The sequence below is a fragment of the Salmo trutta genome, chromosome 28 (assembly GCF_901001165.1).
Source record: "Salmo trutta chromosome 28, fSalTru1.1, whole genome shotgun sequence".
NCBI lineage: Eukaryota > Metazoa > Chordata > Actinopteri > Salmoniformes > Salmonidae > Salmo > Salmo trutta.
Genome location: NC_042984.1, coordinates 9,544,176 through 9,832,533, shown reverse-complemented (window position 1 = coordinate 9,832,533; position 288,358 = coordinate 9,544,176). Strand labels below are relative to the sequence as shown.

Genomic DNA, 288,358 nt, shown 5'->3' with positions numbered 1-288,358 from the left:
AAGGTTTTTCACATGTGAAAATGCAATTCCATTTCTACATTTGCAGTTCTTACATGTGAACCTGCAAATTTGACTTTCACATGTGAACTTGCAAAAGGATGTTAACATGTGAACTCTAAATGTGATCAGTGGTGTGCATTCATGGATGCCAAGGGAAGCCAGGGTTCCCCAAATATTTTACCAATAATAATAATTAAATTGTTTATTTCGTCTCTCTCTGTGTTTTCATAATTACCCGTCAATTCGCAAGTGGCTGAATCTCACCGGAGAAATAAATCAGAGCCGTCTCAGTACGTGTTGTCCATGTATTGGAACATGTTTGGACCAAAAGAGCATGTTGCATTTGACTGATTGATGCCAGCAAGCATTGGCCTCCCATGATAAATCAAATTATAAAATATTTAGCCAATCAGTGTTGAGCTTAGATCAACTGTGGCTTGTCCTGTTGCAACAAAATGCCTCAAGGAAGGCCAGTTTGGATTTTGGCTTCACACCAATCAATCCCATCCTAAACAAAACGTAATTATTGTCAGAAAACATGTCTGTAGTGTACTTGTGTTGATATCGTGCAGTAGCTAGCTTGCTAAATCTGACTTTTCCTAAGACATAGATGGAGATTTGGACTTGTGGTTTTGATTTAGTTCTCTGTACAGGCAAGGATTATGATGATGATTCTGTTCTAACCATAAATGTATATATTGTGCCTCTGGCCTGATGACTGAAGTTCAATATGTAGCCTAGTACTGTATGACAGAGCCATGGACTGTTTTGCCAAAATGAAAGAGAGGAGGATGGCATTGGCGTTCAACTAGTCTACAAGTAGCGCGAGTCAACATTTCTTATTTTACCTGCAATATTTGCTTCGTGGACTTCACCGGACAGATGTTGCTCTCAGTTTTCTTTTTTGAAACAAACACGTGTAGTTCAATTTACTCTGCCACTGTGTGACTGTTGTCTTTTTGTTGTCATGGCCTTATTGTACAGCCGTGGCCAAAGGTTTTGAGAATGACACTAATATTAATTTCCACAAAGTTTGCTGCTTCAGTGTCTTTAGATATTTTTGTCATATGTTAATATGGAATACTGAAGTTTAATTACAAGCATTTCATAAGTGTCAAAGGCTTTTATGACAATTACATGAAGTTGATGCAAAGAGTCAATATTTGCAGTGTTGACCCTTCTTTTTCAAGACATTTACATTTACGTCATTTAGCAGACGCTGTTATCCAGAGGGACTTACAAATTGGTGCATTCACCTTATGATATCCAGTGGAACAACCACTTTACAATAATACATCTATATCTTTTTTTGGGGGGGGGGGTTAGAAGGATTACTTTATCCTATCCCAGGTATTCCTTAAAGAGGTGGGGTTTCAGGTGTCTACGGAAGGTGGTGATTGACTCCGCTGTCCTGGCGTCGTGAGGGAGCTTGTTCCACCATTGGGGTGCCAGAGCACCGAACAGTTTTGACTGGGCTGAGCGGGAACTGTGCTTCTGCAGAGGTAGGGAGGCGAGCAGGCCAGAGGTGGATGAACGCAGTGCCCTTCTTTGGGTGTAGGGACTGATCAGAGCCTGAAGGTACGGAGGTGCCGTTCCCCTCACAGCTCCGTAGGCAAGCACCATGGTCTTGTAGCAGATGCGAGCTTCAACTCGAAGCCAGTGGAGTGTGCGGAGGAGCGGGGTGACGTGAGAGAACTTGGGAAGGTTGAACACCAGACAGGCTGTGGCGTTCTGGATGAGTTGTAAGGGTTTAATGGCCCAGGCAGGGAGCCCCGCCAGCAGCGAGTTGCAGTAATCCAGACGGGAGATGACAAGTGCCTGGATTAGGACCTGCGCCACTTCCTGTGTAAGGCAGGGTCGTACTCGGTGAATGTTGTAGAGCATGAACTTACAGGATCGGGTCACCGCCTTGATGTTAGCGGAGAACGACAGGGTGTTGTCCAGGGTCACGCCAAGGCTCTTAGCACTCTGGGAGGAGGACACAATGGAGTTGTCAACCGTGATGGCGAGATCATGGAACGGGCAGTCCTTCCCCGGGAGGAAGAGCAGCTCCGTCTTGCCGAGGTTCAGCTTGAGGTGGTGATCCGTCATCCACACTGATATGTCTGCCAGACATGCAGAGATGCGATTCGCCACCTGGTTATCAGAAGAGGGAAATGAGAAGATGAATTGTGTGTCATCTGCGTAGCAATGATAGGAGAGACCATGTGAGGATATGACAGAGCCAAGTGACTTGGTGTATAGCGAGAATAGGAGAGGGCCTAGAACTGAGCCCTGAGGGATACCAGTGGTGAGAGCACGTGGTGCGGAGACGGATTCTCACCACGCCACCTGGTAGGAGCGACCTGTCAGGTAGGACGCAATCCAAGAGTGAGCCGCACCGGAGATGCCCAACTCGGAGAGGGTGGAGAGGAGGATCTGATGGTTCACAGTATCAAAGGCAGCAGATAGGTCTAGAAGGTCTAGAAGGATGAGAGCAGAGGAGAGAGAGTTAGCTTTAGCAGTGCGGAGAGCGTCCGTGACACAGAGAAGAGCAGTCTCAGTTGAATGACCAGTCTTGAAACCTGACTGATTTGGATCGAGAAGGTCATTCTGAGAGAGATAGCAAGAGAGCTGGCCAAGGACGGCAAGCTCAAGAGTTGGAGAGAAAAGAAAGAAGGGATACTGGTCTGTAGTTGTTGACATTGGAGGGATCGAGTGTAGGTTTTTTGAGAAGGGGTGCAACTCTCGCTCTCTTGAAGACGGAAGGGACGTAGCCAGCGGTCAAGGATGAGTTGATGAGCGAGGTGAGGTAGGGGAGAAGGTCTCCGGAAATGGTCTGGAGAAGAGAGGAGGGGATAGGTTCAAGCGGGCAGGTTGTTGGGCGGCCGGCCGTCAGAAGTCGCAAGATTTCATCTGGAGAGAGAGGGGAGAAAGAGGTCAAAGCATAGGGTAGGGCAATGTGAGCAGGACCAGCGGTGTCGTTTGACTTAACAAACGGGGATCGGATGTCGTCAACCTTCTTTTCAAAATGGTTGACGAAGTCATCCGCAGAGAGGGAGGAGGGGGGGAGGGGGAGGAGGATTCAGGAGGGAGGAGAAGGTGGCAAAGAGCTTCCTAGGGTTAGAGGCAGATGCTTGGAATTTAGAGTGGTAGAAAGTGGCTTTAGCAGCAGAAAAAGAGGAAGAAAATGTAGAGAGGAGGGAGTGAAAAGATGCCAGGTCCGCAGGGAGGCTAGTTTTCCTCCATTTCCACTCGGCTGCCTGGAGCCCTGTTCTGTGAGCTCGCAATGAGTCGTCAAGCCACGGAGCAGGAGGGGAGGACCGAGCCGGCCGGGAGGATAGGAGACATAGAGAGTCAAAGGATGCAGAAAGGGAGGAGAGGAGGGTTGAGGAAGCAGAATCAGGAGATTGGTTGGAGAAGGATTGAGCAGAGGGAAGAAATGATAGGATGGAAGAGGAGAGAGTAGCAGGAGAGAAAGAGAGCGAAGGTTGCGACGGCGCAATACCACCTCTGCAATCCGCCCTGGCATGCTGTCAATTAACTTCTGGGCCACATCCTGACTGATGGTAGCCCATTCTTGCATAATCAATGCTTGGAGTTTGTGGGTTTTTGTTTGTCCACCCACCTCTTGAGGATTGACCACAAGTTCTCAATGGGATTAAGGTCTGGAGAGTTTCCTGGCCATGGACCCAAAATATCGATGTTTTGCTCCCCGAGCCACTTAGTTATTACTTTTGCCTTATGGCAAGGTGCTCCATCATGCTGGAAAAGGCATTGTTCATCACCAAACTGTTCCTGGATGGTTGGAAGAAGTTGCTCTCGGAGGATGTGTTGGTACCATTCTTTGTTCATGGCTGTGTTCTTAGGCAAAATTGTGAGTGAGCCCACTCCCTTGGCTGAGAAGCAACCCCACACATGAATGGTCTCCAGGATGCTCACCTTGTCTTCTCCGGACAAGCTTTTTTCCGAATGCCCCAAACAATCGGAAAGGGGATTCATCAGAGAAAATGACTTTACCCCAGTCCTCAGCAGTCCAATCCCTGTACCTTTTGCAGAATATCAGTCTGTCCCTGATGTTTTTCCTGGAGAGAAGTGGCTTCTTTGCGGCCCTTATTGACACCAGGCCATCCTCAAAGTCTTCGCCTCACTGTGCATGCAGATGCACTCACACTTGCCTGCTGCCATTCCTGAGCAAGCTCTGTACAGGTGGTGCCCCGATCCCGCACCCGAGTCAACTTTAGGAGATGGTCCTGGCGCTTGCTGGACTTTGGGTGCCCTGAAGCCTTCTTCACAACAATTGAACCGCTCTCCTTGAAGTTCTTGATGATCCGATAAATGGGTGATTTAGGTGAAATCTTACTGGCAGCAATATCCTTGCCTGTGAAGACCTTTTTGTGGAAAGCAATGATGACAGCATGTGTTTCCTTGCAGGTAACCATGGTTGACAGAGGAAGGACAAGGATTCCAAGCACCACCCTCCTTTTGAAGCTTCTAGTCTGTTATTCGAACTCAATCAGCATGACAGAGTGATCTCCAGCCTTGTCCTCGTCAACACACACACCTGTGTTAACGAGAGAATCACTGACATGATGTCAGCTGGTCCTTTTGTGGCAGGGCTGAAATGCAGTGGAAATGTTTTTGGGGATTCAGTTCATTTGCATGGCAAAGAGGGACTTTGCAATTAATTGCTATTCATCTGATCACTCTTCATCTGATCACTCTTCATAACATTCTGGAGTATATGCAAATTGCCATCATATAAACTGGGGCAGCAGACTTTGTGAAAATTAATATTTGTGTCATTCTCAAAACTTTTATCCACGACTGTTCATCATGGTGGTGTATGAACTAACAGGTTATAGAGCAAACAACACAATTATCACAACATAGGTTGTAATATGGCTTTTTGTTTACTGGCTTGGCTGGTCTTCCTGAGTGATTTTATCCACGCACCACTACTGAATGGAACATATGTCCAAAAACAATTCACATGCTAAATTTAAACTCAACATGTGAAAACAGCGATTTGTGTTTTTTTGTAAGGGATGATCAGCTGGAAACAAATACATAGAGAATTGGGTGAAGACGGCCAGAGGGACCTTTCATTGTGATGGAGTAAAGTCAATGACTGGCCTCTGTTTTTAAGAGGTCTGTTCCTGATGAAGAAAACATGGTTGGTATTTACACGTTGTGTATGTGTCTCTCCAAATGCCTCCAAAAATACAGAACCTCTACATGACTACACAGACAAAGAGCTGAGAAACGCTCAGTCTGAAAGAAATTTGCACTGAACAACTCAGTTCCTAATCTGCAATTACCATTTTTTCCATCTGATTAACTCATAAAATAAATGCACTCTGCACAAATGGCACCTTATTGTTGATTGCTGAAAGCACTAGGAAATGCCAAATTACCCTATCAAGAAGTTGATTACAAGATGATTTGATGTTGAGCACGAGGGGAACTTCGGGAATCGATGCTTCCGTCTCTTAGTGACGCTATAAGCTCGGATGATTAGCATATTAAAATCTCAACGTTGTTTCATTTACAGTTAATCTACAGTGCTGTGCTCCATTTCCAATCCACAAACAGATAGTCCTCCTCAAGACCGAGCTCCTTTTACCATTCACATGACCCATCACATACAGCCAGCCAGAGAGGTACCATTGCTCTAGATCGAGAGTCACCTATGGGTCAGACTCATTCCAGAGTTGTCCCTTCATTAGGCCTGTAATGGTATGATGGATAATGGGAGAGAGTGGGTTTGACTTACGATAAGCTGTTCTCCAGCCGCCCGCCAGTGGATCCAATGATCTCCCCCAGAGTGCAGAAGGTCTGACCCAGGAAGTCCTGGTGGAGAGAGCCTGGGGTCAGTCTTATGACCCGTCTGATCATGGTTGGGGTCAAATCCATTTCAATTCATGAAGTAAACCAAATTCCAATTCCAAATTTTCCTAATTGAAAAGCATTGAAGAGAATTGGAATTCGAGGTAGAATTTCAGTGTTCCTCCTGAGTGGAAATGGAATTGACCCCAACCCTGTTTCTAACAGCAAGGCAGTTCACAGTACGTGCAGTGCTTTTAGATGGTGGTGAGTAAGATGTAATACAGCTAGGACATCGCACATGTCAGGTTGAAAACTAAGTTATTCAAAGTGGCTGAAGGCATTGGGAGCCATTGTGACAATGACTATTCATTTTATAATCTGGACATACGGTACGTTATCAAAAACGCTAAAAGAACAAGTTCACTTTTTTTTTAACCAAATCTATTTTTTTATGCAAATGCCATCTTATAGAAGTGTCCAGAAACTTTTTTCTCGATTTCACTTAGTTGTGCGAGACGTACCAGAAATAGACTTCCTCAGGCACATTCTGCAGTATCGGGGCAATGATAAAATATTAGCAAATGCTCCAAAAACATTCAAATACGTCCTTTTATACTCTCAGTATAGTGAGCTCTCCAGGAACAGAGTTGGAGCGAAAACCTACAGGACGGTAGCTCTCCAGGAACAGGGCTGGAGTGAAAACCTACAGAACGGTAGCTCTCCAGGAACAGGGTTGGAGCAAAAACCTACAGGACGGTAGCTCTCCAGGAACAGGGTAGGAGAGACCTGCACTACATTATTCTGTTTAAAAAAACAACTCGCCTACTGTAGCTCTGGCTTGAAGTCTCCTCTCAAAGTGCTTTACCTGAGATTTTGATATAGTGGGAATGGCTGAATGAGACTATGGTTGACATGACTGCTTGGTTTTGAGCCAATGTTTGTCCTTGATTGAACAGAAAAAACATCCCACCGACATCACATTGGACAAGCGAAAACAGGAGTGCAAAAAACACATCTCACATCATGAATGGGTGTCGTGAAATACAAATCAGTAGACGTTACATGACATGCCATAATGACTGACATTACAACAGTAAATGTCTTCACTAGGGGCATCGATACTAACCTTCTGCGCTCCCGTATTTTGTTGAGCACAAAGGGAATAGAACACAGTCAGAGGTCAAATCTAGAATACAATATTGCATTGATCCAAAGACAACAAGCTTCCTTCTGATAACTATCCTTCCTCTGTACTGTCATATTGGGATAAAATTGCATAATTAACAACATAACATTAACAACATGATGCGTTATATAATGATGGGAGACACTTACAAATTTGGAAATATTTGAACTTCTGGAGTCCACATTGTATCTGCAAGAAACCAAACATAGTTAGGTATAAATCCCTCCAAATGACAAACTATATCAAGTGAGAATAGCCAGTGAGATAGGGAAGAATGCCTATTCCCTATCAATTCAGGTATTAGATAAGTTTCCTCCTTGCGAGCTAAATGAGCAAATCTAATTATCTCTAAATTAACCTTGAATTTAACAGGGATGTTTCTGCAGGAGGGAGGAGGGAAACAGGGTAGAAGGGTTGAGAATATACTCCCTGTTTGTTAACATTAGAACATCCACTGACTGTTGGACTATACCGCTGACAGACTATCTCTGAATCCTATTCACTATGGATATGAAGTCAATCCTCTACCTCGGGCCTCAGGGCTGTGATGCTTGCTTAACTTTTCCCTTGGTCAAACTCAATAGCTCATTGGTTCATAACATTTATTTTGTCCCATCATTTGGGAGTTCTGTCTGTCTGTAGGGTGCCTGTTATGCTGGAGTAGACTGATTGATTATTTGCCGTTTGTTAAAAATTAATATTGACCTTGCTAACACCTGAACCACACTGATTGTTTCTAAGAGCTTTGTCACAGTGCAAAACCATTGCAATTGATTCTTGATTGATTTTCCAGAGCTTAAATAATAGCACCTGAAACAGTCAGAGCAAGGGCTCTACACAGTAATAGCTTGATAACAACCCGTTTAAAGGGCATAATTCAATCTTTAACAGTAGTTATGTAAAACGTTATTTTCTCCCCACATCCCTATGATCCAAACGTCTAACATGTAGCCACAAATTGTTATTAAAATAAAATACTTTTCGCAGTTCAACATTAGAATTTTGCAGTTGTATATTACCTGACTTTGAAGAGCAGATAGAACAGTCCATAATGAATAACAGACTCCTCAACAAAACCTACTGTATATCACTGACTACATTAAAAAGGTATAATGATCTTTCTCTAGTATTGATCTGGAATAAGGGGTGGGGTGGCTGACCAGAATAACCAAGTGGACGTAGTGACAGCACTTAATCACGGTGATAAATGAAAAGGCTTGTTCTTCAGAAAGTATTCACACCCCTTGACTTTTTCCACATGTTGTTGTTACAGCCTGAATTTAAAATGGATTAAACATAGATTTTGTGTCACTGGCCGACACACAATACCCCCGAATGTCAAAGTGGAATTATGTTTTTCTACATTTTTACAAATGAATTACAAATGAAAAGCTGAAATGTCTTTAGTCAATAAGTATTTGTTATGTTATGGCGAGCCTAAATAAGTTCAGGAGTAAAAAGTAACATAATAAGTTGCATGTGTTTAACATGATTTTTGAATGACTACCTCATCTCTGTACCCCACACATACAATTATCTGTCAGATCCCTCAGTCGAGCAGTGCATTTCAAACACAGATTCAACCAGAAAGACCAGGGAGGTTTTCCAATGCCTCGCAAAGAAGGGCACCCATTGGTAGATGGGTAAAAATGTCAAAAGCAGATATTGAATATCCCTTTGAACATGTTGAAGTTATTAATTACACTTTGGATGGTGTATCAATACACCCAGTTTCTAAAAAGATACAGGAGTCCTTTCTAACCAGTTGCCGGAGGGATTTCACCATGAGGCCAATAGTGACTTTCAAAAAGTTGGTGGTGGCCCCCTCACTCATCCGAGGGAGAAGGCCTGCTCTGTGACCCGAAAGACTAACAAGGGAGCAAAGTAAATTCTTGAAAGAGCTACTTATAAATTGGTCCTATGTATAAAACTAAATGTTTATTTAGACGTTCAGCCTAGCAGTAGGTATTTCCCAGTTGGCATGGAGACAGATTGGTTACTTACACGTCAAAGCGGAGGCTCTGCTTCTCTTCGAAGAAGAAGTCCAGGAAAAACTTCCGCACAAAGTTTGGATTCAGTGTGTTGTCAATAACCTCTGTTCTGCCAAACTAAAACAGTAGCCAGGAAAAGGAAATACAGGTTATAGAGTGATACTTCATCTTCATCTATGGAAACATCAACTCCATAATTGATACCAGTATGACCCATATGATAATGACACAATGACACTCTAAATCTAAGTTTATGAAAGTTTAACATCACTAGCAATATTATCCACATACATCAACCGTAACATTGGGATCAACGCAAAAACAATGATCAGCAAAGCCTGAGTACTCTAAATGAAATACACAGCAGAGCCACAGCCATTGCCAAAACAGCCTGAGTACTCTAAATGAAACACACAGCACAGAGCCACAGCCATTGCCAAAACAGCCTGAGTACTCTAAATGAAACACACAGCACAGAGCCACAGCCATTGCCAAAACAGCCTGAGTACTCTAAATGAAATACACAGCACAGAGCCACAGCCATTGCCAAAACAGCCTGTGATCTCATCTACATCCTCAGTGAGTTAGAATCACCACTGGGTTTAAACCAATGGAGTGTTGTGTTCCAATGCCTGGCTCCTCAGACAGAACAGAACCAAGGGAGTGTTGTGTTCTAATGGCTGGCTCCTCAGACAGAACAGAACCAAGGGAGTGTTGTGTTCTAATGGCTGTCTCCTCAGACAGAACAGAACCAAGGGAGTGTTGTGTTCTAATGGCTGGCTCCTCAGACAGAACAGAACCAAGGGAGTGTTGTGTTCTAATGGCTGTCTCCTCAGACAGAACAGAACCAAGGGAGTGTTGTGTTCTAATGGCTGGCTCCTCAGACAGAACAGAACCAAGGGAGTGTTGTGTTCTAATGGCTGGCTCCTCAGACAGAACAGAACCAAGGGAGTGTTGTGTTGTAATGGCTGGCTCCTCAGACAGAACAGAACCAAGGGAGTGTTGTGTTCTAATCAGAACAGAACCAAGGGATTGTTGTGTTGTAACGGCTGGCTCCCCAGACAGAACAGAACCAAGGGAGTGTTGTGTTCTAATGGCTGTCTCCTCAGACAGAACAGAACCAAGGGAGTGTTGTGTTCTAATGGCTGTCTCCTCAGACAGAACAGAACCAAGGGAGTGTTGTGTTCTAACGGCTGGCTCCCCAGACAGAACAGAACCAAGGGAGTGTTGTGTTCTAATCAGAACCAAACCAAGGGATTGTTGTGTTCTAACGGCTGGCTCCTCAGACAGAACAGAACCAAGGGAGTGTTGTGTTCTAACGGCTGGCTCCTCAGACAGAACCGAACCAAGGGAGTGTTGTGTTCTAACGGCTGGCTCCCCAGACAGAACAGAACCAACGGAGTGAGTGTCTGAGTGATTCTGTCTCAGCCGGCCGGCCCCAGGGCTGGAGCTCCATTTGTATCTACCAGACACTAAGCCCCATTGGGCAAAGGGCCTGGCTGGTATGGTCCAACAGCACAGAGTAATGAGCTATTGATCCCTGCACTGCTTCAATACCCGGCTCATGACCTTAGCGCCCAGCGCACATAATCCCAGCTATCAACTCTGTCCCTCCCAATCCATTATCCGGCCTGAGAGGGGAGTTTATTGGAACCCTACCTACCTGGCATCCATCGACTAAGGAACCATCCGTCGTCACATGAGACACTTCCACCTGTTCTATTTTGGGGCATCGTTGTCTGAGATACGATTGGTTAATGGGTAGTGGAGCATTGTGGGGAATGTTTGTGTATAAAACGGAAAATGATTGAAATTGCTGTGAAGCGACTGAAACTAAGAGGGCACAGCGCTATAGTGTGTCAATGCTACAGTTAGCTGGAAACAAATAGATTTACTCTTAACATTTTACTTTTAGTTTACACCAACACTTAAGTGCGTATCGTATATCAACCCTTGTCTCAGTGTATGTGGTGGTGATCAGAAATAAAGAGATGGGGAGTGAGGGAATATGATTTGGCTTGTGAGTCTTGACTCAATGAATGGTACAAATACGTATGTCTGTAGTTGGTGATTGAAAGTTAACTCTGCTGATTATATAAAATATATACAGCACCAGTCAAAAGTTGGGACACACTTATTCATTCAAGGGTTTCTTACTTTTTTCTACATTGTAGAATAATAGTGAAGACATCAAAACTATGAAATAACACATATGGAATCATGTAGGATCCAAAAAAAGAAAAAAGTGTTAAACAAATGAAATTATATTTTAGATTCTTCAAAGTAGCAGCTTTGCACACTCATGGCATTCTCTCAAACAGCTTTACTTGGAATGCTTTTCCAACAGTCTTGAAGGAGTTCCCAGATACACTGAGCACTTGTTAGCTGCTTTTCCTTCACTCTGCGGTCCAACTCATCCCAAACCATCTCAATTGGGTTGAGATCAGGTGATTGTGGTGTCCAGGTCATCTGATGCAGCACTCCATCACTCTTCTTCTTGGTCAAATAGCCCTTACACAGCCTGGAGGTGGGTTTTGTCATTTGTCCTGTTGAAAAACAAATGACAGTTCCACTAAGCACAAACCAGATGGGATGGCATATAGCTGCAGAATGCTGTGGTAGCCATGCTGGTTAAGTGAGCCTTGAATTCTAACTAAATAAATCACTGACAGTGTCACCTGAAAAGCACTCGCACACCATCACACTTCCTCCTCCATGCTTCACTGTGGGAACCACACATGCGGAGATCATCCGTTCAGCTACTCTGCGTCTCACAAAGACACGGAACCAAACTTTGAAGAATCTCAATTTAAAATATATTTTGATTTGTTTAACACTTTGTTACTACACCTTGACGGCTCGGGTATTCGAACCAGCGGTTACTGGCCCAACACTAACCGCTAGGCTACCTACCGCCCTATAATTGTGCCCCCTCTTTGATTAGCCCTGTCGCAATGAAAAAGCTAGTGGAAGACGTCTTGCTGTAAGGGGATAGAATCAGACAAAGCCCTTAATGACATTCTTTAGTCAAGCAGTGTCGACTTATTAAATATATAAACAAACAAAAACCGTCAGCACCGTGGCAGAGATTAAATTGGTTCTGCATTTTAGGATAAAGGTTCTCCCAAGAGAAATGCAAGAAGAGGAAATTCAAGAGAGGTAGAGGGAGCGATAGAGAACGAGAGAGAGATAAAGATAAAGATAAAGATAAAGGGAGAGGGAGAAAGAGAAAAAGACTGAAAGATAGAGATACAGATTGAGAGAGAGAAAGAGGCAAAGGAGAGCAATATAGATTGAGAGAGAAAGAGAGAGCACATTTTGAGAATGAGCTAGCTTGCTGCTGCTGCTGATATTCCCAGCTAGACATTCCTCGGCATTGTGCAGTGCTCATGGCTTAGGCGGTGGCGGCTGGCATAGCAGCAGTTTTGCTATGTAGAGGGACTATCGGCTAAGCCGACAGAGAAGAACCGATAGCCAACAGAGAAGGGCCGACAGAGAAGGGCCGATAGCCGACAGAGAAGGGTCGATAGCCGACAGAGAATGGCCGACAGAGAATGGCTGATAGCCGACAGAGAAGGGCCGATAGCCGACAGAGAAGGGCCGATAGCCGACAGACTAGAAAAGGACAATATCGGCTAGGCCGAGAGAGAGAGCGAAAGAGAGAGACAGAGAGATCCCCATCAACTATGGTGTAGGTGTGAATATTTAATGAATCGCGCTAGACCTCTGGGGAAACTTTGGCTCATCTTGTTCACTATCTTACTACCTGAATCTATCTTATCCTGTCTTGTTCCCTCTCAATTGAGTTGAATTGTAAAAATAACAGCACATATTGTTGGGTACATTTCCTGCTTTCACATCCTGCTATCATTAACTTGAATGGGGATGACCATTCTATTTCTATGCCAGCACATGCACTCAGCAGTGGAGGAGAAGAGAAAATGTGCGTCTTAAAAAAAAAAAGGGCTGTATATATATATATTTTTTTTTGGTGCAATTTGAACAGTTATTAAAGTGACCGCGTTCATTTGGCTGGCCAGCAATGGTCATCCAAAATTCCATGACCGTTACAGCCCCCTAATTTCAGTGACGGTGGATAAGCTCCAAAAAGAAGATGGAACAACATGAGTCTCAGTCTGGAAGGTTCTTACGTCTCCCCTAATCGTATGAAGAAGTACCTTTAACAGAACAGCGAGTCAAGACACAAATGAAAAAAGGCTGAAAATAGAACTTCATTTTCAACTCACCTCCCTCCACTCTTTGGTGCCGATACCCTGCACATACAGCACAACCACTGCAGAGAGACAAAGAGAGGAGACAGAAGGCCATAGAACTGGAGAACATGGGGCCAGTTGCATTTGTAGAGCGTTTTTCATTTACAGACATAAAATCACAAAACTCTAAAAAAAAATATTTTACCTTTATTTAACTAGGCAAGTCAGTTAAGAACAAATTCTTATTTTCAATGACAGCCTAGAAATAGTGGGTTAACTGCCTTGTTCAGGGGCAGAACGACAGATTTTTACCTTGTCAGCTCAGGGACTCGATCTTGCAACCTTCCGGTTACTAGTCCAACACTCTAACCACTAGGCTACCTGCCGCCCCATTGTGAAACAACCACTAAAATAAAAACGCTTTAAAAAAGGTCAAAACATTGAAACTAATAGAGAAAACTAATTTGGTAGCATAGTATATGACAGTCATTCAATTCTCCCTGAAAACATACTTCTCTAATAAGCATTTAAGAAAAAACACACTTGATTCAGTTCAGGTTGGTCAACCGTTGCCACAGCCATTTAAACACAGCGGTTGAATGTTGGGCATTAGAGGTAATGCACTTCACTCTGGCTTCGTGCAGGCAATTAAAAATATGTTCTCTTCTAAAGACCAATTAGGAACGTTGAGAAACCAGCATCAGGACAAGTGTCTGGGCACCTTGGCAACGTAACTGCATTGGCAATTGCTGCTCATGGTAGATCTAAAATAGTAACACAAGAATGGAGCTATATACAGGGAGTACCAGTACCAGATCAATGTGGACCTATATACAGGGAATACCAGTACCAGATCACTGTGGAGCTATATACAGGGAGTACCAGTACCAGATCAATGTGGAGCTATATACAGGGAGTACCAGTACCAGATCAATGTGGAGCTATATACAGGGAGTACCAGTACCAGATCAATGTGGAGCTATATACAGGGAGTACCAGTACCAGATCAATGTGGAGCTATATACAGGGAGTACCAGTACAAGATCAATGTGGAGCTATATACAGGGAGTACCAGATCAATGTGGAGCTATATACAGGGAGTACCAGTACCAGATCAATGTGGAGCTATATACAGGAAGTACCAGGAGCAGATCAATGTGGAGCTATATACAGGAAGTACCAGTAGCAGATCAATGTGGAGCTATATACAGGGAGTACCAGATCAATGTGGAGCTATATACAGGGAATACCAGTACCAGATCAATGTGGAGCTATGTACAGGGAGTGCCAGATCAATGTGCAGAGGTACAAGGCATTTGAGGTAGACATGCACATGAAGGCAGGGTTAAGTGACTAGGCATCAGGATAGATAATAATAAGGTATTTGAGGTAGATATGTACATGAAGGCAGGGTTAAGTGACTAGGCATCAGGATAGATAATAATAAGGTATTTGAGGTAGATATGTACATGAAGGCAGGGTAAAGTGACTAGGCATCAGGATAGATAATAATAAGGTCTGTGAGTGGATACAGTTGAAGTCGGAAGTTTACATACACTTAGGTTGGAGTCATTAAAACTCCTTTTTCAACCACTCCACACATTTCTTGTTAACAAACTATAGTTTTGGCAAGCCGGTTAGGACATCTACTTTGTGCATGACATAAGTCATTTTTCCAACAATTGTTTACAGACAGATTATTTCACTTATAATTCATTGTATCACAATTCCAGTGGGTCAGAAGTTTACATACACTAAATTGAATGTGCCTTGAAACACCTTGGAAAATTCCAGAAAATGATGTCATGGCTTTAGATGCTTCTGATCGGCTAATTGACATAATTTGAGTCATTTGGAGGTGCACCTGTGGATGTATTTCAAGGCCTACCTTCAAACTCAGTGCCTCTTTGTTTGACATCATGGGAAAATCAAAAGAAATCAGCCAACACATCAGAAAGAAATTGTAGACCTCCACAAATCTGGTTCATCCTTGGGAGCAATTTCCAAATGCCTGAAGGTACCACGTTCATCTGTACAAACAATATTATGCAAGTATAAACACCATGGGACCACGCAGCCGTCATACCGCTCAGGAAGGAGACACGTTCTGTCTCCTAGAGATGAACGTACTTTGGTGTGAAAAGTGCAAATCAATCCCAGAACAACAGCAAAGGACCTTGTGAAGATGCTGGAGGAAACAGGTACAAAAGTATCTATATCCACAGTAAAACAAGTCCTATAATCGACTTCCCTCAGCAAAGAAGAAGCCACTGCTCCAAAACCGCCATAAAAAAGCCAGACTGCGGTTTGCAACTGCACATGGGGACAAAGATGGTACTTTTTGGAGAAATGTCCTCTGGTCTGATGAAACAAAAATAGAACTGTTTGGCCATAATGACCATTGTTGTGTTTGGAGGAAAAAGGGGGAGGCTTGCAAGCCGAAGAACACCATCCCAACCGTGGGGCACGGGGGTGGCAGCATCATGTTGTGGGGGTGCTTTGCTGCAGGAGGGACTGGTGCACTTCACAAAATAGATGGCATCATGAGGAAGGACAATTATGTGGATATATTGAAGCAACATCTCAAGACATCCGTCAGGAAGTTAAAGCTTGGTTGCAAATGGGTCTTCCAAATGGACAATGACCCCAAGCATACTTCCAAAGTTGTGGCAAAATGGCTTAAGGACAACAATGTCAAGGTTTTGGAGTGGCCATCACAAAGGCCTGACCTCAATCCTATAGAAAATTTGTGGGCAGAACTGAAAAAGCATGTGTGAGCAAGGAGACCTACAAACCTGACTCAGTTACACCAGCTCTGTCAGGAGGAATGGGCCAAAATTCACCCAACTTATTGTGGGAAGCTTGTGGAAGGTTACCCGAAATGTTTGACCCAAGTTAAACAATTTCAAGGCAATGCTACCAAATACTAATTGAGTGCATGTAAACTTCTGACCCACCGGGAATGTGATGAAAGAAATTTAAGATGAAATAAATCATTCGCTCTACTATTATTCTGACATTTCACATTCTTAAAATAAAGTGGTGATCCTAACTGACCTAAGACAGGGAATTTTTACTAGGATTACATTTCAGGAATTGTGAAAAACTGAGTTTAAATGTACTTGGCTAAGGTGCATGTAAACTTCATCTGTATGTACAAAAAGGAGGGTTAAAGAACTAGACATCAGGACAGATAATAATACGAGTACAATAAAAGAACAGAGTAGCAGCAGCATTTGATGAGTGTAAAGTGTGTGTGTGCGCACATGTGTGTGTCGTGTATGTATGTAGTACATGAGAATGTTTGTGGGTTTTGTATGGGACTGTCAATGTACATATGTATGTATGTATGTATATACTGTCTATAAAGTCTAGTGAGTGTGCGTAGGGTCAGTGCAGGATATAGTTGGTACAGATGGTTTGGGTCCCATAATTGACGATATAACGGCCTGGCTATTTAGCAGTCTTATGGCTTGGGGGTAGAAGCTGTCTCAGATCCTGTTGGTCTGAGAGCCTATGCATTGGCACAGTTTGTCAGACCGTGGCAGAGTGAACAGTCTATGGCTTGGGTGGCTGGAGTCTTTAGCGATTTTTTGAGCCTTCCTTTAACAACGCCTGATAGAGGTCCTGGATGGCAGGTAGCTCTGCCCCAGTGATGTAATGTGCCGTCCGCACCACCCTCTATAGCGCTTTGTGGCCGAGGGCGGTGCATTTGCCATACCAAGGGGTGATCCAGCCAGTCAAGATGCAAAGAAGTATCTGTCTACTCAAGTTTCCTCTGTGTTTGTAAGCATGTCAGAGGACAGTAAGTGAGAATGAGACAGACTTAGTCAAGGCAGAGCTATGACAGCTCACACTATTGCCCTGTAGTCTAATTCTAAAAGATAACAGGGTCTGCTGGAGCCATAGTTAGCTCCTAGCAGTGTAGCCCATTAAAATATGTAACTCTGGTCTGTCAACAAAGTAAACAGCTATCGGGGGTGCCTTGCAGAAACATCCTTTGAACAACAGTTTGGAGCGAATCATTCAAAGGAGATAAGAAGTGCCTCCTTGACCTGTGGTATACCGTAGGATTCCTCCAGAATGAGACAGAAACTAATACTCCTTTAGATTCATCTACATTTGAGGAGAGATGAGAGAAGCCCACAGCCTAACTAGGCTTGGACGATATATTGTTTATACTATATACTGTGTTATTTCAACATGTGGTTTGCTAACTTGCCAGCTAAGTGGCTAGATGTTAAGATGAAGCCTCTTGGTTACAGCAGAGACATTCAAACCCCCTCCTGGATCAAGATCCCTGTTGACTAAATTGTTTTGTACTTCCACAAAATAGAAATAGTGCCCCCTTGTGTGCACATTCAGTAATACCGTAGACGCCGGTAGGTACAGAAACGGTATGAACATCTGGATATCGCCCAACCCTTAACCTAACTCCCAGCAGCAGATTGATTGTTTGCTTTATGGAAGGTGACTGGGAGAGGACAGCCCATCTGGTGGGATACAGCAGAGCCAAATCCAAAGGAGCTGCATGCCAATTTCTCCTTTGGCTTCAGGATCAGGTAACCAGGTGAACAGAACTTCAATTCAATCAGCCTTACTATCGAATCCATTATGCTGAGTGTTGAGGTAGCCAATAAAAAATAAAAAATAAATAAAAATAAAAATCACAATTTTTTGTACAACAGAGCTTATTGTCATGCATAAAATAGGTTGGCGAAGTAATACAAAAATACATGCAGACATGCAGACTTCCCATTAGATCTGAAAAGACACCCATCACAAGTCTGGCTTGATTAGGCTGACAGTGCATTACATCATCCTGTCTAAAATGCAGAGATACCAGACAATATTCTTCACACTGTTAATTAATCAGAGTGTAAATCAAGTTGAAGTAAGCAGAGGGTACTTTTGTGGTCTATGATGAATGACCTTACATAGTCACATGGATGTTTATTACACTGTTGATTGCCATAGGCTGGGTTTTGGATTTGCATTGCAAAAATAATCACACTGGATCAGGCCTTAAACCTCCTTGCTTGTGGGCATTGCATAAAAGCTGCTTGCTATGAGGAAAACAGGAAAATGGAGTGAGGAACCAAAGAGAGGAGGAATATGTTTTGCTTGGCAGACAGAGGGAGAAATTATTCACCCACAAACACATCAAGCCGGTCACGGATTGAGGGCGACGCTGCAGGTTTCAGGACTCGACTGTCAGAAATCCCCCCTAAATCTCTCACAGCAATTTAGGTGAGGGAGGATAGGGTTTAGATCCCGGCTAATCTATTGGGGGGGGGGGGGGGGGCTGACCCTGAATGAACCATAAGTCTGGAACCCCCTAAACCCTAGCAGGGATCTGGTTTAACAAGGTCACAGAAACACCACCAGTCTGCACACATAGGGAAAATGGCAGCTAGGAGTGATACTTATGAGTCCTTATAGTTGACACGTCGCAACCTTGAAACAGAGGAGACACACTAGGGCTGACCCCATTTAGTCAACTGGTCCATTGTTTGTTCGATAGGCTGTTGGTCGACTGAGATATCTTTAGTCAAGCAGTAGCATAAAATAAAAATAACGTGTACAAGACCTGTCTGATGTGGCTTCTGTCTGAGTGGACTGATCCATTGTGGAGGCCTGTCTGAGTGGACTGATCCATTGCGGAGGCCTGTCTGAGTGGACTGATCCATTGCGGAGGCCTGTCTGAGTGGACTGATCCATTGCGGAGGCCTGTCTGAGTGGACTGATCCATTGCGGAGGCCTGTCTGAGTGGACTGATCCATTGCAGAGGCCTGTCTGAGTGGACTGATCCATTGCGGAGGCCTGTCTGAGTGGACTGATCCATTGCGGAGGCCTGTCTGAGTGGACTGATCCATTGCGGAGGCCTGTCTGAGTGGACTGATCCATTGCGGAGGCCTGTCTGAGTGGACTGATCCATTGCGGAGGCTGTGGGTATGGCACAGCCCATCAGTCTAAGACATGTGCTACTGAAATTGCATATGGTTAAATTACGTAAACAATAAACACTAATAAAAATAATATAACTTTATAACAAATGCGCAACTGAGAAGATACATACACGTCAATATCCCAGGTTAAGGCATTGTGTTGGAAATGGACTGGGAGTATAGACGGATATCTTGGTCTACAGTCAATGGACAGTCAGTTCTTTAAAACCTCAGTTGGATAACATTTGTTGTAAAGGACCAGTAAAATAACCAGTAGCCAAACTTGTTTAAATCATAAACCCCATTGCTGATGGCAGTAATGTTATGTGTCACCTGAAGGTAGTTCTGAGTGTAGTATGCATATATACGGCTGCTAATGAGAGGGTGGCTTAGGTGGTTAGAAAGGGAACATTTTAGCTGTGTCATGATTCTAAAAGAGTGGAGAAATTCTTACTTAAGAGGCATGGAAAACAATGATTAATGATAGTCAGTGTGGGTGAAATTGCAGCTTTTATATTAATCTGCTGGGGAGACCTATACAACTCCTATTCAAATATGACCTTTTTGAAAAGCTCATTGAGTGGCTTAATAAACGAACGTACAACATTATGATCTTAATTACACCCACGGCAGGGACTGGCGTTTCCAAGCCACAATCAGGGAGTATAACTTAATGGATGGAATAATAGGTTTGTGGTAGGTATTGGACCTGCTTAAATTACTTTTGGGGGAATGATCTCAGCAGGGAAGCAGTCCTTGGGTAGCTTCCTTTCTAAAATGGACTGAGAAGGTTATGCACATTAGAGGAAATACGTTTTTTTTCACACTGCCTAGATTTGTCTATTATCCAGAGCGACTTACAGTACAAATTACAGTTACGTGCGTTGCTCAAGGGCACATTGACGGATTATTCCCGTGTGGCTCAGTTGGTAGAGCATGGTGTTTGCAACGCCAGGGTTGTGGGTTTGATTCCCACGGGGGACCAGTACGGGGGAAAAACATTTATGAAATGTATGCATTCACTACTGTAAGTCGCTCTGGATAAGAGCGTCTGCTAAATGACTAAAGTGTTATTTAACTAACCGGTTCGGGGATTCGAACCAACAACCTTCCGGTTATTGGCCTTCCGGTTATTGGCCCAATGCTCTTAACCGCTTACTACTTCATATTCAGGAGTCTGGTGGTTCTGTATCGGTGTGGGAGTTCAACTACTTGAGTCATTCAGATCAGCTATGGAAGCAATTCTCATTCTGACCAATTTACTATTATGCAAAATGAGACTGACATCACATTTAACTATTTTGGAGAGAGATTAAAGCAATATAACTTTTACATTCAGCAGACACTCTTATCAAGAGCGACTTACAGTAATGAGTGCATTATTTTGTACTAGTTCCCCATTGGAATCGAACCCACAACTCTAGAGTTGCAAGCAACATGCTCTACCTACTGAGCCACACAGGACCTCCAAACTGCAAGGAAGTGCAGTATACAGAACAGTGAAGTGCTCTAAAACAAAGGACATGTCTCATACATCACATTATGTATATCGCATGCCAATCAAAGAGATTATGCTCGGAACTCCAATTTTCCTTTTCAGGATCCAACTCTAAGAAGCAAATCACAATACGGAATAGATTTCAGTGAGAGGAATTTGTGAGAGCAGTTGTCATCTCCTCAAGGGTAGTCCATGCTTGGGTTAAAGGTCACACATGCCTAGAATATATTTAGGATAGCCTGAATCATACGGATATAAGGAGTGACTATGAGTCAATGGGAAACGTCCTCTCCACCAACCCTAGTTAAGTTAATCAACCTCCATACAAATTCACGAGCATCTTGGTGGAATTCATACAACATTTTGACAGCACTGTCCATGACAGACTAAAGTCCATGACAAAAAAAAGGTCCATGACAGACAAAAAGCCATGGCCAATAACGTACTGTGCTCTGAATAACTGAAACAGTTTTTGGTTTCTAAAATAGACTCATGACCAATAGGGCTGTCCCCGACAACAAAAAACAAAAAACATTTTAAAAAAAGTTGGTCAACCGAAAGTCGTCTTTTCTTTCGACCAATCGATTGGTCAACATTTTTAAATGTGTATTTTTTCCCCTATAAGGTGTGTTTTTTTAAAACACACCCTATGGTGTTATAATAAAATCAACTATATGTATTGAGTTTGTCTGATGCTTAAAGCACACTGTTTGATGAAATAAGACGCAAATGACTCAAGAGGAAGCCAGAGATCAAGATAACCAGAAGAGAAAAACCTTAACCTGACCCGACCGTCCTCTCGCTCCTGCTGGCTTTAGCAGATTCTACCATTACTCTCCTGAAGTTGCCGGTAATAGGCGAGGATTTGGCAACCTTTCTCGTGTGGAATGCCAATTTACAGTGCTTTCGGAAAGTATTCAGACCCCTTGACTTTTTCCACATTTTGCTACGTTACAGCATTCTAAAATTGATTTTTTTTAAATCCTCATCTACACACATTACCGCTAATGACAAAACAAAAACAAGTTTATTAAATGTATAAAAAAATGTTTTTAAATGCGATTACAACCTAAACTCTTCTTGGGTATGACGCTACAAGCTTGGCACACTAGTATTTGGGAAGTTTCCCCCATTCTTCTCTGCAGATCCTCTTAAGCTCTGTCAGGTTGGATGGGGCGCATTGCTGCACAGCTTTCATCAGGTCTATCCAGAGATGTTCAATTGGGTTCAAGTCTGGGATTTGGCTGGGCCAATCAATGACATTCAGAGATTTGTCCCAAAGCCACTCCTGTGTTGTCATGGCTGTGTGCTTAAGGTTGTTGTTCTGTTGGAAGGTGAACCGTCGCCCAAGTCCGAGGTCCTGGGCGCTCTGGAGCAGGTTTTCATCAAGGATCTCTGTACTTTGCTCCATTCATCTTACCCTCGACCCTGACTAGTCACCCAGTCCCTACCGATGAAAAACATCTGCACAGGCCTCCCGAGTGGCCCAGCAGTCTAAAGCACTGCATCGCAATGCTAGAGGATACACTACAGACCCAGGTTCGATCCCAGGCTGTGTCACAGCTGGCCGCGACCGGGAGACCCATGAGGCGGCGCACAACTGGCCCAGCATCGTCCGGGTTAGGGCAGGGTTTGGCAGGGCCGGGATGTCCTTGTACTGTCGCACTCTAGCGACTCCTTGTGGTGGCTGGGCACACGCTGACTTCGGTCGCCAATTATACGGTGTTTCTTCCGACACATTGCTGTGGCTGGCTTCCGGGTTAAGTGAGCAGTGTGTCAAGAAGCAGTGCGGCTTGGCAGGGTCGTGTTTTGGAGGATGCATGGATCTCGACCTCTGCCTCTCCTATGTCCGTACGGGAGTTGCAGCGTTAGGACAAGACTGTAACTACCAATTGGATATCATGAAATTGGGGAAAAAAAGGGGTAGAAATTACCAACAAAAATAAAATAAAAATATTTGTCACCTGTAATAAAACTATGGTAGATGGCATCAAGAGAGTAGTGGCTGCTGCATTCTGGTAAATGGTGTCAACATAGTTCAGAACTGTCAGGTACCCTTCCCCAGATCTGTGCCTCAACATAATCCTGTCTCGGAGCTCTACGGACAATTCCTTCAACCTCATGGCTTTTGCTCTGACATGCACTGTCAACTGTGGGACTTATATAGACAGGTGTGTGCCTTTCCAAATCATGTCCAGTCAATTGAATTTACCACAAGTGACTCCAATCAAGTTGTAGAAACATTTCAAGGATGATCAATGGAAACAAGATGCACCTGAGCTCAATTTCGAGTCTCATAGCAAAGGGTCTGAATACTTAAGTAAATAAGATCTTTATGTTTTTTAATTTTTAATACATTTGCAAAAATTTCCCAAAACTTGGTTTTGCTTTGTCATTATGGGGTATTGTGTGTAGATTGATGAGGATTTTAGAATAAGGCTGCAACGTAACAAAAGGTCAAGAGGTCTGAATACTTTCCGAATGCACTGTAGATATGCTACTGCTCGACAAAAAGAAAACTTGATCGATCAACAGCCGATCGATCAACAGCCTATCGACTAAACAATCGACCAGTCGAATAATTGGGGTCAGCCCTAATGAACATAACATTTTAATAGCATAAAACACACACACACACACACACACACACACACACACACACCACACACACACACACACACACACACACACACACACACACACACACACACACACACACACATACACACACACACACACCATAAAGCATTTAGACACACGTGGGTAATTGCACAGGTACATAGACAAAGCACAAGGTAATTCAATCATGGACACACACGCAGGCAACACTCGATTTAACTTCTCATAGCAAAGAGAGCCCCGGCAAAGAATTGGTACAAGAACAAAGTTATTATGTCTGAGCCATCTATTACTATGAGTTCAGAGCATATTCTTCTATTTACACAAAACATGCACACAAACACACATGCACACAAACACAAAGCAAGTGTAATCTATGTGATTGGTTAGTTGATAACACAAACTAGAAGAGGAAAAACATCCAAATCACATTTCACATTCTCAGCTACTTGGAGATTAGGCAGTGCACCTGCACCAGCGGCCTAAATCAATTAAGGACTACTAAACTCATAATCAAATACCCCAATCTCTGAGTACCTTGGCGGGGCTGTTCCTGTTGCTAATGTGCACCTTCATCAGAGCCCCATGGTGTCTCTTTCTGTGGGATTGCTGTGGTGACATCCAGTCCCCTGAGCCCTGTCCTGTCAGCTCAAAGCTGTCACCCTGTTCTGACCCCAACCTGACAGACTGTTGACCAACATATAGTAGCGTTGACCAAGCAACACTAGAGCAGGACTCATTTCTGCATTGTATCAAGCATTTGAAGAATGGAACAAAATATAGGCCAAGTAGAGGGTTATTTCATTCCTGAGTACCAAAGTGACCTGTACAGTTTATAAGTCGAGTCCCATCGCAAAGAGCAATCCGACACTCAAAACAAAGTGAAATGAGAGGCCATGAACAGGAGTAAAACAAATGTCTAAACATGAACTAGATCACAGCCATGTAATTATAGAGTTGGGCCAACGTGTAGAATTTTTAATATTGTTCTAATTTTAGACATTTAGTTACATAGCATTGTTTAAATATCCCTCATGTAATGTTAGCGGAGCTAACATGGCTGCCATAGAATGTTGTAGTGTCATGCACTAGCGGTTCTGAGGGGGGCCAGTGCCCCTGTGACAACAATTTTGGACCCCCTTGTGGCCCACCTAAATGTGGAGTATGAAATATTTTTTACATAACTAATGCCTGCAATGCAGTGAAGAAAACGATATGACAACAATAACGTCTAATGTAACTGGCCCCTCTAACAGTACAACTGGCTCCAGCTTGGCCCCCCCAGTTGAAATGGTCTAGAATCGCCACTGGTGTCATGTAAATCCATCATAATGCAGAAACACCAATGTCCTAACCATAACAATTGTAATTCAATAGGATCGCTATGGTCCCAACTCTCTAAATACATGGCTCTTGATCAGATCAAAAACTCTTCAGTCAAACAGATAACACTGCCACTGTGGTTGTGTTTCTGAGACCAAATCTTTGAGTCAAGCAGAAACTAGTGAAAAACTGAGATGTATGGAACAGATAAGGTAACCTATCTGACTTTGAAGACCAACAGATAGGAGTAAATGCAGAGTAAAACAGATGTTAAAACTGACTATGAACCTGTGATGTGTAATCTGTATAATTTTTCCAATGTCATCATATTTCAAATCTCAAATTTGTCCTTCTCAGAAATGACAAATTTGTGTGTAACCATTCGAATAGCAAAAGACGCAAATGTTCTCCGCTCCTCAGTCTTCAATCAGCTGTTTCTTTAAAATGGTTACGATGGAAGTTTTATTTTCATGACAGTCTTCATCCATAACTGTTGGTTACACAGTAACTGTACAAGCCCTATTTCTGTGTATCTGGATAAAACAAACGGCTTTATAAAAGAATGTGCTTAATGGAATGTTCATAAAAACCAGTCCCTGAATTAAAAAAAATAAATGACAGAACTCTGAACAAAACCAATCAATTTACTTGAGTATATTCTGGAAAGATGGGACATATGCATGCATGGAATTCCCCACATTTTTATCAACATTCACTCAAAAAGATGAAGGAGAAGGACATACCAGGATCAGACTTGGAGAACGTGTCCACATGCAGAAGATCCCTATGGAAATAACATACAGGGGAAAGAAATAACTATTTTAAAATCAGACTTTTTTTTCTCATAAAATGTATTCAATGTCACTGCAGCACCCACTTGAACATTTTTCTATGAAGCCTTTGTTCGCTTGTTAGTACATCATTTCTCATGGAAAAGACCTTGACATTAAACACTTGTTATTTTCTCTCATCAAAACTAAATGTATTACATACAGGTAACTGCCAAAATAATGGAAAAACCAACATAAAGCGTCTTAATAGGACATTGGGCCACCACGAGCTGCCAGAACAGCTTCAATGCACCTTGGCATCATAGATTCTCCAAGTGTCTGGAACTCTATTGGAGGGATGCGACACCATTCTCCCACGAGAAATTCCATCATTTGGTGTTTTGTAACATTATCAGTCACAGTAACCAACTCTTTCCTCCGCCGATGAGGACAGTCTCCTGTGACCATTTCTATATTGTCAGTATTTGAGTGACTGCCATTGGATTCATGGTTCATATTATATCAAAGGGGAAACAACTATTCCCCATGAAAGAAATGACAAAGACACTGGGTCTCTGTTGAGCTCTGGACCAGTGAGCTGAGGTACATTTGCCCCACAGCTGGTATGTTTTCCAAAGGTCTTCCTTTTAGGTTGGCAGTTTGCCAGGTGCAAAAAACACATAAAGGAAATGGGTTGTAGAGAGGCAGACAAATTAAATCAATGCTGTGCCTGATTGTGTATTCTCCTAGCAATGTTCTATTAGATATGATAAGAGGAGACGTTGCAGATGTGTCTCACAGAGAACGATCCTCTTGTTTCCAAGCATGGAAGAAATCCAAAATTAAGGTTTAGTAATCCCCTAGGAGGCACCAGCAGCCGATCCATTCATTATTCAGGGTCAGGGAGGATTATTGTTTGGTGCCAGCGGTGGCTGGGGTTGTGACCATGGATTTCTGACCATCAGAGACCATTTTTTTTAGTACAGACAACACAAAGACCACTCAGCCAATAGTGTATAATCGCACAGCATATGAGGAAATGTTCTTAATTCGCTCTCCAACAGAGAAACTGACAGCCACCACAATCCCAGATCCACATTCTCAATTTTGATCAACAAATGTGAGACTTGAAATACAACCGCAGTATGACGTTCTCTGTGTATATCAGATATGAGGAATGTAACCTGGCCAGTAGGATGAGTTGCTACAGGTTAGTGACAGGGGCCTCAGGGACCATTGAACAGCCTGAAGGGACAATACAGTATAGATACCTGTGAATAGTCTACATCTCTTTTTCATGTAGAATATAGACTTGAAGTGTTAGAGGCCCCTTGTAAACTCCAGTTAGTTTGTCATATGTCAGATATGTTGTGAAACCTTCATACGTGCTGTTGGTTTTGTACAGTAGTACCGTAGGTTACGCAACATCAACATTTCTGTCTCAGTGTGATTCGCCATGTCCGAAAACAAACACGTACTGCTGTGGAAAACACTGGAATGGCTGAGACCTAGAGAGCTGAACATTTTTCACATTTTGTCTCCCAAAAACAGTCAGTCCATTTGTTTCCTGAGCGATAACATACTGTACTGTCCTGTATAGATCATATTGGACCTGCAATTGTATGAATTTATTTCTAAATCGATTGCCATGTTAAATAACCCACCAATTTCAGATTATATACAGTGCCAGGACATTTATGGAGGACATAATGGCAGAAATGGTCATGAAGAGTAGCCAAGCTCTACTGTAGTTATGGTTTTAGGCTATACCTGCTCGAGGTGATTCATCAACGGCCACACCACAACATTTTACAGTCTTGGTGCCTGGCACCTCTATCACTGTTGACTACACAGGGTTGATGTACAGTCGGTCACATCTTGGCACACCTTCGAAGGTGTATCAGGAAAGAGGTTAATAAGTATGCACGAGGTGAAACAATAGTTTTATCATATTTCTACTGTATGCTTGAGATTCTAAAAATGTTAGAATGTTGACTAAATTAAGAGAAATATCTAACTTGGTATGCAAACTTAAGTAACTTGTTAACACAGAAAATGTGCTCTAAATAATGACAATCAAATAATGATAATCAAATATTAGCACACATCTCATCTACATGTTGTGAAATAATTTCAATACAAGACCTTTCACTTTATAGAAGTCGTCTTCCTGTAGTTTTACATTTCATCATACATTCATGACCTTACCTGCATGACACGGTAACTTCTATTTTAGTAGCAGGAACGATGTTGTTCAGCGGATCGAACTCCCCGATTGATGCCATCATCGCGACTCTGAAGTTGATCTCTTTAAATTTGCACGTGTCAAGCTATTCTGGTGAAATATCTCAAGAATATTATCGACCATTAAAAACTTAAAACAGACCACAAGTTAGCGGTAGAGACATATCTGTCTTGATTGAGTTTTGGAAAGAAGCGCGTCGTAGATTAAAATACATTGCATTGGAGAGAAAAGAAATGTATCCTTTATGCCACCGTGTAGTTAGAGGAGAACTGAAGCGCGTGCCTCTTGGTACCGATGGATTCCCTTCAATTTATATTCTTCCAGTGCTTTCGACAGGTGGTGTTAGAATCACGGTATGCACTTTTGCTGAAGGTATTTCTTTGGCAAATATTGTATTATTTGTTTCTTTCGCTGATAACATTTCAACCTTGAATGCGTTTGTTTATTTGATATATTTATTGTTTCACACATTTTAATATTATTGCATTGATTGACACGAACAGACAGTCGTCATTGTATCCTGTATAATTAAGCAACAAAGGCATAGTCAAATGTTGGTTATTTTTGTCCTGGATACAGAACTAAAATAAGTCTAATTATGAAACACATTTGTTCATCTGAGAACTTATTATTTAGTAGCTTGAATTATTTATAATTTCCCTCCACCAAAACAGGGCCACCTAGTCTGTGTTTATACAGGCAGCCCGGTTCTGATCTTTTTCCCACTAATTGGTCTTTTGACCATTCACATCAGATCTTTTCACATCAGATCCTTTACAGAGCTGATCTGGTTGTCAAAAGACCAACTAGTGAGAGAAAAACTATCAGAATTGGGCTGCCTGTGTAAATGTGGCCCCAGTAATGCAGACTGTGCGTTTCCCCACTGGGCACACACTGGTTGAATCAATGTTGTTTCCACATCATTTCAATGAAATTAGGTTGAACCAATGTGAAATAGACGTTGAATAGATGTCGGTGCCCAGTGGGTTGTTTGTATAGGGTTAGGGTTAGTGTTCACTCACGGCCATATCTCCATGTTACAGTGCGTGTTTACCTAAGACAGACAGAAGACACACGAAAGACAGAGGCAACTACCTGTGCTAATTAGCTATCTAGCATGCTCCAAACACCTGTTAAAACAGCCTATAGTAAATGTTTATTTTGCATTTGTGAAATGATTTTGATGTGATATGAAAGTATGTTTCTAGAACCATATCACAATTGAGAATCGATTCACGTTTAGATGGAGTATTTGGCTGTTTTGACTCCCAGAGCCAGTCTACTTCTGAAAATAACATCCCGCTGTGCACACACTGGTTCAATCAATGTTGTTTCCACGTCATTTCAACAAATTTTAGTTGAACCAACGTGGAATAGACGTTGAATTGACGTCTGTGCCCAGTGGGATATAAAGTCATTGGACCTTGAGGATTAACGGAAGGCTTGCCTACACTCCTTAAGAGTGCATTCTTGGGCTAAGGCAACCTAGTCTCAGAGGTAGTTAGAGTTATGGATCACAGTGGAATTTACTATAATCATGTTTGCCTTTTTTTCTGCTCACACTAAATCCTTGATAAGCAAATACATAAACATGTCTCAGTAAGACGGGTTTAATTGAATCCAGCCACTTTTTTGACAGTGGGTTGTTTTTATAATCGGGTAAGATTGCCTCAGGGACAACAAACGTTAGAATGGAAACCCACCCTACTTGACTTGGGTTGCATTATGCTAAGTAAACTGACACTGGGAGGGGATGGAACTTGAACTGAGAGACGATGACTGGCAGAGAGACGGCCCAGTTGTGTGTGTTCTGTTCTTACCACATCCTTTGCCCCAAGGGAACCCAAAGGGAAGGTTTGAGGATGAAGGTAAAGGGAAGATTTGAGGATGAAGTTAAAGGGAAGATTTGAGGGTGAAGTTAAAGGGAAGATTTGAGGGTGAAGTTAAAGGGAAGATTTGAGGGTGAAGTTAAAGGGAAGATTTGAGGGTGAAAATAAAGGGTAAGTCTGAGGATGAAGGTAAAGGGAAGATTTGAGGGTGAAAATAAAGGGTAAGTCTGAGGATGAAGGTAAAGGGAAGATTTGAGGGTGAAAATAAAGGGTAAGTCTGAGGATGAAGGTAAAGGGAAGATTTGAGGGTGAAGTTAAAGGGTAAGTCTGAGGATGAAGGTAAAGGGAAGGTTTGAAGATGAAAGTAAAAGGAAGTATTTTTTACCTTTATTTAACTAGGCAAGTTAGTTAAGAACAAATTATTATTTTCAATGACAGCCTAGGAACAGTGGGTTAACTGCCTTGTTCAGTGGTAGAACAACAGATTTTTACCTTGTTAGCTCAGGGATTTGATCTTGCAACCTTTTGGTTATTAGTCCAATGCTCTAACCACTAGGATACCTGCCGCCCCAGCTGAAATGGGTTTTGAGGATGAAGGTAAAGGGAAGGTTTGAGGATGAAAATAAATGGTAAGTCTCAGGATTATTTTTTTAACTAGGCAAGTCAGTTAAGAAGAAATTCTTATTTACAATGACTGCCTACCGGGGAACAGTGGGTTAACTGCCTTGTTCAGGGGCAGAACGACAGATTGTTATCAGTGTCAGCTCGGGGATTCAATCCAGCAACTCTTTTGGTTACTGGCCCAGCGCTCTAAACACTAGGCTACCTGCCACCTCAAAGAAAAAGATAAAGGGAAGGTTTGAGGATGAAGGTAAAGGTTTCCAGATCGCTGGCTGCAGGAGGGGGAAAAACAAATCACATCCATCATTAGAGAGGATGCGTTTCCCTGTATGAGTTATTTCTTTTGAAAGTAGCAGAGTGTTCAAACAAGGAACACGAAAACAATTTAGTTCTCACTTAATCAATTACAGAGAGATGTAGTGCGCAGTGTTGTTGAGATGATTCACTGCTACAAGCAATCAGACAGACATAATCAATTAGACCTTACTAAAATAGGAGACTGAAGATAAACCTCGGACCACCCGGACCCATTTAATGACATACACAAACAAGAGGACATATTGTTGTATTGAATAGAATAATAATACACTCCCTCATCCTTAGTCCACTTCAGCTCTAATTGACAGTGAATGTGATGGTATCTTTGCTCCGGTCGCTGACGTGAACAAATGAAGACGGATAGATGTTATTTATACCTGCTGGCTGTGTGCATATTTCTGGAGGCACACTCAATTTGGCAGCTGATCATGCAAAAATTGAAATTCTTCACGCCAAAAAAATTAACTGAAGGAGAGAGAGAGAGAGAGAGTAGGGTAGTAAAAGAGGGAGAGGACATAGTTACCTGCCCATTTTCCACTTTTCCATTTTTTTGGGAGCCTCTATATCTTGCAGGGTGACAGAATGATAAACTCTGCTTTGGCCTCACTGGCTACATCTATCTGCTGGGACATTTAATTGTCCTCCGGGTGGATTCCTGTTTAGTTTTCCTCTCACAGACCAGGGGCTAGCAAGGGAAGAGAAAACCCAGGCGTTGAAAGTTATTGTCAGTACACCTGCAAACAAAGGGCTGGTGGGGTTCTTATACCCTTGAGATGCCAGTGCACCAGCTAGTTCTTAGTCCTGACAGAGGAGGTAAACAATGTTCCACAGTGGCCTAATTCCCTATCAACCCTGCAGGGAGAAAGACTATCCCTGGTCCTTATTGTCCTCATCATCCTGTGCACTCTTGCAATGAAACCGCATCCATAACAGAAGTCTTGCTGGAGTCAAATGATATCATACTGGCTACATGGGCAGTTGTCAGCACAGAGAATAGCCTGGAGCGCTCATCAGTTAAAGTCACTATTCATCATGTTATATCATATATCTGTTCCCAAACACCAACCCACAGATGTTTTAGGGCTTCAACCCAGCTAAATGTCTAGTACCGATTAGACCAGTTTGGATGTTCAAAATAGGGCACTCCACTACAATCTCCACAGGGTAGATACTGAAGTACACACACACACACACACACCCACACACACTCCCACCCACCCACACACACCCACACACACACACCCACACACACACACACACCCACACACACTCCCACCCACACACACCCCCCCCCCCCCACACACACACACACACACACACACACGCACACACACACACGCACACACACACACACACACACACAAGGTAAGGTGCAATCAGGCATGAAGTGTATAATGAGCAGGACTGAGATAGAGAGTGGAGCTTGTGAGTCAGAATTAATGAAGCAATGTACAAATGCACTGGGTTCTGTTGGCTGCACTGGGTTCTATTGGCTGCACTGGGTTCTGTTGGCTGCACTGGGTTCTGTTGGCTGCACTGGGTTCTGTTGGCTGCACTGGGTTCTATTGGCTGCACTATGTTCTGTTCGCTGCACTGGGTTCTGTTGGCTGCACTATGTTCTGTTGGCTGCACTGAGTTCTGTTGGCTGCACTGAGTTCTGTTGGCTGCACTATGTTCTGTTGGCTGCACTGAGTTCTGTTGGCTGCACTGAGTTCTGTTGGCTGCACTATGTTCTGTTGGCTGCACTGAGTTCTGTTGGCTGCACTGGGTTCTGTTGGCTGCACTATGTTCTGTTGGCTGCACTATGTTCTGTTGGCTGCACTATGTTCTGTTGGCTGCACTGAGTTCTGTTGGCTGCACTGGGTTCTGTTGGCTGCACTATGTTCTGTTGGCTGCACTGAGTTCTGTTGGCTGCACTGGGTTCTGTTGGCTGCACTGGGTTCTGTTGGCTGCACTGAGTTCTATTGGCTGCACTATGTTCTATTGGCTGCACTATGTTCTGTTGGCTGCACTGGGTTCTGTTGGCTGCACTGAGTTCTATTGGCTGCACTATGTTCTATTGGCTGCACTGGGTTCTGTTGGCTGCACTATGTTCTGTTGGCTGCACTATGTTCTGTTGGCTGCACTGAGTTCTGTTGGCTGCACTGGGTTCTGTTGGCTGCACTGGGTTCTGTTGGCTGCACTGAGTTCTATTGGCTGCACTATGTTCTATTGGCTGCACTATGTTCTGTTGGCTGCACTGGGTTCTGTTGGCTGCACTGAGTTCTATTGGCTGCACTATGTTCTATTGGCTGCACTGGGTTCTATTGGCTGCACTATGTTCTATTGGCTGCACTGGGTTCTATTGGCTGCACTATGTTCTATTGGCTGCACTATGTTCTATTGGCTGCACTGGGTTCTGTTGGCTGCACTGGGTTCTGTTGGCTGCACTATGTTCTGTTGGCTGCACTGGGTTCTATTGGCTGCACTGGGTTCTATTGGCTGCACTATGTTCTATTGGCTGCACTGGGTTCTATTGGCTGCACTATGTTCTATTGGCTGCACTGGGTTCTGTTGGCTGCACTGGGTTCTGTTGGCTGCACTATGTTCTGTTGGCTGCACTGGGTTCTATTGGCTGCACTGGGTTCTATTGGCTGCACTATGTTCTGTTGGCTGCACTGGGTTCTATTGGCTGCACTGGGTTCTATTGGCTGCACTGGGTTCTATTGGCTGCACTGAGTTCTATTGGCTGCACTGGGTTCTGTTGGCTGCACTGAGTTCTATTGGCTGCACTGAGTTCTGTTGGCTGCACTGAGTTCTATTGGCTGCACTGGGTTCTGTTGGCTGTACTAGGTTCTATTGGCTGCACTGGGTTCTGTTGGCTGTACTAGGTTCTATTGGCTGCACTGGGTTCTGTTGGCTGCACTGGGTTCTATTGGCTGCACTGGGTTCTATTGGCTGCACTAGGTTCTATTGGCTGCACTGGGTTCTGTTGGCTGCACTGGGTTCTATTGGCTGCACTGGGTTCTATTGGCTGCACTGGGTTCTATTGGCTGCACTGAGTTCTATTGGCTGCACTGGGTTCTATTGGCTGCACTGGGTTCTATTGGCTGCACTGGGTTCTATTGGCTGCACTGAGTTCTATTGGCTGCACTGGGTTCTGTTGGCTGCACTGAGTTCTATTGGCTGCACTGAGTTCTGTTGGCTGCACTGAGTTCTATTGGCTGCACTGGGTTCTGTTGGCTGTACTAGGTTCTATTGGCTGCACTGGGTTCTGTTGGCTGCACTGGGTTCTGTTGGCTGCACTGGGTTCTTTTGGCTGCACTGGGTTCTGTTGGCTGCACTGGGTTCTATTGGCTGCACTGGGTTCTGTTGGCTGCACTGGGTTCTATTGGCTGCACTGGGTTCTGTTGGCTGCACTGGGTTCTGTTGGCTGCACTGGGTTCTATTGGCTGCACTGGGTTCTATTGGCTGCACTGGGTTCTGTTGGCTGCACTGGGTTCTATTGGCTGCACTGGGTTCTATTGGCTGCACTGGGTTCTGTTGGCTGCACTGGGTTCTGTTGGCTGCACTGGGTTCTATTGGCTGCACTGGGTTCTATTGGCTGCACTGGGTTCTGTTGGCTGCACTGGGTTCTATTGGCTGCACTGGGTTCTATTGGCTGCACTGGGTTCTGTTGGCTGCACTGAGTTCTATTGGCTGCACTGGGTTCTGTTGGCTGCACTGGGTTCTATTGGCTGCACTGGGTTCTATTGGCTGCACTGGGTTCTGTTGGCTGCACTGGGTTCTATTGGCTGCACTGGGTTCTGTTGGCTGCACTGGGTTCTGTTGGTGGGCGGGGGCCTTTCTGGCTTACTCTAGTTATTCCTAAGAGAGTGCCACCCCACTAGGCAAAAACTGGTTGCATCATCATAGTTTCCACATCATTTCAACAACAAATATTACGCTTTTCACCCAACTGTTAACCTAAATTCAATGACGCAGTGACATTTGTTGGTTGAATTCACGTTAGTTGACATCTCAACCAAATGTAAACCTAAATTAGACGTCGAAATTACATCTGTTCCCAAAGGGACAGGCACTCCCACACAGAACCTAGATTCCATAATCCTCTAACAACCGTGTCACCCCCACCCCCCCACCCCCATCACTGACAACATTGTGTGCGTTTAGCAAAGCAAAACTAGCACCGATTCCTAAATCAAGTGTCAATCCCACACACACCCACATTTTCAAGTATTCTATGGTGAAATAAGTTAGCAATTTATTGCATTACAGAATGATTTGATGCCATTCACAGCATGATACTGGAGTGTGAAACCTTTGATGGTATATCTATCTACAGTGCATTCAGAAAGTATTCAGACCTCTTACCTTTTTCCACATTTTGTTACGTTACAGCCTTATTCTAAAATGGATTACATTTTTAAAAATCATCATCAATCTACACACAATACCACATAATGACAAAGTGAAAGAGGTTTTTAGACATGTTTACAAATGTTTTAAAAATAAAAACAGAAATACCTTATTTGCATAAGTATTCAGACCATTTGCTATGAAACTCAAAATTGAGCTCAGGTGCATCCTGTTTCCATTCATCATCCTTGAGATGTTTCTGCAACTTGATTGAAGTCCACCTGTGGTAAATTCAATTGATTGGACATGATTTGGAAAGGCAGACACCTGTCTATATAAGGTCCCACAGTGGACAGTGCACGTCAGAGCAAAAACCAAGCCATGAGGTTGAAGGAATTGTCCGTGGAACTCCGAGACAGGATTGTGTCGGGGCACAGATCTGGGGAAGGGTACCAAAAAATGTCTGCAGCACTGAAGGTTCCAAAGAACACGATGGCCTCCATCATTCTTAAATGGAAGAAGTTTGGAACCACCAAGACTCTTCCTACAGCTGGCCGCCCGGCCAAACGGAGCAATTGGGGGAGAAGGGCCTTGGTCAGGGAGGTGACCAAGAACCCGATGATCACTCTGACAGAGCTCCAGAGTTCCTCTGTGGAGATGGGAGAACCTTCCAGAAGGACAACCATCTCTGCAGCACTCCACTAATCAAGCCTTTATGGTAGAGTGGCCAGACGGAAGCCACAACTCAGTAAAAGGCACGTGACAGCCCGTTGGAATTTGCCAAAAGGCACCTAAAGGACTCTCAGACCATGAGAAACAAGATTCTCTGGTCTGATGAAACCAAGATTGAACTCTTTGGCCCGAATGCCAAGCGTCACGTCTGGAGGAAACCTGGCACCATCCCTACGGTGAAGCATGGTGGTGCCAGCATCATCCTGTACGGATGCTTTTCAGCGGCAGGGACTGGGAGACTAGTCAGAATCGAAGGAAAGATGAACGGAGCAAAGTACAGAAATATTTTGATGAAAACCTGCTCCAGAGTGTTCAGGACCTCAGACTGGGGTCCTCCAACAGGACAACGACCCTAATCACACAGCCAAGACAACGCAGGAGTGGCTTTGGGACAAGTCTCTGAATTTCCTTGAGTTGGTCCAGCCAGAGCCCAGACATGAACCTGATCAAACATCACTGGGGAGGCCTGAAAATAACTGTGCAGCGATGCTCCACATCCAACCTGACAGAGTTTGAGAGGATCTGCAGCGAAGAATGGGAGAAATTCTCCAAATACACGTGTGCCAAGCTTGTAGCATCATACCCAAGAAGACTCAAGGCTGTAATCGCTGCCAAAGGTGCTTCAACAAAGTACTGAGTTAAGGTTTTTATACATTTTTCAAGATTTTTCTAAAAAACAATTTTTGCTTTGTCATTATGGGGTATTGAGTGCAGATTTATGATTTAAGAAAAATGTAATCAAATTTAGAATAAGGCTGTAATGTAACAAAATGTGGAAAAAGTCAAGGTGTCTGAAAACTTTCCGAATGCACCGTATAATCAAATACTTTTTTTACATTGGTGTTCCATTCCATGCAAGCACTGCACATCTCTGGGGAGGAGTTCAGACAGCCCAGGGGTCTAGAAGATCTCAGATCTACTGTGGGTTGCTTATGAAGGCACCAGTTCTAGGGCACATAAGAGCTGGAGGGGACTGCATGGGAATGAGCCGACAAGACAAATCAAATAAAATCCAATTTTATTGCTCACATACACATGTTTAGCAGATGTTATTGCGAGTGTAGCGAAATGCTTGTGCTTCTAGTTCCGACAGTGCAGCAATATCTAACAAGTAATATCTAACAATTACACAACAACAATACACACAAATCTAAGTAAAGGAATAGAATAAGAATATATACATATAAATATGTGGATGACCAATGTCAGAGTGGCATAGGCTAAGATGCAATAGATAGTATAGAATACAGTATATGCATTTGAGATGAGTAATGCAAGATATGTAAACATTGTTAAAGTGGCATTATTAAAGTGACTAGTGCTCCATTTATTAAAGTGGCCAGTGATTTTAAGTCTGTATGAAGGCAGCAGCCTCTCTGTGCTAGTGATGGCTGTTTAACAGTCTGATGGCCTTGAGATAGAAGCTGTTTTTCAGTCTCTCAGTCCCAGCTTTGATGCACCTGTACTGACCTCAGCTTCTGGATGGTAGCGGGGTGAACAGGCAGTGTCTCGGGTGGTTGTTGTCCTTGAAGATCTTTTTGGCCTTCCTGTGACATTGGGTATTGTAGGTATCCTGCCCTAGTTTGCCCCCGGTGATGCGCACCCCCCCTCCTCCCACTTGGAGAGCCCTGCGGTTGAGGGCGGTGCAGTTGCCGTACCTGGCAGTGATACAGGATGCTCTCAATTGTGCATCTGTAAAAGTGTGTGAGGGTTTTAGGTGAAAGCCAACTTACTTCAGCCTCGTGAGGTTGAAGAGGTGCTGTTGCGCCTTCTTCCCCACACTGTCTGTGTGGGTGGACCATTTCAGTTTGTCCGTGATGTGTACGCCGAGGAACTTGAAACTTTCCACCTCCTCCACTGCTGTCCCGTCGATGTGGATAAGGGGGAGGGGTGCTCCCTTTGCTGTTTCCTGAAGTCCACAATCGTCTTCTTTGATTTGTTGACGTTGAGTGAGAGGTTAAATTCCTGACACCACACTCCGAGATGAAGTGATGGGGTAATAAACCACTTCTCCTCCCTTAAGGTGCCTAATCAAAAGCTCTCCACCCGTATCACCTATAGCACTCCCATGACTGCCTCCCCTCTACCCAGCACATTCCAAAGCCATCTGGCTCCTACAGATAACCATTCATTCTGATGTAAAAAAACAGTCTCTATCACTACTCATACTATAGTATTACTCCTGATGTATCATGTCACTAGTATAACAATGTTCCAAGTTTAACCCAGAATCTAACAGAGAGTACTATGGTGTTGACTGCTGAGCTGTAGTCAATGAACAGCATTCTTACATAGGTAATTCTCTTGTCCAGATGGGATAGGGAAGTGTGATGGTGATTGCATCGTCTGTGGACCTATTGGGGCGGTAAGCAAATTTAAGTGGGTCTAGGGTGACAGGTAAGGTGGAGGTGATATGATCCTTGACTAGTCTCTCAAAGCACTTGGCGATAGTCATTTAGTTCAGTTACCTTTGCATTCTTGGGTACAGGAACAATGGTGGCCATATTGAAGCATGTGGGGACAACAGACTGGGATAAGGAGAGATTGAATATATCCATAAACACACCAGCCAGCTGGTCTGAACATGCTCTGAAGACGCAGCTAGGGATGCCGTCTGGGCCGGCAGCCTTGCGAGGGTTAACACGTTTAAATGTCTTACTCACGTCGGCCAAGGAGAAGGAGAGCCCACAGTCCTTGGTAGCGGGCCACGTCGGTGGCACTGTATTATCCTCAAAGCGGTTAAAGAAGGTGTTTAGTTTGTCTTGGAGCAAGACGTCGGTGTCTGTGAAGTGGCTGGTTTTCCTTTTGTAGTTTTCCTTTTGTAAATCCTGCCACATGCATCTCGTGTCTGAGCCGTTGAATTGTGATTCCACTTTGTCTCTATACTCACATTTTGCTTGTTTGTATTCGGCCGTATTCCCAGTCACCTTTCCATGGTTAAATGCGGTGGTTCATGCTTTCAGTTTTACGCGAATGCCACCATCTATCCACGGTTTCTGGTTAGGGTAGGTTTTAATAGTCACAGTGGGTGCAACATCTCTTATACACTTCCTTATAATCTCACTCACCGAATCAGCTTTTCCGTTGATATTATTCTCTGAGGCTACCCAGAACATATACAAATACGTGTGATCAAAACAATCTTGAAGTGTGGATTCTGATTGGTCAGACCAGCGTTGAATAGTCCTTAGAATGGGTGCTACCTGTTTGAGTTTCTGCCTATAGGAAGGGAGGAGCAAAATGGAGTCGTGGTTAGATTTGCGAAAGGAGGGCGGGGGAGGTAATAGTAGTCCAGTGTTTTTCCAGCGCGAGTACTACATACAATATGATGATAGAATTTAGGTAGCCTTATTCTCAAATTAGCTTTGTTAAAGTCTCCAGCTACAATAAATGCAACCTCAGGATATATGGTTTCCAGTTTGCATAAAATCTCGTGAAGTTCTTTGAGGGCCGTTGTGGTATCGCTTTGAGGGGGGATATACACGGCTGTGACAATAAGGGAAGAGAATTCTCTTAGAATATAATACGGTCGGCATTTGATTGTGAGGAGTTCTAGGTCAGGTGAACAAAAGGACTTGAGTTCCTGTATGTTGTTACAATTACAACATGAGTCATTAATCATGAAACATACACCCCCGCCCTTCTTCTTCCCAGAGAGATGTGTATTTCTGTCGGTGCGACGCACCAAGAATCCAGGTGGCTCTACCGACTCCGACAGCATATCCAGAGAGAGCCATGTTTCTGTGAATCAGAGTATGTTACAATCCCTGATGTCTCTCTGGAAAGCAACCCTTGCCCTAATTTCGTCAACCTTGTTATCTAGGGACTGGACATTAGCGAGTAATATACTCAGAAGCGGTGGGTGGTGTGCGCGCCTCCAAAGCCTGACCAGAAGACCGCTCCGTCTACCTCTTCACCGGCGGCGTTGTTTTGGGTCGGCCTCTGGGATCAGTTCAAATGCCCTGGGTGGTGCGGACAAAGGATCCGCTTCGGGAAAGTTGTATTCCTGGATGTAGTGCTTGTCACGTCCTGACCAGTATAGAGTATATTTGGTTATTGTAGTTTGGTCAGGACGTGGCAGAGGGAAGTTGATGTATGTTTATGGGGTTTGTCACTGGTCTATGTCTGTGTTTCTATGTCTAGTTAATTGTGGTTGGACTCTCAATTGAAGGCAGGTGTGTTGAGTTGCCTTTGATTGGGAGTCCTATATAGTGGGGTGTGTTTGTCTTTGTGTTTCGTGGGTAGTTGTTTTTTGCACTGCTAGTTATAGCCTGTGAAACTGTCTCCTGTCGTGTTGTCTGCATTTGTTGTTTTTTCGTGATCAACGTGTTTAATAAACATGATGTTGAGCATCACAACCTGCTGCATATTGGTCCACGTTCTCCGACAGTGATTTCGCGATATCGTCAGAAGACGAGGATCGTGACAGTGCTGCTAAATTTACGTCGCTCTGATATCCAATAGTTCTTCCCGGCTGTATGTATTAACACTTAAGATTTTCTAGGCTAACAATGTAAGAAATAATACATGAAAAAACTAAATACGATTCTGATAGTGTGCTTACATCTTCAGATTCTGTATCACCAGCATCAACATCCTCACAGACAACACCTGGGCTCATATCCACAAAGCCTCTCAGAGTAGGATTGATGATCTAGGATCTGTCCATATAATCTTATTCATTATGTTTTAAAAGACTAAACTGATTCTAGATCAGAACTACTACTCTGTTATGCTTTGTGGATACGTGCCCTGGACTGGCAAAGTCAAACACAGGGATATCAAAGAATTACCATGGCTCCTTTAGGGCAAACTTAAAAATTCACTGTGATTTTGAGGAAAGTTGACAGTATATGATGCAGGCGTGTAACTTGCAGGGGAAGAGACAGGGCAATTTTACCCCCTCAATAATATACCATGATAAATTTGAGGGATTAGAAATTATTTTCCAACCATAGCTACTAGCTTCATCTGACTTTAAACTACACAGGTCTATTAAATTCCTCATTTTATGATTTGATCCACTCGCCGCCAATTATGCTTTTGGTTTGGCCCGGTCCTCAGAGGCCGTGGTTTGTGAAGGGAAAAAACGTTGTGCAAGGCTTGTAAGGAGAACGAAGCAATAGCTTCTGTCTTTCTCTCTCTCCTCTCTCTTCATAATAAACCTGTCATTCTGTGCGCTAACTTGTAACAAATAAAGAAGTAGTCACATTTAATTATTATATAGAAATTATATAGAAAATTATATAGAAAATAATGTTTTTCAAAGTGAGGATATGCGCATCTCGGTAACACTTTACTTGACACCCCGTGTCATAATATGTTATGACACAGTCATAACCACGTCATAATATGTCATAACATCTGACATTCTTGTCATAACCTGTCATAATATGGTCATAACACTGTCATGACCCTTATGTTTACACCTGTTGTGACATGTATTGTGTTATTTTATAGCTGGTTATGACACCAACATAACAGTGTCAAAACCCACAAGAAGTTTCCTTCGGTTTGAAAGTTTGTTTCTTAAATCTTTTGTTGTTGTTGTAATGAATTATTTACACTTTTTTTCATCATATTTTAAATAACTTACAGAAAATAGACTTTATGACACTGTCAAGAAGCATTATGACCATCATAAGCATTACGTACAGTACCCTTATGTCAGTCATCAGGCAAAAAGAGGGTGTCTTGTCCTGCTCCTGAAGTCTGCTCCTCATTCATCCTAGTGGTCAGAAACAGAACATTGGGGTAGGTGCATGTCTGACATCAATGTGTGCGCAATTACAATGATATTTTAATATGGTCAATAAACAGAAAATGTTTTATAACATAATCATACTGTTGACACGGAGGCTACGGTGTAATTGAATGTTTTGCCTTGTGTGGTAGGTTTTGGGGGTTTTGACACCCTTATGTAGGTGTGCAAGCCTGTTACTCTCCCCAGTCAGAGGCAGCATGTGTGTCTCACAGACTCTGACCAGCAGCATGCCTGTCTCACAGACTCTGACCAGCAGCATGCCTGTCTCACAGACTCTGACCAGCAGCATGCCTGTCTCACAGACTCTGACCAGCAGCATGCCTGTCTCACAGACTCTGACCAGCAGCATGCCTGTCTCACAGACTCTGACCAGCAGCATGCCTGTCTCACAGACTCTGACCAGCAGCATGCCTGTCTCACAGACTATGACCAGCAGCATGCCTGTCTCACAGACTCTGACCAGCAGCATGCCTGTCTCACAGACTCTGACCAGCAGCATGCCTGTCTCACAGACTCTGACCAGCAGCATGCCTGTCTCACAGACTCTGACCAGCAGCATGCCTGTCTCACAGACTATGACCAGCAGCATGCCTGTCTCACAGACTCTGACCAGCAGCATGCCTGTCTCACAGACTGACCAGCAGCATGCCTGTCTCACAGACTCTGACCAGCAGCATGCCTGTCTCACAGACTCTGACCAGCAGCATGCCTGTCTCACAGACTGACCAGCAGCATGCCTGTCTCACAGACTCTGACCAGCAACATGCCTGTCTCACAGACTATGACCAGCAGCATGCCTGTCTCACAGACTCTGACCAGCAGCATGCCTGTCTCACAGACTATGACCAGCAGCATGCCTGTCTCACAGACTCTGACCAGCAGCATGCCTGTCTCACAGACTGACCAGCAGCATGCCTGTCTCACAGACTCTGACCAGCAGCATGCCTGTCTCACAGACTATGACCAGCAGCATGCCTGTCTCACAGACTGACCAGCAGCATGCCTGTCTCACAAACTGACCAGCAGCATGCCTGTCTCACAGACTCTGACCAGCAGCATGCCTGTCTCACAGACTCTGAACAGCAGCAGCAACCTCTTATCCTTATTTACGTTTACAACAAAAAAATGTTGAGGGGGGTACTCCTCATGTTTATGCAACCTAATAATCATCCCCTAAGACTACTTCCAGAATCACCTTTATATTTTATTTTAATTTAGAAAATCGACTAAATAAATTGGCCCAGCCCAGTCTTCATATATAGGCAGGTATGTGACGTTTCACAACAGTAAGATGCTTTATTTTTCCTTCATAATTTATTTTGTCTTGATTTCAATATAGAAGGGAAACCAAATGTATTCTTATACCATATAGGAGTATTTTTGTGGGGAGGTTAGGGGACATGATGTTCCCCCATGATAAAAGGTTTGGGAAGCACTGGTCTAGCTAATGATTAGCAAAAATACAGATGGACAACCCCACGCTTCAGCCTATTTGTTTATAGCCACTGTTCTGCAAGAATCAGTTAGGCTACAGGTAATAATGTATATTGCTAAATAACACACCAGCCTGACAATACAGAACTAATGTTGTTAGGCTCATTTTTGGAGGGAAGAATTATATTTTAATGGTGTCCCTGTCATTGTATTATTTTTGGAGAAGAAAAGTCACCAAAACTGATCTCAGTACAAAAAAAAGTAATGCAACGTTCAATTAAAAGGAAACAGTTCTGAAGGACCAGTTTAAAAACGGGGAGGGGTTGTGGATTCAAAATGCACCACTGCCCTTCAAACAACCCTGTCACTCGTTGCTTCATACCACACCCCCCCAAACAGAGCAAATGTAGGCTACCTCAAAGTCTGTTCAAGAATGTTGAAAAATGTTTTGGGGAAAAGTGTCGCTCAGTACAAGCAGTTATGCAATGTAGCAAACGTTCAATCGAACTGAACACACCCCAGAACTGACTTTCTCATAGTCGTTCTACAAAAACAATTGGCAAGCGTGGTTACTTTCTGAACTGATACAGTTAGACCAACAGTTTAAAGAAATATGGAAATAATTGGTATTTCAGTTGTTGTTGGGATATATTGACCAAATACATCAGGAAAGTTTTGGATGTATTATCCCTTAGAAATTGACCAAAAACAAACATTTTACAGCTGTTCTATCTCCCAGGGGGGCATGTCCCTGGACCACCCCTAGAAGGGTGTTGACCCAGACCCCCAATATGAAACACAATGTTAGGCCCTTTGTATGAAACATTATTAGGATGGAAACAAACACTACCTGAAGCAGTATTTTCATGGCTGGTTTCCTGGTTTCAGAGCTAAAGGTCAGAAGTGATATGAGGAAAGAGGTTACTGCTCCATCAAACAGTAGAGCAATTCAAACAGATACTTTTTTACTGCAAAAATGTTTAATTGGACTTGTTACACTATATAAGGTTAGAGTTAGGGTTAGTGTTAGGGTTAATAGATACAGTTGAAGTCGGTAGTTTACATACACCTTAGCCAAATACATTTAAACTCAGTTTTTCACAACTCCTGACACTTCATCCTAGTAAAAATTCCCTGTCTAAGGTCAGTTAGGATCACCACTTTATTTTAAGAATGTGAAATGTCAGAATAATAGTAGAGAGAATTATTTTTTTCAGCTTTTATTTATTTAATCACATTCCCAGTGGGTCAGAAGTTTACATACACTCAATTAGTATTTGGTAGCATTGCCTTTAAATTGTTTAACTTGAGTCAAACGTTTCGGATAGCCTTCCACAAGCTTCCCACAATAAGATGGGTGAATTTTGGCCCATTCCTCCTGACAGAGCTGGTGTAACTAAGTCAGGTATGTAGGCCTCCACGCTTTTTCAGTTCTGCCCACAGATTTTCTATAGGATTGAGGTCAGGGCTTTGTGATGGCCACTCCAATACCTTGACATTGTTGTCCTTATTAAGCCATTTTACCACAACTTTGGAAGTATGCTTTAGGTCATTGTCCATTAGGTCATTGTCCCCATGTGCAGTTGCAAACTGTAGTCTGTCTTTTTTATGGCGGTTTTGGAGCAGTGGCTTCTTCCTTGCTGAGCGGCCTTTCAGGCTATGTCGATATAGGACTAGTTTTACTGTTGATATAGATACTTCTGTACCTGTTTCCACCAGCATCTTCACAAGGTCTTTTGCTGTTGTTCTGGGATTGATATGCACTTTTCGCACCAAAGTATGTTCATCTCTAGGAGACAGAACGTGTCTCCTTCCTGAGCGGTATGACGGCTGCGTGGTCCCATGGTGTTTATACTTGCGTACTATTGTTTGTACAGATGAACGTGGTACCTTCAGACATTTGGAAATTGCTCCCAAGGATAAACCAGACTTGTGGAGGTCTACACATTTTTTTCGGAGGTCTTGGTTAATTTCTTTAGATTTTCCCATGATGTCAAGCAAAGAGGCACTGAGTTTGAAGGTAGGCCTTGAAATACATCCACAGGTACACCTCCAATTGACTCAAATGACGTCAAATATCAGAAGCTTCTGAAGCCATGACATCATTTTCTGGAATTTTCCAAGCTGTTTAAAGGCACAGTCAACTTAGTGTATGTAAACTTCTGACCCATTGGAATTGTGATACAGTGAATGATAAGTGAAATAATCTGTCTGTAAATAATTGTTTGAAAAATTACTTGTGTCATGCACAAAGTAGATGTCCTAACTGACTTGCCAAAACTATAGTTTGTTAACAAGACATTTGTGGAGTGGTTGAAAAACGAGTTTTAATGACTCCAACCTAAGTGTATATAAACTTCCGACTTCAACTGTAGTTGAAATGTTACTGATAGTCTGTAGATAGTTTGTAGAGCAACTACAGATGGAATATCCAAATAGAGTGTTACCCACTTTTTTTCCATCAAGGAGTTGAGTCTAAAAGACACCTAAAAAATGGTTGTCTCTGGTCACAGTCTTCACACAACCGAGTTCCAGTGGTGTAAAGTAGCCTGATTTAGTAAAAATACTTTTAAGGTCCAATGCAACCGTTTTTACCTCAATATCAAATCATTTCTGGTTAACAATTAAGTACCTTCCTGTGATTGTTTTCAATAAAAAAAAATCTAAAATTAACAAAAATAGCTTCTTAGCAAAGATTCATTTTTCAACCAAGAATTTTCCTAGGACTGTCTAGGACTCGTCTCAGTGGGGAGGGAAGAACTGAAAACTAGCTGCTATTGGCTGAGAGGTTTGGTACTCTTTTTATTATTGGTCTATTAACTAATGTACTGCCTGTTGATGTCACCAGGCAGGCCAAAACTCCATTCCACCAAAATAGGCAGAAATTTAGCTGGTCTTTTCAAACAGCTCCTCCACTAAAAGGGCATTATCATTGTTTCACAATATTTCACAATATTAATCCAACCTCATAGTGTGTAAATAAATATAAATACTACACTGGGCCTTTCAAGTACTACTTAACCCCCTAAAGTCGATTGATGCACTTGTGCGACGATCTATGTTACATAACAAAAAAATCCCTATCAAAATCAGTCAGTTTAAGCTAGAGATATCTGTCTATATGCATTGGATGCGTATCAATCCAGCACATCCGCCAGGGTCTCACCCCCCATCTGCGGTGAAAGGTGGCAGAGCTGGAGCAGTGTTTGTCAGACCATAAGACATCTCGAAATTCTGTCTTCTCACAAAAACGGTTTGATGGTTACGACCCCCACAAGTGTCGGGCCTCGTCTGAAGGTAACCTGTACAGGTTTTTTTTTTTATGGAAGTATGAAGGTAGTTTTGTGCCTACCGAAAAAAAAGTGGTTAAATATGTGTAATTTTTTTTTATATATATCTCCTAGATTTAGGACAGACACTTCAAAACTTATGATACATTTTTTTACTTTCCATTTTGCCATTTATGAATTTGTTATTCAATGCGTTTCTATGGGCTTAGTATTGAAGGCCAAAGTCAATATTTTATCAAATAACGTCTAAGACTCTAAGGAATTAAGTCGTTTTTTGGGGTGTCTGTACTTTTCTTTACTATTTTACTTTTACTTTTACTCCACTATATTCCTAAAGAAAATATGTACTTTTTACTCCATACATTTTCCCTGACACCCAAAGGTACTTGTTACATTTTAGCAGGACAGGAAAATGGCCCATTACACACACTTATCAAAAGAACATGTGGTCTTCCCTACTGATCTGGTGGACCCACTTAAAGTGGTACTCCAGTCTCCTTTACACCTCATTTAACACCTGATTTACTTAACAAAATGGACATCTCAATAGGTGGTCCAGGTATGTTATGACATAGCACAAGTGGGGAGGGATCTTTACTCTTTTGTTCTCTGTTGCTCCTCAAGCAAGAGGGGAGAACGATGACATCACAAATTCTCATCAAACCAACTCCTTGAAGTGTGCAGTTGTGTCTAAAAAAATAATATGTACTTTACTCTGTTTGTACTTGGGATGTCGCTTTCCAACATTAAACGTTAAAACAACGCTGGAGGATGTCTTTAACACAAAGGTATTGTTTGTAATTGATGTCTTAGTGTTGAAGTGTGCCCATGGCTATCCCGTCAATAAATAAAAAACAAGGAAATCATGCTTTCTGGTGTACTTACTGATTTATAGCATTTACTTTTGATACTTAAGTATATTTTCACATTTAATATTAATTTTGATACTTAAGTATATTAAAAACCAGATACTTTGATACTTTTACGCAGTAGTATTTCACTTGGTGACTGACTTTTACTTGAGTCTACTAAGGTATCTTTATCTTTACTCAAGTATGACAATTTGGCACTTATTCTTCCACTGCCGAGTTGCTGATTTGGTTCTTTGTGCTGTGATTAGACAAATTGTTTCCAGACATGGCCTGAAATAGATGTAATGAAATACTGCCCCCTGGTGTTACTAAACAGAAGTGCCCCTTTTTTCTATATCTAGCAGACACAATATTCTTGCAGTTCCTTCTTCATCCAGCAGGAGGAAGCATATGATAAGACTGGTGTGAATTCACACAGAGGGAACCGTTGTTTCAGTTGTAGCTAATTGTAGAACGAAATATGTTGAGAATTAGTCCCTAGAGTAGCCACAGACCAGACAAACATAAAGCCACTCAAAAGGGTCAAGCATAACTGTGCACATACATATTAACACTAACATATACATATTAACACTAACACATATATATTAACACTAACACATACATATTAACACATTTTAGCACTAACATATACATATTAACACTAACACATACATATTAACACATATTAACACTAACACATACATATTAACACATATTAGCACTAACATATACATATTAACACATATTAACACTAACACATACATATTAACACATATTAACACTAACACATACATATTAACACTAACACATACATATTAACACTAAAACATACATATTAACACTAACATATACATATTAACACATATTAACACTAACACATACATATTAACACTAACATATACATATTAACACATATTAGCACTAACATATACATATTAACACATATTAACACAAACACAAACATATTAACAGATATTAACACTAACACATACATATTAACACTAACATATACATATTAACACTAACATATACATACTAACACTAACATATACATAATAACACATTTTAACACTAACATATACATATTAATAACACATACATATTAACACTAACACATACATATTAACACTAACACATACATAGTAACACTAACATATACATATTAACACATATTAACACATATTAACACTAACACATACATATTAACACTAACATATACATATTAACACTAACATATACATATTAACACTAACACATACATATTAACACTAACATATACATATTAACAGTAACACATACATATTAACACTAACATATACATATTAACACATATTAACACTAATACATACATATTAACACTAACATATACATATTAACACTAACACATACATATTAACATACATATTAACACTAACACATACATATTAACATACATATTAACACTAACACATACATATTAACACATATTAACACTAACACATACATATTTACACATATTAACACTAACACATACATATTTACATTTACATTTACATTTTAGTTATTTAGCAGACACTCTTATCCAGAGCGACTTACAGTGAATGCATACATTTCATACATTTTTTCTCCGTATTAACACATATTAACAATAATACATACATATTAACACTAACACATACACATATTAACACTAACACATACATATTAACACTAACACATAAATATTAACACTAACATACACATATTAACACATATTAACACTAACATATAGAAATTAACACATATTAACACTAACACATGAATATTACCACTAACACATACATATTAAAACATATTAACACTAACATATACATATTAACACTAACATATACATATTAACACATATTAGCACTAACATATACATATTAACACATATTAACACATAGTAACACTAACACATACATATTAACACTAACATATTAACACTAACATATACATATTAACACATATTAACACTAAGACATACATATTAACACTAACATATTAACACGAACATATACATATTAACACATATTAACACTAACACATACATATTAACACATATTAACACTACACATACATATTAACACTAACATATATATATTAACACTAACACATACATATTAACATTAACACATACACATATTAACACTAATATATTAACACTAACATATACATATTAACACATATTAACACTAATACATACATACTAACACATATTAACACTAACACATACATATTAACACTAACACATACACATATTAACACATATTAACACTAACACATACATACTAACACATATTAACACTAACACATACATATTAACACTAACATATATATAAACACTAACATATACATATTATTTAACACTAACACTAGACAGAAACCTGAGCACAACACACAGATGTACACTCTGTGGCATAGAAACACAAGTGGGTGTTGCAGTTGCATCTCTCGGTGCATGCTGAGCACAGAAATAGTAACAACCTATGTGAAGGCTGAATGTATCCCACCACTGTATGTGTCTGTGAAGGCTGAATGCATCCCACCACTGTATGTGTCTGTGAAGGCTGAATGCATCCCACCACTGTATGTGTCTGTGAAAGCTGAAGGAATCCCACCACTGTATGTGTCTGTGAAGGCTGAAGGCATCCCACCACTGTATGTGTCTGTGAAGGCTGAAGGCATCCCACCACTGTATGTGTCTGTGAAGGCTGAAGGCATCCCACCACTGAATGTGTCTGTGAAGGCTGAAGGCTGAAAGCTGAAGGCATCCCACCACTGTATGTATCTGTGAAGGCTGAAGGTATCCCTCTACTGTATGTGTCTGTGAAGGCTGAAGGCATCCCACCACTGAATGTGTCTGTGAAGGCTGGAGGCTGAAGGCATCCCATCACTGTATGTGTCTGTAAAGGCTAGAGGCTGAAGGCATCTCACCACTGTATGTATCTGTGAAGGCTGAAGGCATCCCACCACTGTATGTATCTGTGAAGGCTGAAGGCATCCCACCACTGTATGTCTGTGAAGGCAGAAGGCATCCCACTACTGTATGTGTCTGTGAAGGCTGCAATGCATCCCACCACTGAATGTGTCTGTGAAGGCTGGAGGCTGAAGGAATCCCACCACTGTATGTGTCTGTGAAGGCTGAGGGCATCCCACCACTGTATGTGTCTGTGAAGGCTGAAAGCATCCCACCTCTGTATGTGTCTGTGAAGGCTGAAGGCATCCCACCACTGAATGTGTCTGTGAAGGCTGAAGGCTGAAAGCTGAAGGCATCCCACCACTGTATGTATCTGTGAAGGCTGAAGGTATCCCTCTACTGTATGTGTCTGTGAAGACTAAAGGCATCCCACCACTGAATGTGTCTGTGAAGGCTGGAGGCTGAAGGCATCCCATCACTGTATGTGTCTGTAAAGGCTAGAGGCTGAAGGCATCTCACCACTGTATGTATCTGTGAAGGCTGAAGGCATCCCACCACTGTTTGTATCTGTGAAGGCTGAAGGCATCCCACCACTGTATGTATCTGTGAAGGCTGAAGGCATCCCACCACTGTATGTCTGTGAAGGCAGAAGGCATCCCACTACTGTATGTGTCTGTGAAGGCTGCAATGCATCCCACCACTGAATGTGTCTGTGAAGGCTGGAGGCTGAAGGAATCCCACCACTGTATGTGTCTGTGAAGGCTGAGGGCATCCCACCACTGTATGTGTCTGTGAAGGCTGAAAGCATCCCACCTCTGTATGTGTCTGTGAAGGCTGAAGGCATCCCACCACTGAATGTGTCTGTGAAGGCTGAAGGCTGAAAGCTGAAGGCATCCCACCACTGTATGTATCTGTGAAGGCTGAAGGTATCCCTCTACTGTATGTGTCTGGATAAGAGCGTCTGCTAAATGACTTAAATGTAATGTAAATGTGTCTGTGAAGACTAAAGGCATCCCACCACTGAATGTGTCTGTGAAGGCTGGAGGCTGAAGGCATCCCACCACTGTATGTATCTGTGAAGGTGAAGGCATCCCACCACTGTTTGTATCTGTGAAGGCTGAAGGCATCCCACCACTGTATGTATCTGTGAAGGCTGAAGGCATCCCACCACTGTATGTCTGTGAAGGCAGAAGGCATCCCACCACTGTATGTGTCTGTGAAGGCTGAAGGCATCCCACCACTGTATGTATCCTGCTCTTATGTCAACTGCTGCAATGCATGCCTCTCTCAAACTGGCTGTGCTGCATCATGCTGGAAACTCCCCTGCTGTTCCCCAGTGTGTGTGTGTGTGTGTGTGTGTGTGTGTGTGTGTGTGTGTGTGTGTGTGTGTGTGTGTGTGTGTGTGTGTGTGTGTGTGTGTGTGTGTGTGTGTGTGTGTGTGTGTGTGTGTATGTCAGACAACATGGTGGGGGTGCAGTGGAACTCCATTGGCTATGTCCTGTTTGTTTGTTAAACCATGTGGATAAAACGTGTGTGCAGCCTCAGGTGGAGGCCTCTGACCGATTTTAGACGTTCTAGGCTTTTCCTAATGCACAGATCATTCTGGTCCTCCTGTGATTCTCTTATCAACATATAGGAAGCATGCCTCCATTCGTAAAACAATGTGTAGGCCTACTGAGGCATGACCTCTTGTTCTAGATATTCATGGGAATGGCAGGGACAGATTAATTTTCCGGGGCACCGATGATGTGGATCTCGATTAAGGCAGCCCCCCACCCCCACCTCTCTGATTCAGTGGTTGGGTTAAATGACACATTTCAGTTGAATGCATTCAGTTGTACAACTGACTAGGTTATCCCCCTTTCCCTAACAATACTTAACAAGATTCAAACAACATATTAAATCCAACCACTTCCCATTCTACTTGCTGATGAACACCTGACAATGGATCGTCATGATTACCATCACTAGAAAAATACATATTCTGTCTTCTGTAGTCCGGCCTATGTCTAATCAAAAATGGTCAACCTAAAACTGAAATAAAATACAATTACGTTTATTTCTGCATACTAACAACGTTACAATTATATTAAAATAATAAGTAGGAGTGGGGAATGTTTTTCATGCAAATCCATATATTGTGCGGTACAGTGCACGCGCCGTCATCAACAGTGCTCAGCATCTTCTGAGAGGGAGAGAGGAGGAAGAGAGGAGGAAGAGGGGGAGAGACGGGGAGAGGGCGCAACACAAACAGGGGAAATCACTATAATGGAGTGGCGGCGGAAGAGGTCGGTTTCGCGAGCTCGGACTCTTCATATTTGACATTTTCATTTTCTGTAAATTGGATCTACATTCTGTCTTCACAGGCTGTGCGCCGATATCTCCAGTAGCCTAGCTCACCTAGCTCACCTCGCTCATCTAGCTCACCTCGCTCATCTAGCTCACCTCGCTCAAGAAGCCCTCCACGGATGCAGCAAATGCTACACGCAAACGGGGGATCCACCACTGGCACTAGGCAACAGCTTATCAATTCTGGTGGGCTTGAATTAGAATACTAAAGGACATATTTTGAAGGTAGCATTGGTTGAGTAGATTACAAAACCATTGACCGTTTTACTGTGAAATATTGTATTTTGGACTCCACTTGTTTTTTCCAAAAAGGAAATGTTAGGCATTATAAATGATTAATTAACAGTGTATGTATTCATGTCTCTTTTCAACAATGTGTAGACATGTAGGTTCACAGGTTGAATGTACAACGTTTTGGTAAATTAAAATAAAGGCTAGTTAATAATACTAACAACAACAATAATAATAATAATAATAAATCAACGTCTTTGAAATGGATTTCTTCTGAATAGCTATATTGCTACCAAATTACAAGCACACCTTTGGCAACTCGTGGAAACAACCAGAGACGAGCAAAAACTGAGTGAGTCACTGAAATAAACTAAAGAAACGTATAGTGGAAAACATGTTGCCTTCACAAGAAGCCGCCAAGATTTACATGCGGAACTCCCGTGCCATCGGAGTACTCTGGGCGATATTCACCATATGCTTTGCCATCATCAACGTGGTTGTCTTCATTCAGCCGTACTGGATCGGGGACAGCGTGAGCACGCCGCAGGTGGGTTACTTCGGTTTGTTTCACCAGTGCGTTGGGAGTGGACCGCCCAACCGAGAGCTCGACTGCACGGGCAGCTTTACTGAGTTCAGCTCCATCCCCTCCGGTGCCTTCAAAGCGGCCTCGTTCTTTGTACTGTTGTCCATGATTCTGATTCTGGGCTGCATCGCCTGTATGGCGCTCTTCTTCTTCTGCAACACCGCCAGCGTCTACAAGACCTGTGCCTGGATGCAGCTTCTATGTGGTATGTATAAAACCAATGGAAATTCAGTTACACAACTTGCTCCAGTACATTTAATCACAGACATTCATGCAGGCACTGATTTAATTTAAGGAATTTATGAAATTCTCGTTGCGTTCTAAAGAGGATTATCGGTATCTGCAGATAAGATGTAGGCTATGTTTGATTCATTCATCAATTCAATCAGTTAGATAGTGTTGTAGTGCCAAATCTCCAGGTGACCTATTGGATTGTGGGGGATTTGGGTTGATGAGATTACACCACATGGAGAGATGGTTCGGTTAATGTGTTTTTAAATTATATTTGGGGATATGACTATCACTGGTATGTCCACAGATGACTGAAAACATTTGGATCTGTAACACTGGTTACATGTTACATGTAAACAACCTTGTGAAAACATGCTGCTTGTACTGTTACTATTGCTAAGGATGTTGGGTTGTATCTAGAGGCAGATTAGATTCACCTCACCACAACAACAAAAAATATTACTTCACATTTCTACACAGATTCCAGGCTCAGCTGGCTTACAGGCAGTGGAAGTTGTGTCTCATCATGTAGAATCCGTCTGTGGTACCATTGTCTCTCAGTCATGAGTCATGGAGCTGTGGGAGGAAGACAGATATCCTATAGGCTGCCACAATCACCCACATTGAGCTCATGAGATTGCAGATGAAGCATTCATTTGCTCAACAAATCGATCTCAAAAACAGGCAACACACAACAAAAGACCTCCTTGTGTTGGGGTGGATGTATTCCTTCAACCAGAACTTAACCCCACAGAGAGCTGCCCTTCTGATAAATAGAAGGAATAAAACAAAATGAGAGTTCTCATTTTCCGGGATATGAAAATTGGGCGTGTCTATATGAAACTAAATTCACTCACTCCCACTCAGATCTATATGTCAGGGAGCTTCCAGGGCAGGTATAACTTGATCAATGTGATATACACCAACGTGTGGGAGTAAGATTACTACAACAGTCAGCAAACTGAGAGAAGAAAAATATCAGCAGTTTATTCACTTTCTATTGTTGTTTTCTTTATCTGCCCACTCTCCCTTCTGATCTGCAGAGTCAGTTTTGCAGGTTGGAAGAACGATCAATCAGCAAGATGGAGAAACAGAGTTTTCATGACACACTCTTTCCTCTCAGGATGCCGGAACACTCACTGTATGCACTCTTATGAAATGAGACAAAAAACATGCATGAAGATATCAATGCTGGTATTCACAAAGCAAGTGCACACACCTGGGTCTATTTATCTGACCATCTCTGTGTTTGCGATTGAGTCCCTTTCCCATTCCCAGTTGCTGATGGATCAACTCCATTTCGGTACAGGGTATATCCTTGTGATGAGGCTGCCTTGTGTACAGGTGAGAGACCTGATGGTGTTGGCTATGAGAGGCCTGATACTGTTGGCTATGGGAGGCCTGATACTGTTGGCTAAGGGAGACCTGATGATGTTGGCTATGGAGGCCTGATACTGTTGGCTATGGGAGGCCTGATACTGTTGGCTAAGGGAGACCTGATGATGTTGGCTATGGAGGCCTGATACTGTTGGCTATGGGAGGCCTGATGGTGTTGGCTATGAGAGGCCTGATACTGTTGGCTAAGGGAGACCTGATGGTGTTGGCTATGGAGGCCTGATACTGTTGGCTATGGGAGGCATGATGGTGTTGGCTAAGGGAGACCTGATGGTGTTGGCTATGAAAGGCCTGATACTGTTGGCTATGGGAGGCCTGATGGTGTTGGCTATGAAAGGCCTGATACTGTTGGCTATGAGAGGCCTGACAGTGTTGGCTATGAGAGGCCTGATGGTGTTGGCTTTGGGAGGCCTGATGGTGTTGGCTTTGGGAGGCCTGATAGTCTTGGCTATGAGAGCCCTCATAGTGTTGGCTATGAGAGGCCTGATAGTGTTGGCTATGAGAGGTCTGGTATTGTTGGCAATGAGAGGCCTGATAGTGTTGGCATTGGGAGGCCTGATAGTGTTGGCTATGAAAGGTCTGATAATGTTGGCTATGGGCCTAATGCTCTCTCACTACTGAGGAGATGCTAGTTTCATAAGCTGCTGTATCCTGGGCCGTGGCAGAGAGCCGTGGCAGTGTGTGGTGCCAACAGCTGGCTGGAGCTGGGCAGAGGACTAAGAGGACCACCTGCTCCTCCCAGTGCCCAGGGGGAGTACCATCATACCCCATGGTTCTCCTCCCAGTGCCCATGGGGACTACCATCATACCCCATGGTTCTCCTCCCAGTGCCCATTGGGACTACCATCATACCCCATGGTTCTCCTCCCAGTGCCCATGGGGACTACCATCATACCCCATGGTTCTCCTCCCAGTGCCCGTGGGGACTACCATCATACCCCATGGTTCTCCTCCCAGTGCCCATGGGGACTACCATAATACCCCATGGTTCTCCTCCCAGTGCCCATGGGGACTACCATCATACCCCATGGTTCTCCTCCCAGTGCCCATTGGGACTACCATCATACCCCATGGTTCTCCTCCCAGTGCCCATGGGGACAAACATCATACCCCATGGTTCTCCTCCCAGTGCCCATGGGGACTACCATAATACCCCATGGTTCTCCTCCCAGTGCCCATGGGGACTACCATCATACCCCATGGTTCTCCTCCCAGTGCCCATTGGGACTACCATCATACCCCATGGTTCTCCTCCCAGTGCCCATGGGGACTACCATCATACCCCATGGTTCTCCTCTTTAGTCAGGAGAGGTCAATGTTATATGTTGTACTGTTTATACAAAACCATAAACTGTACTGTTCTCCCATTCTCCCTTTGCAGCTACATCATGGACAGAGAAGTTAGATGACAAGACAGAACATAATGACGCAGCTTTTTTTTCTCTCTTTCTCAGTGAGTTGATATGACATGATCTCTGCACTGTCTGTCCTGCTCCACTCTCTCGCTGCGCTTCTAGAACAGCAGAGCCGGCGACCGCTCCCTTAAGTCTTTTCACTGGTGCCCTGCAACTGTGTTAGACGGCAGCAGGAGAAATCACACATTCCATTCCAAACACATCGAGAGAGGGATGGAGAGCATACTGACAGATATAGAAACAGACAAAGTCATAGGGCCATGAAAGTGTAGTAAAAAATTCTGTAGTAGAAATAACATTTCTACTACAGTACATAATTACAAAAGGATAGCCTGATTTCTATGGGCTGGTGGTTTCCAACTCTATTCCCCATCTCCCACATGTCCTCCATCAACTCATCTCTCCACTGATTTCCTGACCCTGTCTCTAAAAAATGTAACTCTGCTCGGTGTACTACTAGCTATTCATGTAGCAGCATACCATATGCCCGTTTAGTTACCTCAGGATTTTACTACTGTTTCTGGCACTGAACAAGGTCCTGAAACTGACATCTAAGGCCATGATACTGTCACGTCCTGACCCTAGTAAGATGTCATTTTCTATAGTAGAGTAGGGCAGGGCGTGACAGGGGGGTGTTTTTGGTTGTTCTATGATTTCTATTTCTATGTTATAGTTCTAGTTGTTCTATTTCTATGTTGGGATTGTTTGGGGTTGATCTCTAATTGGAGGCAGCTGATCCTCATTGCCTCTGATTAGAGATCATATTTAAGTAGGGGTTTTTCTCTTCCTGTTTTGTGGGTGATTATATTTTGTGAGAGTGTTTGTTCCTCCTGCGTCACGGTTTGTTGTTTTGTCGGTAAGTTTATCTTTGAAATTGCATTAAGTTTCACTAACTAATAAATATGTGGAACGAAAACGACGCTGCATTTTGGTCTGCTCCTTCGAACAGCCGTGACAGAATCACCCACCACCAAAGGACCAAGCAGTGTGGGATGGAGCAGCAGAAAAATGGACTTGGGAAGAAATCCTGGATGGGGAAAGGACCCTGGAGGCAGGCTGGGGAGTATCGCCGACCGAAGGCGGAACTTGAGGCAGCGAAGGCAGAGCGGCGATACTATGAGGCGCTATATCCACCCAGAGGCAAGTGCGAGAGGCAGCCCCAAAAATGTTTTTTGGGGGGCACACGGGGAGTTGGGCAGAGTCAGGGTGGAGTCCTGAGCCAACTTCCTGTGCTTACTGTGGGGAGCAAGTGACGGGGCAGGCACCGTGTTGTGCGGTGATGCGCACTGTGTCGTCAGGGCGCATTCACAGGCCGGTGCGATCTGTACCCGCACCCTGCAGTTGTCGAGCTGAGGTGAGCATCCAGCCAGGGCGGGTTGTGTAAGCCATATGCTCCAGACCTCCAGTGCGCATCCGTGGCCCAGTACGTCCTGTGCATGCTCCTCGCACTCTCCCTCCAGTGCGCCTCCATAGTCCAGTACGTCCTGTGCCTGCTCCTCGCACTCTCCTTTCAGTGCGCATCCTTAACCCGGTACAGCCAGTGCCTGCTGTGAGCACTCGGCCCTTAGTGCGTCTCCCCAGTCTGGTGAGACCGATTCCTGCTCCTCGCACTATTCCTCCAGTGCGCATCCATAACCCGGTACAGCCAGTGCCTGCAGTGAGCACTCGGCCCTTAGTGCGTCTCCCCAGTCTGGTGAGACCGATTCCTGCTCCTCGCACTATTCCTCCAGTGCGCATCCATAACCCGGTACAGCCAGTGCCTGCTGTGAGCACTCGGCCCTTAGTGCGTCTCCCCAGTCTGGTGAGACCGATTCCTGCTCCTCGCACTCTCCCTCCAGTGCGGCTCCATAGCCCAGTACGTCCTGTGCCTGCTCCCCGCACTCGCCCTGAGGTGCGTGTTACTAGTCTGGCGCCTCCTATGCTAGCTCCACGCATCAGGCCTCCAGTGCACCTGCCCAGTCCGGGCTGTCCTGTTCCTGCTCCCCGCACTTGACCGGAGGTGCGTGTTACCAGTCTGGCGCCACCTATGCCAGTCCCACGCATCGGACCTCCAGTGCGCATCCCTAGCCCGGAGCCTCCAGCGACGCTCCTCAGCCCGGAGCCTCCAGCGACGCTCTTCAGCCCGGAGCCTCCAGCGACGCTCTTCAGCCCGGAGCCTCCAGCGACGCTCTTCAGCCCGGAGCCTCCAGCGACGCTCCTCAGCCTGGAGCCTCCAGCGACGCTCCTCAGCCCGGAGCCTCCAGCGGCGGTCTGCAAGCCAGGAGCCCTCAGCGGCGGTCTGCAAGCCAGGAGCCCTCAGCGGCGGTCTGCAAGCCAGGAGCCCTCAGCGGCGGTCTGCAAGCCAGGAGCCCTCAGCGGCGGTCTGCAAGCCAGAGCCTTCAGCGGCGGTCTGCAACCCAGAGCCTTCAGCGGCGGCCTTTAGCCCAGAGTCTTCAGCGGCGGTTGGTGGTCCGGCGACGATCCATGGTCTGGTTCCTCTGGACATACAGAAGCGGGGGGATCAGCGGGCGGTGGGGGTACTCCGCCCGGAACCAGAGCCGCCGCCATAGATATTAGTCACCCACCCTACCCTCCCTTCGTGTTTTTGTGGTTATTTTGTTGGGTTTTTGTTTGCATTCGGAGTCTGCACCTTTGGGGGGGGGGGGTACTGTCACGTCCTGACCCTAGTAAGATGTCATTTTCTATAGTATAGTAGAGTAGGGCAGGGCGTGACAGGGGGTGTTTTTGGTTCTATGTTTTCTATTTCTATGTTTTTTCTAGTTCTATTTTTATGTTGGGATTGTTTGGGGTTGATCTCTAATTGGAGGCAGCTGATCCTCATTGCCTCTGATTAGAGATCATATTTAAGTTGGGGTTTTTCTCTTCCTGTTTTGTGGGTGATTATATTTTGTGAGTGTTTGTTCCTCCTGCGTCACGGTTTGTTTTGTCAGTAAGTTTGTCTTTGTTATTGCATTAAGTTTCACTAAATAATAAATTTGTGGAACGAAACCAACGCTGCATTTTGGTCCGCTCATTCAAACAGCCATGACGGATACACTGGCAATTCATCGAGGTAATATTGATGAGCAATGTTGCTGGCAATGGAGTGGGGTGAGCCACTGTAGCAATGAGCACATGGACATGAATAATAGATTTCATATGAAGAAGCACATATCACTTTCCCTGTTTATTTACTAATCTACTATAGCTTGTTGTTGCCAGTTGACTGACACATCTGTACTGGAATTTATCAGAAAACAAGCAACAAAGAGGTGTTGCCGCTGCCCTGGGCATCCACTCAACAGGGGTCGACACCGTGTGCTAGCTAACTAGCAAGCTAGCACACGGAGTCGCTAACTAGCGTTCATATAGGAACCAATGGGGTGCACGAGGGGTCGTTCATGCAGGAACTAATGGGATTCTCGAGGAGGGGTTGTTCGTGAAGAACCAATGGGATAGTTTAGGGGGGGTGTTCCTGAAGATGCAGGAATGTCCACATGCAGGAACACCACGAATTGTGGGCTGCAGTTGCACGCTATTGACCATTGCTGGCAACATTGTTCAGCAATATTACCTCTCAAAGTTGCCAATATATCATGGCCTTCAGAGAGAGAAGAGAAAAGGAAGCAGCAGTTTCTACAGGAGGTGTATATTGTAGTATTTTATTGATCACACAAGGCCTGACAATAGACAGGGGATTATCAAACTTGAAGGTGAAAGTAGCAGAGCTGTGAAAATAGTTTCATGTTTGGGTTGACCTCTAATCAGATAGAAAACAAGTCCAAGTTGACACAATGGAGAATGGAACAGAATAAAACTAAATGTGGATCAGCTTTCACATACCCTGGATGAGAGGAGAAGCTCTGAACCAATAGAGCTTGTTGTACAATGGGATTCCCTTCACCCGTGAACCCTTTCTTCACGGACAAGAGCTGTAGGCTCCCAAGGGGTGTGTGTTTGAGAATGACACTGTGTCACTGCGTTAGCAACATAGCGCACGTGTATCTCCCATTCCCCCTGTTCCTCTCTCTCTTTCTTTCTTTCTCTCTCTCTCTCTCTCTCTCTCTCTTTCTCTCTTTCTCTCCCCATCTATCTCTCTTTTTCTTTCCCTCTCTCTTGCTGACTTTCAATTTCAATTTAAGGGCTCTATTGGCATGGGAAATAAATGTTTACATTGGCAAAGCAAGTGAAGTAGATAATAAGCAAAGTGAAATAAAGAATAAAACAATTAAAAGTAAACATTACACTCACAGAAGTTCCAAAAGAATAAAGACATTTCAAATGTCATATTATGTGCAAATAGTTAAAGTGCAAAAGCGAAAATAAATACTGGTTGCTCTTTTCTTGTGGCAACAGGTCACCGGTCTTGCTGCTTTGAAGGTATTTCACCCAATAGGTATAGGAGTTTCTCAGAATTTGATTTGTTTTCTAATTCTTTGTGGGTCTGTGTAATCTGAAGAAATATGTGTTTCTAATATGGTCATACATTTGGCAGGAGGTTAGGAAGTGCAACTCAGTTTCCACTGCATTTTGTGGGCAGTGTGCACATAGCCTGTCTTCTCTTGAGAGCCAAGTATTCCTACGGCGTTCTGTTTGTGTTTGTGAACAGAGCCCCAGCACCAGATTGCTTAGGGGACTCTTCTCCGGGTTTATCTCTCTTTAGCTGATGGTATTGTTATGGAAGGTTTGCTCTGTATAAGTGCATGTAGGTGAAAGTGTTTTCCATAAGGTTGCAAAGGGAGGTATTGTAAGAGTTAGTTTACATAGAAATAAAGAGGAGAGTTTATGCCGGGGGATTACATTTAAATTTGAGTCATTCAGCAGACGCTCTTATCCAGAGCAACTTACAATGCATTTAGAAATGATTCATAACCCTCTACACACAATACCCCATAATGACAAAGTGAAAACATGTTTTTAGAAATGTTTGCACATTTCTTGAAAATGAAATTCAGAAATATCTCATATCTCACACCTGTTAGAATCACCTTTGGCAGTGATTACAGTTGTGAATCGTTCTGGGTAAGTCTCTAAGAGCTTTGCACACCTGGATTGTTCAATACTTGCACATCATTCTTAAACAAATTATACAAGCCTTTTTAAAGTCTTGCCATTGATTTTCAAGCTGATTTAAGTCAAAACTGTAACTCAGTTACTTAACATTCAAATCACTCAACATTTCCCAGGGAGGCTGGGGAGACCAGGGAGGCTGGGGAGGCTCGTGAGGCCAGGGAGGCTCGTGAGGCCAGGGAGCCAGGCTCCCTGGCGAGGCTAGGGAGTGATCTAGCACACACTGCTAAGTGTTACTCACTAGTGAACCAAACCTCAGGAGAAGCTTTACAGGGCTGACCGAGGAGGAGAAAGAAAATTCCAATAGAACAGAGCCCCAAAAACACACCATACCCCCAAAACACACTAAGCTCTAGAAACACACCAAGTCCTAGTAACACACCAAGCCCTAGTAACACACCAAGCCCTAGAAACACACCAAGCCCTAGAAACACACCAAGCCCTAGAAACACACCAAGCCCTAGAAACACACCAAGCCCCAAAAACACACCAAGCTCTAGAAACACACCAAGCCCTAGTGACACACCAAGCCCCAAAAACACACCAAGCCCTAGAAACACACCAAGCTCTAGAAACACACCAAGCTCTAGAAACACACCAAGCTCTAGAAACACACCAAGCCCTAGTAACACACCAGGTCCTGGTAACACACCAAGCCCCAAAAACACACCAAGACCCCAAAACACACCAAGCCCTTTTAACACACCAAGCCCTAGTAACACACCAGGTCCTAGTAACACACCAAGCCCCAAAAACACACCAAGACCACAAAACACACCAAGCCCAGGAAACACACCAAGGCATAGAAACACACCATCCTAGTAACGCACCAAGCTCTAGAAACACACCAAGCTCTAGTAACGCCCCAAGCCTCAAAAACACCCAAAGCCCCAAAAACACACCAAGCCCCCAAAACACACCAAGCCCTAGAAACACACCAGGCCCTAGAAACACACCAAGCCCTAGAAACACACCAAGCCCTAGAAACACACCAAGCCCCAAAAACACACCAAGCTCTAGTAACACACCAAGCCCTAGAAACACACCAAGCCCTAGAAACACACCAAGTCCTAGTAACACACCAAGTCCTAGTAACACACCAAGCCCTAGTAACACACCAAGCCCTAGTAACACATCAAGCCCTAGAAACACACCAAGCCACAAAAACACACCAAGCCCCAAAAACACACCAAGCCACAAAAACACACCATGTCCTAGAAACACATGAAGTCCTAGTAACACACCAAGCCTTAGAAACACACCAAGGCCTAGAAACACACCGTCCTAGTAACACACCAAGCCCTAGAAACACACCAAGCCCTAGAAACACACCAAGCCCTAGAAACACACCAAGTCCTAGTAACACACCAAGTCCTAGTAACAAATCAAGCCCTAGTAACACACCAAGCCCTAGTAACACACCGACCCCAAAAACACACCAAGTCCTAGAAACACATGAAGTCCTAGTAACACACCAGTTCCCAAAAACACACCAAGAGCCCAAAACACACCAAGCTCTAGAAACACACCAAGCCCTAGTAACACACCAAGCCCTAGAAACACACCAAGCCCTAGAAACACACCAAGCCCTAGAAACACACCAAGCCCTAGAAACACACCAAGCCCCAAAAACACACCAAGCTCTAGAAACACACCAAGCCCTAGTGACACACCAAGCCCCAAAAACACACCAAGCCCTAGAAACACACCAAGCTCTAGAAACACACCAAGCTCTAGAAACACACCAAGCTCTAGAAACACACCAAGCCCTAGTAACACACCAGGTCCTGGTAACACACCAAGCCCCAAAAACACACCAAGACCCCAAAACACACCAAGCCCTTTTAACACACCAAGCCCTAGTAACACACCAGGTCCTAGTAACACACCAAGCCCCAAAAACACACCAAGACCACAAAACACACCAAGCCCAGGAAACACACCAAGGCATAGAAACACACCATCCTAGTAACGCACCAAGCTCTAGAAACAGACCAAGCTCTAGTAACGCCCCAAGCCTCAAAAACACCCAAAGCCCCAAAAACACACCAAGCCCCCAAAACACACCAAGCCCTAGAAACACACCAGGCCCTAGAAACACACCAAGCCCTAGAAACACACCAAGCCCTAGAAACACACCAAGCCCCAAAAACACACCAAGCTCTAGTAACACACCAAGCCCTAGAAACACACCAAGCCCTAGAAACACACCAAGTCCTAGTAACACACCAAGTCCTAGTAACACACCAAGCCCTAGTAACACACCAAGCCCTAGTAACACATCAAGCCCTAGAAACACACCAAGCCACAAAAACACACCAAGCCCCAAAAACACACCAAGCCACAAAAACACACCATGTCCTAGAAACACATGAAGTCCTAGTAACACACCAAGCCTTAGAAACACACCAAGGCCTAGAAACACACCGTCCTAGTAACACACCAAGCCCTAGAAACACACCAAGCCCTAGAAACACACCAAGCCCTAGAAACACACCAAGTCCTAGTAACACACCAAGTCCTAGTAACACATCAAGCCCTAGTAACACACCAAGCCCTAGTAACACACCGACCCCAAAAACACACCAAGTCCTAGAAACACATGAAGTCCTAGTAACACACCAGTTCCCAAAAACACACCAAGAGCCCAAAACACACCAAGCTCTAGAAACACACCAAGCCCTGGAAAAACAGCAAGCCTTAGAAACTCAACAAGGCCTAGAAACACATCGTCCTAGTAACACACCAAGTCCTAGAAACACACCAAGCTCTAGTAACACCCCAAGCCTCAAAAACACCAAAAGCCCCAAAAACACACCAAGCTCTAGAAACACACCAAGCCCTAGTGACACACCAAGCCCCAAAAACACACCAAGCCCTAGAAACACACCAAGCTCTAGAAACACACCAAGCTCTAGAAACACACCAAGCTCTAGAAACACACCAAGCTCCAGAAACACACCAAGCCCTAGTAACACACCAGGTCCTAGTAACACACCAAGCCCCAAAAACACACCAAGACCCCAAAACATACCAAGCCCTTTTAACACACCAAGCCCTAGTAACACACCAGGTCCTAGTAACACACCAAGCCCCAAAAACACCCCAAGCCCAAAAACACACCAAGCACAGGAAACACACCAAGGCATAGAAGCACACCATCCTAGTAACGCACCAAGCCCTAGAAACACACCAAGCTCTAGTAACACCCCAAGCCTCAAAAACACCCAAAGCCCCAAAAACACACCAAGCCCCCAAAACACACCAAGACCTAGAAACACACCAGGCCCTAGAAACACACCAGGCCCTAGAAACACACCGAGCCCCAAAAACACACCAAGTCCTATTAACACACGAAGTCCAGGTAACACACCAAGCCCTAGAAACACACCAAGCCCCAAAAACACACCAAGTCCTAGTAACACACCAAGTCCTAGTAACACACCAAGCCCTAGTAACACACCAAGCCCTAGTAACACACCAAGCCCGAGAAACCACCAAGCCCTAGTAACACACCAAGCCCTAGAAACACACCAAGCCCTTGTAACACACCAAGCCCTAGTAACACACCAAGCCCCAAAAACACACCAAGCCTTAGAAACACACCAAGCCCTAGTAACACACCAAGCCTTAGAAACACACCAAGCTCTAGTAACACCCCAAGCCTAAAAAAAACCCAAGCACCAAAAACACACCAAGCCCCCAAAACACTACAAGCCATAGAAACATACCAAGCCCTAGAAACACACCAAGCCCCAAAAACACACCAAGTCCAAAAAAACACACCAAGTCCAGGTAACACACCAAGCCCTGGAAACACACCAGGCCACAAAAACACACCAAGCTCTACTAACACACCAAGCCCTAGTAACACACCAAGCCCCCAAAACACACCAAGCCCTAGTAACACACCAAGCCCTAGAAACACACCAAGTCCTAGTAACACACCAAGCCCTAGTAACACACCAAGCCCTAGAAACACACCAAGTCCTAGTAACACACCAAGCCCTAGTAACACACCAAGCCCTAGAAACACACCAATCCCTAGTAACACACCAAGCCTAAAAAAACGAAGCCCCAAAAACACACCAAGCCCCCAAAACACTACAAGCCATAGAAACATACCAAGCCCTAGAAACACACCAAGCCCTAGAAACACACCAAGTCCTAGTAACACACCAAGCCCTAGTAACACACCAAGCCCTAGTAACATACCAAGCCCTAGAAACACACCAAGTCCTAGTAACACACCAAGCCCTAGTAACACACCAAGCCCTAGAAACACACCAAGTCCTAGTAACACACCAAGCCCTAGTAACACACCAAGCCCTAGTAACACACCAAGCCCTAGAAACACACCAAGTCCTAGTAACACACCAAGTCCTAGTAACACACCAAGTCCTAGTAACACACCAAGCCCTAGAAACACACCAGGCCACAAAAACACACCAAGCTCTACTAACATACCAAGCCCTAGTAACACACCAAGCCCCCAAAACACACCAAGCCCTAGTAACACACCAAGCCCTAGAAACACACCAAGTCCTAGTAACACACCAAGCCCTAGTAACACACCAAGCCCTAGTAACACACCAAGCCCTAGTAACACACCAAGCCCTAGAAACACACCAATCCCTAGTAACACACCAAGTCCTAGTAACACACCAAGCCCTAGAAACACACCAAGTCCTAGTAACACAGCAAGCCCTAGAAACACACCAAGTCCTAGTAACACACCAAGCCCTAGAAACACAACAAGCCATAGAAACACACCAAGTCCTAGTAACACACCAAGCCCTAGTAACACACCAAGCCCCAAAAACACACCAAGCCTTAGAAACACACCAAGCCCTAGTAACACACCAAGCCTTAGAAACACACCAAGCTCTAGTAACACCCCAAGCCTAAAAAAAACCCAAGCACCAAAAACACACCAAGCCCCCAAAACACTACAAGCCATAGAAACATACCAAGCCCTAGAAACACACCAAGCCCCAAAAACACACCAAGTCCAAAAAACACACCAAGTCCTAGTAACACACCAAGCCCCCAAAACACACCAAGCCCTAGTAACACACCAAGCCCTAGAAACACACCAAGTCCTAGTAACACACCAAGCCCTAGTAACACACCAAGCCCTAGTAACACACCAAGCCCTAGTAACACACCAAGCCCTAGAACCACACCAATCCCTAGTAACACACCAAGTCCTAGTAACACACCAAGCCCTAGAAACACACCAAGTCCTAGTAACACAGCAAGCCCTAGAAACACACCAAGTCCTAGTAACACACCAAGCCCTAGAAACACAACAAGCCATAGAAACACACCAAGTCCTAGTAACACACCAAGCCCTAGTAACACACCAAGCCCCAAAAACACACCAAGCCTTAGAAACACACCAAGCCCTAGTAACACACCAAGCCTTAGAAACACACCAAGCTCTAGTAACACCCCAAGCCTAAAAAAAACCCAAGCACCAAAAACACACCAAGCCCCCAAAACACTACAAGCCATAGAAACATACCAAGCCCTAGAAACACACCAAGCCCCAAAAACACACCAAGTCCAAAAAACACACCAAGTCCAGGTAACACACCAAGCCCTGGAAACACACCAGGCCACAAAAACACACCAAGCTCTACTAACACACCAAGCCCTAGTAACACACCAAGCCCCCAAAACACACCAAGCCCTAGTAACACACCAAGCCCTAGAAACACACCAAGTCCTAGTAACACACCAAGCCCTAGTAACACACCAAGCCCTAGAAACACACCAAGTCCTAGTAACACACCAAGCCCTAGTAACACACCAAGCCCTAGAAACACACCAATCCCTAGTAACACACCAAGCCTAAAAAAAACGAAGCCCCAAAAACACACCAAGCCCCCAAAACACTACAAGCCATAGAAACATACCAAGCCCTAGAAACACACCAAGCCCTAGAAACACACCAAGTCCTAGTAACACACCAAGCCCTAGTAACACACCAAGCCCTAGTAACACACCAAGCCCTAGAAACACACCAAGTCCTAGTAACACACCAAGCCCTAGTAACACACCAAGCCCTAGAAACACACCAAGTCCTAGTAACACACCAAGCCCTAGTAACACACCAAGCCCTAGTAACACACCAAGCCCTAGAAACACACCAAGTCCTAGTAACACACCAAGTCCTAGTAACACACCAAGTCCTAGTAACACACCAAGCCCTAGAAACACACCAGGCCACAAAAACACACCAAGCTCTACTAACACACCAAGCCCTAGTAACACACCAAGCCCCCAAAACACACCAAGCCCTAGTAACACACCAAGCCCTAGAAACACACCAAGTCCTAGTAACACACCAAGCCCTAGTAACACACCAAGCCCTAGTAACACACCAAGCCCTAGTAACACACCAAGCCCTAGAAACACACCAAGCCCTAGTAACACACCAAGTCCTAGTAACACACCAAGCCCTAGAAACACACCAAGTCCTAGTAACACAGCAAGCCCTAGAAACACACCAAGTCCTAGTAACACACCAAGCCCTAGAAACACAACAAGCCATAGAAACACACCAAGTCCTAGTAACACACCAAGTCCTAGTAACACACCAAGCCCTAGTAACACACCAAGCCTTAGAAACACACCAAGCTCTAGTAACACCCCAAGCCTAAAAAAAACCCAAGCCCCAAAAACACACCAAGCCCCCAAAACACTACAAGCCATAGAAACATACCAAGCCCTAGAAAAACACCAAGCCCCAAAAACACACCAAGTCCCAAAAACACACCAAGTCCAGGTAACACACCAAGCCCTGGAAACACACCAGGCCACAAAAACACACCAAGCTCTACTAACACACCAAGCCCTAGTAACACACCAAGCCCCCAAAACACACCAAGCCCTAGTAACACACCAAGCCCTAGAAACACACCAAGTCCTAGTAACACACCAAGCCCTAGTAACACACCAAGCCCTAGAAACACACCAAGCCCTAGAAACACACCAAGTCCTAGTAACACACCAAGCCCTAGAAACACACCAATCCCTAGTAACACACCAAGCCTAAAAAAAACGAAGCCCCAAAAACACACCAAGCCCCCAAAACACTACAAGCCATAGAAACATACCAAGCCCTAGAAACACACCAAGCCCCAAAAACACACCAAGTCCCAAAAACACACCAAGCCCTAGTAACACACCAAGCCCTAGAAACACACCAAGTCCTAGTAACACACCAAGCCCTAGTAACACACCAAGCCCTAGTAACACACCAAGCCCTAGAAACACACCAAGTCCTAGTAACACACCAAGTCCTAGTAACACACCAAGCCCTAGAAACACACCAAGCCCTAGTAACACACCAAGCCCTAGAAACACACCAAGCCCTTGTAACACACCAAGCCCTAGTAACACACCAAGCCCTAGAAACACACCAAGCCCTTGTAACACACCAAGCCCTAGTAACACACCAAGCCCCAAAAACACACCAAGCCTTAGAAACACACCAAGCCCTAGTAACACACCAAGCCTTAGAAACACACCAAGCTCTAGTAACACCCCAAGCCTAAAAAAAACCCAAGCACCAAAAACACACCAAGCCCCCAAAACACTACAAGCCATAGAAACATACCAAGCCCTAGAAACACACCAAGCCCCAAAAACACACCAAGTCCAAAAAACACACCAAGTCCAGGTAACACACCAAGCCCTGGAAACACACCAGGCCACAAAAACACACCAAGCTCTACTAACACACCAAGCCCTAGTAACACACCAAGCCCCCAAAACACACCAAGCCCTAGTAACACACCAAGCCCTAGAAACACACCAAGTCCTAGTAACACACCAAGCCCTAGTAACACACCAAGCCCTAGAAACACACCAAGTCCTAGTAACACACCAAGCCCTAGTAACACACCAAGCCCTAGAAACACACCAATCCCTAGTAACACACCAAGCCTAAAAAAAACGAAGCCCCAAAAACACACCAAGCCCCCAAAACACTACAAGCCATAGAAACATACCAAGCCCTAGAAACACACCAAGCCCTAGAAACACACCAAGTCCTAGTAACACACCAAGCCCTAGTAACACACCAAGCCCTAGTAACACACCAAGCCCTAGAAACACACCAAGTCCTAGTAACACACCAAGCCCTAGTAACACACCAAGCCCTAGAAACACACCAAGTCCTAGTAACACACCAAGCCCTAGTAACACACCAAGCCCTAGTAACACACCAAGCCCTAGAAACACACCAAGTCCTAGTAACACACCAAGTCCTAGTAACACACCAAGTCCTAGTAACACACCAAGCCCTAGAAACACACCAGGCCACAAAAACACACCAAGCTCTACTAACATACCAAGCCCTAGTAACACACCAAGCCCCCAAAACACACCAAGCCCTAGTAACACACCAAGCCCTAGAAACACACCAAGTCCTAGTAACACACCAAGCCCTAGTAACACACCAAGCCCTAGTAACACACCAAGCCCTAGAAACACACCAATCCCTAGTAACACACCAAGTCCTAGTAACACACCAAGCCCTAGAAACACACCAAGTCCTAGTAACACAGCAAGCCCTAGAAACACACCAAGTCCTAGTAACACACCAAGCCCTAGAAACACAACAAGCCATAGAAACACACCAAGTCCTAGTAACACACCAAGCCCTAGTAACACACCAAGCCCCAAAAACACACCAAGCCTTAGAAACACACCAAGCCCTAGTAACACACCAAGCCTTAGAAACACACCAAGCTCTAGTAACACCCCAAGCCTAAAAAAAACCCAAGCACCAAAAACACACCAAGCCCCCAAAACACTACAAGCCATAGAAACATACCAAGCCCTAGAAACACACCAAGCCCCAAAAACACACCAAGTCCAAAAAACACACCAAGTCCAGGTAACACACCAAGCCCTGGAAACACACCAGGCCACAAAAACACACCAAGCTCTACTAACACACCAAGCCCTAGTAACACACCAAGCCCCCAAAACACACCAAGCCCTAGTAACACACCAAGCCCTAGAAACACACCAAGTCCTAGTAACACACCAAGCCCTAGTAACACACCAAGCCCTAGAAACACACCAAGTCCTAGTAACACACCAAGCCCTAGTAACACACCAAGCCCTAGAAACACACCAATCCCTAGTAACACACCAAGCCTAAAAAAAACGAAGCCCCAAAAACACACCAAGCCCCCAAAACACTACAAGCCATAGAAACATACCAAGCCCTAGAAACACACCAAGCCCTAGAAACACACCAAGTCCTAGTAACACACCAAGCCCTAGTAACACACCAAGCCCTAGTAACACACCAAGCCCTAGAAACACACCAAGTCCTAGTAACACACCAAGCCCTAGTAACACACCAAGCCCTAGAAACACACCAAGTCCTAGTAACACACCAAGCCCTAGTAACACACCAAGCCCTAGTAACACACCAAGCCCTAGAAACACACCAAGTCCTAGTAACACACCAAGTCCTAGTAACACACCAAGTCCTAGTAACACACCAAGCCCTAGAAACACACCAGGCCACAAAAACACACCAAGCTCTACTAACACACCAAGCCCTAGTAACACACCAAGCCCCCAAAACACACCAAGCCCTAGTAACACACCAAGCCCTAGAAACACACCAAGTCCTAGTAACACACCAAGCCCTAGTAACACACCAAGCCCTAGTAACACACCAAGCCCTAGTAACACACCAAGCCCTAGAAACACACCAATCCCTAGTAACACACCAAGTCCTAGTAACACACCAAGCCCTAGAAACACACCAAGTCCTAGTAACACAGCAAGCCCTAGAAACACACCAAGTCCTAGTAACACACCAAGCCCTAGAAACACAACAAGCCATAGAAACACACCAAGTCCTAGTAACACACCAAGTCCTAGTAACACACCAAGCCCTAGTAACACACCAAGCCTTAGAAACACACCAAGCTCTAGTAACACCCCAAGCCTAAAAAAAACCCAAGCCCCAAAAACACACCAAGCCCCCAAAACACTACAAGCCATAGAAACATACCAAGCCCTAGAAAAACACCAAGCCCCAAAAACACACCAAGTCCCAAAAACACACCAAGTCCAGGTAACACACCAAGCCCTGGAAACACACCAGGCCACAAAAACACACCAAGCTCTACTAACACACCAAGCCCTAGTAACACACCAAGCCCCCAAAACACACCAAGCCCTAGTAACACACCAAGCCCTAGAAACACACCAAGTCCTAGTAACACACCAAGCCCTAGTAACACACCAAGCCCTAGAAACACACCAAGCCCTAGAAACACACCAAGTCCTAGTAACACACCAAGCCCTAGAAACACACCAATCCCTAGTAACACACCAAGCCTAAAAAAAACGAAGCCCCAAAAACACACCAAGCCCCCAAAACACTACAAGCCATAGAAACATACCAAGCCCTAGAAACACACCAAGCCCCAAAAACACACCAAGTCCCAAAAACACACCAAGCCCTAGTAACACACCAAGCCCTAGAAACACACCAAGTCCTAGTAACACACCAAGCCCTAGTAACACACCAAGCCCTAGTAACACACCAAGCCCTAGAAACACACCAAGTCCTAGTAACACACCAAGTCCTAGTAACACACCAAGCCCTAGAAACACACCAAGCCCTAGTAACACACCAAGCCCTAGAAACACACCAAGTCCTAGTAACACACCAAGCCCTAATAACACACCAAGCCCTAATAACACACCAAGCCCTAATAACACACCAAGCCCTAATAACACACCAAGCCCTAGAAACACACCAAGTCCTAGTAACACACCAAGCCCGAGAAACACACCATGTCCTAGTAACTTAACAGCATCAGAGAAAAAGGGTATCGTTTCACCTCAATGGCATCCTCTCTACAGGCAACAAATCACTGTTATCCAAACATGTTGGGAAAGAAGAGCCCTTGAGGATGCACACCGGGAGAGGGGAGGGGGTGTAAATTAGAATATCTATTATAGTCAAAATTTAGTACAGGCTTGTCTACTTTTAGCAAAGTTATTATTGGAGAGTTTCAGGCATGTGTCTTTTCATTTCTCTGTCTTTCTGTGCATTTGTATAATGTCATCTTTATCAACCAGAATGTTCCATTGATGGATGAGCTGTTTGGTAATTTTATTTAACCAGGCAAGTCAGTTAAGAACAAGTTCTTATTCACAATGACAGCCTACCCCAGTCAAACCCAGACAACGCTGGGCCAATTGTGCGCCACCCTATGGGACTCCCAATCACAGCCAGATGTGATGCAGCCTGGATTTGAACCAGGTACTGCAGTGATGCCTCTTGCACTGAGATGTAGTGTCTTAGACCACTGCGACACTCTGGAGCTAATGATGGGAGGCTGTGTATTTGGTAATGACGGGAGGCCGTGTGTTTGGTAATGATGGGAGGCCGTGTGTTTGGTAATGATGGGAGGCCTTGTGTTTGGTAATGACGGAAGGCCCAGTGTTTGGTAATGATGGGAGGCCCAGTGTTTGGCTCTGCTCACCAGTATTGTGCATATGGGAGGCCCAGTGTTTGGTAATGATGGGAGGCCCAGTGTTTGGTAATGATGGGAGGCCTAGTGTTTGGTAATGATGGGAGGCCCAGTGTTTGGTAATGATGGGAGGCCTAGTGTTTGGTAATGATGGGAGGCCTAGTGTTTGGTAATGAAGGGAGGCCCAGTGTTTGGCTCTGCTCACCAGTATTGTACATATGGGAGGCCCAGTGTTTGGTAATGATGGGAGGCCCAGTGTTTGGTAATGATGGGAGGCCTAGTGTTTGGTAATGATGGGAGGCCTAGTGTTTGGTAATGAAGGGAGGCCCAGTGTTTGGCTCTGCTCACCAGTATTGTACATATGGGAGGCCCTGTGTTTGGTAATGATGGGAGGCCCAGTGTTTGGCTCTGCTCAGCAGTATTGTGCATATGGGAGGCTGTCTTACAGGCTCACTACTATGACATCAGCAGAGATTGGAGTGAGCTCAGCAGTGGAAGCAGCAGCAGCAGCAAGGCAGGGGTGGGCGATTCAGGGACTGAGGGAGAGGAGAATGAGAGAGAGTCCCCACGACTCAGAGAGACACAGAGGCCCAGAGCTGAAAGATAAGAAGCAGTAGGAACATCAGCAGAAAATATCCTGTTCCAACTCCCTGAGAGCCAGGAACAGGGATCTTACTTACTCTCTCACCCAAGGAATAGTGACTCATGACTTCATAATGTCAAGGCTTATGTCTTCTTTTCTGACAACTCATCCTGAATTTATCCTGAATCCGCTGCTCTATTGATAGGTGCGTACATTCAGTCTAAATCTGTTTTCTTAGAAGTTGTTTGCGTGACATCAAAATTACGGCCGTTGTACAACACAAATTAATCAGCGATTGGATTGTCTCCAACAAATCTAACCAATCAGAGTTTTGAAGCTGATAACGTCATCGGTTTATGGGACCAATCAGAATGGTCAGAATGTGTTCCCATTCTAGAAGTCGTCAGGGAAGGAGGCAAATCCAGAATCATGGTGGAGAAGAAATGTTAGTGGGCTTGGCATTTGGCTGAAGCGATGTAGATGGTTATGTCTCCACTGTCTCCACCATGTCTCCACTATGCCTCCACTATGTCTCCAGCATGTCTCCACCATGTCTCCACCATGTCTCCACTATGTTTCTACCATGTCCCCACTATGTCTCCACCTCCACCATGTCTCCACCATGTCTCCACCATGTCTCCACTATGTTTCTACCATGTCCCCACTATGTCTCCACCTCCACCATGTCTCCACCATGTCTCCACCATGTCTCCACTATGTCTCCACAGTCCCCACTATGTCTCCACCATGTCCCCACCATATCTCCACCATGGCTCCACCATGTCTCCACCATGTCTCCACTATGTCTCCACAGTCCCCACTATGTCTCCACCATGTCTCCACCATATCTCCACCATGTCTCCACCATGTCTCCACTATGTCTCCACTATGTCTCCACCATGTCTCCACTATGTCTCCACCATGTCTCCACTATGTCTCCACCATGTCTCCACTATGTCTCCACCATGTCCCCACCATATCTCCACTATGTCTCCACCATGTCTCCACCATGTCTCCACTATGTCTCCACTATGTCTCCACTATGTCTCCACTATGTCTCCACTATGTCTCCACTATTTCTCCACTATGTCTCCACCATGTCTCCACTATGTCTCCACTATGTCTCCACCATGTCTCCACTATGTCTCCACCATGTCTCCACTATGTCTCCACCATGTCTCCACTATGTCTCCACAGTCCCCACTATGTCTCCACCATGTCCCCACCATATCTCCACTATGTCTCCACTATGTCTCCACCATGTCTCCACCATGTCTCCACTATGTCTCCACCATGTCTCCACTATGTCTCCACTATGTCTCCACTATGTCTCCACCATGTCTCCACTATGTCTCCACCATGTCTCCACTATGTCTCCACCATGTCTCCACTATGTCTCCACCATGTCCCCACCATATCTCCACTATGTCTCCACCATGTCTCCACCATGTCTCCACTATGTCTCCACTATGTCTCCACTATGTCTCCACTATGTCTCCACTATGTCTCCACTATTTCTCCACTATGTCTCCACCATGTCTCCACTATGTCTCCACTATGTCTCCACCATGTCTCCACTATGTCTCCACCATGTCTCCACTATGTCTCCACCATGTCTCCACTATGTCTCCACAGTCCCCACTATGTCTCCACCATGTCCCCACCATATCTCCACTATGTCTCCACTATGTCTCCACCATGTCTCCACCATGTCTCCACTATGTCTCCACCATGTCTCCACTATGTCTCCAGTATGTCTCCACTATGTCTCCATCATGTCTCCACTATGTCTCCACCATGTCTCCAGTATGTCTCCACTATGTCTCCATCATGTCTCCACCATGTCTCCACCATGTCTATACCATGTCTCCACTATGTCTCCACCATGTCTGTTATAAAACATGATTGGAATTACAGTTACATTTTGTTATCCAACACCCATTGCTTATACTGTATTTGTACTTGCTGTGACTGACCTTTTGATTTCAATATAAAATAAAGTTGAACTTACCTTCATTTGAATCATGCATCTTTGTTTTCAATAGACTACAGCTTCCAACGTACTCTCTCTCTTCTGTCTCCCCCAGCTGTATGCCTGGTGTTGGGCTGTATAATCTTTCCGAATGGCTGGGATGCGGAGGTGGTGCGGGACCTGTGTGGGGAGGAGACGGGGAAGTATACGCTGGGTAACTGCTCTGTCCGCTGGGCTTACATCCTGGCTATTATGGGCATCCTGGACGCCCTGATCCTGTCCTTCCTGGCCTTCGTTTTGGGGAACAGACAGAATGACATGTTCCTGGAGGAACTCAAGGCTGACAACAATAAAGGTAAGGGATGGTTTAGACCAAGTCTATATCTAAAATGGCACTCTTTTCTCGATACATTGGGTTCTGGTCAAAAGTAGTGCACTCAGGAATAGGGTGTCATTTCAGACACACACAAGCAATCACCAAAACCCATCAATAATTAATCAACACTAGATGCCCGTTGATTTCCAAAGTCAGATGTGTTTTCCTCTATATAGACAAGAGATAGATTGCACAACCGGCCCTCGTAGTTGACATATTTTCGTAATGATAAAATAGGATCTGGTATTGTAATTCAGTTAGTGTAGCCTATTGCACTCACCATGGAACTGCATGAAAGAGGGTAGGAATGTCCACCAAAGTCTGTTCTCACTGTTTGCACAGGATTGCATCAGACTGGTCTGTTCATATTGACTGATCAGAACAGGGAGATGTTCATTCAGGGGACTTTTGAAGAGACTGACGTCAGAACATTGTTAGAAGTCTTCTAACTCAATCTTACAGAAATGTAATAGACCCCTCATGATATTGTCAACTGTCAGATCAGAGGATTACATCGTTTGGTTGGAAAATAGGATTTCTTTGTGCCATACTCTCTATAGTGGTTTCCATGGTTACGCACCAGATTCCAGTGGGATATAGCCTACTCTGCCGTGACTCTCTCACCGCTCATCTGATTAACCTTGTACTAACTCACTGATAGAGATTATACCATGTGTAATATTTTCAGTTCTGCACAATTAATTACATCCTGCGTACAATAATATTTGACTTTGTTCTTGCAGATTTCGCTGTGTCCAGGGTAAGTGACTTTGTAAGTGAACAGTTAACAGTGTCATGACTTTGTGCAGCGTGGTCTGTGGTTGTTGTTGAGGCATCCTTGGCAGTGTTTGTCTTTATGGATAAGTGTGTTAGCCCCGTTACTCCCATCTTGTACAATATATGTTTCTCAGAATAAGCCCCGAGCACTGTCTTGTTGTTTATTGTAAAAGGCTTATATATAATGTGTATTATTTCAATATCCTTACATAATGTACTGCTGGGATACTTTTTTCTTGCCTTTAGATTGAAGTCCGGGACAGAAGACACGACCCAAGGTATGTTGCAGTCCAGAGGTTCCACTGAGGAGCTCCTTGCCTTGGATGATCGCACTCTGAGAGCCTCCTTGCTTTGGATGACCCCCCTCTGAGCGGATCTTTGCCTTGGGTGGCCCCCCTCTTAGAGGATCCCTGCCTTGGGTGACCCCCCTCTTAGAGGATCGCTGCCTTGGATGACCCCCCTCTGAGGGGATCCTTGCCTTGGATGACCCCCCTCTGAGGGGATCCTTGCCTTGGATGACCCCCCTCTGAGGGGATCCTTGCCTTGGATGACCCCCCTCTCCTCTACTCCCTCTCATCCAGTCATCAGGCTAATATCCAACCTGGCTCCATGCGCAGAGCACATGTACAGCGTATGATGTTGTAACGTGCATTAACACTACTTAAAAAGAAAGAGACAATATTTGTAAATAAAATGTGTCCAAATGGAACTATACTTTGCAGCTTTACAGAAATAGACCTCTCTGGGAATTTAGATACTGTACATACAAGGCAATGTATATATTTGGAACGGTACAATGAGCAGCAAACAATATAACCCTTCAATGGAAATGTTGTTCAGTGTATTTCTACCCTTTGCATAACGATTTGAGTACAAAAAGTAGAATAAAGCAGAACAAAACAAGTATTTTGTAAACATTTAATAGACCCCATAAAACTGAAGCGTTTGGAGTCTTTTTAAAGGTATTTACTGTCAAGCAATTCAAAGTTGAGAATATTTTCTGAACTGATTAATCTGAAACAGGGTAGGCTAAAGAAATCATTAATCTGAAACAGGATAGACCGAAGAAACAGGGTAGACTAAAGAAACAGGGTAGACTAAATAAATGATTCACCTGAAACAGGGTAGACTAAATACATGATTCACCTGAAACAGGGTAGACTGAATAAATGATTCACCTGAAACAGGGTAGACTAAAGAAACAGGGTAGACTAAAGACATTATTCACCTGAAACAGGGTAGACAAAAGAAACAGGGTAGACTAATAAATGATTCACCTGAAACAGGGTAGACTAAATAAATGATTCACCTCAAACAGGGTAGACTAAAGAAACAGGGTAGACTAAAGAAATTATTCACCTGAAACAGGGTAGACTAAATAAATGATTCACCTGAAACAGGGTAGACTGAATAAATGATTCACCTGAAACAGGGTAGACTGAATAAATGGTTCATCTGAAACAGGGTTAGCTAAAGAAATGATCTGGTACACTAGATACAGTAGATGTCAGGAAAACATATTTGAGATATTAGTCCTCTCAGAAGGAAGCCCTGTATGCTGCATTCCCCTCAGGTCCCTCAGCACCGAGACACTGGGGCCACAGGTCTCCATGTCTCCACCACACTGTCCTAACAGTCTTTCTACTGCACATTGCAGTGACCAACACGCACTGGGCCTGTGTGGATTTAACCTGTTAACCCCACAATGGGGAAAGAATACTGGGAAAAATCATCATCTATGTAGAGGCAGAATTTCTACCAACTTTAAAAAATATATAGCAAATGGCATCTAGTGAAGAACTACACGTGTACTTCTTGTCCATAATCCTTGCAACACTGTACAGAGATGTAAATTGAGAAGCTAAATGCCTATGTTATTAGGTGGCAGCCAATTTTCAGGAAGCTGTACTGTAGGGGAGAGTGGGGTATGTCATGCCACCCCTTGTTTCTAGGAAACCATACACAAAATAAATCATGTTACTAAATATGTAGGAAGTTTGTGAAGGAAGAAACCACATGGAAAAAGTGTTAGGTCCAAAAAAACAGATTTTCACAAAGTCAAATAAATGTATTGTCTTACAGGTTTCATGATGCTTGTATCTAAACCAAAGTCATTTTAAGACTGTTTTATACATCAGTTGGGGTCTATAGAAGCTACAATATGTGATCCTAAATTTAGCATGAAAGTGCATCCTTGTAGCAATGTGAGCTAATATAGTAAAAAGGGTTGCTTTGGGGTAAATTGTGCCATTTTACCAGGGGCAAGTTGAGCCAATACAAATGATGATTACATTTTGTAAGTTTTATGCATAATATGCATAGTATTTTGAAGACACTTCATATTCATGTGATTTTCAAATGATGAAAAATGCCTTCATCAGCTGGGTTCGACCACCTATAGGCCACAATGGAAGTGTTTTCTTCTCAGGCGTAATGCAAGGCATATGAGGTTACACCAGGGTCTGAGCCTATGTTAAATGTGCTTTAAAAAGTACCAAGTGTTGTACCAAGAAATATGTCCCTATGCTTACCCTGTTCCTATGCTCTATTTACGCCATACCCGGGGTAAGTTGTGCCCGGGTATTTAGGATAAGCTATGTTTTCAAAATTATTATGGTTACGGGAATTCTGATTATGTCACAACATCCGGAAATATATGCATATATCTTTATTAGAAAGAAAACTATATTTAATTTGACGTAGTGATGCTAAATGTAAAAAAAAATCTCAACATACCCCGCTCTCCCCTACTGTAAGACACTGTACACTAAATCAAACACTACTCTTACTCCAGATAGAGCCTTGGGTCTGATCGGACAAAGCATTGCTTTTGTAAATATCTGTTTTTCTCCTTTGTGTTGTTATTTTGAGAGCTTGACAACTTGTTATACCTTAACTTAATGAGTACACTACTGTACCTACAGATGGGTTACACAACCATAGATGGTTTACATAACCATAGATGGGTTACATAATCAACAACTCTTTTTTTTCATCTGGCTCCAAAGTAAGGTTGAGCTCTGAGTGCTGTCTTTGCCCCATCACTCAACTCAGTGGGAGGCCTCTTTGAATTACAGTCAATTAACAGAGTCAAGGAGAACTGTGGGCTTCAACACAAGCACACATAAAGTAACACTGGAATATACAGTCACAGGCCAGTTTATTAGGTACAACCATCTAGTACCGGGTTGGACCCCCCCTTTGGTTCCAGAATGGCCTGAATTCTTTGGGGCATTCTACATGGTGTCAGAAGCATTCCACAGGGATGTTTGTCCATGCTGACGCGATGGCATAATGCGGATTGGACGGCAATACGTTAATTCCATCTCATCCCAAGGATATTCTGTTCTATTGGGTGGAGGTCTGGGGACTGACCAGGCCACTCAAACTGAACTCGCTGTCATGTTCCAGGCCATGTTTTTCCACTCCTCAATTGTCCAGTGTTAGTGATCATGTGCCAAATGGAGCCGCTTCTTCTTGTTTTCAGCTGATAGGAGTGGAACCCGGTGTGGTCGTCTGCAATAGCCTATCCGTGACAAGAATCGACGAGTTGGGCATTTTGAGATGCCGCTCTGCACACCACTGTTGTACTGCACCGTTATTTGTCTGTTTGTGGCCAGCCTGTTAGCTTGCACAATTCTTGCCATTCTCCTTCGACCTCTCATCAACGAGCTGTTTTCGCCAACAGGACTGCCGCTGACTAGATGTTCTTTTTTTTCTTGCTACTATTCTCTGTAAACCCTAGACACTGTCATGCATGAAAAGTCCAGGAGTGCGGTCATTTCTTATATACTGGATCCGGTGCGCCTGGCACCGATGATCATACCACATTCAAAGTTGCTTAGGTCACTAGTTTTGCCCATTCTAACGTTCAATTGAACAGTACCTGAATGCCTCTATGCCTGTCTGCTTTATATAACAAGCCACGGCAACGTGACTCACTGTCTGTAGGAGCGAAACCATTTTCGTGAAAAGGGTGGTGTATCTAATAAACTGGCCAGTGAGTGTATATTACAGATATATCATTTCAACCCCAAAATTATTATGAGATTTTAGATATCAGTTTGTACTTTTTAAAAAATATATTTACCAACAAAAAGGTTGACAAAATATGTTGCCATCATCTGAAAAATGTATTAATGACAATCTGTGGATTTGTTGTATATTGAACTATAATACTGAATACCAGTGGTTCCTAAACTTTTTATAGTCCCGTACCCCTTCAAACATCCAACCTCCGTCTGCGTAACCCCTCTAGCACCAGGGTCAGCGCACTCTCAAATGTTTTATAGTCCCGTACCCCTTCAAACATTCAACCTCCAGCTGGGTACTCCTCGAGCACCAGGGTCAGCACACTCTCAAATGTTTTATAGTCCCGTACCCCTTCAAACATTCAACCTCCAGCTGCGTACCCCCTCTAGCACCAGGGTCAGCGCACTCTCAAATGTTTTATAGTCCCGTACCCCTTCAAACATTCAACCTCCAGCTGCGTATCCCCTCTAGCACCAGGGTCAGCACACTCTCAAATGTTTTATAGTCCCGTACCCCTTCAAACATTCAACCTCCAGCTGCGTACCCCCTCTAGCACCAGGGTCAGCACACTCTCAAATGTTTTATAGTCCCGTACCCCTTCAAACATTCAACTTCCAGCTGCGTACCCCCTCTAGCACCAGGGTCAGCACACTCTCAAATGTTTTATAGTCCCGTACCCCTTCAAACATTCAACCTCCAGCTGGGTACTCCCTCTAGCACCAGGGTCAGCACACTCTCAAATGTTTTATAGTCCCGTACCCCTTCAAACATTCAACCTCCAGCTGGGTACTCCCTCTAGCACCAGGGTCAGCACACTCTCAAATGTTTTATAGTCCCGTACCCCTTCAAACATTCAACCTCCAGCTGCGTACCCCCTCTAGCACCAGGGTCAGCACACTCTCAAATGTTTTATAGTCCCATACCCCTTCAAACATTCAACCTCCAGCTGCGTACCCCCTCTAGCACCAGGGTCAGCGCACTCTCAAATGTTGTTTTTTGCCATCATTGTAAGCCTGCCACACACACACACACTATACGATACATTTATTAAACATAAGAATGAGTGTGAGTTTTTGTCACAACCCAGCTCGTGGGAAGTGACAACGAGCTCTTATAGGACCAGGGCACAAATAATAATATAATAATAATCAATAATTTTGCTCTTTATTTAACCATTTTACATATAAAATCTTATTTGTTCATCGAAAATTGTGAATAACTCCCCACAAGTTAATGAGAAGGGTGTGCTTGAAAGGATGCACATAACTCTGCAATGTTTGGTTGTATTGGAGAGAGTCTCAGTCTTAAATAATTTTCCACACACAGTCTGTGCCTGTATTTAGTTTTCATGCTAGTGAGGGCTGAGAATCCACTCTCACATAGGTACGTGGTTGCAAAGGGCATCAGTGTCTTAACAGCGTGATTTAGTAAGGCAAGAAACTCTGAGCACAGCCCAATCCAGAAATCTGGCAGTGGCTTCTGACTAAATTAAATTTACACAGAACGGCTTGTTGCAATTTTGATGAGGCTCTCTTGTTCAGATATCGGTAAGTGGACTGGAGGCAGGGCATGAAAAGGATAACGAATCCAGTTGTTTGTGTCATTTGTTTCAGGAAAGTACCTGCGTAATTGCGCACCCAACTCACTCAGGTGCTTCGCTATATCACATTTGACGTTGCCCGTAAGCTTGAGTTCTCTCTCACCCAGATAGGCCAGTCGTGTGAGAAACTCATCATCACGCAAGAGGTCAGACAAGTGAAAATTATGGTCAGTAAAGAAAACTTTAAGGTCGTCTCTCAATTCAAAAAAACGTGTCAATACTTTGCCCCTTGGTAACCAGCACACTTCTGTATGTTGTAAAACCGTTACATGGTCGCTGCCCATATCATTGCATAATGCAGAAAACAAAGTTAACCATTTTCACTGTAGTGTCTAAAACGTCTTTCAAGCTGTCAGGCGTTCCCTTGGCAGCAAGAGCTTCTCGGTGGATGCTGCAGTGGACCCAAGTGCTTGCACGCGCGTTACCACTCCACTATGTCTCCCTGTCATGGCTTTTGCGCCATCAGTGCAGATACCAACATGAGCAGCAGCTACGTCCCGCGAGAGAGTAACGGTTAATGTGATTGGAACTTCATTATTTGACTAGGCTACCTGTATTTGATATTGTGTTGTTATTTTGTTGAACACTTGATGGTTTAATGTTATTTTTGGCAGTGAAACAAGGCTACTCAGATGAGAAAAAAACCACCCAGATGCATAGCCCTGTTGGAAAATAAATGTGAATCACATTTCTATTTGGCGTTCCCCCAACAGCATTGCGTACCCCAGTTTGGGAATACTTGACTGTATACAATATTGTTGAGATTTTCTGCTGACATTTTAGTTGTCTGTGTTATGGAATGAAGCAGTTCTGTATTGTGAGATTTTCACTGAAAGTGTAATGATGATCATTCAAAGGCTAAATGAATTGGTAAGAGTTCTGGTTCATGAACTACAACAAAACAACAACAAAACAACAACAATAACAGTATCAACTAATCAAGTAACATTTACCATTGTTTAATGTGTGTCCAAAGACATAAAGCTTGTAAAAAAAAAATACCACGTTTATTGAGGATTCTCTGAAATGTTCAAGTCAAATGTGTGAATATTCAGGTAACTGCCATAATAAAGAAAAGGCCAACATAAAGTGTATTTATAGGAGTTGGGCCACCACGAGCCACCAGAACAGTCCTAGATTTTACGTGTTCTAAGTGTCTGGAACTCTACTGGAAAGATTCCACACCATTCTTTCATGAGAAATTCCATCGTCTAATGTTTGTTGATGGTGGTGGAAAATGCTGTCTCAGGCGCCTCTCTAGAATCTCCCATAAGTGACTGAGACACACACACGCACGTGCGCACACACGGAGATGTACACACACGCACACAGACACACGCACACGCACACACACACTTCTACACAAAAACACCCTTTAAACCCCCTATGCTCCTTTGAGACTCCTCTTAAAAAGTCAGAGAGCTTTTCTTCTAGCCATGGTAGCCCAAATACTGGGCAACTGGGCATTTTTATACAAGACCCTAAGTATGATGGGATGTACACTGAATAAAAATATAAATGCAACATACAACAATTTCAAAGATTTACTGAGTTACAGTTTATAAGGAAAACAGTAAATTGAAATAAATGCATTAGGCCCTAATCTATAGATTTCACATACCTGAGACAGATATGCATCTGTTGGTCACAGATACCTTAAAAAAAAATCTAGGGGTGTGGATCAGAAAACCAGTCAGTATCTGGTGTGACCACCATTTGCCTCATGCAGCATGATAAATCTCCTTCTTATAGAGTTGATCAAGCTGTTGTTTCTGGCCTGTGGAATGTTGTCCCACTCCTCTTGAATGGCTATGCGAAGTTGCTGGAGGAACTAGGACATTTTCAGCTTCCAGGAATTATGTACAGATCCTTGCGACATGGGGCCGTGCATTATCATGCTGAAACATGAGGTGATGGCTGTGTGATCAAGACCTTTAAACAGGTCAATATTCACAAGGCCACGGGGCCAGACAGATTACCAGGATGTGTACTCAGAGGATGCACAGAACAACTGGCAAGTGTCTTCCCTGACATTTTCAACCTCTCCCTGACTGAGTCTGTAATATCTACATGTTTCAAGCAGACCACAATAGTCCCTGTGCCCAAGGAAGCAAAGGCAACCTGCCTAAATGACTACTGCCCCGTAAGCACTCACATCGGTAGCCATGAAGTGTTTTGAAAGGCTGGTCATGACTCACATCAGCACCATCATCCTGGAAACCCTAGACCCACTCCAATTCGTATACCGCCCCAACAGATCCACAGATGACACAATCTCAATCGCACTCCACACTGCTCTTTCCCACCTGGACAAAAGGAAAACCTATGTGAGAATGCTATTCATTGACTACAGCTCAGCATTCAACACCATAGTGCCCACAAAGCTCATCACTAAGCTAAGGATCCTGGGACTAAACACCTCCTGCCTGCAACTGGACTTCCTGACGGGCCGCCCTCAGGTGGTAAGGGTATGCAACAACACAACACTGGGGCCCCTCAGGGGTGAGTGCTTAGTCCCCTCCTGTACTCCCTGTTCACCCATGACTGCATGGCCAAGCACGACTCAAACACCATCATTAAGTTTGTTGATGACAAAAGAGTGTTAGGCCTGATCACCGACAATGATGAGACAGCCTATAGGGAGGAGGTCAGAGACCTGGCAGTGTGGTGCCAGGACAACAACCTCTCAATGTGAGCAAGACAAAGGAACTGATTGTGAACTACAGGAAAAGGAGGGCCGAACAATCCCCCATTAACATTGGTGGGGCTCTAGTGGAGCGGATCAAGAGCTTCAAGTTCCTTGGTGTCTACATCACCAACAAACTATCATGGTCCAAAGACACTAAGACAGTCGTGACGAGGGCACGACAACACCTTTTCCCCCTCAGGAGACTGAAAAGATTTGGCATGTGTTCTATAGCTGCACCATCGAGAGCATCCTGACCGGTTGCCAAGTCTAGGTCCAAAAGGCTCCTTAACAGCTTCTACCCCCAATCCATAAGACTGCTGAACAATTAATCAAATGGCCATTCGGACTATTTACAACATTGACATCAGCAAACCGCTCACCCACACAACGCCATCTGCCCGGTACAGTTGAAATCGGGATTAATCTGTGAAGACCACACTTCTCCAGTGTACCGGTGGCCATCGAAGGTGAGCATTTGCCCACTGAAGACGGTTACGACGCGGAACTGCAGTCAGGTCAAGACCTTGGTGAAATTGATGAACACACAGATGAGCTTCCCTTAGACAGTTTCTGACAGTTTGTGCAGAAATTCTTTGGTTGTGCAAACCCACAGTTTCATCAGCTGTCGGGGTGGCTGGTCTCAGACCATCCCGCAGGTGATGAAGATGGATGTGGAGGTCCTGGGCTGCCGTGGTTACAGGTGGTCTGCGGTTGTGAGGCTGGTTGGACGTACTGCCAAATTCTCTAAAATGACATTGGAGGCGGCTTATGGTAGAGCAGTGAACATTCAATTCTCTGGCAACAGCTCTGGTGGACATTCCTGTAGTCAGCATGCCAATTGTATGCTCCCTCAAAACTTTAGACATATGTGGCATGAAAAAACTGCAGATTTTAGAGGGGCCTTTTATTGTCCCCAGCACAAGATGCACCTGCTTATTTTACTAGACAAGTCAGTTAAGAACAAATTCTTATTTTCAATGACGGCCTAGGAACAGTGGGGTTAACTGCCTTGTTCAGGGGCAGAACGACAGATTTTTACCTTGTCAGCTCGGGGATTCGATCTTGCAACCTTGTCCAACGCTAAAACATACTTTTTATCCCTCATTTACTCAAGTATTTCCTTTATTTTTGGCAGTTACCTGTAGATCAAATTCACCATCTGACTGTTATAAAGTTTTGGAGTATGTAGTGGAGCTGGTAATCCTTATCCTGATGACATGCTTTGGACAGGGACAATGTTGGACAGGGACAGTGTTAGACAGGAACAGTGTATAGAGCAGCCTGTGCCACTCCAACAGGAAGTGAGTCACCAAGGAGGAAGTCAAGGCCATGGAGAAGTGCGGCAATAGGAAGAAATGCTCACTCTGTCACATCAGTTTGCGCTTCAATATGTGGTCGTTTCTTTCACCTCCTCCCATCAATATTGGCAATTATACACAAGAAGAACTATGTTTTAAGGGAATGCAGGTTTAGACCAGATTGACAGTCCATTAGAATGATAAACAGGTAGATTATCATAACCAAAGCGTAAATTACAAAAAGATGGAAGCGGAGGAATTGTAGCCACATTTAAAACTCGTTTTTCAACCACTCCACAAATGTCTTGTTAACAAACTATAGTTTTGGCAAGTCGGTTAGGACATCTACTTTGTGCATGACACAAGTAATTTTTCCAACAATTGTTTACAGACAGATTATTTCACTTATAATTCACTGTATCACAATTCCAGTGGGTCAGAAGTTTACATACACTAAGTTGACTGTGCCTCTAAACAGCTTGGAAAATTCCAGAAAATGATGTCATGGCTTTAGAAGCTTCTGATAGGCTAATTGACATCATTTGAGTCAATTGGAGGTGTACCGGTGAATGTATTTCAAGGCCTACCTTCAAACTCTGTGCATCTTTGCTTGACATTATGGGAAAATCAAAAGAAATCCGTCAAGACCTCAAAAAAAAATTGTAGACCTCCACAAGTCTGGTTCATCCTTGTGAGCAATTTCCAAACGCCTGAAGGTACCACGTTCATCTGTACAAACAATAGAAGGGACTGGTGCACATCACAAAATATATGGCATCATGAGGCAGTAAAATGATGTGGATATATTGAAGCAACATCACAAGACATCAATCAGGAAGTTAAAGCTTGGTGGCAAATGGGTCTTCCAAATGGACAATGACCCCAAGCATACTTCCAAAGTTGTGGCAAAATGGCTTAAGCACAACAAAGTCAAGGTATTGGAGTGGCCATCACAAAGCCCTGTGTGAAGAACTGAAAAAGCGTGTGCCAGCAAGGAGGCCTACAAACCTGACTCAGTTACACCAGCTCTGTCAGGAGGAATGGGCCAAAATTAACCCAACTTATTGTGGGAAGCTTGTGGAAGGCTACCCGAAACGTTTGACCCAAGTTAAACAATTTAAAGGCAATGCTACCAAATATGAATTGAGAGTATGTAAACTTCTGACCCACTGGGAATGTGATGAAAGAAATACAATCTGAAATAAATCAATCTCTCAAATATTATTCTGACATTTTACATTCTTAAAATAAAGTGGTGATCCTGACTGACCTAAGACAGGGAATTTTCAGTAGGATTAAATGTCAGGAATTGTGAAAAACTGAGTTTAAATGAATTTGGCTGAGGTGTATGTGTCACGACTTCCGCCAAAGTTGGTGCCTCTCCTTGTTCGGCGGTCGTCGTCGCCGGCTTTCTAGTTGCCACCGATCCACGTTTCTTTTTCCATTTGTTATGTCTTGATTGTTCACACCTGGTTCCCATTACGTTATTATTATTTCCCTATTTAACCCTCTGGTTCTCTTGATGTTTTGTGCGTGATTGTTTCCTGGTTTTTGTGTTAGTCTTTTGTGTTAGGGTTTGTGATCCCTGCGTGGATTTATTGGCTGATTATTTTTCCAAGTAAAGTACGTTATTTTACTCAGATCTGTGTCCTGCGCCTGACTCCGTCCTCACCTCTTCACAACTGACACTTGACAGTATGTACATTTCCGACTTCAATTGTACATCCATGGGCAAAAACAACACTATCTTTACCTCACATTCCAGCATGATCTGATGACAAAAAACACCAGCCTGATGTTGATGTGACCACAACAGTTGTCATAGCGGCTGTGGGGTGGGTTGGTCTGGGTTAAGGGGTGTCTGGTGGCGAGAGGTGGGTGGGTCTGGGGTAAGGGGTGGGTTTGTCTGGGATGAGGGGTGGGTTTGTCTACCATGAGGGGTGGGTTGGTTTGGGGTGAGGGGTGCGTTTGTCTGGGATGAGGGGTGGGTTGGTCAGGGGTGAGGCATGCCAGAGGACCCTGGTCCTGGAGTACCGAAGAGATAGGCAACCCTGGTCCTGGAGTACCGCAGAGGTAGGCAACCCTGGTCCTGGAGTACCGAAGAGATAGGCAACCCTGGTCCTGGAGTACCGCAGAGATAGGCAACCCTGGTCCTGGAGTGCCGCAGAGGTAGGCAACCCTGGTCCTGGAGTGCCATAGAGATAGGCAACCCTGGTCCTGGAGTGCCATAGAGATAGGCAACCCTGGTCCTGGAGTACTGCAGAGATAGGCAACCCTGGTCCTGGAGTGCCATAGAGGTAGGCAACCCTGGTCCTGGAGTACCGCAGAGGTAGGCAACCCTGGTCCTGGAGTACCGCAGAGGTAGGCAACCCTGGTCCTGGAGTGCCATAGAGGTAGGCAACCCTGGTCCTGGAGTGCCGTAGAGGTAGGCAACCCTGGTCCTGGAGTGCCGCAGAGATAGGCAACCCTGGTCCTGGAGTGCCATAGAGATAGGCAACCCTGGTCAAGGAGTGCCATAGAGGTAGGCAACCCTGGTCCTGGAGTGCCGCAGAGGTAGGCAACCCTGGTCCTGGAGTACCACAGAGATAGACAACCCTGGTCCTGGAGTGCCATAGAGGTAGGCAACCCTGGTCCTGGAGTACCGCAGAGGTAGGCAACCCTGGTCCTGGAGTGCCGTAGAGGTAGGCAACCCTGGTCCTGGAGTGCCGTAGAGATAGGCAACCCTGGTCCTGGAGTGCCATAGAGATAGGCAACCCTGGTCCTGGAGTGCCACAGAGGTAGGCAACCCTGGTCCTGGAGTGCCGCAGGCACTTCATGTTTTTGATTTAAAACCTCTTGAGGATACAATCCCGCTAACGGGATTGGTTGGACAACAACCAGTGAGATAGCACGGCGCGATATTCAAAACAAAATAATCTCAAAATTAAAGTATTATACGGCATTTTAAAGATACTCTACTCGTTAATCCAATCACATTGTCTTATTTCAAAAAGGCTTTACGGTGAAAGAAAAACATTCGATTATTTTAGCATAGCACCTCAGCAAAAAAAAAGAAAAATGCAATTTTCCAAGCACGATAGCCATCATAAAACCAGATATACAGCTAAAATTAAGCACTAACCTTTGACAATCTTCATCAGATGACACTCCTTAGACAATGCATGCAGTTTTTTGTTCGATCAAGTTAATATTTATATCCAAAACCCCCATTTTTACATTGGCGCGTGACGTTCAGAAAATGTTTTCTCCCCATAACTGTCGGTGAATAGGCACATTTAATTTACGGAAGAACTCATAAACGTTGAAAAATGTTATAACAATTATTTAAAGAATTAGAGATCATCTACTCCTTTATGCAACCACTTTGATAGATTTCAAAATAACGTTACGGAAAAAGCACATTGTTCAATATTCTGAGTACAGAACTTAGCCTTCAATGCTAAGCTATACAGTTAGCCTACAACCACGGCGTCGACAAATCTCTAACAATATGTTCGAAATATTTACTTACCTTTGCTGATCTTCGGCGGAATGCACTCGGATAGACACCCACTTCCACAAGAAATGTTCATTTATTCTGCAAGGTCCATCATTTATGTTCAAATATGTCCGTTTTGTTGATCCATCCAGAACACTTTACAATGCCATGTGGCGTGGATGCAAATCCATAGACGAAATGTTCAAAGTTCCATTACCGTTTGTAGAAACACGTCAAACGATGTTTACAATCAATCCTTTAGAGTATTTTTTTACGTAAAATTGCGATAATTTTACAACCGGGCAATAGCTATTCATCCCAGAAGAAAAATATAAAAACGATGACGTCACGTGACTGAGCCAAAATGATCTGCCCGGTAACAGATGACGGTTGAAACCTGTTCATAAAGATTGTTGACAGCCAATGGAAGAGTTAGGAGGTGTAACGTAAATCCTATGTCACTGTAGTTTTCCAAGGGATTCTAAACAAAAACTACATTTCTAAATTCTCCCACTTCCTGATTAAATTTTTCTCAGGTTTTTTTGCCTGCCATATGAGTTCTGTTATACTCACAGACACCATTCAAACAGTTTTAGAAACTTCAGAGTGTTTGCTATTCAAATCTACTAATAATATGCATATTCTAGTTTCTGGGCAGGAGTAGTAACCAGATTAAATCGGGTACGTTTTTTATCCGGCCGTGAAAATACTGCCCCCTAGCCCCTAGAGGTTAAATCGACCTGGAAGACAAGGTGTGCTGAACTGAACTGATCAATTAGCTCAGTTGGCCAAGTGTGGTGCTTAGCTGGAACAAAATCCTGCAGTACCTGTGGCACTCCAGGAACAGTACAATTACAGTACAATTACTGTAATAAGTTCAACTCAGCTCTATGACTTCCTGACAGTTAAACTGTTTCACACAGCTGAGGTAACAAATGGAGTTCAATTCAAACTCACTCACCCATTTCTTAAATGTGACTAAACACCCTCAGAATCCATGACCATTGTTTAGTTTCCCTCAACAACATAACCCAGTCTCTCCTCAACAAAGTCCTGACTTCATTCACAGACAGCTTGTCTGTGTAATTAAACATAATGACTCGAGACATTCTCATTGAGAAAGACCTATGCAGGCTGCCTCTGTCACCAAGTCAAAATTATTTACCTACAGTGTGGGTGTAATGTGTGTGCGGTGTGTGTGTATTTGTGTGGTTTGTGTGTGCTGGGTGTGTACATGAAAGAGGGAAAGAGAGAGAAAAAGACAGAGAGAAAGACACAATAAGAAAGACAGAAAGACAGGCAGACAGAAAGACAGAGAAAGAGAAAGAAAGGCAGACAGAAAGACAGACAGAAAGACAGAGAGAAAGAGAACGTTTGACAGAAAGAATGAAAGACAGACAGAAAGACAGAGACAAAGAGAAAGAAAGACAGAGAGAAAGACAGAGCTAAAGAGAAAGACAGACAGAAAGACAGAGAGAAAGAAAGACAGACAGAAAGAGAAAGACAGAAAGAAAGACAGAGAGAAAAACAGACAGAAAGAAAGACAGAGAGAAAGAGAAAGACAGAGAGAAAGACAGACAGAAAGAAAGAAAGACAGACAGAGAAAAAGAAAGACAGAAAGAAAGAATGAAAGACAGACAGAGAGAAAGAGAAAGACAGAAATACAGAGAGAAAGACAGAGAGAAAGACAGATAAAGAGAAAGACAGAAAGTCAGAGTGGACGAGAAAGACAGAGAGAAAGAGAAAGACAGAAAGAAAGACAGAGAGAAAAACAGACAGAAAGAAAGACAGAGAGAAAGAGAAAGACAGACAGAAAGACAGAGAGAAAGAAAGACAGACAGAAAGAGAAAGACAGAAAGAAAGACAGAGAGAAAAACAGACAGAAAGAAAGAAAGACAGACAGAAAGACAGAGAGAAAGAAAGACAGAAAGAAAGAAAGACAGACAGAAAGACAGAGAGAAAGAAAGACAGAAAGAAAGAATGAAAGACAGACAGAGAGAAAGAGAAAGACAGAAATACAGAGAGAAAGACAAATAAAGAGAAAGACAGAAAGAAAGACAGAAAGACAGAGTGGACGAGAAAGACAGAGTGGACGAGAAAGACAGAGAGAAAGACAGAGAGAAAGAGAAAGACAGAGAGAAAGAAAGAAAGACAGACAGAAAGACAGAGCGAAAGAGAAAGACAGAGAAAGACAGAGAGGGGAAAGACAGAAAGACATAGATAATTCCCATAATGGAAATAGTCTCTGTGTTGAACCATAGTATGCCATGAGGAGGACAGCCAAAGGAAACCCAAATGAGTGACATTTAAATGCCTAATAAAGTACATACAGTACATGACAGTACATCTTCTCTTTTTCATGAGTAAAACTGTGCCAAATCATTAAAATGTAGTCATAATTGTCCATTTGAAGGGATCAGTCATTTTGAACAATTGTTTATCACACCAGCATGTTATTGTTGCATAAAGACCTCATGTCTCTTGTGTATGGTCTGTAATAAGCCCATGTCGTGGCCTAATAAGTGTCAGCGGCAGGATGGTCTACCAGCACAACCCAGAGCTAGAGTGTCGGCACCTTTTTGCCTCTGTCTGCACAATGTAGCCATTTCCTGCTGTCGAATGACCAAAGTGGCCTCATGGTTGGAATGTTATTAATATTTGTCATAATTTCATAATTAATAAAAACACATTTAAAATATTTTGAAAATCTGGGGTTTCTATGTCAAACAGTTTTGTTATATTCAGTGTTCTGTGATGTATAAAAAGTGTAATATTGGAATGCAAACTCTAAATGTAATACATTACATCTCTATATCTGACATGGTACAAGTGTCTTCTTTTTTTAAAGCCATAACCATGTGTGTGAGGTGTATACTTTTGTTTCAAAGTAGGTTTGTTTAAGACTACCAAGGAACACTCGGAGTGACCCTGTGACCCTGATTTAACTCACTGCAGTAAAAGGATATAGACAGCAAGAACTGTCATTATCACTTTAGAGATGGACAATCTACTGTACAGCTTCGCATTGATATTTTCCTAATTAAATAAGTGTCATATATTTATTTTCTTCCTGAACCTATTTAAATGCTGTACTTGCATTCAGTTCCCGTATATTGTGTTCAATATAGAGTAAGTTTATTCAGATAGTGATCTTATCTGTTCTGATGTTCACACCCAAAGGCTTTGTTCCATTGTTAATGCTCACTCAAGAATGAGATTGCTCATGAATGGTTGTTGCAAATACATAAAGGGAACATAAAGGGAATTTAAATATTTCATATGTATATGCTTGTTCCCTCTGACATAGCCCTGAGGTTCATCTTCCATACCTAATACTATCTTCTAACATAACCTCTAGATCAGGGGTGGCCAAACTTTGTGGCTCGAGGGCCACATCGGGATTTTGAAATTCAACAGAGGGACGCATTTTTTGGGGCTCCAATTGTTTGTTAAAATACATTTTTGGGGTCATCCTGAGTGGTGCAGCGGTCTAAGGCACTGCATTGCATTGCTTGAGGCGTCACTACAGACCCAGGTTCGATCTCAGGCTGTATCACAGCTGGCCGTGACTGGGAGACCCATGAGGCAGAGCACAATTGGCCCAGCATCGTCCGGGTTAGGAAAGGGTTTGGCAGGCAGAGATTTCCTTGTCCCATCGCGCACTAGTGACTCCTGTGGCGGGCCGGGTGCATGCACGCTGACACGGTTGCCAGGTGTACGGTGCTTCTCCAACACATTGGTGTGGCTGGCTTCCGAGTTAAGCGGGCATTGTGTCAAAAAACAGTGGGGCTTGGCTGGGATGTGTTTTGGAGGACGCATGGCTCTCAACCTTCGCCTCTCCTTAGTTCATATGGGAGTTGCAGCGATGGGACAAGACTGTAACTACCAATTGGATACCACAAATTTGGGGAGAACTTTGCCACCACTGCTCAAGAATGACGTGCAAACCTATTCTGTCTTCCCTTTGAAGAACCCTTTTTGGTTCCAGGTAGAACCCCCATTTTGGGCTCCATGTAAAACTCTTTCCACAAGGGATCTACCTGAAATCGGAAAGGGTTCTCCTATGGGGACAGCCGAAGAACCCTTTTGGCACCCTTTTTTCTAAGAGTGCATAACATTTGAAATAAAGAAGATCGTCATATATTTATTTATTTGATATTTCTATTGCATTTATTTTCCTCCAGCTAAATATACAGCATCTTCAATGGATTAGGTGAGGGGAAAGTGAAGGATGGGGGCACGGGTATGTAAGTATTTATACTGGTTAACATATATCTCTCGTGAAAATGATGAGTGTAGGATGGCTCATAGTGATGGCCGGAATGGGACAACTGGAATGACACCAAACACCTGGTTTCCCATGTTTGGATGTGATTGACACTGTTTCACCCACCCCAGCCCGTCCCTGATTGAAGTGACAAGTGACACTACTGATACATAAACAATCATCTGCATTTACATCTACATAGCTACCTATTTTCATATCGTTAGAAAAGCTTTCAGAAAGTGACAATGTGTCTACCTTTCCTTAACTAGCACTTAATATTTGTCATTCAATAAATTAATGACAGCACTAAAAAGTAAAAGATATTAAACATTTGCATAATTTCTGATTGGTAAAACAAAATTGAAATGCCTGAGTGTCTTTGGTCAGAAGGACCTGTGGAAAAAAACGGAGCTATAGGTCATACAGTTGTCCTGTAAAAAAGTACCAAGTATTGACAGTACAACTAGCAGTATAGAGGGCATTAGATTAGAGTTTACACTTTTTATACATTTAGATGACAATTTTAGGCCATATTTTGGGGACTTTCAGATTACAAATGTGACTGTTCTTAGGACTGTATTCTTGAATTACAAACCAAGAATATTATCCCGGGAGTGGTGGGTAAGGATATGACTTCTATGGACCTCAGTGGGGATAAGGGTATTTGCAGTCTAAGAATAGGATCCTAACGTCCAAGTTTGGTCTCTCAATCATAACGTAAACTTCCTGCGGACATTGACATTTTACTGAGGACCCCACCTAGGGTATCTCTAAAAGGTTGAGTGTATGTCTCTAGATCAACATTGATGGTTTTAAACAAATGCCCCTCAGACATCATAAAGGTGTCAGCATCTAGGACTGCAAAACCCCTCTGAATGGTTTACAAAAGCTGCTTCAGTTCATTTTGGTCCAATCAACTTTAAACCTCAGATCCCTGTAGCCAGGTATATATTCATATCATTCATGTCCATGGGCAGTGACAAAATAGTTTTCCAGCATATTCCTGCAGTATGTTTGTCTAAAGTTGAGAGTTTAGTGTGTAATATACATTGGACCCAGACTCTCATCTCAGACCCTGCTCACAGCACACAACTGGTGAGGTGAAGGAGTGAGGGTGAACCCCAGGGATGGTGTGAGGTCCAGATCATCCTCTTTTACCCCGGGAGGAGGAGAGAAACGAAAGCGCTGCAGGAGGGAGGTGAAGAAAAGGAAGAGCTCCATCCTGGCCAGACTCTCTCCTAGACACACTCTACGACCTGAAGAGGAAGATGAGGAAGACAGCATGAGGACAATAGAAAAGGAAGAGCTCCATCCTGGCCAGACTCTCTCCTAGACACACCCTACGGGGTGAAAGAAGAAGATGAGGAAGACAACATGAAGACAATAGATGTGTATCTACAGGTTCCTATAATTGACAAATATCAATATTCCCACTGGGCACAGACGTCAATTCAATGTCTATTCCACATTGCTTCAACGTCATTTCCATCCCCTCCCCAAAGCAATGAGGATATCAGATTTAGTTAATTGAACACCATAGAAGGACATCAGATTTAGTTAATTCAGCACCATGAAAGGATATCAAATTTAGTTAATTGAGCACCATAGAAGGATATCAGAATTAGTTGATTGACCACTATAGAAGGATACCAGAATGAGTTAATTGACCACCATAGAAGGATATCAGAATTAGTTAATTGACCAACATAGAAGGATATCAAAATGTGTTAATTGACCACCATAGAATGATATCAGATGTAGTTAATTGACCAACATAGAAGGATATCAGATATAGTTAATTGCTGAATGATAGTGTTAATAAGGAAACACACAGTGGGACTCACCTGCAGAGAAGGGCATGAAGGCATCCTTCCTGACGAATCGACCTTCCTCATCCAGAAAGTGGGCAGGGTTAAAGGTGTGAGGGCTCTTCCATTCGCTCTCATCTCGCAGGACAGACGTCAGCAGAGGTAACACATCAGTCCCCTTTTTGATGAAGTATCCCTGGAAGGTGATGTCTTGGCTGGTGGTGTGAGGGATGGACATGGGTGCAATGTTGGCCAGTCTTTGGGTCTCATGGATCACTGCATCAGTGTATGGCAGGTTCTTCCTGTCCTCTACCAAGGCCTGACGAAATCCAATGACTGTGCTTATCTCTTCTTGGACCCGGTCTGGAAAAAAAGGAAGAGGGGGATAAAGTTACTATAAAATCTGAATGATCTTCAGCCTGTATCTGTTAATTAACTTGGATCCAATTCAAAGACCTGTGGTTCAGGTGGGAAATTTGCCAATGTTTACAGCGAGTAAAACCGTAATTGTCTTACATAATTGCATTCATACACTGTCTGTACAAAGGTCCTTCAAATCAGAATCACTTTTATTGAACAGATACTCAGAATTTTAATATGATGCTGCTAGTGACAGACAACATTTATAGACAGAATACAGATAGAGGAGTTTGCACACATTATATAAGTGAGCTATACGAGATTGAGTTGTGGATATACAGTGCATTCGGAAAGTATTCAGACCCCTTAACTTTTTCCACATTTTGTTACATTACAGCCTTATTCTAAAATTGATTAAAAAAAAACATTTCCTCAATTTCCTCAATCTACACACAATACCCCATAATGACAATGTGAAAACAGGTTTATAGATTTTTTTGTAAATGTATTAAAAATAAAAAACAGAAATACCTTATTTACATAAGTAATCAGACCCTTTACTATGAGACTCACAATTGAGCTCAGGTGCATCCTGTTTTCATCATTGAGATGTTTTTACAACTTGATTGGAGTCCACCTGTGGTAAATTCAATTAATTGGACATGATTTGTAAAGGCACACACCTGTGTATATAAGGTTCCACAGTTGACAGAGCATGTCAGAGCAAATAGAGCAAATATCAGAGCAAATATCAAGCCATGAGGTTGAAGGAATTGTCCATAGAGACATGATTGTGTTGAGGCACAGATCTGGGGAAGGGTACCAAAAAATGTCTGCAGCATTGAAGGTCCCCAAGAACACAGTGGCCTCCATCATTCTTAAATGGAAGAAGATAGGATCCACCAAGACTCTTCCTAGAGCAGGCCGCCTGGCCAAACTGAGCAATCGGGGGAGCAGGGCCTTGTTCAGTGAGGTGACCAAGAACTGATGGTCACTCTGACAGAGCTCCGGAGTACCTCTGTGGAGATGGCAGAACATTCCAGAAGGACAACCATCTCTGCAACACTCCACCAATTCGGCCTTTATGGTAGAGTGGCCAGACGGAAGCCACTCCTCAGTAAAAGGCACATGACAGCCTGCTTGGAGTTTGCCAAAAAGCACCTAAAGGACTCTCAGACCATGAGAAACAAGATTCTCTGGTCTGATGAAACCAATAACTCTTTGGCCTGAATGCGAAGTGTCACGTCTGGAGGAAAACAGGCACCTCTCATCACCTGGCCAATACCATCCCTACAGTGAAGCATGGTGGTGGCAGCACCATGCTGTGGGGATGTTTTTGAGCGGCAGGGAAATTAGTCAGGATCGAGGAAAAGATGAATGGAGCAAAGTACAGAGAGATCCTTGATGAAAACCTGCTCTAGAGTGTTCAGGACCTCAGACTGGGGGCGAAGGTTCACCTTCCAACAGGACAATGGCCCTAAGCACACAGCCAAGACAATGCAGATGTGGCTTCGCAACAAGTCTCTGAAAGTCCTTGATTAGCCCAGCCAGAGCCCGCACTTGAGCCTGATAGAACATCTCTGGAGAGACCTGAAAATAGCTGTGCAACGACGCTCCCCATCCAACCTGACAGAGCTTGAGAGGATCTGCAGAGAAGAATGGGAGAAACTCCCCAAATACAGGTGTGCCAAGCTTGTAGCGTCATACCCAAGAAGACTCAAGGATGTAGCCGCTGCCAAAGGTGCTTCAACAAAGTACAGAGCACAGTCTGAGATATTTCAGTTTTTTGCAAAAATTTCTAAAAACCTGTTTTTTCTTTGTGATTATGGGATATTGTGTGTAGATTGATGAGAAATAAAAACAATTTAAACAATTTTATAATAAGGCTGTAACGTAACAAAATGTGGAAAAAGTGAAGGGGTCTGAATACTTTCCAAATGCACTGTATGAGGTGTGTTTGTCAGGTGAGTGTGTGAGTATCAACCCTTACCCTGAATATCGGGGTACTTAGCCATGAGCAGCAGACCCCAGCGCAGGGTTGTCCCGGTGGTGTCGGTACCAGCAGTAAACAGGTTGGCCACAGTCTGTATGAGATTCTCAGTGTGGTAATGAGAGTTCATGTTGCCTGATTCCTTTTAATACATAAACAAACATGTTTCAGTAAACCAGAGCAGTTATTTCTAACTCATCTCCCCCTGGACCCCCTAGTTATTCACTCCAAGAAATGACATGCTTTTAACTGTAATAACTCTTTATACCTCCAGGTTCTGCTTTTGGACAAGGAACGAGTCCACAAAGCCTCTACACATCTGCGGGTTGAGAGTCTCCTTCAGCCCCTTCACCAGCTCCTTCATCTCCTCCTTGTTGTCGGCAATATTTTTAATGATAAGTCTCTTGTTCTTCACCAATGGGCCCAACCATGGGAACATGTTGTACAACTTTAAATAAAAAGCAAAGCAAAAATGAGCTTCTATTTTGTCTGTATATATTATACTTGGACTAATTTAATCTAGTGTGACCAGTCTGTCATTGTTCTCAAAGTAAACATGATAAGCACGGTATCGTACCTGTATTGAAATAGATCCTCCGAGTTGCATGGACTCATTGGCTTGATCCACCGAGCGGCGGAACCGTGGATCAGAGTATTCAAACCTGCTGCCATACACAATGCTGCAGATGATGTTGGAGACAGCGTAATTCATTGCCTGGGTTGTGTCAAATGCTTTACCTGTGACAAAGAGCAAAAAACAGAACTGAAATGAGAAAAGATTAAGACCTATTTTGATTGTGTTATTGATATAAGAACTTTACCCTTGTGTTCTTCAAACACTTCAATCAAGTAGCGAACTTCCTCAATGATCTTCTCCTCGCTCGCTTTCTTGCCCATGCCAAAGTCCCTAAGGTTTGTCAGGGCAAAGCGTCTCATCTCTTTCCAGGAATCTCCATTGGCAAATACAATACCTATTAAAAAGTACAGTAGAACAATATTGTTCTGATGTAGTAGTTGAGTGACATTCTTAAAGGAATACAAATCAATTTTAAGAAGAGCAGATTAATGGAAGTAGGAGGCTTCAAACAAAATCTGTTTTTTTCTTCATATTTTTAAGAAGTCAGGAGAAAATAAAATATTTGTAAGATATTTGTTGTTAGAGTTGGTTGAACACAGAAGAGCACCATGTACAGTACCAGTCAAAAGTTTGGACACACCTCCTCATTCAACGGTTTTTCTTTATTTGTACTATGTTCTACATTGTAGAATAATAGTGAAGACATCAAAAGTGTGAAATAACACATATGGAATCATGTAGGATCCAAAAAAGCGTTAAAACCTCTTACATCTACACGTTCCGCTAGCGGAACGTCTGCTCCAATATCCAATGATGGGCGGGGCGCGAAATTCAAACTCCTCTAAATCCGAAAACTTACACTTTTCAAACATATGACTATGTTACAGCTATTTAAAGACAAGACTCTCCTTTATCTAACCAAACTGTCCGATTTCAAAAAGGCTTTACAGCGAAAGCAAAACATTAGATTATGTCAGCAGAGTACCCAGCCAGGAATAATCACACAGCCATTTTTCAAGCTAGCATATCATGTCACATAAACCCAAACCATATCTAAATGCAGCACTAACCTTTGATGATCTTCATCAGATGACACACCTAGGACATTGTGTTATACAATACATGCATGTCTGTTCAATCAAGTTCATATTTATATCAAAAACCAGCTTTTTACATTAGCATGTGACGTTCAGAACTAGCATTCCCACCGAACACTTCCGGTGATTTTACTAAATTACTCACGATAAACGTTCACAAAAAGCATAACAATTATTTTAAGAATTATAGATACAGAACTCCTCTATGCACTCGATATGTCCGATTTTAAAATAGCTTTTCGGATGAAGCACATTTTGCAATAATGTAAGTACATAGCCCGGCGTTACAGGGCTAGCTATTTAGACACCCACCCAGTGTAGCCTTCACCAAAATCACATTTCCTATAAGAAAAATGTTCTTACCTTGCTTGTTCTTCATCAGAATACACTGCCAGGACTTCTACTTCAATAACAAATGTAGGTTTGGTCCCAAATAATCCATCGTTATATCCAAACAGCGACGTTTTGTTCGTGCGTTCTAGACACTATCCCAACGCTAAATCTCGGCCACGAGCATGACGCAAAATATGACAAAAAATTTCGAAATATTCCATTACCGTACTTCGAAGCATGTCAACCGCTGTTTAAAACCAATATTTATGCAATTTATCTCGTAGAGAAGCGATAATATTCCGACCGGGAATCTGCCTGTCTGTAAACTGAGGAAAAAACCGAAAGCCGGGGGCGGGGCGTGTCACGCGCCTAAGGCTTAGTCCATTGACTGACCACTCAGCATTTGCTCTCGTGTGCTTCAGCCAGGGCTTTGAATGACATCATTCCTGTTTTTCCCGGGCTGTGAGACTCCATTGTTGACGTGAGAAGTGTCACGTAAGAGCAGAGATCCTTTGTAAACGATAGAGAGAATCAAGAAGGGCAAGAAATGTTCAGACAGGGTACTTCCTGAACAGAAGCATCTCAGGTTTTTGCCTGCCATAGGAGTTCTGTTATACTCACAGACACCATTCAAACAGTTTCAGAAACTTTGGAGTGTTTTCTCTCCAAAGCTAATAATTATATGCATATTCCAGTTTCTGGGCAGGACTAATAATCAGATTAAATCGGGTACGTTTTTTATCCAGCCGTGAAATTACTGCCCCCTAGATGTAAGAGGTTAAACAAATCAAAATACATTTTATATTTGAGATTCTTCAAAGTAGCCACCCTTTGCCTTGCTGACAGCTTTGCACACTCTTGGCATTCTCTCAACGAGCTTCATGAGGTAGTCCCCCAGAATGCAATTCAATTAGTTGTGTTGTGACATGGTATGGGTGGTATACAGAAGACAGCCCTATTTGGTAAAAGACCAAGTCCATATTATGGCAGGAACAGCTCAAATAATCAAGGAGAAACGACAGTCCATCATTACTTTAAGACATGGTAGGTCAAATAGAAAAAAAGTAACAGACACATCTCAACATCAACTGTTCAGAGGAGACTGCCTGAATCAGCCCTTCATGGTCGAATTGCTGCAAAGAAACCACTACTAAAGGAAACCAACAATAAGAAGAAACTTGCTTTGGCCAAGAAACACGAGCAATGGACCAGTAGAAATCGTTTCTTTGGTCTGATGAGTCCAAATTTTAGATGTTTGGTTCCAACCTCCGTGTCTTTGTGAGACACAGAGTAGGTGAATGGATGATTTTCCGCATGTGAGGTTCCAACCGTGAAGCATGGAGGAGGAGGTGTGATGGTGTGGGGGTGCTTTGCTGGTGACACTGTCAGTGATTTATTTAGAATTCAAGGCACACTTAACCAGCATGGCTACCACAGCATTCTGCAGCGATACGCCATCCCAGCTGGTTTAAGCTTAGTGGGACTATCATTTGTTTTTCAACAGGACAATGACAAAACACACTTCCAGGCTGTGTAAGGGCTATTTGACCAAGAAGGAGAGTGATGGAGTGCCACATCAGATGGCCTCCATAATCACCCGACCTCAACTCAATTGAGATGGTTTGGGATGAGTTGGACCGAAGAGTGAAGGAAAAGCAGCCAACAAGTGCTCAGCATATGTGGGAACTCCTTCAAGACTGTTGGAAAAGCATTCCAGGTGAAGCTGGTTGAAAGAATGCAAAGAGAATGCAAAGCTGTCATCAAGGAAAAGGGTGGCTACTTTGAAGAATCTCTTATATAAAATATATTTTGATTTTTTTTAACACTTGTTTGGTTGCTACATGATTCCATATGTGTTATTTCATAGTTTTGATGTCTTCACTATTATTCTACAATGTAGAACATAGTAAAAAAATGAAGAAAAAACGTTGAATGACTGGTACTGTATATTGTTGTTGGTATTTACAGTATGGCACCAAGCATGCCTGCTTAACTGTCCATTGTCAATGTTTGCAGCGTAGTAGGACTGAGAATCAGTTAAGTTATCTGACATTACCGTGTCCTTTGTTTATTTCACTAAACAAATGATTGACGCCCCTGTCCCCAAACACCTCTGCATGGTTGACCAGTGCTTGCTTGACTGTCTTGTATCCTGCGAGAACAACCACTTTTGTTGGTCCAATGTGAACTGTGAACACCGAGCCATATTTCTTGGACAGCTGTAGAACATAAAATAAGCCAAAAGACCAGGTTTAGACAGATAAAATCCTTTCCATTCAAATAAAAATGCCTCGTAAAATGTGAGCCTATGAACTTCTGAGGTCAGTGTTTGACAAACAAGTTTAATGTGTTCCCTTCCAGAAATGAATGACTGATCATGTAAATACCTAGCTAGCACATGTTCTGAGAACCATAGAGCTTGGTGAGAGCGTGGTTATCATATGGTTCTTTTTAAAACAACCTTCCACATATTTCTGGCAATGGTGCTGTATAGTTGCTTGGCTTTGGAACACTCTAAGCCCATTTAAGACATTAGTTACATGTTGGTAGTGTTCTAGGAACATTCTCAAACTGGTTTAACATTGGGAATGTTCTCAAATAGTTCAGAGAACATTAAGGAATAACGTTCTCTGTGAGAATTTCAGTACTTCAGCATAACATTTCCCATAGATATCCTCATGGTTCTATTTAAAGTCATGTTCTCAAAATGTTCTGAGAACGTTTAAAAAAAACTTTCCATAAAAACCACAAGAAAACTTTAATAACATTCAGAGAAAGTTCTAAGAATATTATTTAAAAACATGCATTTCATTCTCAGCATCAACAAAACTCTCTCTTTCCTCTGTCTTGCTAAGTGTGTTTGGGTGTGATGGCTGCACCCACTAATTGGCCACACCTGATCTTAATGAGTGCTTGTTTCCTTTGAAATGGGGTTTGTTTGAATACGCTATAATTAACAGATTTGTATGATTTCAAAAAACATGGCATGCTAGCTCCATCCTGGTGATGCTGTGGACTAATTCCATTGATAGAGAACAGAGGGTTAAAGGTTTGAATCTCACTGATGCTGTCACAATAAAAAATAAATGTGTTTCATTATTAATGCCTTATGAAAAAATTCCATGTGTCCTGTCTGTGCTCAAAAAGTTCAAAAAAGCAAACACAAAATAAGCAAGCAGTGTTATTAAAAGTCTTATTGAAACATTCAGCTAAATTTATACAGAAGTTATTAAAAAACCTAAAAATAACCAACATTTTCTGCAAAATGTTCACTTTTCTTCTCAGAATGTTTAACCCTGTGTTGTCTTAAGGGTAAAAAATGCCCACCACTATGTTTAACAGAGAGAACTCCCTGAATTATATTTTTTCAACTTGAAATGTGATTTCTTTTTCTAAAGTGACCCCAACATTAGAAAAATTTAAACACTGCCTTTTTTAATATTTCCATGAAAGCTGTATACCACCAGGGTACAAAGATTGTAATTATTGAACCGGCAGTTATAAAATAATTTACACAGCACAAAAACCACAAAGACACACACAATGAGAAATGTAGATTATGTGTGCTACTGATTAAACTCAGCCAGCAGCTCCTGAAGAGGAAGATCACCATGGTTGGCACAGTTAGAAAGAACAAGCCTAAGCTCCACCCTGCACTCCTCGCAACAAGGGGTAGAGAGGCCTTCTCATCAACGTTTGCCTTCACCCCCACCACCACTCTAGTTTCTTACCTCCCAAAGAGGAACAAGAATGTGGTCGTCCTGGGCACAATGCACAAAACGGCTGAGATCAGTGATCGTGAAGACAGGAAGTCAGCCATCATCCTGGACTACAACCACAACAAAGGAGGCGTGGACAACCTGGACAAGGCGATTGGAACTTACAGCTGCAGGAGGATGACTGCCCGCTGGCCCCTGGTAATCTTTCATAACATCATTGATGTGTCCTCATACAATGCTTTGTGATATGGAACAAGATCAACCCTACCTGGATGCCTGATAAGCAGAACAAGAGGCGGGTGTTCCTGGAGCAGTTAGAGTTGATTGATTTATGTTCCTCATGTTTTTGTTTTGTATCTATTGTATTATTTTATTATTTTTTATTGTTATTGTTTATACACCTTGTGGGTGGGGGAAATGGTTAAACAAATGGGAGAAGACTAGTATTTTGTAGTTGAATTCCTCATTGTACAGAATATAAGAATATATCACTATGTTTCCAAAAAAGTTCAAGACTGTTATTGTTTCCATTCAATAAAATGTATTCAAAACTACTTTCTGCACATTTCTGCTACTTTCTTAGACTATATTAGTGCTATCTCTTGCAAAACAAAATATGTTTACACCTATGCAGTACCTTTAGCAATAATAATAAAGCTCTACTTTAGTAAAGAAAACAATGATGACAGGTGTGATGTAATAAAAACGGATGGTGTCCACTGATCAGTCTTTCTGCATTGTGAAGAACCCAGATATTCACAAAGTTTATGACGAATGACAGCTGGTTTCTTCATGCAAAATAGATTTGGGGTTTAAAATTCAATTGAGCTGCTTTATTTCAGTGGTTTAGTGAAGACGGGTCCATTTTTACCCTTAGGACAAAGGGAGTGTACAGAATGTTAAGACTACACAATGGTTAACAAAAACATTATTTTTACCGGTCAGGAAACGTATGGCTTCATTCCCACAAATAATGTGAAACAAAAAACATACTTTCCCACAACTTCCAATAAACCAAATGTGCTAGCTGGGTACTGTGAGTCAATATCTTGAAAGAAGGTACTTGAAATTGAATAGTTCAAGCAAGCAAGCTTTGACTTATTAATATCTCACCTCATAGAGAGTCTGGTATGGCCTATTGAGATCCAGCTGGAGCATGTTACCAAACAGGGGCAGCGGCCTGGGTCCTGGAGGCTCCTTCCCATGTTCCTCAGAGCTGGAACTAGAGGAGAGGAGGTAGAGGACGAGCAGAAACAGCACAGCCCCCAGCAGTGTCACCGTGCTGGGAGCCTGGAGGAGAAGACCTTCCATAAGAGACATCCTCGATTGGAGCTCTTACACCTTACCCTGGGCTAAAAAGAGAAACCGCTTGTGCTCATATACAAAAGTCACTCAACAAAGCTGCCTGCCTATGGAGCTCTTCTTATGTAGAGGACGGACCGCCTTGGGGGAGGAGCTAGGCATCTTGAGAAACAGAAGAATAGCAGTGCCAAGCCTGCACAACACATTCCCTGCAGATCATTGACTCAATTATAGCATGGTCTGATCATAATTTAATTAAGGTCACTATGCCTGTCCTCATCCTGAGAGATGTTCCTCTTTATTACACCCTCGTTAAAACACTGAACAGAACTGCAGACAAGGAGATAAAGAATGAGGAACAACCTGTTGGGGAGTTAGCTCTGTGTGTTTGCTTCGTCTGTAACAAGGTGCCTCCTACACCACCCTATGTGAATGCCAATAAGTATAGAGAGCTCTGAGTCAAACTACACAAAGTAGAGACAGACAACAGTTTTCAAACAAATGTTTTATTAAGGCGGGGCTGAGTGTGGTTTTCCATAAATAATTCAGTTTCACCACTTCAGTTAAATCATTTCCCATTCAATGAATTAATAGTGATCTGTTGATAAAATTTAAAACAAAGACCCAACACAGGAACAGAGAGATAATCTGAATGATCTTTAGCCTGGTATCGGTTCAATGACCTGTGCTTCAGATTGGCCTCTTGCCAATATTTACAGTTGGCAACACCTGTAACTGTGTTTTGTGTCACTGTACAAAAGGTCTGACAGTTTTATGCAGTGTAAAGTTCACTACATAAAGGCTGCGTGTTTCTATTGGTCCATACTGGCCAATACCCTCTAAAGTTTTAATTCCTGCAAAAAGCAATGAACTGCACATTTTACATTTAATGTTTTAGGAGTTAGTGGTTTGTTCTCTTGTGTTGTAATGCAAAATAAATCACTGTAAAAATGTATAGTTCATTGCTATATGCAGGAATTCATACTTATATGAGCACATTATCACAATTGATAGTTGTGTTACATCCGGCGCCGACAGAGATGGCCGCCTCGCTTTGCATTCTTAGAAAACTATGCAGTATTTCATTTTTTTATGTATTATTTCTTACACTGTTACCCCAGGAAATCTTGGGTCTTATTACATACAGCCGGGAGGAACTATTGGATATAAGAGCAACGTCAACTTACCAACATTATGACCAGGAATACGACTTTCCCAGAGAGATGTTTGTCCTGGATCCACCACACAGGACAATGGATCGGATCCCAGGCGGCGACCCAAAACAATGGCGCCGCAGAAGGGGCAGACGGAGCGGTCTTCTGGTCAGGCTCCGTAGACGGGCACATCGCCCACCGCTCCCAAGTATACTACTTGCCAATGTCCAGTCTCTTGACAACAAGGTAGACAAAATCCGAGCAAGGTTTGCCTTCCAGAGAAACATCAGAGATTGCAACATTCTCTGCTTCACGGAAACATGGCTCACTCGGGATATGTTATCAGAGTCGGTACAGCCACCTGGTTTCTTCACGCATGGCGCCGACAGAAACAAACATCTCTCTGGTAAGAAGAAGGGCGGGGGTGTATGCTTTATGATTAACGAGTCGTGGTGTGATCATAACAACATACAGGAATTCAAGTCCTTTTGTTCACCTGACCTAAAATTCCTTACAATGAAATTCTGACCGCATTATCTACCAAGAGAATTCTCTTCGATTATAATCACAGTCGTGTATATCCCTCCCAAGCAGACACTTCAACGGCCCTGAAATAACTTAATTGGACTCTATGTAAACAGGAAACCACACATCCCGAGGCTGCATTTATTGTAGCTGGGGATATTAACAAGGCTAATCTGAAAACAAGGCTACCTAAATTTTAGCAGCATATCGAATGCGAGACCCGGGCTGGCAAAATCCTGGATCATTGTTACTCTAACTTCCGCGACGCATACAAAGCCCTCCCTCGCCCTCCTTTCGGCAAATCTGACCACGACTTAATTTTGTTGCTCCCAGCCTATAGACAGAAACTAAAACAGGAAACGCCCGTGCTCAGGTCTGTTCAACGCTGGTCCGACCAATCTGATTCCGCGCTTCAAGATTGCTTCGATCACGTGGACTGGGATATGTTCCGGATAGCGTCGAACAACAACATTGATGTATACGCTGATTCGGTGAGCGAGTTTATTAGCAAATGCATCGGTGATGTTGTACCCACGGCGAATATTAAAACCTTCCCCAACCAGAAACTGTGGATTGATGGCAGCATTTGCGCAAAACTGAAAGCGCGAACCACTGCTTTTAATCAGCGCAAGGCGACCGGAAACATGACCAGCTGGCTGGTGTGTTTATGGACATATTCAATCAATCTCTATCCCAGTCTGCTGTTCCCACATGCTTCAAGAGGGCCACCATTGTTCCTGTTCCAAAGAAACCTAAGGTAACTGAGCTAAACGACTATCGCCCCGTAGCACTCACTTCTGTCATCATGAAGTGCTTTGAGAGACTAGCCAAGGATCATATCACCTCCACCCTACCTGACACCCTAGACCCACTCCAATTTGCTTACCGCCCCAATAAGTCCACAGACGACGCAATCGCAATCACACTGCACAATGCCCTAACCCATCTGGACAAGAGGAATACCTATGTAAGAATGCTGTTCATCGACTACAGCTCAGCATTTAACACCATAGTACCTTCCAAACTCGACCACGCCCTGTGCAACTGGGTCCTGGACTTTCTGACGGGACGCCCCCAGGTGGTGAGGGTAGGAAACAACATCTCCACCCCACTGATCCTCAACACTGGGGTCCCACAAGGTTGCGTTCTCAGCCCTCTCCTGTACTCCCTGTTCACTCATGACTGTGTGGCCATGCACGCCTCCAACTCAATCTTCAAGTTTGCAGACGACACTACAGTGGTAGGCTTGATTACCAACAACGACAAGACGGCCTACAGGGAGGAGGTGAGGGCCCTCGGAGTGTGGTGTCAGGAAAATAACCTCACACTCAACATCAGCAGAGGGAGCACCCCCCTATCCACATCGACGGGACAGTAGTGGAGAAGGTGGAAGGTTTTAAGTTCCTCAGCGTACACATCACGGACAAACTGAAATGGTCCACCCACACAGACAGCGTGGTGAAGAAGGCGCAACAGCGCCTCTTCAACCTCAGGAGGCTGAAGAAATTTGGCTTGTCACCAAAAACACTCACAACCTTTTACATGGCACAATGGAGAGCATCCTGTCGGGCTGTATCACTGTCTGGTACGGCAACTGCTCCGCCCACAACCGTAAGGCTCTCCAGAGGGTAATGCGGTCTGCACAACGCATCACTGGGGCAAACTACCTGCCCTCTAGGACACCTACACCACCCGATGTCACAGGAAGGCCAAAAAGATCATCAAGGGCAACAACCACCCGAGCCACTGCCTGTTCACCCCGCTATCATCCAGAAGGCGAGGTCAGTACAGGTGCATCAAAGCTGGGACCGAGAGACTGAAAAACAGCTTCTATCTCAAGGCCATCAGACTGTTAAACAGCCATCACTAACATTGAGTGGCTGCTGCCAACATACTGACTCATCTCTAGCCACTTTAATAATAAAAAATAGGATGTAATAAAAGAATCACTAGTCACTTTAAACAATGCCACTTTATATAATGTTTACATACCCTATATTACTCATCTCATATGTATATACTGTACTCTATACCATCTTCTGCATCTTGCCTATGCCGTTCGGCCATCGCTCATTCATATATTTTTATGTGCATATTCTTATTCATTCCTTTACACTTGTGTGTATAAGGTAGTTGTTGTGAAATTGTTAGATTACTTGATAGATATTACTGCATGGTTGGAACTAGAAGCACAAGCATTTCGCTACACTCGCATTAACATCTGCTAACCATGTGTATGTGACCAATACAATTTGATTTGATTTGGTATGCACAACACAAATGTCATAGGCTTCAATTAGAGACACAAATCTCAATCGCACTCCACACTGCCCTTTCCCACCTGGACAAAAGCAACACCTACGGTATGTGAGAATGCTGTTCATTGACTTAAGCTCAGCGTTCAACACCATGGTGCCCACAAAGCTCATCATTAAGCTAAGGACCCTGGGACTAAACACCTCCCAGCTGCCACACTGATCCTCAACATGGGGGCCTCTCAGGGGTGCGTGCTTAGTCCCCACCTGGACTCCCTGTTCACCCATGACTGCGTGGCCAAGCACGACTCCAACACCGTCATTAAGTTTACTGACGACACAACGGTGGTAGGCATGATCACGATGAGGCAGCCTATAGGGAGGAGGTCAGAGATTTGGAAGTGTAGTGTCAGGACAACAACCTCTCCCTCAACGTAAGCAAGACAAAGGAGATGATTGTGGACTATAGGAAAAGTAAGGCCGAACACACCCCATTCACATCGAAGGGGCTGTAGTGGAGCGGGTCGAGAGTTTCAAGTTCTTTGGTGTTTACATCACCAACAAACTATCATGGTCCAAACACACCAAGAAAGTTGTGAAGAAGGCACGACAACGCCTTTTCCCCCTCAGGAGACTGAAAAGATTTGGCATGGGTCCTCAGATCCTCAAAAAGTTCTACAGCTGCACCATCGAGAGTATCCTGACCGGTTGCATCACTGCCTGGTATAGCAACTGCTCAGCATCCGACCGTAGTACATCACTTGGGCCAAGCTTCCTGCCATCCAGGACCTATATATTAGGTGGTGTGAGAGGAAGGCCCAAAAAATTGTCAAAGACTTCAGTCACCTAAGTCAGAGACTGTTCTCTCTAATACCACATGGCAAGTCTAGGTCCTAAAAGGCTCCTCAACAGCTTCTACCACCAAGCAATAAGACTGCTGAAGGATTAATCAAATGGTCCCCTGGACTATTTGCTTTGACACCCCCCCCCCCCCACACACACCTTTGTTTTTACACCGCTGCTGCTACTCACTGGTTATTATCTATGCATAGTCACTTACTTCAGGCAAGTCATTTTTGTTTTAACCGGAAGGCTTGCCAACTAGTCAACTATCTAGTAAACACTTCGGACATGAGGTTGGTGTCTCTTTTTGAACAAAATTAAATGGATATATCTTGCATTCGAACAAAATAGTAAGGTGGCAAATAACTGGGGACCGTATGCCTACAATACGGGACGCATTTCTTTTGCTAAACCGCTTATCAAACAGCTGATACTAGTATATTTCCCCTGAAATGTCAAGCATGCTAATTGGTAACCTGTTAGCTAACATTTTTACGACACCAATACTCACAAAACATTGACAGTTTGATCACAAGTTGACACTGTTGAATATGCCTATAGTACGGGGTGCTACGCTAGTAACATTGGCACTTCCTGTCTTTTTTCCAGACCGGTTCCCAGAGGAGATGAGCAGGGTCATAGGAAGTTAGGGGGTGTCCGATGTTGGGGGAAAATGAGCAATAACCCAGCGTTGAAACATTAATCTGAATGATCTTTACCCTGGTATCTGTTCAGTGACCTGTGTTTCAGGTTGGCCTCTTGCCAATGTTTACTGCTAACAACACCTTAAGTGTCTCTGTGTTTTGTGTCACTATGTAACAGGTCTTGGGAGGGTTTTTATCAGTGCCGGTCAGTGTCATTTAAGAGGAGGGAGGCTGACTTTTTTAAATTAAAGTTTACAATGTAGGTGCACACAGGTTGAGAGACAATTTTGAGGTGACAGACAGTGACACATGGACAGACAGTGACACATTCAATACTGCCTTGCACACTCTGATCTAGGGTGTAATCATTGGTCCAAAAGTTGGAAACCAGAGTTTCTATTGGACAAATTCAGGTATATTTATCACAGTTTCATTCTGTTTGCTTCCGTGATGCGTGTCGCTGGAGACCTCGGGCTGATGCGCGACGCTGGGGACCTCGGGCTGATGCGCTTCGCTTGGGAGCTCCGGACTGGAGGGCGACTCTGGGAGCTCCGGACTGGAGGGCGACTCTGGGAGCTCCGGACTGGAGGGCGACTCTGGGAGCTCCGGACTGGAGGGCGACTCTGGGAGCTCCGGACTGGAGGGCGACTCTGGGAGCTCCGGACTGGAGGGCGACTCTGGGAGCTCCGGACTGGAGGGCGACTCTGGGAGCTCCGGACTGGAGGGCAACTCTGGCTGCGCCGGTTCTGGACTGTTGGCCGTCTCTGCTGGCTCCGGACTGTGGGCCGTCTCTGCTGGCTCCGGACTGTGGGCAGTCTCTGCAAGATGTGCTGTGCAGGCATACTCCTACCCGGCTGGATGCCCACTCTAGCACGGCACTTGTGAGGGGCTGGGATCACTCGCACCGGACTGTGCGTGCGCCATGGGCGAGATCGTGCGCACTTTCGTATACACTGGTGCTCTCATGATCCCTTGCTCCCCATAATAAGCGCGGGGAGTTGGCTTAGGTCTATTCCCTGACCTAGCAACTCTCCCCGTGTGCCCCCCCCCCAAAATGTTTTTATTGGGGCTGTCTCTTGCACTCGCCAATCGGCGCGTATAACGCCTCATAATGGCGCCTTTCCGCCTTGGCTGCCTCCAGCTCCTCCTTAGGGCGCTGGTACTCCCCAGCCTGGTGCCACGATCCTGCCCCATCCAGGATCTCCTCCCATGTCCATGACTCCTTATAGTCCACCTGCTGCTCCTTCCTCCGCTGCTTGGTCCGTTTGTGGTGGGTAGTTCTGTCATGGACGTCGTAAAGATGGGACCAAGACACAGCGGGAAAGTGAATGCTCATCTTCTTTTATTAATGAAGAAGAAAACGAAACAAAAAACTTAATACAAAAAACAACAACGAGGAACAGTCCAGTAAGGAACACAACTACACAAGGAACAACTACCCACAAATCCCATAGAAAAAACACCCATCTTAAATAGGACCTTCAATTAGAAGCAACAAGGAGCAGCTGCTTCCAATTGAAGGTCAACCCAATTAACTAAACATAGAACTAGACATACTAGATAAACATAGATATATACTAACATAGAACATAGCCCAACAAACCCCGAAACACTCTAAACAAACACCCCCTGCCACGCCCTGACCAAACTACAATAACAAACAACCCCTTTTACTGGTCAGGACGTGACAAGAGTGCTGTTGAGGCTAATGTAACCTTCATTGCAAAAAATTGTGTTTTAATCAATTATTTGGTGACCCGTGAATATATTTAGTATAGTTTTATCTAAAAAGGATAACTTTTTAAATATTTCAACATTTTTATTTTTAGGAAATTCACTGAGGAATATGGTCCTCCCCTTCCTCCTCCGAGAAACCTCCACTGGTTTTTATGCAGTGTAAAGTTCCCTACATAAAGGCATACGTGTTTCTATTGATCCTTCCCCTAAATTGGACACTGTTACACTGACGAGGTCAATGTGTGGGGGTTTGTAGAGGTAATTTGCACATGTAGATAAAGCCCCTATCACTATTACACTTTTATGATGATGTTTTAATATTTTTGTCATGTCCTGACCATAGTAAGTTGTTATTTTCTATGGTAGAGTAGGTCAGGGCGTGACAGGGGGTGTTTGTCTGTTTTTGTATTTCTATATTCAGTTTCTAGTTTTGTATTTCTATGTTGGTGTTGTTTGGGTTACCTCAAATTGGAGGTCATATTTATGTTGATGTTTGTCCCACCTGTGTTTGTGGGTGATTATATTTTGAGTAGTGTGTTTTCTCTCTGCGTCACGGTTTGTTGTTTTTTTGTTAGTTCAAGTATTTCATGTATTGCATTACGTTTCACGAATAAATAAAGATGTAGAACTACAAACACTCTGCATTTTGGTCCGATCCTTCAGACAGCTGTGACAGAATCACCCACCAAAAAAGGACCAAGCAGCGTGCCCAGGAGGAGCAGGGATCCTGGGCCTGGGAAAGGAGAGAATGGAGGACGTCCTGGACATGGGAGGAGGTAATGGCAGGGGACAAGACCCTGCCATGGAAGCAGGTGGAGATAGCAAGGGAGGAACGGCGACATTACGAGGAGCTAGCCCAACGAAGGAAGCACGAGAGGCATCCCCCAAAAATGTTTTTTGGGGGGGCACACGGGAAGTTTGGCAGAGTCAGGATGGAGACCTGAGCCAACTCCCCGTGCTTACCGTGGGGAGTGAGTGACGGGGAAAGCACCGTGTTATGCGATGATGCGCACTGTGTCATCAGGGCGCACTCACAGGCCGGTGCGATCTGTGCCCGCGCCCTGCATTAGTCGAGCTAGGTTGAGCATCCAGCCAGAACGGGTTGTGCCAGCTCTATGCTCAAAATCTCCAGTGCGCCTCCACGGCCCAGTAAATCCCGTTCCTGCTCCCTGCACTCGCCCTGAGGTGCGTGTTACTAGTCTGGTGCCTCCTATGCCAGCCCCACGCATCAGGCCTCCAGTGCGCCTGCCCAGTCCAGAGTGTCCTGTTCCTGCTCCCCGCACTCGCCCTGAGGTGTGTGTTACTAGTCTGGTGCCTCCTATGCCAGCCCCACGCATCAGGCCTCCAGTGCGCCTGCCCAGACCGGGGTGTCCTGTTCCTGCTCCCCGCACTCGCCCTGAGGTGCGTGTTACTAGTCTGTCACCTCCTAAGCCAGCCCCACGCATCAGGCCTCCAGTGCGCATCCCAAGTCCGGAGCCTCCAGCGATGCTCCTCAGTCCGGAGCCTCCAGCGACACTCCTCAGTCCAGAGCCTCCAGCGACGCTCACAAGTTCGGAGCCTCAAACGACGCTCCTCAGCCCGGAGCCTCCAGCTACGCTCCTCAGCCCGGAGCCTCCAGTGACGCTCCTCAGCCCGGAGCCTCCAGTGACGCTCCTCAGTCCAGAACCTCCAGCGACGCTCATCAGTACGGAGCCTCCAGCGACGCTCCCCAGTCCGGAGCCTCCAGCGACGCTCCCCAGTCCGGAGCCTCCAGCGACGCTCTGCATCCCAGAGCCTTCAGCGGCGGTCTGCATCCCAGAGCCTTCAGCGGCGGTCTGCAGCCCAGAGCCTTCAGCGGCGGTCTGCAGCCCAGAGCCTTCAGTGGCGGCCTGCAGCCCAGAGCCTCCAGCAGCGGCCTACAGCCCAGAACCTCTAGCAATGATCTACAGTCCGGTTCTTTCGACGACGATCCACGGTCAGGTGGTAAAGAAGCAGAGGGATCAGTGGGTGGAGTGGGGGTTACGCCCCGAACCCGAGCCGCATCCATGGGGGGAGGCGCTAGATAAGAAGGTTCTGGGTACTGCATATGAGCCGCCATAGACATTAGTCGCCCACCCTACCCTCCCTTTGTGTTTTGTTGTTGGGGGGGTTTGTTGTGTGGGGGGGTTTGTTGTTGTTTTTTTTTTTGTTTTTTTAGGTGTGGTCGGAGTCCGCACCTTTGGAGGGGGGGGTACTGTCACGCCCTGACCATAGTACGTTGTTATTTTCTATGGTAGAGTAGGTCAGGGCGTGACAGGGGGTGTTTGTCTGTTTTTTTATTTCTATGTTCAGTTTCAAGTTTTGTATTTTTATGTTGGTGTTGTTTGGGTTGATCTCCAATTGGAGGCAGCTGATCCTCGTTACCTCTAATTGGAGGTCATATTTATGTTGATGTTTGTCCCACCTGTGTTTGTGGGTGATTATATTTTGAGTAGTGTGTTTTCTCTCTGCGTCACGGTTTGTTGTTTTTTGTTAGTTCATGTATTTAGTGTATTGCATTACGTTTCACGAATAAATAAAGATGTAGAACTACAAACACGCTGCATTTTGGTCCGATCCTTCAGACAGCTGTGACAATTTTCACATTTAATTTATTAGAAGTCAGTGGTTTGTTCCCTTCAATTGGACTCCTCTTACTTTCTTGTGTTTTGACGCAAAAAAATATTGTCAACATGTACAGTTCATTGCTTTTTGCAGGAATGAATAGTTTACCACAACTACTTGAAATTATAGGACATTGTGACAATTCATTCAAAATAAAGATTTTAAACACATTTACCTTACCTAGCACTGCGTAGCCTGGTATTTGTTGAATATGCACTAATAATATATATATATATTATTAGTGTATATATATATATATATATATATATATATATATATATATATATATATATATACAGTACCAATCAAAGTTTGGACACACCTGCTCATTGAAGTTTTTTTCTTTATTTTTACAATTTTCTATAGTGAAGATTGAAGGGAACAATTGAAGGGAACAAACCACTGACTGCTAATAAATTAAATATAAAATGTGAAAATATTAAAACATCATCAAAAAGTCTACATGTGCAAATTATCTCTATAAACCTCTAACCCCACACATTGACTCGGTACCAACACCCCTGTATATAGCCTCGTTAATGTGGTTTAATTGTGTTGCTTTTTAATTTATTTCATTTTATTTTTCACTTTAGTTTATTTAGTAAACATTTTCTTAACTCTATTTCTTGAACTACATTGTTGGTTAAGGGCTTGTAAGTAAGCATTCCACACCTGTTGTGTTAGGCCATTTGACAAATACAATTTTGTTTTGATTTGATCGACCAGTACTGACGTCAGTGTAACAGTGTCCAATTTAGGGGAAGGATCAATAGAAACACGTAGCCTTTATGTAGGTGTCACGTCCTGACCATAGTAAGATGTTATTTTCTATGGTAGAGTAGGTCAGGGCGTGACAGGGGGTGTTTTGTGTTTTTCTATGTTTTGTATTTCTATGTTTAAGTTCTCGTTTTCTATTTCTATGTTGTTGTTTTTTGGGATGATCTCCAATTAGAGGCAGCTGGTCCTCGTTGTCTCTAATTGGAGATCATACTTAAGTAGGGTTTTTTTCCACCAGGGTTTGTGGGTAGTTGTCTTCTGTTTAGTTTTCTGTACCTGACAGAACTGTGCGCTTTCGTTTTCTCTTTGTTATTTTTTTCTTTAGTGTTCTGAGTTAAAATAAATATTCATCATGAGCAATCAACACGCTGCTCTTTGGTCCCCTCTCTACAACAGCCGTGACAGTAGGGAACTTTACACTGCATAAAAACCAGTGGAGGCTCCTCGGAGGAGGAAGGGGAGGACCATACTACGGGAATTTCCTAAAAATAAAAATGTTGAAATATTAAAAAAGTTATCCTTTTTAGATAAAACTATACTAAATATATTCACGAGTCACCAAATAATTGATTAATTAAAATACTATTTTTTGCAATGAAGGTCTACATTAGCCTCAACAGCACTCTGTAGGGTAGCGCTGTGGTGTAGCCGGAGGACAGCTAGCTTCCATCCTCCTCTGGGTACATTGACTTCCACAGTAATTATGAAAACTTCTGGAGGACGTCTTCCAACCTGTCAGAGCTCTTGCAACATGAACTGACGTGTTGTCCAGCCACTCAAAGGATCAGAGAAAGAATATAGTACTGAAAGCATAAGCTACAGCTAGCTAGCACTGCAGTGCATAAATTGTGGTGAGTAGTTGACTCAAAGAAAGCAAAAGACAATAGTTCAACAGTTTAGAACAAATTCATTTCTTCCAAAACGAAGAAACAAGAGAGAGATAGTGAGATTGTCTTTTTTTAACTTTCAGTTTCACTTAGCTACTTACTGTAGCTAGCAAATGCAGCTAGCTAGTTTAGCCTACTCAAACACGCTGCTCAAACAGAAGGATGCTATGTTAGCTAGCTGGCTATGACTATCCAACACAACACTGGAACTCTTCAAAGTCAAGGTAAGCTTTTGGTTTTACTAATTTATTGCCACCGGGGCCCACTGGTGTAAGTGCTAAACTGCTCACTGACTGTACACTGTAACGTTACTGCATGATTGTAGCAAGTTTACTAACACGTTAGTTCTATTAGCTATTTTGACTATGAAGTTACTTTTGCTAAAATGGTGACAATGATGTAGGCTGTGTGTAGTAGTTATGATATGGTTTGGCGTGGAATTCTTTCTTGACCTGGTCACATACAGCTGCTGTGTTATGCATTGAAGTCCACAAGCGAAGGGAACATTTCAGACGAGGGGAGCACGTAGATGCGATAAAGAATACAACGTGACCGCTATGAAAGTGAACTATGTTTAGCGTGATCAGGGATGTATTCATTCCCCCACTTCTGTTAAAAAACGTTTCTTAAACGGAAGCAAACAGAATGAAACTGGGATAAATATATCTGAATTTGTCCAATAGAAACACTGGTTTACAACTTTTGGACCAATGATTACACCCTAGATCAGAGTGTGCAAGGCGGTATTAAATGTGTCACTGTCTGTCCATGTGTCACTGTCTGTCACCTCAAAATTGTCTCTCAACCTCTGTGCACCTACGTTGTAAACTTTAATTAAAAAAAGTCAGCCTCCCTCCTCTTAAATGACACTGACCGGCACTGATAAAAACCCTCCCGAGACCTGTTACATAGTGACACAAAACACAGAGACACTTAAGGTGTTGTTAGCAGTAAACATTGGCAAGAGGCCAACCTGAAACACAGGTCACTGAACAGATACCAGGGTAAAGAGAACAGATACCAGGGTAAAGATCATTCAGATTAATGTTTCAACACTGGGTTATTGCTTATTTTCCCCCAACATCGGACACCCCCTAAATTTGGACACTCTCTAGCAATTTGAGGACTAAATCACCTCGAGCTCAACATTTAAATGAACTGGAAAATAATAGTACGTTTTGCCACTAAAGACACCCTTCTAGCTAGCTGACCACCGATTTTCATTGTAATTTATGTAAGCTAGTTCGGTTTTGAGAGTTTTCAAAAGAAGGTAAAAGTCCTGGTTGTCCATATTTTGGTCTGATTAGTCACCAATAGGGTACAGGCATCCTGAATCAGCTTAAAGATATAAACACAGAGAACAGAGAACAGTACCCCCTTTATATAGTCTCATTCTTGTTATTTTATTGTATGTCTTTTTTTTTATTACTTTAGTTTATTTAGTAAATATTTTCTTAAATCAATTTTCTTTAAACAGCATTGTTGGTTAAGGGCTTGTAAGAAATCATTTCACGTTAAGGTCTACACCTCTTGCATTCTATGCAAGTGACAAATAAAATTTTATTTGAATTTAAATCAAACGGCATACATATTTACCACCTAATATTTACAACTTGACTGAGGTAATATGTGCCATTTAGCAGACGCTTTTATCCAAAGGGACTTACAGCTCATTCACATATGTTATTCAAAATACACTGAATCAATCTGCAATAACAATAACATTTTATGTTGGTCTAAAGCCATGTGTAATATACATTGGACACAGACTCTCATCTCAGACAGCACACAACTGGTGAGGTGAAGGAGTGAGGGTGAACCCCAGGGATGGTGTGAGGTCCAGATCATCCTCTGTTACCCCGGGAGGAGGAGAGAAACAAAAGCGCTGCAGGAGGGAGGTGAAGAAAAGGAAGAGCTCCATCCTGGCCAGACTCTCTCTTAGACACACTCTACGACCTGCGAGGGTGACCCCAGTGAGATTATTAAAATATATAATAATAATAATAATATGAAAGCTGCCCTAAATTTCCCTACTCCATGCAAAAAAAAGATGTTAAAATCAGTGCACCTGCATAAAAGGCATAGAGGAATCACAGACATCCCCTGCAGTGAGCTGTTACTTGTGTATTCAGAATAACAGTAATCACCTCTGACAGCTTTTTGTCAGGTCCAAGGTTTTTCTCTGGGATTCTAGTGCATGCAACTCAAATAACTCAACATCTGAAGTGAACCGTTAAGGTAAACAATTCTCTGTTCTCTGTGTTTATATCTTTAAGCTCATTCAGGATGTCTGAACCGGTCTGTAGAAAGACAGAAAGTGCCAATGTTACTATAACCCAGAGGTTAAACATTAATCTGAATGATCTTTAGCCTGGTATTAGTTCAACGACCTGTACTAAAAGGTTGGCCTCTTGCCAATGTTTATGGATAATAACACCTTAATTGTCTCTGTGTTTTGTGTCACTATATTAAAGGTCTTGGACGGTTTTCATGCAGTGTAGACCTTTCCTGCAGTCAAATGACCTAGTGGCCTCATGGGTGGAATGCTTTTAATATTTTTCATGATTTCATAATTAATAAACATAATTATTTTTAAAGCCGCAGAAAATCCGGTGTTTTTATGTCAAATGATTTTGTTATATTTCAGCCTTCTATAATGTATATAAAGTGTAATTTTGGGATAACCAGCCATAAAATAACACAGCATATGTCACAACAGGTGTAAATATATGGGTCATGACAGTGTTATGACCATATAATGACAGGTTATGACCATGTCTTAATAATTTATCTTCTTATGGCTTGGGGGCAGTATTTTGACGTCTGGATGAGAAGCGTGCCCAAAGTAAACTCCCTGTTACTCAGGCCCAGAAGCTAGGATATGCATTTCCAAAACTGTTAAAATAATGTCTGTGAGTATAACAGAACTGATATGGCAGGCGAAAACCTGAGGAAAATCCATCCAGGAAGTGGGATTTTGTTGATGTGGGTATTTCAATTGAATGCCTATAGAGTATGTAATGGGTTAGGACCCAGATTGCAGTTCCTTTGGCTTCCACTAGATGTCAACAGTCTTTAGACATTGTTTCAGGCTTGTTTTCTGCAAAATTAAGAAGAATGAGATCTTTCTGTCTGTGGACTGAGGAAGTATGCAGAGCTGGTTTGCTCGAGTGACCGAGTGCGCGCCCTTCGTTGTTTTTCCTTTCTATTGAAGACGCTATTGTCCAGTTGAAATATTATCGAATATTTAGACAATTGACAACCTGAGGATTAATTATTAACATCGTTTGACATGTTTCCACAAACTTTACCGGTACTATTAGGATGTATTCGTCTGCATGTTTTTACCGCCTTTGAGCCAGTGGATTACTGAACAAAACCTGCCAACAAAACTGAGTTTTTGGGATGTAAAGAGGGACTTTATCAAACAAAACAAACATTTATTTTGTAGCTGGGACTCTTGTGACTGCAACCATATGAAGATCTTCAAAGGTAAGTGATTAATTTTATCGCTATTTCTGACTTTTGTAATTCCTTTACTTGGTTGTAAAATGTTTGTATGCTTTTGTAAGCGGGGCGCTGTCCTCAGATAATCGCATGGTATGCTTTAAAGCCTTTTTGAAATCTGACAAAGAGGCTGGATTAACAAGAAGTTAATCTTTAAGCCGATGTATAACACTTGTATTTTTTTAGGAATGTTTATTATGACTATTTCTGTATTTTGAATTTGGCGCTCTGCAATTTCACCGGATGTTGTCGAGGTGTGTCGCTAGCGGAACGCCTGCGCCAGAAAGGTTAACGTGTTATGACACTGGGTGTCAAGTAAAGTAAAGTAAAGGTCCCTTCGTGAATTTACAATGTATGGTTGTACTTGTCCATAAGCATCAGACCCCATCGAAGGGTTGTCCTTGTGGTGTCAGTACCAGCAGCAAACAGGTTGGTCACAGAAGATATCCGGTTGTTTTCTTGATAGTGAGTGTCCATATTTCCTAATTCCTGAAAGACACAGACTCATGGGTAACATATAAGTACCTAAAGGGATAATCCACCCCCAGAAATATAAACCATGAAACTGCTGTCAATTTGGTGAAAGCCTATGTTCTATCAGTGGGTAAAAAATTTATTTGTAGCTATGATTTAACTTCTAAGTGGTCCGTCAGTGAAATCAGGAAATCGTGTAGGGACATATCATAGCTACATATTTCCATGCTTGAAGGAAGTCAGAGGTAGTTTTGCAAGCCAATGCTAACTAGCGTTAGCTCAATGACTGGACGTCTATGGGTATTTGCTTACGAATATCTGCATGTGAATGATGCCTAGTGGAGGCAGAGAAAATAGGAATCTGTTCTATTTTGGCGAACTCCACTCCGGAGTTTTGCTTCCTGTCTAGAAAGTGCTAAAGAGCAGATTCTTATTTTCTTGGCCTCCGTTATGCAGCTTTCACATTTATGAGCACTGCCTACCGCTTCGCCTGGATAGATAGATATTAGTCCAGCTACCACAGTTTTGGCCTGTATGAGTGAGTTAAGGCCTAACCTTGGCACAGCATACAGCTGTTAAGCCTCGATAGATACCCATAGACTTCCAGTCATTGCGCTAACGCTAGTTAGCATTGGCTCACGACACTACCTCGAACTTCCTTCATACGTGACACAGGGACATAAAAATGGTATCCACGAGTTCATCAGTAGACTGTTGTGATGCTGGAGATAACCTCTCTAGGGTATGTGGGACGAAATCGTCCCACCTACTCAACAGCCAGTGGAATCCCGTGCCGCGATATTCAAATACCTTAGAAATGCTATTACTTCAATTTCTCAAACATATGACTATTTTACACCATTTTAAAGACAAGACTCTCGTTAATCTAACCACACTGTCCGATTTCAAAAAGGCTTTACAACGAAAGCAAAACATTAGATTATGTCAGCAGAGTACCCAGCCAGAAATAATCAGACACCCATTTTTCAAGCTAGCATATAATGTCACATAAACCCAAACCACAGCTAAATGCAGCACTAACCTTTGGTGATCTTCATCAGATGACACTTCTAGGACATTATGTTATACAATACATGCATGTTTTGTTCAATCAAGTTCATATTTATATCAAAAACCAGCTTTTTACATTAGCATGTGACCTTCAGAACTAGCATACCCACCGCAAACTTCCGGTGAATTTACTAAATTACTCACAATAAACGTTCACAAAAAACATAACAATTATTTTAAGAATTATAGATACAGAACTCCTTTATGCAATCGCTATGTCCGATTTTAAAATAGCTTTTCGGCAAAAGCACATTTTGCAATATTCTGAGTAGGTAGCTCGCCATCACGGGCTAGCTATTTTGACACCCACCAAGTTTGGCCCTCACCAAATTCAGGGCACTTCCTGTAAGGAATCTTCTCAGGTTTTTGCCTGCCATATGAGTTCTATTATACTCACAGACACCATTCAAACAGTTTTAGAAACTTTAGGGTGTTTTCTATCAAAATCAAACAATTATATGCATATTCTAGTTTCTGGGAAGTAGTAATAACCAGATTAAATCGGGTCCGTTTTTTATCCGGCCGTGCAAATACTGCCCCCTACCCTAGAGAGGATAACGACTATGAGAGTTGAAAAATGGTGAAACTCATACCTTGTCATACGTTTGCTTTCTGCTTTTGAACAAGGAACAAAGCCTCTATACATGTGAAGGTTGAGAGTCTCCATCATTCCGCTATCCAACTCCTTTATATCCTTCTGGTTGGGAGTCTCCATCATTCCAGTAACCAACTCCTTTACATCCTTCTGGTTGGGAGTCTCCATCATTCCAGTAACCAACTCCTTTACATCCTTCTGGTTGGGAGTCTCCATCATTCCAGTAACCAACTCCTTTACATCCTTCTGGTTTGGAGTCTCCATCATTCCACTAACCAACTCCTTAACTTGTTATGGATAGGGGGCAGTATTTTCACGGCCGGATAAAAAACATACCCGATTTCATCTGATTATTACTCCTGCCCAGAAACTAGAATATGCATATAATTATTAGCTTTGGATAGAAAACACTCCAAAGTTTCTAAAACTGTTTGAATGGTGTCTGTGAGTATAACAGAACTCATTTGGCAGGCCAAAACCTGAGAAGATTCCAAACAGGAAGCGCCCTCTCTGACTATTCCGGGTTTCCCGGTCGGAATATTATCGCTTTTTTACGAGAAAAATCGCATAAAAATTGATTTTAAACAGCGTTTGACATGCTTCGAAGTATGGTAATGGAATATTTTGAATTTCTTTGTCACGAAACGCGCCGGGCGCGTCACCCTTCTTTACCCTTCGGATAGTGTCTTGAACGCACGAACAAAACGCCGCTATTTGGATATAACTATGGATTATTTGGAACCAAACCAACATTTGTTATTGAAGTAGAAGTCCTGGGAGTGCATTCTGACGAAGAACAGCAAAGGTAATCCAATTTTTCTTATAGTAAATCTGAGTTTGGTGAGTACCAAACTTGGTGGGTGTCAAAATAGCTAGCCATGATGGCCGGCTATCTACTCAGAATATTGCAAAATGTGCTTTCACCGAAAAGCTATTTTAAAATCGGACACCGTGATTGCATAAAGGAGTTCTGTATCTATAATTCTTAAAATAATTGTTATGTTTTTTGTGAACGTTTATCGTGAGTAATTTAGTAAATTCACCGGAAGTGTTCGGTGGGAATGCTAGTCACATGCTAGTCACATGCTAATGTAAAAAGCAGTTTTTTGATATAAATATGAACTTGATTGAACAAAACATGCATGTATTGTATAACATAATGTCCTAGGAGTGTCGTCTGATGAAGATCATCAAAGGTTAGTGCTGCATTTAGCTGTGGTTTTGTTTTTTGTGACATTATATGCTAGCTTGAAAAATGGGTGTCTGATTATTTCTGGCTGGGTACTCTGCTGACATAATCTAATGTTTTGCTTTCGCTGTAAAGCCTTTTTGAAATCGGACAGTGTGGTTAGATAAAGGAGAGTCTCGTCTTTAAAATGGTGTAAAATAGTCATATGTTTGAAAAATGGAAGTTTTTGGATTTTTGAGGAATTTGTATTTCGCGCCACGCCTATCATTGGATATTGGAGCAGGTGTTCTGCTAGCGGACCGTCTAGATGTAAGAGTTAACATCCTTCTGGTTGGGAGTCTCCATCATTCCACTAACCAAATCCTTTACATTATTCTGGTTGGGAGTCTCCATCATTCCACTAACCAAGTGCTTTACAGCCTTCTGGTTGGGAGTCTCCATCATTGCACTAACCAACTCCTTTACATCCTTCTGGTTGGGAGTCTCCATCATTCCACTAACCAACTCCTTTACATCCTTCTGGTTTGGAGTCTCCATCATTCCACTAACCAACTCCTTTACATCCTTCTGGTTGGGAGTCTCCATCATTCCACTAACCAACTCCTTTACATCCTTCTGGTTGGGAGTCTCCATCATTCCACTAACCAACTCCTTTACATTATTCTGGTTGGGAGTCTCCATCATTCCACTAACCAACACCTTTACATCCTTCTGGTTTGGAGTCTCCATCATTCCACTAACCAACACCTTTACATCCTTCTGGTTTAGAGTCTGCATCATTCCACAACCCAACTCCTTTACATCCTTCTGGTTTGGAGTCTCCATCATTCCACTAATCAAGTCCTTTACATCCTTCTGGTTTGGAGTCTCCATCATTCCACAAGCCAACTCCTTTACATACTCCTGGTTGGGAGTCTCCATCATTTCACTAACCAACTCTTTTACATTCTTCTGGTTGGGAGTCTCCATCATTCCACTAACCAACTCCTTTACATTCTTCTGGTTGGGAGTCTCCATCATTTCACTAACCAACTCCTTTACATCCTCCTGGTTGGGAGTCTCCATCATTTCACTAACCAACTCCTTTACATCCTTCTGGTTGGGAGTCTCCATCATTTCACTAACCTACTCCTTTATATTCTTCTGGTTGCTATCAACATTTTTCAGCATTAAGCTTTTGACTGTTTATCCACGTGCCCAACCATGGAAACATGTTGTACAGTTTATCTCACCATACAAATAAGTAAGTGTGAATAATAAAATGTTTTAAGTACAGTATTCTATAACAACTTTAGAGTGAATGTGAAGACAGTACCTGAATAGATGCAGAACCTGTAAAGCGTAGGCTCTCATTGGCGCAGTCCACCATGCCTTGGAACTGGGCGTCAGAGAATTCAAATTTGCTGCCGTACACAATGGCAGAGATTATGTTGGAGGCAGCGTAATTCACGGGCTGTTGTGTCAAATATCTTACCTGTTACAAAGGCAGACAACAGAGTAACATTTTGGTAGAGCTTTACATAAAATCTAATCCTTCTACTACTGTTTATACTGTTTGCTCTTACATGAAATAGTAAGAGCCGGAGATGTCCATTCCTGACCTATAGGGTGGTGTAGGAGGCACCCTGTTACAGACGAAGCAAACACACAGAGCTAACTCCCCAACAGGTTGTTCCTCATTCTTTATCTCCTTGTCTGCAGTTCTGTTCAGTGTTTTAACGAGGGTGTAATAAAGAGGAACATCTCTCAGGATGAGGACAGGTATAGTAGCCTTAGATAGACTATGATCAGTCCATGCTATAATTCAATGATCCGCAGGCTTGTAAGTATTACTCTTGTGTTTCTTAAATACTTCAACCAAGTAGCGAATCTCTTCTATGATTTTCTCTAATGCCCCTTTCTTGCACATTCCTAAGCGTCTCATCTCTCTCCATGAGTCTCCATTGGCAAACAGAATCACTGTGGAAAAAAGGGAGTTGGAATTATCTCAAGGAAACAATGTGCGATAAAGCATAAGTGAAATATTAGTAAACTATCCAAAAATATGTCCCCAGATTCCTCTGCATGGTTGACCAGTGCTTGCTTGACCATCTTGTATGCTGCCCGATGACCTCTTTCTTGCGTCCAAATTTAACCGTAAGAGCTGAACAGATATAAGGAACAGATAAAGGGCTATTTGAGGCTATTTGAGGATAAAAGGCTATTAGTGTGTTACTGGGTTAATCCTCAATAATTGTTTTATGTATATATTGAATCGATTATGTCACCACCTGGTCAACTTTGTTCAAACTGAACTTCCGTGCCCCAGGTAGCAACATAATCATACACTGAAGGCACAAAACACTAAGAACACCTTCCTAATATTGAATCTGCACCTCCCCCTTTTGCCCTCAGAACAGCCTCAATTCGTCGAGGCATACAAGGTGAGGATGTTTTTCAGCGGCAGGGACTGGGAGACTAGTCAGGATTGAGGGAAAGATGAATGTAGCAAAGTACAGAGAGATCCTTGATAAAAAACCTGCTCCAGAGTGCTCAGGACCTCAGACTGGGGTGAAGGTTCACCTTCCAACAGGACAACAACCCTAAGCACACAGCCAATACAACGCAGGAGTCTCTGAATGTCCTTGAGCGGCCCAGCCAGAGTCCGGACTTGCAGACATGCAGGTGTTACCCCAAAAGAGACAACAGAAACAATAGATTTTTATCAATACTTGATTTATTGGATGTTGTAAAAAAAGAGCTTAAAACATATTACTATTGGCACAGTGCACTGTATAGCACAGCTGTGGAAAGGCTGAGCACAAGCTTTACATTTAAGCAAATCATACAAAACTTGAATAATATTTTACGTCGTGCGTTCATTATGCTTTACAGAATTGGAGGCTGGTGGGAGGAGCTATAGGAGGATGGGCTCATTGTAATGGCTGGAATGTGTCACGACGTCTGCCGAAGTCGGTCCCTCTCCTTGTTCGGGCGGTGTTCGGCGCTCGACGTCACCGACCTTCTAGCCATCATTGATCCATTTTTCATTTTCCATTGGTTTTGTCTTGTCTTCCTACACACCTGGTTCCAATCCCATCAATTACATGTTGTGTATTTAACCCTCTGTTTCTCCTCATGTCCTTGTCGGAGATTGTTTTGTTTGTATGTGATGTGCATTTTAGTATTGGTGTGCAACGGGTTTTGTACCCACTTGTTATTTTGTACATTTTGGTTGTTTTGCAGTTTCAGTATTTATTAAACAACTCCGTTTATACCGAGTTCGTTCTCCTGCGCCTGACTTCCCTGCCACCAACACGCACCCCTTACAGGAATGGAATTAATGGAGCAGAGTCAAACGTGGTTTCCATATGTATGATCGGTTTGAAACTGTTCCATTTATTCCATTCCAGCCATTACAATGAGCCCGTCCTCCTATAGCTCCTTCCACCAGTCTCCACTGCTTTACAGATAATCAAATGCTCCATACATTTCTAAGAAGATAAATGTAGCCTTACTTAAAAAATGTATACAAAATATTACATATCACAGAGAACATTGGCATGGGGCCTCTACGTGTATATCCTCCCCTAGTCTTAGCGACTGAGCACCATTTGGTTTGTTTCTGCAGGTCCACTAACATACACATGTATCTACTAACTTCGTATCAAGTTGGCTCTGGGGGGGTCCCCATTGGCGGGGCTATCAGGTCTCCAAGGCCAGGGCTCAGGAGCTAAGCCATGGGTGCCGGAGACACTGGGCAGCATTGGCCCTCCTCTCGGGCTGGAAGTCCAACATGCACAACAGGAAGTCAGAGAACAGAGAGGCCTCCTTCAGCAGGAAGTGGTATTTCTCCACCAGCACCTCATACAGACCCCAGGACCGCAGCACCCCGATATGATTCATTTCACCTGGGAGACCACGCAACAGAGAGGAGGGAGAAGAAAGAGAGACTGTAAAACAGAGAGGAGGGTGAGGAAAGAGAGAGGAGGTGAAACAGAGAGGAGGGAGAGGAAAGAGAGAGAGGAGGTGAAACAGAGAGGAGGGAGAGGATAGAGAGGAGGGAGATGAAGGAGAAAAGAGGTGAAACAGAGAGGAAGGAGATGAAAGAGAGAAGATGTGAAAAAGAGAGGAGGGAGAGGAAAGAGAGGAGGGAGAGGAAGGAGAAAAGAGGTGAAACAGAGAGGAGGGAGATGAAAGAGAGAAGAGGTGAAACAGAGAGGGGGGAGATGAAAGAGAGAGGGTGAAACAGAGAGGAGGGAGATGAAAGAGAGAGGGTGAAACAGAGAGGAGGGGGAGGAAAGAGAGAGGGTGAAACTGAGAGAGGAGGAGGGGAAAGAGAGAGGTGAATAGAAGGAAGCTTTTTGACTTGGAGAGAAAAAGTATTTGATGTAGTTTTGTCTTAAATAAAACACAATAATTCGTCACATCAGAGTCCTTTATCTAAGTTGGAATAATTTGACTGTTTTCAATGCAATGTCCTTCACTCACCTCTGCGATTGAAGTACTCCACAGAATATTTCCCGGACAAGGCTACTGCTGCTGGGATTTTGCCAAGGAGTTCAATTATATGAGCGATGTGGTCTGGAGGGAACAGAACCAAAATCCCACTGGATAAAGCAACTAAGCAAAAGTCACAAAGTGGACACAATGTTGTCTCCATCGAATACTGTGTCAATAAATTTCACGCCTACCTTCCTCTAAGGAAAAGGTCTTCCCAGCTTTGGGCTCAAACAATGAATCTCCAGTGACCAACTCAAACGCCTAGAATATAAAGAAGAGAAGTTGAATGGCCAGGAACTATTCTGCAGCGGCACCTACTTAGCTTAGTGCTAGTAGGACGGGTCAATTTGTCTTGATGAGGGGGGATGAACTGGGGGGGTGAACTGGAAGAGTAACTAAACAGCAGGAGTTAAATGATCCAAGTGAATCAGAGGGTACCGGAGAGATCATGGTTGTACTTCAGTGAAGCTGCAAACATATGCAGACATAAGTGTTGTTGGGGATGGTGGTTGTATGGTGGTTTTATAGGTGGTTGTTTGGTGGTTGTATGGTGGTTGTATAGTGGTTGTATGGTGGTTGTATGGTGGTTGTATAGTGGTTTTATGCTGGTTGTATGCTGGTTGTATGCTGGTTGTATGGTGGTTGTATAGTGGTTGTATGATGGTGGTTGTATGGTGGTTTTATGGTGGTTGAGTGGACGTTGACTCTCTCACCAAGCAGGCTACACTCCAGATGTCTGCTGGTGGGCCGTAGTCAGAGCCCAGTAGAACCTCTAGTGAGCGGTACTGACAGGTCTGGATCTCCTCACAGAAATGTTTGTACTGGAATGTCACACAGAGCAAAGGCACAGAGTAAAATACAGTTCTGATCCCAGGGCAGTATTCCACACTAGTCCCTCTTATTTTGCAGCCAACTACTGAGTATGGATGGAGGTTCAGCAATGGCAACGGTTCATAAAGAAGTCGGAAATTAGTATGACGTCATTGTTTTAGCACTATCCACAGAGTTTTTAAACTATAGCGCGCAACATGGTTCAATGCGCCAGTAAATCAGCACAATCAAATCTTTCAGTTTTTCAATTTGGCCTTGTCTTGGAGCTAAAATTGAAATCATGTATACTGTGCTAATGACGATTTAAAAAACAGAGTAATGGAGATCAATGTAAAATACGGCAAACTTAGCAAAATACGTATTTGTGATAAATGCATGGGGGCCCTCAATTTTATGCAACCTCCGCTATAGCTGACTGGCGGATCAATACCCACCACCCAACAGGAGCTTCCCAGGTCAGCAATCTTTACTGTGACCTCCTTCAGACTGATGGGAGTCACCAGGTCCTTCTCTGGATAGACAGTAAGAGATGAACAACATACAGTAGAGGGTTATGATCTGATTGAAATATGATCTGATTGAAACGTATTTTACAACAGCATACTGGACACAGTCAACCTGAAGTGACAAACAGGCAGAATACACAGTACATCTAAATCTAAAGGTGACATAGAAACAGAATACTAGCCTTCAGTAAAGTGTAGTAAACAGATGTATCATCTGGTGCGCTCAGTGATGACGTCACAGAGTTCTAGAACATCTGTAGATGAACAGTCACATGACCTTACAGAGTTCTAGAACATCTGTAGATGAACAGTCACATGACCTTACAGAGTTCTAGAACATCTGTAGATGAACAGTCACATGACCTTACAGAGTTCAAGAATATCTGCAGCTGAACAGTTTTATGACCTTACAGAGTTCTAGAGTAACTGTAGATGAACAGTCACATGACCTTACAGAGTTCTAGAGTAAGTGTAGATGAACAGTCACATGACCTTACAGAGTTCTAGAACATCTGTAGATGAACAGTCACATGACCTTACAGAGTTCTAGAATATCTGTAGCTGAACAGTCACATGACCTTACAGAGTCCAAAAATGTCTGTAGCTGTACAGTTATATCACCTTACAGAGTTCTAGAATATCTGTAGCTGTACAGTCACATGACCTTACAGAGTTCTAGAGCATCTGTAGCTGAACAGTACTCAGTCATATGACCTTACATAATTCTAGAATATCTGTAGCTGAACAGTCACATGACCTTACAGAGTTCTAGAAATTCTGTAGATGAACAGTACTCAGTCATGTGACCTTACATAATTCTAGAACATTTGTAGCTAAATAGTTATATGACCTTATGGAATTCTAGAACATCTGTAGCTGAACAGTCATATGACCTTACAGAATTCTAGAAAATCTGAAGCAAAACAGTCATATGACCTTACAGAGTTCTGGAACATCTGTAGCAAAACAGTCACATGACCTTACAGAGCCGCTTATATTGAATAAAGTCACCTTTTACGATGGAGATTTACATGTGTATGAAAACGTCACGCCAGGGTAAACCTACTTGAAACACAGCCCTTATTTTAAGTGTTCCTAAAATCTCCTATGGGAAAAATGAATGGTGGAAAAACGATTGGAACCATTTCCCTGTTTGACCGCTAGGTTTTATGGGTATTATGACACCTCCACTGCGGGTTTCTATTATGTAGCTGAACAGTGAACACTACCTGCTAAACTCATCGACTTGGCATCTTTCCCAGGGAATGGAGGACATGCACTGCCCCCTGCTGTCTGTTTTGGGTTCTGCTCCTCCAAACAAAGCAGTATATTTTCAGGCTTGATGTCTGTGTGGATGATTTTACATTGAGTGTGCAGGTAGTCCAACGCCTGAAGAACCTACAGGGAGAGGGTGATGGCACTGTTAACCCAAAACAACTCCTGCATCAAACTAAAGACGCGTCCAGACAGTGTGGTGATTTCGATAATGACGTTTCTACTCATCTTCTATGAACTCTGTCACTCTCTGACCTGAGCAATGACCTGTTTGACCCACGAAAGTGATAGTCCTGGGTTCCCAAAACAGACCTGCCAACAGCAGAGGTCTGGTCCTAACAGCTCCAGCACTAAGCATACATCTACACACAGGAGGTCAAGGAACCAAACACATCTGAACTCTGAACTTTGACTCCTCATTGTGAGACTGTGTGTGTGTGTGTGTGTGTGTGTGTGTGTGTGTGTGTGTGTGTGTGTGTGTGTGTGTGTGTGATGACTGTGCAGTCTAGGGAAGGATACGGACTCCGTTGACCCCAGCTATCTTAAACTCATCCAGCAGTTGGACTATTCTCCGGCTGTGGGGGTGACGAGCCGTGGGACCACTGGCCTGAGGGAGGAGAGGGGGGGAGAGAGTTCAGACTCAGTCCGGACTACACTGACAAGAACTTGTTTAAATAGAAAGATAGAGATGGGTCTGTATGAGACAAGGGAGAAAAATAATAAACCTTGAAAACATGGGGTGGCTGTGAATAAGTCTGGCAGAGAAAGATAAATAACATGAGGTGGACTAAGAGTAAAAATAGTTACTACTGTTAGCCCTTAGGGGTTGAGGACAAGAAAGAGATTGAGGAAGGAATAAATAACCTAAGGTTAGAAATCAGAGAGAAGAAGAGTCTCACACAACGTAGCAGAGTCAGTTCATCTTGCCCAGCCTGTGTGAATCCTTCTCCACTCTTCAAAACCTTCACAGCCACTCGCCTGCCCAACCTGTACACATAGAGTTTACTTTTAATCACACTGCAGCTTTCATTATATGCCAAGAAGGGGAGATTTGAGTATATGCTGACACTGCAACATAGTGAATGTACCTAAGGTCCAAGCAGAGCCAAACAGTGGCGAAGTATCCCCAGCCCAACTTAGACACAACCTGGTATCTCCTGTTGAAGGTGTCTCCAATGTGAACAGGGTGGTACCCCCCTATTGAAACATGCAGGATGAGAACAATAGATGTTACACCTCCAACTGCTGTATTTACTGTCTGGTAACAGACTATTTCTATGCTGGAATGGAATGAATAGGACAGAAATACATGTAAGGAGAAAGACAGAGTTAGTATAGCAGTAGGTAGGTAGCCTAGCTCTTAAAACTTCATTGGGATAGGGGGCAGTATTTTCACTTCCGGATGAAAAACGTGCCCAAAATAAACTGCCTGTTACTCAGGCCCAGAAGCTAGGATTTACATATACTTGGTAGATTTAGATAGAAAACACTCTAAAGTTTCTAAAACTGTTAGAATTATGTCTGTGAGTATAACAGAACTGATACGGCAGGCGAAACCCCGAGGACGAACCATTCCAAAAAAAATGTATTTCAGCATACCACTATTTTCATTGGCTAGTACTATAATTAGAAGCCCAAGTCCTCCCAAATTGCAGTTCCTAGGGCTTCCACTAGATGTCAACAGTCTTTAGAAAGAGTTTCAGGCTGATTTTTGGAAAAATGACCCAGAAATTGTTGTTTTTCTAGGTGGCTCCCATTTTGGCTGTAGTGTTTCCAAGCGCGTGGAAGAAAGCGCGTTCTTTCTTATTTTCTCCGGTAATGAACATACTATTCTCCATCTTAAATTTTATCGTTTATTTGCGTATTAGGATATCTAAGGTTTGATTATAAACGTTGTTTGACTTGTTTGGAAAAGTTTATTAGTAATGTTTGGGATTCATTTTGTATGCATTTTGATGGAGGGAAACTGGGTGGATTATTGACTGAAGCTCGCCAGCTAAACTGAGTTTTATGGATATAAAGAAGGACATTATCGAACAAAAGGACCATTTGTGATGTAACTGGGACCTTTTGGTGTGCCAACAGAAGAAGATCATCAAAGGTAAGGCATTTTTTATAACTCTATTTCTGACTTTCGTGTCGCGCCTGCCTGGTTGAAATATGTTTTTCATGTGTTGGTATGTGGGTTGCTGTCCTCAGATAATCGCATGGTTTGCTTTCGCCATAAAGCCTTTTTGAAATCTGACATGGCGGCTGGATTAACAACAAGTTAAGCTTTATTTTGATGTATTACACTTGTGATTTTATGAAAGTTAAATATTTATAGTAATTTAATTTGAATTTCGCGCTCTGCAATTTCACCGGATGTTGTCGAGGTGTCCCGCTAGCGGCACGCCTTTCCCAAACAGGTCTTAAGAGCTTTGGTCCAGTAACAGAGTTAGTATAGCAGTAGGTAGGTAGCCTAGCTCTTAAGAGCTTTGGTCCAGTAACAGAGTTAGTATATCGGTAGGTAGGTAGCCTAGCTCTTAAGAGCTTTGGTCCAGTAACAGAGTTAGTATATCGGTAGGTAGGTAGCCTAGCTCTTAAGAGCTTTGGTCCAGTAACAGATTAAGTATAGCAGTAGGTAGGTAGCCTAGCTCTTAAGAGCTTTGGTCCAGGAACAGAGTTAGTATAGCGGTAGGTAGGTAGCCTAGCTCTTAAGAGCTTTGGTCCAGTAACAGAGTTAGTATAGCGGTAGGTAGGGCAGCAGGTAGCCTAGCTCATAAGAGCATTGGGCCAGTAAACGAAAGGTAGCTGGTTTGAATCCTTGAGCCGACTAGGTGACAAATCTGTCTATGCCCTTAAGCAAAGCTCTTAACCCTAATTGCTCCTGTAAGTCGCTCTGGATAAGAGCGTCTGCTATATGACCAAACGGACCATGGCAGTATTCTCTGGGGTCCTCTCTGTCCAGTGACTCCTCTTGCTCCATCTGTTCCAAACGATTCAGCTTATCAAGTCCATTCGATGTCCCAGGTTTACTGCTGTAACACACACATGCCAATACACATACTGTTCAAACTTACTGTACACACATACTGTCAGCCTGTCTGATCCTACACAGGGCAGAGATGTGACCCCTCTGTCAGCCTGTCTGATCCTACACAGAGCAGAGATGTGACCCATCTGTCAGCCTGTCTGATCCTACACAGAGCAGAGATGTGACCCCTCTGTCAGCCTGTCTGATCCTACACAGAGCAGAGATGTGACCCATCTGTCAGCCTGTCTGATCCTACACAGAGCAGAGATGTGACCCCTCTGTCAGCCTGTCTGATCCTACACAGAGCAGAGATGTGACCCCTCTGTCAGCCTGTCTGATCCTACACAGAGCAGAGATGTGACCCCTCTGTCAGCCTGTCTGATCCTACACAGAGCAGAGATGTGACCCCTCTATCAATGTCTGGTTGCTGGGAGCAGACAGGAACACTTCCCTTGCTGTTCACAGGGAGACACAGCCGGCAGGACTCAGAATGGGATTTGGACTTTAAACTATATCTTCAGCCAGAGGTAAAATTCAACAGGATATGCTGTATCAGGTAAGTGTTCTATAAATAATTCAACAGGATATGTTGTATCAGGTAAGTGTTCTATAAATAATTCAACAGGATATGTTGTATCAGGTAAGTGTTCTATAAATAATTCAACAGGATATGTTGTATCAGGTAAGTGTTCTATAAATAATTCAACAGGATATGTTGTATCAGGTAAGTGTTCTATAAATAATTCAACAGGATATGTTGTATCAGGTAAGTGTTCTATAAATAATTCAACAAGATATGTTGTATCAGGTAAGTGTTCTATAAATAATTCAACAGGATATGCTGTATCAGGTAAGTGTTCTATAAATAATTCAACAGGATATGTTGTATCAGGTAAGTGTTCTATAAATAATTCAACAGGATATGCTGTATCAGGTAAGTGTTCTATAAATAATTCAACAAGATATGCTGTATCATGTAAATGTACTACAGTGGAAGCTGCTGAGGGGAGGACAGCTCATAATAATGGCTGGAATGGAGAATGGAATGGTATTAAACACGTGGTTTCTATATGGTTGATACCATTCCATTGACTCCATTACAGCCAATATTATGAGCCGTCCTCCCTTCAGCAGCCTCCACTGGTGTACTATAAATATTGCCTTGGTGTTTGTCTTGTGCAGATCTATCTATAAAAAAACACAGCTTTTCTGAAACATTTATTTACAGTCAACTATCTTCTGCAGGACTGTCTCTCAGCATGTTTTGGCTCCAGTTTAGAGCGTTGATATTGGCCCAGGTCCTTGACACGGTGACAGACCCAGTGAAATAATGTCACCTCCACAGGCACTAAAATAATCCACATATTCTCAATGTGCGCCAGGCGAGCTAAACATGGACCTCCTGCCTCTTTGGCCATGGAAACAAACGTTATCAGTTGGCTGACAGACATTTTGCACTGTTTCGCTGTGGTTTTAGTCATCAATCTAGCAAGAGGGCAATATTTTATTAATGTAGTAGTGTTTATTGACTAAAACCCCCAAAATGTATCATATTACTCCAGTGCAAGCCTGGGTTCCTGTTAAGGCTAGGGCTGATTTCAAGCATTACATGGACTTTGTCCTACCTATCTCTTCGATTTGGTCCTGCCGTACATACCTACACGTACGCTACAGTCACAAGACGCAGGCCTCCTTATTGTCCCTACAGTAAACAGCTGGAGGCAGCGCTTTTTCCTATAGAGCTCTATTTTTATGGAATGGTCTGCCTATCCATGTGAGAGACGCAGACTTGGGCTTGACCTTTAAGTCTTTACTGAAGGTCGGTCCTATGATTGAGTGTAGTCTGGCAAAGGGGTGCAAAGGTGAACGGCAAGGCACTGGAGTGACGAACCACCCTTGCTGTCTCTGCCTGGCCGGCTCCCCTCTCTCCACTGGGATTCTCTGCCTCTGACCCTATTACGGGGGCTTACTAGTGCTCTTCCATGCCGTCCCTAAGAGGGGTGCGTCCCTTGAGTGGGTTGAGTCACTGACGTGATCTTCCTATCTGATATGGCGCCCACTCGGGCTCATGCGGTGGAGGGGATTTTCATGGGATATACTCAGCTATACTCAGGGCAGTAAGTTGGTGGTCTATTGATATCCCTCAAGTGGTGTGGGGGCTGTACTTTGGCAAAGTGGGTGGGGTTATATCCTACCTGCCCGGTTGGCCCTGTCCAGGGGTATTGACGGACGGGGCCACAGTTACACTGACTCCCTCTGTCTCAGCCTCCAGTATCTATTCTGCAATGGTCTATGTGCCAGAGGGCTAGGGTCAGTCTGTCCGATCTGGTGAAATTATCCTGTCTTATTTGGTGAAATTCTCCTGTCTTATTTGGTGTCGTGTGAACTTAACCTGTTAGGGGGCAGTATTTGCACGGCCGGATAAAAAACGTACCCGATTTAAACTGGTTACTACTCTTGCCCATAAACGAGAATATGCATATAATTAGTAGATTTGGATAAAAAACACTCTAAAGTTTCTAAAACTGTTTGAATGGTGTCTGTGAGTATAACAGAACTCATATGGCAGGCCAAAACCTGAGAAGATTCCATACAGGAAGTGCCCTGTCCTACAATTTGTTCTCGTTCTGTGGCATCTCTATCAAAAATACAGCATCTCTGCTGTAACGTGACATTTACTAAGGCTTCCATTGGCTCTCAGAAGGCGCCAGAAAGTGGAATGACGTCTCTGCAGTCTCTGGGCGAAGTACAGCAGGAGTTTTTGTGAGTGGTCAGGCAGGGAACAATGACACTGGAGATGCGCGTCCACGAGACGACTCCATGTTTTTCTTTCAGTCTTTGAATGAATACAACGTTGCCCGGTTGGAATATTATCGCAATTTTACGAGAAAAATTGCATTAAAATTGATTTTAAACAGCGTTTGTCATGTTTCGAAGTACGGTAATGTAATATTTTGACATTTTTTTTGTCACGAAATGCACCCTTCGGATACTGACCTGAACACACGAAAAAAACGGAGGTATTTGGATATAACTATGGATTATTTGGAACCAAAACAACATTTGTTATTGAAGTAGAAGTCCTGGGAGTGCATTCTGACAAAGAACAGCAACGGTAATCCAATTTTTCTTATAGTAAATCTGAGTTTGGTGAGGGCCAAACTTGGTGGGTGTCAAATTAGCTAGCCGTGATGGCCGGGCTATCTACTCAGAATATTGCAAAATGTGCTTTCGCCGAAAAGCTATTTTAAAATCTGACAACGCAATTGCATAAAGGAGTTCTGTGTCTATAATCCTTAAAATAATTGTTATGTATTTTGTGAACGTTAATCGTGAGTAATTTAGTAAATTCACCGAAAGTTTGTGGTAGGTATGCTTGTTCTGAACATCACATGCTAAAGTAAAAAGCTGGTGTTTGATATAAATATGAACTTGATTGAACAAAACATGCATGTGTTGTAAAACATAATGTCCTAGGAGTGTCATCTGATGAAGATCATCAAAGGTTAGTGCTGCATTTAGCTGTGGTTTGGGTTTTTGTGACATATATGCTTGCTTTGAAAATGGCTGTGTAATTATTTTTGGCAGGGTACTCTCCTGACATAATCTAATGTTTTGCTTTCGCTGTAAATCCTTTTTGAAATCGGACAATGTGGTTAGATTAACGAGAGTCTTGTCTTTAAAATGGTGTAAAATAGTCATGTGTTTGAGAAATTCGAGTTATAGCATTTATGAGGTATTTGTATTTCGTTCCACGCAATTCCACTGGCTGTTGACTAGGGTGGGACATAAGTTAAGTAGCACAACCATAGCAAGCGTCCCACCTTGCCCAGGGAGGTTAACCTGTTTGGGATAGGGGGCAGTATTTTCATGGCCGGATAAAAAACGTACCCGATTTAATCTGGTTACTACTCCTGCCCAGAAAATAGAATATGCATATTATTAGTAGATTTGGATAGAAAACACTCTGAAGTTTCTAAAACTGTTTGAATGGTGTCTGTGAGTATAACAGAACTCATATGGCAGGCAAAAACCTGAGAAAAATACAACCAGGAAATGAAAAATCTGGTGCCTGTAGGTTTTTCAAGTCATTGCCAATTGAACACACAGTGACTAAGGATTAATTTTGCACTTACTAAGGCTTCCACTAGATGTCAACAGTCTTTAGAAAGTTGTTTCAGGCGTCTATGATGAACAGAGACCGAATGAGAAGGCTGGGAAGTTGGTGACCCAGGGAAGGATGTCAGTTCATTGGCGCGCATTGACGTGAGAGGTAGCTCTGTTCCAAAATGTTTTTCAAGACAATGCATGAGTCCGGTTGGAATATTACTGAAGTTTCACGTTATAAAGGCCCTAAAGATTGATGCTATACAACGTTTGACATGTTTGAACGAAATTAAATATATATTTTTTTTTACTTTTCGTCGTGACATTTTCCTCGCGCGTCCTACATTTTGAGTAGCTTACTGAACGCGCAAACAACATGGAGTTATTTGGACATAAATTATGAACTTTATCGAACAAAACAACATTTGTTGTGGACCTGGGATTCCTGGAAATGCCGTCTGATGAAGATTATTTAAGGTAAGTGAATATTTCTAATGCTATTTATGCATTTAGATGACTCCAAAATGGCAGCTATCTGTATTGCTTAGTGTATTTTTCTGAGCACAGTACTCAGATTATTGCAAGGTGTGCTTTCCCAGTAAAGTTATTTTGAAATCTGTCAATGCGGTTGCATTCAGGAGATGTTAATCTATAATTCTTTGAATAACAGTTTAATATTTTATCAACGTTTATGACGAGTATTTTTGTAAATTTTAGTGCTGATTCACCGGCAGTTTTGGGGGAAATACATTTTCTGAACGACACGCGCCAATGTAAAATGCTGTTTTTGGATATAAATATGAACTTGATAGAACAAAAAATGCATGTATTGTCTAACATAATGTCCTAGGAGTGTCATCTGATGAAGATTGTCAAAGGTTTTAGCTGGTTTTCTGTTTTTGGTGATGCCTGTCCTAACATAATCTAACTTTATGCTTTCGCCGTAAAGCCTCTTTGAAATCGGACAATGTGGTTGGATTAAGGAGATGTTTATCTTTCAAATGGTATAAAATAGTTGATTGTTTGAGAAATTGAAATTATTAGATTTTTGCTGTTTTGAGGGAATGCTATCTTGTCAAGCATTCCCGTTACCGGGATGAGAACGGGAAGGGGTCCCATAGAGGTTAATTAAGTGTGTAGGTCGCATTCTTCATAGCAGAGCTATATCGCCTACTCGAAACAAATTCAGCGATTGCTTTGTCATGTCTGTGCCGTGAAGTGGTCGAGCTGGATAAATGTTTTTCTGAGGACCGTGGTGTTGCGGTGAAGTGATGTAAATTGATGTAATGATGCATCCAACCACCAGAGGGAGGAAAATACATGTTTATTTGACAGAAGACGTTTACATGGTTCTAGGAAGGTCTGGATGGCTGTCTTCTGACTTATAAAATAGTGGGAAATCACTAAAATAATTAATGTAAATATATACAGTTGAAGTCGGAAGTTTACATACAATTAGGTTGGAGTCATTAAAACTCGTTTTTCAACCACTAGTTTTTCAACCACACTAACAAACTATTAGTTTTGGCAAGTCGGTTAGGACATCTATTACTTTGTGCATGACACAAGTTATTTTTCCAACAATTGTTTACAGACGGATTATTTCACTTATAATTCACTGTATCACAATTCCAGTGGGTCAGAAGTTTACATACACTAAATTGACTGTGCCTTTTAAAAAGCTTGGAAAATTCCAGAAAATTATGTCATGGCTTTAGAAGCTTCTGATAGGCTAATTGACATCATTTGAGTCAATTGGAGGTGTACCTGTGGATGTATTTCAAGGCCTACCTTCAAATTCAGTGCCTCTTTGCTTGACATCATGGGAAAATCAAATATAATCCGGCAAGACCTCAGAAAAAAAATTGTAGACCTCCACAAGTCTGGTTCATCCTTGGGAGCAATTTCCAAACGCCTGAAGGTACCACATTCATCTGTACAAACAATAGTACACAAGTATGAACATCATGGGACCATGCAGCCGTCATACCGCTCAGGAAGGAGACGTGTTTTGTCTCCTAGAGATGAACGTACTTTGGTGCGAAAAGTGCATATCAATCCCAGAACAACAGCAAAGGACCTTGTGAAGATGCTGCAGGAAACAGGTACAAAATGATCTATACCCACTGTAAAACGAGTCCTATATCGACATAACCTAAAAGGCTGCTCAGCAAGGAAGAAACCACTGCTCCAAAAGATCATACTTTTTGGAGAAATGTCCTCTGGTCTGATGAAACAAAAATAGAACTGTTTGGCCATAATGACCATCATTATGTTTGGAGGAAAAAGGGGGATGCTTGCAAGCCGAAGAACACCATCCCAACCATGAAGCATGGGGGTGGCAGCATCATGTTGTGGGGGTGCTTTGCTGCAACAGGGAGTGGTGCACTTCACAATATAGATGGCATCATGAGACATCAGTGTCATGACGTTGGCCTGTTGGTCAGGTTTATGACCCCCATAAATACCTTCTCTCTACTCTACAGAGTGACTCTTGGAAAGCCCTTTGTTAACATAGAGAGAGAGTCTGGTAACATCCAGTGGTTGGTGAACAGAATCATATTTCGGTAATCCAACCAGTTGAAAATATGCGTTGGTACTTACAGTAAACAATATGATGTCAGATCAGTTGTAATCTGAGACATTATTACTGATGATAGGATGACATAAACTGTATCTTGGAAAGTCTATACATTCTAGTTATCAGATCCACATGGAATTGTTGTGCAATTTAAATGTTTAAATATGAAACTATATGTGAAAAGATCAAATGTAATTTTATCTTCTAAATGAGAGAATTGTTTCCATAAGGTAAATTCTGTTCACTCCGTGGCCCTGCCCAAGTGAAAACTATTGTTGTAAACTATGAAACACACCCATCTCTCCCGACTACATAAGCCCCTGTTAACGAAATTAACATTTATGTTCCCGAGGATGTGAGAACGATGGTCCATACGTTAAAAGGGCTAATATCAAACTACTGAACTAAACCAACTTCAGCGTGAGCTTAAAGTATGGCAACTTGGTATGAACTTTGAACTCTTATTCACTAAAGAAATTATACCTCCTAGCCGTTGAGTGAGCTGCAGCAGCTGTAAACGTGAGCTAGGAAAGGACGGACCAAGTATCTCTTCTACCAAACACACGACGCTACTACAAAGCATTCGTTCTACCAGACATTCTTCAGAGGACAGGAAGATCTCTGTTGGGCAACACGGCCTTCCATCTACGACCAACCTATTGAAGCACAGCTCAGAGTAAATATTTCTTGCGTTTTCGTTTTCCAAATGGGCGGTTATTTAGAATGCATAAGATTCTGTATTTACGATAGCATAGCTTTACAAGGTCCGATCAGAGACCACATTCCTTTGTTCCTCGGTCTTCCCGCGCTTTCATTCAAAACCCAACCCCCTTTCTTTGTGTAACCAGCCTTCATATCTGTTCCGTCCGCTAGGGACGTTTTCTTTTATGACATAATTAGTAATCAATGTATGACCCATCCTGTGTATATGTAATTCTGTGTGATTGTTTAGCTATTTAGTAAATAAATAATTAAACCAAATTTTGTATTGCTGATTCAACTTGTTAGCCAGGATTCGTGAAGATGAGACTGAATAAGGTGACGATTATTAATTGACTGCTACTGATGTAAAAGATTAGCAGGTCTTTAAGAGTTTATTCGGAAGATAACAGCTCTATAAACATTCCTTCGTGGTGCCCCGACTTTCTGGTTAATTACATTTACATGATTAGTTCAATCAGGTAATATTAATTACAGAGAAATTATTTTATAGAATGTCATATCACTTAATCCGGCATAGCAAAGACACAACATTAGTCAGGAAGTTAAAGGTTGGTCGCAAATAGGTCTTCCAAATGGACAATGACCCCAAGCATACTTCCGAAGTTGTGTCAAAATGGCTTAAGGATAACAAAGTCAAGGTATTGGAGTGGCCATCACAAAGCCCTCTCCTCAATCCTATTGAAAATGTGTGGGCAGGACTGAAAAAGTGTGTGTGAGCAAGGAGGCCTACAAACCTGACTCAGTTACACCAGCTCTGTCAGGAGGATTGGGCCAAAATCCACGCAAGCTTGTGGAAGTCAACCCGAGATGTTTGACCCAAGTTAAGCAATTTAAAGGCAATGCTACCAAATACTAATTGTGTATGTAAACTTCTGACCGACTGGGAATTTGATGAAAGAAATAAAAGTTGAAATAAATCATTCTCTCTACTATTATTCTGACATTTCACATTCTTAAAATAAAGTGGTGATCCTAACTGACCTAAAACAGGGAATTTTTATCAGGATTAAATGTCAGGAATTGTGAAAAACTGAGTTTAAATGTATTTGGTTAAGGTGTATGTACATTTCTGACTTCAACTGTACATAAATAATTATAGTGCCCGATTTCGGGGACTGTCAGTTTAAGATTAACGCAAAAATATAAATTGGTTTTGGTTTTCTGAGGCAGGCTCAACCACAGCGTTAAATTTCAATGCTGCATCAAAATCATCAAAAAAATAGTCTAATACAGGAGGTATATTCTGTGACAAAAACTTTAAATACATGTGAGTATCGATCACAATCCAGAGTGGTGAATAGGTAACAGGCTCAATCCATTATGAGGACACTGCATCAGAGAGATGCACCTTTCAACAAGTAATAATCTGTGTACGGAATGTCCCTCTACAATCTGTAGTCTATGGATCATAACAAGTGTAATCCAAATGGATTTTATGAAAGGAGCCTGTGTAGTGTTGAGAATAAATTATACTTACGGTTTCTGGGCCGCCTGTACAGAAGTCCGATCTGAGCACATGACTGAATAGGACACAGCCTGTAGACAGTAGAACTCTGACTGACTGTGACCAGTTAGCTGTGTTTAGGTATGAGGAGCCGGCTTGGTCTCAACATGGAAATCCCCAACCTCCCAAACCCTCTGTTAAATTTCTCTCTCTCTGTCTCTCTGTCTCTCTGTCTCTCTGTCTCTCTCTCTCTCTCTCTCTCGTGTAGAGGGTTTCTGTACAGCACTTTGAGATATCAGCTAATGTAAGAAGGGCTTTATAAATACATTTGATTTGTAGTATATCTCTCCACACCCATATGGAATAATTCTACAGATTACTATAGAATACTACAGTACTTCCTATATAATGCTATAGTAAACTGTAGTATACTGTAGAATACCATACTACACACTGTAGTATCCCTCGATCATGTGTAGTACTTACTATAGAATATTGTAAATTGTACAGTAATGTCCTCAAAAACATTACAGTCCACAAAACACTACACTTTTTTAACTATAGTAAATACTACAGTATTTAATTTCCCTCCCCCATAAAGCAATCTGTGCCACCCATAAGTGAGAAACCTACATGCCAAGTATAGACCATATTGTGTTCCTACAGATTATAGAAAATAGCTTTTTCTTTCAGTATTTCTCCAGTAGGTTTCCTGAAGGAGAAAGCCTCCACTTCTATGTCAAATATTACAAAACCAAAACACTACAGTAAATACTACAGTAATGTCTGCAAAAACACTACAGCAAATACTACAGTATAGTACAGTCTGCAAAACACTACAGTAAATATTACAGTATAGTACAATCCACAAAACACTACATGAATTACTATAGTTAACTGTAAACACTACAGAATACTACAGTAAACACTACAGTGAATACTACAGTAAAGTCTGCAAAATCACTACAGTGAATACTATAGTTTTTATACCGTAGTATACTATAGTATTTTTTTCTTGTGGGCAGCTGTGAGAGGGTAGATGGGAGAGGATATGACAGCTGTGTGGGGCTCCTTTGGAGTTGAATTGCAGTCCAACAGACCGTGATCTCACAGGCAAGCCAAGGTATATCAACACAAGCAAGCACCAGCGTATTGCACAGAACACTGACAATTCCATGAACAGTTTATGCTTCTCAACCTGGTAAATTGGCTGTACACTACAGTAGATTTGTCCTATAGTGCAGTCATCAAGATATGTATATAATGATACAGGCCTAATATAGCTAGCCTATCTCTGATTTGATGTAATTATGCACTGTAAAAGTAGATGTCTCAAAAGTTGTACGATATATGGGCTATATAAAGACAAGTGTACGTGTGTCATAGAGGTCACTTGTGTGGCAGTTGTTGGATATGGTGGAAACTGATAGGCAACACTTCTTCAACTTTCATCAGTATGTTTCTACACCAGCCGTGGAGTTGGAGAGAGGGTAAAAATATCCCCAGTCTGTGTCCAGAGGACAGCAGGGAGAGGTCTCAGGCTCGGCTCTGCTCTCTGTGCTTAATACACGGCTGTTAACACTCTGCTCTAACACGCCACCCGATGACACTACAGAAACCACGAGGCGCACGCCGGTAAGCTGAGAGAGAGGTGATGGAGGCTGCAGTTCCAGATTGGGGTCACTAGTCTGCACGACGGATGGACGTGACTCTGTTCAAATGGACGCAGGTGATCTTACTGGGACATTTCTCTCCTTCTGCTGTATGCCTAGATCAGAACAGGGCAACAGGCATAGGGTGAGATAAGCTTAAAAATACTACAATAGGCATAGCCAAGACATTATAAGCACAGGTGAGATAATTAATAGATGGAGGACTTCTTAATAAAGGTGTAGAGAGCAATGACTGACAACTGCATCCATGTACTCAAGACCAAATAAAAAATGATTGAAGAAAAGACAGTGTCAATATAATCTCTGTGGTCATAACATAGGCTATACTACACACATCTGGTGCCCTCCTCTCCCACACACGTCTGGTACCCTCCTCTCCCACACACGTCTGGTACCCTCCTCTCCCACACACGTCTGATGCCCTCCTCTCCCCCACACGTCTGGTACCTTCCTTTTCCACACGTCTGATACTCTCCTCTCCCCCAAACATCTGGTACTCTCCTCTCCCCCACACGTCTGGTACCCTCCTCTCCCCCACACGTCTGATACCCTCCTCTCCCCCACACGTCTGATACCCTATTCTCCCACACGTCTGGTGCCCTCCTCTCCCCCACACGTCTGATACCCTATTCTCCCCCACACATCTGGTACCCTCCTCTCTCCCACACACGTCTGGTACCCTAGTCTCCCCCACACGTCTGATACCCTATTCTCCCCCACACGTCTGGTGCCCTCCTCTCCCCCACACGTCTGATACCCTCCTCTCCCCCACACGTCTGGTACCCTCCTCTCCCACACACGTCTGGTACCCTCCTCTCCCACACACGTCTGGTACCCTCCTCTCCAACACACACACGTCTGATACCCTCCTCTCCCCCACACAGGTCTGATACCCTCCTCTCCCCCACACGTCTGGTACCCTCCTCTCCCCCACACATCTGATACCCTCCTCTCCCACACGTCTGATACCCTCCTCTCCCCCACACGTCTGGTACCCTCCTCTCCCACACACAGGTCTGGGACCCTCCTCTCCCCCACACGTCTGGTACCCTCCTCTCCCCCACACGTCTGGTACCCTCCTCTCCCCCACACGTCTGATACCCTCCTCTCCCCCACACGTCTGATACCCTCCTCTCCCCCACACGTCTGATACCCTCCTCTCCCCCACACGTCTGGTACCCTCCTCTCCCCCACACGTCTGGTGCCCTCCTCTCCCCCACACGTCTGATACCCTATTCTCCCCCACACGTCTGGTGCCCTCCTCTCCCCCACACGTCTGATACCCTATTCTCCCCCACACATCTGGTACCCTCCTCTCTCCCACACACGTCTGGTACCCTCCTCTCCCCCACATGTCTGATACCCTCCTCTCCCCCACACGTCTGATACCCTCCTCTCCCCCACATGTCTGATACCCTCCTCTCCCCCACACGTCTGATACCCTCCTCTAAAACACACGTCTGATACCCTCCTCTCTCCCACACACGTCTGGTACCCTCCTCTCCCCCACACGTCTGGTACCTTCCTTTCCCACACGTCTGATACCTTCCTTTCCCACACGTCTGATACCTTCCTCTCCCACACACGTCTGATACCCTCCTCTCCCACACACATCTGGTACCCTCCTCTCCCACACAGGTCTGATACCCTCCTCTCCCACACACGTCTGGTACCTTCCTTTCCCACACGTCTGATACCTTCCTCTCCCCCACACGTCTGGTACCCTCCTCTCCCACACACAGGTCTGATACTCTCCTCTCCCACACACATCTGGTACCCTCCTCTCCCACACACGTCTGATACCCTCCTCTCCCACACAAGTCTGGTACCCTCCTCTAAAACACACATTTGGTACCCTCCTCTCCCACACACGCCTGATACCCTCCTCTCCCACACACGTCTGGTACCCTCCTCTTTCCCACACACAGGTCTGATACCCTCCTCTCCCACACACACGTCTGATACCCTCCTCTCCCACACACGTCTGGTACCCTCCTCTCCCCCACACGTCTGATACCCTCCTCTCCCACACACAGGTCTGATACCCTCCTCTCCCACACACAGGTCTGGGACCCTCCTCTCCCCCACACGTCTGGTGCCCTCCTCTCCCACACAGGTCTGATACCCTCCTCTCCCACACAGGTCTGGTACCCTCCTCTCCCACACAGGTCTGGTACCCTCCTCTCCCCCACACGTCTGGTACCCTCCTCTCCCCCACATGTCTGATACCCTCCTCTCCCCCACACGTCTGGTACCCTCCTCTCCCCTACACGTCTGGTACCCTCCTCTCCCACACACAGGTCTGATATCCTCCTCTCCCAAGTCCCGACCCGAAAGACTGAAACCAAATGATTTAAATTGCCTTTGTGTCAGGAAACCTGCGCTAGTGGAATATACTACCCCCATAAATAAACAGGTGGATTCAGGTAGGTAGGCCTATGTTATCCCCACTTTCCTTTAACATTACCATTTTGTCACAAAATGACTCATTACCTGGATGTGTGCCTGAATGATAAGTCAGTTATGGAAAATGACTCAATACATGGATGTGTGCCTTAATGATAACAGTTATGGAAAATGACTCAATACATGGATGTGCGCCTGAATGATAACAGTTATGGAAAATGACTCAATACATGGGGTGTGCCTGAATGATAACAGTTATGGAAAATGACTCAATACATGGATGTGTGCCTGAATGATAACAGTCTGGGAAAAATGACTCATTACCTGGATGTGTGCCTGATTGATAACAGTATGGAAAACGACTCAATACATGGATGTGTATCTGAATGATAACAGTTATGGAAAACAACTCAATACATGGATGTGTGCCTGAATGATAACAGTCAGGGAAAATGACTCAATACATGGATGTGTATCTGAATGATAACAGTTATGTATCAGGGAAAGAGAACATGGCAATAAAAAGTATTATGAGAATTACAAACTCTTCTCAAAAGTAAACTCCACCATCGCCGTGGCTACAATGGATACGCTCATTCCCAAGCCTTTCCCAAGCCTTTCCCAAGCCGCTCATTCCCAAGCCTTTCAAATGTTTGCAAAATCCACGTGACATGTAATCAACTAAACAGTATGGGCAACAAACATTTCAAAACACTACAAAATGTTTTCAGTGAAGTGCATAAAGTGTAAATGTCCGTCTGTCTTAGGCAACTTGAAAGAGTTTGCATAGGAGAAAATGTGCTCTAGAGTCACAGTGCGCGACAAGCTGTTGAATGAACTTCTTTGGCAGTTTGGGTTTTTGTGGATGAGGTGGAGGACAGCCAGCTGGGAAGATGAGTGGGTTACTCAGGCCTGTTGACAGTGTTCGGAGCCTTCGGGGTTCCCAGGCAGTAGTAGTTAAAGATAATGTTATTGTTTCACGTTGCCCTTCAGCCAAGAGACACAGAGGGAATTTTAAGTTGAGGAACGATCTTTTTAGCTCCAGACAGAGTTGTTCAGTTGTTTGAGAGATAATCAGAACATCTTGTTGCATTCTGTTACTAAGGGTGAATTTTCTTTAGGCTAAATATTATTGTTCTACTGTAAATACAATGAACCTCTGATGCAGTCTTTATAAGACCAGATACCACAGTTTTGGCCTTCATTTATGGCCAGCAGTGGCCCATATGAGTGAGTTACGGGCTAATCTTGGCACAGCATACAGCTGTTAAGCCTCAGTCAGTCATAAGCTGACTGCTGTTCCAATGTGTGGTAACACGAGGAGCAGCCCCACAGGACTCAGCTGCCTATGTTGACTGAGACCCAAGTGTGATGCGGAGTGTTTGAAAACTGGGTCAGAAGCGTATCAAATATAGGTTAGTGTCACGCCCTGACCTTCGAGATCCTTATTATTCTCTATGGTTGGTTAGATCAGGGTGTGACACGGGTGGGAAATTCTATGTTTTCTGTTTCTTTGTTTTTGGGCCAAGTGTGGTTCCCAATCAGAGGCATCTGTCTATCGTTGTCTCTGATTGGGAATCATACTTAGGCAGCCTGTTTTCCAGGCTTGTTTTCTGTTTCATATCTGTACCTGACAGAACTGTGCGCTTTCGTTCCATTTTTGGTATTTTTGTTTGAGTGTTTTTGGTGAAAATAAAACATCATGAACACTTTCCACGCTGCGCTTTGGTATCATTCTGACGACAGCCATTACAGTTAGATGTCATGGTACCACATACATCTCTTTACTAGCCATGTTAAAAGATCAAAATTAACCAAGATAAATGTGAACACTGCAAACAATAACGAATCATTAAGATGTTCCCCGGGACATCCCGAAATGTTTGCCTCCTAGTAGATACCCCTAGCATGCTAGTAGATACCCATCGACTTCCAGTCATTGCGCTAGCGCTAGTTAGCATTGGCTGGCAAAACGACCTCTAACTTCCTTCATATTGGACACAGAGACATAAAAATGGCATCCACAAGTTCATCTGACTGGGGAAGTAGATAAGGGCCTCATTGCCAAAATCCTGAAGTGTCGCTTTAAAACCCCTTTACCATTTCATTGCTTTACCTATAATGGTATGGGACACCTGGGTCCATCACACGACAAAAACTTCCAGGGGACCATGATGCAATCTCCCAAGAACATTCAGGGTCCTTCAGGGGACCATGACACAACATCCCAAGAACGTCCTAAAAACTTCCTCGGTACAAACTGGGAACTAGACAAAACCTCCATGGGACCATGACACAACACCCAAAGAAAAGTCCTAAACATTTCCTTGGGATGTCCCCGGAACAAATCGTGAACTAGACAAAACATCCTTGTCAAAGAATGTCCTAAAAACATCCTAGGGGACGACCATGGGACATCTGAGGGACCTTTGTCCCCCAGAGAACGTTCCCTTGGGACCATCATGCAACGTCCTAGGGGCTAGTAAAATGAAAGTGCTGAGAACATCCTAAAAAAGTCCTGACATGGTTGTCCTGGGAACATACAGGGAACAAGACAAAGTTCCGACAGAGAACGTTCCCTTGGGACCATCAAGCAACGTTCTTAGAGCATTCTCAGAATATCAGCGGGATAACCTGGAGCCGAAACCCTTAAGGTACCTAATGGGAACATCACCGAATGTCCTCAAGACATCCCCTGTTTGCTGGGAATCTCCCATGAAGATAGGAGAGGATCCTCAATACTTAGCAGGAACCAAAATGTTCCCTGTAGACATTGAGATAGGCAGGCTACATACTGTAACTACAACTTAAAACTTAATTAAGGTGCATATCTGGTAAAAACGTTTCATATTTCAACTAATTTCTGCCTTTCTGTATGCCAATTGCAAAAGCAAAAACGAACACATGATCAATATCCAATTTTTGCATTTCCTACCACAGCTACTGTACTGTAACTGCACTATAAATGCTAACTGAACTAAATCCAAAAACGCTACGGCAACCATAGAGAAACAGAACATCAAGGTTACTTGTCATACACCTCAGCAGGGAGTTGTACACTCAGCAACAACAGGACAGGCCCCCTTGACCTTCACTTATCCCACACAGACCCACCAACCTTCCCCTCTATAACCCAGAATCTTCATTAGCACAACCTCACTTACTTGCATTCATTTGATGTGACCTTTCCACTTCTGAACACAATGAACCTGCTGGCCCTTGTTAGAGGGGAGTGAAGCACATGCCACTGAGGACATACTGCCAAGGCGATCTGGTTTTCATGAGCTCCGACTTGACCACCTCATTACAGCAGTCAGCAGACAGGCATACTGAAAGGCCATCTGGTACGGAATATGTCACAATACCTTGGCTTCAACAGCTGATTGATTGGCTGGAAGTACAGCATGACAAATAGAGCAATCAGAAAACAGAAAGCTATTGAAAAAACACACTTTACTGTAAACCGCCGGCCAACATGAAGCCACAAACTTTACATTTTGAGACAACGGCACAAGGAGTGTGCTGCAATACGCTGTTGTTCCCTTCATCAAATATAGCCACTCCGTGAGCCACTTTCCAAAACGTAGATTAAGCCAGCTCCTGCACTAATTAGCAGGCACAATGGAAAATCTGTCAGAGAAATTTGCCCTTAATGATGTGATGATGCTTCTTATGAACATTAGAGCCACTCTCATGACAGATTGAGTGAGTGACAGGTGGCCTTTCTGCCACCTATGTTTATCATGCCAGTAGCAGCTCTATAAAGGGTAGGCCTAACTACAGCTTGACTGGGTCTTGGTGTAGGTTGGTTGATGCAGGGCACAACAAAGTTTCTCTAGGCTCTAAACCAGCAGCATAGTTCTGCAATGATCACTTTAAATACAAAACCCCAAATTACATTGACATTTGGACCATTTTATTGCATCACATTAGGTTGTCGTTAAATGTCTCATATCAAGCAGTTAGAGAAAGCTTACTTACATCGGTAAAGTATTTATAATGAAATACAAATAAGACTTGGAGTCAGCAAGGAAAACACACAATGATAGCAACAGTAATGTCCATGGCAACAATGATGACAACAGTATTGTCCATGGCAACAATGATGACAACAGTAATGTCCATGGCAAAAATTATAGCAACTGTAATGTCTATGGCAACAATGATAGCAACAGTAATGTCCATGGCAACAATCATAGCAACAGTAATATCCATGGCAACAATCATAGCAACAGTAATGTCCATGGCAACAATCATAGCAACAGTAATGTCAATGGCAACAATGATAGCAACAGTTATGTCCATGGCAACAATCATAGCAACAGTAATGTCCATGGCAAAAAATGACAGCAATGTACACTACATGACCAAATGTATGTGGACACCTAGTCGTCGAACATCTCATTACAAAATCATTAATATGGAGTTGGTCCCCCCTTTGCTGCTGTAACAGCCTCCATTCTTCTGGGAAGGCTTTCCACTAGATGTTGGAACATTGCTGCAGGGACTTGCTTCCATTCAGCCACATGAACATTAGTGAGGTCCGGCACTGATGTTGGACGATTAGGCCTGGCTCACAGTCGGCGTTCATATTCATCCCAAAGGTGTTCGATGGGGTTGAAGTCAGGGCTCTGTGCAGGCCAGTCAAGTTTTTCCACACTGATCTCGACAAACCATTTCTGAATGGACCTTGCTTTGTGCACGGGGGCATTGTCATGCTGAAACTGGAAAGGGCCTTCCCCAAACTGGCCACAAAGTTGGAAGTGTAACCGATGTGAAATACCTACACTGTTACAGAAGCACAGAATGATCTAGAATATAATTATATGCTGAACGCTGTAGTGTTAAGATTTCCCTTCACTGGAACTAAGGAGCCTGAACCATGAAAAAGAGCCCCAGACCATTATTCCTCCTCCACCAAACTTTAAGGTTGGCACTATGCATTCGGGTAGCGTTTCTTGGCATCAGTCAAACCCAGATTTGTCCATCGGACTGCCAGATGGTCAAGCACTGCTCCAGGGTCCAACGGCAGGTAGGCTAGTGGTTGGAGTGTTAGGCCAGTAACCAAAAGGTTGCTGGATCGAATCCCCAAGCTGACAAGTTAAAAATCTGTCATTCTGCCCCTGAGCAATGCAGTTAACCCACGGTTCCCTGGGCACCGAAGACATGTATGTTAATTAAGGCAGCCCCCTGCACCTCTCTGATTCAGAGGGGTTGGGTTAAATGTGGAAGACACGATTCAGTTGTAGGCTCCCTGTGTCTCAGTTGGTAGAGCATGGTGTTTGCAGGGTTGTGGGTTCGATTCTCACAGGGGGCCAGTACGGAGAAAAAACATTTTTTTTAATGATATGTATGCATTCACTACTGTAAGTTGCTCTGGATAAGAGTGTCTGCTAAATGACAAAAATGTAAAAATGTACAACTGACAGGTATCCCCCTTCCCCCAATGGTGGTGCTTTACACCACTCCAGCTGACACTTGGCATTGTGTGCTACCGGTGAACAGTTCTTGTTCTGATGTTGCTTCCAGAGGCAGTTTGGAACTCAGTAGTGAGGGTTGCAACCAAGGACAGATGACTTTTACGCGCTACACGCTTCAGCACTCGGCAGTCCCATTCTGTGAGCTTGTGTGGCCTACCACTTTGCAGCTGAGCCGTTGTTACTCCTAGACGTTTCCACATCACAATTACAGCACTTACAGTTGACCTGGACAGCTCTAGCAGGGCAGAACTTTTACAAACTGACTTGGTGGAAATGTGGTATCTTATGATGGTGCCAAGTCACTGAGCTCTTCAGTCAGACCATTCTACTGTCAATGTTTGTCTATGGAGATTGCATGGCGGTGTGCTCGATGTTATACACCTGTCAGCAAAGGGTGTGGCTGAAATAGAATCCACTAATTTGATGGTGTCACATACTTTTGTATATATAGTTTACTTTACCGCACACATAACTTATTCTACATTACTAACAAACAGATATTTCCTTATTATAGCTTGACTTGCATGTAAAAACTGTATGTAACAAAAAAAAATGTAAAAACACAGAAACCTATCTCACTTCCCCATAATGAATCTAAAAATAACTCAAGAAATCTGTAATAATTTTTATGTTTTTGCAGAGGATGTTTTAGTTGCGCAATTTTATATCTAACTAAGGTGTTTGGTGAAGTATTTCTCAAGTAGAAAAATGTGCGACGTGTTGCCTCTCATGTAAATGAAGTTCGAGCTGCTGGGAAAGTCTGTCTCACTGTCTATGCTATTGGATAGCGAGCAATCACTGCAGCTGTTCATCCCATGTTAATGGGCAAATGGACATCGTCAAAACACTTTTTTAGACGAGACTGACTTTTTGACCAAAATGATCCGATTGTCACTTTATAGTCAATTTTGACACTAGAATAACTGTTTCTGACTAATATCGATGCCACATAGGCGTTTTCAAAGGGATTCGTTGCGTTTTAAAGGCAGTCACTCTTTAAGGCAAATACAAAAGATTATTATAAGATTTAAGATTAAATACAAACATTTTTTACACACTTATAAAAAGTGTACTTTAAATTATTTGTTTTTCAGTCTTTTAGCAAACAACATGTTCACTATCATTATACTTAAACACACGCACTTCAATTGTATACGCTTTAATTGTAATTTGGTATATTAATTCCTAATTCACTTGGAGTTGTTTTTCAGTTTAAGCATTGATTTTATGAATAAAACTCTGCGGTAGAGATACTCTGAAAGATCGGCTATGAAAAGCCAACTGACATTTACTCCTGAGGTGCTGACCTGTTGCACCCTCGACAACCACTGTGATTATTATTATATGACCCTGCTGGTCATCTATGAACATTTGAACATCTTGGCCATGTTCTGTTATAATCTCCACCCGGCACAGCCAGAAGAGGACTGGCCACCCCTCATAGCCTGGTTCCTCTCTAGGTTTCTTCCTAGGTTCTGGCCTTTCTAGGGAGTTTTTCCTAGCCACCGTGCTTCTACACCTGCATTGCTTGCTGTTTGGGGTTTTAGGCTGGGTTTCTGTACAGCACTTTGAGATATCAGCTGATGTAAGAAGGGCATTATAAATAAATGTGATTTGCTCGTGATCAAGTACACTATAAGTATAGTTTCCAATAATGAGTTTAGATGAAATGTTCTGAATTCCTGTTCAGAAGAGTGCAGAGAAAGAGAAAGTTGACAATGATAATGGTTGTTTATTCCACATAAGGGAACATGCACAGCTGAGGAACATGCTTCTTGAGAGAATGAATTTTTCGTATATCAAGAAAATGTACTTAAAGGACAATTTCATCCAAACAACTTTGGGTATTTGTTTCATTAGTCCATTGTTGATATAGTCCCAAAATGTTTTGCATCTCAGCAACCTTTTTTGAAAGTTATTTGATTAGATTTATTTGATTAATTAGGATCCCCATTAACCGACGCCAATGGCAACAGCTAGTCTTACTGGGGTCTGACACATAACGAAAAAGACATTACAGACAAAAGACTTTACAATTTACATACATTTCAAAACATTAACATGCCGTGTGTGTGTGTGCGCATCTATCAGTTACACATACATGTCAGTACACACACACAACATGTAGATCCCATGGGGGAGAGACGTTGTGCCGTGAGGTTTTGATTTATTTGTTTTTTGAAACCAGATTTGTTGTTCACTTGCGCTATATAAGATGGAAGGGAATTCCATGCACTCATGGCTCTTGAATTTGTTCTGGACCTGGGGACTATGAAAAGACCCATGTCTGGTGGGGTAAGTGTATGTGTCAGTGTCAGTTGACTATGCAAACAATTTGGAATTTCCAACACATACATTTTTATAAAAACAAGTGACGCATACAGTCTTTCCTGAATTTTATCTTATCCTTCTACACACAATACCCCATAAGGACATAGTGAAAAAATATTTTTAGATTTATTGAAAATGAAATACAGAAATATCAAATGTACATACAGTACCAGTCAAAAGTTTGGACACACCTACTCATTCAAGGGTTTTTCTTAATTTTTTTAACTATTTTCTACATTTTAGAATAATAGTGAAGACATCAAAACCATGAAATAACATATGGAATCATGTAGTAACCAAGAAAGTGTTAAACAAATCTAAATAGATTTTAGATTCTTCAAAGTAGCCACCCTTTGCCTTGATGACAGCTTTGCACACTCTTGTCATTCTCTCAACCAGCTTCATGAGGAATGCTTTTCCAACAGTCTTGAAGGAGTTCCCACATATGCTGAGCACTTGTTGGCTGCTTTTCCTTCACTACTCATCCCAAACCATCTCAACTGGGTGATTGTGGAGGCCAGGTCATCTGATGCAGTACTCCATCACTCTACTTCTTGATCAAATAGCCCTTAAACAGCCTGGAGGTGTGTTTTGGGTCATTGGGTACGTCTCTAAGAGCTTTACACACCTGGATAGTGCAACATTTGCCCATTATTCTTTTCAAAATTCTTCAAGTTCTGTCAAACTGTATGTAGATCATTGCTAGATAACCATTTTCAGATCTTTCAAGCAGATAAGTCAAAACTGTAACTCACCCACTCAGGAACATTCACTGTCTTCAGTGTAGATTTGGCCTTGTGTTTTTGGTTATTTTCCTGCTGAAAGATGAATTAGTTTCCCAGTGTCTGGTGAAAAGCAGACTGAACCAGGTTTTCCTCTAGGATTTTGCCTGTGCTTAGCTCCATTCTGTTTCTTTTTTATCCTGAAAAACGACCTAGTCCTTAACCATTACAAGCATACCCATAATATGATGCAGCCACCACCATGCTTTAAAATACGGAGAGTGGTACTCAGTAATGTATTGTTTTGGATTTGCCTCAAACATAACACAAAAAGTTAATTGCTTTGCCATATTCTTTACAGTAGTACTTTAGTGCCTTGTTGCAAACAGGATGCATGTTTTGGAATATTTGTATTCTGTACAGGCTTCCTTCTTTTCACTCTGTCAATTAGGTTAGTATTGTGAAGTAACTAAAATGATGTTGAACCATCCTCAGTTTTCTCCTATCATAGCCATTATTTCAACTCTATAACTATTTTCCTCATGGTAAAACCCCTGAGCAGTTTCCTTCCTCTCTGGCAACTGAGTAAGGAAGGACACTTGTATCTTTGTAGTGACTGGATGTATTGAAAGAACATCCGAAGTGTAATTAATAATTTCACCATGCTCAAAGGGATATTCAATGTCTGTTTTTTTACCCATCTACCAATAGGTGCCCTTCTTTGCGAGGCATTGGAAAACCTCCCTGGTCTTTGTGGTTGAATCGGTGTTTGAAATTCACTGCTTGATTGAGGGACCTTACAGATGTGTGGGGTACAGAGATGAGATAGTCGTACAAAAAGACACTAGTTGCACACAGAGTGACTTTTATAAGTAAATGTTTACATCTGAACTTATTTAGCCTTGTCATAACAAAGGGGTTCAATAATTATCGACTCAAGACATTTCAACTTTCGAAAAACATAACTCCACTTTAACATTATGGGGTATATTCAGGCTGTAACAATAAAATGTGGAAAAAGTAACAACAAAACCTGGAAAAAAAATCAAGGGGTGTGAATACTTTCATAAAGTACTGTATGAGAAATGATACTTGAACAAGGAGAGGATGCAGGGCGGTAGCTCCACCCCACTCACTCTGCAAGTTTCGGTTAAATCTATGGGCCAAATGTCCCCTGCCCTTTTGAATTTCAAAAGATGCTTACACCCTGCTAAATCGTGATTTGTTCAAATAACCAGTGACGAAAAACCTGCGAGCCGGAACAACTGTTGCTTGTTAGTTGTCCCATTCCAGTCTTTCGACAGACATTAACACATCATTTATGTTATGTAGTCTGTCTACCAAAGATTACAACTATACAGATAGTTGAATAATCAAAATGTCAGAATGAACAAAATCTTGATAACCAGGCATTTTCTGAACTGTTCCACCACATTTAGTTCTATGAATTGTTGTGTTTTATTACTACCTCCTGCTGCTCACGAAAGCTGTGAGAGCACCTTCTGGTCTGCTATTGAAAGATAATGTGTAGTATAATCTGGCACAGTGCTGGGGATAAAACATTAAGTAGCTGAGATTTGTCTCTGGAGGTTTAGGGTAGAGATGTCTATCATAATCTCAGCATTAGGTCAGACACAATCAGTTTGACTACTGTAGTTATTGGGAAACATAAAACTGCCTTTTTTGCATGCACAACAATTACTTGTAGCCTAGATTATACATGATATTGGCAAGGAACATTCAAATCATACAGAATTTCAAAGCTGGGTGACCAGTAGGGGCAAAGTAACTACATGAAGCAGAAACACTTACATTTGTGTATAGCCATAAAACACTGATGGGAGTGAAGACGAGTGAAAACAATACTACCTCTCATTGAACTTGTCGGAAACATCACACAACGTCTGTAAAGGTTAACTATATAATAAAAAGTAAGACTTAGAAAACGTGATTCAAGGAAACAGGGAGCATTCAATGACAATAGCGTCAATGCACTAACTGCTATTCAGTTCTCTCCAGTGCTGTAAGCTTCATAAATCAATTTCCCCCCAGTAAGACTAACTTCCTGTTGCAGAGACTCTGCAGCCATGCAGAGAGTTCAACACGGCTTTGCTTACTTACTCAGAATAATGTCTATGTATCTACACAGTGAGCAGTAGAGGAAAAATGTAGTCAGGTTGCCATGGAAATGTCCTGTGCAGATCATCAAGAGAATCTATGATCAGGAACTTCACGAGGATGTGGCTATTGAGCGTCCCTCAAACATCTTCCTTCTTTCCTTCCTTCAGTCTGCCAAAAAGAGAGGAACATCTCAGCCTGTATGAAATTCTACCCTGTATGTTCCTTTCACTGTGTCTTCCTCCTTTTCACACATTTCTTTTATTTGGGACTATTCATCTCAGCAGTTGTCTTCTCCTCAGTGTTGTGGACTGTCCCCTGTCTCAGGGCCACTCTGTCATCTCAGTGTTGTGGACTGTCCCCTGTCTCAGGGCCACTCTGTCATCTCAGTGTTGTGGCCTGTCCCCTGTCTCAGGGCCACTCTGTCATCTCAGTGTTGTGGCCTGTCCCCTGTCTCAGGGCCACTCTGTCATCTCAGTGTTGTGGCCTGTCCTCTGTCTCAGGGCCACTCTGTCATCATAGGTCAGTGACTTTATTCTCCACGGCAGCCGAGATCTGCTGGAGCCTGTATCCCAGCTGCATCTTCTGAGCTGTAGAGTCCTCCTCTAGAGCAGTGATGATCTGGGAGGAGGGAGTACCAATAACAGGTTCAAGTAACTGTCCAGTGAAAATCTCACTTAAAAAAAAAGTTTTATTTTTCATTTTTTTCATTTTTTTTTTACATTCCAAAAACAAACTCATGCATACGAACGACAACTTACAGACACATACAAACAATGACTACATCTCACCTGTCCAGACCAGCCTGCTCACACCCCCATCCTTCGTGCATTATTGTTTGCCACTTGGTCGTTTTTTTTTTTTTTTGTCTCAGTCATCCATGCTATTGCAATATTTAAATAATAAATAATTACATTTTTCCATTGTGTCAATGATGGGGGATTGATTGACTTCCAAGTTTTTAGTATGTTTTTTCAAGATGAGTGATGAGAAGATAACCGTCCAGCCCATTGGGGATCTCACTTCACCCCATATGTCATGTCTTGAAATATGCAGACAGATGGATTAAAAGTTAGTTTATATTGTAATACTACTGACAGCAAACGTTCTAGCTGCTCCCACAACTTCTGAACTTAATGGCATTCCCAGAAAGAATGGATTATTCAGTCAATATTAGTTTCACACTTTTCCAACATGACTCTGCCGTTGTGCTGTATAATTTGTGAATTTTGTCTTTTTTTAATACATTCTGTACATTCTTTTATACTGGAGCGTACATTGTCGTTAACTGTAATTTCATTAGTTATGCTCCAACTTTCCCTCCATTTTATGCCAACATCAGTTCTTTTTAAATCTTGGTTCCTGTCACGACTTCTGCCGAAGTTGATGCCCCTCCATGTTCGGGTGGTGCTCGGCGGTCGACGTCACCGGTCTTCTAGCCATCATTGATCCATTTTTCATTTTCCATTGGTTTTGTCTTGTCTTCCTACACACCTGGTTCCAATCCTATTCATTACATGTTGTGTATTTAACCCTCTGTTTCCCCTCATGCCCTTGTTAGAGATTGTTGTTATGTGTTCGTGTTTTGTATCGGTGTGCGACAGGTTATTTTACCCATGTTTATTTATTTATGTATGTTGTTTTTTTGGGAGTTTGTTTTATATTTATTAAACTACTCCATTTACCCCAAGTTGGTTTCTCCTGCGCCTGACTTCCCTGCCACCTACACACACGAATATGACAGTTCCAACAGTTTATATTTTTTTCTAAGAGATTGTCAGGTGGATATGGTCTCTGCAAGGTTTTGTAGATATTTCATATGAACATCCTTATCTGACTCAAATAAGATTCCCTCAAGGATGCTCTGATGTCCAAAAGATCTCAAATCGAAATTTCGTGATATGTAACTTTTAAGTTGCATGCATTTGAAACTATCAACATTGGTCAGTCCAAAATTACTTTTTAATCCTGTCATGGAAATAAATGTATTTTCGGTTACCAAGTCAATTACGGTTTCTATGCCTTTTGATTTCCATGTGGGCCTATTTCTTGATTCATTCTGAAAAGCTATCCAAGGATTATTCCGGAAGGTTGTGTTTCTAGAAAGTGATGTTGGTTCTTGTAAAATATTTTTCATTTTCTTTCATATTGTTATAGTGTTCTTAACTTTGAAGTTGTTCATGTTCTTAGCTTTACCCTTCGAAAATAGACACGTAAAAAGATTCTGGGGATGAGCATGCACATCTTAAATATGTACCCATTGTTCCTTTTTAGTGTATTTAACAATATGTCGCAAGTAAAAGCCTTGGTTAGCGAGTTGATACAATTCCAAGTCTGGAAGGTTAAAACCTTCCTCAGACTTAAGAAGATGTAAAACTTGTAATTTTATTCTCAGATTTGTATTTGCCCATATAAAGTCTATAATGATAGAGTATACTTTTTAAAAGAATGTCTTGGTGGGGTAATTGCTATTACCAAAAATAATACAGAAAATTGATACAAAAACTTTGGCAGCCATGCCAGAGGTTTATTCTACCTATAAGATTTTTGGGAATATTATTCAATTGAATTAAATCTCAACTTTATTCCATTACTCAACAATATTAATGATCTTTATATATTTGTTGTTTATTGTCATTTTTTAAGCATCCTAAATATTTAATATTTTTTGTGGTCCATTTAAAGGCTTTAATTCATCAGTTATTCTTTTCCTTTTTCCTATTGCCATTATTTAGATTTTTCCACGTTAATTTTATAACCTGAGATTTTTTAGTATTCTGAAAAAAATCCAATAATGTATTATTTGTGTTTATTTTTGCTTTAGGATGTTTATACAATATTTTTTATTAAATGTATTATTTCAGCTGGAAAGTTAAAAGCTTCCAAAGTTTTGAATAGAAAAGGCCATTCAAGACGATCAAAAGCCATTATTGATTAAAAGTTAATATTCTGTTAACTCATACCCAAATAATGTTGCTGACTCATCCTATACTCTTCTTTGTGGCCAACGCATAAATTGAAAAACATGTATATCTGAAACAGACCGATTTAAAAAATGCTTGCTATTTCCTCATAGAACATGGCATTCTCAGCGGTCTACTTGCTTCTTTTTAACATACTTTATCAAAACTATTTGGAAGAAAAAATATTTTACTCATATGCTAATTCATTATAGGGCATATTAGAGAAATCTGGAAACACTGGACAGTTACTTTAAGACAGACAATTGCTTTTGTTTATCTCAGCTGGCTTAACATCTAATGGAAATTACAAGAAAGGGGCTGAAAAGCCTCGATGGACAGAAATGGAGGACTCACCTGATCATAGTACTTGTTGATGTACTTGTACAGCTCATGCAGGGCCACAAGGTAGTTCACCTCGCCAGCATAATTCTGTAAAGAAAGAAGGTGGAAATACTCAGTAAATCTTTGTTGGTACAGAACTTCTACGTGATCTATAGAAAAACTACTTAAGACCTACAGCACAATATTAACCTCAAAACATGCACCAAGGTGTAGTTGTTTTAAAATGTAACATACTCGAGACAGTTCTGCAAGTGCAGAATTCATTTCCTGGTCACTGGCAGAATTGGTCTGCTTGATGTCAGCATAGTATCTGAAAGGACGGGCGGGGGGAGAATGGGAATCTGAGATTATTGCACCCTCCATAATATCCATATGCTACATGTCTCATACAACACTAATTCATCAATTTCATGCAAATGAATACATTAGAAATCTTCTGACATGAGTTCCCTATATACAGTGAGGGAAAAAAGTATTTGATCCCCTGCTGATTTTGTATGTTTGCCCACTGACAAAGAAATGATCAGTCTATAATTTTAATGGTAGGTGTATTTGAACAGTGAGAGACAGAATAACAACAAAAAAATCCAGAAAAAAAATGTAAAAAATGTAATAAATTGATTTGCATTTTAATGAGGGAAATAAGTATTTGACCCCCTCTCAATCAGAAAGATTTCTGGCTCCCAGGTGTCTTTTATACAAGTAACGAGCTGAGATTAGGAGCACACTCTTAAAGGGAGTGCTCCTAATCTCAGTTTGTTACCTGTATAAAAGACACCTGTCCACAGAAGCAATCAATCAATCAGATTCCAAACTCTCCACCATGGCCAAGACCAAAGAGCTCTCCAAGGATGTCAGGGACAAGATTGTAGACCTACAAAAGGCTGGAATGGGTTACAAGACCATCGCCAAGCAGCTTGGTGAGAAGGTGACAACAGTTGGTGCAATTATTCGCAAATGGAAGAAACACAAAAGAACTGTGGAGTTGCAATGATCATGAGAACGGTGAGGAGTCATCCCAGAACTACACGGGAGAATCTTGTCAATGATCTCAAGGCAGCTGGGACCATAGTCACCAAGAAAACAATTGGTAACACACTACGCCGTGAAGGACTGAAATCCTGCAGCACCCGCAAGGTCCCCCTGCTCAAGAAAGCACATATACATGCCGGTCTGAAGTTTGCCAATGAACATCTGAATGATTCAGGACAACTGGGTAAAAGTGTTGTGGTCAGATGAGACCAAAATGGAGCTCTTTGGCATCAACTCAACTTGCCGTGTTTGGAGGAGGAGGAATGCTGCCTATGACCCCAAGAACACCATCCCCACCGTCAAGCATGAAGGTGGAAACATTATGCTTTGGGGGTGTTTTTCTGCTTAGGGGACAGGACAACTTCACCGCATCAAAGGGACGATGGACGGGGCCATGTACTGTCAAATCTTGGGTGAGATCCTCCTTCCCTCAACCAGGGCATTGAAAATGGGTCGTGGATGGGTATTCCAGCATGACAATGACCCAAAACACACGGCCAAGCCAACAAAGGGGTGGCTCAAGAAGAAGCACATTAAGGTCCTGGAGTGGCCTAGCCAGTCTCCAGAAGTTCATCCCATAGAAAATCTGTGGAGGGAGCTGAAGGTTCGAGTTGCCAAACGTCAGCCTCGAAACCTTAATGACTTGGAGAAGATCTGCAAAGAGGAGTGGGACAAAATCCCTCCTGAGATGTGTGCAAACCTGGTGGCCAACTACAAGAAACGTCTGACCTCTGTGATTGCCAACAAGGGTTTTGCCACCAAGTACTAAGTCATGTTTTGCAGAGGGGTCAAATACTTATTTCCCTCATTAAAATGCAAATCATTTTATAATATTTTTGACATGCGTTTTTCTGGATCTTTTTGTTGTTATTCTGTCTCTCACTGTTCAAATAAACGTACCATTAAAATTATAGACTGATCATTTCTTTGTCAGTGGGCAAACGTACAAAATTAGCAGGGGATCAAATACTTTTTTCCCTCACTGTAGCTACGGCAGTGGTGTGTGCTGCCAAGCCGACAGACTCTCCCCAGAAGAATCCCTGCATGCTCAGTGAGCCCTCTCCATGGCACTGACAGATTGGCTGTGCCCTCTCTGCCTTGCCCAGGGTCGTATTCTCACCTCTCTACCATCTGCTTGTACCGTGGGATATCTCTGGCATACAGCAACTTGTTGATAGGAGAGTCCTAGAAGGAAAAAATTAAATGTTTTACTCAAAACACAGTACGGTTCCATGAGTGTTGAGAACCTACATGCTCTCGTTCTCTCTCTCTATTCTTCTTTATTTAATTCAACCCCCCCCCTTCATTTCTGCTAGACCTTCCATTCCCCTAGGCCCTTAACCTCCTCAGTAAGGTCTCCTCTCCGTGTTTGTCTCACCCTGCCCAGCTTGTGCTCTGCAATGGTACAGGAGTCCATGAAGGTCTGGGCTATGACAGACAACACAGCGTCCACGTTGTCTGATGCCTGAACGTCAAAGATGATCTGAGGGTTCTTCAGGATGTTAATCCAGAACCTCAGGGGTAAACTGGTGGGAAAACAAACAATTAGCTCAATCAATTTAGGACTCTACAATCTCACCATGTTTAACCTGTAGACCGATGTTCCTCACAGAGTGGAATCTAACATTCGCAAAGGCAGATATACTTTTGAGAAGATGTGTAATGATGCCCATGCTATGTCAATGGGCCGCTCGGTGCATTCTGGGCGATTCTGGGACAAGCTCCTTCAAGGAGTGAATGGGATTCTATTGAGCGCTAGCTCAAAAATCTAACATTAGCACAAATTTCCTCAACAAGAACTTCAACATTACAAATCTTTTCCGAGATGTGAGATAATTGTAATAATAATGTAAGTAAAATGGCACCGGAGAAGAAGGTAGACGTTTTACGTGCCCCAACCGATTGTGTTATTTTGTTAGTTTATTTGCATGGTTTGATACTTATTTTTTTACTAATTTTGTACATAATGTTGCTGCTACCGTCTCTTATGACCGAAAATAACTTCTGGACATCAGGACTGCGATTATTCACGACGGACTAGCAGAATTCTTTTTTTCCTTTAACGAGTCTGATGAGGCCGATGCGAACGATATACTGCTTTCTCAGGAACGGACCCATATCCCCGTGATTTGTGTGAAGAGGAGGCAGAGAAAAAGGGGCCGGAGGGCAGGCTGCCTTCTGAGAATTTGTAGGCGATCGAATAAACCCCTACTTCCTTCCATTCTGCTAGCAAACGTGCAATCTTTGGACAATAAAATAGATGATCTACGCGGAAGATTAAACTACCAACAGGATATTCAAAACTGGGATATCTTATGCTTCACGGAGTCGTGGCTGAACGACAACACTATCAACATACAGCTGGCTGGTTATACGCTGCACCGGCAGGATAGAACAGCGGCATCTGGTAAGACGGGGTGGTGGACTATGTATTTTTGTAAATAACAGGTGGTGCACAATATCTAAGGAAGTATCGAGCTATTGCTCATGATAAGCTGTTGACCACACTATCTACCTAGAGAGTTTTCATCTGTATTTTTCGTAGCTGTTTACATACCACCACAGTCCGAGGCTGGCACTAAGACAGCATTGAATGAGCTGTATTCCGCCATAAGCAAACAAGAAAACTCTCACCCAGAGGCGGCTCTCCTAGTAGCCGGGGACTTTAATGCAAGGAGACTTAAATCTGTTTTACCAAATTTCTATCAGCATGTTAAATGTGCAACCAGAGGAAAAAAAACTCTGGACCATCTTTACTCCACACACAGAGACACATATAAAGCTCTCCCTTGCCATCCATATGGCAAATCTGACCATAATTATATCCTCCTGATTCCTGATTACAAGCAAAAATTAAAGCAGGAAGCACCAGTGACTAGACCAATAAAAAAGTTGTCAGATGAAGCAGATGCTAAGCTACAGGACTGTTTTGCTAGCACAGACTGGAATATGTTCTGGGATTCCTCCGATGGCATTGACAAGTACACCACATCAGTCATTGACTTCATCAATAAGTGCATCGATGACGTCGTCCCCACAGTGACTCTATGTACATACCCCAACCAGAAGCCATGGATTACAGGCAACATCCGCACTGAGCTAAAGGCTAGAGCTGCCACTTTCAAGGAGCAGGACTCCAACCCGGAAGCTTATAAGAAATCCCGCTACGCCCTCCGACAAACCATCAAACAGACAAAGCATCAATACAGGACTAAGATCGAATCGTACTACACCGGCTCTGATGCTCGTCAGATGTGGCAGGGCTTGCAAACCATTACAGACTACAAAGGGAAGCACAGCCGAGAGCTGCCCAGTGACACGAGCCTACCAGACGAGATACACTACTTCTATGCTCGCTTCGAGGCAAATAACACTGAAACATGCATGAGAGCACCAGCTGTTCCGGAAGACTGTGTGATCACGCTCTCTGCAGCCGATGTGAGTAAGACCTTTAAACAGGTCAACATTCACAAGGCCGCAGGGTCAGACGGATTACCAGGATGTGTACTGCGAGCATGACAGCTTCACTGACATTTTCAACCACGACCTGTCCGGGTCTGTAATACCAATGCTTTAAGAAGACCACCATAGTGTCTGTGTCCAAGAACACTAAGATAACCTGCCTAAATGACTACCAACCCGTAGCACTCACGTCTGTAGCCATGAAGTGCTTTTAAAGGCTGGTCATGGCTCACATCAACACCATTATCCCAGAAACCCTAGACCCACTCCAATGTGCATACTGCCCCAACAGATCCACAGAAGATGCAATCTCTATTGCACTCCACACTGCCCTTTCCCACCTGGAAAAAAGGAACACCTATGTGATAATGCTATTCAATGACTACAGCTCAGCATTCAACACCATAGTGACCTTAAAGTTCATCAATAAGGTAAGGACCCTGGGACTAAACACCTCCCTCTGCAACTGGATCCTGGACTTCTCGACGGGCCGCCCCCAGGTGGTAAGGGTAGGTAACAAGACATCCGCCACGCTGATCCTCAACACAGGGGCCCCTCAGGGGTGCGTGCTCAGTCCCCTCCTGTACTCCCTGTTCACTCATGACTGCACGGCCAGGCACGACTCCAACACCATCATTAAGTTTGCCAATGACACAACAGTGGTAGGCCTGACCACCGACAACGACGAGACAGCCTAGAGGAAGGAGGTCAGAGACCTGGCCGTGTGGTGCCAGGACAACAACCTCTCCCTCAACATGATCAAGACAAAGGAGATGATTGTGGACTACAGGAAAAAGAGGACCGAGCACCCCCCCATTCTCATCGATGGGGCTGCAGTGGAGCAGGTTGAGAGCTTCAAGTTCCTTGGTGTTCACATCTCCAACAAACTAACATGGTCCAAGCACACCAAGACAGTCGTGAAGAAGGCCTGACGAAACCTATTACCCCTTAGGAGACTGAAAAGATTTGGCATGGGTCCTCAGATCCTCAAAAGGTTCTACAACTGCACCATCGAGAGCATCCTGACTAGTTGCATCACTGCCTGGTATGCAACTGCTCAGCTTCCGACCGCATGGCACTACAGAGGGTAGTGCGAACAGCCCAGTACATCACTGGGGCCAAGCTTCCTGCCATCCAGGACCTCTATACCAGGCGGTGTCAGAGGAAGGCCCTAAAAATTGTCAAAGACTCCAGCCACCCTAGTCATAGACCGCTCTCTGCTACCGCACGGCAAGCGGTACCGGAGCGCCAAGTCTAGGTCCAAGAGGCTTCTTAACAGCTTCTACCCCCAAGCAGTAAGACTCCTGAACATCTAATCAAATGGCTACACAGACTATTTGCATCCCCCCTTCTTTTACACCGCTGCTACTCTCTGTTGTTATCATCTATGCATAGTCACTTTAATAACTCTACCTACATGTACATATTACCTCAACTAACCGGTGCCCCCGCACATTGACTCTGTACTGGTACCCCCCGTATATAGTCTCACTATTGTTATTTTATTGCTGCTCTTTAATTACTTGTTACCTTTTATTTCTTATCTGTATTTTTTTTTAACTGCATTGTTGGTTAGAGGCTCAGTAGTAAGCATTTTACTGTAAGGTTTACACCTGTTTTTATTCGGCGCATGTGACTCATTAAATTGGCAATGGCTAATTCGAGAGAAAACATCCTCCTGAGTTATGACATTGGACAGTATTGAAATCTGACATGTATGATAGACGTTTTCACCATCTAAAAGTCATATTCCTATTAACTTCCAGTGTAGTGAGAGAGACTTTATCACGCTGCAACGTCATACCGGACGGATTTCTGCCTGCTTGAACGCCAATACACATGAAAACGTGAAATGACCCAGAGCATAGATAGAACATCACTTAGAGATGCACAAAAACAATATAACATTCAAAATGGCTGAACCTTTCCTTCAATGACGAGGCCCTGATCTGTATTGGTTGCTGTTATTATAAAAGATAGGAAACACTTCAGTGTTTCCAAGCAAATGAACCAGTAGTAGTGCTGAATTGTTACCTGTTAGTCTTCCAGATGTGGATGGTCTCAGAGTCTGTGATGTTGTGTTGCAGAGCCTGCTCATCCAGCAGGTCAAAGAAGTACTTGACAGCCGTGGGAACAGTCTGGTTAGTACTCAGGATCACTGTGAACAAGTCATCCACAAACTTCTGCAGTGTGCCCTGGGAAGGAGAGCAGGACGTTTTGGGAATAAATATGTTCAAAGGTTGAGTGTAAATTGTTACAAATACTGTTTGTGGTTGAGCCTATGTGTGTGTGGGATTGTGTTGCATGTGCATTCTGGCACCTTCATGGAGAGTAGGCGGGTGAGGTAGATCTCAGGAATGGCTTTGGCCCTCTCTCTCTCCTTCAGGCTGCCACGCCTGTGTTTGGGAACGTCTGGTTCCTCGTTGGCTTTCACCAGATGCCAGAGCTTCATGCCTCCCTCGTCCCCATCGTCCAACATGGGTGTCTCTGTAAGACAGAGGAACATGCATGGTCATACAGTGCCCCTGCAAGCCATCTCTGACCTAGTCTTGGTAGATAAGTTAAGGTCACCCTTATGCAGTTGAAGGGCAGTTTTTTCAGAAAAACACCATTGCTAGTTATACAGTATCACACCGTAACAAAATAATCTTGTGTGAATTGTCTGAATGTGGTTGTTGTGTTCTATTGATGCTAAACACTATCCTATGACCATGCTGCCCTAGAGAGACTCTCTCCAGGAATGTAATCATGGCTGTCATTGTGCAGACTCACTCTCTCCAGGAATGTAATCATGGCTGTCATTGTGCAGACTCACTCTCTCCAGGAATGTAATCATGGCTGTCATTGTGCAGACTCACTCTCTCCAGTAATGTAATCATGGCTGTCATTGTGCAGACTCACTCTCTCCAGTAATGTAATCATGGCTGTCATTGTGCAGACTCACTCTCTCCAGGAATGTAATCATGGCTGTCATTGTGCAGACTCACTCTCTCCAGGAATGTAATCATGGCTGTCATTGTGGACGTGTTTGGTGTTCCGGGGTACCAGTGCAACAGTGGCTCCATCCGGAACCTGCAGACCATTTGTGAAATCATGAAATCAAAGTAACAAAAATGAGACTTTACAGTGATGTAGTTAGTCATTCTGTTTAAAGGGATTGTTAGACATTTTATCTACTTCCCCAGAGTCAGATGAATTCATGGATACCATTTGTATGTTTCTGTGTGCAATTTCAAGGTAGTTTCTGGAGGCATTGCTAACTGATGTTTGCGCAATGACAAAGTCTGCAGGAGCAGCTAGCATGTTAGTAGAAAAAAGGGCTTTATAGCCAAAATGTCGAACTATCCCTTTAAGGGGGATAGGGAGGGATATAACGTGATGGGATGTGTGGCCTGCTGTGTCTGACCTTGTAATGGTGCAGGGTGTTGAGGCGTTTCCAGGAGCCCTGCACCACCGACGTCAGGTCCTCGTCAGACAGGATCAGGTGACCTGCCGTGCCCGCACGCCACTCTGATCAAGGACACAATACAGAAAACGAAACAGTTTATTATAAATGTCATGGTGATTCCGTTGGCTTTGTCAATTCTATAGTATGTCCATTAACTTGGATACATGTTATTTGGCTTGACTTCGACCTGGCATGCCAGGGTGGACGAGGATGTCACCTTTTCATATCGAACAGTGAATGATAAGAGAGCTGTAGTGGAGGCTCACCCAGGTGGAGAGAGTCTGTGTGGGGTCTCTGGGAGAAGGACATGCCTTTCCATGCTTGGTCCAGGAGCTTCTCCTTCACCTGGGTTATGGTGTCACAGTCCAGCACCCTGGCAGGAGCCGTCTGAAGCACGCCACCGTTGCCTGTCGCTGGCATGAGGACATTCAGCGTCTGAAAGGTTAATGGTGGATCATTATACCACTATCCTGAAACTAGGACTACTTCCCCATGCTGCACAACTCCTTCCTTTCCAGCCTCTGCTTTGTAATGCAACAGAAAGCCTTGCATGTAGATGTAGTGGTAAAGGGACATCAGGGATTGTGTGTGCTGTGCTCTCACCAGGGTTTTGTAATCTATGTCCTCGCGGAGCAGCCTGTTGTCGTTGAGTGTATACTTAGCCTTTCCTGTCACGACGTCCACCGGTCCCTTGTCCACCTGGTGTTTAATGGCTCTGAATAGCATGTAGAAGGATTCCCCTGCAGTGTCCTAATAACACAACACAGAGACATGGTTCTCTAACGGTCTCTTTAGTAAGGAGACAGGGGGGTGAGTGGGGATATGGTTCTCTAACTGTGTCTTTAGTAAGGAGACAAGGGGGTAAATGGGGAAATGGTTCTCTGTCTCTTTAGTAAGGAGACAAGGGGGTGAATGGGGACATGGTTCTCTAACTGTGTCTTTAGTAAGGAGACAGGGGGGTGAGTGGGGATATGGTTTTCTAACGGTCTCTTTAGTAAGGAGACTAGGGGGTGAATGGGGACATGGTTCTCTGTCTCTTTAGTAAGGAGACAGGGGGTGAATGGGGACATGGTTCTCTGTCTCTTTAGTAAGGAGACACAGTGGGTGAATGGGGACATGGTTCTCTGTCTCTTTAGTAAGGAGACAGGGGGGTGAATGGGGACATGGTTCTCTGTCTCTTTAGTAAGGAGACAGCGGCGTGAATGGGGACATGGTTCTCTGTCTCTTTAGTGAGGAGATAGCGGGGTGAATGGGACATGGTTCTCTGTCTCTTCAGTAAGGAGACAAGGGGGTGAATGGGGACATGGTTCTCTGTCTCTTCAGTAAGGAGTCAGGGGGGTGAATGGGGACATGGTTCTCTGTCTCTTTAGTGAGGAGACAGGGGGGTGAATGGGAACATGGTTCTCTGTCTCTTTAGTAAGGAGACAGGGGGGTGAATGGGGACATGGTTCTCTGTCTCTTTAGTAAGGAGACAAGGGGGTGAATGGGGACATGGTTCTCTGTCTCTTTAGTGAGGAGACACAGTGGGTGAATGGGGACATGGTTCTCTGTCTCTTTAGTGAGGAGACACAGTGGGTGAATGGAGACATGGCAAGCTGAGGGACTCACCCTCAGGAAGGTAAACAGACACATGGACATCCAGTTGGTCAGCAGCTTCTCCACCACTGACTCAGTTCTGAAACAGGACAACAGGACAACATATTCAATGTGAATGTGTCTGATACTGATAAGAAAATCCATCCACAACAGACTTCAGAAGACCTCGCAAGAAGCCTGTCATTACCAAGACTGAGGAGGACATCCTACTGATCATCCACCTCACCTTCGGAGCATCAGTCTGGGGTTCTTGGCCATGCACTGCACCACCAGGTCGTTGAGCAGAGTCTTCAGGATGTCAGTGAAGTACTCCAGCTTCCCATGCAGGGCCACGGTAAGCAGGGAGGCCACGTAAGCCCGGTCCCGAGGCGAGAAGGTCCGCTGCACCTCCAGGGTGTGGATGAACTGGGAGGAAGGGACACAAAGGGGTCAAAACAGTGACACGGTGAAAGAGAAGCATTAAATATATGCATTATGATATTACTATGATATTACTGTAGATGTTTTAGAGTCTGAATGCCATTGAGGCAGTTCGAGTTCAGTCAACAACAAAAGAGACTGGACATCATACTTATTCAGAGTCAGTTACCGTGGTGAGGAATAGTTTGCTGTTGAGGAGGTTGGACAACTGAACCAGCCCCTGCTCCACCGTCTGTCTACGGCACTCCGGCACGTCCAAATCTCGCCTCAGTGGTGACTCCCGGTGGCCAGGGAAGAAAATGCGCTCTGCATACGCCCTGTAGTCCAGGAAGGGGATACCAGAACCCACCAGGTCACTGGAACAGTCCATCATTTCAGTCATCAGGTCTGCACAGAGGAAGACGGAGGGAAATAAACCACATTGAGAGAGAATGAGAATCTTTTTAGCAAAAGAATATGTAACCCACACCCGAAAAACTCTCTTTATTTAAGGCCACTTTAGGTTTTTGAGATATAAGATGCTGTTATGTCCAAGTCTCTCTTGAAAAATAGATGTTCATCTCAATGAGACTAACCTGGTTAAATACAAGTTAAATAAAGAAATAAAACATTTAAAGTTGAAGTCAGAAGTTTACAGACACCTTTTTCTTTTCTCACAATTCCTGACATTTAATCCTAGTAAAAATTCCGTGTTAGGTCAGTTAGGATCACCACTTTATTTTAAGAATGTGAAATGTCAGAATAATAGTAGAGAGAATGATTTATTTCAGCTTTTATTTCTTTCATCACATTCCTAGTAGGTCAGAAGTTTACATGCACTCAATTAGAATTTGGTAGCATTGCCTTTAAATTGTTCAACTTGGGTAAAACGTTTCAGGTAGCCTTCCACAAGCTTCCCACAATAAGTTGGGTGAATTTTGGCCCTTTCCTCCTGACAGAGCTGGTGTAACTGAGTCAGGTTTGTAGGCCTCCTTGCTCGCACACACTTTTTCAGTTCTGCCCACAAATTTTCTATAGGATTGAGGTCAGGGCTTTGTGATGGCCACTCCAATACCTTGACTTTGTTGTCCTTAAGCCATTTTGCCACAACTTTGTAAGTATGCTTGGGGTCATTGTCTATTTGGAAGACACATTTGCGTCCAAGCTTTATCTTCCTGTCTGATGTCTTGAGATGTTGCTTCAATATATCCACATAAATTTCTTGGTTTATGATGTTATTTATTTTGTGATGTGCACCAGTCCCTCCTGCTGCAAAGCACCCCACAACATGATGCTGCCACCCCCATGCTTTACAGTTGGGATGGTGTTCTTCGGCTTGCAAGCTTCCCCCGTTTTCCTCCAAACATAACGATGGTCATTATGGCCAAACAGTTATATTTTTCCATGTGCAGTTGCAAACCGTAGTCTGGCTTTTTTATGGCAGTTTTGGAGCAGTGGCTTCTTCCTTACTGAGCGGCCTTTTAGGTTATGTCGATATAGGACTCGTTTTACTGTGGATATAGATACTTTTGTACCTGTTTCCTCCAGCATCTTCACAATGTCCTTTGCTGTTGTTCTGGGATTGATTTGCACTTTTCGCACCAAAGTATGTTCATCTCAAGGAGACAGAACGTGTCTCCTTCCTGAGCGGTATGACGGCTGCATGGTCTCATGGTGTTTAAACTTGCGTTTGGAAACTGCTCCCAAGGATGAACCAGACTTGTGGAGGTCAACAAACAAAACAATTCTGAGGTCTTGGCTGATTTATTTTGATTTTACCATGATGTCAAGCAAAGAGGCACTGAGTTTGAAGGTAGGCCTTGAAATACATCCACAGGTACACATCCGATTGACTCAAATGATGTCAATTAGCCTATCAGAAGCTTCTAAAGCCATGACATCAATTTTCCAAGCTGTTTAAAGGCATAGTCAACTTAGTGTATGTAAACTTCTGACCCACTGGAATTGTGAGACAGTGAATTATAAGTGAAATAATCTGTCTGTAAACAATTGTTGGAAAAATTACTTGTGTCATGCACAAAGTAGATGTCCTAACCGACTTGCCAAAACTATAGTTTGTTAACCTGTCTGGGAACATGGGACGCTTGCGTCCCACCCTAGTCAACAGCCAGTGGAATCGCGTAGCGCGAAATACAAATACCTCTATATGCTATAACTTCAATTTCTCAAACATATGACTATTTTACACCATTTTATAGATACACCTCTCCTGAATCGAACCACGTCGTCCGATTTCAAAAAGCCTTTACAGCAAAAGCAAAACATTAGATTATGTTAGGAGAGTACCCTGCCAAAAAAAATCACAGTGCCATTTTCAAAGCAACTAACATGCATCACAAATACCCAAAACACAGCTAAATGCAGCACTAACCTTTGACAATCTTCATCAGATGACACTCCTTGGACATCATGTTACACAATACATGCATTTTTTGTTTGATAAAGTTCATATTTATATATAAAAACAGCATTTTACATCGGCGCGTGACGTTCAGGAAATATTTTCCCTCAAATGCTTCCGGTGGCCAGCGCTACAATTTACAAAATTACTATTCGAAAACATTGTTAAAATGTAATATTGTCATTCAAAGAATTATAGATTAACATCTCGTGAATGCAACCGCATTGCCAGATTCAAAAATACCTTTACTGGGAAATCACACTTTGCAATAAACGACGTGGTATGCTCAGAAAAATAGGCTAGGCGATACATGTTAGCGCCATCTTGGAACCATCTAAAATCAAATATACTAGTGTAAATATTCGCTTACCTTTGATTATCTTCATCAGAAGGCACTTCCAGGAATCCCAGGTCCACAACAAATGTAGTTTTGTTCGAAAAAGTTAATAATTTATGTCCCAATAGTTCCTTCTTGTTAGCGCGTTCCGAAGGCTACTCATAATGTACTGAAGCGCGCGGGACTTGTCGTCACAAATGTGCAAAAAAAATATATTTACATTCGTTCAAACATGTCAAACGTTGTATAACATAAATCTTTAGGGCCTTTTTCAACCAGAGCTTCAATAATATTCAAGGCGGACGATTGCATTGTCTTACTAAACGTTTCGGAACAAAAGGGTTCCCATGGGCGCCCACGTCATAGTAGTAATGGCCCTCCCCCTGTGACCAACTTCCCAAGCCTCTCTTTGGGTCAGTTTCTACCAAAGAAGACTCAAACCACTTTGTAAAGACTGTTGACATCTAGTGGAAGCCTTAGGAAGTGCTAAATGATTAATAAGTCCCTGTGTGTTTCAATGGCAAAGGCTTGAAAGTGATTCCACAAATCAGATTTCCACTTCCTGCATGGAATCTTCTCAGGTTTTTGCCTGCCATATGAGTTCTGTTATACTCACAGACACCATTCAAACAGTTTTAGAAACTTTAGAGTGTTTTATATCTACTAATTATATGCATATTCTAGTTACTGGGCAGGAGTAGTAACCAGATTAAATCGGGAACGTTTTTTATCCGGCCGTGCAAATACTGCCCCCTATCCCCAACAGGTTTTAACAAGAAATTTGTGGAGTGGTTGAAAAACGAGTTTTAATGACTCCAACCTAAGTGTATGTAAACTTCCGACTTCAACTGTATATGTTAATTTATGGCTCATGGTGCTTGCTCTTACCTGTGAACTCCTTCTTGCAGCGGTCTCTCACACTGGTCTCCAGATTCTCCAGCTGAATCTGGACATTCTTGTAGTCCCTCACAGCCTGTTTGCTCTTCCTCCTGACAGAGAGATAAGTGGACAGACAGAAGCGCTCACATCCAGTATACCGAGCATTACTTTGAACAGATTAAATGGTTTATACTTGGTAGACTACAGTGACTGTGTCGGCACCCACCTGTATATGACAACTATGACGAGGACTATGAGGGCTACGATGGAGGCCCCACACCCACCTGTATATGAGCATTATGACGAGGACAACAAGGGCTACGATGGAGGCCCCATACCCACCTGTATATGAGCACTATGATGAGGACAATGAGGGCTACGATGGAGGCCCCACACCCACCTGTATATGACCACTATGATGAGGACAACGAGGGCTACGATGGAGGCCCCACACCCACCTGTATATGACCACTATGATGAGGACAACGAGGGCTACGATGGAGGCCCCACACCCACCTGTATATGAGCACTACCACGTGGACGATGAGGGCTACGATGGAGACCCCACACCCACCTGTATATGAGCACTATGATGAGGACAACGATAGAGGCCCCACACCCACCTGTATATGACCACTATGATGAGGACAATGAGGGCTACGATGGAGGCCCCACACCCACCTGTATATGACCACTATGATGAGGACAATGAGGGCTACGATGGAGGCCCCACACCCACCTGTATATGACCACTATCACGAGGACGATGAGGGCTACGATGGAGGCCCCACACCCACCTGTATATGAGCACTATCACGAGGACGATGAGGGCTACGATGGAGGCCCCCACCCCCACGCCCACCTGGGCCTCCACGGGGAAGGTGGACTGGACCTGGGTGTCATACTGCACTCTGCCCAGGGAGAAGTTCAGGTTGCCCATCTGTACCTGGGACAAGACAGCGATGGATTTTAGAGTGGGAGGATTGAACTGTTTTATACATCTCAACCCTACTATCACCACAACTATAGTCACTAGATCATCCATCAACAGCATTACTCATCACATTCAGAGTTACAGGTGTGACGATCCTCCGAAATGTAACACGTGCCCTCTCTGATTTCCAATTCCAACAGTGGTGACCCAAGGAGTGAGGACGTACAGTGAACTCGGGGAGAGAATCCATGCCCTCCTGCTTCTTGCTGGCCATCACTGAGGGCTGCTGGGATGGAGGCTCACAGTAGAGGTGGTTATGGGTCAAGGTCTTCACCGAGCACACCCCATCCCCGATCAGAGCCACCACCTCCTCCTTAAAGATGGCCAGGTCCAGGTTCTCCCCCTGATTCAGAACAATACTGGTATTAGACAAAAACAGACAACACTCATAGGCTCTGAAAAACTGTTGCAGAAGCTGTTATGGTAGGAGAGATGGGATGGAACAGAGACCTCCACAGAGATGATGCTGCCAGGTTTGTGCTGGTAGGGTTTGCTGGGGTCATTCTGGTTCAGTGGGATTAGGATGGGGTTGAGCTCGTAACTGAAAGCCTCGCTGCCCACAGCGCTGAAGTCAAAGTGCAGGTTATCCAGTAGGAAGTCCACTTTTACCCGGGCATTGTGGACCTCCGTCCCCACGGCAGGCGTAGGGCACAGCATCAGAGAGGAGCTGCTCACGGCACAGCGCGTCTCAAACTGGAGAGGGAGAGATGAGACAGAGGAGTTGATTTATAACCTGGAGAGATGAGAGAGGAGTTGATTTATAAAGTGGAGAGGGAGAGATGAGACAGAGGAGTTGATTTATAAACTGGAGAGGGAGAGATGAGACAGAGGAGTTGATTTATAACCTGGAGAGATGAGAGAGGAGTTGATTTATAAAGTGGAGAGGGAGAGATGAGACAGAGGAGTTGATTTATAAACTGGAGAGGGAGAGATGAGACAGAGGAGTTGATTTATAACCTGGAGAGATGAGAGAGGAGTTGATTTATAAAGTGGAGAGGGAGAGATGAGACAGAGGAGTTGATGTATAACCTGGAGAGGGAGAGATGAGACAGAGGAGTTGATTTATAACCTGGAGAGATGAGAGAGGAGTTGATTTATAAAGTGGAGAGGGAGAGATGAGAGAGGAGTTGATTTATAACCTGGAGAGATGAGAGAGGAGTTGATTTATAAAGTGGAGAGGGAGAGATGAGACAGAGGAGTTGATGTATAACCTGGAGAGGGAGAGATGAGACAGAGGAGTTGATTTATAAACTGGAGAGATGAGACAGAGGAGTTGATTTATAACCTGGAGAGGGAGAGATGAGACAGAGGAGTTGATTTATAAACCGGAGAGATGAGACAGAGGAGTTGATTTATAACCTGGAGAGGGAGAGATGAGACAAAGGAGTTGATTTATAACCTGGAGAGGAAGAGATGAGACAGAGGAGTTGATTTATAAACTGGAGAGATGAGACAGAGGAGTTGATTTATAACCTGGAGAGATGAGACAGAGGAGTTGATTTATAACCTGGAGAGGGAGAGATGAGACAGAGGAGTTGATTTATAACCTGGAGAGGGAGACAGAGGAGTTGATTTATAACCTGGAGAGATGAGACAGAGGAGTTGGTTTATAAACTGGAGAGGGAGAGATGACACAGAGGAGTTGATTTATAAACTGGAGAGGGAGAGATGAGACAGAGGAGTTGATTTATAACCTGGAGAGGGAGAGATGAGACAGAGGAGTTGATTTATAACCTGGAGAGGAAGAGATGAGACAGAGGAGTTGATTTATAACCTGGAGAGGGAGAGATGAGACAGAGGAGTTGATTTATAACCTGGAGAGGGAGAGATGAGACAGAGGAGTTGATTTATAAACTGGAGAGGGAGAGATGAGACAGAGGAGTTGATTTATAACTTGGAGAGGAAGAGATGAGACAGAGGAGTTGATTTATAACCTGGAGAGGGAGAGATGAGACAGAGGAGTTGATTTATAAACTGGAGAGATGAGACAGAGGAGTTGATTTATAACCTGGAGAGGAAGAGATGAGACAGAGGAGTTGATTTATAAACTGGAAAGGGAGAGATGAGACAGAGGAGTTGATTTATAACCTGGAGAGGAAGAGATGAGACAGAGGACTTGATTTATAAACTGGAGAGATGAGACAGAGGAGTTGATTTATAAACTGGAGAGGGAGAGACGAGACAGAGGAGTTGATTTATAGATCAAGCACATAGAAACGTGACATCTTTTGCAGCAAAAAGAGTAAGGATGTTTTGCCATTTGCTATTTAGGGAAAGCAGTGAATGATTCTCAACTTTACGGTGATACATCACACGACATTATCAAAGAAAATAGTGTCTGTCCCTCAATGGAAACAAGGAGACAACTGAACATCATATTAGAGGACTCATCACGCATTTCCAGTTTACCTGTTTGACAACACAGAGCATGTCTTCAGGACAGTCTGGCTCAGGAACTATCCGTCTTTGCCTCTTGAGTGGGATATCTTTACATCTCACTCTACTCTCTCCATCTCTGCTGCTCCTCCTCATCCTCCTGTTCTTCCTCTGAGAGAGGGACTCCAGAGGACTAACGGTCACCCGGATTCTGGGCTCCTGCACTACATCCAGGTTTTGTCCGGACACACGTATCAGTCTTCCACCACTGGACACACAGAGAGAAGACTTTATGAACAAAATGGTATATATTTCTGACACAATGTGTTGTGAGTGACAGTGTCCCACCCACCTGAGAAAGCTTTTGGAGGGTGTAGCCATGGTTACGTTAGGGTCTGAGGTGTAATAGTAAACATCTCCCTCTAGATGGCGCTCTGCTCTACCAAATCGGACAGTGATTCTATGCGCTCCAGTTCTGTTGCTGCCACCAGTCATACATGTAATCTGGTCATCCATGACCTCCGAGGAGCTAGAGAATGAGTTGAACCAGATATCACAACTACTGCTACAGAATGTTACAGGGCTTTTATTGAGGAAACTGACAAATGAATTATGAATTCTCTCACATAACGCAGACACCACTGTAAACCACTGTTTGATCTGGTGACTGAATGTTACAGATACGTAAGAGACTCACATGAGGCATGGGACTCCTCCAATCAGCACGCTGACCTCACTGAGGTGTCCAGTCTTCAGGCTCTGACCCATTACGGTCAACGCAGAGCCCCCAGCCTTGGGCCCCTTCTGAGGGCCTATCTCCATCAGAACTGGGTCCTGAGGAGAAGAGAAAGGGCATTAGAAAAGAAAACTTTATCAGACTTCATTTAGGGCCAGTATTGTCCACTCGGCTAGATCAGCATTTTAATAGAAGATAACAAAGTCTGTTATAGTTACCTGGAAGCTGAACCTTTGACCGGAGAATCCAAGTCCTCCTCCTCTCACCTCGACTGAGGCCTGGCCACTCTTCTGTCCCCCACTGGCTGTGGTCTCACACACAATCCTACAGGACAATGGAGGATTAAAGCAGGTTGTTACTCTGAATGCAGATACAAGTAGAGATGCAGAATATAGAAGAAATAAACGTTTTTGCATGAGAAGAACATTACCTTGAGGAGATCTCATATCTGCTGTTGATGACCGTGCAGGGGACACCAGCTATAGTGACAGAGTTCTGGATGTCTTCAGCTTTCTGTCCCAGATTGGAGCCTGAGATGGTCACCACAGTACCACCATCTACTGGTCCAGAGATAGGCTCCATCTGCAACACAGTCATGGAGAAGTCAACAAACGAGTCTATTTCACTGTCTAAAGATGCAAACACATGGAAAGACAATGACACAAATCAAGCCTCACAAAGTGGATGACGGGTGCCGGGCAGGACTGCTTGATATCGCCAGCGCAGGAGTCCCGGTAACTGCATCTGGAGCGAGCTCCACCGCACCACACACAGCCGTACTTCTGATGAGCCGTACGACACTGGCTGCAGTCTGACCGGCCCACAGAGCAGTTAAACAACGTCACTGGAACAAAGAGGATACTAGAAGTCAACCACCCAACAACAGCACAGATCTACACCAATAGTTCTTCTCCTTTGTAACCTACCATGAAGGTCGTCAGCACTATCAATCTGAAAGGTGTCTCTCCTCCTCACATTGATCACGGCATCGTACTCCTCCGCAAAGGCAGTATAGGCATACTGCAACAACATGACAAAATAAGTCAGTCTTAGCAGTGAACGTAATCATAGCTTTCCTGCATAGCTGAAATATCACTCTTCAAAAAACATGAAACATCCTACAGACAAACACTGCTCAAATTAACAGCATTTTTACAATACCACATAGTCTGATATTGAATAGAGAGTGACCTGGTGTAGCTGGCAGGTGATGAAGTAGAGAGAGGGCTGGGTGTCTGTCTCCACGTATGCGTCCACCACCACTGACCGCCCCTCGATGGTCAGGACACACTCATAGTCCAGATCCTCATCCTGATCACACACAGACACGCCAATAGATGACACACAGACCACATTTCACACACCACGCACCTGAAGTCAAGTAAACCATCAGCCTGCATTCCTCACCCACCTGGAAGAGGTGAAGGTGGCGTCCCACCAGAGTGATCTTCCGCTCCACATTAACAGGAAGTAGAGAGGGGCCCTGGACCTTCTCCACACACGGGCAGTCCTACTCACATTATAGGACATATGTTACAGGACACACACACAGGGGACATCAAACTTAACAGCATCCTACATCTCCAGGTGATGTCTCGTCAATTTGAGTCATTAAAATGGCCGTTCTGCAGTTGCTACATACATTTCGTTGACTTATAAATGAATGATATGTACCCTTTTATTCTTGAAAAATATAACTTAGAAATGCCTCATGAACTTAATTCGTATCCCATCAGAACTCAAACATAAGCTTGTTTTACCCCAATGTTTTTAAACAAAGTACATTTAAAAAAACACTATATAGCCTCAAAACATGGTTAAAACTGTATTTTTTACATCACGAATGGTCAGTCCATGCATTCATAGCTGTCTATGAATTTGAGAGTGGTTACATTTCTCCAGTGTCCCTGTTTACCAAAACAGAGACACTTTGTTATTGTTTGAAACTGTAATTGCTGCTTTAAACCAGATTTACTATTAGAACAATTAAGCAAATCCCACTCCAAAATGTTGCTCTATAGTCTAAAGGTCTATAACATGAGATCGAGGAAAATAACAAAAAAAAACACTGACAAACAAGGTGTAAAACAAAAAACAGCAAGTTTAGTATGAACTGAAGACAGCCATGTTTTGATGGCTTGAGCTCCAAAACACGGCCAGTTGACAACTTCAATGACACTCAAAACACACAACATAATGGGGATGCTGTTTACACACACCACACATATCATGACATAAATAAGAGGGTAGGAATTTGGGATCAAATTAAGAGTAACCTATTTTACGCGATGCAAATGCACTTATCGGATTAAACGCACGTCTTGTACTGGGTGCATCAGCTAGACAGCCAGTGACAGTGGAAGCCCTGGCCCACTCACCTGCAGAGCAAAGGAGTCAGACTGGTAGTCTGGTGAAGACTCAGGGTCAGGTGTGAGGGTAAATGATTGAGAGGGCTGGTTTGAGTCATCAACTCCAGAGGGCACTGTGGCAGAGGATGTTGCAGGTTCCATCTTTGTCTCGGTCTTTCCCTCCCCCTTGTCCCATTCCCCGGTCCAGGGGGGTGAGGCTGTACCTTGGAAGGGGGCCAGGGGGATCTCATCCCTGTCAGAGCCAGTGGGCAGGTCCACTAACAGGGGGACACCACTGGAGATGGTTGAGGTGGTGTCAGGGGATGAGGGCTCCGTCCCAGTGAGGCCAGTCAGTCCAGCAGTACTACTAGGAAACACAGTCTCTAGAGCCTCGGGCCAGTCTAGCAGCTCAACCCTGGTGACTGTTGTCTGCTCTGTTCCACCAGTAGTCCTGGGGAGACTCCCGTCTCCATCTCCCTCCACTTTGGTTTCTTCTGCGATGGCCCCTGCCTGCAGACTGGTTGTCACTTCCAGTGCAGTCGTAGCCTGGGTGGCCAGTGTGGTTAAAGGTGTGGTGGTGGTGGGGACTGCAGTGGGCTCGGGGGTGTTGGGGGGAGTGGCTAAGGGCACCCCCATGCTGGCTGGGACTGGGGGAGTGGTCCTAACAGATACCTCTGTGTATGGGAGTGTTGGAGCAGCCAGGACAGTTGGAGTTACAGTATCAGATTGTTTGGTTGCTGGGGGAGTGGCTGTTGGTGGTTTCAACTTGAGATGGTAACAACATGTCCAGAGAAGGAGAGAGGAGGGAACGACAGTAAAATGAGAGGATAGGCAAGAAATATATGCAAATAAGACTGACATCACCAAAAAAAACGAAACGTTTACAACAACAACAACAAAATAAAAACAGAGACAATAGAATACGACAAGACATGAATAAACTAACAGTTACCCAAGGGCAGTTAGCAGCAGCAAACCTGAATAGGCTGGTTAGAAGATATAGTACGTAGCAGTTAGCAGTCCTGTAACTGCACTGACTGATAACCTGTAGGTGGACGTACGTGTTTGTTGTAAATTGTGACTCCCTCATCACAGGAAATGTTCGAGGTGCAAAAGTGCTGGTGAATACACCAGTTACAGCCCCAGCGACTGCTCACACACCCTCTGCACCTGAAAACAGAGAGAAGACGGAGACAGTGAGAGGTTAAAAGGGAGAGAAATACAATTGTATTGAGGTAAAATGTCAGGATTTTAACTTACGGCATGCCTCCAGAGAGCTGTTGGACCACGCCACAGTCAAAGAAGGTGAACTCCCAAGCAGCCACTGTCACATTGAGGAAGCGAAGGGACAGAGGGACGGTGACGGAGTCTGAGGAGGAGAGGACATTAGTAGGATAGTTAACTATGGTGATAATTGAGAATGAGAGCAGAATCATTTTGCATTGTAATGTCCTATTGGTCTCCCACCAATGTCACTCACCTTCTCCTTGGCCAATAAGAGGCAGCCTGCTGGCGTCGGGGGTAGAGCAGGTCACACCAGTGTCTGTGACGTTGGCAGGACTTTCCACATCCTGGTAGAAACATTTGTATGCTTTGCCTTCCACTAGACTGGGCAACCCCTTCACTGACACAGCAATCTGACAGACAGACAGACAGACAGACAGACAGACAGACAGACAGACAGACAGACAGACAGACAGACAGACACAGACAGACAGGTATCAAAGGTTATTCATCATTTATTTTCAAGCTCAAAACAATCACTGTATCTTGCTCTTCTCATCTCTTACGTCTGTCTCCACTCCAAGGCTGATGTTATACAGGCTCAGGGATTGGATACTGAGACACTGCTGCTGCTGGTCAAAGCTCCACAGCCACTGGCCCTGCAGAGCCCCCCGACTGCACTGGGAACGCTGGCCACACCTGACATCACAGGGGGATGTGGGGGTGAGGGGTGGAACACAGGTCCAAAGAGAGGAACAAGTGAGAAGTTAACTTCTATTAACTTGACTCTCTGTGGTATAGAATTAGAAAGGTCAGTTGGTGGTTCCTCACCTGCCCTCCAGAACACACCAGCCACAGTACGGCTCTCGGGCTGAGAGACAGGACTGACAGTCCAGGTGATCTCCACACTCTGCCACCGGCCGCTTCTCCACCTGAAACGTTACCCACATCCCTTTCTTAAGAACAGCTGTACTACAGTATATACATGGACAATGAAGCCGTAGAGGTGCTAGAATTGTGTTTCCTAGCCAGGTTTTCTAATCTAAAAGGGAGAGTGCCAACGGACAAAATGCAAAAACACACCTGTACCTACCCTTGATCTACTTCACTGCATTCCGCCCACCCGATCAAGGAAAAAAACGGCACGTGGCTAAATCTCGTTGATGATTCCTGCCCTATATTAGGAGAGTCAAGTAGCTTGTGATGATGTGTTTGAGCTGTGTTTTGCTGTGTGGTGTCCACTCAGACTAACCATTGTGCTGGTCATGATGTAGATGTGCGTCTCCATCTGGTCCAGGAGGAGGTCACTGCTGATGGGTGAGTTGGGCTGGATGAGTATGGACGAGTACTTCTCCACCCTACCTCCAGAGCCGAGGAACACCTGGAGGGAAGCAGATAGTTACTGTCGTAAACTAGCAATCATTTCCAAGTAGGGCTGTGGCCGTCACAAAATGTAGTCAGCCGGTGATTGTCAAGCAAATAACTGTTGGTCTCGCGGTAATTGACCGTTAATTAACGTAAACACATTTAGCATCTCCTGGCTTCCACACATAGCCTTCAACTCATTGATGCAGACCTTTAGAACATCTAAAGTGAGGGAAAAAAGTATTTGATCCCCTGCTGATATTGTACGTTTGCCCACTGACAAAGAAATGATCAGTCTATAATTTTAATGGTAGGTTTATTTGAACAGTGAGAGTCAGAATAACAACAAAAAAATCCAGAAAAATGAATGTAAAAAATGTTATAAATTGATTTGCATTTTAATGAGGGAAATAAGTATTTGACCCCTCTGGAAAACATGACTTAGTACTTGGTGGCAAAACCCTTGTTGGCAATCACAGAGGTCAGACGTTTCTTGTAATTAGCCACAATGTGGAAAAAGGCCCTGCTCAAAAATCTCTTGCAAGAATTTCAAAATGTCCACCAAAAGAGCTCTTAAAAAGGATAAACTACTTTAATCTGACACCAACTCTCAAACGCAGTCATAATCACGTTCAAGGGTAAACCCCAAGCCGACAAAACCATTCAGGGTCCAAACCCACAGATCCGTGCGCCTGGGACAATAGATCCCAATAACCCAGCCCAACAGGCGGACGATCTCTGGGAACCAGGGTTGTCTGGGGCAACGGGGAGCCACCAAAATCGACAACAGGTCCTCCTGATGGACCCTATCTTCAATGGCCTGAATCAGGTTCACTGGAGAAACGCATAGAGCCTTACCCGAGTCCAGTGATGTGCCAAAGGGTCAGTCCCAATGGAGTGCCTGGATCCCTTATTGAGAAGAACAGACGACAATGTGTGTTCTCGCGATGCATAAGATCTACGTCGACTCTGACGGTCTCATATCTGGGCCTCCACCAAGTGGTGCACTCTCCACTCTGTAGAGATAGGACCACCCCCCTGGAAAGTAGATCCACACCCACGTTGAGAGATCTGGGAAGATATGTCGCCCTGAGCAACACGAAATGCACACTGGTCCATATGAGCAGATAACAGGCCAGAGAGAGTGACCGCTTCCCTTCCGGCATGTTGATGTAGCCACCAGCATCCTGTTATCACCCAGCGCTGAAACAGACACATCAACAGAAGTCCCAGAGGCACCATAGAGGCCATCAGATCCAATAACCACAGGCACAGACAAAAGGCACAGAGTGCCCAAGCTGAAACCGTGCCAGACAGATCCAGAATGGGACAAAAATACGATTCAGAACCGTGTCCAGAGCGAGACTCAGAAACAATGCACTGAGCCGGAGTCTTATGATTCCCTATGAACCCAGAGACTGAATATGGGAAACCAGCGTAGCAGTGTGGAGCTCCACAACTTCCCTCAACTCCGCTACGACCAGCCAACAATACCCTGATCCCCTGGCACAACACCGGTGCCAAAGCAGCCTCCACTACTATAGAAATGGTGGCGGAGATGGGGAGGACATGAAATATAGTATAGCACATGAAAATATCCATCCTTTATATCTATGGACATGAACCAATTATTGCAATAGCCGGCGAAGTGTGAGCATTTTAAACTTGCAACCTTGAGGTGCTTGTTGAAAACATGGACCATTGACGGAGTGACGCCACGAAAAGGAGGAGGACGCACAGCAAACTGTTGAACTGGAAGAACTCCACTGCGGGGGAGAAAACACCATCAAAGCCACGTTCAACACCAATGGTTCACTCTCCCCTGTCAAATCCAAAGCCAGGGCTTCAGGTTGGCCTGGACTGATGTCATCCGATTCACACTCTGAAAACCCTCCAGAGCCATTCAGGGATAGTATATCATCCTTAGGAATCCTAACTCTGAACACTGCCAGAGAAACCGGAATGAGCTTGACTCGGCAAGGCTCTACTCTGTCCACCAATCTTCTACAAAAAGTCAGTCCGACTCCCAATGGAAGTTGGATCCAGCCGGAGACAATGGTCACACAACTGGTCTGAGCCAAGGCCTCCTAAGTGTGTTTCCACCCCAGGAAATAGGACAGCACTCGTATCTTTTCATTTTCATTGTGAAAACCACATGCCCTAGGGCACGGCTGGAGGTTCAAACTTGGCTGGTTATTCTTACCACTGGCCATCTTAGTCAAGCAAGGAAGCATTGGCTACACAAGCAGAGCAGAAAGTAGTGGGTTTTTAGCCAACACAAAAACCGATACCAAGACCCAAATCTCGTAACATCTAGGGCGGGGGTTCCAAGACTTTTTTAGCTCGCGATCCCATTTTGATATCAAATAATTATTTCAGGACAACATGTAAAATAAAATTTAAAAAGTGATGTAATCCACGGCCAATGTTTACTTTTTTTATGTGACAGTCTATTACAAATCAGTCTGACAGTACTTCAATAACCCCTGTTCTATGAACCAAGTGCGATTTTAGATATTTTATTTCAGAGTTTCTCTCGCGACCCCAGGCGGGGCATTCGAGGCCGGGCTCGGCATCCATTGGCCTGTTGGCCGTGATTTCCGTTTGCTTCAGGTGAATAGGATTGGTCGTTGACTCCCCATAGTATGTTATACAGAGTGACCGACTGAAGGGCAACTGAAAAAGAGAAGCGACATTTGTGGCTAGAATATGTGGCTAAAAACAAATTAAAGGTGCATTTGTACTGTCTACAGGATTGCATTGGGAAGAGAACAGTTAATTTGATTGTCAGTCAGTAAATCTAATCTGGAGGATACCAAGACACCTTTTCCTAAGTGAATCATAAACCCTCAAACTCTCAAGTTACCTGCGTTTAATGAGATTAGCATAGATTTGATGTTGGCCTCCATAAGCCTCCAGTGAACGCAGTGCTGTAGGAATATCTTTGGCTTGTCAAGTGGACTCTCAGAATATTTTAGCGAGCTGACACAATGGTTTAGAAACCTGCAGGTGGTACCCACATTGTGTGTGTGTGTGTGTGTGTGTTCACGCATGCATTTGCACGTGTGTGTGTCTGAATGCTGTTTGTGGAATTTGGTGTACACAGATGAGATAATCCTTTTAAAATGGGTAACTTCAGTGGGCTGCATGCTGAGGGACTCAAAGCCCTCTGTTCTGTTCTGTCTGGGGCTGAGGAAAGAAGGGCTGAACGAGGAGGGCTGAGGGTAGAGGGATGAGGAAGGCCGAGGGGAGGAGGGCTGAGGGTGGAGGGATGAGGAAGGCCGAGGGGAGGAGGGCTGAGGGAGGAGGGCTGAGGGAGGAGGGCTGAGGGTGGAGGGATGAGGAAGGTCAAGGGGAGGAGGGCTGAGGGAGGAGGGCTGAGGGTGGAGGGATGAGGAGGGCTGAGGGTGGAGGGATGAGGAAGGCCGAGGGGAGGAGGGCTGAGGGTGGAGGGATGAGGAAGGCCGAGGGGAGGAGGGCTGAGGGAGGAGGGCTGAGGGAGGAGGGCTGAGGGTGGAGGGATGAGGAGGGCTGAGGGTGGAGGGATGAGGAAGGCCGAGGGGAGGAGGGCTGAGGGTGGAGGGATGAGGAAGGCTGAGGGTGGAGGGATGAGGAAGGCCGAGGGGAGGAGGGCTGAGGGAGGAGGGATGAGGAGGGATGAGGAGGGCTGAGGGTAGAGGGATGAGGAAGGCCAAGGGGAGGAGGGCTGAGGGAGGAGGGTGGAGGGATGAGGAGGGCTGAGGGTGGAGGGCTGAGGGTGGAGGGATGAGGAAGGCCGAGGGGAGGAGGGCTGAGGGAGGAGGGATGAGGAAGGCCGAGGGGAGGAGGGCTGAGGGAGGAGGGATGAGGAAGGCCGAGGGGAGGAGGGCTGAGGGTGGAGGGTGGAGGGATGAGGAGGGCTGAGGGTGGAGGGATGAGGAAGGCCAAGGGGAGGAGGGCTGAGGGTGGAGGGATGAGGAAGGCCGAGGGGAGGAGGGCTGAGGGTGGAGGGATGAGGAGGGCTGAGGGTGGAGGGATGAGGAAGGCCAAGGGGAGGAGGGCTGAGGGAGGACCTCTGAGGGAGGAGGGCTGAGGGCTCCCCCACCTCCCCTGGCAACGGCTTTAACAACGTTACTAGACAATGTCTAGGCTCCATTTGAGTAGAAGTATGTCTGAAACACTGCTATCTTGATCTAAATCTCATGTATTAACTCAAACATGCATCATAACCTACTGTAACTTGGCATACCTTGTGCAAATTCCCTTTAGAGTCTCCTAAAAAGGCAATTGTGTGCCCCGCCCTCACACTGACAGCCACAGCAGTGAGACGGGCGGACGGGCTGTCCAATACCGCCTCAGCTTCTATGGGCACCCTGCTGGCCATTGGACTGGGGGTGTGGTCAGAGCCACAGGGATAAGCCTTCAGGGTGTTCTGGAACACAGAGAACAAACGATAGACTTCTCTCTAGAGAATGTTCCGTTCACATTATCACCGGAACCTGGTTAGTCATTTCAACAGTATTACTTCCATTCAGTAATAATTATTCACATCATTGATTCAGTCTAACCGATCCTCTTAGTTCTAATAAGAGGATTAATATTAGATTAGAAGCATACCAAAACTGCAATCTTGCTCCTTTGATTTTGCGTAACACCCTTAAATCCCTACCAATAAGTCTTCAGCTAACTCCAGTAAATTGGGATGTCTTTTGTTCCAGGACTTGTTTACTTTAAGACACATTGTTTACCAAATTAACTTTCTGTTACAATCCATCTGTCCATCTCGTTGGACTTCAATAGGCACCTCCCCATCCTTGTCAGCCTTCATTTAACAGTCCGATAGCTGAGTTGGGACAGTTTGTTTTATTAAAATGCCCCAGGCAAGCAGGCCTGATGAGCTCTGGGCTTCGGGCCCAGACTGGAGGTCATCCCGGGGTCGTACTTCACTCACAGGCATCCGGGATCTCTTGGCTGTTTGACACAGGGTTCGTTAAGGCCCTATATGTTCCATTGACCTTCCTCTCTCTATGGCATGCTTTAAGCATGGATCTAGTCCACTTCCTGACTGCGGAAGCCAATAAGCATTACAGTGGCAAAGGTAGAGAATAAGTAGGATTTAACTAGATAAGGCATTCCATTGCTAGTACCCTGACCTTAGGAAAAATAAGGCAAATGCTTGACATTGAGCAGTGGAAACCTACACTGTCATTTCTTTCATTCTGATGAACCAGAGGAATCATGTGAAAGGTTACATCTGCTCCTCTGAATAACTTACCGTGGGTAAGTTGGCACAGCTGGACTTGACCTCGTACTCGATGTAGGCCACCTCCCCTCCTCCCTCCACCCGGCCATCCTGCGTGTAGCACAGGTCTCGTGTGGAGTCGATGTGTCTGTCCAGCTCGTCCAGGGGGTACACACACAGAGCCGAGTCATCTGAGGGCCCGTTGGAGGAGCTGGCCTGGGTGGAGAAGACCCCAAGCAGTTTCTCCCCCTCTCTGCCGCCCCCCTGACCCACCTGGGCCGCCTGCAGAAGGTTGTAGTTCCTCTCTGGGGAGGAGGTAGTGTGACACACCAGGGGTACCTCTACATAGGAATAGTAGGAGGTGTCATCCAGACACACGCGGGCAGCATAAGTACGGTATTCCCGCGTCACAGCCTTAATGTCACGGCGATAGAACAAGAAGTACACATGCCCATGCCGAGCGAAGGCAGCTACAAAATGGTGGTCGTACTCCGAAAGTCTTTCTGCCACGGCCAGCTTGGAGGTCTCGTCATATGAGAACACAGGCTCGTGGGCCAGATGGCGTGTGGAGATGGGCGGATGGCTGCTTGTGTAACCACGGCCCACATAGAGCACGGCCCGCTCCTCGCCTCGGGGCCCCACCACCAGCCCCACGGTGGACACCACCGCGTCGTTGGCCGCCACGTACTGGGTATCCACCGGCCTCTCTGTGGAGAACAGCACCTCCTTCACAGAGGTTAGGCTGCGCTTCTGACAGGTGCCTTGGTGGACGTTACCACAGGTGATGAGCTCCATGGCTGAGGGGTCCACCAGGAGCAGCTTGTTGTGGTTGGAGGTGTGCCGGGCCTGGGGGCAGTTGGCCTCTGTGACAGGGGGAAGACACTCCTTACTATCAGTCACTGGACCGGTCCTCTCCTCCTGCTCCAGACGCAGGCCGTCCAACCCGTCCAGTTGGAAGAGATGGTCCCTGGCCCCCACGTAGACCGTGCCTACAGAGGGGTCTGGGTGCAGGACCAGGTGCTCAAATGAAGTGTCATTTCTGGAGAAGCGGGGATAAGTGCAGACAGCGAGGGAGCATGTGGTGGTGACCAGGAGGAAGACGAGCAGGGCTGAGATCAGAGACATCCCAAGTCGCATGGCAAATATTCTACAAAGACAAAGACAGTTAAAAGACGCTCAACATCAAGTTTGCTATACAAATATATTTCTATACAGTTATACAATGTCTAACCATTTGTGTCCGAAGTTAAGCTCAAGTCTCCTCCTCATCCACAAACATAAACCATTCTTGTTCACTCCACCTGTAGAGAAAAGAAAACCTGAAAATATTATTACAATCTAATATCACCCAATAATCCATCAGGAGTTACATTGGTTTGATCATGTTCAAGAACCTGCCATGCAGACACTTTAATAAAGTGATGCAGCCCGTTCTCCATTTAGACACTTGTCACCTCACTACCCCAGTGAATCAATGGGCCAGTGGGACACCGGGAGTCCTCTAGTACAGCTGAAACCCTTCATTAATTAAACAGCTCTCCCCAGTCCTCCCCCTTACGAAGAACTTAGTGCAGTAGTCCTACAGTATGTGACTGTAACCAGTGTTATAAGGATGGGGCATAAGAGGGTGAGGAGGGCCCTAGCTGGTGGACCTGAAGCAGGTGTGCTCTGATACTGTAGGTGGGTCTCAGTCAGACGCCTCTTTACTTATTCATGAAGGGATAAGAGGTCTGTTACTTCTTGGACAGTAACCTCCAGGCCCACTGCCACAGGAGTGACTACTTCTTGGACAGTAACCTCCAGGCCCACTGCCACAGGAGTGACTACTTCTTGGACAGTAACCTCCAGGCCCACTGCCACAGGAGTGACTACTTCTTGGACAGTAACCTCCAGGCCCACTGCCACAGGAGTGACTACTTCTTGGACAGTAACCTCCAGGCCCACTGCCACAGGAGTGACTACTTCTTGGACAGTAACCTCCAGGCCCACTGCCACAGGAGTGACTACTTCTTAGACAGTAACCTCCAGGCCCACTGCCACAGGGGTGACTACTTCTTGGACAGTAACCTCCAGGCCCACTGCCACAGGAGTGACTACTTCTTAGACAGTAACCTCCAGGCCCACTGCCACAGGGGTGACTACTTCTTGGACAGTAACCTCCAGGCCCACTGCCACATGGGGTGGTCATGTCTTGGACAGTAACTCCACACCCACTGCCACATGGGGTGGTCATGTCTTGGACAGTAACTCCACACCCACTGCCACATGGGGTGGTCATGTCTTGGACAGTAACTCCACACCCACTGCCACATGGGGTGGTCACGACTTGGACAGTAACTCCACACCCACTGCCACATGGGGTGGTCATGTCTTGGACAGTAACTCCACACCCACTGCCACATGGGGTGGTCACGACTTGGACAGTAACTCCACACCCACTGCCACATGGGGTGGTCATGTCTTGGACAGTAACTCCACACCCACTGCCACATGGGGTGGTCATGTCTTGGACAGTAACTCCACACCCACTGCCACATGGGGTGGTCATGTCTTGGACAGTAACCTCCAGGCCCACTGCCACATGGGGTGGTCATGTCTTGGACAGTAACTCCACACCCACTGCCACATGGGGTGGTCATGTCTTGGACAGTAACTCCACACCCACTGCCACATGGGGTGGTCACGACTTGGACAGTAACTCCACACCCACTGCCACATGGGGTGGTCATGTCTTGGACAGTAACCTCCAGGCCCACTGCCACATGGGGTGGTCATGTCTTGGACAGTAACTCCACACCCACTGCCACATGGGGTGGTCATGTCTTGGACAGTAACTCCACACCCACTGCCACATGGGGTGGTCATGTCTTGGACAGTAACTCCACACCCACTGCCACATGGGGTGGTCATGTCTTGGACAGTAACTCCACACCCACTGCCACATGGGGTGGTCATGTCTTGGACAGTAACTCCACACCCACTGCCACATGGGGTGGTCATGTCTTGGACAGTAACTCCACACCCACTGCCACATGGGGTGGTCATGTCTTGGACAGTAACTCCACACCCACTGCCACATGGGGTGGTCATGTCTTGGACAGTAACTCCACACCCACTGCCACATGGGGTGGTCATGTCTTGGACAGTAACTCCACACCCACTGCCACATGGGGTGGTCATGTCTTGGACAGTAACTCCACACCCACTGCCACATGGGGTGGTCATGTCTTGGACAGTAACTCCACACCCACTGCCACATGGGGTGGTCATGTCTTGGACAGTAACTCCACACCCACTGCCACATGGGGTGGTCATGTCTTGGACAGTAACTCCACACCCACTGCCACATGGGGTGGTCACGACTTGGACAGTAACTCCACGCCCACTGCCACATGGGGTGGTCATGTCTTGGACAGTAACTCCACACCCACTGCCACATGGGGTGGTCATGTCTTGGACAGTAACTCCACACCCACTGCCACATGGGGTGGTCATGTCTTGGACAGTAACTCCACACCCACTGCCACATGGGGTGGTCATGTCTTGGACAGTAACTCCACACCCACTGCCACATGGGGTGGTCATGTCTTGGACAGTAACTCCACACCCACTGCCACATGGGGTGGTCATGTCTTGGACAGTAACCTCCAGGCCCACTGCCACATGGGGTGGTCATGTCTTGGACAGTAACTCCACACCCACTGCCACATGGGGTGGTCATGTCTTGGACAGTAACTCCACACCCACTGCCACATGGGGTGGTCATGTCTTGGACAGTAACTCCACACCCACTGCCACATGGGGTGGTCATGTCTTGGACAGTAACTCCACACCCACTGCCACATGGGGTGGTCATGTCTTGGACAGTAACTCCACACCCACTGCCACATGGGGTGGTCATGTCTTGGACAGTAACTCCACACCCACTGCCACATGGGGTGGTCATGTCTTGGACAGTAACTCCACACCCACTGCCACATGGGGTGGTCATGTCTTGGACAGTAACCTCCAGGCCCACTGCCACATGGGGTGGTCATGTCTTGGACAGTAACTCCACACCCACTGCCACATGGGGTGGTCATGTCTTGGACAGTAACTCCACACCCACTGCCACATGGGGTGGTCATGTCTTGGACAGTAACTCCACACCCACTGCCACATGGGGTGGTCATGACTTGGACAGTAACTCCACACCCACTGCCACATGGGGTGGTCATGTCTTGGACAGTAACTCCACACCCACTGCCACATGGGGTGGTCATGTCTTGGACAGTAACTCCACACCCACTGCCACATGGGGTGGTCATGTCTTGGACAGTAACTCCACACCCACTGCCACATGGGGTGGTCATGACTTGGACAGTAACTCCACACCCACTGCCACATGGGGTGGTCATGTCTTGGACAGTAACTCCACACCCACTGCCACATGGGGTGGTCATGTCTTGGACAGTAACTCCACACCCACTGCCACATGGGGTGGTCATGTCTTGGACAGTAACTCCACACCCACTGCCACATGGGGTGGTCATGACTTGGACAGTAACTCCACACCCACTGCCACATGGGGTGGTCATGTCTTGGACAGTAACTCCACACCCACTGCCACATGGGGTGGTCATGTCTTGGACAGTAACTCCACACCCACTGCCACATGGGGTGGTCATGTCTTGGACAGTAACTCCACACCCACTGCCACATGGGGTGGTCATGACTTGGACAGTAACTCCACACCCACTGCCACATGGGGTGGTCATGTCTTGGACAGTAACTCCACACCCACTGCCACATGGGGTGGTCATGTCTTGGACAGTAACTCCACACCCACTGCCACATGGGGTGGTCATGTCTTGGACAGTAACTCCACACCCACTGCCACATGGGGTGGTCATGTCTTGGACAGTAACTCCACACCCACTGCCACATGGGGTGGTCATGACTTGGACAGTAACTCCACACCCACTGCCACATGGGGTGGTCATGTCTTGGACAGTAACTCCACACCCACTGCCACATGGGGTGGTCATGTCTTGGACAGTAACTCCACACCCACTGCCACAGGGAGTGGAAAGAAATCCCCAAGAGGTTGAAGTAGTCCATGAAAAATACATACAACATACAATTCCATGTGCATCACATTTTATTGAGTAAAACCTACAGGTAACTGCCAAAATAAAGGAAACACCAACATAAAGTTCCTTAATAGTGTTGAGTCAGAACAGCTTCAATGCACCTTGGCATGTGCCATGTATCAGCGTGTAGCTGGTCGGACGAAGTCAGGCGCAGGACACAGAACTGAGTAAAAACGGAACTTTACTCGAAAATAAACCAAACATATTCCACACTTTGAAACACACCAGCTCACAGAAATACTGACCACTTCACAACGAACAAACATACACAAAACCATGTGGGAGCCAGAGGGTTAAATAGGGAGTAAATTATAACGTAATGGAAACCAGGTGTGTACAATCAAGACAAAACAACATAGAAAAAGAAACGTAGATCGGTGGCAGCTAGAAAGCCGGTGACGTCGACCGCCACCCGAACAAGGAGAGGCACCAACTTCGGCGGAAGTCGTGACAGCATGTCTGGAACTGGAGAAAGCTCTGTCCCAGGGGCCGCTCCAGAATCTCCCATAAATAATCAATTGGGTTGAGATCTGGTGACTGAGATGACCATGACACATGGTTTACATCATTTTCATGCTCATCAAACCATTCAGTGAAGGGGGCATTGTCATCCTATGGAGGCATAGCTATGGTAGCCAAAATAATGGCATGCCCAGTATTTTTTATACATGACCCTGAGCATGATGGGATGGTAATTGCTTAATTCACTTAGGAACCACACCTGTGCGGAAGCACCTGATTTAAAAATACTGTATCCCTCATTTATTCAAGTGTTCCCATTATTTTGTCAGTTACCTGTATGTCCAGAATAGTATGGGGGGGGAGGGGGTGGGGTCGCTTTATAGAGCCATTATCCCTATCAAGATCACTCTATACATCTATTTGTGGGCCTCTAAATCCCTGCCACTGTTGTCCTTGATACTCAGTTTCTGTCTAGACCAGCGGTTCCCAAACTAGGGGTCGAGAACCCATGTGGGGTCGCCTGATATGAAAATGGGGTCGCTGGAGAATTTCCAAAATCCTTAAAAATATATATATTCTACAATATATATATATATATTATAATATCGTCTTTGTACTGTATCTCATTGTAATGTGGTTAATCTTAAAAATCTAAATTATTCAAATCTAAAAGATAAAATTCAACGAGAGAGAGCCCTCAGATCATGAGAAAGGCAGCACTTGAATAATTCTCAGGGTGAATGGCTAGGCCTGCTACGCTATGAAGCCACACACTATTACAGAGACTGATATTACTGGCTGCAATTGATATGAGGAAAACAATGTGTGGGGGGGGCAGAGGCACAGAAACTCACATCAATAACTTTGTCAGATAACACTGTTAAACAAATCATTTATGCTCTGACTGAATGACTCACAAACTACCCAGCTAGCACAGTGGATCTGGGCCGATTCCGGCTGAGAGTCGGGGCACTCGGCTGAGAATCAGACTCGGCCGACGTCATGTGGCCCGAGACTGGGCCGCTCTCGGCAGTATTACTTATGGCTAGGATGCGAGGATTGAGCTCGGGCCGATTCCGGTGTGAGTTATCTGGCCCAAATGTATTACTTGGGGCTCGGACCAATTGGGGCAACTCTCTGGTAGATGATTACACAGGCTGCTTTATATATTTAATAATTCATTATTTATTTATTTTTCCATATTTTCCTCATTGTTTCTGTGATCAAAAAATACAATTAACATTTAAATGAAACTCTTTAAGAGTCCTGTGTAGTATTTTTGTATTTTGCTACTTTGTGGAAGGCAATTGATAAGCATTAAAAACATTGTGGATGGAACTTCCCGAGTGGCGCAGCGGTCTAAGACACTGCATCGCAGTACAAACTGCGTCTCAACAAAAGCTGGTTTGAGATCCATGCCGGCTGCGACCTGGAGACCCATGAGGCAATGCACAATTGGCCCAGCGTCGTCCGAGTTAGGGGAGAGTTTGTAGCGACTCCTGTGGCGGGCTAGGCGCATGCACGCTGACACGGTCACCAGGTGTATAGTGAGGTTTATGGTGTTTCCTCCGAGACAAATTTTTTTTGTTTTTGTGGATGGGTATAATTTGTATGTATAATAGTAATATTTAAAACGACTAAAATCGGGTAATTCTGTAAACATTTATTTAAATTTGCATCGGGTCGCTTCTGGGGGGATTCTGGTAAGATGCCGGCAATGTCGGCTGAATTCTGGTAGACGGAAACGGGCCGATGTACTTGGGTCGATTCTGGGCAGTCATTCATTTTGATTCCGGGCCAAGTCCGACACCCGATTCTGGACCGATTCAATCAGTTCCGGCCCGCTTCTGGGCCAAGAGAGTTGCTTCTGGACTAATTCCTCATTGCTCGCTGGGTCCCCAGCTTATGCTCTCCAAATGGACGTTAGCTGTGAGGGCAGAGATGCCAATGCATTGGCTTTTGTTCGATATACATGTCGGGGGATGCTATTCACGAGGACATAATGTTCTGTCTCACGATTCCCGAGCATGAAAAAGCATAGGCGATGTTCAGTGTGCTGCGTGGCTATATTGACGATAAACAGATTCCATGGGATCAAATGGTGGGCTTTTGCAAAGACGGGTCTCCATCTATGGCAGAACTGCGGGCAGGCCTCTGCACTGTAGTTATGAAAGTGTCTTCCTCTGCAATATGAACGTATTATATGATACACAGAGAGCAACTGGCGGTAAAAAAGAGCTGAGCGCAGAACTCGCGAGATATACTGCAGCAGGTAACTTCGATTGTAAACTACATTAAACCACATCCACTACGTGCACGTCTGTTTGCAAAACTATGTGGAGTTAAAAAAGACTTGGTTGACTTTCTGTGTAATGAAAATAAATTAACAGAAAACGGCATCAGTAAATGTCCCATACGAATGATGACCTCCAACGCTTGGAAGAGCACTTTGGGACTTACTTCCCAATCCGTTTGACTGTGATCCTGGCTCAGTTGACATGCCGGTAAGTGAAATCGATACCGAATGCTAAAGACAACACATTCACAGGTCACTACGGAGGAGTTTTGGTTCATGACTCAAAGGGAATACCCTGCCATCTCCCTTTGAGCATTAATGCCGCGTTCAAAACAACTGGGAACTCATAAATCTACGACTTTCGACTTCAGTGTGTTCAAGACAACTGGGAACCCTGAAAGAAACGAGCTCCGACTGCGAAAACTCATCCAACTCGGAATTCTAACTCGGGATCTCTGGCCTCTTTCTAGAACGCCGACTTTCAGACCTAAAGATCATTGAAGTCATGATTTGACATCGCATTTTTCCGAGTTACCAGTTGTCTTGAAAGGACCATAAAACTCAGGGTAGGCTACCCTTCGACAGCTCATATCTGTTTGAAGCTGGATTCATTGCTCTTGTCTGGATTAAAACCAAATATCGATCCAGGTTGGATGTGACAGCAGAGATGAGGTGCGCACTGTCGACCACGCCCCCTGGCTTTGAGACATACCTCAAGCCACACCCATCTCATTAGTGGTGGTGAGATAAGATACATTATGTCAGACTAATTTGTAATTGACTATTATAGCCCCACATTAGAAGTATGTGATGGTGAGTTGAGAAAACAATCAGAAATACTGTTAATGTTTTTCAACTGACTGCCATAGCCCATAATAAAGAAGTAAACATTGGTTGTTAATTACATACTTTTTTTCACATGGTTGGGGTCGTGAGAATTTTCAAATATCAATATGGGGTTGTGGCCCAAAGAAGACCTAGTGGCCCGTGGTACACAGCTGCACTGTGAGGCCTGGGAAGAATAGGGAACACAGCCATGCTACTGGTCTGCTGTCCTCACCTGCTCTTTGACCGGCTGATGTCCCACTGTAGATATTTTTAGTGCAGCAGGAACAATAGTCATGGGAACTTCCTCTTAGTAACAGGAGTAGCAGCGTAGGACAGGACTGGGAAAACGATAATTTACTTTTTACTAACATAAAAAGGAGCCTCATTTCCAATGTTTTCTCTACATCCTATCTCTTCTAGATCATAACTGGAGTGACCGAACAAGATTCTTCAGCTGAATAGCCACTATAGTACTTCTACTACTACCATCAATCTGAATCTAAGTACTTCTGGAAATGTGGAGTGTCTGCCCAAATTGTAACAAGAATGTAGCACTTAACTGTTACTACTACTACTGCTACAGTACAGTTTGTAATGATTAAAGACAATAGGAGGAGAGGGGCTCTGGGACAGGGCACGCAGAGCCAACAACCTCCAGAGTTCATGGGCCATGTCTGGAATGCATGGCTCTGCCCTGGTGCAGTCCAAGGAACCTATAAATAACTACTGCTAGACTATTAGGCTGTCAACAGCACTGGTGGTCTGACCAGGGTTTTACAATCCCACTACACGACAGCCAAGTCCACTGAGCTCCACTGCTCTACGCATAGAGACCTCAGAAACAGAGAGACTCTCCTCTATGTTGATCAATCATTGAAAGTGCCTGCAGTGCATGTTTGAACCTTCAACTCCTAATGACTTGTGACAGGGTTCTAAAGGCTAAGACCCCATAAAAATGAGAGATCAGCAGCGAATGCCTCCAAAAAGACAGGGGTGCGATTATTTTCGGGCGCCGTCTGAATGAAATGGGCCTCAGGCTCGGAGACCTGACATTGTTCTGTTGCTCCTGGCATCTCTCCCTTTGGTACACGGCCAAATGGTACTGTACCGACTGCTTGATTTACGACAGGCTCCGATGAGCACACACAGCCATCATAGTTCATAGTTTCATGACTACGAGGCAAAGGCAGTATCCAACTACAGTACAGTTAATCTACCACATAGATTTTCTGTTTTACAGAAAGCATAAACGTCACAGCATAGGGTGTAGTTGTCAGACTTCGAGGGTCTTTCTGTAGGGAATAACACCGGCCAGTCACAGTCACAGATGTCTTCTATTGTAGTATATAATACAAAATGTTGGTATAGACAAAGATCAATGTAAACGAGCTGATATCAATGGCGGACGTACACACACTTGGCCCTCTGCCATTTCCGTCCACTTCTATAGGTCTATAGCAAACAGCTCTCACATAAACACACAGAGGGTCTTTCTCTATGTCCCCAGTGTTGAAAGGGGGGGTTTGTGTAGCCCGTTGGTGGGAATAGAGTCCCTTTCAGTCCTCTCTGACCAAGAGGCTTCTCTGACTGGGTGGAGAATAAAGCCACTTCCTTGTGAAGAGCTTCACACAGTCGGTCTTATAACGGGATCCTTCATGTAAGCCTAGACGTTTCTGATGGTGGTTTGTCAGGGGGAATCAAGGTGCAGCAGAACTAACACAGACTTATTCCAGTTGGCTCTAGAGTCTGAGATCAAGCCAATCACTACACTGGTCTGCCTTATGGACAGTAAAGAGAGAGGGAGAGAGAAAAAGAGCAGGGGGGGGGGAGAGAGAGAGCGAGAGAGAGCGAGAGAGCAGGAGAGAGAGAGCAGGGGAGAGAGAGAGAGTGAGCAGGGAAGAGAGAGAGTAAGCAGGGAAGAGAGAGAAAGAGAGAGCAGGGGAGAGAGAAAGAGAAAACAGGGGAGAGAGAACGAGAGAGCAGGGGAGAGAGAACGAGAGAGCAGGGGAGAGAGAGAGAGCAGGGGAGAGAGAGAGAGTGAGCAGGGAAGAGAGAGAAAGAGAGAGCAGGGGAGAGAGAAAGAGAAAACATGGGAGAGAGAATGAGAGAGCAGGGGAGAGAGAGATCAGGGGAGAGAGAGAAAGAGAGAGAGCAGGAGAGAGATAAAGAGAGAGATTATTCCGCAAGAATGATGAATGGAGGCAGCTGAAGGATTATGTATTCATACATAAGCTATATATCAGAATAAATATACTTAGAAATAGTTGTGTAAAACTAAAGTATACAGTGCATACTGAAAGTATTCAGACCCCTTGACTTTTTCCACATTTTGATACGTTATAGCCTTATTCTCAAATTGATTAAATTACATTTTTTTCTCATCAGTCTACACACAATACCCCATAATGATAAAGCAAAAATAGGTTTAAAATAATAATTCAAAATATATTTTTACATAAGTATTCAGACCTTTGCAATGAGACTCGAAATTGAGCTCAGTTGCGTCCTGTGTCCATTGATTATCCTTGAGATGATTCTACAACTTGATTGAAATCCACCTGTGGTAAATTCAATTAATTGGACATGATTTGGAAAGGCACACACCTGTCTATATAAGGTCCCACAGTTGACAGTGCATGTCAGAGCAAAAACCAAGCCATGATGTCGAAGGAATTCTCAGAGAAGGTCCTGCTGAGAGGCTAGTGGTCAGGTCCTGCTGAGAGGCTGGTGATCAGGTCCTGTTGAGAAGCTGGTGGTCAGGTCCTGTTGAGAAGCTGGTGGTCAGGTCCTGTTGAGAGGCTGGTGGACAGGTCCTGTTGAGAGGCTGGTGGTCAGGTCTTGTTGAGAGGCTGGTGGTCAAACCAACTGATAGCCTGGTGGTCAGATCCGGCTGAGAGGCTGGTGGTCAGGTCCTGCTGAGAGGCTGGTGGTCAGTTCCTGTTGAGAGGCTGGTTCAGGCCCTACTGAGTGGCTGGTGGACAGGTCCTGTTGACTCTGCTGTGGCCACAGCACCAGGACAGGAGTCAACTACTCCAACCAAATTACAGACAACACTACTGACTGTGGGGTTCTTCAGGGAACGATCTGAGCAAAATTTGAACTTTTGAGGAGCGTGTGAATGCAGAAAATAACAAAGTAAAAACACATTGTCTTCCTGGATTTCTATCTATCTTTTACACTCTTTCCTCTTTTCTCTGCTGTGAACTTTAAAGACCAAACCAACATGATCAGGTTGACCAATCCATTTGCAAGTGAAATATAGTTGGCATTTAGCAGTTCGGCCACAAGTGTTCTGCAGAGCAGAAGTAGCTACAATGGAAGTGAGATTAAAGAGGAATTTATGTTGTGTGATTGTGTCAATATGTTTTATTCAGACCATATGGCGTTATTATCATCCTGTGAATAGGATATTGATAATGTACGTCTTTGTGTTGCCATCACAGGAGGCTGAAGAGGGGGAGAAACAGGCTTATTCATGCGTTTGTACCCTGGCTGCATACCTTACCACCTACTGCATGTGTTATTACATATCTGTAAGTGAAGGCTGCTGAGGTGAGGACGGCTCATAATAATGGCTAGAATGGAGTCAATGGAATGGTATCAAACACATGGAAACCACGTGTTTGATGCCATTCCATTGACTCCATTCCAGCCATTATTATGAGTTGTCTTCCCCTCAGCAGCCTCCACTGATCTCCGTCACACAAAACAGCCTCTCTTTCATATCACTGAATAGACTGAGAAAGCCCTTTGTCATCTGTGGTTGTCTTGACGACGTCCCGTGGTTGGATGAAAAGAAAGCCTAGCGTCAACTCATAGGCAATTAAATTAGTAGCAACTGTACAACCACTGATGCTTCCCTGACAAAATAATTCATGGTTAGGTTGATGGGATTATAATTTAAGAATAGAGGTCATGGTAAGAAACGCTCCATGTGCTGCATTGAATTATTCCCCTCACTTGACGAGACATTAGTACATTTAAACTAAAAGTACACCAATAAGAATGATTTGCGAAGCACCATGCAAGCAAAAGCTATTTGTTTCCGTAATCTACAGAGATGGACTGAAAATAACAAGACACATTTTTCATAGAGGAGTGAGGAAACTTAATAAACAAGCGCTCAGCAATTCATAAGTAAACATAGGCAACAGCAGAGGGGCCCCATAAGCCTATAAGAACAGAGATACATTGCACTCCTCCCCCCCTCTTCCTCGGTGACTGGTATCACAGGCGCCTATCAGAATGCCAACTATTTGTTTAAGGCTTGGCAGTGAGGACTTCTCCCAAGCTCTGGCCTAGAGCAATGTGGATGAATGTGTATTTTAACAAAAAACACTCCACTACTGGGGAATGTAAAATGGGGAAGCTTTAGTTTACTGGCAATAGAGGCCTAAACGACTAGGGTGGCAGGTAGCCAAGCGGTTAAGAGCGTTGGGCCAGTAACCGAAAAGTCGCTGGTTTCAATCCCTGAGCTGACTAGATGAAAAATCTGTCGATGTGCCTTTGAGAAAGGCACTTAACCTTAATTGCTCCTGTAAGTTGCTCTGGATAAGAGCATCTGCTAAATTACTAACATGTAAAATGGAAGACACCCCAGGAGTTGCCCAGGCTGAGGCTGACCGCTAGCATTGGCTTACTGACTACTAGCTAGTTAGCTGGTTAGCTTCTGAAGGGGGTTCCGGTTCAAAAGTGTAAAAATAGCAGATCCATACCACATTGGGTGAGGCGGGTTGCAGGAGAGTATGTTCAGTCTGTAGATGGACAATGAGATAAAAAATAATAAAAATATGTATGAAGAAAAACGATATATACAAGGGACGGGACAAGATGGGACAAGACAATCAAAACAGACATCCCACTGCTACGCCATCTTGAATCTAAGTTTGAGGAGTTCGGATCACAAAGAAGAACATTCGTGAGACGCAGAAAAAATGAAACGATGCTGGAGGAGTGCTTGACGCAATCTGTCAAGCATGGTGGAGGCAATGTGATGGTCTGGGGGTGCTTTGGTGGTGGTAAAGTGGGAGATTTGTACAGGGTAAAAGGGATCTTGAAGAAGGAAGGCTATCACTCCATTTTGCAACGCCATGCCAAGCACTGTCCACCCTGTGGACAGTGCTTAATTGGAGCCAATTTCCTCCTACAACAGGACAATGACCCAAAGCACAGCTTCAAATTATGAAATAACTATTTAGGGAAGAAGCAGTCAGCTGGTATTCTGTCTATAATGGAGGGCCAGTACAGTCACCGGATCTCAACCCTATTGAGCTGTTGTGGGAGCAGCTTGACCGTATGGTACGTAAGAAGTGCCCATCAAGCCAACTCAACTTGTGGGAGGTGCTTCAGGAAGCATGGGGTGAAATCTCTTCAGAACTTCAACAAATTGACAACTAGAATGCCAAAGGTCTGCAAGGCTGTAATTGCTGCAAATGGAGGATTCTTTTACGAAAGACAAGTTTGAAGGACACAATTATTATTTCAATTAAAAATCATTATTTATAACTTTGTCAACGTCTTGACTATATTTCCAATTCATTTTGCAACTAATTTCATGGATTTTTTTCATGGAAAACAAAGACATTTCTAAGTGACCCCAAACTTTTGAACGGTAGTGTATGTGCAGTGCATGTGTTTGCACTAATTTCAGATGTTCACATCAGTCATCTCTGTCAAACCTCACTGTTTATACATTTCAATGCATTATTTAATAATTAATTCTCTTAACCAGCCTCAGTTACCTTCAGTATGCGTTTCAATACTTTTTTCTGGTCTGTTATTTCAATGTGAAAGACATTCTACTTCGCGAAGGTTAACCAGGCAGTGTAATTAAAGATGCACTATGCAGAAATCACTCCGCCATTTCCTGGATGCTAAAATTCTAATATACCAAACAAAAATATAAACGCAATATGCAACAATTTCAAAGATTTTACTCAGTTACAGTTCATGTAAGGAAATCAGTCAATTGATATAAATTCATTAGGCCCTAATCGATGGATTTTAAGATACCTTTAAAAAAAGGTAGGGGCGTGGATCAGAAAAAGCAGTCAGTATCTGGTGTGACCACCATTTGCCTCATGCAGCGTGACATATCTCCTTCGCATAGAGTTGATCAGGCTGTTGATTGTGGCCTGTGGAATGTTGTCCCACTCCTCTTCAATGGCTGTGCTTAGTTGGTGGATATTGGCGGGAACTGGAACACACTGTCGTACACGTTGATCCAGAGCATCCCAAACATGCTCAATGGGTGACATGTCTGGTGAGTATGTAGGCCATGGAAGAACTGGGACATTTACATTTTCCTTGCGACATGGGGCTGTGCTTATCATGCTGAAACATGAGGTGATGGTGGCAGATGAATGGCACGACAATGGGACTCAATGGCAGATGAATGGCACGACAAGCATCTCATCACGGTATCTCTGTGTATTCAAATTGCCATTGATAAGATGCAATTGTGTTTGATGTCCGTAGCTTATGCCTGCCCATACCATAACCCCACCGCCACCACAGGGCACTCTGTTTACAACGTTGACATCAGCAAACTGCTCGCCCACACAATGCCATACACGTAGTCTGCGATTGTGAGGCCGGTTGGATGTACTGCCAAATTCTCTAAAACTACGTTGGAGGCGACATGGTAGAGAAATTAACATTAAATTATCTGGTAACAGCTCTGGTGGACATTCCTGCAGTCAGCATGCCAAATCCATGTTCCCTCAAAACTTGAGACATTTGTGGCATTGTGTTGTGTAGCCTTCTATTGTCCCCAGCACAAGGTGCAACTGTGTAATGATCTTACTGTTTAATCAGATTCTTGATTTGCCACACTTTGGCAAAGGAGAAATGCTCACTAACAGGGATGTAAACAAATTTGTGTACAAAAATTGAGAGAAATTAGCTTTTTTTTAGCTCATGAAACATGGGACCAACACTTTACATGTTGCGTTTATAATTTTTGTAGTTCACCTAATTTCAGTTTATGTGACAAAACAAGCAATTATCGTGTATCGAATCATTGTACTATCTAAACTGCTGTGAAATATATTTTCCATAACCCAAAATATTGTATTTTCAGGTGTTTGAAGCTGGTGTACAAAACCAAAACTTAAGAACGGGAAGCATAGAAATAGCGCACACATAATAGATCTACCGCTTCTTTCAATGAGAATGACAGACCTATAACACACATTTCTATGTGAATTTGGTTGGGTCACCAAAAAGTTACATATTTCAGCTTTAAACCTTCTGTTTGAATCTGAAACTGTACAGAAGCAAGACCAACTACAGTGATCTTGCTTTAAGCCCCATAGTAACTGAAGCTTCTGGATCTACAGTCCAATCTCTTTAGTGGTCTGTAGCTAAATCAAAAGAAAAAAAACTTGGCCAGATTACCTCATTGACATGATTGTGTATGCAAAGACTGTTACTTTCATCACACGTGTTTCATCGGTTGCCAGAGTCATCATGCAGAAATAATCTCTAATGGTTAAAAGTCCTTTGAGAAGCGTTCCAAATTCACTTTTCACTTTGGACTAGAGACCCACAAAATAGGACTACTCATGGAGGATTGCTTTCCTTTCCCACAGTGGTAATCAAATGTACCAAGTACATTGGTCAAACTATAAAAACATGTTTCTAAACTGATGATCATCCTTTTTTTCAGGTGAAAATACACTAAGCTACATACTCTCATTACACACGATGGAACCTTGACACCTTCACAACATGGCAATAATTCAGTAACACTGTTGAGAAACATACCACACTGAAGAGTGACTGAAAGTGGAGGGGTTGTTTCAATATGGTAAAGATGCCATTAAAGGTCAGCTTTGATGAAAGAAATACATATTTTGACATTGTTTTCATTGTCTATGCTCTCATAAAAATCATAGCATAAAAGGATCCCCTTCCAATTTGTTTTAATTTGGGCAGAGTCAGGCAGGTGAGAGCTGTTGTGGCCTTCTGTTCGTGTGCGAGGTGACAGACAGCTTCATTTAAACGATAACGGCCGCCCTCAAGACACCCCTTCCTTTTCCCTGGCACATTGTAATTGGGAGAGAATCAGAGCAGGTCTCTATGAGTGGGAGGTCTTCAACTGTCAAATGGTTAATAGAGTGCACTCTTTCTCTCTTAAGTAGAAGCCACACACACACAGAGAACACACACACAACCCCTTTCTCTTATCCCTGACAGAAAATCATTCATGATTAATGTGCAGAGCTTGCTGTGTTTAACGCAAAGGTGCTTGATTGTGACCCGAGGACAATTGGGTGATGAAATCTAGGATAGAACCCGCAGAAGAAAACAGTGAAAAGACCTTCACTGAAATCCATATCTTTCAATAAAAAAAAATCAACAGCTTTCTGTAGATGTATGATACAAAGTCTTATGATCAGTCTTGAAAAACATAGCATGGGGTCGGGAGTGGTCAGACCAAGCCGGGCGCTCACCCCCCTGAGGTGCTGAGACAGTCTGCTAACAGGACTGACACCTGGGGACTGCATTAATCATTGATCAGACCAGTGTGAGGGAGTGGATGGGCTTTAATGGGATTTGCAGAGGGTTTAACTCCACGTTGGTGTATTAATCATCAAGGCAGTGAGTCAAGTCCACCCAAACAAAAAGGCCAAGCAAAACTCACATGGTCTGAGAAAAAAATCCCTGCATACTGTAGATACTAACATCAAAGCATAGCCCTAAATACCGGTATGCTGCCAACGCCAGATCAGTGAAAGATAAACAGTGCATCACGGGGACTGAAATGCCATGGTTAGTTAGGTACACTCCTCTTCCACGCCACTCCGCCCTCTTCACTTCCCCAGTCCCCCCTCTCCAAAACAACACCCAGCGTAAGCAAACTTTAGCTCAGCAAGATATAGTACTACTCTTTCTTTACGCCTTCACTGCTATAGCGTACTGTATGACGTACTGTAAAAATATTGTAGAGGAAGACCAAAATAAAATGTCAGCCTGCTTTATTCTTCTAGGGCGGCTGGTCATGGGAAAGCCCAGGCGCCATACCAGTGTCTGGACTTTAGCAGAGAGTGAGCTGACGAAGAGTTTTGCCACGGCCATAACAATGCAACAGAGCGAGGTCTGGGCTGGCGTTACTTCTAGGGCTGTGGCGGTCATTACATTTTGTCAGCTGGTTCTTGTCATGGAAATAACTGCCGGTCTCACGGTAATTGACCGTTAATCAAATTTTTTTCCTGAATGCTTAAACACTAACAGTGATTCTTGAAGCACTATCTCTGAAACCATTAACACTTGTAGCCAATGCAATTACCAAGTGTGCCAAACTGAATGCATGTTCTCTGCTTTACACTCAGTTTGTAATTTTATAAACAGACTTTTTGTAAAACTGTAAACACAACTCACTGCTTTACACTCAGTTTGCAATTTAATAACACACTTCTAGCAAAACTGTAAACATTGGTCTCTACATTGCTACACTATTTCGCCAATTGCCTTTCCACATCGACACGTGAAAACACTTTTAGATAATGAGTTCACTTACAAATCAGAGATTGAGCACTATAAATAGGTCACAGGTAAGCATTTAGATTGGACAACAATGGAGGCCAATATTGGACGGAGAGTAAGAGGGGAAAGAACTAGAGGAGGACGAGGAGGAGGAAGAAGAGGACGAGGAGAACGAGGAGGTGAAGAAGTAAGAGGAGGAGAAGGAAGAGGTGAAGTAAGACGGGGGAGGAGAGGAGGGGAAGAGGAAGAGGAGTCAGGAACGCAATAACTGATGAAATAGAGCGACTGTGGTTGACCATGTTGTCAACCACCGGATGAGCATGAGGGAGGCTGGGCAACAGGTTCAACCAAATCTGAGCCGCTATACTGTTGCATGTATCATCCGGATATTTCGAAATGAGAACCGGTAAGTAACTATAAGTGCTGTAGTCTTACTGGTACAGTAATATGTACTGTACGTTCATAATGAGAAGGATCTATCACTAAAACCATTCAAATGTTTTTACAGAACTACAAGAAAACCAGTATCTGGTGGAAGAGGTCGACTGTTCACCCCAGAGCAGGAGACCCACATTGTAAATATGGTCATTGCAAATAACTGCATCAGACTCAGAGAACTGCAGGACCACATAATGGTAGATAACACCATATTCCAAAACATCAACAGTGAGTCTCTGCACTGTCTTGTCTACTGAAACGCAATATAATTATGATGAAGCAGCTGTACAGAGTCCCTTTCGAAAGAAACTCAGACAGTGTAAAACAACTGAGATATGAATATGCGCAGGTAAGCTATACTATCCTATCATTGGTATTGGATCTGGAAGTGTATGGAGCTACATCATATTGACTGATCCCTGTTTTTTCCTACTGTGCTACATTGTTTTGTCTTGTCTCTTTCAGAGAGTCATGGAGCTAGAAGCAGATGCTACCGTCTCTTATGACCGTTAAGACCTTCTGGACATCAGATCTGGGATTATTCACCTCAAATTGAACGAGGAGTTTTTCTTCAATTAGTCTGATGAGAGGGATATACTACAGCCACCCGACCAGGCCCAGATCCCCGTGATTCGCTGGAGAAGGAAACTGAGATTGAGGCAAAAGATCAGGGTGCCTTGCGTGGATCAGGCGACAAGTTGCTAATCTTCCCTTGCCTTCTGTTCTGCTAGCTAACGTTCAATCGCTGAAAAATACATGGGAGGAACGGAAAGCATATGCAGTTTTTCTGTTCTTTATTGCAAACTGCTATACCCTGCACACAGAAAAATCAAAAGCCACAAGTGTTTTTCATTTATACTATCAGTGCGTAGTTCGAGCTTCGTGTGCTTATTCGAATGATGGTTTGTGTGTACTGTATTGACGTAAAAACATTTTTTTTTAAAGAGTTTGAAGAGTTTTGCAAGAATTGTTTGCTTTTGCAAGAGATGTATAATGTTTTGCTGGTTTGGTGTAAGGTTTTGTGATTAGTGTGTAGAGTTTTAAAGATAATGCCTAAGCAATCAGAAAAAACTGTAACATAAACATATTTAGCATCTCCTGGCTTCCATGCATAGCATAAAAGCCACTGATGCAGACCTTTGGAACATCTACATTTTAAAAAGTCTAATAAATCCATGTTATATAGCCTACACCTGCACAATAAATCCATTATTTATTTTAGACAGGTCTAAAGAAACATGATATGAAACAAAATATATTTCAGAAGAACAGAATAGCATACTGAGTTGTCCTTATGTTAGGTCCGGATCTGGCTATGCCATATGGCTGTGTGCTACACTAGTTCATTTAGTATAAAAGATTTTCTTAGAGTTCCATGAAATAATTTTATAGTATGATGAATAAAATTGAACATAGCTGAATAAAATAGGATATTTTCTCCAAAACGATGATGGGAGCTGCACATGCAGCTATTCTGTGTTGAGCGGTTAACAAAGAAACAGGTCCTCCTATTTACTTAATTTAGAGTTATTTATGCAACTTTAGTTGTGATACAAATGTTGGGCTATATGTTTCTGATTTTTAATACAAAAGTTGCATGAAAGGCATGAGATTTGCAGTGTTCTTTTTTGTGCAGGCTGTACACACTTCATCAGTCTCTCATTCACAATTTGACAAGCACTTGATAATGCCTCAATTTTTTATTTTATTTTTTTATTTATCCGTTATTTTACCAGGTAAGTTGACTGAGAACACGGTCTCATTTACAGCAATGACCTGGGGAATAGTTACAGGGGAGAGGAGGGGGATGAATGAGCCAATTGTAAACTGGGGATTATTCGGTGACTGTGATGGTTTGAGGGCCAGATTGGAAATTTAGCCAGGACACCGGGGTTAACACCCCTACTCTTACAATAAGTGCCATGGGATCTTTAATGACCTCAGAGAGTCAGGACACCCGTTTAACGTCCCATCCGAAAGACAGCACCCTACACAGATCACTGCCCTGGGGCATTTTATTTTGTTTGCAATTGCAACAAATAATCTGCTCAGACCCCAACCAAGGAGCATTAAAAGTTGTGCTATAAATTCTCAGACAACCCAAAGATTCCTTAATGCCCTTCCAGACTCCCTCTGCCTACCCAAGGACGTCAGAGGACAAAAATCAGTTAACCACCTAACCGAGGAACTCAATTTAACCTTGCGCAATACCCTAGATGCAGTTGCACCCCTAAAAATGAAAAACATCTGTCATAAGAAACTAGCTCCCTGGTATACAGAAAATACACAAGCTCTGAAGCAAGCTTCCAGAAAATTGGAACGGAAATAGCGCCACACCAAACTGGAAGTCTTCCGACTAGCTTGGAAAGACAGTACCGTGCAGTATCGAAGAGCCCTCACTGCTGCTCGATCATCCTATTTTTCCAACTTAATTGAGGAAAATAAGAACAAAAACAAAGTGTTGGAGAAGAAAGTAAAAGTGCAATATGTGCCATGTAAGTAAGCTAACGTTTAAGTGCCTTGCTCAGAACATGGGAACATATGAAAGCTGGTGGTTCCTTTTAACATGAGTCTTCAATATTCCCAGGTAAGAAGTTTTAGGTTATAGTTATTATAGGAATTATAGGACTATTTCTCTCTATACGATTTGTATTTCATATACCTTTGACTATTGGATGTTCTTATAGGCACTTTAGTATTGCCAGTGTAACAGTATAGCTTCCGTCCCTCTCCTCGCTCCTACCTGGGCTCGAACCAGGAACACATCGACAACAGCCACCCTCAAAGCAGCGTTACCCATGCAAAGCAAGTGACGTTTGAAACGCTATTAGCGCGCACCCCGCTAACTAGCTAGCCATTTCACATCGGTTACACCAGCCTAATCTTGGAAGTTGATCGGCTTGAAGTCATAAACAGTGCAATGCTTGAAGCATTGCGAAGAGCTGCTGGCAAAACCCCACGAAAGTGCTGTTTGAATGAATGCTTACGAGCCTGCTGGTGCCTACCATCGCTCAGTCAGACTGCTCTATCAAATCATAGACTTAATTATAACATAATAACACACAGAAATACGAGCCTTAGGTCATTAATATGGTCGAATCCGTAAACTATGACGTTTATTCTTTCAGTGAAATACGGAACCGTTCCGTATTTTATCTAACGGGTGGCATCCATAAGTCTAAATATTCCTGTTACATTGCACAACCTTCAATGTTATGTCATAATTACGTAAAATTCTGGCAAATTAGTTCGCAACGAGCCAGGCGGCCCAAACTGTTGCATATACTCTGACTCTGTGTGCAATGAACGCAAGAGAAGTGACACAATTTCATGTTAGCAGGCAATATTAACTAAATATGCAGGTTTAAAAAAATATACTTGTGTATTGATTTTAAAGAAAGGCATTGATGTTTATGGTTAGGTACATTGGTGTAACGACAGTGCTTTTTTCGCAAATGCGCTTGTTAAATCATCACCCATTTGTCGAAGTAGGTTGTGATTCGATGAGAAATTAACAGGCACCGCATCGATTATATGCAACGCAGGACACGTTAGATAAACTAGTAATATCATCAACCATGTGTAGTAACTAGTGATTATGTTATGATTGATAGTTTTTTATAAGATAAGTTTAATGCTAGCTAGCAACTTACCTTGGCTTCTTGCTGCCCTCGCGTAACAGGTAGTCAGCCTGCCATGCAGGCTCCTCGTGGAGTGGAATGTAAGGCAGGTGGTTAGAGCGTTGGACTAGTAACTGGAAGGTTGCAAAAACGAATCCCCAAATCCCCCCTGAACAAGGCAGTTAAGCCCCGTTCCTAGGCCGTCATTGAAAATAAGAATGTGTTCTTAATCTGACTTGCCTAGTTAAATAAAGGTGTAAAAAATGTGTAAAAAATAAAAAATAAACAATAATAATATCGGCAAATCAGTGGCCAAAAATACCGATTGTTATGAAAGCCTGAAATCGGCCCTAATTAAATCGGCCATTCCGATTAATCGGTCGAGCTCTAGTAAAAAGTACAACATTTTCTTAAGGAATGTAGTGAAGTAAAAGTAGTCAAAAATATAAATAGTAAAGTAAAGTACAGATACCCCCAAAAATGGCTTAAGTAGTACTTTAAAGTATTTTTACTTAAGTACTTAAACCACTGCGCGATTGTTCCAAAATGCAATCCATTAACAGGAAAACACCATTCTCAAAAGTAAACGCAAATGTGATTGTGCATGTAATGCTTTATTATAAAGGTGCATTTTATGTATGCCAGTTAGGCTCTACTCCGGTTGTAAAGCGGATTTATGTCCTTAATTTTAAGAAATTATTTGGCCACTTAAGTTGTGATACAAACCTTAGTCACAATCAAAACATATAGGCCTATGGGCTAGGCTACATGGAGGTGTGTGACTATGATTTGAAAAAGTCACCAAAAAAAGGCATGCGCTGTTTCTTTCCTTACTGCACACAAGCTGGGCATCATTCACAAGTGATAATATATCATTCACAAGTGATAGGCTAATATTGTCACCCATCAGACTATTCTTGATTTAATCTAGTCTTTACATATACTACATAATATATGTGTGGAATTAGTTTTGATTTAGAATAGACCATTATCATGCACCCGTCTCGGAACAGGGGCAGGGGGAAAAAAAGACATGTCATCTATGCACTTAAATAGTGAATGGAGGATCCTTTCCCCGTGGTTCATTTTCATGCCAGCCAGGTAGGCTATACCTCTGTTGTAAAGAGAAGCAATGTGCTTAATATTTGGAAAGTTGAGAAATAAATATAGTAGGCCTAGCCTATAGAAAGCTGATGGGATCCTTTTTAATACAGGCTCTCAAAACTCACGCATTTCCTCACGCAATTGCATTGAAATTCTGCGCAACATGAGCTCATGTGCTCATATGAAGTGTTTGATTTGATTTTCAGTTACATTTGCATTGATGTCAGAGTGATTAGAGGGACAATAGAGTGCTGAGTACCAGGCAGTTAGCAAGTTTGATAGGCTACTAATGACCATTAGCAGCATCAGAGCTTGGAGAAGCCTAACTACCATGACTAAACGGTCATGACTAATGACTGCCGGTGTGGCGGTAATACGGTCACCGTATCAGCCCTGCCACCGCTGAACCTCTGAATAACGATCCAAATCACCAAACTGTGTCGTGACCCAGTCCGAATGCTTCATTAATGAGGATGCTCAGAGTGCTGACTGAGATTAATTAGTTTAGTTAGCAGACTCTTTCTGAACCACAATCCCTCCTCGCCAGGACTCTCAGAGCTAATCCACACAGATCTTTACTGGCAATTCATAAGCATTTTTCCTGAATAGAACAGCCTTCTGGGATTGCTTTTCTCTTGATGTACTCAAATAATGTTTTAATGAGGGACCATTTGGTTAACATAATGACAATTTACAGAAAAAGTGCATACAGAACTTTTCAGGAATACAATATCTGTGCAGGTTGGTAAGGTAGTAAATGTTTCAACTTGGATGAAAATATAACTACAATGCTCCAAAAAATAAAGGGAACACTAAAATAACACATCCTAGATCTGAATGAATGAAATAATCTTATTAAATACTTTTTTCTTTACATAGTTGAATGTGCTGACAACAAAATCACACAAAAATAATCAATGGAAATCCAATTTATCAACCCATGGAGGTCTGGACTTGGAGTCACACTCAAAATGAAAGTGGAAAACCGCACTACAGGCTGATCCAACTTTGATGTAATGTCCTTAAAACAAGTCAAAATGAGGCTCAGTAGTGTGTGTGGCCTCCACGTGCCTGTATGACCTCCCTACAATGCCTGGGCATGCTCCTGATGAGGTGGCGGATGGTCTCCTGAGGGATCTTCTCCCAGACCTGGACTAAAGCATCCACCAACTCCTGGACAGTCTGTGGTGCAACGTGGCGTTGGTGGATGGAGCGAGACATGATGTCCCAGATGTGCTCAATTGGATTCAGGTCTGGGGAACGGGCGGGCCAGTCCATAGCATCAATGCCTTCCTCTTGCAGGAACTGCTGACACACTCCAGCCACATGAGGTCTAGCATTGTCTTGCATTAGGAGGAACCCAGGGCCAACCGCACCAGCATATGGTCTCACAAGGGGTCTGAGGATCTCATCTCGGTACCTAATGGCAGTCAGGCTACCTCTGGCGAGCACATGGAGGGCTGTGCGGCCCCCCAAAGAAATGCCACCCCACACCATGACTGACCCACCGCCAAACCGGTCATGCTGGAGGATGTTGCAGGCAGCAGAACGTTCTCCACGGCGTCTCCAGACTCTGTCACGTCTGTCACATGTGCTCAGTGTGAACCTTCTTTCATCTGTGAAGAGCACAGGGCGCCAGTGGCGAATTTGCCAATCTTGGTGTTCTCTGGCAAATGCCAAACGTCCTGCACGGTGTTGGGCTGTAAGCACAACCCCCACCTGTGGATGTCGGGCCCTCATACCACCCTCATGGAGTCCGTTTCTGACCCTTTTAGCAGACACATGCACATTTGTGGCCTGCTGGAGGTCATTTTGCAGGGCTCTGGCAGTGCTCCTCCTGCTCCTCCTTGCATAAAGGCGGAGGTAGCGGTCCTGCTGCTGGGTTGTTGCCCTCCTACAGCCTCCTTCACGTCTCCTGATGTACTGGCCTGTCTCCTGGTAGCGCCTCCATGCTCTGGACACTACGCTGACAGACACAGCAAACCTTCTTGCCACAGCTCACATTGATGTGCCATCCTGGATGAGCTGCACTACCTGAGCCACTTGTGTGGGTTGTAGACTCCATCTCATGCTACCACTAGAGTGAAAGCACCACCAGCATTCAAAAGTGACCAAAACATCAGCCAGGAAGCATAGGAACTGAGAAGTGGTCTGTGGTCACCACCTGCCGAACCACTCCTTTATTGGGGGTGTCTTGCTAATTGCCTATAATTTCCACCTGTTGTCTATTCCATTTGCACAACAGCATGTGAAATTTATTGTCAATCAGTGTTGCTTCCTAAGTGGACAGTTAGATTTCACAGAAGTGTGATTGACTTGGAGTTACATTGTGTTGTTTAAGTGTTCCCTTTATTTTTTGAGCAGTGTATATTAGCTATGATCTATATATATATATATATTTAAACAACTGAACACATTCAATGAATGACAGAATAACTTAGATTTTCTGAACATCTAAATTCTTCAAAGTGCTGCTGACTACTGTAATGCCATACAATAGCTATGAATGATAGGGCCAACATGTAATTCCTCTTGCTGGGGGGATATCCTCTTGAGCCCAGGGATTTTTGCCGGGGCCTTTGAGGCAGAAGACAGGCTGAGCGCTCCGACTAGTTCTCACAGTTAGTAAGCCAGCTAGCTACCCTTCATCCCCTTACCCCCACTACCCTTCACCCCCATACCACCAACCCCCTAACTCCTACCCACCAATTCCTCAGTCCTATGAGAAGCAGGGTTGATTCTGTTCTGGGCTCTCTGTGGGTTCTCCTCTCTGAATTTAAATTAACATATTCCCTCTGTTCACAGGTTAGCAAGATTCAGGATCCAAAACAAATGATTCGATCCACTTTTCATGATAAAGTTGGAGAAATTCTACTAATAGAAATTCTTCTAATGTCCCAAATTAAAACAACAATGCTGCATATTTGCCTAATGTGCCTATAGCCCCTCCATTCATGCATAAGCTGAGTTGTTGAATTCAATTAGTGTGCTGAGACATCTGACATTGGACCCCGAGAGCCATATTGATTGGATCAGGGTAACCAGGGTCAAACTGTGCACCCTGGAAAAGAAAAGATACAAGGAGAGAGGAGAGGGGCCGAGGGAGACAGGCGGACGTGGCCTTTGGACATGCCACTCTGTGTGAAGGTGAAAAACAGAACCTATTTTTGTTGTGAATATTGGAAAACTCTCAGTGAGTGTGTGAGTTGTGTGGGTTGTTAACTGGATTCCTCCTGACATTCATGATTTCTTGTTGATGATTTGTTATTCTTATTTGTGTACTTGTTTGACATTTTTACTGCACTGTTAGGAGCCAGTAACAAAAGCATTTGGCTGCACCCGCTATAACATCTGCTGAACTGTGTAGGCAACCAGTAAACTTTGATTTGATTTTGAGTGAGTGTGTGGCCGTGAATGCGTGTGTGTGATTGCACATGTATTCAAAAGACTGAGAGGGAAGAGAGAAATGTGGAGGGGGTGAGAAGGGGGGTAAACCAGCAGCTGGAGAAACAGACCTGGTCAGACTGACGTCTCAGAACAGGAGAGAGGAGAGGCCACTGAATGCCCTGGAGCGACCAATTAAAACACAGCCACCGTGGGGGCTGCGCTCCTTCTCAAATTGCCATTACACACTCTGAGCTGAAAGCAAGATATTAAAACAATATGCTGCTTGTAGGGAGCGCAACACGGGGAGGCTCATCTGTATAAACACTGAGAGAACACTCCTCCTGGTTAGCAGACTGTTGCCACAATGGATGGATTGTATGGCGCTACTGTGTGGTCACAATGCATGATGGGCTACAGCATCGGCATGTACAGTACATGTACTACAGCAAATCAGATTTTATTTTGGCATCTGGCAACATATCCTCTTGCTTGAGGTGGGAGTCCATGTCGCCAGCTAATGCTCATCCAATACACTCCACTTTTGCCATATTTGCAAACGTCTGACATCTCCGAAATGTCATCCAATGTCTAAAAATGGTGATAGGCAACAAGCTGTGTGAAAGTTCAAAGTTACATTTCTGACAATGTGTGAAATTAATGCTGTCTTAAAAGTGATATGGAAACATTTACCAGCCTAATTGGCTCTGATTTGGTCAGCAACAATGGCCACCCACCCAACCCTCCCTCCCCAGGTAATCTCTAGCTTGTCACGTCCTTCTGCTGCTTGGTACAGTGTGTTCCTCCTTTTCCACATCAGTCTCCTCCACTGTGGCAGAATGAAACAGAGCCATGTCCACTTTGGCAGAATGAAACAGAGCCATGTCCACTGTGGCAGAATGAAACAGAGCCATGTCCACTGTGGCAGAATGAAACAGAGCCATGTCCACTGTGGCAGAATGAAACAGAGCCATGTCCACTGTGGCAGAATGAAACAGAGCCATGTCCACTGTGGCAGAATGAAACAGAGCCATGTCCACTGTGGCAGAATGAAACAGAGCCATGTGCTGTGCTACTTTCTGATTAGCCAAATTTAAAGCTGCTGCTTTCACAGAGCGGGACACAAATCCGGACGCTTATAAGAAATCCCGCTACGCCCTCCGACGAACCACCAAACAGGCAAAGTGTCAATATGGGACTAAGATCAAATCCTACTGTACTGGCCAGATGTTTTTTTATTTTACTAGGCAAGTCAGTTAAGAACAAATTCTTATTTTCAATGACAGCCTAGGAACAGTGGGTTAACTGCCTTGTTCAGGGGCAGACTAACAGATTTGTACCTTGTCAGCTCAGGGATTTGAACTTGCAACCTTTCGGTTAATAGCCCAACACTCTAACCACTAGGCTACCAGATGTGGCAGGGCTTGCAAACTATCACAGATTACAAAGGGAAACCCAGGTATGAGCAGCCCAGCAAACCTACCAGACAAGCTAAATGTCTTCTATGCTCGCTTCGACGCTAGCAACACTAAACCATGCATGAAAACACCAGCTTTTCTGGATGACTCAGTGATCACGCTCTCCGTAGCCGATGTGAGTAGGACCTTTAAATAGTTCAACATTCACAGGGCCGTAGGGCCATTACCAGGACGTGTACTCAGAGCATGCCCTGACCAGCTGGCAAGTGTCTTCACTGACATTTTCAACCTCCCCCTGACCCAGTTTGTAATACCCATATGTTTCAAGAAGACCACCATAGTCCCCATGCCCAAGAACCCCAAGGTAACCTGTCTAAGTGACTATCACTCACATCTGTAGCCATGAAATGCTTTGAAAGACTGGTCAGGGCTCACATCAACACCATCATCCAAGACACCCTGGACCCACCCCAATTCGCATATCGCCCCAACAGATCCACAGATGACGCAATCTCTAGTGTAGTGCCAGGACAACAACCTCTCCCGCAACGTGAGCAAGACAAAGGAGATGATTGTGGACTACAGGAAAAGGAGGGCCGAAAACACGCCCATTCACATCGACGGGGCTGTAGAGGAGTGGGTCGAAAGTTTCAAGTTCCTTGGTGTCCACATCATCAACAAACTATCATGGTCCAAACACACCAAGAAAGTCGTGAACAGGGCACGACAACGCCTTTTCCCCCTCAGGAGACTGAAAAGATTTGGTATTGGTCCCCAGATCCTCAAAAAGTTCTCCAGCTGCACCATCCAGAGTAGAGGTTGACCGATTATGATTTTTCAACGCCGATGCCGATTATTGGAGGACCCCCCCCCCCCCCCCCCAAAAAAAAACCGGTACCGATTAATCGGCCGATTCTTTTTTATTTATTTGTAATAATGACAATTACAACAATACTGAATGAACACTTATTTTAACTATAATACATTAATAATACATTAATAAAATCAATTTAGCCTCAAATAAATAATTAAACATGTTCAATTTGGTTTAAATAATGCAAAAACAAAGTGTTGGAGAAGAAAGTAAAAGTTCAATATGTGCCATGTAAGAAAGCTAATGTTTAAGTGCCTTGCTCAGAACATGGGAACATATGAAAGCTGGTGGTTCCTTTTAACATGAGTCTTCAATATTCCCAGGTAAGAAGTTTTAGGTTGTAGTTATTATAGGAATATTTCTCTCTATACGATTTGTATTTCATATATATCTTTGACTATTGGATGTTCTTATAGGCACTTTAGTATTGCCAGTGTAACAGTTTAGCTTCCGTCCTTCTCCTCCCTCCTACCTGGGCTCGAACCAAGAACACATCGACAACAGCCACCCTCGAAGATGTGTTACCCATGCAGAGGAAGGGGAAAAAACTACTCCAAGTCTCAGAGCGAGTGACGTTTGAAACGCTATTAGCACGCACCCGCTAACTAGCTAGCCATTTCACATCGGTTACACCAGCCTAATCTTGGGAGTTGACAGGCTTGAAGTCATAAACAGCGCAATGCATAGCGAAGGGCTGCTGGCAAACGCACTAAGTGCTGTTTTGAATGGATGCTTACGAGCCTGCTGCTGCCTACCATTGCTCAGTCAGACTGCTCTATCAAATCATAGACTTAATTATAATATAATAACACACAGAAACACGAGCCTTAGGTCATTAATATGGTCGAATCCGTAAACTATGACGTTTATTCTTTCAGTGAAATAAGTAACCGTTCCGTATTTTATCTAACGGGTGGCATCCATAAGTCTAAATATTCCTGTTACATTGCACAACCTTCAATGTTATGTCATAATTACGTAAAATTCTGGCAAATTAGTTTGCAACGAGCCAGGCAGCCCAAACTGTTGCATATACCCTGACTTTGCGTGCAATGAACGGAAGAGAAGTGACACAATTTCACCTGGTTAATATTGCCTGCTAACCTGGATTTCTTTTAGCTAAATATGCAGGTTTAAAAATATATACTTGTGTATTGATTTTAAGAAAGGCATTGATGTTCATGGTTAGGTACAGTCGTGCAACGATTGTGCTTTTTTCGCAAATGCGCTTTTGTTAAATCATCCCCCGTTTGGCGAAGTTAGCTGTCTTTGTTAGGAAGAAATAGTCTTCACACAGTTCGCAACGAGTCAGGCGGCCCAAACTGCTGCATATACCCTGACTCTGTTGCAGAGGTGACACATTTTCCCTAGTTAAAAGAAATTCATGTTAGCAGGCAATATTAACTAAATATGCAGGTTTAAAAATATATACTTGTGTATTGATTTTAAGAAAGACATTAGTGTTTATGCTTAGGTACTCGTTGGAGCAACGACAGGCCTTTTTCGCGAATGCGCACCTCATCGATTATATGCAACGCAGGACAGGCTAGATAAACTAGTAATATCATCAACCATGTGTAGTTAACTAGTGATTATGATTGATTGATTGATTGTTTTTCATAAGATAAGTTTAATGCTAGCTAGCAACTTACCTTGGCTTCTTACTGCATTCGCGTAACAATGTAGTGCAATGTAAAGCAGGTGGTTAGAGCGTTGGACTAGTTAACCGTAAGGTTGCAAGATTGAATCCCCAAGCTGACAATGTAAAAATCTGTCATTCTGCCCCTGAACAAGGCAGTTAACCCACCGTTCCTAGGCCGTCATTCAAAATAAGAATGTGTTCGAAACTGACTTGCCTAGTTAAAAAATATTTATAAAATATATATATATATATAAAAAAAGAAATCGGCGGCCAAAAATACCGATTGTTATGAAAACTTGAAATCGGCCCTAATTAATCAGTCATTCCGATTAATTGGTCGACCTCTAATCGAGAGCATCCTGACCGGTTGCATCACCGCCTGGTATGGCAACTGCTCGGCATCCAACCATAAGGCGCTACAGAGGGTAGTGCTAATGGCCCAGTACATCACTGGGGCCAAGCTTCCTGCCATCCAGGACCTATATACTAGGCAGTGTCAGAGGAAGACCCAAAAAATTGTCAAAGACTCCAGCCACCAAAGTCATAGACTGTTCTCTCTGCTACTACACGGCAAGCAGGACCGGAGCAAAAAGTCTAGGTCCAAAAGGCCCCTTAACAGCTTCTATCCCCAAGCCATAAGACTGCTAAACAATGAATGAAATGGCCACTCGGACTATTTGCATTGTACCCCCGCACATTGACTCCATACCGGTACCCCCTGTATATAGCCTCATTATTGTTATTTTATTGTGTCACTTTTTTTGTTGACTTCTGTTTATTTAGTAAATATTTTCTTAACTCTATTTTCTTAAAATTGCATTGTTGGTTAAGGGCTAGTAAGTAAGCATTTCACAGTAAGGTCTACTACACCTGTTGTATTCGCCACGTGACAAATACATTTGATTTGATATTGCCCTCCACAATGCCCTTTCCCAGCTGGACAAAAGGAACACCTGCGTGAGAATGTTGTTTCTTTGACTACAGCTCAGTGTACAACACTATAGTGCCCTCCCATCTCATCACTAAGGACCCTGGGATTAAACACTTCCCTCTGGATACTGGACTTTCTGATGGGCCGCCCCCAGGTGGTGAGGCTTGGCAAAAACTCATCAGGCACGCCAAAGGGCATCTTTGAGAAGTATTTGATAGCCTTCAATTAGAGGTCGACCGATTATGATTTTTCAATGCCGATACCGATTATTGGGGGGCCAAAAAAGCCGATACCGATTAATCTGACGATTATTATTATGATTTTTTATATGTATATACATATATATATATATACTGCTCAAAAAAATAAAGGGAACACTTAAACAACACAATGTAACTCCAAGTCAATCACACTTCTGTGAAATCTAACTGTCCACTTAGGAAGCAACACTGATTGACAATAAATTTCACATGCTGTTGTGCAAATGGAATAGACAACAGGTGGAAATTATAGGCAATTAGCAAGACACCCCCAATAAAGGAGTGGTTCTGCAGGTGGGGACCACAGACCACTTCTCAGTTCCTATGCTTCCTGGCTGATGTTTTGGTCACTTTTGAATGCTGGCGGTGCTTTCACTCTAGTGGTAGCATGAGACGGAGTCTACAACCCACACAAGTGGCTCAGGTAGTGCAGCTCATCCAGGATGGCACATCAATGCGAGCTGTAGCAAGAAGGTTTGCTGTGTCTGTCAGCGTAGTGTCCAGAGCATGAAGGCGCAACCAGGAGACAGGCCAGTACATCAGGAGACGTGGAGGAGGCCGTAGGAAGGCAACAACCCAGCAGCAGGACCGCTACCTCCGCCTTTGTGCAAAGAGGAGTAGGGGGAGCTCTGCCAGAGCCCTGCAAAATGACCTCCAGCAGGCCACAAATGTGCATGTGTCTGCTCAAACGGTCAGAAACAGACTCCATGAGGGTGGTATGAGGGCCCGACGTCCACAGGTGGGGGTTGTGCTTACAGCCCAACACCGTGCAGGACGTTTGGCATTTGCCAGAGAACACCAAGATTGGCAAATTCGCCACTGGCGCCCTGTGCTCTTCACAGATGAAAGCAGGTTCACACTGAGCACATGTGACAGACGTGACAGAGTCTGGACGTTGGTGGAGTGTGTCAACAGTTCCTACAAGAGGAAGGCATTGATGCTATGGACTGGCCCGCCCGTTCCCCAGACCTGAATCCAATTGAGCACATCTGGGACATCATGTCTCGCTCCATCCACCAACGCCACGTTGCACCACAGACTGTCCAGGATTGGTAGATGCTTTCGTCCAGGTCTGGGAGGAGATCCCTCAGGAGACCATCCGCCACCTCATCAGGAGCATGCCCAGGCGTTGTAGGGAGGTCATACAGGCACGTGGAGGCCACACACACTACTGAGCCTCATTTTGACTTGTTTTAAGGACATTACATCAAAGTTGGATCAGCCTGTAGTATGGTTTTCCACTTTCATTTTGAGTGTGACTCCAAATCCAGACCTCCATGGGTTGATAAATTGGATTTCCATTGATTATGTTTGTGTGATTTTGTTGTCAGCACATTCAACTATGTAAAGAAAAAATAATTTAATAAGATTATTTCATTCATTCATATCTAGGATGTGTTATTTTAGTGTTCCCTTTATTTTTTTGAGCAGTGTATATATACACACACACACACACACACACACACACAGCTCTGAAGTGACAACAATACTGAAGAGTCTGCTTAGGAGACAAATACTCTCAACTGTTTGAATAATAAAAATAGAGTTTAAGTTACCTGTGATGAATGCTGAAAACAAAAACTGTCATTTCTATATGCAGGAAATAATATTTTAATAATGGGCATGGTAAGAATTGACTACCAAAGTGCGAGTCATAATTCCCATGACACCTTCTAGCAAAATCTGAAAAGCGGTTCCTTCATTTATTCCATAGGATATTTTTAGATTAATTTAAAATAAGGTCTGTGTTTGGTTTAGGCTTACACCACCTTGCCAATTGTATAACTGTGTAGATATCCATAGGATATAACTCTGATCAATATAGGCGAAGATAAAAAAAAAAAAATTGTAGAGTGGATTTATGAAAATATGTTGACAAACGTTACCTAGTGAGATTTACACGGGTATCAAAACGCCGAGGCGGTTTAAGCACAAAACACAGACATTGTTTGAAGTAGATCAAGACATTCTCTATTGAAGACATGAACGGTAAAATAACGAAGGAACCCCTTTCAAGTTCAGCCGCAAGTTATTACAGGAATTATAACGCGTCGACTATTTCTCTCTAAACCATATACCTTTGACTATTACGAGCCTGCTGCTGCCTACCATCAAATATCAAATCATAGACTTAACTATAATACAATAAACCTTAGGTCATTAATATGGTCAAATCCGGAAACTATCATCTCGAAAACATTTTTCTTTCAGTGACATACGGAACCGTTCCGTATTTTATCTAACGGGTGGCATCCATAAGTCTAAATATTCCTGTTACATCGCACAACCTACAATGTTATTTCATAGTTCCGTAAAATTCTGGCAAATTAGTTCGCAACGAGCCAGATTCTGTCTACCCTGATTCTGTCTACCCAGATTCTGTATACCCTGATTCTGTCTACCCTGATTCTGTATACCCTGATTCTGTCTACCCTGATTCTGTCTACCCAGATTCTGTATACCCTGATTCTTTCTACCCTGATTCTGTCGACCCAGATTCTGTATACCCTGATTCTGTCTACCCTGATTCTGTCTACCCTGATTCTGTCGACCCAGATTCTGTATACCCTGATTCTGTGTGCAACGAACGCACGAGAACTGACACAATTTCACCTGGTTAATATTGCCTGCTAACCTGGATTTCTTTAAGCTAAATATGCAGGTTTAAAAATACATACTTCTGTGTATTGATTTTAAGAAAGACATTGATGTTTATGCTTAGGTACAGTCGTGCAACGATTGTGCTTTTTTTCGCAAATGCGCTTTTATTAAATCATCCCCCGTTTGGCGAAGTCAGCTGTCTTCGTTAGGAAGAAATAGTCTTCACACAGTTCGCAACGAGCCAGGCGACCCAAACTGCTGCATGTACGATTATATGCAAAGCAGGACAGGCTAGATAAACTAGTAATATCAACCATGTGTAGTTAACTAGTGTTTATGATTGATTGATTGTTTTTTTATAAGATAAGTTTAATGCTAACTAGCAACTTACCTTGGCAACGTAAAGCAGGTGGTTAGAGCGTTGCGCTAGTTAACGTAAGGTTGCGTCCCCGAGCTGACAAGGTAAAAATGTGACGTTCTGAGCAGAGCAGCGTGACTAGGCAGGTAGCCTAGTGGTTAGAGCGTTAAACTAGTAACCAAAAAGTTGATAGTTTGAATCCTGGGGCTGACAAAGTACGAATCTGTCGTTCTGCTCCTGAGCAAGGCAGTAAACCCACTGTTCCTAGGCCGTCATTGAAAATAAGAATGTGTTCTTAGCTGACTTGCCTAGTTAAATAAAGGTTAAAAGAAATGGTGGTAAAATAGCTGTAGGCTATTGCTTCAAATCCAATTGCTTTTAACTTCAATATGTTCTTTAAATAAATAAGACCTACACCACTTTTAACAGCACATTGCTCAACACTAGTGAGACTCATGTCGCCTACAGTATATCGAACAATATGACGTGACTCTCCTCCAATAATTACATATAGAGGATTAGAGGATTGTAAATTAAAACCAAAAGCCGCCTCATGGGTCTCCCGGTGGCGGCCGGCACGGGTATCGAACCTGCATCTGTAGCAACACATTTTGCACCGCGATGCAGTGTCTTAAACACTCGGGAGGCCCCATCCACAAAGTATCAAAATACAGAGAAGTGTTGGTAAAGGTATATTGTCCTGCTAATAGACTATAATGGGCTATTATAACCAAAATATTTCTTTATTAAATACTAAAAAAAAGAATGTTGGTACTTATTGATTTTGATCCAAAGCCATGAATGAGTGAGTCACTCAGCTTTATGTAGGTGCCGGCTCTATGACTGCCATCAACTTGATCATTTATAACGATATTTTGGAGGTTATTTCATTTAAAAAAAAAATAATAAGTGAGCAATTGTAATCTGAATGAAGGCCAAAATAATATGTCTTAAGGCTAAAACATTTATTTCTTTTTTTTAGAGGGAGAGAAACACTGGGTGAATTGTGTGCCGCCCTATGGGACTCCCATAATAATAATACTTTGTGTTGTATTATTTGTTTTGTCATTTCTGGTGGATTAAACTGAAATTGCAACCAATCACGGCCGTTTGTGATACAGCCAACCTAACTAAGAAATACATTTGACGATAGAATTCTCCCCCCACCCTCCTTCTTGGCAAGTCTATTGTCCAGCTACCTGCTAATAGCCATAATGGTGCTGTACACTGTGACCGTGTGTTTGAAAGAGTATTTTCCAGTAAGCAACAATTTGTTTTCCTTCATTAGACAACTTTGTTCCAATATTTCTGTAATTCAGTAATATTTATTCCCATAGTAATTCGTTATGGATCCATAACTAAATAAACATCGCCATTTTGAAAGAGTATTTTGTCATTATTTTATTAACGAAAGCATAGAGATGCTGATGAATATATACAGTACTGTACAGTATATGCTTTTACATTTGGATAATAAAGCATTTTGAAGATATAAGCCATCTGCATTTGTTTATTAGGCTATAGTAGAACAACATAACGATCCGGCCGGCCCTTGCTGTGCCTGGTGAGCAGTTGGTCAAGTTCTGTTGTCAGAAGAGGAATGGAAATGTCAGGGTGAACCGACAACCTGATGAACTCGCCAGGTATGTTGACTCTGCCTGTCTGAGGTGAAGTTCCAGAGCTCACAGGTGTGCCTGGCATGGATTGTGACTCCATCTCGTTCCTCGCCCTCTTCAACACGTCATTCTCCGCTTGACTCTCTGCCAATGCCGCCTGGCTCTGGACCAATGCATCAGCTGTTACCCATATCTCTGCCCTCCGATACTGTTTCTCTTTCTGCTGGTCTACCTTCAATGACTCGATCTCGGTCTTCAAAGTTAGAATCTGATCCATGTGCTCTTTCATCAGATGAGCAGAACGGTACCGCCCAGAGCCCCCATCCATTACAGAGGCCTATGATAGAAACGGTAGATCAATAATGAATTCCAGCACACAAATGCTGTGTACACATTTTAAGAATCTAGAAAAACTAACCGCTTTCTTGGCGACCATGCGTTTTTTCGTTGCGGCCTGTTGTCCAGCCCTTTGTCCACTGATGTCCACGGATGGTTGTCGGCAAGGCTGTATGCTCTGCAAAAACACGTTCACGTTTTTAGTATACAATCATTTTTATTTTTAACCTTTATTTAATTATCAATTTTATTACACAGTATGCCTAAACATTGATAGGCTATATACATTTTTTTTTGAAGAAAATGCACTGAAACCAAAATACCTTTAGTTCTGGTGATCCTCTCAGCTCTGGCTCATTTTCAAGTCCTCTCGTGGTTACGGTCCAAACCCTGGAACGGGTAGCACCATAGAAAGAAGCTGGTGGTTACGGTCCAAACCCTGGAACGGGTAGCACCATAGAAAGAAGCTGGTGGTTACGGTCCAAACCCTGGAACGGGTAGCACCATAGAAAGAAGCTGGCTTCATGAAAACTATGTCCATTCCGTCTGTTCTCTTTGGTCGCAATGTCATTTTCTTTAGATAAACAGCTAATTTTTGATTGGTAATTGTGTTGAGGGTGGAGTTTGGGGCGGGGGTGAGGAGTACTGGAAACGTGTGACTTTCACACCTACAGTAGCCGGGCTATAAAGAGTCTATTGTCCTGCTAAATCGGGCTACAAGTGTTTGAAAACCTGTTTACAAAATGCCACCAGCTGTCCATCACAACTGTAAATAAAAACACAGCATCTTGTTTACATTCTTTATTGTAACCACAATGTCACAAATAATTTGAATCTACCTTTCCAATTACTTTTAGAGTTAGGGATTTAGAAATGTGTGCTTTTCATTATGTGCCACTCGGGAGCCATGACCAATATGACCAATATATATTGTACTGCTAATAACAGGGATAATAATATATCTGTGAGAATATCCAAGGGGCTTATATACATTTCTAAATTAATAATAATAATAATAAATCACTTTGTTTAAAAAATAACAATATTTTGGAGATTATTTTGTTTTCAAATAAAAAAAAAGCCATTATTGAACATGGGGTGAGACATTGCTACTTATTTGTAAATAAAGCCAGTTTGTTATTTAGAATGATTTATGTTTTTAGAGGGAGAGAAACCAAAAACCTAAAGTCATCTCATGGATCTCCCAGTCGACGCCAGCACAGGTATTGAACCAGCGTCTGTAACGACACAGCTTGCACTGCAATGCAGTGTCTTAGACCGCTGCGATACTAAGGCGCTGTACAAGGTGACTGGTCGGGAGTAGGCTACAGTACTACAGAGACACAGTAGCGCCTTGGGACCTAAAAGCATAAGCAGTGCTCTAACGCCCCCTTGCGCTTGTCTGGAGCAATGAAGTAGGGACGCAGGGTACCGTACTAAACCATAAATTACTTCTAAGCCCCGCAGCATAATTGCAAAACTTTTAGTGGAGCAACCACTGTGTATGGTCAATATACCAAAGCTAAGGGCTGTTCTTAAGCATGACGCAACGCGGGGTGCCTGGATACAGCTGTGAGCCGTGGTTTATTGGCCATATACCACAAGCCCGCTGAGTGACTTATTGCTATTATAAACTGCTTATCAATGTAATTAAAACAGTAAATACATTTTTTTGTCATACCCCTGGTATACCATGGCTTTCTGACTGGGTGACAGCCGTGGTATATCAGACCGTACACCACGGGTATGAAAAAACAGTTATTTTAACTTTTTTGTTGTTGTTGCTCTAATTACGTTGGTAAACAGTTTATAATAGCAATAAGGCACCTCAGGGGTTTGTGATATGGCCAATATACCACAGCTAAGGGCTGTATCCAGGTACTCTGCGTTGCATCGTGCCTAAGAACAGCCCTTAGCCGTGGTATATTGGCCATATACCACACCCCCTCAGGCCTTATTGCTTAAATAAATCCCTTTTGTACATGTGAATAACTATAGATAAATCTGACAGGAGAGTTGGACAGAGGATCTCAAAATCTCTGTGCAAGAAACACATGGATGAACTTAAAAAAAGAATGTTAGGCTATTTTTTGGCAATTGTGCCATTATTATGTGCCAGATGTTGAGACTATAAACAGTTATAAATGGCCAATTTGCGAGATTGACTTGTCATTTCAATAGACATAGGCTATAGACTAAAATCTGGGTTCATGATTGTAATTCAACTTTTCCATGGTTTGCTTAGATAGAGTCATTAAAACTCGTTTTTAAACCACTCCACAAATTTCTTGTTAACAAACTATAGTTTTGGCAAGTTGGTTAGGACATCTACTACTTTGTGCATGACACAATACATTTTTCAAACAATTGTTTACAATCAGATTATTTCACTTATAATTCACTGTATCACAATTCCAGTGGGTCAGAAGTTTACATACATTTAGTTGACTGTGCCTTTAAACAGCTTGGAAAATTCCAGAAAAGGATGTCATGGCTTTAGAAGCTTCTGATAGGCTAATTGACATCATTTGAGTCAATTGGAGGTGTACCTGTGGATGTATTTCAAGACCTACTTTCAAACTCAATGCCTCTTTGCTTGACATCATGGGAAAATCAAAAGAAATTAGCCAAGACCTCAGATTTTATTTTTAGACCTCTACAAGTCTGGTTCATCCTTGAGAGCAATTTCCAAACGCCTAAAGGTACCACGTTCATCTGTACAAACAATAGTATGCAAGTATAAATACCATGGGACCACGCAGCCGTCATACCACTCAGGAAGGAGACACGTTCTGTCTCCTAGAGATGAACGTACTTTGGTGCGAAAAGTGCAAATCAATCCCAGAACAAACAGCAAAAGACCTTGTGAAGATGCTGGAGGAAACATGTACAAAAGTATCTATATCCACAGTAAAACGAGTCCTATATCGACATAACTTGAAAGGCCGCTCAGAAAAGAAGAAGCTACTGCTCCAAAACCGCCATGCAAACCGTAGTCTGGCTTTTGTAACTGCACATGGGGACAAAGATCATACTTTTTGGAGAAATATCCTCTGGTCTGATGAAACAAAAATAGAACTGTTTGGCCATATTGACCATCGTTATGTTTGGAGGAAAAAGGGGGAGGCTTGCAAGCCCGAAGAAAACCATCCCAACCGTGAAGCACGGGGGTAGCAGCGTCATGTTGTGGGGGTGCTTTGCTGCAGGAGGAACTGCTGCACTTCACAAAATAGATGGCATCATGAGGCAGGAAAAGTATGCGGATATATTGAAGCAAGACATCAGTCAGGAAGTTAAAGCTTGGTCGCAAATGGGTCTTCCAGATGGGCAATGACCCCAAGCATACTTCCAAAGTAGTGGCAAAATGGCTTAAGGTCAACAAAGTCAAGGTATTGGAGTGGCCATCAAATCCCTGACCTCAATTCTATAGAACATTTTTGGGCAGAACTGAAAAAGCATGTGCGAGCAAGGTGGGCTACAAACCTGACTCAGTTACACCAGCTCTGTCAGGAGGATTGGGCCAAAATTCACCCAACTTATTGTGGGAAGCTTGTGGAAGGCTAACCGAAACGCTTGACCCAAGTTAAACAATTGAAATAATTTTTACTAGGATTAAAATGTCAGGAATGTGAAAAACGGAGTTTAAATGTATTTGGCTAAGGTGTATGTAAACTTCTGACTTCAACTGTATATATGAACGTAATATGTTTTTCAAGAACAGCCTGTGTTTATTTTTTTACCTGTAGCCTAATCTGTCTGTCTGTTATCGTCAATCTATTGCGTTCTAACATCTGATCGGCAATTGCAATAGAGCTTTGATAACTTCCAATATAATTAACTAAACATGGCCATTAATAATTGCACAATAACACAAGGCTACAACAACAATACAGGCTATTTATGCAATCTGTTTGCCAGCTCCAGGCAGGCTACACATTGATTTGCAATGACTCCAATGATATAGTTCTTTCAACATATTTATTGTATCAAATGGTAGCCTACAATGACGTAGAAATGAATAGGCTACTTGATGGCCAACAGATGCAAATGTATCCTATCATTCTCCACATTTAATGTCAGATTAATTTCCCCCATAACAGAGAGGGAGTACCATAACTTCCATTTCAAATTTCTACTCGCTAAGAACACTTAGCTTGATGTCGTTTTCCATAAGCAAAGTCGACATTAGATTAGAATGGAGTTTAAAACACCACCGAGCAAATGTATCTAATGCTCTCTTGTGCGCCTAGTCTTTTCCCAGTGTTTTGTCACCGCTATTTCCTGATGCGCATCAGTTTTAGCGTGTTAATGTTTTATGGAAAAAGGGTTGGAAAAAACTGCCGTCGCCATAATGACAATCTAAATAGCCTACCTAAAACTCTCACTCACGTGACTCAGCCAATAGTGGACAAAGCTGCCTGCTGCAGTGTTCTCAACACACCCCTCCGGCCCATCCTCCGGCCCACCCTCCAACCCATCCCACCACTCACTCAGCAACAGACTGCCTCACTGCCTGAGAGTCAGCAGCAGCAGGTCACAGTGCATTCAGAAAGTTTTCAGACCAATTGACTTTTTCCACGTGTTTTTACGTTACAGCCTAATTCTAAAATGGATGAAATTGTTTTTTCTCATCTACACACAATAGCCAATAATGGCAAAGCAAAAACTGTTTAGTCATTTTTGCAAATGTATAAAAAAAATGGAAATATAACATTTACATAAGTATTCAGACCATTTATTCAGTCAATTGTTGAAGCACCTTTGGCAACGATTACAGCATTGAGTCTTCTTGTGCATGACGCTACAAGCTTGGCACACCTTTATTTGGGGAGTTTCTCCCATTCTTTTTTGCAGATCCTCTCAAGCTCTGTCAGGTTGGATGGGGATCGTCGCTGCACAGCTATTTTCAGGTCTCTCCAGAGATGTTCGATCCGGTTCAAGTCTAGGCTCTGGCTGGGCCACTCAAGGATATTCAGAGATTTGTCCCGAAGCCACTCCTGCATTGTCTTGGCTGTGTGCTTAGGGTTGTTGTCCTGTTGGAGGGTGAACCTTCGCCCCAGTCAGGTCCTGAGTGCTCTGGAGCAGGTTTTCATCAAGGATCTCTCCGTTCACCTTTCCCTCGATCCTGACTAGTCTCCCAGTCTCTGTCGCTGAAAAACATCCCCACAGCATGGTGGTGCCACCACCATCCTTCACCATAGGGATGAAGGATGGGGTTTCCTCCAGACGTGATGCATGGCATTCCGGCCAAAGAGTTTCATCTTGGTTTCATCATGTGCCTTTTACTGAGGAGTGGCTTCCGTCTGGTCACTCTCCCCTAAAGGCCTGATTGGTGGAATGCTGCAGAGATGGTTGTCCTTCTGGAAGTTTCTCCCATCTCCACAGAGGAACTCTGGAGCTCTGTCAGAGTGACCATCGGGTTCTTGGTCACCTCCCTGACCAAGGCCCTTCTCCCCCGATTGCTCAGCTTGGCAGGGAAGCTCTGGGAAGAATCTTGTGGTTCTAAACTTCTTCCATTTAAGAATTATAGAGGCCACTGTGTTCTTGGGGACCTTCAATGTTGCAGACATTTTTTGGTACCATTCTCCAGATCTGTGCCTCAACACAATCCTGTCTCTACGGACAATTCCTTAGACCTCATGGCTTGGTTTTTGCTCTGACATGCACTGTCAACTGTGGGACCTTATATAGACAGGTGTGTGCCTTTCCAAATCATGTCCAATTAATAGAATTTGCCACAGGTGGACTCCAGTGAAGTGGTAGAAACATCTCAAGGATGATCAATGGAAACAGGATGCACCAGAGCTCAATTTCGAGTCTCACAGCAAAGGTTCTGAATACTTATGGAAATAAGGTATTTCTGTTTTTGTGTGAAGATGAGCAGATAGATTAGATATAACTTTATTATGTGGATCACATTTCCATCTTCATAAACCCTCAGGCATCCAGACAACATAGTCCTGTCAAGAGGAAAGGCCAAGACATACTTTTTATTTTTTAAATGCCTGATTCCTTCTCTAGTAGCGTTGTGGTACTAGGCCTATATCATTATTCAATCAAATGTATTTATAAAGCCCTTCTTACATCAGCTGATGTCACAAAGTGCTGTACAGAAACCCAGCCTAAAACCTCAAACAGCAAGCAATGCAGGTGTAGAAGCACGGTGGCTAGGAAAAACTCCCTTATTGTGCTTAGAAATAAAAGAAACACATTAAAAGCTTCAAATGCTGTCATCTAAAACCCAAATGGATGGTTTGCGGCTAGTCCCATTCTAAACAGCAGCAATTAGAAAGGTCAATTACACACAATTGCCTAGGTTAACATTCAAGTCTAAAAAAGCCAGAACACACTGGGCATTGTCTTTCCATGGGAGTTTTCCAACTATTCACTTAAGTTGTGGAAAATAACTCAACGCTTAACCCATAACACATCCTCACGGACAACACAACGTTGCAGATAATGAGAGCTGACAGGGCTATGGCTCCCTGGAGCATGTAGCTGGATCACCAGAGAGTTGTATCTTTGCCAAGTTTTACAGGGAGAAGCAAGCGGCAGAGCTGTGACTGAACAGAGAGATGAGAGGTTTAAAGTATTAGACTGAGCTGGAGGATCTGTTAGCTTTGTGTGGCTCACTTCCCCCTTGACAAAGACTGTGTTGTCTACTGTAATATTGTACCTTCCCCCTTGACAAAGACTGTGTGGTCTACTGTAATATTGTACCTTCCCCTTGACAAAGACTGTGTGGTCTACTGTAATATTGTACCTCCCCCTTTGACAAAGACTGTGTGGTCTACTGCAATACTGTACCTTCCCCTTGACAAAGACTGTGTGGTCTACTGTAATACTGTACCTTCCCCCTTGACAAAGACTGTGTGGTCTACTGTAATACTGTACCTTCCCCCTTGACAAAGACTGTGTGGTCTACTGTAATACTGCACCTTCCCCCTTGACAAAGACTGTGTGGTCTACTGTAATACTGTACCTTCCCCTTGACAAAGACTGTGTGGTCTACTGTAATACTGTACCTTCCCCCTTGACAAAGACTGTGTGGTCTACTGTAATACTGCACCTTCCCCCTTGACAAAGACTGTGTGGTCTACTGTAATACTGCACCTTCCCCCTTGACAAAGACTGTGTGGTCTACTGTAATATTGTACCTCCCCCTTGACAAAGACTGTGTGGTCTACTGTAATATTGTACCTCCCCCTTGACAAAGACTGTGTGGTCTACTGTAATATTGTACCTCCCCCCTTGACAAAGACTGTGTGGTCTACTGTAATATTGTACCTCCCCCTTGACAAAGACTGTGTGGTCTACTGTAATATTGTACCTCCCCCCTTGACAAAGACTGTGTGGTCTACTGTAATATTGTACCTCCCCCTTGACAAAGACTGTGTGGTCTACTGTAATATTGTACCTTCCCCTTGACAAATACTATGTGGTCTACTGTAATATTGTACCTTCCCCTTGACAAAGACTGTGTGGTCTACTGTAATACTGTTTCTTCCCCCTTGACAAAGACTATGTGGTCTACTGTAATATTGTACCTCCCCCTTGACAAAGACTGTGTGGTCTACTGTAATACTGTACCTCCCCCTTGACAAAGACTGTGTGGTCTACTGTAATACTGTACCTCCCCCTTGACAAAGACTATTGTCTACTGTAATACTGTACCTTCCCCCTTGACAAAGACTATGTGGTCTACTGTAATATTGTACCTCCCCCTTGACAAAGACTGTGTGGTCTACTGTAATATTGTACCTCCCCCTTGACAAAGACTGTGTGGTCTACTGTAATATTGTACCTCCCCCCTTGACAAAGACTGTGTGGTCTACTGTAATACTGTACCTTCCCCTTGACAAAGACTGTGTGGTCTACTGTAATACTGTACCTTCCCCTTTGACAAAGACTGTGTGGTCTACTGTAATACTGTACCTTCCCCTTTGACAAAGACTCTGTGGTCTACTGTAATATTGTACCTCCCCCTTGACAAAGACTGTGTGGTCTACTGTAATACTGTACCTTCCCCTTTGACAAAGACTCTGTGGTCTACTGTAATATTGTACCTCCCCCCTTGACAAAGACTGTGTGGTCTACTGTAATATTGTACCTCCCCCTTGACAAAGACTGTGTGGTCTACTGTAATATTGTACCTCCCCCCTTGACAAAGACTGTGTGGTCTACTGTAATATTGTACCTCCCCCTTGACAAAGACTGTGTGGTCTACTGTAATATTGTACCTTCCCCTTGACAAATACTATGTGGTCTACTGTAATATTGTACCTTCCCCTTGACAAAGACTGTGTGGTCTACTGTAATACTGTTTCTTCCCCCTTGACAAAGACTATGTGGTCTACTGTAATATTGTACCTCCCCCTTGACAAAGACTGTGTGGTCTACTGTAATACTGTACCTCCCCCTTGACAAAGACTGTGTGGTCTACTGTAATACTGTACCTCCCCCTTGACAAAGACTATTGTCTACTGTAATACTGTACCTTCCCCCTTGACAAAGACTATGTGGTCTACTGTAATATTGTACCTCCCCCTTGACAAAGACTGTGTGGTCTACTGTAATACTGTTTCTTCCCCCTTGACAAAGACTCTGTGGTCTACTGTAATATTGTACCTCCCCCTTGACAAAGACTGTGTGGTCTACTGTAATACTGTACCTTCCCCTTTGACAAAGACTGTTTGGTCTACTGTAATACTGTACTGTTCTATGAAAAACACATTTTATTCTATACCTAGCTACCTAATTAGAAACACATACCAATCTCCTTCTTGTTTCCATACCCCCCTGCTGTCCCTCTCCCGCAACTTTGACTTCCGCTCAAGGGTCCCCAAGAAGTATTTCCAATAGAGGGTAGACTGAGGAAGGAAGGTGCTGTGACCGCGAGTTAGGTCTTAGATTAATAAAGGTGTTAACTGTTCCTTTAAGTACAAGCCTCTCGTGAGATCCTCTACTCTGCTTCTACCATAATGGCTCTAGTTTTGGTCTCTGAATAAACACCATTATTGCACATCCATGTGCATTATCAGGATTGATAAACAAACCAGGGGACTATAATGCTGATATCTATGTGGACATTTCAGAACAACCATGTCATTTGCTTTGAGATCAAAAGGGAATGTTTGTGAAGTCAATTACTTGCCTTTGACTTTGAGCCCTAAGGTCAAAATCGTTCAAAACATGCAAAGACAAAAACATTAAATATTTTTGGTTATCTTGCTTTCCTTGTTGCTGAGTTTTTCCCCTCTAAATATCTAAACAAACTGGCCAGTCAGTTATTGGGTGACCCAAATGTTGTAGAGACACAGACAGTTTGGGCCAGATTGGGCTGAGCACCAAGACTAGGAGGCCTGCGGCATTATAATCTAATCTTTAAACCAAGCCAGAGTACAACTTAAAATGAATTACTCTTGAACTTTTTCCTTAATCAAGGGACAAGGGATTTAACTAACATCTAAACAATAAACTCTCTGTGGAGCATCTCATAGAAAATCCTATGACAATACTGAAACAACCCTCCAAAACAACTTGGCAAGGCAGGGAGTTCATTTAAATATTAGCACTATATTCCAATATCGAGCCACAGGGTAGCTAGCTACGTCATTGATGAGGAGGATTTATCACAACCTGTCAATGTGCTTCAGGCAGTTAGATATGGGAAGTAGAGAGAGCGAGAGAGTAAAGCAGCTTGACAATGGTGCAAGACTCTTAGCCTTTGTTTCTAGTGCAGAGTTCCTCTTCCTCAATCTCATTGTCTGAGGTAAAGGGGATAAAAGCGATCTCCTACTCTTCCAAATCTCATTCCCTACTAATTAAGATGAGAAACCAAAAAATTGTGAGAAGCCAAGCTGACTTTGCAATACATCACTCTGTACAAGTGCAGTAATCCCATATCCATTAACTCGATTGGCAGATGGATAAGATGAAGAAGCTTGGAGGTTTATGTTTGATCAATCAATTCCCCCCCCCCCCAAAAAAACATGACAAATGTTCAGAAGGTATTGATCATAGGCTGGTTTTAGTCATTACTTGTGTGAATATAACTTGCTGCCTTACTGCATAAACGCCATTTGTCAGTGATGTCATATAAAGTCGAGACCACAAGATTCTACTACAGGGATGTCTTTTATCAAGGGAACGCTAACAACTGGGATTGACAACATACATAGCTCAGCTGGGCTCACAGGCAAGTGTCCAGAGGAAGAGGCTGCTCCACTAGGGCACAATAACCCCCCCTTCCATTTCTGGGGCTTCCCATGTGACTGAATAGAGGAGGCATTTTCAGCTGACTACAACACTTATTAAAGCTTAAATTACCATTTTTAATAAATGTCAACAGTGTCAACGTGGATCATAGGGACATTATTAATTGACATTCACTGTAGAACTTTAACTAGATTTATATGAAGCCTTGACGGAATACAGCACAGAATGTGATGACACCAGAATACAGTGTAAAAACAGCCAATAAGAATATTTTATGCCATAATAATTATTTCTTAACCTATCATACCACCTGAAAGCTCTTGGTGTTTTCCAGGGGCGCAACTTTGGTTTTAGAAGTGGGGAGGGGCATAACTTTTTTAATAAAAAAACGTATCCAGTCGGATAAACACTCCAAACAGCCTAACTGACTCTCGGTGACGTCCGAATGGTCCTAAAGCACACCGTTGCCTCATTTCATATCACATTCCAATGATACAACTGAGGGGGGGACAAAATGCAATTTCAGAATATGGGGGGAGGGGTGGGGGGGGGGACATGTCCCCAGTGAAATTTGCGACCTTGGTGTTCTCTATGTGTGTCTGTCCTTGTTTCCTCAGTCTCTAAAATCACCTGTTTCCAAAGGCCAGAGAAAGAAACAAAAAGCCAGTAACTACCCACTGAGGACACACTGGTTGAATCAACATGGTTTCCACGTCATTTCAATGAAATGATGTTGAACGAACGTGGAATAGACGTTGAATTGACGTCTGTGCCTAATGGGTTGGTCTCCAGACAGTGCTCCTCTTCAAACTGCTCACTACCAGACCAAACCCCAGGGAGGGTTCTCTTCAACCTGTATATCACCAGACCAGACCCCAGGGAGGGTTCAACCTGTATATCACCAGACCAGACCCCAGGGAGGGTTCAACCTGTATATCACCAGACCAGACCCCAGGGAGGGTTCAACCTGTATATCACCAGACCAGACCCCAGGGAGGGTTCAACCTGTATATCACCAGACCAGACCCCAGGGAGGGTTCTCTTCAACCTGTATATCACCAGACCAGACCCCAGGGAGGGTTCTCTTCAACCTGTATATCACCAGACCCCAGGGAGGGTTCTCTTCAACCTGTATATCACCAGACCCCAGGGAGGGTTCTCTTCAACCTGTATATCACCAGACCAGACCCCAGGGAGGGTTCTCTTCAACCTGTATATCACCAGACCAGACCCCAGGGAGGGTTCAACCTGTATATCACCAGACCAGACCCCAGGGAGGGTTCAACCTGTATATCACCAGACCAAACCCCAGGGAGGGTTCAACCTGTATATCACCAGACCAGACCCCAGGGAGGGTTCTCTTCAACCTGTATATCACCAGACCAGACCCCAGGGAGGGTTCAACCTGTATATCACCAGACCAGACCCCAGGAAGGGTTCTCTTCAACCTGTATATCACCAGACCAAACCCCAGGGAGGGTTCTCTTCAACGTGTATATCACCAGACCAGACCCCAGGGAGGGTTCAACCTGTATATCACCAGACCAGACCCCAGGGAGGGTTCTCTTCAACCTGTATATCACCAGACCAGACCCCAGGGAGGGTTCAACCTGTATATCACCAGACCAAACCCCAGGGAGGTTATAGAACATAAGCACTGTCCCTAGATTAGCCAGGAGACAAAAAAGCTAATCATGGGTAAGCAAAACACAGAAGATGCTTACAACTATTTATTAGGAAGCCAAATCAAATGGGCACAGCCTCAGAGGAGGATGAGCAGCCGGCTTCCAACTTCCACACAGTGACTTGCAAGAAGGAGAGAAGAGCCATGAAGGAGAGGGGAGCCATGAAGGAAAGGGGAGGCATGAAGGAAAGGGGAGCCATGAAGGAGAGGGGAGCCATGAAGGAGAGGGGAGCCATGAAGGAGAGGGGAGCCATGAAGGAGAGGGGAGCTATGAAGGAGAGGGGAGCCATGAAGGAGAGGGGAGCCATGAAGGAGAGGGGAGCCATGAAGGAGAGGGGAGCCATGAAGGAGAGGGGAGCCATGAAGGAGAGGGGAGCCATGAAGGAGAGGGGAGCCATGAAGGAGAGTGGAGCTATGAAGGAGAGGGGAGCTATGAAGGAGAGTGGAGCTATGAAGGAGAGGGGAGCCATGAAGGAGAGTGGAGCTATGAAGGAGAGGGGAGCCATGAAGGAGAGGGGAGCCATGAAGGAGAGGGGAGCCATGAAGGAGAGGGGAGCTATGAAGGAGAGGGGAGCCATGAAGGAAAGGGGAGCCATGAAAGAGAGGGGAGCCATGAAAGAGAGGGTAGCCATGAAAGAGGGGAGCCATGAAAGAGAGGGGAGCCATGAAAGAGAGGGGAGCTATGAAGGAGAGGGGAGCTATGAAGGAGAGGGGAGCCATGAGGGAGAGGGGAGCCATGAAGGAGAGGGGAGCCATGAAGGAGAGGGGAGCCATGAAGGAGAGTGGAGCTATGAAGGAGAGGGGAGCTATGAAGGAGAGGGGAGCCATGAAGGAGAGGGGAGCCATGAAGGAGAGGGGAGCCATGGAGGAGAGGGGAGCCATGAAAGAGAGGGGAGCCATGAAAGAGAGGGGAGCCATGAAAGAGAGGGGAGCCATGAAAGAGAGGGGAGCCATGAAAGAGAGGGGAGCCATGAAGGAGAGGGGAGCCATGAAAGAGGGGGGAACCATGAAAGCAGAGGGGCGCCATGAAAGAGGGGAGACATGAAAGCAGAGGGCATGAAGAGACCCTTTTGCCTAACAAGAAGGAAACTATGCAGGGCTTTCACTTGTGTTAGCGTTAGCAAATGAATACCCCATCCTGGGTGGGCTTAGTGATGCGATGAAGAGCAGACAGGGAGTCGGCTGCTTCTGAGATCTACATGGTAACCGTAATGTACTGTGCAGTGCATCTAGCTACAGGTCTGACTGACAGATGTAATTACCAAAACAGCAGGATGTATGTTCATCATAATCAGTGACATCACATTGTGGTGGACATAATATTATGTCACTGTATCAAATCAGATCAAAACCTTTTGACTGTTAAACACCATAAGTGTTACAAACAATTAGCAGACATTGTATTTCAATACTTATAATATTCCTTAAATATTTCTCACGGTGATGTTCTGAGCAGTATGTCCAAAGTGGTGCTCCCTGGTTAGCGCCCCCTGGTTAGAGCTCCCTGGTTAGTGCCCCCTGGTTAGTGCCCCCTGGTTAGATACCCCTGGTTAGATACCCCTGGTTAGAGCTCCCTGGTTAGTGCCCCCTGGTTAGAGCTCCCTGGTTAGTGCCCCCTGGTTAGAGCTCCCTGGTTAATGCCCCCTGGTTAGATACCCCTGGTTAGATACCCCTGGTTAGATACCCCTGGTTAGAGCTCCCTGGTTAGTGCCCCCTGGTTAGAGCTCCCTGGTTGGAGCTCCCTGGTTAGATACCCCTGGTTAGATACCCCTGGTTAGAGCTCCCTGGTTAGATACCCCTGGTTAGTGCCCCCTGGTTAGAACTCCCTGGTTAGTGCCCCCTGGTTAGTGCCCCCTGGTTAGAGCTCCCTGGTTAGAGCTCCCTGGTTAGATACCCCTGGTTAGTGCCCACTGATTAGAGCTCTCTGGTTAGTGCCCCCTGGTTGTAGCTCCCTGGTTAGTGCCCCCTGGTTGGAGCTCCCTGGTTAGTGCCCCCTGGTTAGAACTCCCTGGTTAGTGCCCCCTGGTTAGTGCCCCCTGGTTAGTGCCCCCTGGTTAGTGCTCCCTGGTTAGAGCCCCCCGATTAGAGCTCCCTGGTTAGAGCTCTCTGGTTAGTTCTCCCTGGTTAGAGCCCCCTGGTTAGATACCACTGGTTAGTTCTCCCTGGTTAGAGCCCGCTGGTTAGTGCCTCCTGGTCAGTGCTCCCTGGTTAGATACCCCTGGTTAGAGCTCCCTGGTCAGTGCTCCCTGGTTAGAGCCCCCTGGTTAGAGCCCCCTGGTTAGTGCTCACTGGTTAGTGCCCCCTGGTTAGAGCCCCCTGGTTAGTACCCCCTGGTTAATGCCCCCTGGTCAACCTTCCATACCATCATAAAGCACACCCTCACCACAAGAATGCACCATGAGACCAGAGCAGCTGCTGCTAGAGTGACTGATGGGGTGGAAGCCCCAAATACCTCCTTCCAATCACCAACCTCTCAGATCTGCCATCCATCCCCCAAATATCAAGTTGCCCATCTTCTCCCCTTGAAGCAGATTAGTAGAAGATGTGTCATTCTTTCTAGATATGCTTGGAGTTCTTTGACCCTCTCTCTTTCTATTGCCATGTCTCTGTCATCTAGGGCTGCGCTAGTTTGTTCCACTGTGAAAATAATTACTTTAGATACATCTACTGCTGCTACAGAGGAAGACAAGTGTCAATCACCTTTGCAATGCTACACTTGTACTGTGGCTTGGATCTCCACCAATCCAAGATGTCAATCGCCTGTGTCTCTGGGGCCTAGCATACAAGTCTACACAACAAGTCTGAAGAGGATGAGGAGGAATGGCTAGACCAGTTGGGCAGAGCCAAAAATGTCAAATGCACCATTAATGGTCATGTTACATGTGAACAGCTACTTTTTATGATCTCAGGACATACTTGTTTGCAACAGTCACTCTGGGTAACCCCCTACTCCTATTTCAAAAGGGCCGACAAATCTCTCCTCTGTCTGCTTGTTCTCATGTTGATAAAATCAAAGGGGTTAGCCAACATCCGTAACATGTGACTGTTATCAATCAAAACACCCTCTCTATGTTGCCTGTAGATGACAGCCACCCTTCTATTGCTTGTAAAAATAGCTTTTTACAGAAAGCATCAGTCACAATGCAAGACTGATATAGGAACTGTTGTTGAAGTGTTTCATTTCATCTGCCTGAGAGGTCCTAGTGCCTGCAGACCTCCTGAGAGGTCCTAGGGCCCTCCTGTCCACCTGAGAGGTCCCAGTGCTTGCAGTTCCCCTTGAGAGGTCCCTGTGCCTGCAGTCCGCCTGAAAGGTCCCAGTGCCTGCAGTGTGCCTGAAAGGTCCCAGAGCCTGCAGTCTGCTTGAGAGGTCCCAGTGCCTGCAGTCTGCTTGAGAGGTCCCAGTGCCTACAGCATTCAATTTTTTTCATCCCTGTTACCTGCAAACTTGACATAGGCTTATGGGCCAAATAGGCAGACAGTTTTGAAGACATGATCAAAAGCACACAGCAATCCAAATCAGAGAGTTATCCCAGGTGGTGCCCATTGCCAGCCAAGGAAAGTGAGCCCACAATTTTCAACCAATCAGATGGCAGGATTTTTAGAGGAAGCAAAGATGGCCTGGGCAGAAGCTACCCACACGAATGTTAAAGCCTTTTACCAGGGCCTCCCGAATGGTGTAGTGGTCTAAGGCACTGCATCGCATTGCTAGCTGCGTTACTACAGATCCTGGTTCGATACTGGGCTGTGTCGCAGCCGGCCGCGACCGGGAGAACCATGAAGCGTTGCACAAATGGCCCAGCGTTGTCTGAGTTATTGAGGGTTTGGCCGACCGGGATGTCCTTGTCCCATCGCGCTCTAGCGACTCCTGTGGCGGCCAGGCGCATACAAGCTGCCATGGTCGCCCGGTGTACAGTGTTTCCTCTGACACATTGGTGCGACTGGCTTCCGGGTTAAGCGTGCATTGTGTCAAGAAGCAGTGTGGCTTGGCGGAGTTGTGTTTCGGAGGACGCATGGCTCTTGACCTTCGCCTCTCCTGAGGCCATGCGGGAGTTGCAACGATGGGACAAGATTGTAACTACCACTTGGATGTGATGAAAAAGGGGGTAAAAAAAAAAACATTTTTACCAGACATTGTGTCTAAGAAGGGAATGAGACTCTGTTCCCCCTTGCCAACCAATCATATCGCCCCACACTATTGCACAGTGATCTGAGGGTAATGAGATATTGTGCACTTGGACTAGCAGATGGCATGCTATTCAAGAACGTCCGTCTGGGTTTTGAACAGCAAAACAACTGAAAGAGTGTGTAAGAGATCGAAGGTCATGCTCATGGCCATTTTACTATAAAGTCTTCTGCTAGTGATGTCAATGGGCTAGGTTAAAAAATTATGGTTTATATATATATATACGCACACATCTTTTTTAAACACTTTATTTGGATGGTGCCATATATATGATCTACAGTTGGCCAGAGTATCAGCAAACTATCTGTTGATAATGTCATGTCCTGACCAGTAAAAGGGGTTGTTTGTTATTGTAGTTTGGTCAGGGAGTGGCAGGGGGTGTTTGTTTAGTGTGTTTCGTTTTTTGGGGGGTAATATTCTATGTTAGTCTATTTCTATGTCTGTGTCTAGTTATTCTATTTCTATGCTTAGTTTACTGGGTTGACCTTCAATTGGAGGCAGCTGTTCCTCGTTGCCTCTAATTGAAGGTCCTATTTAATAGGGGTTTTTTCATTGGGATTTGTGGGTAGTTGTTCGTTGTTTAGCTGTGTGCCTTACAGGACTGTTTTTCATCGTTGTTTTTGATTAAGTGTTTGTTTTGGTTTTCTTTAAAATAAATAAGATGAGTATACACATTCCCGCTGCGTTTTGGTCTAATCCTTACGACGAACGTGACAGATAAGCAACCACCTGCTAAGGTTACGGTTAGGTTTATAATAAGGGTTAGGGTTAGGTTAATAATAAGGGTTAGGTTAGGAGTTAAGTATGGGTTAGGGCTAGGTTTTATTTAACACCGTTTGGGTCAAATAAGCTTTTAGTTTGAATGTTGTCTGCTCTGAAATTGTATGAGCATGCCAAGCGCCACCACTACGGTCAGTAGCAAAAAAATCTGCAAACAAGCACACGCACACCGGCCACGATGTGTTTACAATACCGCGTTGGTAAAAAAAACATTATTTGTTCGACCGAATGACAAAACGTCTGTGTGAGCATTTGAAATAAGATCAGGATCAAACGAGCAAAATCTAAAATGTTAGCTAGGTAGTCCAACATATTCCATGACATACAACCAGACTACAGGCAGGGGAGAAAGGATGGTGATCCTGCATCTTCTGCCAGCCAGCCATATCCCAAGCAGTTGCACCTGATTCATCCTAGCTAGTCAAAATACAGAAAAGTAGTCAAGCATTTTGTCAATATTGATGACAGTTTTGAAACAGGAGGTTGGTTTTCTCCTTACTAAGTTGACTTCGGTTTGCAGTATGACAAAGTCACTCACAAATGTTTTTAGCAACTTCTGGGGTAGCTAGTTAGCTAGCTTTAGCTTGGTACCTAACTAGTACCAATTCAACCAGCCTGAAAACAATGACCAGAAACTGCAATAATTGTAAATATTCTTAGCAATAATTTAGGAATCCATGTGAGTAATTATTAGCTAGGCACCAACTTGTTGTTCTATTGAAATTGAACTTCAGTTCATGAAACTAACTAGATAGCTAGCTACATTGAACAAAAATATGAACGCAACATGTAAAGTGTTGGTCCCATGTTTCATGAGCTGAAATAAATGATCCCAGATATTTTCCATATAAACAAACAAATAATTTCTCTCAAATTTTGTGCAATGAACATTTCTGCTTGCCAAGATAATCCATCCATCTGACAGGTGTGGCATATCAAAAAGCTGATTAAACAGCATGATCATTACACAGGGGCACCTTATGATGGGGACAATAAAAGGCCACTAAAATATGCAGTTTTGTAACACAACACAATGCCACAGATGTCTCAAGTCTTGAGGGAGTGTGGAATTGGCATGCTGACTGCAGTAATGTCGTGTTGCCAGAGAATGTAATGTTCATTTCTCTACCATAAGCCGCCTCCAATGTCGTTTTAGAGAATTTGGCTGTACATCCAACTGGCCTCACAACCGCAGACAATGTGTATGGCTTCTGGTGGATGAGCGGTTTGCTGATGCCAATGTTGTGAACAGAGTGCCCCATGGTGGTGGTGGGGTTATGGTATGGGCAGGCATATGCTACAGACAACAAACACAATTTTATTGATGGCAATTTGAATGCACAGAGATATTGTGACGAGATCCTGGGGCATGAGGCAAATGGGTCACACCAGATACTGACTGATTTAGGAATCCTTGTGAGTAAGTATTAGCTAGGTTGCCACTTGTTGTCCGCCTATTGAAATTGAATTTCAGTTCATGAAAATAAATAGCTAGCCAGCTACTTAACCCTGTTGCCAAAAGCTAATGTTATAAGTAGCCAGCTAGCTTCATCTGGCTAGTGAGGCTCGACCAGACCGGGTTATACAGTGTCATGACGTTGGCCTCTTTGGGTACAGGAAGGACAGTTGACCCCCTCCCCTTTGTACCAGCACCCAACCTACCTTCCCCCCAACCCAGGGTTGTAAAAATTCCAAGAGGAGAATCTACTACAACATGTTTCATAGAGAGACAAAGGAAATTCTTTGTCATAGAATTGGAGAACCAAGAGACATGTGTGTTCTGGAGAAGATATGGAAGATTGATGAAGACTCCAGCTACGAACTGATCCGCTTGGTACAATTTTGTGATACTCAGAAGAGACAATATAGCCATATTACCCTAAAACGGTCTACATGATAGCCTCAGCGATGAGACTGAATCCACATGGTTGTATAAAATGTATTAATAAGGATAAAGCTATTTGTAATACATTGAGATGCTATGTACTGATGTTAATGTGATAGAATTATATTTCTGTAACCAAGTCTAGCTCAGTCATAGGCACGCCCCCAGGGACACATACAAGACCAGGCGTCATTTGACAAGCCTGTTCTATGGGCACTATAAAACACCCCCTGATTTACATTTCTACAGACCAGGCCTACACTCCATGGCGAGTTGGCTCATAGGTTTGACCAGCCAAGTACTCTGCTGAAAGTGAACCATACCACGTGGTTAACTTTTAGACTATCGATATCGACAGAATAAGAACAAGTCTTTGATATTAATTATTAGTCTGCAGCTAAGTAAATTATATCATCGAACGCGAAGACCAACCACATCCATTCTATGATGTCGCTCTGACAGATCCATTCTAACCGAGAGAGAGAGAGAGAGAACGCTGACAAACTCTCCATCAGAACAAAACTCTCCAACAAGAATCCCGACGACACATGAGCGTAAATATATATTGATTGCAAATGTTCCCGAATGAGTGAGCCTTCAATTGCCAATTGTTAATATTAATGAACTCTGTGTAACTTCTCAGCTTACCGTTTTATGACCCATTGTCTAACAGACCAGCCATGCTTGTTAGCCATTAGGGCACATTCCTCTACCCATCATTTGTGACGATAGTTGCTGTTTGTATGTTTTCTGTTAATTACTTAGTGTAGTAAATAAATGATTTTAAGACAATTGATGTATGGATGATTTTAGTAAAGACTGGGTTCGTGCAGATAACCAAGAATTTACAACTTTCATGATGAGACTGAAACAACATACGGGTTAAGATTGACTACTATCGATGTAAAATATTACTAAGTATTTTAAGAGTTTATTCAGAGGATAACAGCTCTATAAACGTTCTTCTGTGGTGCCCCGACTTTCTAGTTAATTACATTTACATGATTAGCTTAATCAGGTAATATTAATTACAGAGAAATAATTTTATAAGTTAGCATGTCATATCACTTAATCCGGCATAGCCAAAGACACGACAACAGTGAGGGGAAAAAAGTATTTGATCCTCTGCTGATTTTGTACGTTTGCCCACTGACAAATAAATGATCAGTCTATAATTTTAATGGTAGGTTTATTTGAACAGTGAGAGACAGAGTAACAACAACAAAAAATCCAGAAAAACACATGTCAAAAATGTTATAAATTGATTTACATTTTAATGAGGGAAATAAAATTGTGCTGTCTGGTTTGCTTAATATAAAGAATTTGAAATTACTTATACTTTTACTTTTGATACTTAAGGATATTTTAGCAATTACATATACTTTTTTAAACCAAATACGTTTAGACTTTTACTCAAGTAGTATTTTACTGGGTGACTTTCACTTTTACTTGAGTCATTTTCTATTAAGGTATCTTTACCTTAGTATGACAATTGTGTACTTTTTCCACCACTGAAACATGATGTCGTTTTGCTATGTTTAGCGGGGGAAATTGTTTGCATCCATCAGCTAGCTAGCTTTTTTCTGACTAGCTGTTATGCTCGTTGATGGAAGGATTGGACCAAGGTGCAGCATGGTAGGCGTACATCTTAATTTACTAACTGAACACCAAAAAACCAACAGAATACAAACGAAACGTAAAGTTCTGGGCTGCTCTCAGGCAGCTAACCAAAAACAAGATCCCACAAACAACAGGTGGGAAATGGCTGCCTAAATATGATACCCAATCAGAGACAACGATAGACAGCTGCCTCTGATTGGGAACCATATCAGGCCAACCTAGAAATAAAGAAACTAGAATGCCCACCATAGCCACACCCCAACCTAACCAAAATAGAGAATAAAAGATCTCCAAGGTCAGGGCGTGACACCAGCACTGCCCCAGCACTTCGGGAAGTGTGTGTTTGCCTTATGCGGCAGCAGCAGGTGCGCAAGACAACTTTTGCAGCATCATAGCATATGTATCAGTGAATCGCTGAGACATAAGAAATATGAGTGATAGTGTAATCAATGTGTATTCACTATGCATTTGTATTTATTATGGATTCCCATTCATTTCTAGACTCTTCCTGGGGTCCAGCAAAATTAAGGCAGTTTTTACAATTTAAAAAACATTACAATACATTCACAGACCGTGTGCACTTGTAAAAAATGTATGAACGTGTTAAATTATTATGTGACGTGCAGTCATATTCAGATCCTGATTGGTCAACAAGCTTATTTGATGTGTCAAATAGTGTTATTTGACTTGTATCTTTTTTGACACGCAAAGACCCAAATGGTGTTCCATAGTTTAGCATTAGGATAAGGCTTAAGGATAATGGTTTGGGCTAGTGTATACACTATATACAAATGTATGTGGACACCCCTTCAAATTAGTGGATTCGGTTATTTCAGCCACACTCTTTGCTGACAGGTGTATAAAATAAAGCACACAGCCATGAAATCTCCATAGACAAACATTGGCAGTAGAATAGCCTTACTGAAGTGCTCAGTGACTTTCAACGTGCACCGCCTTAGGATGCCACCTTTCCAACAAGTCAGGAGCAACAACGGCTCAGCTGCTCACAGAACGGCAACGCGGATTGCTGAATGGCATAAAAATCGTCTGTCCTAGGTTGCAATACTCACCACCGATTTCCAAACTTCAGCTTTAGACAGTAGGAAAAGGTTGGCTGTTTGTCCCCAAGAGATTGTGACAGCAGGTGAAAATGGCATTTGAAACATCACACAACACATCCAGTACTGTATAACAGGTGACAGTGGAGCCCAAATGTGTGGGTTCGATCAATCCCTGCATCAAGAAAGTAGAATGGACCTATATGGCTAGTTACACATTGTAACAGTGATAATGGCAATTCTTCCATAGAACTGTTCCACCTTATCTAGTGTAAAATCCCGGCATCAATTTTTCAACTAACCTTTTATCGGCAATACTTTCTTTGTTCTCGACTTGGAAGAAACGTGTCTCATTAAACGCCTGTGTCCAGTTACAGGCGGAACTTCAAAAAATATATTCAGAAAGATATCAAATCCACTTTTTGCGCCAAGTGAGGAATTCCCTAGCCATTTTAGCTGCCAGACATCTTGCATTTCCCAACATCTTTGCAGGAACTAGTTCTTTCAATGTGACTTGGCCACATGTAGTAGATGACAGAGCTTCCTTCACACAGTGCGACCAAAAACAAAGATCTACACAAATGAAAGAGGCATTTCTCACTCAATACAAAAAAGTGGATTTAATATGTATTCTCTGGGGGTAGTTTTCCACATCTGCAAATGGGACATTATTTGTCTTTTTACCTAAACATGCATACACCATCAGAGATAATTCATAGCAAGCAGTGCATTGGAATGACATTAAGATTAACTGGAATGACACGGATTCTCATGGGAAGGGTGGCCAAAATAACAAAGAAAGTCACACCCCCAATATGACCGCATTGAGGCATATGCCACTGTGCTTCTATTGCTATACGTGTAACAGTGTAGGTTCCGTCCCTCTCTTCGCCCCAACTTGGGCTCGAACCAGGGACCCCAACTGACACCCCACGAAGCATCGTTACCCATCGCGCCACAAACGTTGCGAGGGGAAACCCTACTTCAAGTCTCAGAGCGAGTGACGTCACTGATTGAAACGCTATTAGCGCGCACCACCGTTAACTAACTAGCAATTTCACATCGGTTACATACGCACCATGCCACCGCCTACTTCATTTGTTCATTTAGCAAACAAGACAGTTCATGATCCAGTGCCTTAATCACAGTCAACACACCTATATTTTAGCTTTAATTCATCACTTTCTCTAAGCCTCATGGCAAAATGTGTAGAATAGCATGAGATAAACTATTGAACTGCACATTTTTCCCTTTGCACCATGGCAAAATGTGTCGAATTTTTGGTTATCATATGTTTGTTTCTTTACTCACATTTCTGCAGACCCACCCACCATCGTATTTCTTGCAACGCTACTGCTATAACAAATCATGCCACCTTCCTATCTGAATGTGGAAATCGGTTCGATTTGTAACCACCAGCTGCACAGCCATTCTAGTGCAGTTTCATTCAAACGTGTTTAGTAGTCTGAATTGTCAAGTTTGTTTCTTCACTATTATTAGGCACTTCAGACAACTTTTCTAGTAATTATTTGTTTAAATACACTCTAATCAAACTGTATTCTTACCTTAAATAGCGAGAAAAGGTGTCTCTGTTCTGTCCAAAAGGAGGACCGTTACCTCCACTTAACCCAAGTGCGTGCGTTTGTTTTACTCAGTTGCTCCTTCCTATTCTTTACCTGGCAGTACTTTGTCCGTTGTTGTGTGGGTACATTCGTCGTGTCTTTAAGGATCCCCACAGCTGACCATCCGCCTGGCTGTGCGCACGAAGAGTTCAGAGGAACAGTTACCACAACGAACAAGCTCCAGCTGAGTGGCAGAATCCTTTTTAGGCATAACAAGTGGGCATCTTCTGTTTTCTGGGTTTGATAACGCAGTAAATGTATGACATAGGCCTACATTTTGTCGAATTTGTACAAATAGCTTTCATGCTAAATAATAATAAATAAATACAAATTATTCATATTTTTTCCCTACTTTTAATTATTTAATGGTTTACCAGATTCCCAATAGGCTACGTATACCCTTCCCAAAATATTAGTAATTGTCACCACCTCAGACATATTTAATTATCAACAACAAAGAACGGTATGATTTCACAGTTCCAGGTGGTAACACAAGAGGCAATTCATTGATAGTTTCACAACATCCTCTCTCAGGATTTCTGTGATGTAGGCCTATGTTAGATGAGCCTCTGGTGGTTGCCAGTGGGACTGAAAGCACATTTAGACAAAAAGAACAGATTGGATTACCACTAATAATTGTGTAGCATGACTTTCATTCTTTATTGTGTATGAGACATTTTTGTCTACCTGTGTCTACCTTTGGGGTGCAGGTAGCCTAGTGGTTAGGGTGTTGGGCCAGTAACCAAAAGGTTGCTGGATTGAATCCCTGAGCTGACAAGGTAAAGATCTGTCATTCTGCCACTGCCCACTGTTCCCCGGTAGATAAATAAGAAATTGTTCGTAACTAACTTGCCTAGTTAAATTAAATGTGGATTGTGTTCTGTTGTTGTTGTACCACTATATGATGTGGTCGCATGTTTGGAGGGAATGGGCTTTTCTTGTTTGGGCAAAAGACCATCCTCTCTCCTCAGTGACCCGGAAACCGTTAGGTTGACGAGTGGTCGAGCTGTGTGTCAATTTGTTAGTAATCAAATGAAAGAGTTTCCTCCCCTCCTCGATAGCCACCTTTCATCGAGGATACTCATGTGTATCCAACCGCAGAAGAGTTTTCAGATCTGCCACACCCCCTTTGAATCAGCTTTTGTTTTGTCAGAGGAGAAAAACATGAACACGTTTAAAAACAATATGCTACTTATTGTTTTATCTGTAAAATGTCTTCCACAGCTAACTTAATTCCTTTTCATCACTTTATACATTCCTTTTGGGATCCACCCCTGTAAACATAATTTGCCTAATGACACACGAATGGAGACTGACCTTTTTCAAAAGGAGGTGAGAGAGGACAGAAGAGAGAATGCAAGAAGTCGAGCAAAACCAATTCAGATCCTCCCATAGAGAGTATACAACCCAATCCCAAGTGGACCCCTAAGCCCTACACTCTATACACTTTTCTTTTTTGACAGGTGTAAACAATATGGTAGCAGCTCCACCTTGCACTCCGATAGGCTTGCTGGAAGTTTCACCATATTGCTTCTACCAATCCAATACTCTCAGATCTCCACAAGTGCATGGTGGTGTAGGGTTTATATGGTTCCTTCCTTTCCATCTACAGTAGGTTGTCTAAGATCTACACAATGTGTCTACTGTAATTATATCTGCCTGTATGGAATTATTGGTATGTTTTTATCTTTGCTGCTAAAAATGGCCAAAACAAAAGACAATAGATGGATATTTGGAAAGGGATTATTTTGCACGTATGAACATGTTGCAATCCCACCTTTTCTAGAACGGCTATCAGGAACTTTTTGAATAGGTTAGCCTCTACAACTTGGAAAACGACTTTTCAGATAATCATATTACAGGGACTCAAATGAATAATGCAACGGTCTCAGAAGTGCCTGCACTTGTAGTCCGTCCCACAACAGTAGGCCTTACGCTAATCAGGTCTATTTAACAGTGTTCAGCAGTATTCTTTATGACCAATAAGGTCTATTTGACAGAATGTCCAGCAGTATTCTTTATGACCAATAAGGTCTATTTGACAGAATGTCCAGCAGTATTCTTTATGGCCAATAAGGTCTATTTGACAGAGTGTCCAGCAGTATTCTTTATGGCCAATAAGGTCTATTTGACAGAGTGTTCAGCAGTATTCTTTATGGTCAATAAGGTCTATTTGACAGAATGTCCAGCAGTATTCTTTATGACCAATAAGGTCTATTTGACAGAATGTTCAGCAGTATTCTTTATGACCAATAAGGTCTATTTGACAGAATGTCCAGCAGTATTCTTTATGGCCAATAAGGTCTATTTGACAGAATGTCCAGCAGTATTCTTTATGACCAATAAGGTCTATTTGACAGAATGTTCAGCAGTATTCTTTATGACCAATAAGGTCTATTTGACAGTGTTCAGCAGTATTCTTTATGACCAATAAGGTCTATTTGACAGAATGTCCAGCAGTATTCTTTATGGCCAATAAGGTCTATTTGACAGAATGTCCAGCAGTATTCTTTATGGCCAGTAAGTGTCTCCCTCACTCCGGCTGCTGGTCAATTCAATCTGAACATTCAGATGAGAAAATCTGGGCTGGCTTTGAATCAATAACTTGTTGTATTTGTTTTGTTTCCAGGAGTGTCCATAGGATGCCCATATTCCACAAATGTTCATGTTAGAAGTCCCATAGTAAATAATTTAATGAGCTCAGACAAGGGTCTTACAATAGCAATCAAGGTCTGAAGGGGTGTGGTATATGGCCAATATACCACGGCTAAGGGCTGTTCTTTACGCACGACGCACCACGGAGTGCCTGGACACAGCGCTTAGTCGTGGTATATTGGCAATATACCACAAACCCTGTGCAGCCTTATTGCTATTATAAACTGATTACCAAAGTAATTAGAGAAGTAAAAATAACTGTTTTGCCTTATCCGTGGTATACAGTCTGATATGGGGTGGAAGGTAGCCTAGTGGTTAGAGCATTGGACTAGTAACCGAAAGGTTAAGATTGAATCCCTGAGCTGACAAGGTAAAGATCTGTTGTTCTTTAAAAGGTAGTTAACCCACTGTTCCTAGGCTGTCATTGAAAATAAGAATTTGTTCTTAACTAACTTGCCTAGTTAAATAAAGGTAAAAAGAAATATGGCTTTCAGCCAATCAGTATTCAGGTCTTGAACCATCCAGTTTATAATGTACAGTATGGGTTTTACAGTAGCCTTTGCTTTCTGTACAACCACCCACGGACCAATCAAAAACTGGACCTGTGATCTGTGTGACTCCATTAATAAGTGTGCAATCTGTGCATGACAGCGATTTTACCAGGAACAAGACGCCTTATTCATACCTGATCTCACACACATTTCTTACACATCTGATTGAACAGAAGAGCAAGAGGAATTTGGCAGCCTTTGGTAGCATTTAGACTTGTCACGGGCGTCGTAAGGATTGGACCAAAACACAGCGGGAATATGTATACTCACCTTCTTTTTATTTTGAAGAAGGAGAAACAACTAAATACGTATACAAAAAAAGAACAAAACGAAACAGTCCTGTCAGGTGCAACAAACACTAAACAAGGAACAACTACCCACAAAATCCCATAGAAAAACACCCCTCTTAAATAGGACCTTCAATTAGAAGCAACTAGGAGCAGCTGCTTCCAATTGAAGGTCAACCCAACAAACAACACATAGAAATAAACATACTAGAACTAACATAGAAATAGACTAACAAGAACATAACCCAACAAACCCCAAAACACTCTAAACAAACACCACTCTTAAACAGAACATAGCCCAACAAACCCCGAAACACTCTAAACAAACACACCCCTGCCACGTCCTGACCAAACTACAATAACAAATAACCCCTTATACTGGTCAGGATGTGACAAGACTGGTGCTACAAAAAGAGAGGAACATTAAAGGCTACAGATGTGATGTTTGTGAGTATTATGAATGAGCACTTTTGAAATGCTTTAAAAGAGATTCCTCCATTGTTTTACCCCCCAAAATTGCCTTACTTAGTGTTGCTTTTAAAAGTATGGGTAATCAGAGATGAGTTTATGTTGATGATTCAAGGCGAGAGGAGGTATACAGAGCCTCTGACAGGTGACTGTTTTCACATTGCAGTGCCGCGGGAAGGACAGGATGTGGTGTGTTTGTAAATTCAATCTGGAGTGCCAGAGTGCGCTCAGATAGCGCTCTGGGCATTCATAAATTCAGAGCATTGTCAGATTGTCTGTTCCTAAATTCAGAGCATTGGGTTCTCGAAGTGTTCAGAGCGCACATTGGACGCTCTGGCCTAGGAGTAGGGTTGATCAGAGTGTTCTGACCTTACAACAGCAGTCAAGCAACCAAGCTAACTGGCTAACTTGGCTAGCATGCTAACTACTTCCAGACACAAATAAGAAAACACCTCACTCTGACCATTTTACTCGCCCTAGCAGAGATGATTAGGCTGTTTTCATGTTATCCAGCCCGTTGGTGACTGTAACTGTGCTGCTGGCAATAATTGAATTACGCTTTTTTGGCAACATTTACTGACACCGGCCATATTCATAAATTCAGCAGTTATTCTGCGCTCTGGCACAAATCGTAGTAGATAACCAGAGTGAATTTACGAACGCACCCTCAGGGTGGGCGTCTCCCAGCTACCTTTGCTTACCTGTCATGTAAAATCTCAAGGCCATTACAGATTTCCAATAGGTACCCCACTGGTTTGAACTAAAAGGACATTTTGTATTGACAAAATGGAATCGCTTGTGAAGAAAGGTTTCCATAGACTGGAAATACAGAAAACAACATGGGAGGTTCCGGAGCAATATACTGCACTGAAAGCTGTTGGCTCAGGTGCTTACGGGACAGTATGGTGAGTTGACTTTGTGAACGGTCAGTGCATTCCGGGATTCTTGGGACGTCACTACCCTAAACCCTAACCCTAACCTTAACCCCTACCCTAACCTTTACCCCTACCCTTACCCTAACCTTAACCATATCCCTTACCAAATTATATCCTTAACCCTTACCTTAACCATTTAAAATTTAAACTTCAATGGGGGTAGGGATATCCCAAGGATCCCGAATAGCACAAACCCTTTGGGTGAATGGGTAATTATTGGCAGGCATTGCAGGAATAACTTCATGTCAAACCAGCATGTATTTGTATTCTTTAGAATATACCTCTGTATAAATACAGTCGTTCTCAATCTCAGTCATTGCAAAAATATGTAGAAAATAAAAATAATGGAAGGAACAACTTTCCCTTAGCCTATAATTGTTTAATTATTTTCAATAAAATGCAAAACTCTACATTATTTGATTTTGACAGTGTTTTTGTTGCATTTGTTCAATACTGAAAAGACTGGTCATTGCTAACAGAGGCACTACTGTATTGCCTCAAGCAAATAAGCAAGTTGAAGCAGGTTTCGAGATAAGACAAGAATTTTGCTTTCCCAACCTGGAGCAAGCCCCGTAATCTTGAAACCCAGTTTTACCTCTGCCAGATATAGGTCAAATGGAATGTCTGAAATCAAATGTTATTTGTAGGACTACTGATAATAATTTGTCAAACTCTGACATAAAAGTAAATCAAAGATGTTGCAGTCTTTGATGACTTGGTATTGAGAGTAAACCACAGGAGGTTGGTGACACCTTAATTGGGGAGGATGGGCTTGTTGTAATGGCTGGAGCGGAATTAGTTTACATGTGTTTGATGCCATTCCATTTGCTCCGTTCCAGACATTATTATGAGCTGTCCTCCCCTCAGCAGCCTCCACTGGAGTAAACCATTCTATCTATATCCCCCACAGTCTGTTGTTATCAAGAGTAAACCATTCTATCTAGATCCCCCACAGTCTGTTGTATTGAGAGTAAACCATTCTATCTAGATCCCCCACAGTCTGTTGTTATCAAGAGTAAACCATTCTATCTAGATCCCCCACAGTCTGTTGTATTGAGAGTAAACCATTCTATCTAGATAGCCCACAGTCTGTTGTTATCAAGAGTAAACCATTCTATCTATATCCCCCACAGTCTGTTGTTATCAAGAGTAAATCATTCTATCTAGATCCCCCACAGTCTGTTGTTATTGAGAGTAAACAATTCTATCTAGATCCCCCACAGTCTGTTGTTATCAAGAGTAAACCATTCTATCTAGATCCCCCACAGTTTGTTGTTATTGAGAGTAAACCATTCTATCTAGATCCCCCACAGTCTGTTATATTGAGAGTAAACCATTTTATCTAGATACCCCACAGTCTGTTGTTATCAAGAGTAAACCATTCTATCTATATGCCCCACAGTCCGTTGTTATCGAGAGTAAACCATTCTATCTAGATCCCCCACAGTCTGTTGTTATCAAGAGTAAACCATTCTATCTAGATCCCCCACAGTCTGTTGTATTGAGAGTAAACCATTCTATCTAGATACCCCACAGTCTGTTGTTATCAAGAGTAAACCATTCTATCTATATCCCCCACAGTCCGTTGTTATCAAGAGTAAACCATTCTATCTAGATCCCCCACAGTCTGTTGTATTGAGAGTAAACCATTCTATCTAGATACCCCACAGTCTGTTGTTATCAAGAGTAAACCATTCTATCTAGATCCCCCACAGTCTGTTGTTATCAAGAGTAAACCATTCTATCTAGATCCCCCACAGTCTGTTGTTATTGAGAGTAAACCATTCTATCTAGATCCCCCACAGTCTGTTGTATTGAGAGTAAATCATTCTATCTATATCCCCCACATTCTGTTGTTATCAAGAGTAAACCATTCTATCTAGATCCCCCACAGCCTGTTGTTATCAAGAGTAAACCATTCTATCTAGATCCCCCACAGTCTGTTGTATTGAGAGTAAATCATTCTATCTATATCCCCCACAGTCTGTTGTTATCAAGAGTAAACCATTCTATCTAGATCCCCCACAGTCTGTTGTTATCAAGAGTAAACCATTCTATCTAGATCCCCCACAGTCTGTTGTTATCAAGAGTAAACCATTCTATCTAGATCCCCCACAGTCTGTTGTATTGAGAGTAAATCATTCTATCTATATCCCCCACAGTCTGTTGTTATCAAGAGTAAACCATTCTATCTAGATCCCCCACAATCCGTTGTTATCAAGAGTAAACCATTCTATCTAGATCCCCCACAGTCTGTTGTTATTGAGAGTAAACCATTCTATCTAGATCCCCCACAGTCTGTTGTTATCAAGAGTAAACCATTCTATCTAGATCCCCCACAGTCTGTTGTATTGAGAGTAAACCATTCTATCTAGATACCCCACAGTCTGTTGTTATCAAGAGTAAACCATTCTATCTATATCCCCCACAGTCCGTTGTTATCAAGAGTAAACCATTCTATCTAGATCCCCCACAGTCTGTTGTATTGAGAGTAAACCATTCTATCTAGATACCCCACAGTCTGTTGTTATCAAGAGTAAACCATTCTATCTAGATCCCCCACAGTCTGTTGTTATCAAGAGTAAACCATTCTATCTAGATCCCCCACAGTCTGTTGTTATTGAGAGTAAACCATTCTATCTAGATCCCCCACAGTCTGTTGTATTGAGAGTAAATCATTCTATCTATATCCCCCACGTTCTGTTGTTATCAAGAGTAAACCATTCTATCTAGATCCCCCACAGCCTGTTGTTATCAAGAGTAAACCATTCTATCTAGATCCCCCACAGTCTGTTGTATTGAGAGTAAATCATTCTATCTATATCCCCCACAGTCTGTTGTTATCAAGAGTAAACCATTCTATCTAGATCCCCCACAGTCTGTTGTTATCAAGAGTAAACCATTCTATCTAGATCCCCCACAGTCTGTTGTTATCAAGAGTAAACCATTCTATCTAGATCCCCCACAGTCTGTTGTATTGAGAGTAAATCATTCTATCTATATCCCCCACAGTCTGTTGTTATCAAGAGTAAACCATTCTATCTAGATCCCCCACAATCCGTTGTTATCAAGAGTAAACCATTCTATCTAGATCCCCCACAGTCTGTTGTTATTGAGAGTAAACCATTCTATCTAGATCCCCCACAGTCTGTTGTTATCAAGAGTAAACCATTCTATCTAGATCCCCCACAGTCTGTTGTATTGAGAGTAAACCATTCTATCTATATCCCCCACAGTCCGTTGTTATCAAGAGTAAACCATTCTATCTAGATCCCCCACAGTCTGTTGTATTGAGAGGAAACCATTCTATCTAGATTCCCCACAGTCTGTTGTATTGAGAGTAAACCATTCTATCTAGATCCCCCACAGTCTGTTGTATTGAGAGTAAATCATTCTATCTATATCCCCCACAGTCTGTTGTTATCAAGAGTAAACCATTCTATCTAGATCCCCCACAGTCTGTTGTTATCAAGAGTAAACCATTCTATCTAGATCCCCCACAGTCTGTTGTTATCAAGAGTAAACCATTCTATCTAGATCCCCCACAGTCTGTTGTATTGAGAGTAAATCATTCTATCTATATCCCCCACAGTCTGTTGTTATCAAGAGTAAACCATTCTATCTAGATCCCCCACAATCCGTTGTTATCAAGAGTAAACCATTCTATCTAGATCCCCCACAGTCTGTTGTTATTGAGAGTAAACCATTCTATCTAGATCCCCCACAGTCTGTTGTTATCAAGAGTAAACCATTCTATCTAGATCCCCCACAGTCTGTTGTATTGAGAGTAAACCATTCTATCTATATCCCCCACAGTCCGTTGTTATCAAGAGTAAACCATTCTATCTAGATCCCCCACAGTCTGTTGTATTGAGAGGAAACCATTCTATCTAGATTCCCCACAGTCTGTTGTATTGAGAGTAAACCATTCTATCTAGATCCCCCACAGTCTGTTGTTGTTGAGAGTAAACCATTCTATCTAGACCCCCACAGTCTGTTGTTGTTGAGAGTAAACCATTCTATCTAGATCCCCCACAGTCTGTTGTTATTGAGAGTAAACCATTCTATCTAGACCCCCACAGTCTGTTGTTATCGAGAGTAAACCATTCTATCTGTATCCCCCACAGTCTGTTGTTATCAAGAGTAAACCATTCTATCTAGATCCCCCACAGTCTGTTGTTATCAAGAGTAAACCATTCTATCTAGATCCCCCACAGTCTGTTGTTATCAAGAGTAAACCATTCTATCTAGATCCCCCACAGTCTGTTGTATTGAGAGTAAATCATTCTATCTATATCCCCCACAGTCTGTTGTTATCAAGAGTAAACCATTCTATCTAGATCCCCCACAATCCGTTGTTATCAAGAGTAAACCATTCTATCTAGATCCCCCACAGTCTGTTGTTATTGAGCGTAAACCATTCTATCTATATCCCCCACAGTCTGTTGTTATCAAGAGTAAACCATTCTATCTAGATCCCCCACAGTCTGTTGTATTGAGAGTAAACCATTCTATCTATATCCCCCACAGTCTGTTGTTATCAAGAGTAAACCATTCTATCTAGATCCCCCACAGTCTGTTGTTATTGAGAGTAAACCATTCTATCTAGATCCCCCACAGTCTGTTGTATTGAGAGTAAACCATTCTATCTAGATTCCCCACAGTCTGTTGTATTGAGAGTAAACCATTCTATCTAGATTCCCCACAGTCTGTTGTATTGAGAGTAAACCATTCTATCTATATCCCCCACAGTCTGTTGTATTGAGAGTAAACCATTCTATCTAGATTCCCCACAGTCTGTTGTATTGAGAGGAAATCATTCTATCTAGATCCCCCACAGTCTGTTGTTATCAAGAGTAAACCATTCTATCTAGATCCCCCACAGTCTGTTGTATTGAGAGGAAATCATTCTATCTAGATCCCCCACAGTCTGTTGTTATCAAGAGTAAACCATTCTATCTAGATCCCCCACAGTTCGTTGTTATTGAGAGTAAACCATTCTATCTATATCCCCCACAATCTGTTGTTATTAAGAGTAAACCATTCTATCTAGTCTGAGACATAATTGTTATATCCAGCACTAATGTACTTTGACTTTTGACCTTGTCTCATTTATTAGTTCTGCTATTGACCAGCAGACCAAGGAGAAGGTGGCCATTAAGAAGCTCTATCGTCCATTTCAGTCCCTGATCCATGCTAAACGGGCCTACCGGGAACTACGACTGTTGCGCCACATCCAGCATGACAATGTAAGTACTTGTTACCTACTATTATAGTGAGACATCTGAGATGCACTCCCCTAGACAAAGATTCCAGTCACTCAAAAATGTAGCGGCTTTTCATTACAATGCAGTAATTGTCATTCTACAGTACTTCACATCAGAATAATTTGCAGTCCTATGGACACTATTCAGCATTCGGTTGTATTGCTTTGCCTCTTTCCTATGTGTTTATTTATGTTTAGGGGAGAGGAGTAGCGGCCCTTATGGGCCAGTGTTTTCACTCAACACTTCACAGTGCACATATACCTAGAGAACTGTTCATCAGGCCTACTTGTTCTGTTACGGGTGATGAATACATCTTACTGCAATGTATAATGTGCTCACTTATCGTGGGAATAAACCCTTCCATTCCTCTCCTACTCCCTGTTGTTTTCCTAAAGGTGATCTGCCTCCTTAATGTCTTCACACCTGATTTCTCCCTGGAGAAATTCCAGACATTGTGAGTGGTGAGCTGTGAATAACATTCCTCTGCCAGTTGTCTCAGCTTGTTGAGACAGGCTGCTCAGAGTGTATCTTGGACTTTTAGTTTCATAGTGTGTGTTTTCTGTTTGTGTTTGTGTGTGTCTGTGTCTGTGTCTGTGTGTATGTGTGTGTGTGCTTGCAGGCGTGCAGGTTTGTTCATGTTTGTTTGTGCTTGGGTATGTGATATCTTCTCTTATCTGAGATACAACATAGATTTGATGTCTGGTTTAGAATTCTTACCATGAGACACAGTTTATGATGTACCCTGCATTGTTTTGTCATATTATTATACACCTGTAGCACTTAGTTGTAGGAGGTAGAATTAGTACATTATGTTTTATATCATTCTCTGCCACAGTTACATGGTGATGCTGTTTGTATCTGGCTACTGCCCCCCTCTCTCTCTCTCCTTCATGTCACAGTTACATGGTGATACTGTTTGTATCTGGCTACAATCCCCCCCTCTCTCTCTCTCCTTCATGTCACAGTTACATGGTGATGCCCTTCGTTGCTGAGGATCTCGGTAACATCATGAAGAAGAGGAGATTGACTGATCGCGTCATCGTTTACCTCTTCTACCAGCTTCTATGTGGCCTCAAGGTGTTTACTACCACTCATTAAGTTTATACACAGGCCTTTAAATAATGCTATTACCAATGTGAAAATGATTAATCAAAAACGTATATTTTTCTATCCCTTAGTATATCCATTCTGCAGGGATCATCCATCGGGTTTGTATTAGGTTCTCATCAATATACATGAAAAACATTTCTAAGTACATTTGAGTGACCAGATCGTATAACATCCTACAATACTTTGCTTTATTCTTTAGGACCTAAAACCTGGCAACCTCGCCGTGAACGATAACTGTGAATTGAAGGTAAATAAGAATTGGGCAACAACCTGCATGTCCATGTAGTTATAATACTGCACTTTTAATTTTATAACCTTCAGACAGTGAGGGAAATGTAATGTACTTGATTTAGAAAGATGCCACACTGGTGTTTAAAGACTACACTTTATTGTTTGATTGTTGTGATTAAATATAAGCCTCTCTTTTAATAACCTTTACCTCACTTTTCCTTCACATTCCCTCGCTTTCTCTTTCTATCTCAGATCCTGGACTTTGGTCTAGCGAGACATGCAGAGAGTGAGATGACGGGCTATGTGGTGACACGCTGGTACAGGTCACCAGAGGTCATCTTCAACTGGATGCACTATAGCCAGTCAGGTGACCTATCGCCAACGCACAATGAAGACGGTTTCATATATTTGGGCTTCACTTTCCTTGCATTGCAAACACTTCTGGGGTTATCTTACTCTTGTACTATTGGCTCATTGGTATCTTATGTGTTATATATTCTGTGTGTCTGTCTCCCTCTCAGTGGACTTGTGGTCAGCAGGCTGCATCTTGGCTGAGATGATCACAGGCCAGGTTCTGTTCCCAGGCAAAGACAGTATCCTCTAATGTTCCCTCTGACTCTTCCACTGTATAACTCACTCATTTTACATCAACACAAACACATAGATTCTGTACCCCATCCAGTGTATATTAATGATGTACTTATCATCTAGTTATCTGATGCACTTATCATTTAGTTATCTGATGTACTTATCTTGTAGTTATCTGGTGTTGTTAGCATGTAGTTATCATGCAGTTATCTGATGTAGTTATCATTTAGTTATCTGATGTACTTATCTTGTAGTTATCTGGTGTTGTTAGCATGTAGTTATCATGCAGTTATCTGATGTAGTTATCATTTAGTTATCTGATGTACTTATCTTGTAGTTATCTGGTGTTGTTAGCATGTAGTTATCATGCAGTTATCTGATGTAGTTATCGTGACGTTATCTGGTGTAGTTGTCATGAAGTTATCTTATGTAGTTATCTGGTGTAATTATCATGTAGTTATGTGGGGTAGTTATCATGTAGTTATCTGGGGTAGTTATCATGTAGTTATCAGGTGGAGTTATTATGTAGTTATCATGTAGTTATCTGGTGTAATTATCATGTAGTTATCTGGGGTAGTTATCATGTAGTTATCTGGTGTAGTTATTATGTAGTTATCAGGTGGAGTTATTATGTAGTTATCATGTAGTTATCTGGGGTAGTTATCATGTAGTTATCTGGTGTAGTTATTATGTAGTTATCAGGTGGAGTTATTATGTAGTTATCATGTAGTTATCTGGGGTAGTTATCATGTAGTTATCTGATGCAGTTATCTGATGCAGTTATCAGGAAGTTATCTGGTGTAGTTATCTGGTGTAATTATCATGCAGTTATCTGGTGTAGTTATCTGGTGTAATTATCATGCAGTTATCTGGTGTAGTTATCATGTGTAGTTAGCATACAGTTATGTTGTGTAATTATCCTGTAGTTATCTGGTATAGTTATAATGTAGTTATCTGGTGTAGTTATTATGTAGTTAGTTATCTGGTGAAGTTATCTGATGTAGTTTTCTGGTGTAGTTATATTGTGGTTATCTGATGTAGTTATCATGTCGTTATCTGGTGTAGTTAGCGTGTAGTATCTGGTAGTTATCAGGTGTAGTTATCATGTAGCTATCTGATGTAGTTATCTGGTGTAGTTATCATGTAGTTATCTGATGTAGTTATCAGGTGGAGTTATCTGATGTAGTTATCTGATGTAGTTATCATGTAGTTATCTGATGTAGTTATCATGTAGTTATCTGATGTAGTTATCAGGTGTAGTTATCATGTAGTTATCTGATGTAGTTATCAGGTGGAGTTATCTGATGTAGTTATCAGGTGGAGTTATTATGTAGTTATCTGATGTAGTTATCAGGTGGAGTTATCATGTAGTTATCTGATGTAGTTATCAGGTGGAGTTATCTGATTAAGTTATTGTGTAGTTATCATTGTGCAGTTGCACAAAGTACAACACCAATCATGCAATCAGACTGTTCACTGATCATTGCTGTAACTATTTTGCTTGAAAAGGTTTCCACTGTCTGCCTTGTGTGTCTCTACCCGCTCCTTGACTGTCCTGTTCAGGCATTGACCAGTTGAAGAAGATCCTCCACATAACAGGAACACCACCGTCTTCCCTGCTGCAGAAGATGCAGAGCAAAGATGTAGGCCTACTGTCATCAGTCTAATGGCAACTATTCAGCTTGCAATGATTCAATGTAGCTTGGTGTTGAAGTCACAAGTTATGGTCAGTATGGGATTGACAGTTGAACATTGTTGGTATTGTCTTGCAGGCTCGTTCATATGTGCAGGGTCTCCCTATCCAAAAGAAGAAAAACTTTAAGGAAGTCTTTCCCTCCTTGGATGCAAATGGTGAGTTGGTCTATCTATCATTATTTTGCCAATGGAACATCCTGCATGGTGGTTATGAATATCCAGTTCTTCAGTGATGTTTTTCTGCTTTGTATTGAGAACAGTTGAGGGCTGTGATAACTCTTTCATGCTCTATTTCCTATTATAAACTGGGTGGTTTGAGCCCTGAATGCTGATTGGCTGACAGCCGTGGTATATCAGACCGTATACCACGGGTATGACTAAACATTTATTTTTACTGCTCTAATTACGTTGGTAACCAGTTTAAAATAGCAATAAGGCACCTTGGGGGTTTGTGGTATATGGCCAACATACCACAGCTAAGGCCTGTATCCAGACACTCCATGTTGCGTCGTACGTTAGAACAGCCCTTTCCCGTGGTATATTAGCCATATACCACACCCCCTTGGGCCTTACTGCTTAAATGCCTACCTCTCTCTCTCTCTTCATGTCCTGTGTGTACCTCTGTCCAGCGGTGGATCTGTTGGACAGCATGCTGCTGCTGGACCCAGACACCAGGATGACAGCTAAAGAGGGCCTCTCACACCCCTACCTCTCTGAGTTCCATGATCCAGAATCTGAGCCCAACTCCCCACCGTACGACGACTCCTTTGAAAGCATGGAGCTTGACGTGGGAGAATGGAGTAGTGAGTATATCTTACCTATGACTGATTACTTTGTTGTACATGTTGATGGGATTTATCCTGAATTACCCACTGCTTTTAGAGCCCTACAGTTACAGTTCTGCAAAGTTTCCCCTTTAGGAAATTAAATTCTAAAATACTGTATGGTGTGCTTCATGTGGTAAAATTTAAAAAATATTTACTCTTTTCCTGTTAGGTCTGATCCACATGGAGATTATGACTTTTGACCCCAGAAACCCCAGCGCCACTGCAATGTAGCGGACAGACACAACAGAACACTAGCTCCCGCATGGCTCCACCATTGCTCCATCTTATAAAAAGCATCACATTTCACAACATGGTTTTATGACTTCAGGAAACATGATACTGGAAAGAATGGCGCCGAAGGAGATGGCTGTCGTTTTACGATCCCATAACTAATTGTGCGATTGTTTAAAAGCATTGTTGGTTAAGGGCTTGTAAGCAAGCATTTCACAGTAAGGTCTACACCTGTTGTATTCGGCGCATTTGACAAATACAATTTGATTTGGTATGTCATCATTTTTATGGATCCCTCATGTTTTAAGGGTAGGTCACGGTTTTAACTTGTTTTAAGGTATACATTTTCAGAACGCTTTGTAAATGCATATGAATGATGTACAAACTTTTAATATAGTAGTAGTATTATAATATTAAATATAGTAACGTGGTAATCGACCACACCATTTGCATGTTTATCCAATTGGCTACAATCAATGTATGAACAATGTTTTTATCATGACTGAGTAAAACCTCACACCTCAAATCAATCTCATCTATGAACACATTTTCATCTCTGACTCAATTAGCATTTTCCAAAATTAAGCATGTTTTGGTATCTTAATTGAAAAATTATGTTTGATGCCAGAAAACTAAATCTCAATCAGTAGATCTACATTGTGTACAGTAGACGGCACATGTTCAGTATAATGTATAATGTTTTTATGCTGCCCTTTTTTTGTGAACGGGTTAGATAGGTCAAGTTATCATTTCAGTTCTGTAACAGCAGTGGTGTTAAGGTAATAAGTAAAAATACTTTAAAGTACTACTTAAGTAATTTTTTGGTGTATCCGTACTTTGCTATTTATATTTTTGACAACATTTACCTTCACTCTACTACATTCCTAAAGAAAATAATGTACTTTTTACTCCATAAATTTTCCCTGACACCCAAAAGTATTTGTTACATTTAGAATGTTCAGGCAGGACAGCAATATGGTCCAATTCACGCGCCTATCAATATAACTCATTGTCATCCCTACTGCCTCTGATCTTGCGGACTCACTAAACGCAAATACTGCATTTGTAAATTATGTCTGAGTGTTGGAGTGCGTCCCCTGGCTCTCCGTAAATAAAAAAAACAAGACAATTATGCCATCTGGTCTGCTTAATGTAAGTATGATAATTGAGTACTTTTAGCACCACTGTTACAGTAGACGTATGCATGTCTTACGTTAGTTAAAGTTGTCTGCCTGTATCCAACCTGCTGAAATTGAAGTAGATTAAATGAATTTAAATTGAATCAGATTTTATTTAATTTAAATTAATACAGTACTACTGCTTTTGTCTGTAACGATTCACTAGCATTCCGAAAAGAGGGCAATATGAATGTTTGATTGTATTGTTTTGGGTGCTATGAATGCTATCTCAATTTCCTCAGAAAACATCCATACATGGTTAATATTTTTTAATAGTAAAGAGATATAACACAAGTTCACACTATCTAATACTGTCAGATTCATTGTAAATCCCATTTAAAGGGACAGTTCCTCCAAATTACAAAATTATATTGTTTTCCTTACCCTGTAAGCAGTTAATGGACAAGGTATGACAGCAATCATGCTTTGTTTATTTCTTTACCTGGTCACTGTTTCAATTGCAAAGTTTTTTGCATTTTTTGCTCAAATCCAATGCAAGTCATTGGTACCTATATTATAATTGATGCACTTTATGAACATATCATCTATAAGAAATTTCAATGAGTTGCGATACATTTTTACATGATTCGGACATGAAGAGTAAAAATGCTAATATAGGTACCATTGACTTGCATTTAATTTGTGCTACAAATGCTAAAAAGATAGCTTTTGAAACAGTGGCCAGGTAAACAAAACCAATGCATGGAGTGCGGTCATACCTTGTCCATAGACTGCTTACACAGGGTAAGAAAACAATGTCATTTTGTAATTTGGATTAACTTTCCCTTTAATAACTTGGTGGTTAACTAGATTATAGTGAGGATAGATTCCTCTATGTTGTGTTACAGGCCTTGACGATGTGTCATTACATTTGGCTATTTTGTGGTTTGAAATCTAATTCTTCACAAGTCAGCTCACACTTTGACATTGCAAAGAGCCGTTCACCTCTGATGGCATCTTGTTTTCCTGGTTGCTAAAATTCTAATAGTTTGCTTAATTTCAGTTTATGTGGCAAAACAAGAAAGAATCGTGTTGAGAATCATTGTACCATATAAAACACTGAAATATATTTTCCATAAACAAATATGTTGTATTTTCAGCTGGTGTACAAAACCGAATGTAAAAGACACAAAAACAAAACTCAGGAAGCATAGATCTATCGCTTTTTAGACTTGCTTTCAATGAGAATGACAGATCTGTAACATGTACGCTGGGAGTCAGAAAGCAAGTGCAGGTGGTGAGTTTAATAATAAACAGACCATAATGCCACTATAACAACCACGCGTCATGTACAGACATGACACACATAGCCAATACTGCCTGGGGACTGGAACTAAGGGAGTGACAGATATAGGGGAGGTAATCAGTGAAGTGATGGAGTCCAGGTGTGACTAATGATGAAGCGCAGGTGCGTGTGATGATGAATGCCAGGTGCGCGTAATGATGAATGCCAGGTGCGCGTAATGATGAATGCCAGGTGCGTGTGATGATGAATGCCAGGTGCGCGTAATGATGAATGCCAGAGGTTGTAATCTGAATATAGGGGAAAAGGCCATTTCTAAACATGGCGCAAGCCATTCTAACTAATCTGTTGGAAAAACAGTTAGGATTTAAGTACAACTTTTGTATTACTGAATCCTTTAGTGAGAGGGTCAATGCTTTCTTATTTAATCATTTCAGCCCTCCGAATTCATATTCATTATATAAATTGTCACGTTTAATTTTTGGTCTTTCTTGCTGTTCCAAACCAAATGTAATATTTTTTGTTCATATATTTTAAAAAACAAGTTGTTTGGTGTAGTCCATGCCTTAAGTAAATAGGTAAACTGGGATATGACTAAAGAATTAATCACGGTGATTTTTCAACAAATGCTACCTTTCCATGGTAGCAAGATCCTATCTATTTTTGATACATTTCTGTAAGAATGTATTGCTGTTCGATCGTTTCTTTCTTTCGGATATAAATACCGAGTATGTCCACTTCACTGTCGGACCTTTTTATTGGTAAACTACACGGTAATGAAAAATGTACATTTTTTTGCGATCCAATATGTTATATGGTACAGTTCTCATGCAGTTGAAGTCGGAAGTTTACATACACTTAGGTTGGAATCAATAAAACTTGTTTTTCAACCATCCACATATTTCTTGTTAACAAACTATAGTTTTGGCAAGTCGGCTAGGACATCTACTTTGTGCATGACACAAGTAATTTTTCCAACATTTGTTTACAGACAGATTATTTCACTTAAAGTTCACTGTATCACAATTCCAGTGGGTCAGAAGTTTACATACACAAAGTTGACTGTGCCTTTAAACAGCTTGGAGAATTCCAGAAAATGATGTCATGGCTTTAGATGCTTCTGATAGGCTAGTTGACATCATTTGAGTCAATTGGAGGTGTACCTGTGGATGTATTTCAAGGCCTACCTTCAAACTCAGTGCCTCTTTGCTGACATCATGGGAAAATCAAAAGAAATCAGGCAAGAACTCAGAAACAAAACTCTAGACCTCCACAAGTTTGGTTCATCCTTGGGAGCAATTTCCAAACGCCTGAAGGTGAAGGAAAAAGGAAACTGCACACTGCTCTTTCCTTCACCTTGTTCAACTGTTACCTGCAAAAAAGATTGCTCAGATGTGCAAGTGGCTTTTGAATTTCCAAATGCCTGAAGGTACCACGTTCATCTGCACAAACTTTAGTACGCAAGTATAAACACCATGGGACCACGCAGCCGTCATACTGCTCAGGAAGGAGACGCGTTCTGTCTCCTAGAGATGAACATACTTTGGTGCGAAAAGTGCAAATCAATCCCAGAACAACAGCAAAGGACCTTGTGAAGATGCTGGAGGAAACAGGTACAAAAGTTTCTATATGCACAATAAAACCAGTCCTATATTGACATAACCTGAAAGGCCGCTCAGTAAGGAAGAAGCCACTGCTCCAAAACCTCCATAAAAAAGTCAGACTACGGTTTGAAACTGCACATGGGGACAAAGATTGTACTTTTTGGAGAAATGTCCTCTTGTCTGATGAAACAAAAATAAAACTGTTTGGCCATAATGACCACCGTTATGTTCGGATGAAAAAGGGGGACGCTTGCAAGCCGATGAACACCATCCCAACCGTGAAGCACGGGTGTGGCAGCATCATGTTATGGGGGTGCTTTGCTGCAGGAGGGACTGGTGTACTTCACAAAATAGATGGCATCATGAGGTAGGAAAATTATGTGGATATATTGAAGCAACATCTCAAGACTTCAGTCAGGAAGTTAAAGCTTGGTCACAAATGGGTCTTCCAAGTGGACAATGACCCCAAGCATAACTGAAAAATTGTGTGCGAGGAAGGATGCCTACAAACCTGACTCAGTTACACCAGCTCTGTCAGGAGGAATGGGCCAAAATTCATCTATCTTATTGTGGGAATCTTGTGGAAGGCTACCCGAAACGTTTGACCCAAGTTAGACAATTTAAAGGAAATGCTACCAAGTACTAATTGAGTGTATGTAAACTTCTGACCCACTGGGAATGTGGTGACAGTAATAAAAGCTGAAATATCTCCACTATTATTCTGACATTTCACATTGTTAAAATAAAGTGGTGATCCTAACTGACCTAAGACAGGGAATTTTTTACTAGGATTAAATGTCAGGAATTGTTAAAAACTGAGTTTAAATGTATTTGACTAAGGTGTATCCAGACAGGTGAGTGAGATTATCTCGATCCTCTTTGAGGCTGTTGAGTGTTCCAAATTGCAGATTTAAAAGAGAACTTGACCATATTATTTTTAAGCCTGTGGCAGCAGGTAGCCTAGTGGTTAGAGTGTTGGGCCAGTAACTGAAAGGTTGCTAGATCTTTTCCCTGAGCTGACAAGGTAAAAATCTGTCATTTTAACTCTGAACAAGGCAGATACTCACTGTTCCTAGGCCGTCATTGAAAAAAATAATTTGTTCTTAACTGACTTGCAAAGTTAAATAAAGGTAAAATAAAAAAAGCCCTGGATTTCTAGCCCGTTGATATTATTGTTGGATCTAATTTTAATAGCTAGCATTTCGATGGTCATAATAAACACATATGCCGATAATGGACAACCTTGTTTCACTCCTCTTGACAGTTTAATACTTTATGAGAAGTAGCCATTATTTACTATTTTACACCTGGGGTTACTATACATAACTTTAACCTATTTTATAAGAGATTCTCCAAAATTGAAATAGTCCAGGCATTTATATATCAATTCTAGTCGTGCTTTATCAATGGCCTTTTCAAAATCAGCTGTGAATACCAATACAAATACAAAGAGTTAATTTACAAGTAAGGTAACTCTTTGTGGACTTTAAAAGTGTGGTTGCTTTTAGTAATGCTATCAGCCCTGTCAGTAATGTCATTGTGTCTATCTTGAACAGATGTAGTAAGAAGAGAAAGAATGAACACAAGTATTTTATAGAACTCCGATTTATTCACAATGTTTTGGTTGTACATGATCAATAACATTCAATAAATCTGGATGTACCAGTCAGAATGAAAAGAAAACACTGTTTGCAAACATCAGTGGAGAACCCATTGTCCCTATGATAGGGAGAGTTAAGAGTTAATGCTAGATTATTTACCTCAGAGCAAAGGGCGACACTTTAGTATGGCTGCTTATGTTGATCTCCTGGCATTCCCCACAATGCATAGCAATATGGGGGCAGCGAAGCAGTGGGGGTGGGGGGTTGGGAGGGGGGAGGGTGTACTCTGTACTTGTCAGCTGTGTTAACATTGAGTGAACAGCAAGGCACCTCTCTGCCAGGCCCATTTGGAGGCTATGTGTGCAAAGGGAACCTACTGTTGCCTTATGAAGATGCAGCACTGTCAACCAATATTGTGTCTCCATGACAGGCACCATCCAGCAACTAAAAGACAGCCAGGCTGAATGTAGAGTGAGAAGACTCACTTCTCTGCTGCCGGTTCTTACTCTCTCTCTGCCTCCATCTTTGTTAGTGTATGTTCTGAATCTGTGAGGGACAGGATACTCAGCGCAGGAATAAATCACATGAAATATTGGGCTGGAAAAGATCTGTCAGCTGCATTCAAAGTGCATCCTCTGATGTGTATCTAGTATTTCCTATCAGCCAGTAACTATGGGGCATATGCAGCTAAGGGGGTCAAACCACCCTGGGTTATAATGTAGATCAATAGATGCTCTGTGCCTGCATGTGACAGGAGGAGTTTGTAACTTGCTTTGGTTGTCGAGGAAGAGAGGGAGAGGAGGAGGTGAAGGGGAGGTGGGGACAGCCAGACAGACTTCTGTGTTTAGAAGCGTCTGGATGAGGAGGTCATGGAGGAACGGGACATGGAGACACCACCACCACCGCCGCCGCTGCTCATGCCGAATCCGCTGCCGCCACCGCCGCCCATGCCGAATCCGCTGCCGCCACCGCCGCCCATGCCGAATCCACCGCCGCCACTGCTGCTCATGCCGAAGCCGCTGCTGCTTTTCATGGACATGCCACTGCCACCGCCATATCCGAAGCCACCTCCACCGCCTCCACCACCACCACCCATGCCGAATCCACCGCCTGGGAGAGGAAGATGAAAGGGGCGAAGTCAGTACTTGGACTAATCAGACAGATTGTCTTCACTGTTATCCTTTTCTTGACTAACTGAATTTAAATGCATATGTATGAGGTTCTTACCGCCACCACCACCACCGCCGCTGCTGGAGGTCTGTACGTGGATGGTTGCAATTCCACCTCCAGTTCCACCTCCGGTAATCCTTTGAAGAGATTCATAGATTAGTTGACATGATCCACTAAGCATATACTACAGTGAAAGAGTTGACTTCATTTAAAAGATTTTCAATTACTTCTGTTGTGCCTTTCCTATCCATGCATTTGGTACGTTTTGTTTCACGATCTCTTTATTTGATCGTGTAATTACCTGCTCTCCTCTCCTTCCAGTAGTTTCCTGTAGGTGGCGATCTCAATGTCCAGGGCAAGTTTGACGTTCATCAGCTCCTGGTACTCGCGCACCTGCCGGGCCATGTCCTGCTTGGCTCTCTGGAGGGCATCCTCCAGGTCCCTGATGCGGAGCTTGGCGTCCTTCACCGCCATCTCCCCACGCTCCTCAGCCTCGGCGATCTGGTTCTCCAGGTTGGCACGCTACAAGGTAAAAGAAAGACAAGATCAGAAATCAGATTGATATTTTCACTTAATGGAATATTAGTGTCGTGCCAGACCTGATACTATTTTGAATTGGCCGTCATTTGCCAACCTACTGTACCTGTCCTTTGACGTTTTCGATCTCGTTTTGGAGACGGCTGATCATACGGTTCAGCTCAGCCATCTCTGCCTTGGTGTTGCGCAGATCATCACCATGTTGTCCTGCAGTGGACTGCATCTCTTCAAACTGGAGGAATAGAGGCCCAGGCATGAGTCAGTGTGAATCCTATTTGTTTTTATGTACTGTACCTAATTAAAGGAAATCTATAGAAATCAGTGGAATGGCATCAAACCATGTGTTTGATGTATTTGATACCATTCCACTCATTCCGCTCCTGCCATTACTACGCACCCATCCTCCCCAATAAAGGTTGCCACCAACCTCCTGTGATAGAAATATACTGAAGTCTCCTCATACCTTCTGCTTGTACCATGACTCGGCCTCAGCTCTGCTGCGGTTGGCGATGTCCTCATACTGGGCACGCACTTCAGCCACGATGGAGTCCATGTCCAGGTTACGGCTGTTGTCCATCTCAACCACCACTGAGGTGTCCTTGATCTGTCCCTGCAGCTCACTCAGCTCCTGGAGAGAGAGAAGGAGATAGGAGGAAGTCAGGAAAGCCATAATGTGGATTAAAAAAAATTCAAATGCAAAGCTTATTGTATTTTGACATGGTCCTCACCGCTTCATAGATGGCCCTGAGGAAGTTGATCTCATCCTGAAGGGAGTCGACCCTGGCCTCCAGCTCAACCTTGTTCATGTAGGCGCCATCAACATCCTTCTTGAGGAGGACAAACTCATTCTCCACTGAGGCACGCTTGTTGATTTCATCTTCATATCTACAAAACACATTGCATATGGTTATATGGGGCCAGCATTTAGGACAGTTAGAGCATCCATACAACGTCTGGTGTCGAACTCACTTGTTCTTGAAGTCCTCCACCAGACCCTGCATGTTCATCAGCTCTCCTTCCAGCTTGACCTTCTCTCCTCCCAGGCCGTCCAGCTGTCTGCGCAGGTTGGCGATATAGGCCTCGAACATGGCATCGATGTTGGAGCGGGTGGTTGTCTGGTCCTGCAGGAGGCTCCACTTGGTCTCCAGCATTTTGTTCTGCTGTTCCAGGAAGCGTACCTGTGTGTTGTGATGCAAATAGAACAGTTACAATCAGGTGTCATATTTCCAACTACAACCAGGGTTGCACACGTCTTCCACTACAGAATACCAATCCGTGTTATCTAATATTATATCACCTTGTATCATGTGATGTAGAAGCCACCGTGCTTCTACATCTGTTTTGCTTGCTGTTTGGGGTTTTAGGCTGGGTTTCTGTATAGCACTTTGTGACATCAGGTGATATAAAAAGGGCTTTATAAATACATTTAATTGATTGATTTGATTGATATGCAATGCCATATGAGTTGCCTTGGTAACATCTCCCTGGCAATGTTAACTTGTGTATTTATTTTGTGTCTCAAGACTTGCATTCACTTAGTTAATGAAGACGGTATGCTTGTAGTTGTTTATTGGGTCTCAGACAAAGCTGCCGTTCTCCTACACCTCTGTATAAAAGGACTGTCTTGCACACGCAGCCCTCTGTGGGCCCTTGTTGGCAGGTACTGAGCTGAGTTCTTTCCTCAGGGCTGGGGCGGACAGGAAGACATCCATCCACTTTATATCTCTCTGTACTATAAGTGTGTTCTGTTCTAGTGAGGTCATGTTGCCTTGACTTGCCATAACTTGAACAAGTTTCAACAGTTTCCTGCTTGCAGAAGATTCCTTCCATGTGAGGTACATGGGCGAGGCTGCACATCCCTGAGGAGAGAGGGAGTCTTAGCCTGCCACACCCGAGCCAATCCTCCCTTATTATCACCAATGGCAAGCCCCAGCAGATATGGCTGGGTTGCCCCGCCTTAGCCTGAGGTGGAATGGTCTAGTGAATGAACTTGCCTGCTGCCACACCCTGTAATTATAAGACATTATTCTACAGAATCTGAGAATTACCTGCCTGAGAGCATTTACTGTCCTGTTTTGGTAAAACAACCCATTTGGCAAAGTCTTCATTGATTTACATTTGGTTGAGTTACGAAATTAAGGGTTTATTAAATACAAATGTTTAGCAGAAGAAAGACAAATGAGATGACTGAATTTGATCTGTTCAACCGTCCAGAAAAAAAGCAGGTCCGTGTCGGTGAAAAGATGCATTTTCACTAACAGGGTGAGGCTAGGTGATTTCTATCTCTCCCTTGAGAAGATGTCTTGATCTTCACTATTGTCCATACCATCGTAGTCTGAAATATTAAAGTATTTAGGAACAACCTCTAACACAACTTGCTGTTTCAGACAGATTGATAAAGTATATTATTAGCCATATTAACTTCAAACTCTTGCAGGTGGGTCTCTGCCAGTTCTGAGGGAGAGAGGAGAAACTCTCAGGTGCACTACTCACACAGCATTCTATTGAAAGCCAGTGAGTCCCTTCCTGCTGCCATGGGAATGGGGCTATAACCTGATCCCGTCCCTCACTCCACTCAGAGTGGGCCTGTGGTTATAGGATCTGCCTGGGCTAGGGTTTCCAAACTCACCCCCCTCTAACTCACAGAGCCAGGGCAATTACAGTCTAACAAAACTACTTAAGCAGTGATGTGCTTTCAGTTTCAATGCAACAGGCTGCACATTGGAACTTTGACCACCTGTGACAAGGTGATATGCCCCTGTTTTTACATTAAGGTAAAGGATACACCCTTGTTTTTACATTAAGGTAGAGTATACGCCCGTCTATACATTAAGGTAAAGGATAAGACCCTTGTTAATACTTTAAGGCAAAGGATGCAGCCACTACAGCATTCAGTGTATTTGTTTTCACAGCCACTCCTAACTGGTTCCTATATGGTTAGGATTTCCGGGTGTTGCATAATGAGTGGCTGTGAAATATTTAATGAGCCCTACAATAGCGTACAACAGACACAGTCTTGCAGCTATTCAAGCGTGCTATTTGCAACCTGTACCATAAAACAATATCCCAGCCATCAATTGCTATTGCAGATACTTTGCAGTATCTCTTTGCAGTATCTGATTTGTAGTATACTGTATCTGCATCCTGTCTACGCTGGCATATGGTAGATGATGATCAATGCAGTGTATTTAATTTACTTGGACAGGCCCATAGTTATGGCATACTTAATACTTTTAACATCCTGTTAGACGAAAGGGCTTTCAGAGAATAGAACAGTACTGACCTTGTCAATGAAGGAGGCGAAGCGGTTGTTGAGGCCCTTGATCTGTTCTTTCTCTTGGGTACGGACGGTCTGGATGTTGGGGTCGATCGCCAGGTTGAGGGGGGCTAGCAGGCTTGTGTTGACTGTGACAGCTGTGATTGGGGCGAAGCCACCGCCGCCGCCGCCACCCATGCCGAAGCCTCCACCGCCGCCACCCATGCCGAAGCCTCCACCGCCGCCGCCCATGCCGAAGCCTCCACCGCCGCCGCCCAGGCCGAAGCCTCCACCGCCGCCGCCCAGGCCGAAGCCTCCACCGCCGCCGCCCATGCCGAAGCCTCCACCTCCACCGCCACCGCCCATGCCACCGCCCATGCCTCCACCACCACTCCTGTAGCTGTAGCTGGAGACTCCTCCACCACCACCGCCCAGGCCGAAGCCTCCTCCACCACTGCCGCCTACAGAGCGTCTAACCGACGAGCTGCTCATACGGCTGGAGCCCATGGGAACTGCTGAAGAGGAGAAGCTGGAGAAGCTCTTCCTCACACTACCGCCGCCGCCGCCACCGCCGGAGCTGAATCCTCTGCTGGAGCCGAAGCCTCCGCTCATGCTGCCACTGCTCTTGAAACTGATGCTCATGGCTGCAGCTGTTCTGGTCCTCTGAGGGGGGTAGTAGAAATGGAGTGAGACAGAGAGGATTGGTGGTGCAGGTGATCTCACTAAGAGGAAAGTCAAGTCCCTCTGAGTGACTGCTCTCTGGAGGCGGCTGGCTTATATTTCCCTCTCAAGGGGTGGGTCTGCATGGCACAGGGCTCCTCCCCAGCATCTGCCTGCCTCCTAGTTCTCTCATCTGCAGGCTGAGGGGTTGGAGCGACCCAGCTCGTCAGACGGGTAGCCGCTGTAAACTAATCAGGCTTCCGGCACACCCAGGTGCACACACAGAGAAATGGCAAACCCATTCAGTTATTTCCGGGGGAGAGGGGGAAGGGAGGTTTCTCAGAGTCATTACCTTCTCATGTGGATTGAAGACTAAATGTTCATCACATAATTTAATCTGGGGTTTTGTGCATGGTGATATGCAAAGGTCAGCTACTCTGCATGATTGAGCAAAGGCTAATATCTGCATGGACTGTATAGGATAGGATAGTATAGCCTGCCGGTTGTGTTGGAATTGTTGAATGTGTAACGTTTGCTGAAGAGACTGTACCACGCTTCTTAATCTCTCATCAGAAGAGGCTATCAACTCACTCATCCCCACGGAGACAGAGACTAAAACTGTCTGGAAAACACAAACACTTCTCTGTTCCCTCTACTCAATGCCTCACTCATGGATACACAGACTGGATTGGTCGTCCGGGAGACTGGTCGTATCAAAATGCCTAAGAATAGTTCACTGTTTTGTTCACATTTATCAGTGTTTGTTAGGACCTGTGACATTTTTATTTACAGATTGATAAATCCCTAACTACAATGTAGGTTTCATCTCTGCACCCCTTCCCTAAGGGTTGTTCTTACACCGTAGAAATGTATGACACTACATTCTGGTCAGCAAGTTCTGTAGGTGGTGTTACAGTGCTGGGAGGAATGTAACTGCCTGCCTCTGTCTCAGCCTGTCTCTTCTATGTTTACTGTCTTGGTTACAGGGAGTTGTTCTGGAGTTACTCTTGATCTTGGTTGAGGGAATGACAAAAGTTTGAAAAAGAGTTGAACTGTGGGAGGGCAATGGAGATAAGGAGGGGATGCAGAAAAGGCATAGAAGAAGACTAACTTTATTGTAGGCTTAGACAATATAAGAGTTATATATTTATAATTGTAATCCTTGTGTTGCTATAGTTACCTTGTGAAGTCAAAACACTGTAAGCTCAGTGCTGTGGGGACACATACAGATGTAGGATCTTAATTTGATCACTATTTTGTTCCTGATCATTTTTCTGCACCGCGGGAACTGCAAACTTGTAGTGTATTCAAGGTTTAAAAGGTTTCTAAAGTTAAAAAATAAAAAATGTTTCATTGAAATTTCCACTTTAAAATATCAGACTTGATTTGCCCTAAAGAAAAATGTATTAACCCCTTCAAAAATTGTCCATTAATTATAATCCACATAATGATATACATTTCCTGTTGCTGCAGGATTATTTTCCTGCTGTAGCAAACTGGCTCAAATTAATATTCTACAGCTGTACTGTAAGTCATTTGATCCACTGAGAGAACCAGGGAAACAAAGCATAGAGATAAATATTTACTCTGGGGGAGTTATTGAGTTGTTGGTGTTCTGAATACATTTTTATGAAGTAAGGAAGGTGCTTTTGGCGCAGTTTACTGGAACTTTGACAGTAATATGATAACAGAAATAACAACAAGGCTATGATTCGTTTTTTATTCTGACAAGTACCTTACTATTAGACATCTGATTTATTTATTGGCTCATATTCTCCTGGTGAAAGGCATAGGAGTGAAGCTAGCATGATAAGGTGAGCTGGTAGCATGCCCCAAGCCTTCCAGTCATCATCTACGAAGGGGTGTTCAACTCTTACCCTACTAGGTCCGGAACCTTCTGGTTTTCTGTTATACCTGATAATTCATTGGACACACCTGGTGTCCCAGGTCTAAGTCAGTCCCTGATTAGAGGGGAACAATGAAAACAATTGAGTGGAACTGGATTGGAGGTTCAGAGTTGAGTTTGAAGGGATCTATGACATTGGCATTGTCTGTCTTCTGTGTCTAGCCCTGCTACTGTATGGGCTGCAATGGGAAAGCATACCACCTACCGCTTTGGTGCCAAAAGACGCTAACATCTTGAAAAGTTTTTGGGGGAGTCACACTATATGCAACATTCAGCAGTTTGTTATTATACTGTAAATAGTCCTATACCTTAAAGGCTATTTCTGGGTTACGAAATGCACTTTGTTGGTTTATTGTGCAAAAACGGGAAGCTTAAACATGGCAGAGTATCGCATTGACAGTTTAGAAGAAAGGACAGCGGTAGTGAAAATGAGAGGGAAATACTTGTTCAGACTTATTAAGCCATAGGTGGAGACATCCCTTTCTCCGTAGTACACCTAGAATGTCCGCAGGGTGCAAGTGAACTATGGGAGGGACACACCCTTCATGCCGTCACGCACACAGGGCTTTTCTCCCAAGCATGGTACTGTCAGAAAAGTGCAACATGATATCAGAGGCACTGTCAATGTCATATCAGTGTCAATGCCATGTCAATTTAAAAGGTCTGCATGATCTTTACAGTATGCTTGCATGCAAATGTACCTGTTTATTATCTATGCATAGTCACTTTACCCTTACCTACATGTACGAATTACCTTGACTAACCTATCCCCCCGCACATTTACTCGGTACCGGTAACCACTGTATATAGCCTCGTTATTGTTATGTAATGTTATTGTGTTACTTTTTATTTTATTTTTTACTTTAGTTTATTTAGTAAATATTTTCTTAACTCTATTTCTTGAACTGCGTTGTTGGTTAAGGGCTTATAAGTAAGCATTTCACGGTTAGGTCTACACCTGTTGTATTCAGCTCATGTGACAAATACAATTGGATTTGATTTGAATGCTTGTATACCCTCTCAATGTCTAATGACTGTATCATCTTAATGTTCCTGTATACCCTCTCAATGTCTAATGACTGTATCATCTTAATGTTCTTGTATACCCTCTCAATGTCTAATGACTGTATCATCTTAATGTCCCTGTATACCCTCTCAATGTCTAATGACTGTATCATCTTAATGTCCCTGTATACCCTCTCAATGTCTAATGACTGTATCATCTTAATGTCCATGTATACCCTCTCAATGTCTAATGACTGTATCATCTTAATGTTCCTGTATACCCTCTCAATGTCTAATGACTGTATCATCTTAATGTTCCTGTATACCCTCTCAATGTCTAATGACTGTATCATCTTAATGTTCCTGTATACCCTCTCAATGTCTAATGACTGTATCATCTTAATGTTCCTGTATACCCTCTCAATGTCTAATGACTGTATCATCTTAATGTCCCTGTATACCCTCTCAATGTCTAATGACTGTATCATCTTAATGTTCCTGTATACCCTCTCAATGTCTAATGACTGTATTATCTTAATGTTCATGTATACCCTCTCAATGTCTAATGACTGTATCATCTTAATGTTCCTGTATACCCTCTCAATGTCTAATGACTGTATCATCTTAATTTCCATGTATACCCTCTCAATGTCTAATGACTGTATCATCTTAATGTTCCTGTATACCCTCTCAATGTCTAATGACTGTATCATCTTAATGTTCCTGTATACCCTATCAATGTCTAATGACTATAGAATCGTAATCTGTAGTGGAGGCACTAGCTTTGGCACCATGGTCGTCACAATCAGGTCACAACATTTTATTTAATTGTATTCATTATCTCTTTGCACCTATTGTTGTTAACCTTCTTCAAAGATAGTAGATGGGATTCAGCCTATCACAGGATCTTAGAAGATCTTCTCAGCAATTACATGTGACAAGTTAGGTGGCCTTTTGGTACGGTATGTTGCTCTTGTTTCATTGAGAGCCCAGCTCAAATTCAGTTCATCTCCAGATACTTGGCAGGTTTTACTGAGAAAAGCTAGAGTGATTATTTGAGCAAAATGAGCCTCTGGCAGAATATGTACTGTTAAAATGGAGGAACTGTTTTGTTGCGGTCTGAATGAATCATTGCATCTCACACCTCCGCCAGCATTTTGGAGTTCTACCGTTAACTGAACATTCTAAAGCATAGGCCCTACTGTACACACATGGTGTTCAGGTCTGATAAGTAACACTGCTGGTCACTTTGGATAAAAGCGTTCACTAAATGGCATTTATTTGGGTATATTTTATACTCAAAATAGTCAAGGGTATACTTCCACTACAAGAATATGGAACTTGCCTATGGAGGAACTGCCCCTCCCTACCTTCAGGCTATGCTCAAAGCCTACACCCCATCCTTAGCAATCCATTCTGACACCTCTAGTGTCTTTGCCCTCCCACCCCTACGGGAGGACAGCGCCCACTCAGCCCAGTCTAAGGTATTCTCTGACCTGGCACCGCAATGGTGGAACTCAGCTTCCCCCTGAAGATAAGACAGCAGAGTCCCTGTCCATCTTCCTAAAACATCTGAAACTTAAATCATCTCACAGCAACCCCCCTTTTGTGAACTAATATTCACACTTACATTTTCCCCCTCTTACAAGCTCTGACTTTGCTGATTGCCACTTTATTAAGGAAAAATATACTTACTATGACTGTGATATGTGGTTGTACGAGCTAGCTATCTTAAGATGAGTTTACTAACTGTATGTTGCTCTGGATAAGAGCATATGCTAAATGACTAAAATGTACATATACATGTTGTACAGATACTTTACAGGCTTCAACATGAGATACTGTGTCTAATGTGGATGAATGTAAATAATCATCAAATACTTCCTAATGTGCCTGTATACCTTCTCAATGTCTTATGCCTGTAGCATCTTAATGTCCCTGTTTACCTTCTCAATGTCTAATGACTGTAGTAAATACCTTGCAATAGGCCTAAGTGTACCTGCACTCTCATGAACAAGAGTAATCCCAGATCAGCTCTACATTGCATCTGGATTCAGAACCACAATTACAACTCTAGTGAAGGAGACATTCTGATCAGATTGACTTCATTTCACCACCCTGTCTTCAAATTATGGGAGACTTCCGTTGGACAAGGCACATGAAAATGCTCTAAAGGGATTTGTATGGTCTCAGACCATAGACACCTGTGGTACTACATCTCTGCAGAGCATTGTGTCATTATGTTCACGTGAAAGTAAGTCCACTTCTTTATGTCAACGAAGGTCAGGGTCAGGATTAAGTATAAGGTTAGATACAAAAAAACCTCTCCTGCATGTTTCTTCCTATCAACCTCTGTAGGGGCAAAAATACCCCTCAGTCAGGCGGCTATAACTCTTGTAACTGTGGATGGGCGTTGTCTTTCCAGAGTCGTTAAAGTGACTTACTGCTGAGATAGAAGTGTCTTGTCAATCTCACCACAGAGACGAAAACAAGTATGTTACTATCGTTAATAGATCTTGCAAGCAATCAAACACAGGTGAAGCCACTCCCTATAGAAGTGATAAAAACATTTTAAATAGTTGGTTTTTATTGTCATACTATGGCATGTGCTTTCCCCCTAGGAGTTAGGCCTTAGGCGTTTATAAATATGAAATATTAAAATGATAGTAGATGTAAGAATGATACAACTAAAGGAGAAGCAGCCCTTGTTAAATCTGGTAAGTGAGACATACTGTTTGACATCAGAGAGAGCAGTACAGGAAAGGTTCAGAATACCTTTCTCGTGCTGCTAAGGTTCAGAATACCTTCCTCGTGCTGCTAAGGTTCAGAATACCTTCCTCGTGCTGCTAAGGTTCAGAATACCTTCCTCGTGCTGCTAAGGTTCAGAATACCTTCCTCGTGCTGATAAGGTTCAGAATACCTTCCTCGTGCTGCTAAGATTCAGAATACCTTCCTCATGCTGCTAAGGTTCAGAATACCTTCCTCGTGCTGCTAAGGTTCAGAATACCTTCCTCGTGCTGCTAAGGTTCAGAATACCTTCCTCGTGCTGCTAAGGTTCAGAATACCTTCCTCGTGCTGCTAAGGTTCAGAATACCTTCCTCGTGCTGCTAAGGTTCAGAATACCTTCCTCGTGCTGCTAAGGTTCAGAATACCTTCCTCGTGCTGCTAAGGTTCAGAATACCTTCCTCGTGCTGCTAAGGTTCAGAATACCTTCCTCGTGCTGCTAAGGTTCAGAATACCTTCCTCGTGCTGCTAAGGTTCAGAATACCTTCCTCGTGCTGCTAAGGTTCAGAATACCTTCCTCGTGCTGCTAAGGTTCAGAATACCTTCCTCGTGCTGATAAGGTTCAGAATACCTTCCTCGTGCTGCTAAGTTTCAGAATACCTTCCTCATGCTGCTAAGGTTCAGAATACCTTCCTTGTGCTGCTAAGGTTCAGAATACCTTTGTCATGCTGCTAAGGTTCAGAATACCTTCCTCGTGCTGCTAAGGTTCAGAATACCTTCGTCATGCTGCTAAGGTTCAGAATACCTTCGTCATGCTGCTAAGGTTCAGAATACCTTCCTCATGCTGCTAAGGTTCAGAATACCTTCCTCATGCTGCTAAGGTTCAGAATACCTTCCTCGTGCTGCTAAGGTTCAGAATACCTTCCTCATGCTGCTAAGGTTCAGAATACCTTTCACCTGCTAAAAAGGTTCAGAATACCTTCCTCTTACTGCTAAGGTTCAGAATACCTTCCTCTTACTGCTAAGTTTCAGAATACCTTCCTCATGCTGCTAAGGTTCAGAATACCTTCCTCTTGCTGCTAAGTTTCAAGACACCTTCCTTGTGCTGCTAACGTCTCATTTATGACGCTGCATTGTTTCTGCACTAACAGTGGACATTTGGGTGCAGAGACCCCAGTAGATGTAAAGACTAGGTACTTCAGATGAAATGTAACCGCTTCAAGACAACGCCCTTCTGAGCAATTCACTTTCTCATTGAAATTAGCTTTGATATATATTTCATTATAGAATGATTAAGGAGTGGGGTGGTTGAAGGTATCCTCCCTTGGGGAACGCTAGACTGTAAAGGATTGAACAAAAGAGAACATACATTCAGTATTCATAATGTAATGTGTAGAGAGGTGAATGGGGCAAGATTGACTCTTATTTGTCATAAGGGGAGAGGTTGACTGGTCATACAACAATTTCTTTGGTATTACAATGAGTCTGTGTAAAAGAAATCACCTTGATGAAGTCCCATTACCTGTGCCAAGGGACCACACCCACTCATACCCACCCAGCAGTTGGCATGGAGCAGACAAAGCTGTGCCTGGGACTGGCACAGGACCAGTGTCCCACAAATTAATGATGAAAGCCGGCAGTGCCCTGCCACACCCTGGCGGTGTTCTCTACAATTATGTGCATTAATACTGGCAGGTGTGTGTGTGTGCAATTCACACTGTATAACAACCACACTTCTGAAAGCGCTATCCTGAAATCCAGAATCTGCAATTGATTGACTACCGGCCTTTTAGTATTCTGAGATTCATTGATAAAACATCTGTGAAAGCTGTCTCCTTTGTGTATTTGCATTCCATATATGGGTCGAATGGCATGTCCTTAGTTCGTAGCTAGTTGTATAATTATATGAGACGTTTCCCATCAGCACCTGCTTTACATTTTTTATGGGTAGAATGTTAGACCATGTCGTGACGTACTATCGTTAATGTGATGACATGCTATTTTTTGAATAATTAACTATGTTTACAATTACGTGAATAAATTAATCCGGTAACTATTAACTCAGTAACCTGGGGCACCACGGGAAAAGTTTGTTTAATGAGTAACCAGTCATGACAACCATCAGCCTGAGGGTGGCCTTGCGGTCAAGTCGCCTTTGGCACATTATGAGTATCCCCTCAAGGTCTGTAGTACTACTGGTTCATGTGTTTGATAAACCAGAGAGTCCATTCACCTGGGTGTATCCCAAGCTTTGTCTATTGTAAGTTTACCACAACAAAAACTGCATTCCAAAAGCAAACGCTGACAGATCACCTGGAGATTCCAAATTTAGGCAAATTAGCATCACCTAACTTGCTCCAGGCTGTTGGTTGTTTGTGTGTGTCTGGCTAAATCAAATGAAAGTGTAATGGTCATGTACACAGTTTAGCAGGTGTTATATCGGTGCAGGAAAGGCTTATGTTCAACCTGGACTCAGGGGTAGAGGTAAGATAGTAAACATAAATCCAGGACACTCCAATTAGTATGATATGTTATACATTGTATGGTATGTAATCATTTGTGGATGTCATCCATTTCATACGATATGTTATGAATTTCAATCCGTACAATATGTTACAAATTTGCAAAGCACATGATAGGTTAGGAATTCCAATTTGTTGTGGCTAACGTTAGCTAGGTGTGTAACTTGAGCTAGGCTAGGGGTTAGGAGTTAAGGTTAGGGTTAACCTCTCTAGGGTAGGGGGCAGTATTTTCACATCCGGATAAAAAACGTACCCGATTTAATCTGGTTATTACTACTGCCCAGAAACTAGAATATGCATATAATTGTTTGATTTGGATAGAAAACACCCTAAAGTTTCTAAAACTGTTTGAATGGTGTCTGTGAGTATAACAGAACTCATATGGCAGGCAAAAACCTGAGAAGATTCCTTACAGGAAGTGCCCTCTCTGACCATTTCTTGGCCTTCTACACTCTCTTTATTGAAAACAGAGGATCTCTGCTGTAACGTGACACTTCCTACGGCTCCCATAGGCTCTCAGAAGGCGCCAGAACGTTGAATGATGACTTTGCAGCCCATGGCTGAAAAACAGTAGCGCATTTGGATAGTGGTCTATCTGAGAACAATGAGACGGGTGCACATGAAGAGTCCATTTTAGATTTTGAGTCTTTGAACGAAAACAGGGTTTCCCGGTCGGAATATTATCGCTTTTTTACGCGAAAAATTGCATAAAAATTGATTTTAAATAGCGTTTGACATGCTTCGAAGTACGGTAACGGAATATTTAGAATTTTTTTGTCACGATACGCGTCCGCGCGTCACCGTTCGGATAGTGTCTTGAACGCAAAAACAAAACAGAGGATATTTGAACATAACTATGGATTATTTTGAACCAAAACAACATTTGTGGATGAAGTAGAAGTCCTGGGAGTGCATTCTGAAGAAGAACAGCAAAGGTAATCCAATTTTTCTTATAGTAAATCTGAGTTTGGTGAGTGCCAAACTTGGTGGGTGTCAAAATAGCTAGCCCGTGATGGCGAGCTATCTACTCAGAATATTGCAAAATGTGCTTTTGCCGAAAAGCTATTTTAAAATCGGACATAGCGATCGCATAAAGGAGTTCTGTATCTATAATTCTTAAAATAATTGTTATGTTTTTTGTGAACGTTTATCGTGAGTAATTTAGTAAATTCACCGGAAGTTTGCGGTGGGTATGCTAGTTCTGAACGTCACATGCTAATGTAAAAAGCTGTTTTTTTATATAAATATGAACTTGATTGAACAAAACATGCATGTATTGTATAACATAATGTCCTAGGAGTGTCATCTGATGAAGATCATCAAAGGTTAGTGCTGCATTTAGCTGTGGTTTTGGTTTTTGTGACATTATATGCTAGCTTGAAAAATGGGTGTCTGATTATTTCTGGCTGGGTACTCTGCTGACATAATCTAATGTTTTGCTTTCGTTGTAAAGCCTTTTTAAAATCGGACAGTGTGGTTAGATTAACGAGAGTCTTGTCTTTAAAATGGTGTAAAATAGTCAACAAGTTAAATGTACACAGAGGGAAAGTGTCAGTAACATGCTTGTCAGTCTCTCCTGGCTCAAAGTTGAGGAGAGATTGACGGCATCACTATTGGTCTTTGTGCGATGTATTGATGTGTTGAAGGTACCGAGCTGTCTGTTCAAGCAGTTGGCACACAGTTCGGACACTCATCTGTACAATACAAGACATGCAGCCAGAGGTCTCTTCACAGTCCCCAGGTCCAGAACAGAGGCTGGGAAACGCACAGTATTAAATAGAGCCATAACTACAAGGAACTCTCTTCCATCCCAAGTAACTCAAGCTAGTTTCAAAAAACAGATTAAAGAACACCTTACTGCACAAAGGGGACTGTGAAGAGACACAGACATTTTATATATATTGTAGAGTGATTTTTACTGTAATATGTACAGTACCAGTCAAAAGTTTGGACACACCTACTCATTCAAGGGTTTTTCTTTATTTAAAATGTTTTCTGCATTGTAGAATAATAGTGAAGACATCTATGAAATACATAACTGTAAAATAACACATATGGAATCATGTAGTAACCAAAAAAGTGTTAAACAAATCAAAATATATTTTAGATTCTTCAAAGTAGTCACCCTTCGCCTTGACGGCAGCTTTTTTGCACACTCTTGGCATTCTCACAACCAGCTTCATGAGGAATACTTTTACAACAGTATTGAAGGAGTTCCCACATATGCTGAGCACGTGTTGTTGGCTGCTTTCACTCTGCGGTCCAACTCATCCCAAACCATCTCAATTGGGTTGAGGTCGGGTGACTGTGGAGTCTGGTCATCTGATGCAGCACTCCATCACTCTCCTTGGTCAAATAACCCTTACACAGCCTGGAGGTGTGTTTTGGGTCATTGTCCTGTTGAAAAGCAAATGATAGTCCCACTAAGTGCAAACCAGATGGGATGGTGTATCACTGCAGAATGCTGTGGTAGCCATGCTGGTTGGGCTAGGTGGGACGCTAGCGCCCCATCTCGACAACATCCGGTGAAATTGCAGAGCGTGAAATTCAAAATATAAAAATATAATATTTTTTTATATATTTTTAATATTAAACATTCATGAAAATACAAGTGTCATACATCATTTAAAAGCTTAACTCCTTGTTAATCCAGCCGCTTTGTCAGATTTCAAAAAGGCTTTACGGCGAAAGCATATACCATGCTATTATCTGACGACAGTGCCCTGCATACACCAGCATTAAAAACATTTTCCAAATCAGCAGAGGCATCACAAAGTTAGAAATAGCAATAAAATAAATCACTTACCTTTGAAGATCTTCCTCTGTTTGCAATCCCAAGGGTCCCAGCTACACAACAAATGGTTGTTTTTTTCGATAAAGTCCTTCTTTATATCCCAAAAAAGTCATTTGGCGCGTTTGATTCAGTTATCCACCCGTTCCACTCGTTCAACATGCATACAAAGGAATCCCAAAAGTTACCAATAAACTTCGTCCAAACAAGTCAAACAATGTTTCTAATCAATCCTAATATGTAAATTAACAATACAATTTAAGACGGAATGTAGTATGTTCAAAACCAGAGATAAATAACGAAGTGCGCGCCCTCATCCACGCGCGCCACAAGAGTACAGTCCAAAACGAGAGCCACCTTAAAAAAATCACAATAACTAACTAATTTTTCAAAAAACAAGCCTGAAACCCTTTCTAAAGACTGTTGACATCTAGTGGAAGCCATAGGATCCGCAAACTGGGAGGTATTCCTTTGAATATCCCATAAACAAGCGTTTTAATGGGCTGTGACCTCAACAACAACAAAAAATCCAGATGGATTCTCCTCGGGTTTTTGCCTGCCATATCAGTTCTGTTATACTCACTGACATTATTTTAACGGTTTTAGAAACTTCAGAGTGTTTTCCATCCAATGCTACCAATTATATGTATATCCTAGCTTCTGGGCCTGAGTAACAGGCAGTTTACTTTGGGCACGTCAGTCATCCGAACTTCCGAATACTGCCCTCTAGCCCAAAGAAGTTAAGTCTACCTTGAATTCAAAATAAATCACCTACAGTGTCACCAGCAAAGCACTCCACACATCACACTTCTGCCTCCATGCTTCACGGTGGGAACCACACATGCAGAGATCATCCGTTCACCTACTCTGTGTCTCATAAAGACACGGCAGTTGGAACCAAAAATCTCAAATTTGTACTGATCAGACCGAAAGGACATATTTCCAGCGGTCTAATGTCCATTGCTCGTGTTTCTTGGCCCAAGCAAGTCTCTTCTTCTTATTGGTGTCTTTTAGTAGTGGTTTCTATGCAGCAATTTGACCACGAATGTCTGATTCACGCGGTCTCCTCTGAACAGTTGATGTTGAGATGTGTCTGTTACTTGAACTCTATGAAGCATTTATTTGGGCTGCAATTTGAGGTGCAGTTAACTCCAATGAACTTATCCTCTACAGCAGAGGTAACTCTGGGTCTTCCTTTCTTGTGGCGGTCCTCATGAGAGCCAGTTTCATCATAGCACTTTTGCGCATTGACTGACCTTCATGTCTTAAAGTAATGATCAACGGTTGTTTCTCTTTGCTTATTTGAGCTGTTCTTGCCATAATATGGACTTGATATTTTACCAAATAGGGCTATCTTCTGTATACCACACCTAACTTGTCACAACATAACTGATTGGCTAAAATGCATTAATAAGGAAAATAATTCCACTCGGCGTTATGTCGCAAGTCACGACTTCACAGGAGAGCAGTTTCAACTTAAACATATTTTTTTATCAAAATGCATTTCTTAGCAGAAATGCCTTCTTGAACATGTGAACATTCATGTGCCTTAATAACAAACTTGTATGCCATCTGTAAATACGAATACAATTGTTAAATTACGAGCCTTGTTGGTTAAGCCACATAAAAAGCAAGCAACCTTCCCACTAGCCATGATTGGCTGAGATAATGAGTGGGCTGGACATGCCGAGAGATGAGTTCGGATTGGTCTGCCATATAGAAGGCTTCTGTCTATTTGAACTGGTCAGTCTGTAATCCTGGCGAATGCGGCTTTTAAAAAAAAAAATGTAGCTGCATAAGTGTTGCTCTCCACCTTCTGGAGGATCGAGTTTTGAAATCAGTGGAATTAGAGTATGATAGCTAAAGAGATGGGAAAACACCTGTTTCCACATTACGTCTTCAAACTAAGCGCATTTGTGGCATGGATCAGTGACAAGGAGACGCGTCCATCATGCATGATGATGTATACAGGTAAGATAGTCTAGCTAGCTACATTTTCAGATATTACATGTTTCTAATTTTGACAGAAAGTGGTTTCATTTCAAGCTAAAGTGTACTGTTAGCTAGCGTTAACTGGCTGGCTCACTTGCTAACGTTAGGTGGTGTGACGTGATGTGTGTGATCTTGCATGTTGTTTACCGAGCTAGGTTAATTGTTTACCTAGCTAGGTTAATTGTTTACCTAGGTAGCTAGCTACATGTCTTAAGCTAAAGTGTACAACACCTGTTGAATATGGCCAGTGTCAGTAAACGTCGGTAAAATAGCACAATGAAATTGTTGCCAGCAGAGCTGGTTAGGCTGTTTTCATGTTATCCAGAGGTAAACAAATCATCGGCCAGAGCGTCAAGTGTGCGCTCTGAACGCAAGGAAATGGGTGGGGCTAAATCTTAAGAGGGTGTGAACAATATCTGAATGGGTATAGACAAAGAAGAGCTCTCTCACCGAAACACTAAAATGCAATTTTCTCAAAAGTGAGGTTACAAGTTTATCAACTTTCAAAGCAGAAATACTTTCCCATTGTTCCTCAAATGCAGTGTATGATATACCCTTTTGTAGCTCTGAGTCTCTACTTTTATCCAATGTAAAAAACTGAAATTCAGATTTTGTTACATAAGACCAAATCCAGGTGGTGAGTCACAAATTAACTTTTAACAAGGCACACCTGTTAATTTAAATGCATTCCAGGAGACTACCTCATGAAGCTGGTTGAGAGAATGCCAAGAGTGTGCAAAGCTGTAATCAAGGCAGAGAATGGCTACTTTGAAGAATCTCAAATATAAAATATATTTTTATTTGTTTAACACGTTTTTGGTTTCTACATGATTCCATATGTGTTATTTCATAGTTTTCATATCTTCACTATTATTCTACAATGTAGAAAATAGTAAAAATAAAGAAAAACCCTTGAATGAGTAGGTGTGTCCAAACGTTTGACTGGTACTGTATTAGACATAGATATTGTGTGTCTGTACTGATATATAGACTATGTGTGACGTTTTAAATGTATGTATTTCAGTCCCTGACTAATAAAGTTCTGTACTATGTATTATGTCATGTTTCATGTGGACTCCAAGACCAGCTGATGCTTTTGCAGCGACTAATGGGGATCCTAATAAATACTAAATACCAATACCAAATCTTAAGCGTATTGTATCGTGTTTTGGTTTGTATATCTACCAGGGGTGTGCCGAGTAGTCGGACAAAACAAGTATTGTAACGGATATGGGCAATTTTAAGGATATGATTATGATCCTAGTATTTCCCCCCCCCCCATGAGCCGAAAAAAGTTATTTTAGAGTGCCAGCAAGTCTGTTAAAGAAAAGGGTGGGGATGTGCGTTGATCCTGCTGCTCTGATTGGATAGAGTGAAGCTGTATTTCTCTGTCCACTCGCTTGTTTTTGGTCTGATCATTTAGATTGCTGCTGCTTGCTACTATGATAAATCACATGGCGAGGATGTTCGCTATCAAGCTATGAATGTGCATAATATCTAACAAGCGGGGTAAGGGTAGGTAAAAAATATGAAAGCTGATGCTCAATCTGACTGAGCGACAGTAAACTTGGCTGCCTGCTGCACACTGAGGAGACACAGACACACATACACACCCACCCTATCCCTATAAT

At 43.3% G+C, this 288,358-nt stretch overlaps 8 protein-coding genes and 2 long non-coding RNA genes across 21 annotated transcripts in view; 4 read left to right on the top strand and 6 right to left on the bottom strand.

Annotated features, from left to right (window-relative positions):
* The window catches only part of LOC115165429 (copine-9), a 69,695-nt gene extending 41,797 nt beyond the window's left edge, over positions 1-27,898 (bottom strand). For 2 of the 5 annotated variants that reach the window (XM_029718524.1, XM_029718526.1), the window contains exons 1-7: positions 27,566-27,898; positions 25,331-25,371; positions 13,233-13,279; positions 8,999-9,102; positions 7,144-7,183; positions 6,935-6,937; positions 5,756-5,832 (exon numbers count right to left, since the gene is read on the bottom strand). In XM_029718524.1, the coding sequence (XP_029574384.1) occupies positions 5,756-5,832; positions 6,935-6,937; positions 7,144-7,183; positions 8,999-9,102; positions 13,233-13,279; positions 25,331-25,371; positions 27,566-27,645 (392 nt within the window). In that variant the 5' untranslated portion in view covers positions 27,646-27,898. The remainder of the gene's footprint in view (positions 1-5,755; positions 5,833-6,934; positions 6,938-7,143; positions 7,184-8,998; positions 9,103-13,232; positions 13,280-25,330; positions 25,372-27,565) is intronic. The other 3 variants (XM_029718525.1, XM_029718527.1, XM_029718529.1) reach the window with 2 other exon arrangements.
* A 13,503-nt stretch (positions 27,899-41,401) lies between these two features.
* LOC115166463 (putative uncharacterized protein FLJ45035) lies at positions 41,402-41,929 on the top strand. Its single transcript, XM_029720363.1, has one exon. It carries the CDS (start codon positions 41,402-41,404, stop codon positions 41,927-41,929), a length of 528 nt encoding a protein of 175 aa, XP_029576223.1.
* A 9,924-nt stretch (positions 41,930-51,853) lies between these two features.
* On the top strand, positions 51,854-77,088 carry LOC115165426 (LHFPL tetraspan subfamily member 4 protein-like). Of its 3 annotated transcripts, none has more exons than XM_029718522.1 (4): positions 51,856-53,067; positions 75,148-75,387; positions 76,152-76,168; positions 76,432-77,088. In XM_029718522.1, the coding sequence occupies exons 1-4, from the start codon at positions 52,674-52,676 to the stop codon at positions 76,489-76,491; spliced, it is 711 nt and encodes a 236-aa protein (XP_029574382.1). In that variant the 5' UTR covers positions 51,856-52,673; the 3' UTR covers positions 76,492-77,088. The 3 variants fall into 3 exon arrangements, with proteins under 3 accessions (XP_029574383.1, XP_029574382.1, XP_029574381.1); XM_029718521.1 differs by having other exon boundaries at positions 76,152-76,180; XM_029718523.1 differs by lacking the exon at positions 76,152-76,168 and having other exon boundaries at positions 51,854-53,067.
* LOC115165428 (uncharacterized) lies at positions 53,596-75,906 on the bottom strand. Its single transcript, XR_003870171.1, has 3 exons — positions 75,689-75,906; positions 75,072-75,212; positions 53,596-53,669 (listed from the first exon to the last, which is right to left on the bottom strand). It is a non-coding gene; the product is annotated as an uncharacterized LOC115165428 (long non-coding RNA).
* A 16,329-nt stretch (positions 77,089-93,417) lies between the features above and the next one.
* On the bottom strand, positions 93,418-104,838 carry LOC115165425 (cytochrome P450 2K1). Its single transcript, XM_029718520.1, has 8 exons — positions 104,547-104,838; positions 101,771-101,933; positions 98,529-98,678; positions 98,285-98,445; positions 97,976-98,155; positions 97,708-97,849; positions 95,394-95,720; positions 93,418-94,805 (listed from the first exon to the last, which is right to left on the bottom strand). The coding sequence occupies exons 1-8, from the start codon at positions 104,751-104,753 to the stop codon at positions 94,618-94,620; spliced, it is 1,518 nt and encodes a 505-aa protein (XP_029574380.1). The 5' UTR covers positions 104,754-104,838; the 3' UTR covers positions 93,418-94,617.
* A 21,252-nt stretch (positions 104,839-126,090) lies between these two features.
* Positions 126,091-142,191, bottom strand: LOC115165424 (SRSF protein kinase 3). Its single transcript, XM_029718519.1, has 12 exons — positions 142,014-142,191; positions 133,026-133,129; positions 131,198-131,306; positions 131,009-131,096; positions 130,629-130,716; positions 130,365-130,471; positions 130,064-130,232; positions 128,763-128,839; positions 128,211-128,318; positions 127,689-127,758; positions 127,486-127,578; positions 126,091-126,905 (listed from the first exon to the last, which is right to left on the bottom strand). The coding sequence occupies exons 1-12, from the start codon at positions 142,052-142,054 to the stop codon at positions 126,721-126,723; spliced, it is 1,239 nt and encodes a 412-aa protein (XP_029574379.1). The 5' UTR covers positions 142,055-142,191; the 3' UTR covers positions 126,091-126,720.
* Positions 142,192-155,440: 13,249 nt separating this feature from the next.
* On the bottom strand, positions 155,441-247,927 carry LOC115165422 (plexin-B1). 3 transcript variants are annotated; one of them, XM_029718518.1, is made up of 39 exons: positions 247,637-247,927; positions 189,086-189,155; positions 187,888-189,001; positions 186,862-187,044; positions 182,521-182,649; positions 182,100-182,200; positions 181,835-181,967; positions 181,525-181,681; positions 181,305-181,413; positions 181,106-181,214; positions 180,075-180,809; positions 179,108-179,206; positions 178,888-179,007; positions 178,623-178,716; positions 178,374-178,540; positions 178,127-178,278; positions 177,915-178,020; positions 177,658-177,794; positions 177,313-177,489; positions 176,994-177,228; positions 175,035-175,277; positions 174,751-174,927; positions 174,388-174,536; positions 173,600-173,700; positions 170,143-170,360; positions 169,780-169,958; positions 169,566-169,632; positions 168,561-168,707; positions 168,224-168,392; positions 167,916-168,019; positions 167,497-167,581; positions 166,830-166,996; positions 166,544-166,704; positions 162,426-162,573; positions 162,168-162,232; positions 160,250-160,325; positions 160,028-160,102; positions 157,198-157,331; positions 155,441-157,153 (listed from the first exon to the last, which is right to left on the bottom strand). In XM_029718518.1, exons 3-38 carry the CDS (start codon positions 188,989-188,991, stop codon positions 157,227-157,229), a joined length of 6,483 nt encoding a protein of 2,160 aa, XP_029574378.1. In that variant the 5' UTR covers positions 188,992-189,001; positions 189,086-189,155; positions 247,637-247,927; the 3' UTR covers positions 155,441-157,153; positions 157,198-157,226. The 3 variants fall into 3 exon arrangements, with proteins under 3 accessions (XP_029574378.1, XP_029574376.1, XP_029574377.1); XM_029718516.1 differs by having other exon boundaries at positions 155,441-157,331; XM_029718517.1 differs by having other exon boundaries at positions 155,441-157,331; positions 247,748-247,927.
* Positions 206,576-207,540, top strand: LOC115165423 (uncharacterized). Its single transcript, XR_003870170.1, has 2 exons — positions 206,576-206,848; positions 206,965-207,540. It is a non-coding gene; the product is annotated as an uncharacterized LOC115165423 (long non-coding RNA).
* A 4,409-nt stretch (positions 247,928-252,336) lies between the features above and the next one.
* LOC115165421 (mitogen-activated protein kinase 14A) lies at positions 252,337-263,352 on the top strand. The gene is made up of 12 exons (XM_029718515.1): positions 252,337-252,559; positions 257,709-257,838; positions 258,252-258,310; positions 258,822-258,933; positions 259,035-259,064; positions 259,166-259,213; positions 259,450-259,564; positions 259,719-259,790; positions 261,349-261,428; positions 261,558-261,636; positions 262,110-262,283; positions 262,477-263,352. Exons 1-12 carry the CDS (start codon positions 252,441-252,443, stop codon positions 262,536-262,538), a joined length of 1,080 nt encoding a protein of 359 aa, XP_029574375.1. The 5' UTR covers positions 252,337-252,440; the 3' UTR covers positions 262,539-263,352.
* A 4,800-nt stretch (positions 263,353-268,152) lies between these two features.
* LOC115165420 (keratin, type II cytoskeletal cochleal) lies at positions 268,153-273,887 on the bottom strand. 4 transcript variants are annotated; one of them, XM_029718511.1, is made up of 8 exons: positions 273,155-273,887; positions 270,841-271,049; positions 270,600-270,756; positions 270,335-270,499; positions 269,978-270,103; positions 269,636-269,856; positions 269,392-269,471; positions 268,153-269,274 (listed from the first exon to the last, which is right to left on the bottom strand). In XM_029718511.1, exons 1-8 carry the CDS (start codon positions 273,767-273,769, stop codon positions 269,009-269,011), a joined length of 1,839 nt encoding a protein of 612 aa, XP_029574371.1. In that variant the 5' UTR covers positions 273,770-273,887; the 3' UTR covers positions 268,153-269,008. The 4 variants fall into 4 exon arrangements, with proteins under 4 accessions (XP_029574371.1, XP_029574372.1, XP_029574373.1 ...); XM_029718512.1 differs by having other exon boundaries at positions 269,398-269,471; positions 273,155-273,769; XM_029718513.1 differs by having other exon boundaries at positions 268,153-269,160; positions 269,398-269,471; positions 273,155-273,769.
* Between the last annotated feature and the right edge of the window lie 14,471 nt (positions 273,888-288,358).

Excerpts from the sequence above, each read along its gene's own strand:
- LOC115166463 (XM_029720363.1), top strand. The coding sequence starts at position 41,402 with ATGTGTGTCTCACAGACTCTGACCAGCAGCATGCCTGTCTCACAGACT.
- LOC115165426 (XM_029718521.1), top strand. The coding sequence starts at position 52,674 with ATGTTGCCTTCACAAGAAGCCGCCAAGATTTACATGCGGAACTCCCGT. Across the intron at positions 53,068-75,147 it reads CTGGATGCAGCTTCTATGTG|CTGTATGCCTGGTGTTGGGC; the intron begins GTATGTATAAAA and ends TGTCTCCCCCAG. Across the intron at positions 76,181-76,431 it reads TGTCCAGGGTAAGTGACTTT|ATTGAAGTCCGGGACAGAAG; the intron begins GTAAGTGAACAG and ends TCTTGCCTTTAG.
- LOC115165425 (XM_029718520.1), bottom strand. The coding sequence starts at position 104,753 with ATGTCTCTTATGGAAGGTCTTCTCCTCCAGGCTCCCAGCACGGTGACA. Across the intron at positions 95,721-97,707 it reads TAAGTACCCCGATATTCAGG|ACCGGGTCCAAGAAGAGATA; the intron begins GTAAGGGTTGAT and ends CTTTTTTTCCAG. Across the intron at positions 94,806-95,393 it reads CTTCATGCCCTTCTCTGCAG|GTCGTAGAGTGTGTCTAGGA; the intron begins GTGAGTCCCACT and ends CTTCCTCTTCAG.
- LOC115165424 (XM_029718519.1), bottom strand. The coding sequence starts at position 142,054 with ATGTGCTCAGATCGGACTTCTGTACAGGCGGCCCAGAAACC. Across the intron at positions 131,307-133,025 it reads CCCCAGAGAATACTGCCATG|GGGGGTACCACCCTGTTCAC; the intron begins GTCCGTTTGGTC and ends ATGTTTCAATAG. Across the intron at positions 128,319-128,762 it reads TGGGAAGCTCCTGTTGGGTG|TACAAACATTTCTGTGAGGA; the intron begins GTGGGTATTGAT and ends GTGACATTCCAG.
- LOC115165422 (XM_029718516.1), bottom strand. The coding sequence starts at position 188,991 with ATGCGACTTGGGATGTCTCTGATCTCAGCCCTGCTCGTCTTCCTCCTG. Across the intron at positions 181,414-181,524 it reads TCTTATTGGCCAAGGAGAAG|ACTCCGTCACCGTCCCTCTG; the intron begins GTGAGTGACATT and ends TCTCCTCCTCAG. Across the intron at positions 169,633-169,779 it reads CCCAGACTGATGCTCCGAAG|AACTGAGTCAGTGGTGGAGA; the intron begins GTGAGGTGGATG and ends GTCCTGTTTCAG.
- LOC115165421 (XM_029718515.1), top strand. The coding sequence starts at position 252,441 with ATGGAATCGCTTGTGAAGAAAGGTTTCCATAGACTGGAAATACAGAAA. Across the intron at positions 258,934-259,034 it reads AGCTTCTATGTGGCCTCAAG|TATATCCATTCTGCAGGGAT; the intron begins GTGTTTACTACC and ends TCTATCCCTTAG. Across the intron at positions 259,565-259,718 it reads GATGCACTATAGCCAGTCAG|TGGACTTGTGGTCAGCAGGC; the intron begins GTGACCTATCGC and ends TCTCCCTCTCAG.
- LOC115165420 (XM_029718511.1), bottom strand. The coding sequence starts at position 273,769 with ATGAGCATCAGTTTCAAGAGCAGTGGCAGCATGAGCGGAGGCTTCGGC. Across the intron at positions 270,757-270,840 it reads GTGGAGGACTTCAAGAACAA|ATATGAAGATGAAATCAACA; the intron begins GTGAGTTCGACA and ends TGTGTTTTGTAG. Across the intron at positions 270,104-270,334 it reads AGTCATGGTACAAGCAGAAG|TTTGAAGAGATGCAGTCCAC; the intron begins GTATGAGGAGAC and ends CTATTCCTCCAG.